The sequence below is a fragment of the Osmerus mordax genome, chromosome 16 (genome assembly GCF_038355195.1).
Source record: "Osmerus mordax isolate fOsmMor3 chromosome 16, fOsmMor3.pri, whole genome shotgun sequence".
In the NCBI taxonomy this organism is placed as follows: domain Eukaryota; kingdom Metazoa; phylum Chordata; class Actinopteri; order Osmeriformes; family Osmeridae; genus Osmerus; species Osmerus mordax.
In genome coordinates this window covers 16440810-16729167 of record NC_090065.1, presented here as the reverse complement: position 1 = coordinate 16729167, position 288358 = coordinate 16440810, and the positions used below count along the sequence as shown (strand labels likewise).

The 288358-nt window shown below is 41.5% G+C and overlaps 3 protein-coding genes and 1 long non-coding RNA gene across 9 annotated transcripts; 3 read left to right on the top strand and 1 right to left on the bottom strand.

The window, feature by feature from the left end:
• The first annotated feature begins 89980 nt into the window (after window positions 1–89980).
• On the top strand, window positions 89981–147952 carry gigyf2 (GRB10 interacting GYF protein 2). 6 transcript variants are annotated; one of them, XM_067253213.1, is made up of 29 exons: window positions 89981–90046; window positions 105870–105921; window positions 106106–106253; window positions 106403–106498; window positions 106612–106720; window positions 109897–110005; window positions 111072–111112; window positions 111219–111254; window positions 111477–111578; window positions 111934–112151; window positions 112737–112920; window positions 113096–113314; window positions 113489–113661; window positions 119591–119747; window positions 119999–120165; window positions 120399–120493; window positions 120895–121023; window positions 121102–121226; window positions 123674–123774; window positions 124019–124159; window positions 124311–124466; window positions 124580–124819; window positions 125169–125297; window positions 125498–125734; window positions 144842–145050; window positions 145221–145372; window positions 146410–146588; window positions 146877–147018; window positions 147186–147952. In XM_067253213.1, the coding sequence occupies exons 2-29, from the start codon at window positions 105884–105886 to the stop codon at window positions 147251–147253; spliced, it is 3900 nt and encodes a 1299-aa protein (XP_067109314.1). In that variant the 5' UTR covers window positions 89981–90046; window positions 105870–105883; the 3' UTR covers window positions 147254–147952. The 6 variants fall into 6 exon arrangements, with proteins under 6 accessions (XP_067109314.1, XP_067109313.1, XP_067109311.1 ...); XM_067253212.1 differs by having other exon boundaries at window positions 111477–111653; XM_067253210.1 differs by having other exon boundaries at window positions 111477–111701; window positions 113492–113661.
• Window positions 147953–149091: 1139 nt separating this feature from the next.
• snorc (secondary ossification center associated regulator of chondrocyte maturation) lies at window positions 149092–215491 on the top strand. Its single transcript, XM_067253720.1, has 3 exons — window positions 149092–149164; window positions 215075–215239; window positions 215357–215491. The coding sequence occupies exons 1-3, from the start codon at window positions 149092–149094 to the stop codon at window positions 215464–215466; spliced, it is 348 nt and encodes a 115-aa protein (XP_067109821.1). The 3' UTR covers window positions 215467–215491.
• Window positions 215492–268629: 53138 nt separating this feature from the next.
• On the top strand, window positions 268630–270534 carry LOC136959521 (uncharacterized). The gene is made up of 7 exons (XM_067253881.1): window positions 268630–268664; window positions 269025–269184; window positions 269288–269387; window positions 269467–269558; window positions 269731–269848; window positions 269983–270162; window positions 270293–270534. Exons 1-7 carry the CDS (start codon window positions 268630–268632, stop codon window positions 270532–270534), a joined length of 927 nt encoding a protein of 308 aa, XP_067109982.1.
• A 2912-nt stretch (window positions 270535–273446) lies between these two features.
• On the bottom strand, window positions 273447–275989 carry LOC136959498 (uncharacterized). The gene is made up of 3 exons (XR_010878746.1): window positions 275928–275989; window positions 275788–275827; window positions 273447–273835 (listed from the first exon to the last, which is right to left on the bottom strand). It is a non-coding gene; the product is annotated as an uncharacterized lncRNA (long non-coding RNA).
• Between the last annotated feature and the right edge of the window lie 12369 nt (window positions 275990–288358).

Genomic DNA, 288358 nt, shown 5'->3' with positions numbered 1-288358 from the left:
GGTCTACGCCTAAAACTTAACCAGACGACTGACCTGCTGTGACTTAATGGGGTGAGATAGCCCCCCTGTCACTTATCCTAACCCCAACCTGGGAGGGTCTACGCCTAAAACTTAACCGGAAGGCTTACCTACTGTGACTTAATGGGGTAGGATAACCCCCCTGTCACCTATCCTAACCCCAACCTGGGAAGGCCTACGCCTAAAACTTAACCGGACGACTAACCTACTGTGACTTAATGGGGTGGGATAGCCCCCCTGTCACTTATCCTAACCCCAACCTGGGGGGGTCTACGCCTAAAACTTAACCGTTGCTTCCCCCCAGTGGGTTTATCTCTGATCACTGGGCCACCTCACTGTCATTTTTTCTAACCCCAACCAGTGAGAGTTCACACCTAAGCGGGTCGAAGCACGAAACTGCTGGGCTCGAGGGATCATCAGACATCAAACCTGACTTATAATCTGAGGATGTGTACCTTGACCCCTTGGGGATCGGGACTCTAAGGATCAATACCATAGTTGGAATAATAACTCGGTTTCAAACAATTTATGACTTTTATATACTCTGATGGTGTTTACTTTGTCCCCAGGTGGACAGAGACCCTCCAGATAATAACTTCTACTAACAACAAGGGGCCTTTCTGACCCTGAGCATGCTTCCGCATTGACCCTGCTACCTGAACATGTCAAGTGGATACGGAGACGGCTATCCATGTGCTCGACCTATACTTATATATTATGCATTGTTTCTTACTGTATGTTTATATATTACTGTCCCTCTGGGTGCTCCTCACTCACCTTGTGTCGGGTGGCGAGCACTTCAGGGGTTACCCGGCCTGGGTTCCCCTCGGGGTTCCTAGAGGGGCCTAGCCCCTGTTCGGATGTGGTGGATGACTCAGCATTGGCATAGCGTGTGCCTCAGTCCTGAGCCTAAGTGGGTCGAAGTACCGAACTACTGGGCTCGGGGGATTTTCAGACGTCAAACCTAACCCTAACCCTCAAGATATTTTTATTCTGATGACCTTAGCAATGGGTAGTGTTAATGTCTTCGGACAACAGTATGTCATCCCTGGGGGTTGTTAATACTGATAGGCTCCTATTTGCCAATAAGGTCAGGTTGGAAAGAAGACAACAAGACAAGGATATTCTGAACACAGGATATTGGAAGAAGACTTGGACACAAGATGTTGGATGAAGACTTGGACTCAAGATATTTTTATCCTGATGACCTTAGCAATGGGTAGTGTTAATGTCTTCGGACAACAGTATGTCATCCCTGGGGGTTGTTAATACTGATAGGCTCCCATTTGCCAATAAGGTCAGGTTGGAAAGAAGAAAACAAGACATGGACATAGGATCATCAGGAACAATACGTCCAAGAAGAATATCCTATGTTACAATTGGTAGTAGTAAAGTCTTCAGACAACTGTATCCCTGAGGGTTACTAATACTACTCCTATTGGTCGATAGGTCTGGCAGGGGAAAGGGAGGAGCCTATAAAACAGACTCCTGCTCATTCATTCATTTCAGGGGGACAGAGTGAGTGGGGTTTCAGGTGCGCGTGCCTAAATGGGGTCTCACCTGTACTGTGGTCCCGTTGGGGTCCCACAGGGTGTTTCCTCGTGATTACTGCCACACCTAACCCTAACCCTAACCCTAACCCTAATAAAAGAAACCAAACAGGAACTTGGGTCAAATCTCAGCAAATCTTTGAGATATCAACACTAAACTTGGTATATCGGTGGACGACACTACAACATGTTACCATGTGCAAAGGCAACTTCATATCTCAAAAAATGATTGATATAAAGCAAATCGGATTTATCGCTAACGCTAAAATAATGCTTTACACATCCGCCGGTCAAAAACTGATACTTTGATTCAATCACAAGTTCATATGAAGACTCTTGAGAATGTTTAGTACACAAATCTGAGGAAAAGTTGACTGTAACATGAAAAGTTGATTTTATGTGAATATTTGAAACATGCATGCTTGGCTAATTGCTAACGAAATTTTCAATGAAATGTCTCCCCTGCTCTTCAGCGCGCGCGTGCTCCACATTCTCACACACTCAGCCTTTCCCTTGACACACGCGCGGGCTTGGCGAGACGCATACACAACATTTCAGGCAATTGTGGGCTGACCAAGCCCCCACTCATTCCTTGGCTTGAAGTGAAGGCCCTTGTGGATCTTGATGGTAATGCATTTTAGAAAAAGTTCTCAAAATCCTGAAACATTGATAGTATAGGCCAGGAGTAACTACCACACCACAAATGAAGCACCATTATCCATAGGTGGCGCTACGGCCAAGCCCCAATTTTCGATTTACAAAGTGATGCCATTCGCATCCCTTTTGTCCCAAAATTCTGAAATTCATTAGATATGCCTTATTTCTCATGAGGAACAAAAAAGCCTCAATAACCTATAACGGCCGCCATATTGGATTTTTTTGTACAATAAAGATTTAGGAAACACGTTTTTTTGGTACTTCTCCTACAATTTTTGTCCAATCTTCCCCAGAATTGGCAGGTATCATCGTCAGAGCAACCCTCACTGAATTCTTCAACAGATTTTTGAATTTCAAAACCGTTTGTCCGGTAAAGCCAATCAAAATCGTCAACAAAGCAACCAAACAGGAAGTTGTATCAAATCTCAGCAAATCTTTGAAATATCACCACCAAACTTGGTGTGTCACGTGAAAGACACTACATCATGTTCCCATGTGAGAAGGCAAATTAATATCTTAAAAAATGATTGAAATAAAGGAAATCTTTTTTATTTCTAACGCTAAAATAATGCTTTACACATCCGCCAGTCAAAAACTGATACTCTGATTCAATCACAAGTTCATGAAGACTCTTGAGAATGTTTAGTACACAAATCTCAGAAAAAGTTGACTGTAAAATGAAAAGTTGATTTTTGGTGAATATTAAAAAAATGCATGCTTGGCTAATTGTTAAGGAAATTTCCAATGAAATGTCTCCCCTGCTCCTCAGCGCGCGCGCTCCACATTCTCACACACTCAGCCTTTCCCTTGACACACGCGCAAGCTTGACGAGACGCATACACAACATTTCAGGCAATTGTGGGCTGACCAAGCCCCCACTCATTGCTTGGTCTTTAGCAAAGGCCCATGTGGATCTTGATGGTATTGCATTTCCGATTTTGTATGCAATGGTAAAAAGTTCTCAAAATCCTGAAACATTGATAGTATAGGCCAAGAGTAACTACCACACCACAAATGGCCCAATATCACCCATAAGTGACGCTACAGGCCACGCCCTGATACACAAAGATACAAGGCTTTCTGGAATGGGTCGGCTCACCAAGCCCCCTCCCTACACCCCTTGGCTTGAAATAAAAGCCCTTGTGGATCTTGATGGTATTGCATTTCAGATTTGGTATCCCATTGGTAAGTCTGCTGCATGGAATTTTACAGTGATAATTTTTAAAGAATATACATTTTTCAGTGGTTTGCAATGTTTGGAGGAATCCGCCATTGCTGCTTGCAGTTATATTTAGGATTCCTCCGTAAGGAGGAAACCTATTGTTATTGTTAGTTTTATTATTATTATTATTCTAGTTCCATGGGAGTCAATGGCAGCCCCTAGAACCCTTGGATAACTTTTTGTGAAATTTGGCACACTCATTAAGGACAGTTCCTTCTATACCTACACCAAGTTTCATGTATCCCATCAGACCACTCTAGCGCCACCAATGGGTCAAAGTTGGACTTGTGTTTACACACTCAACTTTTGAACCGTATGACTGTTTTTCAATAATGAGGTACCATTGGATTCCCTGGATCAAGGCGAGTTCAACGCACCCTATGACGTCAACTTCCGGTTATATAGATTTTCCGCCATTTCCGGTTGTATCAAAAACTTTTGAAAGCCTACTCCTCCTACAATTTTTGTCATATCTTCTTCAAAATGACCAGAGATGATCTTCAGACCAAGCCTCACAAAAGTTATCCCAAGGCGTTTTGATTTTCTAAACCGTTTGTCCGGTACAGCCAATCAAAATCAGCAAAAAAGCAACCAAACAGGAAGTTGGGTCAAATCTCAGCAAATCTTTGAGATATCAACACGTGACTTGGTATGTCACAAGGAAGACACTACAACATGTTACCATGTGCAAAGGCTATTTCATATCTCCAAAAATGGTTGATATAAAGCAAATCGAATTTATCGCTAACGCTAAAATAATGCTTTACACATCCGCCAGTAAAAAACTGATACTCTGATTCAATCACAAGTTCATATGAAGACTCTTGAGAATGTTTAGTACACAAATCTGAGGAAAAGTTGACTGTAACATGAAAAGTAGATTTTTGGTGAATATTTGAAACATGCATGCTTGGCTAATTGCTAACGAAATTTTCAATGTAATGTCTCCCTCTGCTCCTCAGCGCGCGCGCTCCACATTCTCACACACTCAGCCTTTCCCTTGACACACGCGCGGGCTTGGCGAGACGCATACACAACATTTCAGGCAATTGTGGGCTGACCAAGCCCCCACTCATTCCTTGGCTTGAAGTGAAGGCCCTTGTGGATCTTGATGGTAATGCATTTTAGAAAAAGTTCTCAAAATCCTGAAACATTGATAGTATAGGCCAGGAGTAACTACCACACCACAAATGACACACCATTATCCATAGGTGGCGCTACGGCCAAGCCCCAATTTTCCATTTACAAAGTGATGCCATTCGCATCCCTTTTGTCCCAAAATTCTGAAATTCATTAGATATGCCTTATTTCTCATGAGGAACAAAAAAGCCTCAATAACCTATAACGGCCGCCATATTGGATTTTTTTGTACAATAAAGATTTATGAAACACGTTTTTTCGCTACTTCTCCTACAATTTTTGTCCAATCTTCCCCAGAATTGGCAGGTATCATCGTCAGAGCAACCCTCACTGAACTCTTCAACAGATTTTTGAATTTCAAAACCGTTTGTCCGGTACAGCCAATCAAAATCGTCAACAAAGCAACCAAACAGGAAGTTGGATCAAATCTCAGCAAATCTTTGAAATATCACCACCAAACTTGGTGTGTCACGTGAAAGACACTACATCATGTTCCCATGTGAGAAGGCAAATTAATATCTTCAAAAATGATTGAAATAAAGGAAATCTAATTTATTTCTAACGCTCAAATAATGCTTTACACATTCGCCGGTGCAAAACTGATACTCTGATACAATCACAAGTTCATGAAGACTCTTGAGAATGTTTAGTACACAAACCTCAGAAAAAGTTGACTGTAAGGTGAAAAGTTGAATTTTGGTGAATATTTGAAAAATGCATGCTTGGCTAATTGTTAAGGAAATTTCTAATTAAATGTCTCCCCTGCTCCTCAGTGCGCGCGCTCCACATTCTCACACACTCAGCCTTTCCCTTGACACACGCGCAAGCTTGGCGAGACGCATACACAACATTTCAGGCAATTGTGGGCTGACCAAGCCCCCACTCATTGCTTGGTCTTTAGCAAAGGCCCATGTGGATCTTGGTGGTATTGCATTTCCGATTTTGTATGCAATGGTAAAAAGTTCTCAAAATCCTGAAACATTGATAGTATAGGCCAAGAGTAACTACCACACCACAAATGGCCCAATATCACCCATAAGTGACGCTACAGGCCACGCCCTGATACACAAAGATACAAGGCTTTCTGGAATGGGTCGGCTCACCAAGCCCCCTCCCTACACCCCTTGGCTTGAAATAAAAGCCCTTGTGGATCTTGATGGTATTGCATTTCAGATTTGGTATCCCATTGGTAAGTCTGCTGCATGGAATTTTACAGTGATAATTTTTAAAGAATATACATTTTTCAGTGGTTTGCAATGTTTGGAGGAATCCGCCATTGCTGCTTGCAGTTATATTTAGGATTCCTCCGTAAGGAGGAAACCTATTGTTATTGTTAGTTTTATTATTATTATTATTCTAGTTCCATGGGAGTCAATGGCAGCCCCTAGAACCCTTGGATAACTTTTTGTGAAATTTGGCACACTCATTAAGGACAGTTCCTTCTATACCTACACCAAGTTTCATGTATCCCATCAGACCACTCTAGCGCCACCAATGGGTCAAAGTTGGACTTGTGTTTACACACTCAACTTTTGAACCGTATGACTGTTTTTCAATAATGAGGTACCATTGGATTCCCTGGATCAAGGCGAGTTCAACGCACCCTATGACGTCAACTTCCGGTTATATAGATTTTCCGCCATTTCCGGTTGTATCAAAAACTTTTGAAAGCCTACTCCTCCTACAATTTTTGTCATATCTTCTTCAAAATGACCAGAGATGATCTTCAGACCAAGCCTCACAAAAGTTATCCCAAGGCGTTTTGATTTTCTAAACCGTTTGTCCGGTACAGCCAATCAAAATCAGCAAAAAAGCAACCAAACAGGAAGTTGGGTCAAATCTCAGCAAATCTTTGAGATATCAACACGTGACTTGGTATGTCACAAGGAAGACACTACAACATGTTACCATGTGCAAAGGCTATTTCATATCTCCAAAAATGGTTGATATAAAGCAAATCGAATTTATCGCTAACGCTAAAATAATGCTTTACACATCCGCCAGTAAAAAACTGATACTCTGATTCAATCACAAGTTCATATGAAGACTCTTGAGAATGTTTAGTACACAAATCTGAGGAAAAGTTGACTGTAACATGAAAAGTAGATTTTTGGTGAATATTTGAAACATGCATGCTTGGCTAATTGCTAACGAAATTTTCAATGTAATGTCTCCCTCTGCTCCTCAGCGCGCGCGCTCCACATTCTCACACACTCAGCCTTTCCCTTGACACACGCGCGGGCTTGGCGAGACGCATACACAACATTTCAGGCAATTGTGGGCTGACCAAGCCCCCACTCATTCCTTGGCTTGAAGTGAAGGCCCTTGTGGATCTTGATGGTAATGCATTTTAGAAAAAGTTCTCAAAATCCTGAAACATTGATAGTATAGGCCAGGAGTAACTACCACACCACAAATGACACACCATTATCCATAGGTGGCGCTACGGCCAAGCCCCAATTTTCCATTTACAAAGTGATGCCATTCGCATCCCTTTTGTCCCAAAATTCTGAAATTCATTAGATATGCCTTATTTCTCATGAGGAACAAAAAAGCCTCAATAACCTATAACGGCCGCCATATTGGATTTTTTTGTACAATAAAGATTTATGAAACACGTTTTTTCGCTACTTCTCCTACAATTTTTGTCCAATCTTCCCCAGAATTGGCAGGTATCATCGTCAGAGCAACCCTCACTGAACTCTTCAACAGATTTTTGAATTTCAAAACCGTTTGTCCGGTACAGCCAATCAAAATCGTCAACAAAGCAACCAAACAGGAAGTTGGATCAAATCTCAGCAAATCTTTGAAATATCACCACCAAACTTGGTGTGTCACGTGAAAGACACTACATCATGTTCCCATGTGAGAAGGCAAATTAATATCTTCAAAAATGATTGAAATAAAGGAAATCTAATTTATTTCTAACGCTCAAATAATGCTTTACACATTCGCCGGTGCAAAACTGATACTCTGATACAATCACAAGTTCATGAAGACTCTTGAGAATGTTTAGTACACAAACCTCAGAAAAAGTTGACTGTAAGGTGAAAAGTTGAATTTTGGTGAATATTTGAAAAATGCATGCTTGGCTAATTGTTAAGGAAATTTCTAATTAAATGTCTCCCCTGCTCCTCAGTGCGCGCGCTCCACATTCTCACACACTCAGCCTTTCCCTTGACACACGCGCAAGCTTGGCGAGACGCATACACAACATTTCAGGCAATTGTGGGCTGACCAAGCCCCCACTCATTGCTTGGTCTTTAGCAAAGGCCCATGTGGATCTTGGTGGTATTGCATTTCCGATTTTGTATGCAATGGTAAAAAGTTCTCAAAATCCTGAAACATTGATAGTATAGGCCAAGAGTAACTACCACACCACAAATGGCCCAATATCACCCATAAGTGACGCTACAGGCCACGCCCTGATACACAAAGATACAAGGCTTTCTGGAATGGGTCGGCTCACCAAGCCCCCTCCCTACACCCCTTGGCTTGAAATAAAAGCCCTTGTGGATCTTGATGGTATTGCATTTCAGATTTGGTATCCCATTGGTAAGTCTGCTGCATGGAATTTTACAGTGATAATTTTTAAAGAATATACATTTTTCAGTGGTTTGCAATGTTTGGAGGAATCCGCCATTGCTGCTTGCAGTTATATTTAGGATTCCTCCGTAAGGAGGAAACCTATTGTTATTGTTAGTTTTATTATTATTATTATTCTAGTTCCATGGGAGTCAATGGCAGCCCCTAGAACCCTTGGATAACTTTTTGTGAAATTTGGCACACTCATTAAGGACAGTTCCTTCTATACCTACACCAAGTTTCATGTATCCCATCAGACCACTCTAGCGCCACCAATGGGTCAAAGTTGGACTTGTGTTTACACACTCAACTTTTGAACCGTATGACTGTTTTTCAATAATGAGGTACCATTGGATTCCCTGGATCAAGGCGAGTTCAACGCACCCTATGACGTCAACTTCCGGTTATATAGATTTTCCGCCATTTCCGGTTGTATCAAAAACTTTTGAAAGCCTACTCCTCCTACAATTTTTGTCATATCTTCTTCAAAATGACCAGAGATGATCTTCAGACCAAGCCTCACAAAAGTTATCCCAAGGCGTTTTGATTTTCTAAACCGTTTGTCCGGTACAGCCAATCAAAATCAGCAAAAAAGCAACCAAACAGGAAGTTGGGTCAAATCTCAGCAAATCTTTGAGATATCAACACGTGACTTGGTATGTCACAAGGAAGAAACTACAACATGTTACCATGTGCAAAGGCTATTTCATATCTCCAAAAATGGTTGATATAAAGCAAATCGAATTTATCGCTAACGCTAAAATAATGCTTTACACATCCGCCAGTAAAAAACTGATACTCTGATTCAATCACAAGTTCATATGAAGACTCTTGAGAATGTTTAGTACACAAATCTGAGGAAAAGTTGACTGTAACATGAAAAGTAGATTTTTGGTGAATATTTGAAACATGCATGCTTGGCTAATTGCTAACGAAATTTTCAATGAAATGTCTCCCCTGCTCTTCAGCGCGCGCGTGCTCCACATTCTCACACACTCAGCCTTTCCCTTGACACACGCGCGGGCTTGGCGAGACGCATACACAACATTTCAGGCAATTGTGGGCTGACCAAGCCCCCACTCATTCCTTGGCTTGAAGTGAAGGCCCTTGTGGATCTTGATGGTAATGCATTTTAGAAAAAGTTCTCAAAATCCTGAAACATTGATAGTATAGGCCAGGAGTAACTACCACACCACAAATGACGCACCATTATCCATAGGTGGCGCTACGGCCAAGCCCCAATTTTCCATTTACAAAGTGATGCCATTCGCATCCCATTTGTCCCAAAATTCTGAAATTCATTAGATATGCCTTATTTCTCATGAGGAACAAAAAAGCCTCAATAACCTATAACGGCCGCCATATTGGATGTTTTTGTACAATAAAGATTTAGGAAACACGTTTTTTTGCTACTTCTCCTACAATTCTTGTCCAATCTTCCCCAGAATTGGCAGGTATCATCGTCAGAGCAACCCTCACTGAATTCTTTAACAGATTTTTGAATTTCAAAACCGTTTGTCCGGTACAGCCAATCAAAATCGTCAACAAAGCAACCAAACAGGAAGTTGGATCAAATCTCAGCAAATCTTTGAAATATCAACACCAAACTTGGTGTGTCACGTGAAAGACACTACGTCATGTTCCCATGTAGGAAGGCAAATTAATATCTTCAAAAATGATTGAAATGAAGGAAATCAAATTTATTTCTAACGCTAAAATAATGCTTTACACATCCGCCAGTCAAAAAACTCTGATTCAATCACAAGTTCATGAAGACTTTTGAGAATGTTTAGTACACAAATCTCAGAAAAAGTTGACTGTAAGATGAAAAGTTGAATTTAGGTGAATATTTGAAAAATGCATGCTTGGCTAATTGTTAAGGAAATTTCCAATGAAATGTCTCCCCTGCTCCTCAGCACGCGCGCTCCACATTCTCACACACTCAGCCTTTCCCTTGACACACGCACAAGCTTGGCGAGACGCATACACAACATTTCAGGCAATTGTGGGCTGACCAAGCCCCACTCATTGCTTGGTCTTTAGCAAAGGACCATGTGGATCTTGATGGTATTGCATTTCCGATTTTGTATGCAATGGTAAAAAGTTCTCAAAATCCTGAAACATTGATAGTATAGGCCAAGAGTAACTACCACACCACAAATGGCCCAATATCACCCATAAGTGACGCTACAGGCCACGCCCTGGTACACAAAGATACAAGGCTTTCTGGAATGGGTAGGCTCACCAAGCCCCCTCCCTTCACTCCTTGGCTTGAAATAAAAGCCCTTGTGGATCTTGATGGTATTGCATTTCAGATTTGGTATCCCATTGGTAAGTCTGCAGCATGGATTTTTACAGTGACAATTTGTGAAGAATATAAATTTTTCAGTGGTTTGCAATGTTTGGAGGAATCCGCCATTGCTGCTTGCAGTTATATTTATTAGGATTCCTCCGTAAGGAGGAAACCTATTGTTATTGTTAGTTTTATTGGGTGTGCTCAAGCCTTCGGCGAGAGCACAACCTTTGTTCTCTCACATATATATTATTATTATTATTATTATTTTTATTTCTTTTTGCCCCCCTAAAACTCAGTAAATACTTGGCCTACATAGACAACGTAGGTGTCAAAAGTTTCGTCTTGGTAGCGATTGAGTTGCTTCTATTGGAATTTACGTTCCGTTGCATGGTTTAAGCTTAAATTAAGTTTTTGTGGCGAAAAGTGAAGCTAACGGTGGCTAATTTGCTAGCCACAGTCACTGACGTTACTAACGTCACTGCGTCACTAACGTCACGAAAACACGCGTGACTACCTTTGCCAGAACATTCGTTTAGCATCTGTTAACTTGGGGGATAGCTAGGCTAACTATAGCTTTACTGCAAGGCAGCTGCAGAAACGCCACAAACAAAGAGGCCAGGGTGATAAATATTTACTCATTTTACTTTGTGATATGACACACAATTGTGATGTGTAATGTACAATATAAGCTGATATTATTAAGGAAGTACATCTACTTTCGGAAACAGTAGTCTACTATTTCACTGACATATTAGCATCATGACATTAGCCTGTGTTGCCCGGGCAACACATACTACAGTGGTCTATGATGTATCTGTTTTCAATCGTTAAAATAAACATTCCTCACATATACATTTTCGTTGTAGGATTTATTCTGACATTAGTAAACGATTTGTTGGTGAAATTACCATTACCTGTGGTTTCAAACCAGTGTAGCTCACTGCAACGCTGTAGCCTACTGTACACGAGACACTAGTGTGAGTAGCTAACAACAACTCCTCAGCTGTTTAAGTCAAACGGCAACAGAACATGTTCGGCACTCCCCTTACTCAAAAGTCTTTCAGTAGGGAAACTATCTGACTACTAACCTGAACTTCATTGCCACAGCCTAAACTTTGTCAATCTGTTCATGAAAATAATTAATTTCAGCCTAAACCGTACAACGGAACGTTTAATCGAATTCAACCAACGCAATCGCTATCAAGACGAACACAGCAGTAGTCTACTAGTAGTACTGTACTGTAGTAGTAGAATTTACCGGGCAGCTTCTCCACACAGGGCTATATCGCATTTTGAGTTGTTACTGACAATGATCGCTACCAGTGAGCTTTTTATGAATGAGCTATTTTCCACTAAATAAATGTCAAGCTTATTTACGTTTTTGGGGGCATATTTTCAGTTAGCAGATGGTACTGTTTGAATCGCGATTCTATCTTCTGCCGGTAAAGTCGTAGAATAATCTTCAAAGGGGGTTCTTTATTAATGAATGAATGCAATATGAGTAGGCTAAATGCCTGAAAATATCACGAGAAGGGACAACTTAAAATGACGTTTAAGTCATAGAGATTAGGTCCATTTGTACACCGGTCTGCCAAATGTATTCGTTTTGATTCAGCCTGTCAGCTGCCTCTTGCAGGGGAAATGAGAAGACGTCATATTTCATTCTACACTTCACTCGTATTTTGAGTTGTAAATGAGCAGCAAAAAAAAGATGCTTTTAAATCTATGTAATCTTTATAAATAATAAGTAGGCCCGATGCATTTTTATATAAAATATACAGACCCCTGTGCAACCGACGCAAGCAAGCACACCCTACAATTTCCCCAGAAATTGTATCCTCTCTAGTTATTATTATTATTATTATTCTAGTTCCATGGGAGTCAATGGCAGCCCCTAGAACCCTTGGATAACTTTTTGTTAAATTTGGCACACTCATTAAGGACAGTTCCTTCTATACCTACACCAAGTTTAATGTATCCCATTAGACCACTCTAGCGCCACCAATGGGTCAAAGTTGGACTTGTGTTTACACACGCAACTTTTGAACCGTATGACTGATTTTCAAAAATGAGGTGCCATTGGATTCCCTGGATCAAGACGAGTTCAACTCGTCTATGACGTCAATTTCCGGTTATATAGATCTTCCGCTATTTCCGGTTGTATCAAAAACCTTTGAAAGCCTACTCCTCCTACATTTTTTGTCATTTCTTCTTCAAAATGACCAGAGATGATCTTCAGACCAAGCCTCACAAAAGTTATCCCATGGCGTTTTGATTTTCTAAACCGTTTGTCCAGCACAGCCAATCAAAATCAGCAAAAAAGTAACCAAACAGGAACTTGGGTCAAATCTCAGCAAATCTTTGAGATATCAACACTAAACTTGGTATATCGGTAGACGACACTACAACATGTTACCATGTGCAAAGGCAACTTCATATCTCAAAAAATGATTGATATAAAGCAAATCGAATTTATCGCTAACGCTAAAATAATGCTTTACACATCCGCCGGTCAAAAACTGATACTTTGATTCAATCACAAGTTCATATGAAGACTCTTGAGAATGTTTAGTACACAAATCTGAGGAAAAGTTGACTGTAACATGAAAAGTCGATTTCATGTGAATATTTGAAACATGCATGCTTGGCTAATTGCTAACGAAAATTTCAATGAAATGTCTCCCCTGCTCTTCAGCGGGCGCGTGCTCCACATTCTCACACACTCAGCCTTTCCCTTGACACGCGCGCGGGCTTGGCGAGACGCATACACAACATTTCAGGCAATTGTGGGCTGACCAAGCCCCCACTCATTCCTTGGCTTGAAGTGAAGGCCCTTGTGGATCTTGATGGTAATGCATTTTAGAAAAAGTTCTCAAAATCCTGAAACATTGATAGTATAGGCCAGGAGTAACTACCACACCACAAATGACGCACCATTATCCATAGGTGGCGCTACGGCCAAGCCCCAATTTTCCATTTACAAAGTGATGCCATTCGCATCCCATTTGTCCCAAAATTCTGAAATTCATTAGATATGCCTTATTTCTCATGAAGAACAAAAAAGCCTCAATAACCTATAACGGCCGCCATATTGGATTTTTTTGTACAATAAAGATTTAGGAAACACGTTTTTTCGCTACTTCTCCGACAATTTTTGTCCATTCTTCCCCAGAATTGGCAGGTATCATCGTCAGAGCAACCCTCACTGAATTCTTCAACAGATTTTTGAATTTCGAAACCGTTTGTCTGGTACAGCCAATCAAAATCGTCAACAAAGCAACCAAACAGGAAGTTGGATCAAATCTCAGCAAATCTTTGAAATATCAACACCAAACTTGGTGTGTCACGTGAAAGACACTACATCATGTTCGCATGTGAGAAGGCAAATTAATATCTTAAAAAATGATTGAAATAAAGGAAATCAATTTTTTTTCTATCTAACGCTAAAATAATGCTTTACACATCCGCCAGTCAAAAAACTCTGATTCAATCACATGTTCATAAAGACTCTTGAGAATGTTTAGTACACAAATCTGAGAAAAAGTTGACTGTAACATTAAAAGTAGAAATTTGGTGAATATTTGAAAAATGCATGGAAAGGAAATTTCCAATGAAATGTCTCCCCTGCTCCTCAGCGCGCGCGCTCCACATTCTCACACACTCAGCCTTTCCCTTGACACACGCGCAAGCTTGACGAGACGCATACACAACATTTCAGGCAATTGTGGGCTGACAAAGCCCCCACTCATTGCTTGGTCTTTAGCAAAGGCCCATGTGGATCTTGATGGTATTGCATTTCCGATTTTGTATGCAATGGTAAAAAGTTCTCAAAATCCTGAAACATTGATAGTATAGGCCAGGAGTAACTACCACACCACAAATGACGCACCATTATCCATAGGTGGCGCTACGGCCAAGCCCCAATTGTTCATTTACAAAGTGATGCCATTCGCATCCCATTTGTCCCAAAATTCTGAAATTCATTAGATATGCCTTATTTCTCATGAGGAACAAAAAAGCCTCAATAACCTATAACGGCCGCCATATTGGATTTTTTTGTACAATAAAGATTTAGGAAACACGTTTTTTCGCTACTTCTCCGACAATTTTTGTCCATTCTTCCCCAGAATTGGCAGGTATCATCGTCAGAGCAACCCTCACTGAATTCTTCAACAGATTTTTGAATTTCGAAACCATTTGTCTGGTACAGCCAATCAAAATCGTCAACAAAGCAACCAAACAGGAAGTTGGATCAAATCTCAGCAAATCTTTGAAATATCAACACCAAACTTGGTGTGTCACGTGAAAGACACTACATCATGTTCGCATGTGAGAAGGCAAATTAATATCTTAAAAAATGATTGAAATAAAGGAAATCTAATTTATTTCTATCTAACGCTAAAATAATGCTTTACACATCCGCCAGTCAAAAAACTCTGATTCAATCACATGTTCATAAAGACTCTTGAGAATGTTTAGTACACAAATCTCAGAAAAAGTTGACTGTAACATGAAAAGTTGAAATTTGGTGAATATTTGAAAAATGCATGCTTGGCTAATTGTTAAGGAAATTTCCAATGCAATGTCTCCCCTGCTCCTCAGCGCGCGCGCTCCACATTCTCACACACTCAGCCTTTCCCTTGACACACGCGCAAGCTTGACGAGACGCATACACAACATTTCTGGCAATTGTGGGTTGACCAAGCCCCCACTCATTGCTTGGTCTTTAGCAAAGGCCCATGTGGATCTTGATGGTATTGCATTTCCGATTTTGTATGCAATGGTAAAAAGTTCTCAAAATCCTGAAACATTGATAGTATAGGCCAAGAGTAACTACCACACCACAAATGGCCCAATATCACCCATAAGTGACGCTACAGGCCACGCCCTGATACACAAAGATACAAGGCTTTCTGGAATGGGTAGGCTCACCAAGCCCCCTCCCTTCACTCCTTGGCTTGAAATAAAAGCCCTTGTGGATCTTGATGGTATTGCATTTCAGATTTGGTATCCCATTGGTAAGTCTGCAGCATGGAATTTTACAGTGACAATTTGTAAAGAATATACATTTTTCAATGGTTTGCAATGTTTGGAGGAATCCGCCATTGCTGCTTGCAGTTATATTTATTATTATTCTAGTTCCATGGGAGTCAATGGCAGCCCCTAGAACCCTTGGATAACTTTTTGTTAAATTTGGCACACTCATTAAGGACAGTTCCTTCTATACCTACACCAAGTTTCATGTATCCCATCAGACCACTCTAGCGCCACCAATGGGTCAAAGTTGGACTTGTGTTTACACACGCAACTTTTGAACCGTATCACTGATTTTCAAAAATGAGGTACCATTGGATTCCATGAATCAAGACGAGTTCAACGCAACCTATGACGTCAATTTCCGGTTATATAGATTTTCCGCTATTTCCGGTTGTATCAAAAACCTTTGAAAGCCTACTCCTCCTACAATTTTTGTCATATCTTCTTCAAAATGACCAGAGATGATCTTCAGACCAAGCATCACAAAAGTTATCCCATGGCGTTTTGATTTTCTAAACCGTTTGTCCGGCACAGCCAATCAAAATCAGCAAAAAAGTAACCAAACAGGAACTTGGGTCAAATCTCAGCAAATCTTTGAGATATCAACACTAAACTTGGTATATCGGTGGACGACACTACAACATGTTACCATGTGCAAAGGCAACTTCATATCTCAAAAAATGATTGATATAAAGCAAATCGAATTTATCGCTAACGCTAAAATAATGCTTTACACATCCGCCGGTCAAAAACTGATACTTTGATTCAATCACAAGTTCATATGAAGACTCTTGAGAATGTTTAGTACACAAGTCTGAGGAAAAGTTGACTGTAACATGAAAAGTAGATTTTTGGTGAATATTTGAAACGTGCATGCTTGGCTAATTGCTAACGAAATTTTCAATGAAATGTCTCCCCTGCTCTTCAGCGCGCGCGTGCTCCACATTCTCACACACTCAGCCTTTCCCTTGACACACGCGCGGGCTTGGCGAGACGCATACACAACATTTCAGGCAATTGTGGGCTGACCAAGCCCCCACTCATTCCTTGGCTTGAAGTGAAGGCCCTTGTGGATCTTGATGGTAATGCATTTTAGAAAATGTTCTCACAATCCTGAAACATTGATAGTAAGTAAGTAAGTAAGTAAGACTTTATTTATATAGCACATTTCATACAAGAATTGTAGCTCAAGGTGCTTTACATAAAATCAATAAAAACAATAATACAAGTGATAAATAATTCAAACAATAATAAAAATCCCAATAAGATCTCTGTTCAAGAGAGAAAACAACTTTAAAAAGTAGGAAAACCCTTTTGAGATAAAATTACTTAAATGCTTCGGTAAAAAGGTAGGTTTTAAGCTGTCTTTTAAAAATGTCTAGAGTGTTAGCTTCCCTAATATTTATGGGTAATTTGTTCCATAGTTTTGGGGCGTAATTGACAAAGGCCGAATCACCAATCTTCTTATGACTGCTTCTGGTGACCTCTAATAGGCCTGCATTTGATGATCGCAGTGTTCTAGCTGGTGTGTAGTTTATAAAGGAGTTAGCAATGTAGCTAGGTCCTTGTCCGTGTAGAGCTTTGTATGTGAGAAAAAGGACCTTAAAGTCAATTCTGAAGGTAACAGGGAGCCAGTGTAAAGTAGCTAGGACAGGACTAATGTGTTTTCTCCTTTTAGTTTTGGTTAATAATCTAGCTGCAGAATTTTGAATGAGCTGTAGTCTTTCAGTGGTTTTCTTGGGAAGACCAGTGAAAAGTGCGTTACAGTAGTCCAGCCGGCTGGATATAAAAGCATGAATTAACTTCTCTGCATCATTTTGGTTTATGAATGGTCGTACCTTTGCTATATTCCTCAGGTGAAAGAAAGCTGTTTTGGTCACTTTATTAATGTGAGAGTTGAAATTCAAATCTGAGTCCAGGATTACGCAGAGACTCGTCACCTCTGGTTTAAGACAGGGGGTTAAGCCTCCAAGATTCTTAATAAGCATCTCTCTTTTGGATTTGGGGCCACATAGTAGGACTTCGGTTTTGTCTTCATTTAATTTAAGAAAGTTATCATTCATCCATTTGTTTATTGCCAACAGGCAGTTTGTAATGGAATTGATGGCCGTTGCATCGTTGGGTTCAGTGGATATATATAGTTGTGTGTCATCCGCATAGCTATGGAAATCTATGTTATGTTCTCTGATTATGTCGCCGAGTGGTAACATATAAAGAGAAAAAAGTAATGGACCTAAGCAGCTTCCTTGAGCAACCCCGTAGCAGTTCTGATGTTTCTTGGACCTATGGTCACCTAAACTAACATAAAACTTCCTTCCTGTGATATATGATTTCAGCCAGTTCAATACACTATCCGTGAACCCAATAAGCTTTTCCAGTCTATTGATTAGGATGTCGTGATCAATTGTATCAAATGCTGCACTGAGATCTAACAGGATAAGGATAGAGACTTTATTTGCATCAGAGTTTAGTCTGAGGTCGCTAATTATTTTGGTGAGAGCAGTTTCAGTACTGTGATATTTCCTGAAACCTGACTGCGAGACTTCCAGGATGTTATTTTCTTCAAGAAAATAATTTAATTGGACTAAAACTATCTTTTCCAGTACTTTACTAATAAATGGGAGGTTTGATATTGGTCTGTAATTTGCAAGTAGACTGTTATCCAATTTGGGTTTCTTTAATAGGGGCTTTACAACAGCTGTTTTGAAGGCATCTGGGAAGACGCCAGTTCTAAGGGATGTGTTTATAATCTCTAGCACCGGACCTGAGACACTATCAAACACTCGCTTAAAGAATGTTGTGGGTATAGGATCAATATCTGAGGTTGTGGAGTTAGATTCGCTGACAATTTTGGAAAGTTCACTAAGTGTGATACAGGTAAATGTGCTCATGGTTATGTTGCAGAATCTACTGATGTCAGTTTCGACCCCACTATTAATAATACTCGCTCTAATCAAAGTTATTTTGTTCTTGAAGAACAAAGCAAGCTCTTCACATTTAACTGCTGAGGATGGAGGTGGGGCAGGGACAGTGTTTAGCAGCTGGTCAATGGTGGAGAAAAGAACTCTGGAATTTCTGGCATTTTCTGTAATAATGTTGGAGAAATATTCTCTCCTTGCTAGACGGATGGTTTTGTTAAAGGTGGTTAGTGTATCTTTGTAGATATTGTAGTGGATAGTGATCTTTGTTTTCCTCCATTTTCTCTCTGCTGCACGGCATTTTCTTTTCGTTTCACTAACATTTTTATTTCTCAGCCATGGGGAGGTTCTGCTTGTGCACTTCTTTTTGGTTTTCAGTGGTGCAACAGAGTCTAACACAGATAATAGTGCATAATTGAGGTTCTCTACCATTTCATTCAGAGAGCAATCATGGTAAGTCGGCTCATGTAGAGCAAATTGTTCAGAAAATGTCATCATAGCTGTATCGTCTAAATATCTTCTATGGACTAAGAATTCTTTTTTGGTTTTTGTTAGGATAATTTCCACATTAAAAAGTATATAATGATGGTCTGAGAGGGGTAGATCAGTTATTGAAATATTATTGATATTTAGTCCAGTTGTTATCACTAGATCTAGTGTGTTTCCGATAGTATAGGCCAGGAGTAACTACCACACCACAAATGACGCACCATTATCCATAGGTGGCGCTACGGCCAAGCCCCAATTTTCCATTTACAAAGTGATGCCATTCGCATCCCATTTGTCCCAAAATTCTGAAATTCATTATATATGCCTTATTTCTCATGAGGAACAAAAAAGCCTCAATAACCTATAACGGCCACCATATTGGATTTTTTTGTACAATAAAGATTTAGGAAACAAGTTTTTTTGCTACTTCTCCTACAATTTTTGTCCAATCTTCCCCAGAATTGGCAGGTATCATCGTCAGAGCAACCCTCACTGAAATCTTCAACAGATTTTTGAATTTCATAACCGTTTGTCCGGTACAGCCAATCAAAATCGTCAACAAAGCAACCAAACAGGCAGTTGGATCAAATCTCAGCAAATCTTTGAAATATCACCACCAAACTTGGTGTGTCACGTGAAAGACACTACATCATGTTCCCATGTGAGAAGGCAAATTAATATCTTAAAAAATGATTGAAATAAAGGAAATCTAATTTATTTCTATCTAACGCTAAAATAATGCTTTACACTTCCGCCAGTCAAAAAACTCTAATTCAATCACAAGTTCATGAAGACTCTTGCGAATGTTTAGTACACAAATCTCAGAAAAAGTTGACTCTAAGATGAAAAGCTGATTTTTGGTGAATATTTAAAAAATGCATGCTTGGCTAATTATTAAGGAAATTTCCAACTAAATGTCTCCCCTGACCCTCAGCGCGCGCGCTCCACATTCTCACACACTCAGCCTTTCCCTTGACACACGCGCAAGCTTGGCGAGACGCATACACAACATTTCAGGCAATTGTGGGCTGACCAAGCCCCCACTCATTGCTTGGTCTTTAGCAAAGGCCCATGTGGATCTTGGTGGTATTGCATTTCCGATTTTGTATGCAATGGTAAAAAGTTCTCAAAATCCTGAAACATTGATAGTATAGGCCAAGAGTAACTACCACACCACAAATGGCCCAATATCACCCATAAGTGACGCTACAGGCCACGCCCTGATACACAAAGATACAAGGCTTTCTGGAATGGGTAGGCTCACCAAGCCCCCTCCCTTTACTCCTTGGCTTGAAATAAAAGCCCTTGTGGATCTTGATGGTATTGCATTTCAGATTTGGTATCCCATTGGTAAGTCTGCAGCATGGAATTTTACAGTGACGATTTGTAAAGAATATACATTTTTCAGTGGTTTGCAATGTTTGGAGGAATCCGCCATTGCTGCTTGCAGTTATATTTATTATTATTATTCTAGTTCCATGGGAGTCAATGGCAGCCCCTAGAACCCTTGGATAACTTTTTGTTAAATTTGGCACACTCATTAAGGCCAGTTCCTTCTATACCTACACCAAGTTTCATGTATCCCATCAGACCACTCTAGCGCCACCAATGGGTCAAAGTTGGACTTGTGTTTACACATGCAACTTTTGAACCGTATAACTGATTTTCAAAAATGAGGTACCATTGGATTCCCTGGATCAAGACGAGTTCAACGCACCCTATGACGTCAATTTCCGGTTATATAGATTTTCCGCTATTTCCGGTTGTATCAAAAACCTTTGAAAGCCTACTCCTCCTACAATTTTTGTCATATCTTCTTCAAAATGACCAGAGATGAGCTTCAGACCAAGCCTCACAAAAGTTATCCCATGGCGTTTTGATTTTATAAACCGTTTGTCCGGCACAGCCAATTAAAATCAGCAATAAAAGAAACCAAACAGGAACTTGGGTCAAATCTCAGCAAATCTTTGAGATATCAACACTAAACTTGGTATATCGGTGGACGACACTACAACATGTTCCCATATGCAAAGGCTATTTCATATCTCCAAAAATGGTTGATATAAAGCAAATTGAATTTATCGCTAACGCTAAAATAATGCTTTACACATCCGCCAGTAAAAAACTGATACTCTGATTCAATCACAAGTTCATATGAAGACTCTTGAGAATGTTTAGTACACAAGTCTGAGGAAAAGTTGACTGTAACATGAAAAGTAGATTTTTGGTGAATATTTGAAACGTGCATGCTTGGCTAATTGCTAACGAAATTTTCAATGTAATGTCTCCCTCTGCTCCTCAGCGCGCGCGCTCCACATTCTCACACAGTCAGCCTTTCCCTTGACACACGCGCGGGCTTGGCGAGACGCATACACAACATTTCAGGCAATTGTGGGCTGACTAAGCCCCCACTCATTCCTTGGCTTGAAGTGAAGGCCCTTGTGGATCTTGATGGTAATGCATTTTAGAAAAAGTTCTCAAAATCCTGAAACATTGATAGTATAGGCCAGGAGTAACTACCACACCACAAATGACGCACCATTATCCATAGGTGGCGCTACGGCCAAGCCCCAATTGTTCATTTACAAAGTGATGCCATTCGCATCCTATTTGTCCCAAAATTCTGAAATTCATTAGATATGCCTTATTTCTCATGAGGAACAAAAAAGCCTCAATAACCTATAACGGCCGCCATATTGGATTTTTTTGTACAATAAAGATTTAGGAAACACGTTTTTTCGCTACTTCTCCGACAATTTTTGTCCAATCTTCCCCAGAATTGGCAAGTATCATCGTCAGAGCAACCCTCACTGAATTCTTCAACAGATTTTTGAATTTCAAAACTGTTTGTCCGGTACAGCCAATCAAAATCGTCAACAAAGCAACCAAACAGGAAGTTTGATCAAATCTCATCAAATCTTTGAAATATCAACACCAAACTTGGTGCGTCACGTGGAAGACACTACATCATGTTCCCATGTGAGAAGGCAAATTAATATCTTAAAAAATGATTGAAATAAAGGAAATCTAATTGATTTCTAACGCTAAAATAATGCTTTACACATCGGCTAGTCAAAAATTCTGATTCAATAACAAGTTCATGAAGACTCTTGAGAATTAGTACACAAATCTCAGAAAAAAAGTTGACTTTAAGATGAAAAGTTGAATTTTGGTGAATATTTGAAAAATGCATGCTTGGCTATTTGTTAAGGAAATTTCCAATGAAATGTCTCCCCTGCTCCTCAGCGCGCGCGCTCCACATTCTCACACACTCAGCCTTTCCCTTGACACACGCGCAAGCTTGGCGAGACGCATACACAACATTTCAGGCAATAGGCTCTGTGCACAATCGTACTGACGAACTTCCGCTGTAGCCCAAATTCGGCAAATCAGTTTCCGGTTTACTGGAGGCGATCACCCGCTTTGCCAAAATGTCCGGCTTTAGTAGATGTCTCCAAGACCTGCCTAAAATAAGCGTCAGTGACGTCCATCGCATCGTAAATGCTTGTTCCCCTGCTCCAACAAGCAAGCGGGACAAGGGATTCAAACTTTAAATATCCAGTTATCTGCACAACTATGAGGGTAAGTAATTTAATGTGGTGTTCCGGCCGGCTAGCGGCTAAGCTAGTTAGCGATGTGTTCATTTTTAGTGTAGTATAGAAGCTTGTTTTTCTTTATTTTAAACGCTAACTGTCCGTTTTTATGTATTATCATTTGTATTTCTGCCCCTCTCAGTTTCTAATAAAGATCAGGACACAGGGGAAGTCGTGGTCAGGGCATTGTGCTACAGGTCCATGAGGAAAGCTGAGAAACCTCACAGTTTGAGTGTATGGTGAAGTTAGGATTGATAAATTCAAATTCAGGTTCAGCCAACACTTAAAAGCTTGTTACTTTAATAACCCGGCGTTCCTAAAGTTCCTGGGGATTTAGCTAAGGTCATTTACGTTTATTATAACTCTCAAATATAATGATCTTCATTTGGCAGGTAAGTTTACTTAGCTGATCCCCTCCGGGTTAAATGTGTTCTTATTCAAGTTTCCCCCAACTGTCATTCATTTAAGATGCAATCTTGTGGTTAAGGTATTAGGCTATCATGTTTCAAAGAAAAACGATTATGGATGTTGATTTAATGCAGTTGGCATATTATACAACATACTCTAATCCAACATAAATACATGACATTTGATCTGTGATTCTAGAATATTAGATATAGAAAATATTGTAAAAACAAGATTGTGTCCTAAAAGAATGGTTAAACAGTGACCAAGCTAAGATAAGTATTTACTATGACATTTTACTTATGCAGGTGGTACTGAAAGATTCCATTCCTGTGGAGCTGCTTCATCACAGCTGCACATGTGTTGCTGGAGCAGCTTTATGCAACCACTGTGTCGCTTTGCTGTTCCAGTCAGCACATTACGCTCAGCTGAAGGTGCCAGTGGTCCCTCCTGTGCTAAGCTGTACTGAAGGAGAACAGCAGTGGCACAAGCCCAGAACGTTGGTAAGTTTGCACTGTAATTACAGAGCTGTTGGATATATTTTCTAACTATATTTAACTTCTAACTGTATTGTGCTTAACTTGATAGGGTGTAAAGCCAGGCCCTGTGGATAAGATGGCTGTGCTTTCTGCTAAACCAAAGTGTAGAGCAACCAAAGATGGTGTAAGGTAAAACCTGAATATTGTCGATGTATTCCAATATGTTGCCTGTTTGAATTAAAATACCTGTGTGGATATGCCACTTTCCACTCATGAAAGTGTTATGTTCCACACAGGAGCACACTCTACAAAGGCCTCAGTGGGGAATTGCCTGATCTTACTGTCCTTCGGGTTAGTAGGGATTTCATATCAAACAATATACTAGTATTTCATGATTTTCTTTTTCCTCTCCTTTTGATTAAATGTACTATGACCCATCAATTATACAAACAAGTATTCTGCTTTTGAAGAAAGAATTGATTGAACTGAAACAAAATAAATGTTTACACAAGGGTTCTTTATTATGAACTTATTTGTAATGGTGTCTGGCGTTGTGCATGATGCGCAACATATTGTGGCCATGAAAATGTATGGTATAATCATTTTGTTTGATATTGCTAATCATTATATTATTACATCCCTAGGTGACAGAGGCGTATAAAGATTTTTCTACAGCGGAGGCGCCGATGATCTGCAGCATGGGCATTAGCTGTGAAATTCCCCTGGTTGACTCTGCCCGTGGCAAGGTTCAAGCCGGAAGTCCATTGTCCTACCAACAACCAGCAACAGCAAAGAGAGATCTGTCCTTCCATGCTGCCCCACCACGTCCATCTATGCCTCTTCAGAATTACTGCCTACAGCCATCAAGTTGCATGTTTGTCTGTACTGAACCACAACAGCTACACCATAGGAGTCTGGAGGTCACCTGGGACATGATGCACAAATTTGAATGTGCTACCAGAGCACAAAGTTCATGTACTGAATGGCATCAGCTAAGGAGGCATAGATTGACGGCGTCACATTTCAGGGAGATCTGCCAGGTTGGAGAGAACTCTGAAGAAGGTCTGGCTAACCGGATACTGCAAGGGACACGTCAGACGGCAGCTATGAAGAGGAGGCTCGAATTAGAGGCAGATGCTATTTGGGAATATTGCCAAATGAAAAGGGTCAACCACTACCCCTGTGGATTGGTAATTCACCCTGACGCTCCTTGGCTGGGGGCGTCTCCAGACGGGTTAATCTTTGACCCTTCAGAGCCATGTCAGTTTGGGCTGATTGAGATGAAGTGCCCAAATGTTAAAAGCTATGTGGACTGCCCGTATCTCAAAATGAAGTCAGGCAAATTGGAGCTAAAATAAAAGCATGCTTACTACTGGCAAGTACAGGGGCAGATGCTAATAACGGGAATGAGTTGGTGTGATTTTGTAGTCTCAGCTGAGGAAGATGTACTCATCCAAAGAATTTACAGAGACAATGATGTTTTGGATATAATCAGAGAGAAAGTAGACAGGTTTTATTTTTATGTCTACTTGCAGAAATGTGTAATGCTTCAGGATTGAGATAAAATATTCTAAGATCTGTTCTTTAATTTTCACTTTTAATGGTACGTTTTATGATTGAGATTATTTTATGTTAATGTTTGTGCATCTTTAACTTTCAATGGCAGATGTTTTCCATGATTAACCTTGCCTTCCCAAAAAGTAAACACAATAAAATGTGTGTGTGCGCTGTGAGCACGCCAAGAAATATTTATTATCTTGATATTAAAGGCAATTAAAATGATTTCATTTCATGAATTCTGTATGTTTAACAGAACAATAGTTATCAAATTCCTCAGAAAAAGATTAAGCTACAATATCAAACTTCATATCTCCATTTCTTGACAAGAGGTCCATTTTGGTAATTTGAGAGGAGACAAGCGACAGTGAAGAGTTGGTTTATGCTCCCTGCAATGGAGAGAGGGATGGTGGTATCAAAGAGTTTATTTTCTTTAACTCTTCTGATCATCCTCTCGACATGCACCCTCAAACGGGCGATGGACTGCGTCTTCAGAACATCCACCTCTGGCATTTGGGCCCTCTTGGAGAGGAAGGCAGGACGATGAACAGTCCCAGGTAGAAAGTCATCCACCAAGAATCCCTTGTCAACCATGATGGCCATGTCAGGCGTTAAGAGTGGTGCAATCCCTGACTGACGAAACACCTCCTTGTCACTCATGGAACCCTCAAAGAGTGCTGAAACAAAACTCAGGGCTCCGTGAGGGGACATGCCCACCATGGCCTTAAAGGTGCAGTGGGACTTGTAGGTCGAGAAAACTTCGCTCTGAAGGAGCATGGATGACGGTGTTTGACACCGTAGCTCTGTACAGTCGAGGACCACCTGTGTGTCACTGTAGCTGCCATCAAAGTCGTGTGGAAGATGGGCCTTCACAGCTGCTGGAGACATCCATATACAGACTGAGCCCAGTAAGCTGTAGAGGAAGTTGGCCCAGGTCACGATGATTCGGCTGACGGTTGCTCGGTGGATGTTAAATCTATGACCCAACTCCCTCTGGGTACAGCCAGTGGACAGGTATGTCAGGAAGAGCTCATCTATTGGCAGCAGTTTCTGTGGGGAGAAGTGTTTAATGAGTGTTAGTTCAAAACCACCCTTTTAATGCTTAGGGATCTGTGTCTGTGTGTTTTTTGGGTGAATGGGTACTTACAGTTGGTCTGGTTAAAGGGCTTTCAGTTGTTGTGCTAGTGGCGTAGGTTTTCTTTGCTCTGGTGACCCTAATTATTTTGGCTGTTCGATCAGGTTCCAAAACGCCATCAGATGCTTGTATGAGGGGAATCTAAAATACAGCATTACAATTGAAATCAGTTGTCTTGTCATACAAGCTTAAGAATAACATTAAATATCCCATGACATGCTGTTTTTGTATGCTTTTATATAGGCCTTAATGGTCCCCTAATATCTGAAGTCTCTTTCCCGAAATTCAGCCTTGGAACTCATTAATGTTCAATAACCTCCTAAAGTGAACATTTCATGTCATGAGACCTTTAAGAAAAAAAGAGGAAATAATCAAGTTAAGAGAAGATGTTGATCTAATAACTAGCTTACCTGGTGTAAAATCTGATGTCTTCAGGAGACGAAGCAAACCGTTTCAGTCCAAAGTTGGAAAGATGATACGTTTGGACCTGCTCTCTCAGCGCCTCAAGTTCCCTCAACATATCTCCATACTGCTCCCTGTCCACACATACGGTACCGCTGGCCCCATAGTCGTGGTCCACGACCATCGGGACCATGGCGGGTTGCTCGCTGTCCTCCTCTGGCTCTGCCGGGTCAGGTTCCGGACTTGGTGGTCGAGATCGGCGCTCCCAAACACCAGCCCGTGACTTACTGGTGTATTTGTTCCACTCAAATAAAGAAGGAACAGAGCCTGCTGCCAAAACCCGTCTACCCTTAGCAGTAGTGACGATTTCATGGTCTTCGAAAAGTCGACTGCAAACCTTGGTGTGTTGGGTCACCGAATATTCCACCCTCCTTATTTTGTGCAGCCACCGCGCACGAAGGCAGGTGTCCTTCGGGAAGCAGTGGAAGCTCAAATGGTTGTTATAACGGCCTGAAGCCGAGCAAAGTGGCACACAACAGTGTTCCTTAGACCCACGCACAGTACCTTGGAACTTGAATGTATCACGTACATTATATTTCTTTTTACTTTCTTTTTTCCGTACAACTGCACCACTCATCTTGTTGTTCGTTCACTAATTCGGATGAGGACAGGAAGTAAACCGGAAACTGATTTGCCGAATTTGGGCTACGGCGGAAGTTCGTCAGTACGATTGTGCACAGAGCCTATTGTGGGCTGACCAAGCCCCCACTCATTCCTTGGTCTTTAGCAAAGGCCCATGTGGATCTTCATGGTATTGCATTTCCGATTTTGGATGCAATGGTAAAAAGTTCTCCAAATCCTGAAACATTGATAGTATAGGCCAAGAGTAACTACCACACCACAAATGGCCCAATATCACCCATAAGTGACGCTACAGGCCACGCCCTGATACACAAAGATACAAGGCTTTCTGGAATGGGTAGGCTCACCAAGCCCCCTCCCTTCACTCCTTGGCTTGAAATAAAAGCCCTTGTGGATCTTGATGGTATTGCATTTCAGATTTGGTATCCCATTGGTAAGTCTACAGCATGGATGTTTCTATACAGTGACAATTTGTGAAGAATATAAATTTTTCAATGGTTCGCAATGTTTTGGAGGAATCCGCCATTGCTGCTTGCAGCTATATTTAGGATTCCTCCGTAAGGAGGAAACCTATTGTTATTGTTAGTTTTATTAGGATTCCTCCGTAAGGAGGAAACCTATTGTTATTGTTAGTTTTATTAGGATTCCTCCGTAAGGAGGAAACCTATTGTTATTGTTAGTTTTATTATTAGGATTCCTCCGTAAGGAGGAAACCTATTGTTATTGTTAGTTTTATTAGGATTCCTCCGTAAGGAGGAAACCTATTGTTATTGTTAGTTTTATTATTATTATTATTATTATTATTATTCTAGTTCCATGGGAGTCAATGGCAGCCCCTAGAACCCTTGGATAACTTTTTGTTAAATTTGGCACACTCATTAAGGACAGTTCCTTCTATACCTACACCAAGTTTCATGTATCCCATCAGACCACTCTAGCGCCACCAATGGGTCAAAGTTGGACTTGTGTTTACACACGCAACTTTTGAACCGTATGACTGATTTACAAAAATGAGGTACCATTGGATTCCCTGGATGAAGACGAGTTCAACGCACCCTATGACGTCAATTTCCGGTTGTATAGATTTTCCGCTATTTCCGGTTGTATCAAAAACCTTTGAAAGCCTACTCCTCCTACAATTATTGTCATATCTTCTTCAAAATGACCATAGATGATCTTCAGACCAAGCCTCACAAAAGTTATCCCATGGCGTTTTGATTTTCTAAACCGTTTGTCCGGCACAACCAATCAAAATCAGCAAAAAAGTAACCAAACAGGAACTTGGGTCAAATCTCAGCAAATCTTTGAGATATCAACACTAAACTTGGTATATCGGTGGACGACACTACAACATGTTACCATGTGCAAAGGCAACTTCATATCTCAAAAGATGATTGATATAAAGCAAATCGAATTTATCGCTAACGCTAAAATAATGCTTTACACATCCGCCGGTCAAAAACTGATACTTTGATTCAATCACAAGTTCATATGAAGACTCTTGAGAATGTTTAGTACACAAATCTGAGGAAAAGTTGACTGTAACATGAAAAGTCGATTTTATGTGAATATTTGAAACATGCATGCTTGGCTAATTGCTAACGAAATTTTCAATGAAATGTCTCCCCTGCTCTTCAGCGCGCGCGTGCTCCACATTCTCACACACTAAGCCTTTCCCTTGACACACGCGCGGGCTTGGCGAGACGCATACACAACATTTCAGGCAATTGTGGGCTGACCAAGCCCCCACTCATTCCTTGGCTTGAAGTGAAGGCCCTTGTGGATCTTGATGGTAATGCATTTTAGAAAAAGTTCTCAAAATCCTGAAACATTGATAGTATAGGCCAGGAGTAACTACCACACCACAAATGACGCACCATTATCCATAGGTGGCGCTACGGCCAAGCCCCAATTTTCCATTTACAAAGTGATGCCATTCGCATCCCATTTGTCCCAAAATTCAGAAATTCATTAGATATGCCTTATTTCTCATGAGGAACAAAAAAGCCTCAATAACCTATAACGGCCGCCATATTGGATTTTTTTGTACAATAAAGATTTAGGAAACACGTTTTTTTGCTACTTCTCCTACAATTTTTGTCCAATCTTCCCCAGAATTGGCAGGTATCATCGTCAGAGCAACCCTCACTGAATTCTTCAACAGATTTTTGAATTTCAAAACCGTTTGTCCGGTACAGCCAATCAAAATCGTCAACAAAGCAACCAAACAGGCAGTTGGATCAAATCTCAGCAAATCTTTGAAATATCAACACCAAACTTGGTAAGATGACTCGGAACCGTCTTCTGAGGATGTCCAATCAATTTGGTGTCATGTGATCGTGTCATGTGATCGGCGTGGCCGTAGGAACCAAAAATGTTTTTTGGCCAATAACTGTTGATTTGTTTGCCTTTAGTTCATGAAAACTCTTGAGAATGTTTAGTACACAAATCTCAGAAAAAGTTGACTGTAAGATGAAAAGTTGAATTTTGGTGAATATTTGAAAAATGCATGCTTGGCTAATTGTTAAGGAAATTTCCAATGAAACGTCTCCCTCTGCTCCTCAGCGCGCGCGCTACACATTCTCACACACTCAGCCTTTCCCTTGACACACGCGCAAGCTTGACGAGACGCATACACAACATTTCAGGCAATTGTGGGCTGACCAAGCCCCCACTCATTGCCTGGTCTTTAGCAAAGGCCCATGTGGATCTTGATGGTATTGCATTTCCGATTTTGTATGCAATGGTAAAAGTTCTCAAAATCCTGAAACATTTATAGTATAGGCCAAGAGTAACTACCACACCACAAATGGCCCAATATCACCCATAAGTGACGCTACAGGCCACGCCCTGATACACAAAGATACAAGGCTTTCTGGAATGGGTAGGCTCAACCAAGCCCCCTCCCTTCACTCCTTGGCTTTAAATAAAAGCCCTTGTGGATCTTGATGGTATTGCATTTCATATTTGGTATCCCATTGGTAAGTCTGCGGCATAGAATTTTACAGTGACTATTTGTAAAGAATATACATTTTTCAGTGGTTTGCAATGTTTGGAGGAATCCGCCATTGCTGCTTGCAGTTATATTTATTATTATTATTATTATTCTAGTTCCATGGGAGTCAATGGCAGCCCCTAGAACCCTTGGATAACTTTTTGTGAAATTTGGCACACTCATTAAGGACAGTTCCTTCTATACCTACACCAAGTTTCATGTATCCCATCAGACCACTCTAGCGCCACCAATGGGTCAAAGTTGGACTTGTGTTTACACACGCAACTTTTGAACCGTATGACTGATTTTCAAAAATGAGGTACCATTGGATTCCCTGGATTAAGACGAGTTCAACGCACCCTATGACGTCAATTTCCGGTTATATAGATTTTCCGCTATTTCCGGTTGTATCAAAAACCTTTGAAAGCCTACTCCTCCTACAATTTTTGTCATATCTTCTTCAAAATGACCAGAGATGATCTTCAGACCAAGCCTCACAAAAGTTATCCCATGGCGTTTTGATTTTCTAAACCGTTTGTCCGGCACAGCCAATCAAAATCAGCAAAAAAGTAACCAAACAGGAACTTGGGTCAAATCTCAGCAAATCTTTGAGATATCAACACTAAACTTGGTATATCGGTGGACGACACTACAACATGTTACCATGTGCAAAGGCAACTTCATATCTCAAAAAATGATTGATATAAAGCAAATCGAATTTATTGCTCACGCTAAAATAATGCTTTACACATCCGCCGGTCAAAAACTGATACTTTGATTCAATCACAAGTTCATATGAAGACTCTTGAGAATGTTTAGTACACAAATCTGAGGAAAAGTTGACTGTAACATGAAAAGTCGATTTTATGTGAATATTTGAAACATGTATGCTTGGCTAATTGCTAACGAAATTTTCAATGAAATGTCTCCCCTGCTCTTCAGCGCGCGCGTGCTCCACATTCTCACACACTCAGCCTTTCCCTTGACACACGCGCGGGCTTGGCGAGACGCATACACAACATTTCAGGCAATTGTGGGCTGACCAAGCCCCCACTCATTCCTTGGCTTGAAGTGAAGGCCCTTGTGGATCTTGATGGTAATGCATTTTAGAAAAAGTTCTCAAAATCCTGAAACATTGATAGTATAGGCCAGGAGTAACTACCACACCACAAATGACGCACCATTATCCATAGGTGGCGCTACGGCCAAGCCCCAATTTTCCATTTACAAAGTGATGCCATTCGCATCCCATTTGTCCCAAAATTCTGAAATTCATTAGATATGCCTTATTTCTCATGAGGAACAAAAAAGCCTCAATAACCTATAACGGCCGCCATATTGGATTTTTTTGTACAATAAAGATTTAGGAAACACGTTTTTTCGCTACTTCTCCTACAATTTTTGTCCAATCTTCCCCAGAATTGGCAGGTATCATCGTCAGAGCAACCCTCACTGAATTCTTCAACAGATTTTTGAATTTCAAAACCGTTTGTCCGGTACAGCCAATCAAAATCGTCAACAAAGCAACCAAACAGGAAGTTGTATCAAATCTCAGCAAATCTTTGAAATATCACCACCAAACTTGGTGTGTCACGTGAAAGACACTACATCATGTTCCCATGTGAAAAGGCAAATTAATATCTTAAAAAATGATTGAAATAAAGGAAATCTAATTTATTTCTATCTAACGCTAAAATAATGCTTTACACATCCGCCAGTCAAAAAACTCTGATTAAATCACATGTTCATAAAGACTCTTGAGAATGTTTAGTACACAAATCTCAGAAAAAGTTGACTGTTACATGAAAAGTTGAAATTTGGTGAATATTTGAAAAATGCATGCTTGGCTAATTGTTAAGGAAATTTCCAATGAAATGTCTCCCCTGCTCCTCAGCGCGCGCGCTCCACATTCTCACACACTCAGCCTTTCCCTTGACACACGCGCAAGCTTGACGAGACGCATACACAACATTTCAGGCAATTGTGGGCTGACCAAGCCCCCACTCATTGCTTGGTCTTTAGCAAAGGCCCATGTGGATCTTGATGGTATTGCATTTCCGATTTTGTATGCAATGGTAAAAGGTTCTCAAAATCCTGAAACATTTATAGTATAGGCCAAGAGTAACTACCACACCACAAATGGCCCAATATCACCCATAAGTGACGCTACAGGCCACGCCCTGATACACAAAGATACAAGGCTTTCTGGAATGGGTAGGCTCAACCAAGCCCCCTCCCTTCTCTCCTTGGGTTGAAATAAAAGCCCTTGTGGATCTTGATGGTATTGCATTTCATATTTGGTATCCCATTGGTAAGTCTGCAGCATGGAATTTTACAGTGACTATTTGTAAAGAATATACATTTTTCAGTGGTTTTCAATGTTTGGAGGAATCCGCCATTGCTGCTTGCAGTTATATTTATTATTATTATTCTAGTTCCATGGGAGTCAATGGCAGCCCCTAGAACCCTTGGATAACTTTTTGTTAAATTTGGCACACTCATTAAGGCCAGTTCCTTCTATACCTACACCAAGTTTCATGTATCCCATCAGACCACTCTAGCGCCACCAATGGGTCAAAGTTGGACTTGTGTTTACACATGCAACTTTTGAACCGTATAACTGATTTTCAAAAATGAGGTACCATTGGATTCCCTGGATCAAGACGAGTTCAACGCACCCTATGACGTCTATTTCCGGTTATATAGATTTTCCGCTATTTCCGGTTGTATCAAAAACCTTTGAAAGCCTACTCCTCCTACAATTTTTGTCATATCTTCTTCAAAATGACCAGAGATGAGCTTCAGACCAAGCCTCACAAAAGTTATCCCATGGCGTTTTGATTTTATAAACCGTTTGTCCGGCACAGCCAATCAAAATCAGCAAAAAAGTAACCAAACAGGAACTTGGGTCAAATCTCAGCAAATCTTTGAGATATCAACACTAAACTTGGTATATCGGTGGACGACACTACAACATGTTACCATGTGCAAAGGCAACTTCATATCTCAAAAAATGATTGATATAAAGCAAATCGAATTTATCGCTCACGCTAAAATAATACTTTACACATCCGCCAGTAAAAAACTGATACTCTGATTCAATCACAAGTTCATATGAAGACTCTTGAGAATGTTTAGTACACAAATCTGAGAAAAGGTTGACTGTGAGATGAAAAGTAGATTGTTGGTGAATATTTGAAACATGCATGCTTGGCTAATTGCTAATGAAATTTCCAATGAAATGTCTCCCCTGCTTCTCAGCGCGCTCTCCACATTCTCACACACTCAGCCTTTCCCTTGACACACGCGCAAGCTTGGCGAGACGCATGCACAACATTTCAGGCAATTGTGGGCTGACCAAGCCCCCACTCATTGCTTGGTCTTTAGCAAAGGCCCATGTGGATCTTGATGGTATTGCATTTCCGATTTTGTATGCAATGGTAAAAAGTTCTCAAAATCCTGAAACATTGATAGTATAGGCCAAGAGTAACTACCACACCACAAATGGCCCAGTATCACCCATAAGTGACGCTACAGGCCACGCCCTGATACACAAAAATACAAGGCTTTCTGGAATGGGTAGGCTCACCAAGCCCCCTCCATTCACTCCTTGGCTTGAAATAAAAGCTCTTGTGGATCTTGATGGTATTGCATTTCAGATTTGGTATCCCATTGGTAAGTCTGCAGCATGGATTTTTCTATACAGTGACAATTTGTGAAGAATATACATTTTTCAATGGTTCGCAATGTTTTGGAGGAATCCGCCATTGCTGCTTGCAGCTATATTTATTAGGATTCCTCCGTAAGGAGGAAACCTATTGTTATTGTTAGTTAGTGTGTTTGCTGCAAGCAAAAACACTAATGTTATTCTGCATACTTATAATTTTTTTATTTAGTATTTGTTTTACATTTTCCTCCCACTTTTTTCCGTCGCCTACTCCTTTCACACCGTTTAAGCTAGAAACACCGTTCAAACTTCATTTGATAAAGTCTGAACTGCTCTAGTGTGCTATTACTTTTCTCATTGATAACTTTTAAAGTTTTTAAGGTATTAAAGTTTAAAGTGCTAAAAAAAATGAATGGGTTTCAATGGTTCAGAATGTTCAAGTCAAATTCAATTGTGATGTCATGCACTGACAGAACTGTTTCTCACTGCGTCAATTTTTGACACTTAAACACTTTCCTGCCTGAATATGCAGACTTTTTCAAATAATATACCTGAACTGTTTATACCATTTTGAAGACAAGATTTAGGGATTTCTAATGATGTAAATATTTATATGATCATGTTAGGCAAATCATCCTTTATCAAGACGATTTCACGGAGCCATTCTGACAAAAGTCTTCTCCGTCTGCATTACCTTTTTAGAAAACCTAATTTTTAACCACTTTCACTACAAGATAGAGGATAAGTTAGAGCATATGAAATGTGCGTACTTTTGTTTTGAATTCAGAACAGCAGACAGATTTAAGATTGACTATTTTGTTTAAAGGTTATGACCACTGAAGTGATGAGTGGGATAACGCAATTCCAAGCTAGCGCGATGGCTATCCATAACTAAAAACGGTTCTACTTTTTTTCCACAATCAACCAAATTGGCCAAACAAGGTATGTACATTGAACTTAAAGTGTACATAATCTAGCTAGATTATTTTTCTTTAAGAAAGTTTCACATAAATCTGCAATAATCGAGGCTCAACACTGTCATATCCGACTATCACGAACAGCTGGGAACAACCGGGGTCACGAAAGGTTTACTGCAGCTGGCATTACTACGACCAAAAGCTTCGTAACTGAAAAGTTTTTACTTTTCGTTGACGATATTGAACACAGACGTTAAGAAACTGGTCTTTACTCTAAATTTCTTCTCAGTTTTCAATTTGAAGCAGTAAATCTAACACAGTAGGAATTCTCCCACGACATCCGCTCGCTCCGCTTTGACAAATATGTTTTCTCAGTCCACCATACATTAGACAAGCTAATTTTCTAGCACTTTCAATACAAGATACAGGCCATGTTAGAGTTGATATATATATATATACGTAATTGTGTGGGCAATGTAGAACAGCAGACAGATTTGAAATATGATCTTTTGTTTTAAAGTTATGGCCATTCTAGTGATGAGTGCTTACAACGCTTTCATCATAGCTGCCATAGAACAGTCACATAGCTAGCTTGTTACGTCTATCGTTCGTTACCTAAAAACAAATGCTTTGTAACAGTATTTACTTTTGGAGATATTGACAACAGAGGTTAAGGAACTTGTCTGTAATCAAAATATCGTCTCCGTTTTCAATTTGAAGCAGTAGATCTAGCTTACTGTAGGAAATCTCCCATTGAATCCTCTCTCTAGCTTCGCTTCGACCAAAGATGGACGACGATGATGACCATGCATGCATTATTCACGCCTACAGTACGGTGTTCTGTACAAATACCACTTTGACATACTTGATCCGCTGGCTATATGTAACATGATCTTATCTACTACCCACAATAGTTCAGCCTTTTTGCAGCAGCATTTTGATCAGAGTTAGTAGCTTTTGCAGTTGCACAACAAAGTCACGTAATGTGACGAGATTGAATTTAAAAGTATTTAAAAAACTCACCAGGGACAACAACAACATCGGCAGACCTGCACCATGGATTATTATATTTATGTCATCTTTAAATTCAGTGTCTGAACAGGACTGGGTGTGCACACATGATTAGTTTCTCCTCCACCTTGAACCTGAAACCTAGATTCTAGGTTTGCTGACAATGACCATCCGTTGCTACATTACAAGAAACAAGGAACCAATCCGATTGGCCAACACTCTTCATCACTATATAGAAAAACTGTTCCACTGTTCAAACTGTATTTCTGTTTTTACATCTTTCAATTATTAATACTTTTCAGAATCAGAATGGGTTTTATTCGCCAAGAAACTTCAAACAGACGTGGAAGTAGAAGTGCACCATCATTGTCTTTGGCAGGTTGAATTTCTTCAGCTGCCGTAGGAAGTACATCCTCTGTTGTGCTTTCTTGGTGAGGGAGCTGATGTTCAGTTCCCAATCACGGAAGGACTCCACGGTGTTGACTGGGGCTGCACAGGGTAATGGGGGTGACTGTCTTAAGAGCATTGAGCTCTAACATAACGCTTTAACATTTATGAAATTAAATAAGATACCCTTTTCATTTCACTCTTTTTTCTCCTTTGTCAACCGTAAGAAAATATTGCAATGCATGACAATGACAGATATACCTTTAACACTGTCTCACCATTATGGTTTCAAAGCAACACTTTTTTCACCTTCATACTGCTGACATACTTTTGTCTGCTATGATATTGATAGAGCTACTAGTAACTGTTGTTATTTATGCAATATGGCAGCACAAAGCACTTAAAACATTAATAGGTTTAAATGTCACAAATGTACTTCCTTGCTGCTCACTACTTGTTTAAGCTACCTACTCCATTCAAACATCAATGTGTTCTATTGACCAGCTGTTTACAGCTTTAAACCCCCCATCTTTCTATATTTAGAAATGGTCATGTTTTAAAATCAATGGAAGTCAATGAAACATAGGTTGCTAGGCTTGTTAAACTGCTCCGCTCATCGAGTCACGCGCTCAATCTGAAACTTAACAAGCCAACTGTCATTTTCAAGCAGTTGCTACAGTTGACTCGACAGGTAAGTCCAGTTATTTTGCTTGAAAGGTTGGTAAACATTGCTAATAGATATCAAAAAATATTATACGAAATGATGTTTACCTTGGGGTAGGCTATTTAAGTATTTACAGGAGTACCTCTAGTACTACCAACTTGCTATCTAGAAAGCGTACGTTTTAACACAGCTAACTAGCTAGCTAACTTATGACTACCGTAGCTAGCTCGAGCGCGACAGTAATGAGCATTCTTGTTAGCTAGGTAGCTAACCATGGTCTGCTGTTCTAGCTGAAAAATTATGACTCGGAGTCAATGGGTGGAAATAATTTCTGAAAACAATCTTCTCTCTTACAGTGCTTGTCCAAGTGACTGCTGTACGCCTCACTGACTTGTGGTGAGTTTTCTTATGCTCTGACTTACTGTACTGTAGTAACGATAAAATAAACCAAATTGGCATTAGTGTACTGTACAGTAAGCCGGGGAGCCCATTATAGGTCGGCTAGCTCTCGACACTCGGAATTTTACGAAAATGTAAATGGAGTTAGCTTATACTCCAAATATAAAACGTTATGTCACAGCATTGTACTTTAATATGTAAATAGACACCTACAGCATATCTAAACATCCCTGCTTAGAAATCCAATCCTAATATGTCATCAACGTCAGAGTTTGAATCGTCAATAATGGGTCACATCCATACACTTTCAAAATAGACAATGACTTTAATATGAATTCCCTTCTTTTAACGGCAGATACTCATCGTGGTGACCGCCCTACATTGACCTGTGGTGAGTTCGCATAGACACACAAATGCTGCCATTACATTTATCTTTCTATGAAGACGACGATGACATTGAAATACATTTCCTTTCCTTAACAGTAGACACTCGCTCTCCAGGCAGATATTTCTTCTCAAGAACTGGTAAGTTAGTTTTTTGAGGGTTTATTTTTTTCCTTAACATTATGTACAATGAGCTATTATGATTAATGTACAAAAATGTTTCAGACACATACAGCTCTGAAATTGTGTTGAAAATTTTATACACACATTACTCTAAATGGGCGGTAATATTTCATTTGTGTACAGCTTTATGAACTAGATGTTCAACCATTTTTTTATGGTTCTGTCAACTAAATTACTTCATTTCTTTGGTAGGTCTGTCCTGGGAGAGAGGAAGCTGTGTGCCTTGGGTGTGTTGGTCTCATCCCCACCAAATTCTCGGTGTTGGTTTGAAAAAACCTTACCTTGAACTGAAATAAATATCTCTTTGTTTGGGTATTCTTTAAACCTCACCTTGCCAGAAATCTTTTCTTGAAATACGAGAATTATAAATCAACTTGAAATACCAGAATTATAACAACAACTTGAAAGATCTGAATCTCTCTTGGTTTGGGTTTTCTTTAAACCTCACCTTGCTAGAAAAATCCTTTCTTGAAATACCAGAATTATAACAACAACTTGAAATATCTGAATTATCATTGTTGGTTGAAGAAAAAATTCACTGTGTCCAACTGTAAGCATTTGGGTGATATTGTGTTTAACTACACACCCCACACAAGTTTAACATCCATCTTTGAATACTACTGATATATATTTGTATATTGCTGAATTCAAAACAACTTCATATATATATATACACACACACACAAACTTTATTACTGCAGGCTTGACAACTGTTTAACTTGTTTCTGTGAAATTCCCTGAAAGCATTTTAGAAATCTCCGACCTTCATCTTTGAGTAAATTATTGTCTTTAGTTTTTTTGTGAATTATAGAATATTGGTTCTATACTGTTTTGCTGTAGTTGTACTAATACATCTGATTGTAACTGAAGTGTTTTGTTATTGTAATCACTTATCGAAATACTTCACTGTCATTAAAAAGAAAACTGCTGGTTTACTATTTGTAATTAATCTTCTGCACAAAAATGCCGAGGTAAGGAAAAAGATCTGCAGCCGCAAAGCAGCGCTGGACGAAGTTGGATCTCACAACTGTAAGCATGCCAGATTTACAGAATCAGATGCAAGGTCCTTGGAACAGACAACAGGTGGTACAGCACACTCACATTGAAAATGCAGAAAACACCCACAGACTGGATGTTGTAAGTGTTCAAGCTTCCCACAGTCAAAGTGATAATAAATACGGTTCTTTCTCCAATAATCGACAGTGCACTTGTAATGCGCTAACATTTCTTGTCCATCACTTTGAGAATGAGCATCTGCAAGGACCGGACCTTGATGATATATTAAAGAAAGGTGACGCCATGTACAGAGAGGTTAAGAAAAAGCTGATGAAAGAGGGAAAACTTGTATCTAATTATTTGGCATTTGATGAACTTCCATGCAGAGTAACGACTGATGGACATCGGTACATTGTATTAAAATCACCTGTTATGAATGGTTACATGAGAGCTTCTGCCCCGAGTAAAGAGATGGAGGAGTGGTACCTTAATCTTTCAACAAGACTTGAGTCTTTGGCATCAGGTGCTAACTATGCATTGCTCACACTGGCTTCAAACACCATTGCTCTGTTCAGAGACAGCTCTGGAAGGTATGGAATCTTTGATCCTCACTCAAGAACGCCTGAGGGGTTTGCATGTCTGAATGGTACGGCCATAATGCTCACTTTCAAACATTTAGGTGAAATGATCGATAGGATCCACACAATGTTTTCAGATGTGTCTGTCAGCAGCTATGATTTCATGCCACTTTCCTTCCAGAGTGTAATAAGCTACGCAAATGACAACCAAGACATACATGTATCCAATCCTCAGAGTCCTGCGATTGAAGATACATCTAATCCTCAGGAGCTGTGCATCAACTGTGATGAACCTCCAACATTGAACCCCCTCAAGAAATTGAGCAAAGAGAAGAGAATTAAGACAATGAAAAAACAGAGAGAACAACAAAGAAATGAGTCAAGGAAGCAGAAATGTAGACAAAAATATGCAGATTCCGCATTTAAACTGCATATATTTTTTTTGAGTCTGCTAAATATAAAAACAAACTGCTGCATGATAGGAACAAATATGCAAGTTGTCTTAAGTACAGAGTGAAAAAACAACAGTCAGTACTTCATAGATATTCAAATGACATACAATACCGTTCAAAACTGAAATCTGGTGCCGCAGACCGCTATAGTCAAGATGAGGCATTCAGAAGGAAACAGAAATCTGGTGCCACAGACCGCTATAGTCAAGATGAGGCATTCAGAAGGAAACTGAAATCTCGTGTCACAGACCGCTATAGTCAAGATGAGGCATTCAGAAGAAAACTGAAATCTCGTGTCACAGACCGCTATAGTCAAGATGAGGCAAATATTTTCATGTTTGCACTGAAACATGCGCTGATCTTGAGCAATGTACTGTTCCTGAGAGGAGAGAAGAATGGGTCTGTCATAGCTGTCATGAAAATCTTAAGGTGGGAAACATACCGGTCATAGCTGTGGTAAACAAGTTAGAGCTGTCACCCATTCCCTCTGAACTCTTTGATCTAAACATACTTGAGAGACACATTAAAGCCAAGCACATCCCATTTGCTAAAATAATCACCCTTCCCAAAGGACAACAGAGAGCAATTCATGGTGCTGTGGTTTGTGTACCTTCAGAGGTGGAAACGACTGTAAACTGTTTACCAAGACCAAATAGACAAAGTCAGCTGATGAAAGTGAAGTTAAAAAGACGCCTGAGCTATAAAGGTCATTATCAGTTCCAGACACTGAACATGAAGAAAGTTTTGACAGCCATTTTGAAGCTTAAAGACATTCATTCCGAGTACAAGGACATATCTGTTAGAGATGATGCCGCCTCTTGTGATCCAACCATTGACAGCATGGCACAAGGTAATTTTGTCAATGACACAAGCGATCTGATGGACACTGACAGCAGGGATGAAACAAGTAACACAGAAGAACATGGACAAGATGATCTGGAACTTAACTCAGACAAAGAAGGGAATAACCAGACAACTGGTGTTGTATTAGACACATGTTTGCAACCAGCTGACATTGGACAAGAGATATTAAGTTACGGTGACGGTGTATTTTGTGTTGCCCCTGCCGAAGGAAATAGCCCTGTAAGCTTTTTCAGAGTTCCAAAATTGGAGGCTATGGCTTTCCCAGTTCAGTTCCCTACTGGAGAGAACACATTAGATGAGCTCAACCGAATGAAAAAATTACATTTTCTTTGCACAGTCTGTGACAGAGATTCACATGGCTTCTTCCAGTATGAGCATACAGCTCCGCAAAGGAAAAGTAAGAACCAGAGATGGACGCGGAATATGCAACAGATTGCTGCAAGACAAACGCGAGGTTCAAAGATTGGTGCAAAACAAAGATGCAACCAGATTCATGATGCCACTGAGAGGGACTCCAGCCTATTGGGATAAAACCCTGAAAGATAATTTTGCTATGCTCAGGCAACTTGGAACTCCGACCTTTTTCTGTACGTTTAGTGCAGCAGAAATGAGATGGCCAGAAGTGATAACAGCAATAAAGGCACAGCAAGGTGAACAAGTTAACTTTTCAGAACTAGACGGGTCCACAAAATGCGACATACTGAGAAGCAACCCAGTGACAACCATGCGCATTTTTGAAAAACGCGTTGAAGCTTTAATGAGAGACCTGCTCATGTCACCTGCACAGCCCCTGGGACACTTGGTTGACTATTTTTACCGTGTTGAGTACCAAGCAAGAGGGAGCCCTCATATTCATATGTTGGTATGGATTCAAAATGCACCGGTATTCGAGGAGAACTCTGATCAGGAGGTTTGTGAATTTGTCGATAGGCACATAACATGTCAGCTGCCGAACCCCAACACTGATCCAGAACTTTACAAAATTGTAACGGAAGTACAGACTCTCAGCAAAAAGCACTCAAAGTCTTGTAAAAAAGGTAATAAACACTGTAGGTTCGGATTTCCTAAACCTCCTGTGAAGAAAACCATGATCACCCGACCGTTGTTAGCGGATGTCAGAGAAGCAAGTGGCGAGGCTAAATCGAGTGCTGAATCGATCATGACCCCAGACAATGCCAAAATGAAGTTAAAACCAGTGTGGGATTTGCTGACAGACCCTAACCAATCTTTTGAAAACACTGCACAGCTGCTTGCACAGTGCAACTTGAGATGAGTCTCTGACCAACTCCAGCGTGGTTGTCATGAAGCGTGATCCAAAGGACTGTTGGGTGAATGGATATAATCCACACTTGCTAAGAGCATGGAATGCCAACATGGACATCCAATACATATTGAATCCCTACTGCTGTGTCATGTACATTCTATCCTACATTTCAAAGGCTGAACACGAGTTGAGTGAATACCTCAAAACAATAATGAAAGACACGAGTCAAGCCGACACAACTGACCGTGAAGAAATGAAACAGATCATGCAGGCATACTCTAAAAACAGAGAGGTCAGTGCTCAAGAGGCCATTGCCCGCGTATGCAGTTTGAAGATTAAGATGTGTACACAAAGTGTTGCGTTCATACCGACGGATGACAATGCGCTAAAAATGAGTCTTCCGATGAGCAGTCTACATCACAAAACACCTGATTCTGAGGATGTGTGGATGTCGGGGTTGACAGATAAATACAAAGCCAGGCCAGAAGGCATTGAATTTGAAACCATGTGCATGGCAGAGTTTGCTTCAACCTACAGGATTATCTACTCAAGACAAAGGAACGGTAAAAATGTATTGTCCCTTCTAAATGACATGGGAGCCATTCAAAAACGAACACACGGGAAACCCGCAATCATCAGATATGCACGTTTTTCACAGCAAAAGCACCCAGAGAAGTTTTACGGCACGTTACTAAAACTGTACCTTCCCTATCGCTCAGACTTGCAGCTGAAAACGGAACGTTTTCCAACGTATGAATCATTTTTAACTGGCGCCTCTGTGCAGCTTCCAGGAACAGAGTACCTGCAGTCTGTGTTTGATATAGTCAACATGAACAGGGCCGAGTACGAAAGGCACAACACGGCAGTACACAAGGCCATTGAGGAGTTTGAACGAAATGGACCCATTGAGGATGCGTGGACAACACTGGCTCCAGCAACAGTTGGTTCGGTTGGAAAGCATTGCAGAACGGGAGGAAGTACACCCTGACGAACATAACGAACAAGATGATGTTCCCTAATATAGCGCTAATGCCACAGATAGAGGAAGTAGTACCGCAGCAATGGAAGTTCCTAAAATAAACCCAGCAGTAATGCGAAAGATGTACCAAAGCCTAAACCTGACACAAGCCAGTGTATTCTATACAGTCCGAGACTGGTGCACAATACGCGTTTGTGGTCAAAATCCTGATCAGTTTTTCAACTTTGTAACGGGTGGCGCTGGCACTGGCAAATCACACCTTATCAAGTGCATCCACACAGAGGCATCAAAGATACTCTGCAAACTCCCCCGAGTCCGTGAGGAAAGTGACATGTCTATGCCCACTGTTCTGTTGACTGCTTTTACTGGCACCGCAGCCTTCAACATTTCAGGCAAAACTCTGCATTCCATCCTTAAACTACCTCGATCTTTAAAGCCTCCATACCAAGGACTTGGAAATTGCTTAGATGAAGTGAGGGCAACACTGTCAAATGCAGAGATAATCATCATTGATGAGGTGTCAATGGTTTCAAAACCTCTTTTTGCATATGTGAATTGGAGGCTCCAGCAAATCAAAGGGAGCAAGAAGCCTTTTGGAGGTATTTCTGTAATAGCAGTGGGAGACTTCTATCAGCTGCCACCTCTTGGAAAGGCTAAACCTTTGTGTGTATTTGAGGAGCACATCCTTGACTTCTGGCAAGACCACTTTCAGATGATCACTCTTACAGAAATTATGCGACAGAGAGAGGATGTTGCTTTTGCAGAACTGTTGAACAGAATCCGTACTAAACAAAAGAAGGAGGCTTTATCAGTGGCAGACAAAGAACTAATTTGCCAGGCAGTGATTGACTCAACAGATTTATCAAAGGATGTACTGCATATTTTTCCTACCAACAAGGAGGTGGACCAACACAATTCAGCCATCCTTTCTGCTCTATATACTGAAATTGTAAACATTGATGCAGAGGATTACAAAAAGGATCCACAAACAGGCCAGATGCAGAGACAAGCTTCACCATTTAAAGGTCACAAAGGAGATCTCCCTGACACACTACAAACTGCAATTGGTGTTCGTGTAATGCTCACCAGAAACATAGATGTGGAGGATGGATTGGTGAACGGCTCATTTGGCAAGATATGTAGAATAGTTACCCGTGTCCAAGATGGCAAGACTGTTGTACAAATGATTGGTTTAGAACTTGACCATTCGGGCGCTGGGCAGAGACACCACAATAAAATACCTGGGGAACCTGAGAACTTGGTGTACATTGAAAGAACAGAGGAAAGATTGAGAAGAAATGGTGTGGTTCGTCGTCAGTTCTCCATGAAACTAGCATTTGCATGCACGATACACAAGGTTCAAGGGATTTTTGAACCTGGTATGGCATATGTAGCACTCAGCCGAACAACCTCACTTGGTGGATTGCTGATCTCACTGATTTTGATGAAAAGAAAAAATATGCCGATCCTGACATCTCAACCACTTTGGAGGGCATGAGAAGAGCCACGATGGACAACGTTATGCCACTTTTAAAAGATGCAAAAACAACCAGCCAGACACCAAAGCTAACCGTCATTCACCACAATACAGAGGGACTCCAATCTCATATCAATGATGTCAAGAGTCATCATGAACTGCTCCTTGCCGACGTTTTGTGTTTCACAGAAACTCACTTGTCAGGATCTGTTGTTGCTGAGAATCTCCAACTAGATGGCTATATGATGTTTAAGCGCAACAGGCATTTGTCTTACACAAACTATCAGCATTTGTCCAACAGAAATGGTGGCGGAGTAGCTATGTATGTTAAAAACCACCTCAAAGCACATGTCGTGCAATACATGCAGAGTGTAACCGACCTAGAGTTTCTTGTCCTTAAAGTGGAATCCCCTGTAAGGGCATTAATTGCAACCGTTTACAGACCCCCAGATTACAGCCTGACTCAATTCTTGCCAAACCTGCGTAACCTCTTGGACTCTATGGAGATTTTGGATCACCACCCAGTCATTGTCTGTGGAGACTTCAACGAGGACCTGTTGGCCAACACAAGCAAGCCCATCTCAGACTTGTTACATAGTAGAGGGTTCACACAGCTGATCCAATCTGCCACCACTGAGAAAAATACTCTGCTCGATCACATTTTTATTACCAGACCACAGCATTTGGTCCATTCAGGTGTTTTGCAGACCTACTACAGTTATCACAACCCTGTCTACTGTGTCATGTCCTCTAACAGTTCATAAAGGTATCAGCTGAGTTTATAGAAAAATGTAAAGTACACTCTTGCACTTTTGAGGTTGATGTTGTTTAATTGTAATTTGTACAAAAGTACAAGATACAAATGTGTAAAGTAGTACAAATTACAATGTGTCTCATTCTGGTACACAAAAAAAATATCACTTGCCACAATCATGTTTTCTGTCTACATTCCTCCAACAGGTCTTAGAATTGTCAGGTAAGACCAACATCCACTGAGAATCATGTATTTTTGAACAATACCACATTGTTGTTAATCTGGGATCATGTAGCTGCTGATGTAAAGAAAACCTAATCATCTGGTTAAAATGCACTGTATCCATTTTTCAATATATATATTGTTGCACAATATCCATTTTCAATCCATTTTTAGGGTCATTTTAAGTGTTCACAGTATTGGATAATATTATGGGTCATATACAGTCAGGTCCATAAATATTTGGACATTGACACAATTTTCATCATTTTGGCTCTGTATACCACCACAATGGATTTGAAATGAAACAATCAAGATGTGCTTCAAGTGCAGACTTTCAGCTTTAATTTACATTTACATTTATTCATTTAGCAGACGCTTTTATCCAAAGCGACTTCCAAGAGAGAGCTTTACAAAGTGCATAGGTCACTGATCATAACAACAAGATAGCCAAAAAACATCGCTAGTAGCCAAAACATGAAGCACACATTGTGAACAACCAAAGTAAGTGCCAAAGGGAAGAACCATAAGAGCATGTAGTTAAACAAGTTACAATTAAACAACATGAACTGCTATAAGTGCAAGTGTACCTGTGGAAAAAAGCAAGCAACAGTAATAAAAACAATATATCACAGCGAGAACAAAAATTTTAATCAGTTACCACTAACCACAAGAGCAACAAGTCTCTAAGCAAGAGTCATTGTGATCCTTGAGGAAACTAACATCGGGTCAAGCGAACCATTCCTAAGTACCGTTGTACTCCCGGAACAAGTGCGTCTTGAGCCTTTTCTTGAAGGTGGAGAGACCGTCAGTATCTCTGATGGAGGTGGGGAGTTGATTCCACCACTGGGGGGCCAGACAGGAGAAGAGCTTGTGTTGGGACCGGGCGGTCTTGAGCGGTGGGACCACCAGGCGGTTGTCTGAAGAAGACCGTAGGTGACGGGTGGGGGTGTAAGGCTGCAGGAGAGACTTGATGTAGACGGGTGCAGTCCCGTTCACTGCTCGGAAGGTCAATACCAGGGTCTTGAATCTGATACGGGCCATGATAGGTAGCCAGTGGAGAGAGATGAGGAGCGGGGTAACATGGGAGCGTCTGGGTAGATTGTAGACCAGGCGGGCCGCTGCGTTCTGAATCCTCTGAAGAGGGTATTTACATCCAAATTAGGTGAACGGTGTAGGAATTACAACACATTTGATATGTGGCCCCCCCCTTTTTAAGGGACCAAAAGTAATTGGACAATTGGCTGCTCAGCTGTTCCATGGCCAGGGCCCCGTTCGTTGTAAGGGTTGAAGCTAAGTTAATCAATTGTCCCTTTAGCCCGTTAACATTAGCGAGATGAGTGAGAACAGCAAATATCGGTTCGTCAACGGCTGATCCGCATCCAAATCATGTGGTTAATTTCAATCAGGCTAAACTTATCAGGGAAATTGCACGTGCACGTCCTACTTCAAAAGGCAGGAAAGGTCGATCACCAAAACCGTGATTTTTTAACGGTATGATGGCGGAAAAGACGAAAGAGAGAGCGGTGATAGGCTATTGTCGCCATCCGAGCAAACTATTATAATGAGTCTCTAAGAAGACAATAAGCATATTATCATGGCTAAGTCAAACACCGCCACCGCTGCCAGAGCAAAACAAGCAGCTTGGGAAACAATTGCCGATAAGCTAAATGCGAAAGTTTTGGGGAAATGTATAGGCTCATCTTAAGTGCCTCATTACCCCAATCAATCAGATCACATTTCTTTAATTGTGCCTGCTGGTATAGGCTTAATGGAAATTAATAATCGAATGAGATCTTGCTAGCGAAAATAATGATCTCAACTCTTTCAGAATAAGTACGCTAAATAAAAACAAGGCCAAAGAGTATCTAATTGATACGAATTCATAGACAATTATGAGGATATATGTAAGCTACTGCGCTTATATCATGTACTATATATGTGTATATGCATGTAGGCATATGTGTAAATCCCTCTTTGATGTCATTGACTGGGACATGGCCAGGGAATATGATGAATTGATTCATCAGCTGGTTAAGCGCCAAGTACACTTTTCTTACAGCAACGCATGCTGCGGCTTTGCCAATGTTTTCTGCATCGCCTATACTGTATAAAAATGTAGCCTATAGCCTACCTGACGCAAAAAACCTCAAGGCTATGCAGTCTGAAGCACAGTTAAAGTTTCAAGTAGCTTTATTGTCAATTCTTCACATGTCAAGACATAAAAAGGAATCGATATGACGTTTCCCACTCTCCCACAGTGAAACATATAAATAGCACAGGCACAACAGATAAGACATTTCGTAAAACATAGCGTTACATATTCACATACAGCAGCATAAGCTCATAATAAAGCATAAAGCTTGCTGTGGCGTGTGATATATTTGCAATGTATGGCCCGAGAAGGTCTTGCAAATAAATGAGTCCTTGTCGGCTGAATCGATATCGCTCAAACAAGAACTCATCCGTGTGAAATAAAGGATCTTGGCAATCGCGAAGAACTCTATTGGTATGGAAAGCTAATCGAACTAAAATATAGCTCCTTGGTCAACTGGGTCTCTCAAAAAGGGAGCTGCCATGTTATTTTCCGGGGGTGTGGCAAGCTTATCCAGCTACACTTACGTTAGCCTGCTCTGGAGCAGGTTAGTGCTAATTGATATGTTACTATGGTGATTTATCGAAAGTTGCTTCCACGAACCAAAAAGAGGGGCGTTTTTTATCTTAGCCTGAAAATTTGCTCGCTAAACCGCTTAGCGAGCTACGACGAATACCCCCCAGGTGTATGTTATTCCCTCATAGGAGTTCGTTATTTCATTGACAAGGAGCAGATAAAAGGTCTAGAGTTCATTTCAAGTATGGTATTTGTGTTTGGAATCTGTTGCTGTCAACTCTCAATATGAAGTCCAAAGAGCTGTCACCATCGGTGAAGCAAGCCATCGTTAGGCTGAAAAACCAAAATAAACCTATCAGAGAGATAGCAAAAACATTAGGTGTAGCCAAATCAACTGTTTGGTACATTCTTAAAAAGAAAGAACGCACTGGTGAGCTCAGCAACACCAAAAGACCCGGAAGACCACGGAAAACAACTGTGGTGGATGACAGAAGAATTCTTTCCCTGGTGAAGAAAAACCCCTTCACAACAGTTGGCCAGATCAAGAACACTCTCCAGGAGGTAGGCGTATCTGTGTCAAAGTCAACAATTAAGAGAAGACTTCACCAGAGTAAATACAGGGTTCACCACAAGATGTAAACCATTGGTGAGTCTCAAAGACAGGAAGACCAGATTAGAGTTTGCCAAAAAACATCTAAAAGAGCCTGTACAGTTCTGGAACAACATCCTATGGGCAGATGAGACCAAGATCAACTTGTACCAGAATGATGGGAAGAGAAGAGTATGGAGAAGGGAAGGAACTGCTCATGATCCAAAGCATACCACCTCATCAGTGAAGCATGGTGGAGGTAGTGTTATGGCGTGGGCATGTATGGCTGCCAATGGAGCTGGTTCCCTTGTATTTATCGATGATGTGACTGCTGACAAATGCAGTAGGATGAATTCTGAAGTGTTTCGGGCAATATTATCTGCTCAGATTCAGCCAAATGCTTCAGAACTCATAGGACGGCGCTTCACAGTGCAGATGGACAATGACCCGAAGCATACTGCGAAAGCAACCAAAGAGTTTTTTAAGGCAAAGAAGTGGAATGTTCTGCAATGGCCAAGTCAATCACCTGACCTAAATCCAATTGAGCATGCATTTCACTTGCTAAAGACAAAACTGAAGGGAAAATGCCCCAAGAACAAGCAGGAACTGAAGACAGTTGCAGTAGAGGCCTGGCAGAGCATCACCAGGGACGAAACCCAGCGTCTGGTGATGTCTATGGGTTCCAGACTTGAGGCTGTCATTGACTGCAAAGGATTTTCAACCAAGTATTAAAAGTGACAATTAGATTTATGATTATGTTAGTTTGTCCAATTATTTTTGGTCCCTTAAAAAGGGGGGGGGGGGCACATATCAAATGTGTTGTAATTCCTACACCGTTCACCTGATTTGGATGTAAATACCCTGAAATTAAAGCTGAAAGTCTGCACTTAAAGCACATCTTGATTGTTTCATTTCAAATCCATTGTGGTGGTATACAGAGCCAAAATGATGAAAATTGTGTCAATGTCCAAATATCTATGGACCTGACTGTAGTTTTCCAGGTAACCATGTTCTGTTTAGCAAAATGTTAACACATTTTGGCCTGTGCATTTATCAGGGTGGGTTTGGGTCAGGGTTGATAAATGCACAGGCCAAAACTCTGTCAGCAGCTGTGTACAGCATTGTACACAGCTGCTGTACACAGCTGCTGACGTTTAGTGTAGCAGACATACATCAGAAAGTATGTGTTCTAGATGTCATACTTTCTGATGTACGGATATAACTACCAGCTGAAACCCCACACTTCCATCCACATTCATTTCATTTTAATTCTCCTGTGTCCTCTGTAATGTCAAGTTTCCTTTCTGATGGACAGGAGACACAGTCCTCCTGTGTCCTCTGCAATGTTAAGTTTCCTTTGTAATGGACAGGAGACACAGTTCTTGTGTGTCCTCTGTAATATTAAGTTTCCTTTCGGATGGACAGAAGACACAGTCCTCCTGTGAGTAATATGTAAGGACCCGTGCCGGTCTTGGCCTGGAGCACTATCTTAACTGTTCATCAACAGTGGACACATCACTGCTGGACCACAGAGACACATGTTCTCCCTGCCAGTGTCAAGGTGACTTCACAACAGATAATAATAATAATTGTTTTCTTATTTCATTTTATATGTGATTCCCAATGTTTTGTTTTAATTCTGTTTTCATTCATGTATTAATGTTGTATCAATGCAATCATTTTAATAACACTAATTGTACATCTAATATAACATTGTAATATTAACTTGTTCCTTCAGGTCTTCCTCCTCTGTGATCCCTCCACTTCACAGTGAAGACACTCAGGACTGCAGAGGGCTAAACACATAAAAGAAGCAGAACATCATGCAGCCGTATTCAGTTGTACTGGACATACATGTTGATCTGCCCTGCAGCAGAAAATAAGGTATTTCATTATTGTGAATTATAAACCTTTTTAGAAAGTTTAGTTTCAGACTTTAGTTTATAACAATAACTTCCTGTTTTCTCTTGTCAGGACCAGCTGTGTCCTCCTACCCTCCATCTCCATTTGTGCATCCATTGCTGTGCACTGTTCAGTTCAGTAGAGACTAACTACAGTTGGTTCTTAAGCGAGAGATCAGGTGTACGACTGGAAGGAAACAAATTGCTGCAGATCAGTCATCAGTCAGTCATCACTGTCACAGTGACAGCCCCACCTTTGTACAGCATCAAGCTCCTCCCTAAACCAGCTGTAAAGGTAACAATTGTTATCACGTCCTTTGTAAAATATCTCTCTTTGACCACAACAAAAAAATCACTGTTGGTCTTACTACTTGTATTTATTATTCATGTCATCCTGCCCTTTTCAGTCAGTTTTTTCTTAAATATATATGAAAGATGAAGGATGGAAATGTGTTTTTGTTGTTGTTGTTGAAATGTGTTTTTGTTGTTTTTGTTTGTCAATTGTTTAATTGTTACATGCATATGAACTAATTAACCTTGAAGAAATTACATATTTGTATCATAATGAGTCATTAGGGGGTTTCAGCTGGTAGGTATATTCAAGGTTTTTCACGTGTATACCTATTCTTGGGGTAACCCAAACTCTAATGAAAAGACGAATATTCAAGTGTTAAATTGTAAATTGACTGTGTAATCCAAGATAAATGTATTATCCTCAGATTGGCTAAAAAATGACTTGGTTCATAGAGCCTTGTCAAGAGATTTAATTGGAAAACAGATTCTCCCAAGCTCGTCTTCTAATCTTGAGTCAACTAGTGATTCTAACCCAATGTTCCATCAAAGTAAGGAAAACCCAGTGTTTCAGTGAGCCTCAGTAAACTGAGCTTAATGTTGGTATAGTTTAAATGACAATGTTGATAAGACTGTAAGTCCAGGGCTACTGGTCCTTGAAGTCTTGAACTTCTGTGAGTATTAACCTAGGTCTGGAAACAATGTGAAAAGCCTTTGATTGTAGGAAATGAACAATATTGTAAACTATTGAAATTCTAATATATTTATTCATAAATATCAAACAAAGGGCCCAATGTTCAGAAAACTCTGTGTTGATAAATTTGTCACTCTGGCAAAAATGAGTTTTTTAGCCACGAAATACATACAATTGTGTCATTTATTTACAAATATTTACAATAGCTTTTTCTCATGGAGAGATGGTGATAATTTTTTGTTTGTATGTGCAATATATGAGGCTTGTCTGCATGTTAGTTTTGACATGCTGATACTAACTACTGCTACTAATTATTTCAAAATTGTCGATTCACAAAATGTTTTCTAAATGTAAACAAATAAAACCTGTTTTTGATGAGGTCACCGTCTGCTTTATACTTTTAACATCACTATATTTGCTTGAATACTTTTAACGCTTTTAAACTGATGAAAGTAAATTAGATACTCATTTCATCACTCCTTTTTCAACAGTAAGAAAATATTGAAATGCATATGTAAATATGTTTCTGTCGTGATGGCATTAAATGTTTTTTCTCACCTATACTTTCATAACATACTCTCACATTGTTTATTGCACATACCTCTTTTAAAAACTTTTAAAAACCTTCTTCACTATTCAACTTTTCAACAGCAAACACACACATTTTCTTCAGGAAATGTACCTTTCTAGTTGGGTGTGCTTTGCCTTCGGCAAGGGCACAACCTTTGTTCTCTCACATATATATTATTATTTGTATTTCTTTTTGCCCCCCTAAATCTTCGTCAATATTTGGCCTAAATAGACAACCTAGGTGTCAAACGTTTCGTCTTGGTAGCGATTGAGTTGCTTGTATTTTTATTTACGTTCCGTTGCATGGTTTAGGCTCAAGTTAAGTTTTTGGGGCGAAAAGTGAAGCTAACGGTGGCTAATTTGCTAGCCACAGTCACTGACGTTACTAACGTCACTAACGTCACGAAAACACGCGTGCAGAACATTCGTTTCACATCTGTTAACTTGGGGGATAGCTAGGCTAACTATAGCTTTACTGCAAGGCAGCTGCAGAAACGCCACAAGCAATGAGGCCAGGGTGATAACTATTTACTCATTTTACTTTGTGATGTGAAACACAATTGTGAAATATAATGTACAATATTAGCTGATATTATTAAGGAAGTAGGCCCACATCTACTTTCGGAAACGGTAGTCTACTATTTCACTGAAGCATTAGCATGACATTAGCATCTGTTGCCCGGGCAACACATACTACAGTGGTCTATGATGCATCTGTTTTCAATCGTTAAAATAAACATTCCTCACAAATACATTTTCGTTGTAGGATTTATTATGACATTACATTACAAGTAAACGATTTGTTGGTGAAATTATCATTACCTGTTGTTTCAAACCAGTGTTGCTCACTGCAACGCTGTAGGCTACGCGAGACACACTATAAAAACATCTACACAGCTGTTTAATCAGAAGGAGGGCAGCGTTTTAAAGATATGGCGATTGCGAAGACAGCCAGCGGGTCAGCATATTATTGTGATTTGTGTCAAACTTGGAATTTGAGTGACACCGCGGCTTGTTTTGACGTTAGCCTCAGTCAGACTCGGCTCGCCCACTGGCAGTGTAGTACTGTGTGACAGTACTACTGTCTTCAATGCCACAGCTAAACTGTATGTCAAAAGAAACATTCTCATTTCCGGCGCTTTCAAACAATCAGTGAAATGTGGAGCAACAGCAGCTAGCTTGCCTCTAGCAAACTTATTTTGAATTAGCCATTTCCCCCTACATTAATGTCAAACTTATTTACGTTTTTGGGGGGCATATTTTCAGTTAGCAGACGGTACTGTTTGAATCGCGATTCCATCTGAAATATACTGCCAGTGACAACGTTGTTACAGTAGCTTGTTTCAAAGGGGGTTCGCAGCTGTTTCAAAGGGTGTTCTTAATGAAATATGCAATATGAGTAGGCTAAATGCTTGAAAATATCACTAGAAGGGAAAAACTTAGAGGACAGACCCACCTGCAACCGACGCAAGCAAGCACACCCTACAATTTCCCCAGAAATTGTACCCTCTCTAGTTTTTTTTTATTTTCCTCCCACTTTTTTCCGTCGCCAACTCCTTTCACACCGTTTAAGCTAGAAACACCGTTCAAACTTCATTTGATAAAGTCTGAACTGCTCTAGTGCGCTATTACTTTTCTCATTGATAACTTTTAAAGTTTTTAAGGTATTAAAGTTTAAAGTGCTAAAAAAAATGAATGGGTTTCAATGGTTCAGAATGTTCAAGTCAATTGAACACATCATGCACTGACAGAACTGTTTCTCACCGCGTACATTTTTGACACTGTTTAACACTTTCCTGCCTGAATATGCAGACTTTTTCAAATAATATACCTGAACTGTTTATACCATTTTGAAGACAAGATTTAGGGCTTTCTAATGATGTAAATATTTATATGATCATGTTAGGCAAATCATCCTTTATCAAGACGATTTCACGTAGCCATTCTGACAAAAATCTTCTCTGTCTGCATTACTTTTTTAGAAAACCTCATTTTTAACCACTTTCACTACAAGATAGAGGATATGTTAGAGCGTATGAAATGTGCGTTCTTTTGTCGTGAATTCAGAACAGCAGACAGATTTAAGATAGACTATTTTGTTTAAAAGTTATGACCACTGAAGTGATGAGTGGGATAATGCATTTCCAAGCTAGCGCGATGGCTCTCCATAACTAAAAACGGTTCTACTTTTTTCCACAATCGACCAAATTGGCCAAACAAGGTATGTACATTGAACTTAAAGTGTACATAATCTAGCTAGATTATTTTTCTTTAAGAAAGTTTCACAGAAATCTGCAAAAATCGAGGCTCAACACTGTCATATCCGACTGTCACGAACAGCCAAACCGGGGTCACGAAAGGTTTACTGCAGCTGGCGTTACTACGAACAAAAGCTTCGTAACTGAAACGTTTTTACTTTTAGTTGACGATATTGAACACAGACGTTAAGAAACTTGTCTTTACTCTAAATATATTCTCCGTTTTCAATTTGAAGCAGTAAATCTAACACAGTAGGAATTCTCCCACGAAATCCGCTCGCTCCGCTTTGACAAATGTTTTCTCAGTCCACCATACATTAGACAAGCTAATTTTCGAGCACTTTCAATACAAGATACAGGCCATGTTAGAGTTGATATATATACATAATTGTGTGGGCAAATTAGAACAGCAGACAGATTTGAAATATGATCTTTTGTTTTAAAGTTATGGCCATTCTAGTGATGAGTGCTTACAACGCTAGCTACGACTGTCATCATACAGTACTGTAGCTGCCATAGAACGGCGAAACTGGCTACGTCTATCGTTCGTTACCTACAGACAAATGCTTCGTAACAGTATTTACTTTTTATCGGCGATATTGACAACAGAGGTTAAGGAACTTGTCTGTAATCAAAAGATCGTCTCCGTTTTCAATTTGAAGCAGTGCATTAGTGCATGACATGTGCACCAGCAGATACTATTTTAAAATAAATGTTTGCATTAAAATAATGTATCATGACAGTTTGTATGATTTGGTCATTTATTATCACACTAGCATTTATTTATCACGGCAAACAAATACACTGCACTAAACTGTGTGTAAATGTAAAGTGAAAATAACAAAACAAGTCAGTATGATGACTTGAGCGAATATCATTCACGTCTTACGAAAACAGCGGCCACGCGAAAGGGAATGGGGAAACTGTTTCCTCTAACTAAAAAATACAATGCGGGTCACGTGAAAAAAGGATCCAAAGACTCGTAGAAAGACCGAGTCTGGAAATGAACGAATCGTTCGTTTCCTCTAACTACCACTACAGAGCCTATGCAGGTCACGTGAAAAATGATCCAAAGACTCGTAGAAAGACCGAGTCGGGAAATGAACGAATCGTTCCCTCTAGCGTTTCCTCTAGCTACCACTACAGAGCCTATGCAGGTCACGTGAAAAATTATCCAAAGACTCGTAGAAAGACCGAGTCGGGAAATGAACGAATCGTTCGTTTCCTCTAACTACCACTACAGAGCCTATGCAGGTCACGTGAAAAAAATTATCCAAAGACTCGTAGAAAGACCGAGTCGGGAAATGAACGAATCGTTCCCTCTAGCGTTTCCTCTAGCTACCACTAAAGAGCCTATGCAGGTCACGTGAAAAATGATCCAAAGACTCGTACCCGAAGACCGAGTCGGGAAATGAACAAATCATTTCTGTTTACTTGGACGAGCCTATGCAACAGTCCCGATGCGCGGCCACGAGAAAATGAACGAATAACTCTTTGAAAGGACTCGTTACTCCCGAGTCCTTGTAAGGATTCGTTCAAAATGAACGAATCGTTCACGAACGACACATCAGTAGTATCTAGCTTACTGTAGGAAATCTCCCATTGCATCCTCTCTAGCTTCTTCGGCTAAAGATGGACGACAATGACGATGCATGCATTATTCACGCCTACGGTGTTAATAAAGTCTGTAAAAATACCACTTTGACACACTTGCAAGAAATGATCCGCTGGCTAGATGTAGCATGATCTTATTTACCACCCACAATAGTTCTGCTTTTTTTGCAGCAGCATTCTGAGTTAGAGTAGCTAGCTTTTCCAGTTGCACAACAAAGTCACGTAATGTGACGAGATTGAATTTAAAAAACTCACCAGGGACAACGACAACATTGGCAACCCTGCACTATGGATTATTATTTTGATGTCATCTTTAAATTAAGTGTCTGAACAGGACTGGTTGTGCAGGCACACATGATTAGTTTCTCCTTCATCTTGAACCTAAAACCTAGATTCTAGGTTAGAAATGTTGACAATGACCAACAGTTGCTACGTTACAAGAAACAAGGAACCAATCCGATTGGCCAACGCTCTTCACTGTTCCACTGTTCAAACTTTTTTCTGTTTCTACATCTTTCAATTATTAATACTTTTCAGAATGGGTTTTATTCGCCAAGAAACATCACACAGACAAGGAATTTACTGTGGCAGGAAGGTGCACACATTAAACATATAATAATCTTAAATAAGAAGTGTACAAGTCTAACTAATACTAAGGTTTAAAAATGTAAAAGGTTTAGAATTAAATAAAATGGCTCTAACATAACGCTTTAACATTTATGAAATTAAATAAGATACCCTTTTCATCACTCTTTTTTCTCCTTTTTCAACTGTGAGAAAATATTGCAATGCATAACAATGACAGATACTTTTAACACTGTCTCACCATTATGGTTTCAAAGCAACACTTTTTTTCACCTTCATACTGCTGACATACTTTTGTCTGCTATGATATTGATAACTGTTATGCAATATACTCTTCATCACTATATTTGCTCATTTTTCTAACTTCAAACTTTTTTCTGTTTCTCAATCTTTCATTCTTTAATACTTTTAACTAGTGGTGGGCCGTTATCGGCATTAACACGCTAGCGTTAATCTATTCTCAAAGTTGGGTTGGGAGCTGGGTCTATACTACGCAAGCTATGATGACTTTCACCTTGATATTTTAGCGCGGATGTATACCTAGCCGAATTGCACTTTAGGGGGCGAGAACGAGTCTTCGAACCTGTGTTGTGCCTTGTGTATGAAATTATCACATCAAACGTGACCTGCTAACATGGATGCAGCTATGAAACCGCCTGGTTTGCTTCAGGGAAAATGTATTTTTAAGAAGCTTCCCAATGGAAACCTCGACAAGACTAGGTTGTTTGCACCTTGTGCTATGCGGAATTAGTTTACTGTAGGAGTTCCTCCAGTCTCAAATACCACCTAAACGCAAAGCATCCTTTAGCTAAGGCGGAAGATGCCAGGCCAAGCACTGATGTAGCGCAGGGGAAGAGTCGTCGTCAAACTACTGTTTGAGTGTAACCGAGGCAAGCCCGTCAGCACAGCTCTATCAGCCAAGCTAACTAATCTAATAAACAGTTAATAAACACAATCTTATTGAACATAATTTATTTTCATCACCAATTATCATAGTAGAACAGCTTTCTCAAGCAGTTTGTGATGCATTTTGGAAACAGGAGATGAGCCCCTGGTCTAATGCGCCACCTGGCTTGAGAAACCCGTTCTCAAAGACTTACTTTTAGTCATTATTTGGGTAGCACACATATTCTGAATGCCTTCGGTGGAATTCAAATTAGCCATTTTAATCTAGATTAACGCCAATATTACAGTGAGATTAATCTAGATTAAAAAAATTAATCTATGCCCACCACTACTTTTAACGATAAAAAATGTATGAAAGTCAATAAGATACTCTTTTCATCACTGTTTGTTCTCCATTTTCAACAGTAAGAAAATATCGCAATGCATAACAATGACAGATATACTTTTAACACTTTTTCTCACCATTTTGTTTTTAAAGCACATACCTCTTTTAAAAAAAATTGAAAACCTTCACTATTAAAACAATCGTTTCAACTGCTTTCAGCAAGCACACACATTTTCTTCAGGAAATGTACCTTTCTAGTTCAACTTATTGTTGGAATGCTGCTTCAGCATTCCAAGTATTGTCAGAATCAGAATGGGATTTATTCGCCATTCGAAAGTTTGCACAGACAAGGAATTTGCTTTGGCAGGAAGGTGCATACAATAAACATATAGGGACCTAAAATTTTAATATGTGGACTATTTATACTAAGGGTACATAAACTAGCAGTACTAAGTGGGATTAGAATAGAATTAAATATACAATAACAAAATATAAGTTGCCGTAAATTACAATATACAAATACAAAAATACAAATATTACAAAAAATACAAATGTACAAGATACAATTTTGTAATGCAGTTCAAAAAGCAGTGTGTTTTAAGCAAGAAGTCATTAGAGTCAGTGTGGTCCCTTGGCCTTGTTTTAGAGGCCAACAGCGGAAGAGAAGAAACTGTTTTTGTGGCGTGAGGTATTGGTCCTGATGGACCGCAGCCTTCTGCCAGAGGGGAGTGACTGAAACAGGGAGTGTCCAGGGTGGGAGGAGTCGGCCACAATCTTCCTCGCTCGCCTCAGGGTCCTCGAGGGTAGGCAGATTGCAGCCAATCACCTTCTCAGCAGTGCGGATGATACGCTGCAGTCTGCTCTTGTCCTTGACAGTGGCAGCAGCATACCAGACGGTGATGGAGGAGGTGAGGATGGACTCAATGATGGCTGAGTAGAAGTGCACCATCATTGTCTTTGGCAGGTTGAACTTCTTCAGCTTGTTCTTTGAATCTTTATTCAACTTACTATTATTAGTTGTTGTTGAAATGCTGAAGCAGCATTCCAACAACAACTAGAGAGGGTACAATTTCTGGGGAAATTGTAGGGTGTGCTTGCTTGCGTCGGTTGCACAGGGGTCCGTTTTTGAATTTTTACAACTGATTTCTGTATATTTTATATGAAAATGCATACTTATTATTTATAAAGATTAAATAGATTTAAAAGCATTTTTTTTTGCTGCTCATTTACAACTGAAAATACGAGTGAAGTGTAGAATGAAATAGATGTCTTCTCATTTCCCCTGCAAGAGGCAGCCTCATCGTTGAATCAAAACAAATAAATTTGGCAGACCGGTGTAAAAATTGACCTAATCTCTATGACTTAAACGTCATTTTAAGTTTTTCCCTTCTCGTGATATTTTCAGGCATGTAGCCTACTCATTGCATTCATTCATTATTAAAGAACCCCCTTTTAAGATTATTCTACGACGTTACCCGGCAGTAGAAGATGGAATCGCGATTCAGACAGTCCCATCTGCTAACTGAAAATATGCCCCCCAAAACGTAAACAAGCTTGACATTTATTTAGTGGAAAATCGCTCATTCATAAAAAGCTCACTAGCGATCGTTGTCAGTAACAACGCAAAATGCGATATAGCCCTGTGTGGAAAAGCTGCCCCGGTAAATTGTACTACTACGGTACAGTACTAGTAGACTACTGAGTCAGGTGGCTGAGTGGTGAGGGAATCGGGCTAGTAATCCGAAGGTTGCCAGTTCGATTCCCGGTCATGCAAACTGACGTTGTGTCCTTGGGCAAGGCACTTCACCCTACTTGCCTCGGGGGAATGTCCCTGTACTTACTGTAAGTCGCTCTGGATAAGAGCGTCTGCTAAATGACTAAATGTAAATGTACTGCTGTGTTCGTCTTGGTAGCGATTGCGTTGGTTGAATTGGATTTAACGTTCCGTTGTACGGTTTAGGCTGAAATTAATCATTTTCATGAACAGATTGACAACGTTTAGGCTGTGGCAATGAAGTTCAGGTTAGTAGTTAGATAGACTTTTGATTTAAGTAAGGGGAGTGCCGAACATGTTCTGTCGCCGTTTGACTTCCTACAGCTGTGTAGATGTTTTTGTAGTGTCTCGCGTAGGCTACAGCGTTGCAGTGAGCAACACTGGTTTGAAACCACAGGTAATGATAATTTCACCCACAAATCGTTTACTTGTAATGTAATGTCATAATAAATCCTACAACGAAAATGTATTTGTGAGGAATGTTTATTTTAAAGATTGAAAACAGATGCATCATAGACCACTGTAGTATGTGTTGCCCGGGCAACAGAGGCTAATGTCATGATGCTAATGCTTCAGTGAAATAGTAGACTACCGTTTCCAAAAGTAGATGTGGGCCTACTTCCTTAATAATATCAGCTAATATTGTACATTACATTTCATAATTGTGTTTCACATCACAAAGTAAAATGAGTAAATAGTTATCACCCTGGCCTCTTTGCTTGTGGCGTTCCTGCAGCTGCCTTGCAGTAAAGCTATAGTTAGCCTAGCTATCCCCCAAGTTAACAGATGTGAAACGAATGTTCTGCTACAGGTAGTCACGCGTGTTTTCGTGACGTAGTGACGTTAGTAACGTCAGTGACTGTGGCTAGCAAATTAGCCACCATTAGCTTCACTTTTCACCACAAAAACGCAATTTCTACTTAAACCATGCAACGGAACGTAAATAAAAATACAACCAACGCAATCGCTACCAAGACGAACCTTTTGACACCGCCGTTGTGTATGTAGTCCAAATATTGACTGATCCTTAGGGGGGCGAAAATAAATAATAATAAATAAATATATATGTGAGAGAACAAAGGTTGCGCTCTCGCCGAAGGCTTGAGCACACCCAATAATAGTAGTTTCAGGCCATGGGTGCTATGACTTTTCAGCTTTGTACCTCTTATGCTTGAATTAATATAATCAATATTCATAATATTTTTAACATGGGTTTCCAATGGAGTTTTCTTTCAAATCCTCTCAAACTTCTTTAAACTTCTTCAACTTCCAAATCCTTCTTCTTCCTCAATCTTTCAGCTAAAGCCACCATTTAAACTTTAAAATGTTGACAAAACCCTAAGCTAAATAATTCAGCTTTTTGATATCTATTCAACTTTTTTCAAAATCACTGATTATGTTTCATGACTTTTTCAAGCCGTTTCTGAGATTTGCATGGGTGTGTACGTGAAACCCTAGAGTGCAGACTGAAACGCTTAGAGTGGAGGGCAGCTTCGGATGTCGTTGAAAAAATATTTCTAGTTTGCCAGCATTGCCACAATTTTCGTTCTTCATGCTTCATTTTTGGATCAATAGATAGCTAATTTTGTGCTGGTCGTAGACAGTTGTCTGTTGAATCCAACAGACGTACACATTTGTTCAGAGCCCCACGAAAGCGAGACAAAGTCCAACTCTCGCCCCATAGAGACCAATGCAAATCTGGTGACAAAATCGTCAGAGAAAGCAAAAAGAACAAGATTTTGAAACTGCCGGTAGAGTCGTATTTCTGACCGCACAGAAATATAAAGGACATCTCTGGTTTCGGCAGAGTCTTGGGTAATATCCTTATTTTTTGGATTGGACGTATAGTTTTGCGTCTAGGTTAACTTGTTTGAGGTGTGGATTCTAGCTACATTTCTGTTATTCTCTGCCCTCAGCGCGTTAGCAATCATAGCTGCACCATCATCGTGGCAACGACAGACACGCACCAGAGCCATAGAAAAAGAGAGTTGCAACCATAGATATATATATAAACACTAGATGTCTTACGGCGTTTGGTTTGTTATCAACGTCAGAGATGTCGGTATGCCACTGCATACTTCTATTGTATATAAAAAAATATTCATAAGTATGCAGTGGCATACTTATGAATAAGGGTTATTCTCTGACGTTGATAACAAACCAAACCGTTTCAAAATCGGTTGAAAATTGAGCAAGTTATGGTCATTTAAAAAGTACATGTAGCATCAACACAATGTTATGGGTGAGCAAGTTGACTGTAGCAAGATGGCCGCCATGTGCGGACGTTCGACTCCGTTGTCCGGCAACGCGGACGAGACATCTAGTGTTTATATATATCTATGGTTGCGACACTTCCATAGACTACCATTGTTATCGAGGAATGCGGAAGTAAAGCGTGTCACATGCGACCTGTAGTTCCAAACATTGCATTTTCCCACCGTTCAACCCCATTCATTTTCAGTGTCTCCGAAGCAAGTTAACTGGTAAATTGATGAAAATCCTTAATTTTTTTCATATTTTTACCACCACATATCAATTGTTATTAGTAGTATTTCATATAGCTAGCTTTAGATAAAGTTTATCGTAAGATTATAGCTTGTTTGATTCGAAACGCAGTTAGAGCTAGACTGTAGGTCTAGTAAGCAACACTTTTACTGAAGCTAGCTAGAGAGCACGTGTAGCATAACCAGAAGTCAGTTGGCTTATAGTCTGTCAAAGTAGAGGCCGCGTTTAGGAGTGGGGACAAAGACAGTTTCAAGGAGTCAAAGAACAGGTTTAGCAAGGCGGTGAGGGAGGCTAAACGACTGTACTCAGAGAGGCTAAAACACCAATTCTCTGCAAACGACTCTGCTTCTGTCTGGAGAGGGCTCAGGCAAATTACCAACTACAAGCCCAGAGCCCCCCACTCCACTAACGACTCCCGCCTGGCCAACGACCTGAATGAGTTCTACTGCAGATTTGAAAGACAATTGGACAGTCTTGAACTACCCCTTCCCACCCAGGAGGCCTCCCACCTCCCCCCCTCTACAGTGACGACTCTCTCCATTCAGGAGGGTGAAGTTAACAGACTTTTCAAGAGGCAGAACCCCCGCAAAGCAGCTGGGCCGGACTCTGTCTCTCCAGCCACCCTCAAGCACTGCGCTGACCAGCTGTCTCCGGTGTTTACCCACATCTTTAACACCTCCCTTGAGACATGCCATGTGCCAGCCTGTCTCAAGTCCTCCACCATCATCCCTGTGCCCAAAAAGCCAAGGCCAACAGGACATAATGACTACAGACCCGTCGCCCTGACCTCTGTGGTAATGAAGTCTTTCGAGCGCCTGGTGCTGGCACACCTTAAATCCATCACTGACCCTCTACTGGACCCCCTGCAGTTTGCCTACAGAGCCAACAGGTCTGTGGACGATGCAGTTAACATGGCCCTCCACTTCACCCTACAGCACCTGGACTCCCCAGCATCCTATGCCAGGATCCTGTTTGTGGACTTCAGCTCTGCCTTCAACACCATCATCCCCGCCCTGCTTCAGGACAAGCTCTCCCAGCTGAACGTGCCTGATTCCACCTGCAGGTGGATCACAGACTTCCTGTCTGACAGGAAGCAGTGCGTTAAGCTGGGAACACAAGTCTCTGACTCCCGGTCCATCAGCACCGGATCACCTCAGGGCTGCGTCCTTTCTCCTCTACTCTTCTCCCTGTACACCAACAGTTGCACCTCCAGTCATCCGTCCGTCAAACTCCTGAAGTTTGCGGACGACACCACCCTTATTGGGCTCATCTCTGGTGGAGACGAGTCTGATTATAGGTGGGAAGCGGCCAACCTGGTGACCTGGTGCAGCCAGAACAACTTAGAGCTCAATGCTCTTAAGACAGTGGAGATGGTTGTGGACTTCAGGAGGAACACAGCCCCACTCACCCCCATCACCCTGTGTGACTCCCCAGTCAACACTGTGGAGTCCTTCCGCTTCCTGGGCACTATCCTCTCCCAGGACCTCAAGTGGGAACTGAACATCAGCTCCCTCATCAAGAAAGCACAACAGAGGATGTACTTCCTTCGGCAGCTGAAGAAGTTCAACCTGCCAAAGACAATGATGGTGCACTTCTACTCAGCCATCATTGAGTCCATCCTCACCTCCTCCATCACCGTCTGGTACGCTGCTGCCACTGCCAAGGACAAGAGCAGACTGCAGCGTATCATCCGTACTGCTGAGAAGGTGATTGGCTGCAATCTGCCTACCCTCGAGGACCTGCACACCTCGAGGACCCTGAGGCGAGCGAGGAAGATTGTGGCCGACTCCTCCCACCCTGGACACTCCCTGTTTCAGTCACTCCCCTCCGGCAGAAGGCTGCGGTCTATCAGGACCAATACCTCACGCCACAAAAACAGTTTCTTCCCTTCCGTTGTTGGCCTCTTCAACAAGGCCAAGGGACCACACTGACTCAAATGACTTATTGCTTAAAACACACTGCTTTTGCACTGCACCACAACATGGTATCTTGTACATTTGTATTTTTTGTAATATTTGTATTTTTGTATTTTTATATTGTAATTTACGGCAACTTATATTTATCCCACTTAGTACTGCTAGTTTATGTACCCTTAGTATAGTTAGTCCACATATTTAAATTTTAGGTATATGTTTATTGTATGCACCTTCCTGCCAAAGCAAATTCCTTGTCTGTGCAAACTTTCATGGCGAATAAATCCCTTTCTGATTCTGATTCTGATTCTGATAGTTATTGGTGTTCTTTGGCATACAAAGTAAGTCTTCTATAGAGCTCTTATTAGCCTAGTTAGTAGAGCTAGCAACAATGAATTGCAGATTACGGGGTCCGAAGCAAGTTAGCTGGTAAATTCACGAATTCACGAAAATCCTGCATTATTTCATATTTCGACCACCACATATCAATTGTTATTAGTAGTATTTTATATAGCCAGCTTTAGTTAAAGTTTATCGTAAGCTTGTTAGATTCTAAATGCAGTTGGAGCTAGACTGTAGGTCTACGTAAGCAACACTTTTACTCTAGCTAGCTGTACATGTATCATAGCCAGAAGATCCAAACACGTCAGGGAGGACTGCCTTTTGTAGATACGAGACTGCTGAAACTGGGGTTTCAGAAGAGATTTTGCAGGGGTTCAACACCGTCTTGTACGCATTGGATTTCAACTGGAAATTAGCTACTTCAAAGGTGAGTTTCTTTACAGAAATAGTTTTAAATATACAAACATATTTTCAGAAATTGGATGGGGCATGTTAATACGTATATGTTTGAAATTTAGGCTATTTAGCCTGTTTATGTGCTATCAGATTCACATTGTTTACGTTAGGTAGGGATGGGCGATATGACCTAAAATCCATATTGCGATATACATTGCGGCATATTGCGATAACGATATATATCACGATATATTAATTATAATAGAACCATTTCAGTACAGGTTACATAGACCCTAAGAAAGCCAAACTGCTAAATGTATTATTTTCTTTTAATAAAGAAAGAAACGTATGTAGTTTTGAGAACATTTATTGTGCAAAAATGCATTATGTTGTAATTATACAACATAATATTGCAGAGTGTCTTTTTAGTTAAGGAACAGACACTGTACTGAAAATACTTTCAGTATTAGGCAAAGAAAATTATTTTTTGTAATGCACAGATACTTTAAATAAAAGCCTTTCAAACAAAGTTTGAACATGCAGCCTAATGTAACGCATTTGGTTTTAAACATTTTGTTCTTGTAATGAAATGAAAACAGGTGTCTTGTTAATAAAGGAACGGATACTATGAATTAATACTTCAAATTAAAACATAATAAAGTGCAAAATTAAATAATAATATTTTTTTGGAATAAAGAAAATACTTCCAGTATAAGGCAAATATGTCAACTAAAGAAAATGTTTCAAGAATAAAAGTTTCTTTACAGTAGTGCCATGCCATAGACAGTAAAAAGAGCAAAACGGTGCAGAAGGCACCAAATGTAGTTTTAGTTATTTTCTTAAAGGACACACAAGATGCACAGAATAGGAAAAACTGGTGTCTTCTCAATTAAAAAGCAACACAACAACAAATCTTAAAATCGGGCACTCACTGAGATTGTGTTTACACCATTTGTCATTTGTTAGGCCCTAAAGATTATTTGCCAGGAACACAAGCTTGTCCACAGTCTCTGGCTTCAACAGAGACCGGTGGCATGTAACAATGTTGCCACCAATGCTAAATGCCCTTTCTGAAGGAGCACTTGTGGCCGGGATACAGAGATATTTCTGGGCCAGTCTTGCCACCCTTGGAAAATTAGCTTGGTACACCCGCCACCAGTCCAGTGGGTCAGTCTCTCCATCAACCTGCATTGTCTGCAGGTAACTTTTTAGCTCCACTTCGATGGCCTCTCTGTCAGCGAGAGCAGCTGTGCCATTGGAGCCCTTTTTGAAAAAGCTTCCCAGGCTCCGTTTCACCCTCTTGGATTGCCTCTCAACAGCTACTTCAGCAGCTTCAGCACCACCAGCAGCTTCAGCACCATCAGCTGCAGCTTCTGTGCTTGTGTGTGGCTCTGTGACCGTTGCAGCTTGCACCTCCAACAGTGACAGAATTTCTGCTACCGCTCTGGTCTTGATGAACTCTTGGTGTTCATCAGCTATATATTTACCTTTGAACCGTGGGTCGACCAAGGAGGCCATATCCAGCAGGTCAACCGTTTCTGGGTCTGAGTATTTCGTGTTTAAGTACCCCAGGATGACTTTTTTCATGTCTGTGGTCAGCTCTGTGCCATCATCAGATGCAGCAAGAACAGTGTTGTTGAAAAGATGGAGAACGGGTTTGATGTACGACACACTGACATACTCTTCTCCAGACAGCGCGTCTGTGAATTCCAGCAGTGGGCCGAGGGTCTTGCTTATAGATTCCAAGATATCTCTATCTTGCCAAGTGGGTACCAAGTGTCTGGTTTTCCTGTTTGCTTTCAGTACCTGTGATAGGGCCTTCTCTTGTTCAAGCACCCGCTGGATCATCAACTGGCGTGACCCCCACCTTGTTGGTGTTTCTGTGATGAGCCGATGAAAGGGAAGATGGTACTCTGCCTGGGCTTTCTTCAACTCTTTTCTTCTTTTCCAAGAGTGTCTTCTTGCATAAGGCAACAGCATGGTCAATTCGGGGGTCTTTCACACTTTTTTCTGTTGACAAATTTATAAGATAATATTAGTTCATTTCATCTATAATCTTCATATGAACATCCCTTAATGTTAACGAGTGAGTTTTAAATATTTCCGACGCTTCCACCAGAGTGAATTATTTGTGCAATACGGAAGCTAGCTAGCTTTAGTTAGCTTCCGTTACCTAGCAACCTAGCATAATACTCGTAGCTATGCTACTACCTGCTAGTGATACTTGTTAGCCTCCTAATTGTAAATTTTAAAGCCATAATATAGCGTTTGTCATATGGTTTTTGTCTATCGGAAAATAGTCGGTTGAAATGTTCAGAATCACACATGTGTGACGGTACTCTGTGGGGCCCGCTTTCGAACGATCACATATGTGTGACGCTACTAATTAACAGGTTAACACAAATGCAACAACATTAAAATAGCATTGGCTATACAACTGAACCGAGGCAAATTCTACATCTCTAAACGCAAATGCAACATTATATTATGCACAAAATGTTTTAACCTACCGATGGCGAGGTGCAGCCTGTGCCCAAAGCATTGCAGCCTGGTCCAATCATTCAGAGACGCTGCCTTGACCACGTTCGTTCCATTATCAGTAGTGATGCATACTTGGCGTTCTTCTTTTAAACCCCAGGACTCAAGCGATTCCTTGAGTCCATGTGCTATCTCCTCGGCCGTATGTTCAGCAGGAAAGTACGACGTCTGCAAACACCGGCTGCCAAGATTCCAATCGTCCGCTATATAGTGATTGGTCAGGCTGATGAAGGGCTCCATGGTACGGCTGGACCACAGGTCCGTTGTAGTGGCAAAGTATTTCAAGTCACACAGCTCTTTTTGAACCTTTTCGCGGAACTCGGCATATAATTTTGGCATCTCCGTTTCTGTGAAATACTTGCGGCTTGGCACTTCGTAACGTTGATCAATAGCCTTGATCATGGCTTTAAAGCCGCGCCTCTCTACAGTTTGAAACGGGACCATGTCCTTACACAAGTAAAAATGTATGGCCCTTGTAATTTCAGTCCATCGCGGGCTCTTTCTACAGTAAGGAGTACCTTTTGAAAATGCCTTCTGGATGGAGGTCTGGATCTGTTGTTGTTGGATCTGACGCTGCCCTGCGTTCTTCGAATTGGAACTTGGCTGCATTGCCTGGCAATGCTGGTATTCAGTAGCATGTTTGGTTTTGAGGTGGTAGAAAAGATTGGTTGTGTTTCCTTTCTTAGCCAGGACTATTGCCCCACACACTTTACAAAGTATAATTTGCTGCTGTTTGTCGGACGTCTTAAATCCGAACCAAGTCCAAATAATGGACGTTGCACCGGTCTTTTTAACCAGCTCCTCCGTTTCGCTTACATCCATGTTTGCTCAAGATGATGAATACGAAGACGCGTTGCATCCTTTAAATTTTGCGGGTAGTTTGCATCATCAACATGCATTATCGCGATAGTGCAATATAATTAAAATCTCTATCGTAGGCCAATTTTGTATCGTTTATATCGCATATCGTTTATATCGCCCATCCCTAACGTTAGGATTTCGCTAGCTACAGTACAGTAGAGGTTAAACCCTCCACTACACCAAACAGTGTAGTGGAGGGTGTCAGGGAGGACTGCCTTTTGTAGATACGAGACTGCTGAAGATAGCCAGAATATCGGATTTCTTTAACCGAGCCTGTTTCATTCATCATTTGCCTGAGAAAGCGACTTCCATTGGCCAGCTTCATTGAAAACCATTCAAACCGGTTGACAGCAGTGTGGTTTTTTGGAACTACAGCGAGCTACGTGAACCACGTGATCACATGTCGGCGAGATCAAAGCGTGTCGCAAATCTCTTTTTCTATGGCTCTGACACGCATCACTGGTGATTGGTATTAGCTGATTAGTGGAGTCACAAGACAGAGTTTGATAGTATTTCAACCTAATACAATTTACAAGAGGTGACTCTGCAGGTGCTGCTAATATCTCTTTTACTACTATTGCTAATGGAACTGTTTTATTCTACTACGCCACTGAGTGCGTTTACATAACCATGAGAAACCCGATTACTAGCAATTGTCGGTTTAAGCCATACAATTACTCCGTTTACATGTGTAATTAGTTATGCGATTACTCAATAAGTGCGTCTACATGATTATTTTTATTAATCGTTGTATGCTCCGCGGACAAAACTTGCACCATCATCCTTCAGCAACAAAGTGTCGCTGTGTCTTCCTGTATCGGTCCTACTGCTGTATGTTTCATTCAATCAACACATTGAATCCTACTAAGAAAGCCGAGTAAACGCACTCAATGCACACATCTGCTACTGCTATTACTATCCCAACTATAATTTCAGCTGTTAAGACTATAATATTATTTTTATAACTACCCAGCTAACACATGACGTTGCGGCAACGTTGCCAGTAAGTGCTCAGTTGGTAACCCGCGACGTTACCTTCTGGCAACGTCGTGGCAACGTCGTAGCAACATTATAAAGGGAATGTTGCCAGTTGGTCCCATGGAAAACGTTGCCACGAGGTCGTACCTTGGTCGGCTGGTTGCGTTATTTTTAGACCCGTGGGCAACGTTGCCGCGACGTTGTACCTTGTGAAGGATTCTAAATCTTTTGTGTCTATTCCAATATGTAATGATGGTATTCAATGACACAAATCTGTGTTCTAGAAAGAGTGGTCTGGAGTCGCAGAGGTCCGATAATATCAGCTTTAATGCAGCAGTTGGAAATCAACAAGTACAGAGCTCTGGGGCTGTCTACGTTTCCCTACCCGCAACAGAGTTTAGGCTGGTTCACGAAGTCCAACTGGCTATCTTTCCCTGCCCCAGCATATAATATACAGTGCAATTAAAACAGAAAGATGAAAAGAGGGTTGAGCTTGTTCTCTCGTGCATCAGGGAGTTGTTCTTGCCTCCGCGTCCCACCTGCTCGGGTGCCATCTCCACCCAGATTCAAGGTTGTTTCTGAAAATGAAAAGATAGAGACACAAAGAACAGCCTGCTTCCCACACTCAGTGTGAGACCCTATGTTTAAGCCTGAGAACACTTCTAAGTTCATAACTTTCATAAGCACAATGCATAACTTTAATAAGCACAATATATTCTTTAATCCCTCTTTTGATCTCTGAAAACACCAGAGATCAATCAACATAGCCCGGACCAACCACCGCCTCCTCGTCCTGGTCAGCCAGCCCCAGCAACGGCATTTGGAACCCCGTCTTTGGGTTCTCCACAGCTGAGCCAATGATCTGGTTGCACAGGGACCTGATACACGGGATAGAGCAACGATCATGTTGATATTGATATAGCCCACTCTTAAGTAAAATAGCGGAAACCTTCTTAGTCCAGTACTATTCTAGTGTGAAGGCTAGGTCAAGCAGTATCACTCTTGACCTAGTCGTAACCCTCTTTTCCGGACTCTCACATTCGTAGCAATAGCAAAAGGTTCACTGGCCCTTCTCCACCAACTCCTGCAACGTACAACTGGATTCTGGAGCAGCACAACACATGCTCCAGTGGTACCACGTACTTCCTTTCCCCAGCACCCTTAGGGCGTGCGAGGTTCTCTCGATGACCTTGAATGGTCCTGTCCATAAATGTACAACAGGCTTCCCCGAACATCTGATGATGTATTGGGGCAGGTGGGACAGGGTCTTCAAGGGGAAGGGGGGGGCAGACCACTCCTAGGTCTGATGAGGCATAGGGGCAGATGGGGCAGGGTCTCCAAGGGGAAGGGGTAGATCATCCAGTAAGAAACGGGGGGGGACATGGTCTCCAGGGGAATGGGGCCTTAGAACAGGGGTTAGGTAGTCAGACCCGCCGGTCTGACTCGTCCTGAAGCAGAAAAGAGTTACAGTCCCAGCATCACCTTATCTCCCATGATCAAGCAGTAACTGAGTCAAATGAGATGCGAACAGTCGAACACCAATGATTAAACACAGATATTGAAATCAAGAACCCATTTAAGGATTTAAAGTGGATATTTTTAAAGTTCAAATAAATCCCTCCTTTCACAACAAACACAAATTTAAAAATATCCCATTACTGATTACACAATGTTGGCATACAAATCAACAATAATGATGAGACTATGCAGCGTTATGGCCATGTGGTGAGGATACACTGGACACAGTGGGAAAACCCTAATGATGATATAGGGGAAAACCCACCGTCACTCCACAGAGTGGACATTCGACATCCATGTCTCCACGGCAGACCTGGACATACTCACAGGCCCCCTTCACCACATACATACAACTTTAGCCAAGCTTTTTGAATTGTAATAAAATAAACTAAATTCAAAACAAATAGAAAAACCAGAAATTAGACAGGATATTTTAAAGTTTTCATAAGATCCCTCCTTTCATTGATAACTTTAATCAATACCCAATCTCCTCGTTTGACTCCTCCACTCTTTGGTTTACTGCTTCACCTGGAACAGAATTTAGCAGAAGACATCTCTTTTCTAGTTAGCATTTTTTATCAAATTGGTTAACCATTTGATTCGCCTCTTCATCATGCTATGTGAAAGGTTTAAGTTGTGGTATTACATATGATCTCCAATAAATCAATTCAAATGGTGTTATGCATCTGGTATAGGACTGGGAAAGACTTCAATTCACATAGTAAACATACTGTATCTATAATTACCAGGCAGTATTGACCCTTCAGTTTTCTTATTGTTGAGCAAACACATGTAACAGCATCTAATAAGACCATACATCATCGTTTGATAGTCAACTCCTATTAGTCATGCCTAGAAATGACAATCTGTTTCTTTGTTCCCTTCTTTAGAAAATCAACTGTTAGTCTAATTCCTTTCATTCCAAAAAACCTTTTCTGTCTTTTAAAACAGTTACGTTTAAGACCAATATTGTTTTAGATTCTCTATTTTACCAAATCACAGCTCTTTTTATCAAAGATATGATCAAAGCAATTTTCATTATGCCAAACCAGAATCCGTATGCTTCTTAAATGAAATATAAACCAAATCATGTTCTTAATGTAGCTATTAACCAAACATTTTTCCCAACTATATTTTCTATAAAGGTCAGATAGGTAGAACTTCATAACTCGTTTTGCTGCTGTTCAAAACGAGCCAATTAGCTCAAACCATCATAACCACAATTTATCAGACTTGATGAGTCTTCCCAAATTATTTCAGAACTGAATGTTATAATAACCCTCTTCATAATACAACATTATCACAGCCTAACTGTTTATCCCAAACAGTATGCCAGGCTCTGATAAAACTCTCAAATAAAACTTAAAACCAAATTACAATTAAACTCCAAATAAAAGTACATTTAGTTATTTTCTCTTTCTCATTTTTAACCAAATTATATCTAATACCTTTATCAAAACTCGTAAAAACCCTAGATTTTACTATTTTGACTTAAAATGTTATCCCATATACCTTCAAAGTATATTCATAGTTTCCTCTTCAAAACATCAGTGTTTAAACCAATCATCTCTTCACATCCACAAAACGTTCTTGTTTTATTTCATAACCTTCCATGATCCTCTCTAAACCAATCCTTTATGTAACTTTCCAATTGCTTCCTCATAATTTTTCACATACATTTCCTCAAACCATTCTTTGACCAACACAGCTGTTTAGCGTTTACCGTCTATTCACTTAATTTTGCTCTAGTATAACTCTTCCAATTGTATTAGAACCTATTTATAAACCAGGGGTATACCCTCTGGGATAACCTTTGTAAGATCTCAACGTAACTGACTCTTTTAGCCCCCACCTTTCTCCAACTCTCCTCGGGATTTCTTTAACTTCTTGGTCAAAGGAAAAAACACACCACACTCTTGGAGAGGACTCTAACCTCCCCTTGGACAAGACAACAAATTTACGGACTCTAACCCCTGGAGAGGACTCTAACCTCCCCTTGGACAAGGACAACGAGTTTAGGGACTCTAACCCCTGGAGAGGACTCTAACCTCCCCTTGGACAAGACAACGAGTTTAGGGACTCTAACCCCTGGAGAGGACTCTAACCTCCCCTTGGACAAGACAACGAGTTTAGGGACTCTAACCCCTGGGGAGGACTCTAACCTCCCCTTGGACAAGACAACGAGTTTAGGGACTCTAACCCCTGGAGAGGACTCTAACCTCCCCTTGGACAAGACAACGAGTTTAGGGACTCTAACCCCTGGAGAGGACTCTAACCTCCCCTTGGACAAGGACAACACATTTAGGGACTCTAACCCCTGGAGAGGACTCTAACCTCCCCTTGGACAAGACAACGAATTTAGGGACTCTAACCCCTGGAGAGGACTCTAACCTCCCCTTGGACAAGACAACGAATTTAGGGACTCTAACCCCTGGAGAGGACTCTAACCTCCCCTTGGACAAGGACAACGAATTTAGGGACTCTAACCCCTGGAGAGGACTCTAACCTCCCCTTGGACAAGGACAACGAATTTAGGGACTCTAACCCCTGGAGAGGACTCTAACCTCCCCTTGGACAAGACAACGAGTTTAGGGACTCTAACCCCTGGAGAGGACTCTAACCTCCCCTTGGACAAGGACAACGAATTTAGGGACTCTAACCCCTGGAGAGGACTCTAACCTCCCCTTGGACAAGGACAACGAATTTAGGGACTCTAACCCCTGGAGAGGACTCTAACCTCCCCTTGGACAAGACAACGAGTTTAGGGACTCTAACCCCTGGAGAGGACTCTAACCTCCCCTTGGACAAGGACAACGAATTTAGGGACTCTAACCCCTGGAGAGGACTCTAACCTCCCCTTGGACAAGGACAAAACACAAAAACGGTTGATTTCCCACCACTGTTGGTTTGACTAGGTACGATGAAACATAGTAATCGTCTAAATTTGGTTCTCAGTTCCGAATAGCAGTACTTTGAATTAACAGGTGTCTGCTTACCTTTTTTTATGTTGAGGCCTCTGACGATTACGTCTGTCTCCTCGCACCGGTGTATGGGTCTCTCCCCCGATCCGTCGGTTGGGCCGGAACCCTCTGGACTCCCTCTTTTCAGCGTCGGGGTCACCAGTTGAAGGATTCTAAATCTTTTGTGTCTATTCCAATATGTAATGATGGTATTCAATGACACAAATCTGTGTTCTAGAAAGAGTGGTCTGGAGTCGCAGAGGTCCGATAATATCAGCTTTAATGCAGCAGTTGGAAATCAACAAGTACAGAGCTCTGGGGCTGTCTACGTTTCCCTACCCGCAACAGAGTTTGGGCTGGTTCACGAAGTCCAACTGGCTATCTTTCCCTGCCCCAGCATATAATATACAGTGCAATTAAAACAGAAAGATGAAAAGAGGGTTGAGCTTGTTCTCTCGTGCATCAGGGAGTTGTTCGTTTTGCCAGAGACCCAAACTACTTACATTTACACATTTACAATTATTCATTTCATTCATTCATATTCCAAAGCGACTTCCAAGAGAGAGCTTTACAAAGTGCATAGGTCCCTGATAATAACAACAAGATAGCCACAAAAACATTGCGAGTAGCCAAAACATGAAGCACACATTGTGAACAACCAAAGTAAGTGCCAAAGGGAAGAACCATAAGAGCATGTAGTTAAACAAGTTACAATTAAACAACATGAACCGCTATAAGTGCAAGTGTACCTGTAGAAAAAACAAGCAACAATAATAAAAACAATATATCACAGCGAGTACAAAAATGTAAATCAGTTACCACTAACCACAAGAGCAACAAGTCTCTAAGCAAGAGTCATTGTGATCCTTTAGGAAACTATCATCGGGTCAAGCGAACCATTCCTAAGTACCATTGTACTCCTGGAACAAGTGCGTCTTGAGTCTTTTCTTGAAGGTGGAGAGACAGTCAGTGTCTCTGATCAAATCAAATGTATTTGTATAGCCCTTTTTACACGCAAGCATGTCACAGAGGGCTTCACATATGCCCATAGAACTGCCCCTCAACCAACCTAAACCCTCAAGGAGGACAAGGAAAAACTCCCAAAAAACTCTCAACAGGAGAAAAAAATTGAAGAAACCTTGGGAGGAGCAATTCAGAGAGGGATCCCCTCCTCCAGAGACGGTTGGTGAGAGAGAGGAGCAGAAAACAGGCTAAACATAGTCATACAGTGTCGGTGGGTTTTTAAAACACCAAAATCCATTGTTCAACTTTATAGATGTAGGACAGGACCGGGAGACTCGCGACCAGGTCCAGCGTTGGCTGACCGACGACCAGGCAGGTGCTGACAACTCAAACCCCCCACACCACAAGGGATGTGTGTGGGGGGGGACAGAGAGAGGAGAGCAGGGATTAGAGAATGCCAGGAGCAGCTAACAGTTACAGTCATAATAGAATGAGATCCCCACCGGTCAAGTGTGGACTGGTGCAGCAATTTAACAGAGCAAAAAAGGGGAATTTGATGCAACCCCACACACCAAGACAGCGACAGCCCCCCCCCCCATTTGGAACATGGAGGTGGGGAGTTGATTCCACCACTGGGGGTCCAGACAGGAAAAGAGCTTGTGTTGGGACCGGGCGGTCTTGAGCGGTGGGACCACCAGGCGGTTGTCTGAAGAAGACCGTAGGTGACGGGTAGGTAAGGCTGCAGGAGAGACTTGATGTAGACGGGTGCAGTCCCGTTCACTGCTCGGAAGGTCAGTACCAGGGTTTTGAATCTGATACGGGCCATGATACGTAGATACATACGGCCATGACACATCTGCTTAAAGCCTGGGACAGTAACATCGATGTGTCTTTCATTCTGAATGCTTACTCGTGTATACAGTATCTGACTAAATACATCACAAAGAAGGAAAGTGGTCTGTCAGAGTACCTGAAAACATTGAAAATTCCAACATGGACAGAGTTAATGAGTGTGATGAGATGAGGGCTGTCATGCAGGCTTACTCAAAAAAGAGAGAGATCTGTGCTCAGGAGTGTGTGACTCGTGCATATGGAATAAAGATGAAAAAGTGTTCACGCAGTGTTGTGTTCATTCCTACTGATGACAATCCAGTGAAAATGAGTCGCCCCATGTCATTCTTGGAGGACACCCCGTCAGAGTCTTGTAATGTCTGGATGACAAGTTTAAGTGGGAGTTAGTTAATGGGAGTCAGATGGCTGAGCGGTGAGGGAGTCGGACTAGTAATCCGAAGTCGGACTAGTAATCCGAAGGTTGCCAGTTCGATTCCCGGTCATGCCAACTGACGTTGTGTCCTTGGGCAAGGCACTTCACCCTACTTGCCTCGGGAGAATGTCCCTGTACTTACTGTAAGTCGCTCTGGATAAGAGCGTCTGCTAAATGTCTAAATGCAAATGCAAGTGACAAATACAAAGCCAGACTTGAGACACCAGAGTATGAGGAGATGTGCTTGGCTGATTTTGCTGCTACCTGCAGGTTTGTCAGTGCAGACCACTCAAAGCGTGATGGCGTTTTACCACTTCTGAATGAGCTGGGATTTGTCCAAAGGCGGAAAAATGATAAGCCCTTTGTCATCAGATATTACCACTGTTCAAAGGAGAAACACCCAGAGCAGTTTTATGCCAGATTACTGAGACGGTACCTTCCTCACCGATCTGAGTATGAAATACGAAGTGCCAATCTACGACTCTTTTTACAACTCTGGCTGGGTCCAGCTACCAGGCTCAAACCGTCCTGAGAGTGTGAAACATATTGTCAAAACAAACAGAGACAAATATGAGAAAAACACTGAGGAGATTGGGAATGCACTTGTAGAGTTTGAGGAGAGCAGAGACCATGTGATTGATGAATGGTGTAATCTTGCTCCTGAATCTGAAGTTGTGAGGTTGCCGTGTGATGATGAACAGCAGGAAAGATAGCCAGACAACAAACAGGAAAATGTGCCGAATATTGTCCTTAGTCTGCTGCTGTAACAGAAATGAGAGCCATCAGAGAACCCCCAGCTATGGATCCAGCTGTGCTACGACATGTATCAGAACCTGAACCAGAAGCAGGCCTGTGTGTTCTATGCAATCAGAGACTGGTGCAATAAAATTGTGTGTGGCCTAAATCCAGAGCAGTTTTTCTTTTATGTCAACGGTGGTGCAGGAACAGGAATGTCACACCTGATAAAATGCATTTACTCAGAGGCATCTAAGATACTGAGCAAACTGCAACTCTACTCAGAGGAGTTTGAAATATCAAACCCAACTGTTTTACTCTCTTCTTTCACTGGAACTGCAGCTTTCAACATCTGTCAGGAGTCAGGTGGCTGAGCGGTGAGGGAATCGGGCTAGTAATCCGAAGGTTGCCAGTTCGATTCCTGGTCATGCGAACTGACGTTGTGTCCTTGGGCAAGGCACTTCACCCTACTTGCCTCGGGGGAATGTCCCTGTACTTACTGTAAGTCGCTCTGGATAAGAGCGTCTGCTAAATGACTAAATGTAAATGTAAATCTGTGGCACAACACTTCACTCTCTACTGAAGCTTCCACGCAGTCTGAAACCACCAATCCAAGGACTTGGTAACCAACTGGATGAACTCAGATCTGAACTGTTTAATGCTCAAATCATCGTAATCGATGAGATCTCAATGGTTTCGAAAGCCTCTTTTTGCTTGTGTGGACGCACGACTGAAACACATCAAAGGCAATCAGAGAGCGTTTGGTGGAATGTCAGTTCTAGCTGTTGGAGATTTTTACCAGCTGCCACCTGTGCGACAGTCTAAACCACTCTGTGTACACGATCCAGCAGATATTGACCTGTGGCAGGAACATTTTCAGATGATCACTCTGACTGAGATCATGAGACAGAAAGATGATGTTGCCTTTGCAGTCATGTTGAACAGGATTCGGGTGAAACAAAAGGCAGATGAGCTGTCTCAGGCTGACAGAGATTTGTTGTCACAGACCATCACTGAACAAGCTCGTTGTCCCACTGAGGTTCTGCACATTTTCTCCACAAATAAGTTGGTTGATGAACACAACTCAGCAACATTGTCTTTGTTGCATTCCAACATTATAATGATCGATGCAGATAACTTCCAGAAAGATCCCCGAACAGGCACAATGACACAAAAAGACACACCATGTAAGGGAGGTCGAAATGATTTAGCAGACACAAGCCCCTTCAGCAACTGAAAGTTGCTGAAGGGGCTTGTGTCATGCTCACCAGAAACTTTGATGTTCAGAATGGTCAGGTTAATGGTGCTTTTGCCACACTGATGAGCATTGTGACTTCTGAAGATGATCAACACATCACTAAGCTGGGCCTGAGGATGGACAATCAGACAGGTGTAACAAGAAACCAGAGTGGAGCTCCAGAATCTGTCAATCTGGTTTACATCGAGAGAGCAGAGAAACAGCTGAAACAGAACAGAGTGGTACGTAGACAGTTTCCTGTGAGGCTGGCTTTCTCGTGCACTGTCCATAAAACCCAGGGCCTCACAACACATGCAGCTGTGGTGTCACTGCAGAACATCTTTGAAGCAGGTATGGCTTATGTAGCTCTCAGCAGAGTGACGTCTCTCAGTGGTCTTTATTTACTAGATTTGGATGAAAAGAAAATATACGCTAATCCTGGAGTGACTGCAGCGCTCGAGACCATGAGACAAGCCGATGTGGATCACATGATGCCTCTTCTTCAGGTGAAAGAAACAGTAAACAGGCCTGACACTCTGACCCTTGTTCATCACAACACAGAGGGACTGCCATCTCACATCGGTGACATCAAGAGACATTATGAGCTGAGGCTAGCAGATGTACTGTGTCTGACAGAGACTCACCTGCAAGGCTCCTTTGTTGCAGACAGTCTTCAGCTGGACGGCTACAACATGTTCACATCCTACACTAGATATCCTCAGATGGCCAGCAAAGGAGGTGGTGGAGTTGCTGTTTATGTGAGAAACCACATCCAGGTGCGTGAAAGACAGTATTTGCATAATGTGACTGATCTTGAGTTTGTGGCTTTGAAGGTTGAGGCTCCATTCTGTGCAGTGATTGCAGCTGTGTACAGACCTCCTGACTACAGTCTGAGACCAAAACCTGGTAAGTCTTTTGGATGCACTTGAGGTGTTGGACTGTCACCCTATTATTGTGTGTGGAGACTTCAATGAGAATCAGGTACTCGGGTCAACAAAGCAATTCTAGATCTGTTTCAGTCTAAGGGATATTTACAGCTGATCACCTCTGCCACCACAGACAAGAACACACTGCTTGATCTCATTTTCATTTCCCAGCCACAGAGATGTCTCCAGTCAGGGATCAAGAGGACGTATTACAGCTATCACAACCCATTATTCTGTGTCCTGTCAACCAGTGAACCATGAAGAGGTCGGTGAGTCTTAAAAATCATGAAAAATGTAAAGAATTACTGCCTGAAGTTTGTATTTTTGGTGAAGAGATAATAATGTTTTCTTTAGATAAGTATTAAGAAAAGTTTTATCACAAAATGCTATTGATATTTAACAGAATCAGATAATGAATTTTTCCCAGATACTGTAAGTTTTCTCAATATTGAATGTTTCTCCTCATAAAAGAGTATTTACAGCTGTTATAATACTTACAATTTAAATAATATGACACATAAGTTATAATGAATCCAATTATGATAATATATTAAAACGATAATAGGTATAATATTATAATTACATTTACAGTTAGATCCATAAGTATTTGGACATTGACACAATTTTCATCATTTTGGCTGTGTATACCACCACAATGGATTTGAAATGAAACAATCAAGATGTGCTTTAAGTGCAGACTTTCAGCTTTAATTTCAGGGTATTTACATCCAAATCAGGTGAACGGTGTAGGAATTACAATACATTTTATATGTGGCCCCCCCCTTTTTAAGGGACCAAAAGTAATTGGACAATTGGCTGCTAAGCTGTTCCATTGCCAGGTGTTTTGCAACACCAAGGATTTGCAACCAAGTATTAAAAGTGACAATTAGATTTATGATTATGTTAGTTTGTCCAATTATTTTTGGTCCCTTAAAAAGGGGGGGGGGCACATTTTATATATATTTTTTTTTTTACATCTAATTGTCACTTTTAATACTTGGTTGCAAATCCTTTGCAGTCAATGACAGCCTGAAGTCTGGAACCCATAGACATCACCAGACGCTGGGTTTCGTCCCTGGTGATGCTCTGCCAGGCCTCTACTGCAACTGTCTTCAGTTCCTGCTTGTTCTTGGGGCATTTTCCTTTCAGTTTTGTCTTTAGCAAGTGAAATGCATGCTCAATTGGATTTAGGTCAGGTGATTGACTTGGCCATTGCAGAACATTCCACTTCTTTGCCTTAAAAAACTCTTTGGTTGCTTTCGCAGAATGCTTCGGGTCATTGTCCATCTGCACTGTGAATCGCCGTCCTATGAGTTCTGAAGCATTTGGCTGAATCTGAGCAGATAATATTGCCCGAAACACTTCAGAATTCATCCTACTGCTTTTGTCAGCAGTCACATCATCGATAAATACAAGGGAACCAGCTCCATTGGCAGCCATACATGCCCACGCCATAACACTACCTCCACCATGCTTCACTGATGAGGTGGTATGCTTTGGATCATGAGCAGTTCCTTCCCTTCTCCATACTCTTCTCTTCCCATCATTCTGGTACAAGTTGATCTTGGTCTCATCTGCCCATAGGATGTTGTTCCAGAACTGTACAGGCTCTTTTAGATGTTTTTTGGCAAACTCTAATCTGGTCTTCCTGTTTTTGAGACTCACCAATGGTTTACATCTTGTGGTGAACCCTCTGTATTTACTCTGGTGAAGTCTTCTCTTAATTGTTGACTTTGACACAGATACGCCTACCTCCTGGAGAGTGTTCTTGATCTGGCCAACTGTTGTGAAGGGGTTTTTCTTCACATTTAGTCATTTTTAGCAGACGCTCTTATCCAGGGAAAGAATTATTCTGTCATCCACCACAGTTGTTTTCCGTGGTCTTCCGGGTCTTTTGGTGTTGCTGAGCTCACCAGTGCGTTCTTTCTTTTTAAGAATGTACCAAACAGTTGATTTGGCCACACCTAATGTTTTTGCTATCTCTCTGATAGGTTTGTTTTGATTTTTCAGCCTAACGATGGCTTGCTTCACTGATGGTGACAGCTCTTTGGACTTCATATTGAGAGTTGACAGCAACAGATTCCAAACACAAATACCATACTTGAAATGAACTCTAGACCTTTTATCTGCTCCTTGTCAATGAAATAACGAACTCCCTTTATGAGGGAATAACATACACCTTGCCATGGAACAGCTGAGCAGCCAATTGTCCAATTACTTTTGGTCCCTTAAAAAGGGGGGGGCCACAAATAAAATGTATTGTAATTCCTACACCGTTCACCTGATTTGGATGTAAATACCCTGAAATTAAAGCTGAAAGTCTGCACTTAAAGCACATCTTGATTGTTTCATTTCAAATCCATTGTGGTGGTATACAGAGCCAAAATGATGAAAATTGTGTCAATGTCCAAATACTTATGGACCTAACTGTATGACCTCTATATTCAACACATTGTGGCCTGTGCATTTATCTGGGTGGGTTGGGTCCGGATTGATAAATGCACAGGCCACCACTGTCTGAGCAGCTCTATAAAAGCTGCTACATTTACCATCAGAAAGCATGAGCTCTAGGTGCAGCACATGCTTTCTGATGTACCAATAACACCAGCTGATACCCCACTGGGTTGGAGGGCAAAGTGGGTTGGGGGTGGGGTGGCCGGTCAAAGAACTATAACTCTACTATAACTAAAACTGTTTCGATGTTTAGCTTTGTTTCCTCCAGACAGGAGACATGTTCTCCTGTATCCTCCATCACAACACCCTTCAGCACCAACTCCAGCACAACAACACACACTTCAACATCATCTTCATGAACTGTCAGTCCAAACCAGACCCATCACAGAGAAATCTTCTACATCCTGCCATCCCAGTCTTTCTTCAAAGCAGAGCATAAAATGGCCCCTGTTAACCCTCACCTGACCACTTGGCTGACCCTGAGAAAAACCACACATCATGCTGCCTCATACCACCAGCAACAGTGAACTCAGCACTGCTGCATCATACAGAGACGTGTCCTCCTCCTGCCAGTGACCAGGGTTCTTCTCAGCTTTCAGAAGGTAGAGTGGAGATCTTGTCTTTGGAAATACAAAATATTAACGTCATTACTCTGAGTATGCTAATTCCCAGTTCTGTTGTCTTTCTGTAGGCCTTCCTCTCCTGTGAATCCTTCATAGCTGAGACCCTCACAGATGAACAGAAAGTTATCATCAACACTTCTGAAACATCCACATGTTAAATCTCACTGACAGGAGATAGTTTGTGCTCTGCAGCACTGTTCAAGGTATAAACTTATCATGCATCATGTGACCTTTCAGCTTGTGACTTTAAAGACTAAAGTTCATGACAATATATTTGTCTTCTGTTGTTTCCTCAGGATCAGTTCCACCTTCATGCTTGCATCATCTTCCTCTCTAGTAGAGACAAACTGCTGTTGACTCTTTGGTTGGTGGTCACATGTCTGTCACCCGTCTTCACACACATCCATAAAGGATGTGAAGGGGACCAAGGGCCTCCTCAAGATAGAGGGGAAATTGTGCAAGTATGTTGATTCTGTTCATCACAGTAACACACTGATACACTAACTTTAATCAACATTCACAGTAATTACAATGTGTGCACTGATCTTCTGTAGGTTTATTGTTTAATCAAACCAGTATTATAAATGTTTGACTAAATAAAAGCTGTCACTGTGACATGTTTCGTTACATTAATAAGTGCTTAATAAGTAATAAGTGCTTTACTGTGTTATTTAGCTGTCATCTGTGAGGATGATTTGCATCAGGAGAGAGGAGGTCCTACTGCGTCAGCTAAAGCTGCAGCAGGTCCTCTGTGCAGCATCAGGCCTTCATAATGAGGCTCAAAGGTAAAAATACTCCTGGTTTCCTCTTGAAGGACTGTACCCATCTTTCCAGTGCTGCAGCGAACACTGAGCAGGTACATGGAAGTAGCAGTTCAGCAGCCAGTGAAAGTGAAAAAGGTCACATGGTGAGAACACTTTATATCTTCACATTGACTCTGTGCTCCTTTGACTCTTTAGTTTGCACCATCAGATTCAACAAACAGCAACCACATAAAAGTGAACTGTGGACAAAATGGAGGACTCTAAGTAACATTTTATCCTGTCCATCTGTGTAAATGTGAATGTTTATTTCATGTTTCAGAACAATGCAATAGTGTTTTTCTCCATCATGTTTCCTCATATCTGGTCAATGTTCACTAGAAACTTTGACTACTTCAGATATCATGTGCAAATGTACTCATGAGCACACCAGAGAGAACTGGTTTAGTCGTACTTATAGCAGGAACAAGACAGGACTCACACATATAAAATAAACCCCACCAAGTGAAAAGAGATACCGCTGAACAAAACTGAGTGTCATTGAAATTGTTATATCTTTGTTAATCAGTGTTCAATAAAACACTTATAAACAGTGTATTTTATCAGTGTACTTGGAAACTGATAAACAAACAGTAATAACCAACTCATATTTACCTTGTGAGTTATGGTAAAGACACAGTTTTTACAATAACAGGGAGTCAGGTGGCTGAGCGGTGAGGGAGTCGGACTAGTAATCCGAAGGTTGCCAGTTCGATTCCAGGTCATGCCAACTGACGTTGTGTCCTTGGGCAAGGCACTTCACCCTACTTGCCTCGGGGGAATGTCCCTGTACTTACTGTAAGTCGCTCTGGATAAGAGCGTCTGCTAAATGACTAAATGTAAAATGTAAATGTAAATAACTCACAAATTCTATGCCTTGTTTTATTCACCAAGAAAGAAGGACTAAATTCAAACTTGGTTCCCATAAAACCACAGAAAAAAAGTAATAATGCAAATGACACAGGATATCTGAGCAGGTTTAGTGTGTTGGTGACTTACATTGTTCAGCCCTGCCTTTCAATATGATCACAGAAACCAATTATGGGAATTTTGTTTTTGTACAAATTTATTTGTCTATCTTCTTTCTGTTATTTGTTTTTTCTTATTGAATATATCCAACAGTTTTAGGGTGAGACATAATGAAATACTTTAGGAACATAGAACTACTTCAATCCAAACAAAAACATTTTATTTGATATATTTAAGTTTGTCCTTTGACAAAAATGTAAGTCTTCTTTTGTTCTCCATCATGTTTTCCTGTATTTTGGTTATCACTGAAACAATGACGTAGTTAAACTAAATAAACTGACCTCTTCAGTGATCACATATAAATGTACACATGAAATAAGTGGATTGGATGGATTTAGTAGTAATTATAAAAGGAATAAGACAGGACCCACACTCATGTTGTGTTGACTCATTATGGAGAGCATTCCTGACATTTGGGAATGCTCTCCATCACGGCCACCTGCATTGATGATCAGGTTATTATTTAATAAATACAATTTTCTCAACTGTCCACCATATGGACACTAATGATAGCAGAACAGTTTATAGAACATTTTATTTGGCTATTCTAAAGACCCCAAAAATTGCAAATGGATGAAAAAACACACTTTTGAAATGGAACACACGATTGAGTGAATTCTGTCTTAGTGTGGGGTATCAGCTGGTATTTTGGTTTAGGAAAATATTTTATTATAACTAATATTCATAATGGTATTTTTTTGTTGTTGTAAAATGATTAACATAAGACTTATATTTGATTAATAATATTATTGTTTAAATATAACATAACATATCACATAATAATGGACATTATTTGAAATCCATAACAGAAGATGGGGTCAGATGGCTGAGCGGTTAGGGAGTCGGGCTATTAATCAGAAGGTTGTTGGTTCGATTCCCCGGCTGTGCAAAATGATGTTGTGTCCTTGGGCAAGGCACTTCACCCTACTTGCCTCGGGGAGAATGTCCCTGTACGTACTGTAAGCCGCTCTGGATAAGAGCGTCTGCTAAATGATAAAGAATGTAAAAAAATAAAGTAAACATGACTGAACCTTGTAATTTCTGTTTTTCCAACTACTTTGTAAAGTGTTTTTGAGGTTTTTGTAATAATCAAAAAATATACCTCTCGTTTAAAAATCTGTTGTATTGTTAATATTTTATTAAAATGTTTCTAATGCTTTAAAAAACTATTCTTGTGTTGCCTTCATAAAAACTGAACATTCATTAATCTTACTGGACTTGTCCAGTTTAAGCTTTCATTTATTCCTTTCCTTCTAATATCAGAGTACATACCAATGGTCATATTGGCTTCTTTAAATATATATTTGTTTAACAGTTGAACTTCTTTACACTGTATTGTTCAGCACTGTTCTTTTTTACATGTTTTACAGTAGTTTGTTTTTCAATGCTAATTCAGCTCCACGTCCTTCCACAAGTACTTTCCAGCTCTGAAAAGAGTTCCAGCAACTACATTTCTGAAAATGTTTTCCTATTCTCAACTTATTTAGCATCTTTAGGTGACTTCATTCAAGAATTGAAAAAGAATTCAAAATATGAACAGAATTAATCTCCCATCTCCTTCTTTAAACCTTCAACTTTTTCTGCTAGGACTTATAACTTTTTTTCAGCCATTTAATCAATTCTGCCTTTTTTCCAGCAAGTTCAAGTCAGTCAAGTGTTGTCCTTTTACCTTCAAATTCGTTCAACCCAGACTTCAGCAACTGGTTTTCTGCTACATTTTCTAATTTTCCTGCAGCTCATCTTTCAGAATGTTTCCCCTTTTTGTTTTGCATTTTTCTTCTTATTTTCTTCTCTTTTCTTCTGTTTTCTGCTTTCATCTTGCTCCAGGTCCTTTCAAAAATACCTTTCACAGCAGTACCTTCCATTACTTTTGAATTTTTCTTCTCTTTTCTGTACTTTCCTGCCTTCATCTCGCTGCAGGTCCTTTCTACCACACATTTCAGGCCTTTTGAAACTCTAATTTCTGCAAAATTTTCAAATTCTTCAGAATTATCTCTTTTTGCATTTTTCTTTTTTTTCTGTAGTTTTATACCTTCGTCCAGCTCCAGCACCTTTCAAAAATACCTTTCAGGCACTTCAGCTTATAACTTTCTACTCAATTTTCTAAATTTTCAGCTTTTTAGCATGGTCAGCTATCCCCATTCGGTTTTCAGCATTCTCACTGCTGTTTTGCAGGAACAGCCGTTTCTAGTTATTATTTCTTTTTGCCCCCCTAAGCATCAGTCAATATTTGGGCTACATAGACAATATCGCTGTCAAAAGGTTCGTCTTGGTAGCGATTGAGTTGCTTGTATTTTTCTTTACGTTCTGTTGCATGGTTTAAGTAGAAATTACGTTTTTGTGTCGAAAGGTGAAGCTAACGGTGGCTAACTTGCTAGCCACAGTCACTGACGTTGCTAACGTCACTAAAGTCACGAAAACTCGCGTGACTACCTCTAGCAGAACATTAGTTTAGCAGCTCATTAACTTCTGGGAGATATCTAGGCTAACTATGGCTTTACTGCAAGGCAGCTGCAGAAACGCCACAAGCAAAGAGGCCAGGGTGATAACTATTTACTCATTTTACTTTGTGATATGAAACACAATTGTGAAGTGTAATGTACAATATCAGGGTTTTTCCTGGGTCAAAATGGGTCTTCGGTGCTCCAAAAAAAATTATATATATATGGGGGGAGTCAGGTGGCTGAGCGGTGAGGGAATCGGGCTAGTAATCCGAAGGTTGCCAGTTCGATTCCCGGTCATGCCAACTGACGTTGTGTCCTTGGGCAAGGCACTTCACCCTACTTGCCTCGGGGGAATGTCCCTGTACTTACTGTAAGTCGCTCTGGATAAGAGCGTCTGCTAAATGACTAAATGTAAATGTATTCTTTTTTACTTCTTTTTTCTAATCAATGTATTTATTCCCAGGTGTTTTGCACCCCCCCCCCCTGTAATAGTCTAATAGCTAATGTAATATTGCACATATTTTCGTCCTATTTCCCCTAAAGCAATAAAGTTAGGCTACTTAAAGACACCTTACACTCATAAAGTTCATAAATCGATTAAGGTAGGCCACTCTGAAGCATGTACACTGCCTGCTTCATTTGATCTTGATAGGCTAAGCATTTTGTAGCAAATAATAACAATAAACCCACTTTTTATTAATTAAAACTACTTCAGCATAATAATGCACCTAAAATACAAGGGCAAGGGCAGCAATCGCTATCGAATCAACAGACAATTTAGCTAGCAGGGGAAGAATACAAACAACGAAAATCACCAGTTAACTTCATTTAAATTTGCAAGAACTATAGACTTATACAATAACAGGCTAAACACGCAATCTCAACTGCGGTGTGAAGCACGTGTCGGTGCAATTCTCCGACAAGAAGACATTACATTTACATTTTTAGTCATTTAGCAGACGCTCTTATCCAGAGCGACTTACAGTAAGTACAGGGACATTCCCCCCGAGGCCAGTAGGGTGAAGTGCCTTTCCCAAGGACACAACGTCATTTTGCACGGCCGGGAATCGAACTGGCAACCTTCTGATTACTAGCCCAATACGCAAATCTTTGGCGCGCGACAACATTTTCTCTATGCAGGAAAAACCCTGAATATAAACTGATATTATTAAGGAAGTACATTTACTTTCGGAAACAGTAGTCTACTATTTCACTGAAGCATTAGCATCATGACATTAGCCTCTGTTGCCCGGGAAACACATACTACAGCGGTCTATGATGCATCCGTTTTCAATAAACATTCCTCACTAATTAGTGATGGGAAGTTCGGATCATTTTACTGATTCGGTTCTTTGAATCTCGTTCAGTAAAATTAACAAATCTTTTTTCTTTTTGGTCATTTATTATCACACTAGCATTTAATTATCACAGCAAACAATTACACTGCATTGAACTATAAGTAAAGTACAAAAAAAGTTAAAATAACAAAACCTGTAATTATTAGGCTACTTGTGAACAACTATCATTCACGTCCTAATAAACCTAGTCACACGAAAGTGAACGAGGTAAACAAATCCTTTCTGTTTCCTCTTCTGAGCCTATGCAGGTCACATGAAAAATGATCCAAAGATCCGTATCCAAAGACCCAGTCAAAATGAACGAATCATTTCTGTTTTCGCTAGCTACCAGTACTGAGCCTATGCAGGTCACGTGAAAAAGGATCCAAAGACTCGTACCCGGCAGATGAACGAATCTTTCACCTCCCGACCGTGTCTTCGGATCAATGTTTCGTTCTTCAGCCAACCGAGTCCTTTTTCACGTGACCTGCATAGGCTCAGTACTGGTAGCCAGAGGAAACAAACGATTTGTTCATTTCCCGACTCGGTCTTCGGGTACGAGTCTGCCCCCATGTACGTAAACTAACTAGCATTCATTACGGAACAGTGCCTCCCAGTGGTAGTACAATATAGAACAGTATTACAGAACACAACAGTAGTCTAAATGCCTGAAAATATCACGAGAAGGGAAAAACTTAAAGATCCTGTAAAGTGGAATTAAAAACGAGTTTCAAGTTCACCACACCACAGAATAATGTGTTATTAACTACCCATCCAAATTCGAATGAAAAAAAACACAGACAAGTATGTTAAATTAGGCTTTGAAATCGTAAGAAAATCATCAGTCTTCTCTGTTTGAGACTGGGGGGGCGTGTTGCCTGAAGGAGCTGAAGCTCGGCCCCCTCGCTGGAAGGCGCCGCCTCTCTCAAGTAAGCTACCTACGACCCAGATAATGGACGCTACGTCAAGCCGAACAAAACAGTATATAATTAGAATGTATTTGTTCAATGAGTGAAACATACAGATGCATATAAATGAAATATTCCCCTGAGCTGTAACACAGGAGTAAACATTTACAGCAGAGACAGCAGACAGTGAGCTCTCCAACTACTTCTAGCACATTAGCTACCATTTCACCAAAATACCATCATTCTACACAGAGTAGCCTAATATCAAGTTAGCGGTTTGCAATAATTATAGCAGAGATACCTCTGGAAAAGTTATCTAGTATAATTATAACAAGCACACAGAACTGAGTGATGAACTGCTGGCGGCGGTGGATGGTCCAGGTGCGACCGGAGGATGAACGGCCGGGCGATGCTCGGTACGGCTCCGCGCTGCAAGAGAAGCCGTGTGTTGGTGAACCCCGTCTGTCTCTGGTCCATGTTAAAACTGTCCGTCGTGAAATGGTCAGTGGCGCAGAGGCGGCTGTTGGAGTTTATCCGAAGCTTTCCATGAGCGTGGCTCTTCACAAAATCTATCCACCTATTTTTCCTTTCATTATCAACAGGGAACTTAAATGGCGTTGCAGCGCAGTTGAAGTTCTTGCATCCAGTGAAGATGCAGTTGCGGGTGGTGGGAGACATCCTAAAGCTAGCTAGCTAGCTGATGTAAGCTACAATAACAGTACAGCAGGAGGAGCCATTCAGTGATCTGACGTAGATGGGGCGAAATGACGTAGATAGGGCATTTTTTGGCTCCGCCCATTAAAACCTGATCTGTAAACGGAAGAGAAACTGTTCTTCGGTCTAACTGCACATTTCAGTGCGACAAAGTTTTATCGCTTTGCACATGCTTTGAGGAACTCATTTCAAACGTATATAATGTACGTAGAAGCAAAAATGGAATTTACTTTACAGGATCTTTTAAGGATGTTTAAGTCATAGGGATTAGGTCAATGTTTACACCGTTCTGCCAAATGTATTCGTTTTGATTCAACTATGAGGCTGCTACTGTATATAGCCGATCACCATTCCCTCTTGCAGGGGAAATGAGAAGACAACTATTTCATTCTACACTTCACTCTTAGTATTTTGAGTTGTAGGCTAAATGAGCAGCAAAAAAAAAATGCTTTTAAATCTATGTAATCTTTTTAAATAATAAGTATGCATTTAATAACAAATATACAGAAATATCAGTTTTAAAAATGTCATTAAAAAACGGACCCCTCTGCAACCGACGCAAGCAAGCACACCCTACAATTTCCCCAGAAACTGTACCCTCTCGAGTTGTTTTTGCGGCAAACAGGCGCTCTGGATAAGAGCGTCTGCTAAATGACTAAATGTAGGTGCATCACAGTGCAACATGTTTTTAGTGAGTGAGAATGTTGTATAGAGTTTTGCCAAAAGAGTGACTGATTGTACAAATGGGTTTAGGCCACCTGTGTTCAGAGAATGCGGTTTAGTGTTATAACAATTGTGAAAAACGGTAAAATAACCAATCATTCACGTCTTCAATGCTAAACCTTGCAATCAAGTGAAAGTGACAGGTCTTCGGCTAGCCTACGAATCTGGATAATTTTTCAGCGAACATTCTCACGTCAAGTTTGTTTTTCTAGATCCCAACTTTTACGTGGGAAGTGGCTTAGGCGTCTTTCAGGCCCTGTTTTGTGCGTACGCAACGGCCTATATGAGGCACCGGTTCGGTAATGAATGTGCCAGTCAGCAAATCTTTTCGTGGCATACGGGGTCTTATCTTTTGTCACGTGACTCGTTCTCAGCCATCTTGTGGAAAACGGAGAGAGACACACACTACTCGAATACAAAACCTGTGCTATCATTAAAAGTAGAGGTAAGACATATACAGTTTAATTTTTATGTGTAGCGTAGACATCGATAGAAGTGCATAGTTGTGTTATAGACCCTCGTTTGAGCTAATTAAAGTGCCTGAGTCTCTTGTTATACCTGCATGTTTACTTGGCCTTACAACTCCGGCCTCAAGTATGGTCAATAGCCGCCAAAGGAGCGCAGAAGAGGGGATGGGTTTGCACTGAACAAACCTGTTGTAGCCACAGGCTTTTGCTAAATTAAAGGCCTCAAAGCAAACTAGTTGCTATTAGCTAACAAGCTACTACTACAGTATGCTAGTTGAAGTGTTGAGGCCCGGCTATCTGTGGATTAACTCGTGTCAGATCGCTTTGACCGTCTTTGGTGGGGTATTATGACAGTTTGACTACATTATTGTGATCTTTATTTAGATTTTGACAACAACCGTTAGCAAGTTAGAATTCACAGCTAGCTTCATTTGACTGCATACGAAGTTATCGTAATGCTAGAGCCATACTCGGGTTGGAATCAGTTGAGTTAATTTGAACTAAACTAAACTCGGCAATGTATAGCTCAAGTAGTCAGAAGTCACCCGACAACTGTTGTTACAGGCTTCAACCCGATCCTGACATGGTACAACTGCTGCAGCTGTATTAGTTTCACCGGTTAATAATAGTTGGATACCAATGAAATTAGCTAGTGGTGGTACTGCCGTCCAGCGTGGAGGACCGGGGTTATTCTAGTATTTACAGCCAACCTGACGAGCGTCCACCTATGAGTACTGTCAAAGTTTGTTCAAATATAGATTAGCTACTACAGTAGCTGGCAGATAACCTAGCTTGACCAATTTAGTCCATCTAATTATTAGAACTAGTAGAGCTAGCTAGTTAGTAGTAGGCTGTAGGTAGACCAGCAACGTCGTAGGTAGAAAGTAGCATAGGAATATGACTGTCAGTCGTACAAGTTGACATACCATGTGCAAATAGAGGTATTCTAATATGAAAAGCAGTAGTGCTAGCTCTATTAGACGAATGTAATTACTAACGAACGCTATACATTCCAGCACCAAGGTAGGCTAACTAACAGTTGGAAATACTTGACCTTTAGTCAGTACCTGTAAACACTACATTACGTTAAATTAGACATTTTATAATGCCTGTTATTCATAGAAGTTTTTTCAGTAGAAGTAAGAACAAAAACGGTACTGTACTGTTGATAGTGGCACGCGGCAGTACTGCAGCTGTCACGGAACATCTCCCCAGTGTCTCGTTCCAGTGCGGCAAGTGTCACGGAACATCTCCCCGGTGTCTTGTGGCTGTCGGCAGTTGCATGGGGTGTCTTGCTGCATTTATGTTGACTGTCACATAACTGCCCCGCGGCAGTTTTAGAATAAGTTAATAAGTTAAACTGTTTGTGCGAACAGACTTGGGTGAAGACGTCCTCTTTTACCCAGACATGTCCTCTTTTCGAGACCTAAACAATGCGTCCAGCAGGGATTCCAAAATCGTTCCGGATTTTGGACTGACGCAGGGCAGTTACGCGTCAGTCAATAAAAATGCATCAATATCATAGGTTTAGTTTCCTATAATCAGCTCAAGAACCGGGCACTCTGCAAAGTTCATATTCCGCATGTGTCCTCTTTATAATCCAACGGAGTGCAGTGCCACGATTGACGTTGTTTGGATAATTTCGACATCAAATAATGAAAAAATAACTAGAGAGGATACAATTTCTGGGGAAATTGTAGGGTGTGCTTGCTTGCGTTGGTTGCACAGGGGTCTGTATATTTTATATAAAAATGCATCGGGCCTACTTATTATTTATAAAGATTACATAGATTTAAAAGCATCTTTTTTTGCTGCTCATTTACAACTCAAAATACGAGTGAAGTGTAGAATGAAATATGATGTCTTCTCATTTCCCCTGCAAGAGGCAGCTGACAGGCTGAATCAAAACGAATACATTTGGCAGACCGGTGTTAAAATGGACCTAATCTCTATGACTTAAACGTCCTTTGAAGTTGTCCCTTCTCGTGATATTTTCAAGCATTTAGCCTACTCGTATTGCATTCATTCATTAATAAAGAACCCCCTTTGAAGATTATTCTATGACTTTACCGGCAGAAGATAGAATCGCGATTCAAACAGTACCATCTGCTAACTGAAAATATGCCCCCAAAAACGTAAATAAGCTTGACATTTATTTAGTGGAAAATCGCTCATTCATAAAAAGCTCACTGGTAGCGATCATTGTCAGTAACAACGCAAAATGCGATATAGCCCTGTGTGGAGAAGCTGCCCCGGTAAATTCTACTACTACAGTACAGTACTGTGTTCGTCTTGGTAGCGATTGCGTTGGTTGAATTCAATTTAACGTTCCGTTGTACGGTTTAGGCTGAAATTAATTATTTTCATGAACAGATTGACAAAGTTTAGGCTGTGGCAATGAAGTTCAGGTTAGTAGTCAGATTGTTTCAACTATTGAAAGACTTTTGAGTAAGGGGAGTGCCGAACATGTTCTGTCGCCGTTTGACTTGAACAGCTGAGGAGTTTTTGTTAGCTACTCACACTAGTGTCTCGGGGAGGCTACAGCGTTGCAGTGAGCTACACTGGTTTGAAACCACAGGTAATGGTGATTTCACCAACAAATCGTTTTCTAATGTCAGAATAAATCCTACAACGAAAATGTATATGTGAGGAATGTTTATTTTAACGATTGAAAACAGATACATCATAGACCACTGTAGTATGTGTTGCCCGGGCAACACAGGCTAATGTCATGATGCTAATACTTCAGTGAAATAGTAGACTACTGTTTCCGAAAGTAGATGTACTTCCTTAATAATATCAGCTTATATTGTACATTACACATCACAATTGTGTGTCATATCTCAAAGTAAAATGAGTAAATAGTTATTACCCTGGCCTCTTTGCTTGTGGCGTTTCTGCAGCTGCCTTGCAGTAAAGCTATAGTTAGCCTAGCTATCCCCCAAGTTAACAGATGCGAAACGAATGTTCTGCCAAAGGTAGTCACGCGTGTTTTCGTGACGTTAGTGACGTAGTGACGTTAGTAACGTCAGTGACTGTGGCTAGCAAATTAGCCACCGTTAGCTTCACTTTTCGCCACAAAAACTTAACTTGAGCCCAAACCATGCAACGGAACGTAAATTCCAATAGAAGCAACTCAATCGCTACCAAGACGAAACTGTTGACACCTACGTTGTCTATGTAGGCCAAATATTGACTGAGTTTTAGGGGGGCAAAAAGAATAAAAAGAATAAAAAGAATAATAATAATAATAATAATAATATATATGTGAGAGAACAAAGGTTGTGCCCTTGCCGAAGGCAAAGCACACCCAATTACATCAGTTTGGCTTGCTCTCTTCGGTCACAGCCTCTTCACTCTGATTGGTCCTCTGGTCTGCAATGAGTTTCCTAAGAATAGGTTATCTTGAGAACCTGGTACTTTATAATCCAAAGCATTCGCAATGAAACTAAGCATAGTAAGGAAAATAGGTGAATGAGGCCTACAATTATGACAACTGTCTCAACCATTGTGCATGTAATTACTTCTGTTATGACTTAAATGTTAAGATGTTTGTGCTGGTAAGAGAATTTAACAGAGAACCAATATAGTAAATTTTGATCAACATAAGCAATTTATAACGTAGGAAACAGCAGACAAAAGAAGGCTACATAATCATTTGTATGAATGTAAGCTACCACAGTATTGGAAATTTGACTAGATGTGGAGGTTGAATACGTACTTCAGAGTAGTGCTGGGCGGTATGGCCTAAAATGTTTATCACGGTATAATTTGTATGTCATGATATATTAGTTATTCTTAAAATGTCATGACAATGCAATCCGCAATGCAGCGGCTAATCTACTGCACTCGGACGGATTTGGATTGGGTAACTCCGGTGTGTCGCATGAGTTGAATTTAGCAATTTTTGTAGTGTTCAATTGCCACGGAAGAGCGACTTCTTAGTGGCCTATGCGTTCAACAGTTGCCTACGTTTATGGGATCGCAAGAAAACGTAAATATTTGTAGTGAGTTAACTCTAGCTATAAACAATTATTACATGGCTGAATACTCGATTCTGTTGGCCTACAATAAACATTTCACAATTCTAACCAACCTGGCATTGGATTTTATCAAACGCATTCATTTTCGCACACATGCATGGCTTTCAGGTGGTGAAAAAGATTGCTCGTGTTTCCACCTTTGGCTAGCACAATTCCACGACACAACTTGTAGTGTAGGCTACTGTTTGTTGGTTGATGTCGGATAACAAACCATTTCCAAACGACAGAGGCCCCCTTTTTTTACCAATTCTTCTTCGTCCGGCAAATCAACCCCACTGGCGTTATTTTCAGACATCATTAATGCCAGACATTAACTCAGACATCCATCGCAGCATGGACGCTCGCAGCGTCCATGCTGCATGTTTTTTGTTGTTGTAAAAGATACAAATTTGAACTAGACCACGAGGCTGTATCACTTCAAATACCAAACAGAAACACTTTACTTAATACATTTATTTGTGATATCCATGATATGGCAAAATCCATATCATGGCACAACGCAATACCGGTATTCGCGTTCATACCGTAATGTCATCACCAGCTGTATTACGGGCACTGCACTATCTATAATTCCAGAAATCTGTGTGTGTCACCGACATCATCGCGAGCACTGTGCCCCATCTAGGCATGGGCCAGTATCAGATTTTGACGGTATGATAAACTTGAGAAAACATACCACAGCTCTAAAATATTTTTGTTGAACACAATATTTATTTGGTTTTTAAGCAACACATCAAATGGTTTGAACAGAAGTAAACATGTCAAGTTAAAGATCCTGTAAAGTGTACCTGGAAACGAGTTTTAAGTTCGCCACACCACAGAATAATTTGTTATTAACCACCCATCCAAATTTGAATGAAAAAATAACACAGAAAGTATGTTAAATTAGGCTTTTAAATCGTGAAAAAATCTGCAGTCTTCTCTGCTTGAAACTGGGGGGCGTGTCGCCTGAAGAAGCTGAAGCTCCGCTCCTCGCTGCCTAGTGCCTACCTCCGACCCAGATAATGGACGCTATGTCAAGCCGAACAAAACCATATAGAATTACAATGTATTTGTTCAATGAGTTAAACATACAGATCAGGGATGGAAATAAAAAAATGTGTCCACTGGCCACTGTGGCTGGTGGATTTCAAAATCTACCAGCCACTCAATGTTTTTACCAGCCACTTTCTTGTTTTTAACCGACAATGTGTAACTGCATGTGAAAAATTAATACTACAAGATCTACAATACTTAAGCAGTTTATTTAATCTCAGTCTCAATGAAACACTGACACTTTCTCTTTTATACATGCACAAACCACGAACTGATATACATTTCATTAAATGAGTAGGGCAGATTAAACAACAAACTAACATTCCTCCACCCATCCTCCCCAATCCCAGTACAGTTTACTCCTGCTCATCAGAATCAGATTCTGAAGTTTCAGAGGTGCTTTCCTGAGCGTTCTTCTTCCACGACAGGGCGAACAGCACCCCGACGCGAAGCGGAGGGTTGTAGCTTCGCTCTGAAGGGGCTCATTTTCCCGATAATGACAACGGCGTTCTATGCATTATCCCGCTTATTACACGGCTACTTGCCAAAAAAAAAACTTAACAGTGTGTCTTATTACAATTTATATGTTACCATTTGTAGTGTTGATCAGCAGAGAAATAGTTCGCCAAAGACGTTGAACTTAATAGACGTTGAACATTCCTTAGGCTTCAAATCAGCTGACGTCGCTAAGCAACGGAGTACGCTGGAGTTGAAAAGTTACCGGACTACTTGCGGAGTGCTACGAAAGACGTGAATCCGAGGCAAAAAGGCCACTTCTCTTGACAGCGGTCAGTTATACATAGCAACGGTCTGTTATCGAAAAATAATTGACTGCAGAACGTTGGGAAGCCCCATTGAAGTGAATGGGGCATTCTACAGCATTAAGAACAGCCGTGTAATAATTGTATTTACCCGCCACGGTGGCCGGTAGGTGAAACGAGTTTACCCGCCACAACACAAAATCACCCGCATTTGGCTGGTGGCGGGTGCTAATTTCCATCCCTTATACAGATGCATATAAATGAAATGTTCCCCTGAGCTGTAACAGTAAAAATGGACACCAGAGACAGCAGACAGTGAGCTCTCCAACTAGGCTACTTCTAACACATTAGCTATTTCACCAAAATACCATCATTCTACACCGAGTAGCCTAAATCAATTTAGCAGTTTGCACTAACTCATAGCAGAGATACCTATGGAAAACGGCTCACAGCAGGTATACTACTGTGCAACTAGCTAACATTTTATAGAGAAATTAAAACATGTCTTGCCACAAGTTATTTGCACTCACACAAATGCTCCTGTGAGGAGTTGTAAATATGAGAGGTCGGCATACCGTATTTTTCAGACTAAGTCGCTCCGGAGTATAAGTCGCATCTGTCAAAAAATGCTTCATGAAAAGGAAAAAATACATAAGTCGCACTGGACTATAAGTCCCATTTATTTAGAAATGTACAGTACTGTGCAAAAGTATTAGGCACAATAAAAATTAAAAAGGTTAAGGAAAAATGCTTTAAGAAATAATGAAATAAAAAAAAATTACTAAACGTTTAGCAAAATTGCACTTTTATACTGCTGCACAAATATTTGTTTTTGATTACATATATTTATTTTATTAAATGTTGCATTCAAATCTGATACACTTAAACGAAAAAATGCAGCAACATTAACTATAATTCACTATAATTCTAATTTATTTTTACTAGAAATAGGTACGATACAAACCTTTCTGCATCACTATTAGTATCCTCATCTGCCTCCTCACCGACGAGACACCAGAGATGCCTACTAATTAATTAACTGCTTTGCGCAATTCCTGTGTTGTTCTTAATTACGAATTAAATATTAATAATAAAAGCTGCCCTCGTACACACCGCACTCATCGAAACATTTTAACAATTCAAGAACAGCTGTAGCATTTAATTGAAGAAATACAGTATAAGACATTATTTGTGTAAAAAATGTTGGGTGCCCAAGACTTATGCACAGTACTGTATTCAGTTATTAACAGTTAGGCTGAATAGGCTAAATTAACATAACAAGCTAGGGAGTCCAACAAGCAATTTACCGGTAAGCTAGTTCACCAAGCTCCCGATCTCATTACATATCACTGAATCCATTGAACTCGTTAGTTCATGTCAGTCAGTATGAGTTAACATTTAAAAACATGTTAAATTATGTATATTTTGATATATAAGTATCACCTGACTATAAGTCGCAGGACCAGCCAAACTATGAAAAAACTGGCTGACTGGTCCGGAAAATACGGTTTTTCTCCCTTTTGGCACACAGCTTTGTGCGTAGTTTGTTCAAGTAGGCCTGTAAAGACAATACTTTTTAACAGAAAACATAGCTAGCTACCCACAACGTAGCCCAGACCTCACAGGCCCCTAAAGGTGCAGTGTCCACTTGTACATAATTCACTGGACAGGTTCAAGTAGTGTGTCATTACTAGCGATCATGTGCAGTGAATGGTTAATATGCTTTTACGTCCGATTTGGTGAGCCCAGAAGGAAAATATGGCATTTTAAAAGTAGCCTACATTTACAGTAGCTAGCTAACAGTAGCCTACTGAGAAAGTGTGATATTTTTACGTCCGTTTTGGAGCGACAGAGCGAAAATATTTGTCAACACATTAAGTTGAACCAAAATTTGCGTTCTAATCCGGTCCGATTCCTATCGGTTGCGTAGGAAACGGTTCCATAGTGGAACCGGGTTTCAGTACCCAACCCTAAAAAGTAGTCTGCTACACTCACAAATATATTTTGAGGTTTCACAAATAAAATTTGGTGGGCATATGCGACCAAGATGGATGAAAATTGCATGCAGTTTGATTTCAGGTGTGCGACCCTTCATTTTCTGCCTGAGCCCCTAAAATTCTGTTAGGGACTCTTAGTAAAAAAAGTTAGTCTGGAGCCCTGACTAGGCCAAGTTCAGGCAGTGTAGTGCTGAAAAGGGTGCGCATTCGGTTTTGGTAAACCTGTGATGCAACACAAGTAACTTTGTAGTCCAAATATCTATTGAACAGTTTATCCAAAACATCCAGTCCATCCAGTTAGGCCTGTCGCGATAGTCAATATATTGACTTATCGCATGGTATATGGAAATGAGTGCAATCATTTTTTGTGCCATGATATATTGCAACTGATCATTTTTATAATAAAAAACTATTATATTAATTTTTACATAAAAAGGAATGTCATCAACATTTTAGTCGATCCCGCTGCCTCAGTCATCTTGTCTGCTTTCTGTGTCGAAAGCGTAGGCGGGACTAGGGTCTCACACACACACACACACACACACACACACACACACACACACACACACACACACACAGAGCGGACACCGACAGGTGTGAACTCACTGTGTTATAAAGTGTTCTGTTTTGTGACATCTACAGCTGTTAGGAAGAACAAGTAAAAATTGACTTGGTTTCAAAGCCGCAATCTTCAGCTCCGGTGTGGGAACATTTAGTCTTTAAGCCGAATGAGATGAAAGCCAATTAACGTGAACAAGCTGGTATGTCGACTTTGTTTAAAAACAGTGGAAACGAAAAGAGGCAACTAACCTAACATCTCACCTACCAATACATAACTATCCCATCCAGTTTTTCAACCTGTGAACAACAGCTGGAGCTGGAAAGGGGTCTTCCATACAGTTCTGTTACAGATGCCTTTTCCCGACAGTGCAAATATAAACGTGACAGCGCGAAATGGCGCACACTCACGGATAGCGTAATTCGCTATATAGCCAAAGAGATGCAGCCATTAAACATGGTCGAAAAACCAGCATTTACAAATATGCTGCAAACTTTTGACAAACACAGGGCTGCCAACTCTCACGCATTGGCCATGAGACACACATTTCAACCATTCCACTTGTATATCTCAAGCTGAAAAGGCAACGCCAACCAAGTAGCCCTGTTAACGTTGTAAACAATAAGGGATGATGGGGTGCGACAGACGCGCGAACAGCCGTGAAAATGACCCCCCCAAGGCGAGTTATGTAATCAGTGGCATAAAATGGATTGAAAATTACAATTGACGTGTGTGCAATAATATTGTTTATCGTAATTAATTTTGGTGCAATATATCGCATAAGAAAAGGTAGTTATCGTGACAGCCCTACATCCAGTCATCATCGCACGCTGCACTACACATCCATGGGTCCTGAGCAGTGATGCCGGTAACGCGTTACTCTAATCTGGCCACTTTTTTCAGTAATGAGTAATCTAACGCGTTACTATTTCCAAACCAGTAATCAGATTAAAGTTACTTGTCCAAGTCACTGTGCGTTACTATTTTGTCATTAATAGTAAAATATATATTTGATTTCTTCTTGCGTCTCTGGGAGTTAAGCCTATGCGACAATTAAATCACATTTTCAGCACGAGGGTCACGTCACGTGTATATACATTAGGGCTGCAACAACGAATCGATTAAAATCGATTATTAAAAGTGTTGGCAACAAATTTCATTATCGATTCGTTGTGTCGCGCGATTATTACGCCACTCAATATGTTGGAGATGTTTGAGTATAAAAAAAAAAAGTTTAGTTGAGCGCGGAGCGGAGGTAGAGGAAAGGCCATCGGAGAGACGTTGTTGAGTAACGTTGTTCTGAAACACATGGTGGAGGCAGAGAAATCAGTACGACCCAAGTCATCCAAAGTGTGGGAGCATTTCACACTAAATGCATCGAAACAATGTGTTAATTGACCAAGGTGAAGTTAGTTTCATATTCGACATTCGTCTCACATTCGGAAGACGCTACTTTGCAGCATCGCGTTAGGGACCGGGTGAAAACAACCCATACCATTTTGAAAAATTTAGACTTTTTATAATATTTTTGGGAATATAAAACCTCAAACAGACACCAGAGTATCTTAACCTCTTAAGAATCCTGTTAAATTTGCCTGAAAACGCCTAAACAGCATACCCAAAGTAAATTGGAAGCTGTTCTTGAACCATTTGGAGTACATGCATGTAAATGATCTCTTTTGAAAGCTGACACTCTGAAGTTATGTCCCCTGTTGTCAGGACCCCTGTCAGTCCTACTAGTGTTGAGTAATAGAAGCTTGAACACAAGGAAAGTGAAAATTTCTATTTCCGTCTAGATTTTGTTTTGAAAACAGAGGCCTGAAGAGGCCTAGAGGTGGTAGGTATTAGCTGGAAGACTAAATTGGACCACAGGTTGAAGCCTTACCCAATTCAAATCAAAAGTCAAACATAATACCACAATATATTCATATTTGACACATGTTTTTATAAGAGTACATCCATTCATTTTCTAAAAGGGCCTTTTGGAGACTCCAAAATGACCCTTTGTAACCAAGGTCAAATACTCAGGATAAAAGGTATTATTTTTCATAATTGTTATCTCTAATGAAAGGTGGTACTTAGAACTATCATATATAATAGCTAAATCCCTAATTAGTATTACTGAAACACAAAAATTGAAGCATGAACACATTGGAGTGCTTTATCTGATTCCCAGGATTGGCGCACAAAGAAAACTGATTGCGCAATACCATATTGCGCAATCGACTTTTATTTTGACGGCTCCACAGACACATACAAATGAGGTATTGGCATTTTCAGCTAGCTTTCAGCTACAAGGCTAACAAGCTCATTTCAGAGCCAGTCGAAGCCAGTTCGAGAAATTTGTTTAGAAAGAGTGTGGGGGGGGGGGGGGGGGGGGGGGGGGCGGGGGGGGGGCAGGACGCACAGACCTAATTGGCTTTAGAGGGCTGTCAACGGGGCATGGAAGCTCCTATTGGGTCAAACAAGGTGTCAATCAAAAGGGGAGGGTTCAACGGACATTTTGATCCCTCCATATCGTAAATTCTCCGTTTCTAACCGGAGAAAGAACACTTTTATGTGAACAAGTTGTTTCTTCCGTCGGCTAACTTGCATAATGAAACAAAGGATAATGGCTATTCATGAACGTAAAACATTGTAGTTGGACGAATTACTTTACATGGTTAGATACTTTGAACCCTTGGGAATGTACGCAGATCAAGTTTTGATGTGTTGTTTGCATACCTGGACGACACAGAACCTTTGAGGGTAAGTAGAGACGTTTGGCTTTGTAAACAACACCAAAGTGGTGACTGGACAAAGACGTTGACTAAACTTGTTGTTGTGACTCGATCTTGAAATGGTTTACATATCTACAAGCACAGAATCGTAGCTTTCCAATGATGTATAACATGTGTAGCGTCTAAAAAATATATTTGTTAGAATTTAGTGCGTCGTAACTGAGGAAGGGGGTGCGATACAGGAACGTAAACAGGTTAACAATGTCTGGTATACTTCCACAGCCTTTACTTTTTCAATGAAGTTTCAAATAAAATGATAGAAAATCACTAATCTTTGAAAATAGCTTAATCCTCGCAAATCTTAACTTTTTTCAAAATTGTGTCTAAAAATCGTAACCTTTTTATGTTCCTGTTTCGCCCGCGTTACAAAAATGCTGCCCCCCCCTTCCTCAGTTACGACGCACTAAATTCTAACAAATATATTTTTTAGACGCGACACATGTTATACATCATTGGAAAGCTACGATTCTTGTGCTTGTAGATATGTAAACCATTTCAAGATCGAGTCACAACAACAAGTTTAGTCAACGTCTTTGTCCAGTCACCACTTTGGTGTTGTTTACAAAGCCAAACGTCTCTACTTACCCTCAAAGGTTCTGTGTCGTCCAGGTATGCAAACAACACATCAAAACTTGATCTGCGTACATTCCCAAGGGTTCAAAGTATCTAACCATGTAAAGTAATTCGTCCAAATACAATGTTTTACATTCATGAATAGCCATTATCCTTTGTTTCATTATGGAAGTTAGCCGACGGAAGAAACAACTTGTTCACATAAGTGTTCTTTTCTCCGGTTAGCAACGGAGTATTTACGATATGAAGGCATCAAAATGTCCGTTGAACCCTCCCCTTTTGATTGACACCTTGTTTGACCCAATAGGAGCTTCCATGCCCCGTTAGGCCAATTAGGTCTGTGCGTCCTGCCCCCCCCCCCCCCCCCCCCCCCACACTTTCTAAACAAATTTCTCGAACTGGCTTCGACTGGCTCTGAAATGAGCTCGTTAGCCTTGTAGCTGAAAGCTAGCTGAAAATGCCAATACCTCATTTGTATGTGTCTGTGGAGCCGTCAAAATAAAAGTCGATTGCGCAATATGGTAATTGCGCAATCAGTTTTCTTTGTGCGCCAATCCTGGGAATCAGATAAAGCACTCCAATGTGTTCATGCTTCAATTTTTGTGTTTCAGTAATACTAATTAGGGATTTAGCTATTATATATGATAGTTCTAAGTACCACCTTTCATTAGAGATAACAATTATGAAAAATAATACCTTTTATCCTGAGTATTTGACCTTGGTTACAAAGGGTCATTTTGGAGTCTCCAAAAGGCCCTTTTAGAAAATGAATGGATGTACTCTTATAAAAACATGTGTCAAATATGAATATATTGTGGTATTATGTTTGACTTTTGATTTGAATTGGGTAAGGCTTCAACCTGTGGTCCAATTTAGTCTTCCAGCTAATACCTACCACCTCTAGGCCTCTTCAGGCCTCTGTTTTCAAAACAAAATCTAGGCGGAAATAGACATTTTCACTTTCCTTGTGTTCAAGCTTCTATTACTCAACACTAGTAGGACTGACAGGGGTCCTGACAACAGGGGAAATAACTTCAGAGTGTCAGCTTTCAAAAGAGATCATTTACATGCATGTACTCCAAATGGTTCAAGAACAGCTTCCAATTTACTTTGGGTATGCTGTTTAGGCGTTTTCAGGCAAATTTAACAGGATTCTTAAAAGGTTAAATATACACCAGATTATTCTAACAGTCTGGCCTACTTCCAGAACCTTTAAATTTTCATTAAAGTTTTAAACAAAACTCAAATAAATTGCTCATCTTGGAAAATAGGGAGTCAGGTGGCTGAGCGGTGAGGGAGTCGGGCTAGTAATCCGAAGGTCGCCAGTTCGATTCCCGGTCCCTGACGTTGTGTCCTTGGGCAAGGCACTTCACCCTACTTGCCTCGGGGGAATGTCCCTGTACTTACTGTAAGTCGCTCTGGATAAGAGCGTCTGCTAAATGACTAAATGTAAATGTAAAATAGCATTAAGTCCACGCTAATATAAAAAAATACAAATCAATTGTGTGCCTGTTTGTGCACATTCTGAAGATTTTTTGCACCGTGAATTTGCACTGTCAGTTCTGTTTTTGAATTAAGGGTTGGAAATTAATGCTTTTTTGTTTTTTTTATCCGATTCATCGATTAATCGAAAAAAGAATCGACAGATTAATCGATTATTAAAATAATCGTTAGTTACAGCCCTAATATACATAGACCTACCACTCAGCGACACAAACAACAATGTAGCAGGAGAGAGATGCGCATTTTCGAGTTGGAAATACAATCACTATTTTGAGTATTTGTCAGCTAAAGTTGGAAATATCAAGGTTTGTTGTACACTATACTTTTTTATATATATACTTTATATATTTTGTTGTATACAAAAACACTACATCAAATTTGAAGAAACATTTGGAGTCGCAGCACTGCACAGTCAAACTTATAGAGACTGTTGTCAATAAGTGTGTTCGGTGCTTCATGCAGCACCGGCGGCGCTGCATGAAGTCGAACGCACCTATTTTTATGTTGAGGCGGCGGGGGTGTTGTCGGCAGCTGCTGAATGTAACTAATAAAGTAACTTGTAATCTAACGTAGTTACTTTTAAAATCAAGTAACTGTAACGTAACTAAGTTACTTTTTCAAAGTAACTGTGTTAACACTGGTCCTGAGCCATACACCTGCCGCATTTCAACTTCAAACTGTGTGGCTGTGTGACACGAGGTGTCCGTCAAGAATAGACAAGACGCCTGTCTTTAGAGAAGCAGAGTGGAGAGCTGCTTCTGAAGTGTGCTGTCTGGTGGAATCACAAGAATTGACTTGAGTAGTCGCAATCAACATGTCACATAAGCCCCCGATGTAGCCTAATATAGGCGTTAGCTGCCCCCGTCCTTTCCAGACTTCTATTCTCTTCTATTCTTCTAACTATTCTCATTTATGAATTTCATGAAATCCAAGTACAGATCCAGACTGTTAACCATCTCCAACCAACTATGTCTCAGCAGAAGTGCTGCCAGGTGTCACACTAAGGAAAGGTTGATAGTCTTGTGCTTACATTTAGTCATTTATCAGGGAGTCAGGTGGCTGAGCGGTGAGGGAATCGGGCTAGTAATCCGAAGGTTGCCAGTTCGATTCCTGGCAGTGCCAACTGACGTTGTGTCCTTGGGCAAGGCAATAGCCCAATTCCCTAACCGCTCAGCCATCTGCCCCCCCCCCCCCCCCCCCCCCCCTCCTGTTGTGCTTATTTGATTGTATAGTATACAGTTCCTTCTCCCTCCACAATTGTTAAAGCGGCACCCTTGGGAAAAGACCACCTGGGCAGTAGCCTCATATAAATTGAGTTTGAGACCAATGATCTAGGTCATTTCAGTTAGCTGGACTATTGGCAAAGAGAGAACCCATTTTTGCCAATTGCAGGTGTTTGTGGAGAACCTATTCCTAAACGGGGAAACTTATTATTACAATTTCCATGCACATACGCTACTTTGTGTAGCAACTGTAACTTGAGTGTTTTGCTATCTGCTAAATCCATAAATAACTTTGCATCTCGTGGGGCGCACAGTTGGCAAATCAAGAGTTGAGTAGTGAGTGACTAGTGGTTGTCAAATTGTAATTCTCTAATCTTGATAATTTTAATAATGATTGATAATAAACAACTGGCGCGAGACAATAAAGTGAAGATGGCAGCAAAGTAGAGCTACGAGCTTAAACGGAAGCAACTTTTTTTTATGGAACGAAGATGCACTGTGTCGTCGGTCGTATGTTCCCGTCTAAAGCAGACAAAAGTGGATCTTTTTACACAGGCACCGACAATTTTCTAAAACAATCCCTGACCCATCCATGCTAGCAGACAGCACCTGGTTTGCGTGACAGCTAAGCGGATGGTTGTCGATCCATCTTCCAGGCCGTTGACCATGCTGGTCAGGAATTTAAATGTAGATGCCCATCGTGTTATTGCATGACTTATAACAACGGCATATCACGTCATTAAGACGGGACAGCCGTTCGCCTCGTTCCCCCGGGCTATTGAACTGCAGCAGAAGAATGGTGTCGACTTGGGTAGCCTACTTAGTATCATACTGATGAAATGCTATGGAAGCTTTTATATATTAGCATTGAGGGACCAGAGGTTTCAGTTTCAGCCAGACAGAGTTGTGCAGAGATGGCTGTCAGCAGGGAAGAGAGCACGTCATGTTTGAAGTTAAAAGTCAATTGTTTTGCTGACTATTACCTTTACATTTTTTATCACTAGAAATGTGATTTCATTTTTGTTCTTTTTATATCCAGGATGCGTTTAATAAATGGTTAAACATGTAAACAGAATAACACAACTTATAAGTCTTTGGTTTTGTTGTAACAATGATAAATTACAACTTTTGGAGGGGGGGCCAGTAAAAATTGTCTTGGGGCCAGTAAGTTTCAAACCCACTGGCCCAGTGCCAAAAATGTTTAATGTTGAGTCCTGGAATTATTAATTATTTAATGTTTTTTTCCATATGGATATTATTCAACTTGTGACATTTTGGGTTAGCATGTTGATGCTAGCATTGATGATGATAATTTCCCCCTCCATAGAACTTCAAGGAAGAATGGCAGAAACTCAGACACTTAACTTTGGACCAGAATGGTTAGTAACTAAGATGAACATAAATTCATGATATTGAGAATCCAAATGTCATAACGTTTGAAGACGTGTTGAATTAATATTTTTGATATGGGCTGGATTTCCCTACTTTTAAACTTGCAATCTTTACCTAAAATTTGCATTTCACTTTCCCACATGTCCTACTCCTTTCTATCCTTTCTCCCAGGCTCCGAGCCTTGTCTGGGGGAGGAGGTGGGGGCAACAGTGCTACTGTTGCCTCACCACCGCTCTCACCTGCTTTGCCAAAGTATAAACTTGCAGACTACCGTTATGGGAGAGAAGAGATGTTAGCACTTTATGTAAAGGACAACAAGGTACGGCTAAATTCTGTGTTTTAATATATTACATACAGTTACAGATCCATGTACATGATCTGGATAGGAACTAGGGTACCTTTTATTATTGAATACTTAAGTCAATCCTATATTTCCAAGTGACATTATTTATTTATTTTCTCCCCCAGATCCCTATAGACCTGCATGATAAGGAATTTCTGCCCATTCTACAAGAGGACCCCCTGCCTCCACTGGCACTTGTACCTTTTACAGAGGAAGAGCAGGTAGCACTTGACATAATGTCAAAACACTAACCTTGAGAAACCTGAATATCCCCTTTCTGAAATCAAACATTGTGACCAAATACAAACACCCCCACCCCTTTCTCCCTGTGCAGAGAAATTTTTCCATGTCTGTAAACAGTGCAGCTGTGCTCCGATTGACGGGTCGAGGAGGAGGTCTGGTAGTAGGGGCACCGAGGGGTCGAAGTACCTCACGGGGACGTGGTAAGACCATTATTGAGTCAGTGTGGATTAGGGATTTATCCAAAGCCAAATACATTACTCGTAATAGCACAGATAATGCCTTGGTCATTATTCCATCTGAAGTTCATTGGTAATATTCAGAATCGGATGATTTGATCACTTATCTTTCAATGCCAGAATTGTTTGTCAAACAACGCAAGCGTAATAGTGTAATGCCCCTGTTGATGGGATCTGATGTGTTTTGATTAGGGGTGGAACGGTACATGTATTGAACCAAAACAGGCGTCACCAGGGCTCTACAGTGCGAGTATTTCACTCACATTTGCGCCTAGAAATAGGTATAGTGCGAACTTAAAAATAATTTACGAGCACAGTGCGCGAGTGACGGGTTGTTGTCAATACACGGAACAACCATGCGATGAAGTGAAGCATACCATTGATTTCACATGGAAAGCAAGTCGCGGAGTCATGCGATGTGAACATAGCATAATGACACGAGAGCGACGATTCGCAACCAATGGGCCAGAGCCATATAAAAAGAGTTACAACACTCTCTGATCTCGCCTACACGTTATCACTTGGTTCAAGTAGCTCGCAAAAAAACACTGATGGCAACCTGTTTGAATGGTTTTCAACGGGACAGACAGTAGCAGCATCTCGATTTACTGATTTACTGCGATCATCAAATGCAGGCCTATTAGAGGTCACCAGAAGCAGTCATAAGAAGATTGGTGATTCGGCCTTTGTCAATTACGGCCTTTGTCAATTACGCCCCAAAATAGCTAACTTGCTTCGTAACACTGAACATGAATGGGGTTGAACGTTGCAAAATACAATGTTTGGGACTATGTCGCAAATGACACGCTTTACTTCTGCCTTCTTCGATTACAATGGAAGTCTATGGAAGTGTCCCAACTCTCTTTTTATATGGCTCTGGGTCTACCTAACTTTGACTACCAAACCTTTTAATCCGTGGTGTGCTTACATAGTCTATAATGTCAGAGGGAAAGTTGCTAGTTGTCTAGCATTAACTGTTAAGTCAGTGGTGTTGTTAGACAAAACTGTACTGGGGCACAGGCCCCTATTCATATCCCTTCTTCCAAGCGTGTTGCGCACAATGCACTATTAGGCTATAGAAACTCCCCTCGCTTAACCCACTATATAACAGTTCAGGGACGCAAGTTTGATATCAGCTTTGGCAGGGAAATCTATAGTTAATGCAAGCTTTGTGTTTTCGGTTAAACTGCATTGATTTTACATGCGTTGATTGGGATATTGCGTTTATTTTTTTCTATTTTACTGGGACACAGCAGATTTATACTGGGCACGTGCCCCTGTAAAAAGGGTCTAACGACGCCCCTGTGTTAAGTTATGTTAAATAAACGAATACAAAAAAAACAACACTGTGCTCCTAGTACTCCTTGGTGAAAACATTAGCGTAGAGCCCTGGGCGTCACGGTTCGGTGCATGAAATGACACGGAGAATACACGGTATAAAAGTAAATAAAAGTTGCGTGCAAATTAATTAATGTAATGCGGAACTACTGTTAGATACTCGTGTTCTTTAGCGACACCTAATCTGTAGCCCCACCTTAGCTCTGAAGGTCTGATTGGTGCCGCTGTGAGTCAGAGATGGCTAGCAGCACTAAGGACAAGTATGGCGAGTGGTGGCGACCCACAAGAGATAGAGGACCCGCCGGCCTCTTTAATATCGCAAGTTTGGGAAAACTTCGGTTTCCCAGTCAGTTACAGTAGTACAGGTGAGAGAGTGGTGGATAAGCACTGTGTCGGCGTTGTTCAGCAGTTGTGGGGTATGTGAGTGGAAATGCATCTAACATGCTAACGCATATAACGCATCTGGATAAGAGCGTGTGCTAAATGACTTATAATAATATCCGACGCCATCAACCAGGTGTGCCAATCACTGGAACGAGACAAAACAAAAATCCAACTTCTCCCTACAGTGCTTAACCAGCCTTTAGATACACATACAAATAGGAGCAAAAAAATCACTGAAGCAATTGGAATTTACATGTCATCTTCAATGCGCCGTATTCACTCGTAGAGGAACCTGGTTTGTATTGCTTTTCCCTCCATTGTACCAAACCTGTACCGAACCGTGATTTCAGTGTACCGTTCCACCCCTAGTCCTGATGTGGTGCGTGCATGCAACAAACATTATCAGAAATAACATAACGACCATCTGGCTAATATTGTGTAGGTCCATATTTTGCTGCCAAAACAGCCCTGACCCATCTAGGCATGGACTTCACTAGACCTCTGAAGGTGTGCTGTGGTATCTGGCACCAAGACCTTATTAGCAGATCTGTTAAGTCCTGTAAATTGCGAGGTGGGGCCTCCATGGATCATACTTGTTGGTCTAGCACAGTGGTTCCAAACCCTGGTCCTCAGGGCACCCCTGTCCTGCATGTTTTAGATGTTTCCCTGCTCCAACACACCTGATTCAAATGAATGGGTTGTAATCCAGCTCTGCAGAAGCCTGCTTATGACCATTCATTTGAATCAGGTGTGTTGGAGCAGGGAATCATCTAAAACAGACTTGGTTACGTTTCATGAAATTCCGAAGCAGCGGCAACAATGATTTTGTAGTGGTGGGCCACCGTTGCAAAATGTTTATAGCGGAAACACTTAACCAGGTCCTTGCATTGCTGTTTAACCCTCTGGTACTATTTTAATAAATAGTCAAATTAAGAGTAATCCTGAATTATTTCTGTAATAATAACATTTCACTTTCATCCACTTTAATACGACTATTTGACAAAATAATGCAAAACAATGTCCTGAAACATGTCTGGTTTAGGCCCCACCCACTTTTGGTTTCTATCCAAATACAGATAGATTTTTTTGGGTAAATAGATTAGGGGTTTGCAGACATGCCATTATCTCGAGTGTGGATGCACCTTTGGTTGAGTCTGTCAGCCTCTACATGGCTCCTCTACGTTCACCTGTGTAAATGTGAAATTGCAGAAATCTGCCTGGGTGGTAGCAATGTGTGATGTAATATGTGCTCTTGGGCAACACCCAAAACGTATATGTTTTCGTAGTCCATTTACAGGAGAGCAAACTTTCTTTTTTTTTTCTTTTTTTTTTATCAATTAAACATGGAGGGATTACATTGTCAGCTCATTGCCCCTTGTTTTTCTGCTTGTTTTGTCTTTTCCTTTCTGTAAATTTAGGTAGAGGAAGGGGAGACGGAGGTTTTTACCAAAGAAGCTTTGATGATGTGGAAGGAGCATTTGGCCGAGGAGGGAGGGAAATGCACCGTTCCCAGAGCTGGGAGGAGAGGTACTGTCTTCAGTTTTTCCCCTAGGATGGAGCTTTAGCAGTGGAGGGTTTGTGCGCATGTGAATTTTATTTTGTGCACTCACAAAGCGTGCCATGCCGAGAGATTTCTGTATTGTTGGCCGGTGTTTTTCAATCTTTTACTTCCAATATCATATTTTGCTGCCAGTCTGAAAATGGGTCTAGTCTCAACTCTAATCCTAACCGTAAACTTGCTGTGTACAATTGAATTAAATTTAGCCTTTAATGACACTGCAATTATCAATGAAGAAAGTGTTTTAGTCCACCTCTTAGTAACGGAAAGTTTAGTTGAGTTCTGGTTGTATTATCAATCTGCAGATTGGAGAGAGTTTAACATAGCCCAAGACATAAAATGACCCATTTCAGTACACTGGTTCGTGCAAGTTCTAATGCAATGACATTTGCGACCATGCAGTTTGTCAGCGATCAAGTAAGCATACAGTGCTTGATCGGCCATGATTAATTTGAATTGTATTTATTTACATTAATGAACAACTGTAAATGTTCCAGAATTAGCCAGTATGGCTATTTTTCATTTGTAGACCCTTGACAGAATGTTAAAAAGTCACCCTAAAAACAATACATCTTATATTGATACAAAAACACATTAATTAGCCAAATAAAAAAGGTACAACATGATTGATTGATTCTAAGCACGTAAACGCAGCAAACCACGGGAAGCAGAAAACGTCCACTTTGACGGCTCATTTTTTTGGTTTTTACCAAGTTTATAAAATAATGTAAATTTTTGTTGTTGATACAAACACACTAGTCATCTTTTCATAAGCTTTATTGTAGAAATTGTCCAAAAGAGAGTTTGTACTTAGCAACTAATACATGCTATGCATAATCATGAAATTTGCATATTAACACTGCAGTAAAACAGCTTTTAAGTCCTGTGTGTAAATCAAACGTGCACACCTTTTCAGGACTTGAGTTCTCTAGTCCTCTGTAGATTGAATGCATGTTATAAGGGATATTGAGATTAATTTATTTGTTAAACATTACCTTGTAGTGCCTTCATTACTTTTTTTTTTCTCCCCCCTAGGGGAGACAGAAGATTTGAAAAGCCAGGTCGAAAAGACCCAGGTTAGTGCCAAACTTCAGTAATGGTTAGAATTTAAATTTTACCTGAAATTTAAATACCTTTTTTTGCAGTCCAGCTCATGTACTTTGTCTGCCTTTGTTTACTCAGTAGAAGCTGTCCCAGCCCACTTCCAGCTGAATCACAGTAGGTTTTTTCTTTATAAACTCCACCACTTCATTCCCTTATCAGCAACAGGGTTTCCCGCAGAAAATGTGTTAGTTAAGGAGGGGCAGCTGCAAAGTGCTGCGGGAAACCCTGAGCCATAGGGAAGCTGAAAGTTAACTAAAACTTGACAGCTAGATTTGAAACATCTGAGATCCATCCTTTCTCATTGCACCCCTTCTGCTTCTCCCTTGCGCTGTGCAGTCCGGGCCAACTACGAGGAGAGTGTCACTGGCCTGCTTAAGAAGCATGACTTCACCCGCTCAGAGAGTGAGAACTGGCGCATGTCTCGCGACGATCAGAATGGTGAGGACGATGAGGGGGGCTGGCGTCTGGCAGGTTCGCGAAGGGACAGTGACCGGTGGTGCCCCCCGAGTCCAGGTGTGCCCTGTAGCAATCACACTGCTGCTGCCACTGATTGTCGTGTGTGTGGGTGGAGTTGTCGTCTTATCTGACTGCATAAAAAAAAAGGAAAGGCTGACTTTAATTGTAGTTCAAGGTTTGTCCTTTGACAAAGCATTGGGTCATTAACAGAAACTTGAAGAGTAGTAGCATATAAATAATCAGCCAGTATTGATACACAGTTTAGTGTCAGACAACATTAGAGTATGAGTGGCAGGGCGAGGCTCCCCTAAGCATTGTTATGTTCTTTATCCCCTAGACGGCCCTCGATCTGCAGGGTGGCGGGAACATCCGGACCAGCAACAGCGTCGTCGGTTCCCCTTTGACGCACGGGAAGATGAGCGGGGGTACCGACGTCCACGGTCAGGCAGTGGTAGCCTAGAGGACGAGAGGGACAGCCTGCCGGAGTGGTGTCTGGAGGATGCAGAGGAGGAGACGGGCACCTTCGACTCCTCAGGGGCTTTCCTTTCTCTTAAAGTGAGTAGGATGTGCAATATTCCTCATCCATTACATTTATTTATTTAGCAGACTTTTTTTTATCCAAAGCGACTTACAAGAAAGAGTTTTACAAAAAGTGCATAGGTCAATTATCATAAACGACGAGATAGCCCCGTTAAACTCCAGAGCTTGAAATATGCTCCCAAAATCTGTGCAACCTCAAAATATATTTGGGAGCATTTGTGCGAGTGAAAGTAATTATGGTGCAACCTGTTTTGATTTCTTTACAAAACGCATGCTAATTAGCCAACTGCACAGTATGTGCCTGCTGTGAGCTGATACAGGGACCGGCCCACCGTTCTTTCACATAACCAAAAATGTAATCTTTACACATTTTCTGTCAATCACTCCTTGTCACTGTGCAACGTTGTCAGGTGACAGAGAGCTAACTCGAGCTGAAAAGACAATATTACATTTTTTGGTGGGTGCGCCTAACTTTTTGCTGGTGCTCCTGACCCAAGTTGGGAGTACAGTAATTGGCTTCCTAACATGCAGACGCTGATACTTCAAGACTCACACACAGTTATTCTTTAGAGAACTTGATTGTTCACCCCCACACAACAGAAAGTCCCCAAGGAGCCAATACTGGAGGAGGCTGAACTTGACTTCAGACCCCTTGAGGACTGTGAGGAGCGGCTAGAGGAGGAGGAGGAGGGCGAGGAGGAAGAAGAAGAGGAAGAGGAGGGAGAGCCCCGGGAAACCAAAGAGACAGCTACTGGGGCCCGAAGAGGGGCAGAGAGGAAAGAGGGTGAGTTGGAGTGTTGTTTTTTTTACATTCTGTGAATTGAGATTGCATCTCAACTTTCAGAAACAATGATTTTCTGCAATATGTCGCCAACCACTGGTCTATAAGAGGTCAGTTTGTCTGATTTTAAGATGATTTATATCAACCTAACAGATAAATATTGCAACATAATCTCCAGTTCCAGGTGTGGGGAGGGTAGACGAAGAGGCACCTTCTCCCTTGGTCCAAGAACCCCAGCCCCCAAGTCTACACAGCCAGCCAGAAGAGCCAGAGCCACTGGAGAGGACAGAGAGACCCCCTGCCCCAGAGCCTCAGCCCGAGCCCAGCAAAGCCTCCATGCATGTCCCTATGTCCAACAGCATCCTTGAGCCCATCACACAAACCATCACTTACACAGGTGAGACTGCACACACTCTTATTTTACATCTGGAAATGTATTTTATCATGAGCAGATAAAACACATTTTCCCATACAGACAAGTGTCAATGGTACCCTATGAAGAGGTCATGCTCGAACGGATGACTGTACTCATTTAGTTAAGGGTCACTCTTGTTCTGTCTTTGCCATCCAGAAGTCTCTGCCCCGTCACCCAGCGTACAACCGCAAAAAGCCTTGGAGGTTCCTTTGGCCATGTCCACACCAAACAAACTCCCTTATAACACAGGCATCATGGCCCCCATCTGCAGACCAAGTGCTATGCCACAAGACGCTGATGAAGATGAGGGACTCAAGCACTTTGAACAGGTATGTATAGTAAGGGTGAAACGGTACACTGAAGTCACGGTTCGGTTCTTACCGCGGTTCAGACATCACGGTTCGGTACAACGGAGGGAAAAGGAAAACAAACCAGGTTCCTCTACGAGTGAATACGGGGGCATTGAAGATGACATGTAAATTCAGATTGCGTCAGTAATTTTTTTTGCCCTATTTGTATGTGTATCTAATGGCTGGTTTAGCACGGTAGGGAGGAGAAGTTGGACAGTTTGTCTCGTTCCAGTGATTGGCACACCTGGGTGATGGCGTTGGATATTTTTTGTAATTTAGCAAACGCTAGATGCGTTATATGCGTTAGCATGTTAGATGTATTTCCACTCACATACCCCACAACCACGTGCGGTGATGTCAGTAAGAGGATAGGCTCCCCACCCCCACCTCCATCAGAGACACTGACTGTCTCCCCACCTTCAAGAAAAGGCTCAAGACACACTTGTTCCGGGAGTACAACGGTATTAAGGAATGGTTTGCTGGACCCCATGTTAGTTTCAGAATCAGTCAGAATGGGATTTATTTGCCATGAAAGTTTGCACAGACAAGGAATTTGCTTTGGCAGGAAGGTGCATACAATAAACATATAGGGACCTAAAATTTAAATATGTGGACTATCTATACTAAGGGTACATAAACTAGCAGTACTAATTGGAATTAGAATTAAATAAAATATACAATAAAATATAAGTTGCCGTAATTTACAATATAAAAATTCAAAAATACAAATATTACAAAAAATACAAATGTACAAAATAAAATTTTTGTAATGCAGTGCAAGAAGCAGTGTGTTTTAAGCAGGAAGTCATTAGAGTCAGTGTGGTCCCTTGGCCTTGTTTTAGAGGCCAACAGCGGAAGGGAAGAAACTGTTTTTGTGGCGTGAGGTATTGGTCCTGATGGACCGCAGCCTTCTGCCGGAGGGGAGTGACTGAAACAGGGAGTGTCCAGGGTGGAAGGAGTCGGCCACAATCTTTCTCGCTCGCCTCAGGGTCCTCGAGGTGTGCAGGTCCTCGAGGGTAGGCAGATTGCAGCCAATCACCTTCTCAGCAGTGCGGATGATACGCTGCAGCCTGCTCTTTTCCTTGGCAGTGGCAGCAGCGTACCAGACGGTGATGGAGGAGGTGAGGATGGACTCAATGATGGCTGAGTAGAAGTGCACCATCATTGTCTTTGGCAGGTTGAACTTCTTCAGCTGCCGAAGGAAGTACATCCTCTGTTGTGCTTTCTTGATGAGGGAGCTGATGTTCAGTTCCCACTTGAGGTCCTGGGAGAGGATAGTGCCCAGGAAGTGGAAGGACTCCACAGTGTTGACTGGGGAGTCACACAGGGTGATGGGGGTGAGTGTGGCTGTGTTCTTCCTGAAGTCCACAACCATCTCCACTGTCTTAAGAGCATTGAGCTCTAAGTTGTTCTGGCTGCACCAGGTCACCAGGTTGGCCGCTTCCCACCTATAATCAGACTCGTCTCCACCAGAGATGAGCCCAATAAGGGTGGTGTCGTCCGCAAACTTCAGGAGTTTGACGGACGGATGACTGGAGGTGCATCTGTTGGTGTACAGGGAGAAGAGCAGAGGAGAAAGGACGCAGCCCTGAGGTGATCCGTTGCTGATGGACCGGGAGTCAGAGACTTGTGTTCCCAGCTTAACGCACTGCTTCCTGTCAGACAGGAAGTCTGTGATCCACCTGCAGGTGGAGTCGGGCACGTTCAGCTAGGAGAGCTTGTCCAGAAGCAGGGCGGGGATGATGGTATTGAAGGCAGAGCTGAAGTCCACAAACAGGATCCTGGCATAGGATGCTGGGGAGTCCAGGTGCTGTAGGGTGAAGTGGAGGGCCATGTTAACTGCATCGTCCACAGACCTGTTGGCTCTGTAAGCAAACTACCGGGGGTCCAGCAGAGGGTCTGTGATGGATTTACGGTGTGCCAGCACCAGGCGCTCGAAAGACTTCATTACCACAGAGGTCAGGGCGACGGGTCTGTACTCATTATGTCCTGTTGGCCTTGGCTTTTTGGGCACAGGGATGATGGTGGCGGACTTGAGACAGGCTGGCACATGGCATGTCTCAAGGGAGGTGTTAAAGATGTAGGTAAACACCGGAGACAGCTGGTCAGCGCATTGCTTGAGGGTGGCTGGAGAGACAGAGTCCGGCCCAGCTGCTTTGCAGGGATTCTGCCTCTTCAAAATTCTGTTAACTTCACCCTCCTGAATGGAGACAGTCGTCACTGTAGAGGGGGGGGAGGTGGGAGGCCTCCTGGGTGGGAAGGGGTAGTTCAAGACTGTCCAATTGTCTTTCAAATCTGCAGTAGAACTCATTCAGGTCGTTGGCCAGGCGGGAGTCGTTAGTGGAGTGGGGGGCTCTGGGCTTGTAGTTGGTAATCTGCCTGAGCCCTCCAGACAGAAGCAGAGTCGTTTGCAGAGAATTGGTGTTTTAGTCTCTCTGAGTACAGTCGTTTAGCCTCCTTCACCGCCTTGCTAAACCTGTTCTTCGACTCCTTGAAACTGTCTTTGTCCCCACTCCTAAATGCGACCTCTTTCGCTGACCTCAACCTTCTGAGTTTAGCTGTAAACCAGGGTTTGTCGTTGTTGTAGCTCACCCTGGTGCATGTTGGTATACAGCAGTCCTCACAGAAGCTGTGAGCTTCTGCCTGTATGCAGCAATCAGGTGGACCATAGCGTGGTCAGAGTGACCCAGTGCTGCTCTGGGGACTGCATGGTATGCTTTGCTTATTGTAGCGTAGCAGTGATCCAAGGTGTTTCCTTCTCTGGTAGGGCATTTGATGAATTGTCTATATTTTGGGAGTTCTTGAGTGAGATTGCCTTTGTTAAAGTCGCCTAGCACAATAACCAAGGAATCCGGATTTTCATGCTCCACACTCAGTATCTGGCTGGCGAGCACACGTTGAGCCTCGTTGACGCTAGCCTGCGGAGGCATGTAGACGCCAACCAGAATGAATGATGCAAACTCTCGTGGCGAGTAAAAAGATCTACAGTTAATAAAAAATTATTCCAGATCAGGAGAACAGTGCTGCAGAATCACTGTCACACCTTCACACCAGCCACTGTTAATGTAAAAACAAATACCACCGCCTTTCGTTTTGCCAGAGAGCACAGGGTCACGATCCGCTCTCAGCAGTTTGAAACCTTCTAGCTGTAGCGCAGTCTGGGATCAGTTCACTCAGCCATGTCTCCGTAAAGCACAAAACGGAAGATGAATGAAAGTCTCTGTTTTTCCACACCAGAAGCTGAAGTTCGTCCAGTTTGTTGCTCAGTGAATGCACGTTGGATAGAAATATCCCCGGTAACGCTGTGCGTGCCCCACCCCGACGGAGTCGCACCAGAGCACCGGCTCGTTTGCCTCTCCTACGACGCTTCGCTGCTAGGACAAAGCCGAGGGTGGCTTTGACTATAATTCCCACAAATTCCGCCGCTGGAAGCAGAAAAGTGGGAAATAAATCCACAGGAGTTGTAGTCCTGATGTTTAGAAGTACTTCTCTTGTTAGAGAACCTCGGAAATCTTGGCAGAACACTGAATTAACAGACTAAACAAGACAAAAAAGAGGGCACCTATCGACCGAGGCAGCCTTCATCGGCGCCATCTTGAATACAAGTATCCTCAAAGATCACAATGACTCTGGCTTAGTCTTGCTGCTCTTGTTGGTTAGTGGTAACTGATTTAAATTGTTGAAATTTTTTTTTTACTGTTGCTTGCTTTTCTACAGGTACACTTGCACTTATAGCGATTCCATGTTGTTTAATTGTAACTTGTTTAACTACATGCTTTTGTGGTTCTTCCCTTTGGCACTTATTTTGGTTGTTCACAATATGTGCTTCATGTTTTGGCTACCCGCAATGTTTTTGTTGTTGTTGTTATTATCAGTGACCTATGCACTTTGTAAAGCTCTCTCTTGGAAGTCGGTTTGGATAAAAGCGTCTGCTAAATGTAAAATGTAAATAGGCACTGAGAAATTCCTTAACTCCGTGATATCAGCAGACACCACTCCTGTCATTTTGACTTGAATTTTGCGGGGATTACGCTTACAATGTAGCTGGTGTAATGACGTTAGCTGCGCAAATGTCCAGTAATATCTCGATTTTAAATGGTCCATGTTTGATACGTAACGTAGGTGATTACTGGCATAACATGTACCGTTCCACCCCTAATGTATAGGGATGGGTACCGTTAAGGTTTTAACGGTATTACTACTGTTACCGATACTGCTTATTGATCCAGTACTTTATGAGTATTCTTATCGGTACTTTGTGTTTAGTTTTTTAATTAAAACAAAACAAATTGAGAACAGACCCGCTATATACAATTAATGGACGAGGCGTAGTCTCGAGCTATAGTTGTCTCCAGTTATAAAAGTTAGAGTTAAAACCAGAAACATCACCAGCACCCCCCACCCCGTACACTTCTATCGTAGTGAAGTGTAACCACACTTTGGAGCGTTAGATTCTCTCCGCCAGCGTCACTATATTAAGCTGGAGCTTTCGAATTGTGTGTGTGTGTGTGTATGACTGCGCGCTTGTTGCTGTGTGAGACAGACAGTGCTTCTGGATTGCAAATAACAAAAATGTAGACGAATGTCTTAATATTATTAGAAATGTTTGGTGAGAGAAAATGTAGAAGATAACATTTATTTAACAATAATGAATATGAAATATAGCTGCAAGCAGCGATGCGGGGTCCTCCGCAAAATATGATAAAAATATACATTGTAGAAGATCGAGAGTTGGACAACAAGAGAGCAAAACTACTTCATGTTTGGCCAGCAACAATAGGCTGGATGGGGATTTAAACTTATGCGCATTAGGTTACATGTCAGTCTCTCTATCCTCTCTGCTACACACCAACTGTGGAGATTTTATGAAAAGAAAGGGCAGAGTATTAGCTTTGGTCAGCTTTGGGACATGGGGCGCTGGGGAAATCACGTAGACTTTGGGCGTGGCTTATAGCGCCACCTATGGGTGTAGGTGGGCCACTAGACGTCTGGGAGTAGTGTATCTGTTGTACTGTTGAATCATTGGGCCAAATTTGAAAAAGAAAAAAAAAAACGGGTGGAGGACTTTTTGAGCTATTGAGCCATTAAGTGGAGAAGAGAAAAAATAAGAATAAAAGGAATACTAACAAAAACAATAGGTTCCCTCCTACCGGAGGAACCCTAAATACTAACACAAACAAAAGGTTCCCTCCTACCGGAGGAACCGTAAATATATTTTCTTAATTCTCTAGTACTGAAAGCAGAACCAATAGCGTCAGAGCTTATCGATACTACGGTCTCTCATAATTTAATACCGGGTTACGGTAACCATCCCTTGGTATGTAGGTGGTAATCATCCCATTGTTCTCTTCAGTGAAATCTTGGGATCATACTCTCGACTGTTTATCAAAGGTTGTTTGGTTCATACCAGGGGTTATTCTAGGATCAGACCTTTAGGGGGGCTCAGCCCCCAATGAGAACGTGACATAGATACAGTGCCAAAAGTGAAAAACTGTTAAACCCCCTTGCTAATAAATCTCTAATTTCACTGGATAACAATTAATACATTTATTATTATGCAAAATCTTGAATGAATGAAAAAAATTCATTTTCTTCATGAACTACCAGCACCAAATGAAACGATAATGATGTGTCAACAATAAATAAACATTGTTTTAACACGTTAGAGCACTGAAACTTATTTAAGATATAAATAATTCATAATAATTCAAAAATATATATATATTACAAATAAAAGGGTGCTGAGATGAAATTGCCACTGGTTCATACTGTTGCAAAGAGTGTATATTTGGCTAAGTAAAGTAATCAACAGGCCCATGGCATTTCATTACATTGTGGCAAAAGTCTACTTCATTGATACATCTTGATACATTTTGACTGATCTTCCCTCTTTGCTATGTTTCTCCAGGAGGCTGAGAAAATGGTGGCATACCTGCAGGAGGGTGCTGTGGAGGATGACAGGCTGGCTGGCAAGACCTTGGAGAGAGCCAAGCCTGCAGGCCTGCCCCTCACCCATGAGGCTGCACTCAAGTGGTTCTATAAAGACCCCCAGGGAGAGATGCAGGGTGAGCCTGATGAAGGAAAAGTTTGTTGAAGTGGACTGGCATAATTTGTGTTTAGCATTTGATTATTACAATAATAATAATAATAATGTATTTATTTAGCTGTCACATAAAAAAAAACGCAGCCTTCATCTAGTGTGACGATGGGATTTTGAACCTGTGACCTTGATCTCCAAGCAAATGCTCTAACCACTGAGCTAAACCTTGCACCCATTACTGTGTCATAGATGCCTTTTATTGTTGTGTGTCCACAGGGCCATTCAGTAACCAGGAGATGAGTGAGTGGTTTCAGGCAGGCTATTTCACCATGACCCTTCTTGTGAAAAGGGGCTGTGATGAGGTATTTCAGCCCCTGGGAGAAATCATTAAGATGTGGGGTAGGGTACCCTTTGCCTTGGGCCCCGCGCCACCTCCCCTGCAGGTACAGTAGCGGTGGTCCTTGTGGTTCACTCCAACTGACTAGACCTCAGTTTTGTCCAATATTACTTACTTTTAGAATAGTCTTAAAAAGGTACTCAACGATTGTAGAATAAATTTCCCTCTTCAAAAAAGGAACTTTTTGGATTTAGACGTTTCACTTTGGCTTTCTCGCTAACATTCTAATTTGCTGTATGTTTCACTTTCCCGTGCGTGTGAATGTGCCCGCACTCGCAGGGTGATGGGGATCAGGAGAGGTTGAAAAGGCAGCAGGAGCTCACTGCCCTAAACCTCTACCAGTTACAGCAGCTTCAGTACCAGTATCTCCTCAGGTTGGTCCACAAATGTTCTGTATGTGTGTGTACACACACATGACTAAGCATTTGTTACTTTAACTCCATCTCTAACCTCATGTATTGTTTCTTTTGTATGTATGTGTTGTTTACATTTTTCAGTAATTTAGATCGGTTTGTAGAGATTAATTAAAAAATTAGAGTATTTCTGTTCAGTGTCAAAAAAGCTTAACTAAATCCATTGTGATTCAATGTTGTAAAACAACAAAACATGAAAGTCCATTGGAGATGAATACTTTTATAGGCACTGTATATGAGGATCAATTTGTATGATGTTTAAGAGACACTTTGCTTTACCATAACCTAATGTGTGCGAATTGGAGACTTATTCCTGTTCATTTTTATTTCCCGGTCCCGGCTTTTTCTGGTTCATCCCTCAGGCAGCAGTATGCCCAGGCCTTGGCCCAGCAGAAGGCTGCAGCTCTCAGCTCAGCTCCTCTTCAGCAGCAGCAGCAACAGCAACAGCAGATCAACCTGCTTCTGCAGCAATACCAGGCCCTTAAGATGAGGTCGGTTTCACACATGCACTTTTTTCCCCCCAATGTAAACACCCATTTTTAAATGTGATTTACTCTCCTATGGGACAGAACCTCTGAAAGCCTCCAACCTACAGTCACACGGTCTGTGTCAGTACCGGACTCCTCCGGTTCTGTTTGGGAAATGCAAAACCCATCCACGCAACCCTCCTGCACACTCAACCTCCAGCCCAATGGTGAGTGTCAGCCTTCACAGTTAAGTCCATTACACAAGTCTTTACGTTAATAGGATACAGGTATAATTCCACATGACTGAAAAGAAGTGTTGCTCTCACTGTAGAGGAGGAATATGTATGTGCCCCACCATGTTCACTTCTCACATGTAATCAATGAAAAAGAGACTGCTTTGGCTGGACAGTTTTACACTTTTTTACTGTTAACATCATTTTATGTTCATGTTCATCATTGTTAACATCAAAAAATCATTGTAGAGCTGTGTGCAGTGCATTGATTCGCTCGGACCCTTCTTGCCTCTCTCTCACTACAATGGACCCGTCTGTGAATAGCCCCCTCTCTCCGTGCTCTGAATCGATGTGCGGGACGAGCTTCTTTTTCACTCAGAGAAGACGGACAGAGAATGAATCCGGAGTTTACGAACGGTTAGGCCCAATCCCAATGTCGACCCTCACTTTGAGGGCTTAAGGCCGATATATGCTTCTGCGTTTTTCGAAAAACGGACACATGGGGACGCCTTCGTCTCTGTGGAACGCCCTCTACGAGCTCTCCGTCAGCCCTCGGAGAGCCCCGGAGAGCTCGACGTGCACCTCCTGAATTTGCTAACTATCCGTCTTAATTTCGGAGAGCTACGGAGACCCCCTTGGCTGTGATTGGTCAGTATTAAACGTCCTGTTTATCACGGCAACCCCGCTTGCGTCAGGGGCGGGGTTGCCGTGATAAACAGGACGAACAGAATCCTTTGACCGCCATTGCTGTAAGTTTTTAGAATTCATATTTCAGCTAAACAGTACATGTAAATCAGCATCTGAATTAAAATGTGACGAGAAATGGGCAGTGTAGTTGCTGAAAATGTGCGTATTTTATTGATGAAACGGCTAATTTGTAAATTTGCTCCGACTTCTCGATAACCTAGGTCAATAAACACTCGACGACGACTTAAAAAAACCCGTTGCGCCACCTAGTCTTCTGGCGGTGAATTGTTTTCAGCACCCACAGCCTACGGAGAACCATAAATGAAGTCTCCGTGCGTATCCGTGCGCCCGCCCATCCGTAAATGGAGACGCAGAAGCATATTTCGGCCTTTAGGGCTGTCCCACAGTTAAATCGTCAAGTGTGCGAGGGCTCTTTCGCAGACATTTTGAACCCTTTTATGTAGGGGTGGGCGATATGAACAGTATAGAAATATACCGGTATGAATTTGGCCTACGTTTTGAATTTTGACTATATCCTGTAACCGCGGTACAGCCTACCAGAAATAATATTTGGCACAGACCCATTCACACCAGGCACGGCATGAAGTTACCGTACGGAGCTTTAACAAAAATATCGCAAGCAATCTACGCAAACATTGCAAGCAATCTTACGCATCCTCGTAACCGGTATTGCACAGATGGGAGTAGAGCATAATTTTCGGGCGTTACTCTTCGGTTTTATATGACACAAAGTTCAATGTAGATACAACCAATGAATAGCATTTTGAGCCCTTTCAGCCTCTTGCACGTAATCACTTACTAGGTGACATCAAGCAAGTCTGTGAGGGTTCAGGGCTAAAGGCCGAATTATACTACTCCGTTTTCACGGAGACGGACACAGGGAACGCCCTCTTCGAGCCCCTCAGAGAGCTCTACGTACACCTCCTGATTTTCCTGACTATCCGTCCGCTAGTCTGTAATTTTACGGATACTCCTTGGCTGTGATTGGTCCGTATTAAGAACAGCTTGCGTCAGGGGCGGGGGTGGGGTTGGGGTTGCTGTGACCAACAAGACGAACAGAATTCCTTGACCGCCATTGCTGTAAGTTTTTAGAATTCATATTTCAGCTAAACAGTACATGTAAATCAGCATCTGAATTAAAATGTGACGAGAAATGGGCAGTGTAGTTGCTGCTTCTTTTATTGATGAAACGGCTAATTTCGATAACCTAGTTGGCATCGCAGTGCAGCGCCACCTACTCGTCTGGCGGTGAATTGTTTTCAGCACCCACAGCCTTCGGAGTACTATAAATTCAACTAATCCGTCCGTAACGGAGTCGGAGTAGTATAAATCGGCCTTAAGGGGGGACACTGCACAAATTGGTCTAAAACTGATACATTCAATTTATAATATTCATAGTTAAACTATAACAATTTGAGTCCAATGAAATGTTTATATTACTTAAAGCTCCAAAAACTATTTTGCGCTCAAATGAATGCTAAAATGTTTCGTAAGAATACTTGAAGTCCCTATCACTCACATCAAAACTATACTAGTACCTAGGTTTGGGCTAAGCTCCTAACGTTTACAACGTCTGGCTCCGCCCGGTCGCAGACACACAGGTTCTTGCCATTATTAGATGGATGATTGCAATATCAATTTCAGGATATTTGTCTTACTGTCCTAAGTCACAGAATTTAGCAACGCCCATTATTTAGCCCTGTGCACTGAAAATATCTGTCATCCCTCTGCAGCGTGGGACGGCAGCAGTGTGTGGGACCTGCCCATTGACTCTATGGCCCAGGCTCCTACCATAGAACAGATGCAACAGTTGGAGAAGGCTAAGGCTGCTAAGGTACGACATATACACACACACAACCAAACCTATACACCCTCCAGCACACTGGCACTGCTATAGCCTTTCTTATTGTAAAAGAGGACTGGCTTGTCAGCTGTAATGTTTAAAAATGTATTTAGCTTTTTGTGGAGAAGATGCTTTGCTAGCAATGGCGGGCAAGTGTTTGTGTGCAGATTTGTAGTTTGATGAGCAACTACGCAAAATGTTCTTCATTGTCGCATTTTATTTGACCTTTTGTCAGTTGGAACTAGAGAGGCGTGAGGCTGAGATAAAGGTCAAGAGGGAGGAAGAGGAGAAGAAACGTCTGGAGGAGGTGCTACGGGCTAGACAGGAGGAGGAGCGTAAACGCCTTGAGGGGGAGGAGCTGGCACGACATAAACAGGTGAGTGATGAAAAAGAATATAATTTCATCAAGAGTTTCATTATATTAGAACAAATCAGAGTAGAGGCTTACTGCTAGCATATACAATACAAGAACATGTCCTCTGTTTGACTTCTCAGTAAGCTGACAGAAAACGTGACTTTTTTCTAAGGAGGAGGCACTGAGGAGACAGAGAGAGCTGGAGGAGGCACAGCGCAGACAGAAGGAGGAGGAGGAAAGGCTTGCTCAAGAAGAGGCACTGCAGAGACTGGAGGAGAGAAGGCTGGAGGAGGAGAGAAAGCAAAAGGAAGAGATGCTCCACAAACTGGTAGGCTGCAGAACACCGCTGGTCACAAAATAGCCCTTGGTTCTTCTATGAATGAGTGACTTCCTTACCACACTTTTTCTCCCTCTATCTCCCTTCCCTATTCGCCACTCCAGGAAGAGGAGCGCAAAAAGCTGGAAGAGCTGGAGGCGATGCGAAGGCGAGAGGAAGAGAAGCGGGCCGAGGAGGAGGAGGAGGCGGCTGCTGCAGCAGCCCGCCAACAGCAGGAGGAGCAGAAGAGGAGAGAGCAGGAGGCTCACCGGCAGCAGGAGCTGCAGAGACAGAGGCAACAACAGCAGGAGGCCCTGAGACGCTTGCAGCAACAGCAGCAGCAACAGCAGCTGGCACAGATGAAGGTGCAGACAAGGGGACTGGGAACATTCTCATAATGATACAACAATAAGATTAAAGGCATTCTGAAGTACATTTGATAGTTTATAATTGGATTGACAATACGCAATTATTTTATTATCTCCCCGGATAAGTGTGTGTACTATGTAGGCTGAGGCCTTACTGCAGTGGCCTGGGTTTGAATCTGGCCTTGGCCCTTTCCTGCATGTCTTCCCCTTTTGTCTCCCTGCCTTTCCTGTCACATTTCACTTAAAAACTGTCCAATAAAGCATGAAAGAATATATATATGGAAATACACCACAAAAGCATATGTAACCATCCTCTTGTTCCCCATCCCACCTGTGTGCCATTTAGCTTCCCTCATCCTCCAAGTGGGGTCAGCAATCGGCCACAGCAGCGTTCATATCTCAGTCCCAGAATGCTCTGTCGCTTTCTGAGATTCAGAAACTGGAGGAAGAGAGGGAACAGCAGGCGCGTGAGGAGGTAATGAGGAATAGCCTGTGTTGGAACACAGGCTATATCTGTATCCGGCCATGTATAGTCACAATTGTTATCCTTACTCTTGACTGAGCAATTAAACGTGGGGTGGTCTTTTTTTTGCATGTCAGTGGCATATTCCAAATTCTTAGTGGTCCTTTCATTCCATAGTCCCTTGTCTTTTCTCCTCCTCTTGCTATTCACAGCAGCGACGGCAACAGCAGGAGCTGTTGAAGCTCCAGCAGCAACAGGCCGTCCTCCTGGCCCAGCAACCCCCTGCCAAGCTTTCAGGCTGGGGATGTGTAACCAAGCAGCCGGCTGCCACCAAGTCCCTGCTGGAGATCCAGAGGGAGGAGGCTCAACAGATGAAACAGAGGAAAGAACAGCAGCCGCAGCAGGCCCATCCCACAGTCACCCAGCACAACAGGACCCAGAACCGAGCTGTAAGTTCCATCCCAGCAAACCTTAGTGAATAATTGTAAAAAGAAATATAGCTGCAAGCAGAAATAAGGTGGCCAAGCAGGTCAAATGACCCAGAAAACATTTCAGACATCCTCAGAAGAGTCGAGATACCAAGTTTGGTGTGGGTTTCTCAAAGAGTTGCTGAGATATGAACCTACTTCCTGTTTGGTTGTCCGGTACAGCCAATCAAAATCGGCAGCAAAACAAACGGTTTTGAAAATCAATAATCCTTTTATAATTTGAGTGAGGGTCGCCCTGACAATGATCTGTGCCAATTCTGGGGAACATTAGAAAAAAAAAATTATAGACCCTGCTAGATACAGGAGACGTTAGCATTGCTAGTAACTGTTAGCGACAAAATCATACTTGCAGCATGCGGTTCTGATGAACATAATTGAGTGTCGAAGGGATCTTGTCATTGACAAACTTGCTCGTCGAGTGTTACTTGGGAAGACTATGAAAAGTGTCAGCATTCCCTGTATAGCCTGTACCACGGTCCCTGTATAGCCTGTTCCACTGCATTTACGACCGTGGTACATTTTCAATATCATTGAAAAACGTTCTTCTTCGTAATTCCTGTGGAAGTACACAGAGCAGCACGTAGCTAAACTAGAGTCTGAGATCTATGCAAACCCTGAGGTTTGGGGCGTGACAAAGGTAAATACGGTGGAGGATTTTTTGAAACCAACAGTTTTAAAGCAACAGTTTCAAATTGTGAGATTTGCATAGGAAAGGGGTGTCAATGGACTTTGAGGTTCACTGTATGTCCATTTTACCCACCGAACTGTCGTTATTCAACTATGACAAGGTAAACTCGGTTTTGCAGTCGATAACCCCTTTTAAAGAGGGGACTGTCCTTAAGGCGTGTGACAAATTTCACAACTTTTTACCATACGGTTCTAAGGGCTGTCCAAAATGGGAGAAGATGATTAACTAGAGCAGTGTTTCTCAACCCTGGTCCTCAAGTACCCCTGTCCTGCTCCAACACACCTGATTCAAATGAATGGGTCATTATCTAGTTATGCAGAAGCCTGCTAACGACCATTCATTTGAATCAGGTGTATTGGAACAGGGAAATATCTAAAACATGCAGGACAGGGGTACTTGAGGACCAGGGTTGAGAACCACTGAACTAGAGGGTACAATTCCTGGGGAAATTGTGAGGTGTGCTTGCGTCCGTTGCAGATGGGCGTGTTTTTTAAACTTTTATTGTTTTTACAGCCCTGTAGAGGAGACCTTCGTGAACAGAATGACATAAAGTTTAGGCTGTGGCATTGAAGTTTAGGTTAGTAGTCAGTTTCACCAATTGAAAAAACAATCTTGGATTTTTTTATTTAAGTAAGGGGACTGCCGAAAATGTTCTGTTGCTGTTTGGCTTCCTAAAGTTTAGGTTAAACCGTGGCGGAATTGTTTTTCTTATCAGTGTGTCGCGTACAGCGTTGCAGTGAGCCGCACTGGTTTAAAACCACAGGTAATGATCATTTCACCAACGAATCGTTGACTTGTAATCTAATGTCATAACTAGAGAGGGTACAATTTCTGGGGAAATTGTAGGGTGTGCTTGCTTGTGTCGGTTGCACAGGGGTCCGTTTTTGAATGACATTTTTACAACTGATTTCTGTATATTTTATATGAAAATGCATACTTATTATTTATAAATATTAAATAGATTTAAAAGCTTTTTTTTTTTGCTGCTCATTTACAACTGAAAATACGAGTGAAGTGTAGAATGAAATGGATGTCTTCTCATTTCCCCTGCAAGAGGCAGCCTCATCGTTGAATCAAAACGAATACATTTGGCAGACCGGTGTAAAAATTGACCTAATCTCTATGACTTAAACGTCATTTTAAGTTTTTCCCTTCTCGTGATATTTTCAGGCATGTAGCCTACTCATATTGCATTCATTCATTAATAAAGAACCCCCTTTGAAGATTATTCTACGACGTTACCGGCAGTAGAAGATGGAATCGCGATTCAAACAGTACCATCTGCTAACTGAAAATATGCCCCCAAAAACGTAAATAAGCTTGACATTTATTTAGTGGAAAATCGCTCATTCATAAAAAGCTCACTGGTAGCGATCATTGTCAGTAACAACGCAAAATGTGATATAGCCCTGTGTGGAGAAGCTGCCCCGGTAAATTGTACTACTACGGTACAGTACTAGACTACTGCTGTGTTCGTCTTGGTAGCGATTGCGTTGGTTGAATTGGATTTAACGTTCCGTTGTACGGTTTAAGCTGAAATTAATTATTTTCATGAATAGATGTATATGTGAGGAATGTTTATTTTAACGATTGAAAACAGATAACGCTACATCATAGACCACTGTAGGATGTGTTGCCCGGGCAACACAGGCTAATGTCATGATGCTAATACTTCAGTGAAATAGTAGACTACTGTTTCCGAAAGTAGATGTACTTCCTTAATAATATCAGCTTATATTGTACATTACACATCACAATTGTGTGTCATATCACAAAGTAAAATTAGTAAATAGTTATCACCCTGGCCTCTTTGCTTGTGGTGTTTCTGTAGCTGCCTTGCAGTAAAGCAGTTAGCTTAGCTATCTCCCTGAAGTTAACAAGCTGCTAAACTAATGTTCTGCTCGAGGTAGTCACGCGAGTTTTCGTGACGTTAGTGACGTAAGTAGCGTCATTGACTGTGGCTAGCAAGTTAGCCACCGTTAGCTTCACTTTTTGCCACAAAAACTTAATTTCTACTTAAACCGTGCAACGGAACGTAAATCCCAATAGAAGCAACTCGCAGCTTCGCTGCTTGGCCACCAAAAATAGCTGCATGCAACAATGGCGGATTCCTCCAAAACATTGCAAAGCATTTAAAAAGGGGACATTTTCACTGTATAGAAAAATCCATGCTGCAGACATTATGGGTTCTGTATACTTTTTTGTTCCCCATGAGTAATAAGGCATGCATACCAACATTCAGACATTTTGGACTTATGGGATGGAAATGCCATCACTTTTAAAATGTACAATGTTTGCGTGGCCTGTAGCACAACATATGGGCAATGGTCTGCCATTTGTGTTGTTACGTGTGGCCTATAGTTTAAGTGTGCCAAAATGTTTACAACTTTTTACCAATGGGATACCAAATCGGAAATGCAATACCACAAGGGCCTTTGCTTCAAGCCAAGGAGTGAGGGGTGGGGGCTTGTTATCCCACCCTTTCCAGAAAGCCTTGGATGTGTGTGTGTGTGTCTCCCTAAGCTCACGTGTGTCAGACGTCTGGATGAGTCTGACATGCAATGAGGTGGCCAAGCAGGTCAAAAGTCCAACTTTGACCCGTTGATGGCGCTAGAGTGCTCTAAAGGGATACATGAAACTTGGTGTAAACAAAGAAGGGACTGTCTTTAATGTGTGACAAATTTCACAACTTTTTACCATACGGTTCTAGGGGCTGCCATTGACTCCCATTCCCAAGAATAATAATAAATATAGCTGCAAGCAGCAATGACGTGTTCCTCAACATTGCAAACTTAGCCAAAATTGACATGATACAGACATGTATTTCATACATGTACACAACATTTCAAGACAATTGGAGAAATGGCTGATTAAGTCAGTTTTTTTATAATATAGCTTCACAAATTGTCACTGTAGAGACAAATCCTTGCTGCCGACATTATGGGTTCTTGAGACTTTTTTGTTCCCCGTGTGTTGCATTATGTTGACCACTCATGTTGCTCATTGGGTGTGCTCACGCCTTCGGCGAGCATAACCATTGTTCTCTCACATATATATTATTATTATTTCTTTTTGCCCCCCCTAAGCATCAGTCAATATTTGGGCTACATAGACAACGTCACTGTCAAAAGGTTCGTCTTGGTAGCGATTGAGTAGCTTGTATTTTTATTTACGTTCCGTTGCATGGTTTAAGTAGAAATTACGTTTTTGTGTCGAAAGGTGAAGCTAACGGTGGCGAACTTGCTAGCCACAGTCACTGACGTTGCTAACGGCACTAACGTCAAGAAAACATGCGTGACTACCTCTAGCAGAACATTAGTTTAGCAGCTCATTAACTTATGGGAGATAGCTAGGCTAACTATGGCTTTTACTGCAAGGCAGCTGCAGAAACGCCACAAGCAAAGAGGCGAGGGTGATAACTATTTACTCATTTTACTTTGTGATATGAAACACAATTGTGAAGTGTAATGTACAATATAAGCTGATATTATTAAGGAAGTACATGTACTTTCGGAAACAGTAGGCTACTATTTCACTGAAGCATTAGCATCATGACATTAGCCTTGGTTGCCCGGGCAACACATACTACAGCGGTCTATGATGCATCTGTTTTCAATAAACATTCCTCACTAATACATTTTCGTTGTAGGATTTATTATGACAATAGATTACAAGTAAACTGTTTGTTGGTGCAATTATCATTACCTGTGGTTTCAAACCAGTGTAGCTCACTGCAACGCTGTACTGGAGCCTACGCGAGACACACTAGTATAGTAGCTAACAAAAACATTTCCACACAGCTGTATAGGAAGTCAAACGGTGACAGAACATGTTCGGCACTCCCCTTAGCTCTACTTAAATCAAAAGTCTTTCAAGAGTTGGACAACAAGAAAGTAAAACTACTTCATGTTTGGCCAACAACAATAGGCTGAATGGGGATTTGAACTCATGAGCATAAGGTTACAAGTCAGTCTCTCTATCCTCTCTGCTACACACCAACTGTTGAGATTTTATGAATAGAAAGGGCAGAGTATTAGCTTTGGGACAAAGGTTAAGAAACGGTTGACATTTCAAGGTGAAATTGCGCATGGTACATCAGAATGATGTCACCTTGAAGCCAATAAGGTTTGAAAAACCATCAGTCAAAATGATATTTGATGTATTGACACAAAGATATTGAGGCCATGTGGACATTTACATAAATACACCCCTTTCAGACATTTTGTATTGCATTTCTCATTCCATTTCACCCTATATAAAGACACATCTGCCCGGCCCGCACACTATCTCCATCCATGCTGTTTCCCTCTCTCCCAGCGCAGGTCACGCCAAAGGAGAAATGCTGCAGCAGCCGCATGAGGTTTAGATGTAGTCCAAAAATTGCTTTTGTTTTAAAACTTTCTCAAAGATCGCTTGAAAACCACAGCTATTGACTTCTTGAGTAGATCTCTTTCCAGAACCTCAGTCAATCCACAATCAAGAATAACCTCATAGGCAACTTGGCTAGGGCATAGCCCACAATCAGCACCTTGCGACTACTGCTTGATAGTAAAGTAGCCTACACTCTGTTCCCATCAAACTACACAACATGCACACTCAGGGTGACCAACAAGATTATATTAACTAACAAACAATAACATTACAAACATCTAACTGAACGAACACAACAACTGAAATCCCTCGCACGGCTGTTGTAACCTAACTATTTTCCACAAGTCTTTGACATGCCGCACTGCATGCTGGGTACCCAAGAGCGCTGACGCTGATTATCTAGCTGTGCTCCGACTGCATGATATGACGAGATGCTAGTGACGCGCTAAGGTCTCGGAGTCTCCTGCATTAACAAGTTCTGCCCGATTAGCAAGCTATTTTTACTAACGTTTTGTTAGCGATTGAATGGTAATGCAAGCTAGCTAAAAACAATGTTAGTTAGCTTGGCTAAACTGGTTTTCATAGCAACAGAAATCAACAAATCATATCAGTCGAACTTTATTCAGAAAGGGGGGGATGGCGGGAACATTAAAAGTGTAGGATACAGTAAAAGTGAAATGGTCTTTCTGCCTTGAAGCTGCGTGCACATCATCATCAAGAACCCAACTATATGTAAAGATAACATCCAAGCTAACAATTTCGCCAAATCTGACTGCAGCTTTGTATACCATGTGTACTTTGTTATGGTTGTTTGAGTTAAACAACTTGCTAAATGAATTAAATGTCAAATCCAACTATAAATGTATAAAAGAGAGTTCCAATCAAATCTGAATTATTTTTAAACCTAGAGGTTTAAAAGGCTACCTTTGCCTAAACTGACATGCACCAACTCAGAGAACTGAGTTTCAACATCCATTTACACATTTAGTCTCTATTTGTTACTCTACTCTTAAGGCATGTTTAACTTAATGTCTGCACTTCTCTGTCACCAACTGTCTCTGGAGTGGGGGGTGGGGCTTCACAGGGTGTCTACAGGTATAAACAAGTTAAATGTAAGACTTTTTAAGACCTTTTAATACCACTTCCAAATTAAATTAAAGACCAAACTTAAGATGGAAATACAGTAATCTTTCCAAGTAAACACTGATGTCTGTTCAATATGAACAGTATGGTTGTGAATCGGGGAATGGGCACCGACCTCCTGAAGTCGATAATCATATCCTTGGTCTTTGACACATTCAGTTCAAGATGAAACTCCTTACACCATGAAACAGTCATTGACAACCAGCCCATATTCCATATCTCCTCCCTTCAGCTAGCTGACTATGACCGTGTCATCTGTAAACTTTATGATGTGTCTATTCTCAAACTTACTCTGGCAACTATTTGTGTACAGAATATAAACAAGAGTACACAACCTTTGGGTGAGCCAGTGGATGAATGGAGCTTGTCTGAAAGGACGCCATTAACCCTCACACACTGATCTTTCTGTCATAAAGTCTAAGATCCATCCAATAATATTCATATCAAGATTGAAGTAAAAAAATAAGTTTCTCTACTAGCAAGTGTGGTTGAATAGTGTTAAAAGCAGAAGAAAATCAATGAACAGAAGTCTGGCATGAGTTAGTGGGCCCTCAAGGTGATGATACAAGCTGTTCAGCAGCATCACCCCTACCAGCTCTATAAGCAAACTGCAGTGGATCCAGAGAACCCTGGATCTGCTGCCTAACAGCCCGTCCTACCACTTTCTCTAAAACCTTCATAAATAATGATGTGCTACCGGTCTAAAATCATTTAAGGACTTTGGTTTTGTACACTTAGCGACAGGGACAATAATTGAATGTTTCCAGATTTCTGGAATGTTTTGTAACCCCAGAGATTTCATAAAAATAACCTGAAAAACATTGCAGAGCTGATCAGCACAAGTCTTGTGCTGATTAGTACTTTGCCACAGATCTTATCAGGGCCTGGGCTCTTCCTACTGTTGGTGTGCCTAAACAGTTTTGCAAAGTCAACATCAATGGTCAATGTTTGACTCTTGCACCTCATCTTGTCTGTCTGTTTATTAAAATCTTGTTTATCAAACCTTAAAAAAAAATTATGTGGAGCACAAATCATCCAAGAAACAGTACTTCTCTTGAGGGTTTTTTATTCAGATGAATAATCATTGGATTCAGGTCAAAAGTCTATCACTTGAACTGGTTTCATCACTTAAGACACTCAAAGTCAGCAGCTTGGCGTACTGGGACATGGAAAGGATTAAACATTTAGACTCATCAAAGTAAAAAAATGCTGGTTTGTCCTTTTTCATCAATGTCCTCAAAAAAGCAGTCTGCAGAGCTACTGTGTCTGTGGGGTGACTGTCTCTGGAGGGCTGGCAGGCAGGGGCAAGCAGGGCCTACAGGCAGGGCAGGCCAGCTGGATGAAGCTGTCCTGGGGTCAGGGCTGAAGAGAAGCTGTCCAGCTAGAGAGGGGTAGTCCAGCAAGGGGTCTGTGTTGCTCTCACCATCCTCTGTTGCATCCTCTGTTACGCTCAGCATCCTCTGTTGTACTCTGTTGAGCAGGCCTCTGCATGACTCTCCAGACCTGTAAAAGTGAAGAAAGGGTCCATGTCAGTTGTGAAAAATGAAGCTTTTTCCATCTACACTTGATATAAACTACAGTTTTTACTGTGAAATGCAGTGGCATTACTTGAACTTGAATCCAAATGTGTTGACCTAATGGAGACCCATGCAAAGTCACTCAAAACACAGGTTCGATTCCAGGCTCTGGCAAGAGTATTTATCTCTAAAATGGTCTATATACACATCTGACCGGGGGGGGTGTTCCATCAACGTCGATTAAGGAAAAGCGAGACTTATTTCGCCAAGTCTCACTTACTTCAGCGAGAGTTCCATTCCATTATGGTGGCTTATTCAAGCTAAACTCAAATGTGTTGCAAATAATTTCAAGAAACAGAATCTCAAAAGACAGTTCTGTCGAGTAAATTCCTGCGCTCAATGCACTTTAGTCCGTGTTCGGAAACGTAAATTCAGACATGAATGATTTACGTGTTTACTTCATCTCCAAAAAATATATTAATTTAAATAAACAAATTAAGGTTGCTGGTTCGAACCCCGGCTCTGCAAAATGACGTTGTGTCCTTGGGCAAGGCACTACACCCTACTTGCCTCGGGGGAATGTCCCTGTACTTACTGTAAGTCGCTCTGGATAAGAGCATCTGCTAAATGACTAAATTTAAAATGTAAATGTAAATTGTATAAAGCATGTACATTGTTAAAAGTAGCCTTTATGTTGATAAGCCTCTATATTACTTCATCCTCTCCTTTTGGCTTCCCCAATATTATAGGTGCAATATACTGTCCCCATGGGTGTATCCAGGCTCACTGGAAGACTCAGGGGGTGACTGCCTGGTGCCCCCAGGGTTGAAAAAGCGTTTCTAAAACGCTATAAATTTCAAAACATGTCTTCATGACTTCCTTTATAGTAGAGAAAATGTAATGCAGTATTTTGACTGTTCCTGTGCCCTTACTTCCAGTGGAAAAGGGTGCTGTTATGAAGTGCCCTTTATGCTGCCCCTACATGTGTCCCAAATGGTGCCCTTTCCAAAGAAGACTATTAGATGCTGTGTCCAACAGTCTCCCCTACAATGTGCCCACTAGGGCATGCTTTCCCAAAGAGAGGCTGTGAGAGCCCATGTCGTGCAGTAGCAGCCCTTTAAATCTTTCCGCCCCTGCCCTTCAAACAGCCACAGTCTGCCACTGTCCAAGCCCCCTCTGGATCTGTGGAGGCAGACTGTTAATTGGAAATATGGAAATATGGGGCAACTTTCCATACACTGTCAGCCAGAATAGTAATAATTGGATTTGGATTAAATATGCACGCGTAATATAATAATTAGATATTTTTAGGCATGCTGAGCAATTTTAAATGACTGTTCTGCCAAGCAAAGTGTGCTACAGTTTGGGTCACCTTCTGATCTGAAGGTTTGTGCTGGATCTGTGCAATAATACTTATTTCAGTGAATCCCCATTTTAGTCATGGTTATCTTTGCCTTTTATCTTAAAACTCAGCATTTAGCAGTTAATAAATGTGTGTGGCAAAGTTATTTTTAAGTAATTTATACATTTTGTTAATGATGTGAAGACAAACACTAGTAGCCCACATCAAGTGCAATTAACCATGGCCTTCTTCAGTGTTTCGAATTTTATCCTACAATTTTCAATTGCTGCCACGTTCTTTTTTGGGCTATTACTCTCAATCTCCTGTTGAGAATATTGGCCATAGGCTACTGTCAGAACGGTTTCAGACAGCTCTTCAAATTTCGCTAACTATCACTAGGGCTGACTGCATATAGTTATGTTAAGTAGATTTGGTAGGCCTACAATTTACGCATTTTAACGGTCGTAATGGTTTGACAAGTTGTATCCCTTGCCGTGTTAATTGCGGCAACATTGTCCTGTTTGGGGACAACTCCAAAAAAACTCAAATCAATTTACGCTGCTGAAAGTAACACCCCTCTGCTGATTTACGCTTTGCTTTTTGCGACATAACTCCTCTTGTCGACGGATTGCCTGATCTGGGCTGCACAATCTAAGCTTGAGGTCTAGCTTGAATTACATTTACATTTAGTCATTTAGCAGACGCTCTTATCCAGAGCGACTTACAGTAAGTACAGGGACATTCTCCCCGAGGCAAGTAGGGTGAAGTGTCTTGCCCAAGGACACAACGTCATCTGGCACGGCCGGGAATCGAACTGGCAACCTTCTGATTACAAGCCCGCTTCCCTAACCGCTCAGCCACCTGACTCCCATGAATTAGCGTTGCCTGTTAGTGGAACGGAACGTTGATTGAACAGCTTGAGGCGTAAGTCTAAAATGACGTTTACCCAAGTGAGACTTATTCGTGTTAGCGCGACTTGCGTTAGCGAAGTTGATGGAACACCCCCCTGCTCGACCTTTGCCTGTAAACAGTGATTCTGACTGAGTTAATGTTACTAGAGGAAGCAACTTTTGTCTTCCAAGATGGTGTCCCCATTCATTTCTATGAAAAGTGCTCAGTGGCGCAGTGAGGCAAACGAGAGCGCGAAACCGGACCGCGCCATCTTTCCACTTCCGACACTTCCGGTCTAGCGTTAAACAAACTCGCCTTTTTCCTAGCTCCGAGACTCGTGCACGCTTGCAACTAGCTGTACACGTCATACTTTGCGACAACCAGTCGCGAGCATATATTTATATGGTCGCCAGCGTGTGAGCTAAGGCATTGTAGTGGCAGAATGGGGTACAAGTCCGATAGGAATCAGAGACATGATGCAAACTTTACGGAAATGTATGCTGTCACTGTATAGTATTCCTTTCACTTGGTTTTTAGAAATAGGCTATAGGGCTATTCTAGATGGAACTCATCACATATGTTGCTTTTTTTCTTTGTGATTTGAGTATGATTTCCAAAGCATTTTATCGGATTAAATAAACTGTTAACATGAACGCCTAGCTCTGTCGTTGTTCTCGCCAGGCAAAGGAAGTTAGTTATTTTGGTAACAGAAATCTTCCATAATGCAGACTTACCATAACTTACTGTCAACTTTATATTCAAACGAAATGCCACGAAATTCACACTGCCTTCAATTTAACAGTGTAGAAATGTGGCCTGTGTTTTATATGTTCAACCTACAAAACCAAACGCCTATTAATGGATATAACGTGATCTAACAAGACTTGGTAATAATGTAATAAATAAAAGCTTGAGAAGTGTCTAAAATATACTTTATTGAACATTTGACTTTGAAAGGGACATATTAACAGAACTATATACAAGACGTTTCCATCAGATATAAGTGGGGGTGAAACATAGTCACTGAGGACCTTCATTGTCCCACAAAAGCAGTCTAGCTTGATGACAAGATAAAAAATTAATTAAAAAAAGCGTAATGGGTGTGTTTAAAAAAAACTTCTGAAGGCAAGACTAATATTATTTAAATATATATCATTTCCTATTGTGGTTATCAGTTAAAGTATTAATCTTCGTCTTTGCTCCAGATAGCCATGTCATCAATCTATGCTCACGCTTAACATAATATAATATTTGCCATCATGTCATGAACGTAAAAACGTTCATGACAGAAAAATCTGTTTTAAAATAACGGGAATAAACTATTAACAATATTTCATGTGACAACCATTTGCTAAACTTGCTACATCAGGGCAGGCAACTCGAGCCATTTCTCCCTGTGCTCATTCAATATAAGTCTGTCTCATTCAGCTCCAGGTAAATTGGCAATCGGCCAATGTGAACATTTGTGCTCGTGCCCTGTTAGTATCCGCAAGCACATTTGCAGGCAACTTTGGACGTAAGCAAATAAATGGGGTGCTAGTTTACCCATTTCGGATTGATTTCAAACTTAGCAAAAATCTGGAAAAATTCTATGAAAAAGCTAGTAGTATGAGCCAGGTTCGAGAATCAAACTAAATTTATTGGGGGAGATAGTTTTGTAAATGTTGACTGGAGTTAATAGAATAAAAACGACCGGAAGAGCCGGAAGTCTAACAAGAAATGCAATACCACCTACATCCACCGGGGCTGTTGCTTCAAGCCGAGGGGCGAGGGGTGGGGGCCTGTTCTGACTGTCAGAGACCTTTAAATTAGCCTGGCTCTGTGTTTTGTTGGTGGCCATGATGTTGTGGCCCCCCTTCCCACAGGGTTCGGGAAAAGTTTGATTTTCCAGCTACAGCTAGCTCCGTTACATTTACATTTAGTCATTTAGCAGACGCTCTTATCCAGAGCGACTTACAGTAAGTACAGGGACATTCCCCCAAGGCAAGTAGGGTGAAGTGCCTTGCCCAAGGACACAACGTCATCTGGCACGGCCGGGAATCGAACTGGCAACCTTCTGATTGCAAGCCCGCCTCCCTAACCGCTCAGCCACCTGACTCCCGTTACAGTGTTGAAGGAGTTGGCTAAGGCGAACGCTAGCGATTGGCTATGGCAGATCAGAGTGGCTCTGCCAGATCCAATAGTTTTAAACTTCAACAGAGTACCCGCCTTCAACAAAGTTAATGCTTGTCAATGGAGCCATCTCAGACCCTCTGTACAAATAAAATGTACGAGGGTCTGGTTAGGACCAGGCTACCTTTTAAATAGCTTGACGTAGTGAAATTGGCAAAACTAGCCTAGCTAACGTAGGTTGTTTTCTCAGGGCATATGACGAATGAAACAGGCTTGCCTTGAAACATCCGAGATACTGGCTATCTTAAGCAGGCTCTTGTCTACAATAAACAGTCCTCCCTGACAGTAAAATGGTGAACTTATGAACATGACGCGACCAAAACATGACTGCTGCCTAAGCATATGGGGTCTCCCTGGCGTCCGAACTTACTCCAATTACAAAGACTTTCACGACCCAAATAAATTTTTTGAAGAATTCGCCGAGATGCTAAATGATTCACTAATTATAAACACAGAGGAAAAAAGCTAGCTACTTTTCGAGTTCGGTTTTCCGTCACTTGTGACTCACGATCTAAAGGTCTAGAAGTGCTCAAACCTTCACCATAATTCAAGAGTAGTGTACTTTCACGAAGCCAATCATTGATTCTAGCTTAAAATTTGTAAAAATAGGTGACATGACTTACCGAACGTGGCTGCCTCCAACTCCGCTATCATGCAATTCCAGTTCAAAACAACAATGGCCGCTGAAAAATAATTTATATTCGTAACGGCGAGCTGCGATTGGAAGCAAAATGAAACAGGAGCTAAAGACCGAGGGTGGGGGCTTGGTCAGCCCACAATTTCCAGAAAGGATGTGTGTGCGTCTCGCCAAGCTCGCGCGTGTGTCAAGTAGGGTGACCATCTGTCCCACTTTGCACTGTATCGCACAGACTGAAATCCAAGATGGTGCAGATGATGGCTGCCTCGGTCGTTAGGTGCGCTCTTTTTTGTCTTGTTTTGTCTGTTAATTCAGTGTTCTGCCAAGATTTCCGGGGTTCTCTAACTAGAGAAGTACTTCTAAACATCAGGACTACAACTCCTGTGGATTTATTTCCAGCGGCGGAATTAGTGGGAATTATAGTCAAAGCCACCCTCGGCTTTGTCCTAGCAGCGAAGCGCCGTAGGAGAGGCAAACGAGCCGGTGCTCTGGTGCGACTCCGTCGGCGTGGGGCACGCACAGCGTTACCGGGGATATTTCTCTCCAACGTGCGTTCACTGAGCAACAAACTGGATGAACTTCAGCTACTGGTGTGGAAAAATAGAGACTTTCATTCATCTTCCGTTTTGTGCTTTACGGAGACATGGCTGAGTGAACTGATCCCAGACTCTGCGCTACAGCTAGCAGGTTTCAAACTGCTGAGAGCGGATCGTGACCCTGTGCTCTCTGGCAAAACGAAAGGTGGTGGTATTTGTTTTTACATTAACAGTGGCTGCTGTGAAGATGTGACAGTGATTCTGCAGCACTGTTCTCCTGATCTGGAATCATTTTTTATTAACTGTAGATCTTTTTACTCGCCACGAGAGTTTATATCATTCATTCTGGTTGGCGTCTACATGCCTCCGCAGGCTAGCGTCAACGAGGCTCAACGTGTGCTCGCCAGCCAGATACTGAGTGTGGAGCATGAAAATCCGGATTCCTTGGTTATTGTGCTAGGCGACTTTAACAAAGGCAATCTCACTCAAGAACTCCCAAAATATAGACAATTCATCAAATGCCCTACCAGAGAAGGAAACACCTTGGATAACTGCTACTCTACAATCAGCAAAGCATACCATGCGGTCCCCCGAGCAGCACTGGGTCACTCTGACCCCGCCATGGTCCACCTGATTCCTGCATACAGGCAGAAGCTAAAGCGCTGTAAGCCTGCTGTGAGGACATCAAAACAGTGGACCAGTGAAGTTATGGAGGATCTGCGGGCGTGCTTGGACTGCACTGACTGGGACATGTTCACGACTGCTACCAATAGTCTGGATGAGCTCACAGAGGCTGTTACATCATACATCAGCTTCTGTGAGGACTGCTGTATACCAACACGCACCAGGGTAAGCTACAACAACGACAAACCCTGGTTTACAGCTAAACTCAGAAGGTTGAGGTCAGAGAAAGAGGCCGCGTTTAGGAGTGGGGACAAAGACAGTTTCAAGGAGTCGAAGAACAGGTTTAGCAAGGCGGTGAGGGAGGCTAAACGACTGTACTCAGAGAAGCTAAAACACCAATTCTCTGCAAACGACTCTGCTTCTGTCTGGAGAGGGCTCAGGCAAATTACCAACTACAAGCCCAGAGCCCCCCACTCCACTAACGACTCCCGCCTGGCCAACGACCTGAATGAGTTCTACTGCAGATTTGAAAGACAATTGGACAGTCCTGAACTACCCCTTCCCACCAAGGAGGCCTCCCACCTCCCCCCCTTTACAGTGACGACTCTCTCCATTCAGGAGGATGAAGGTACCAGACTTTTCAAGAGGCAGAATCCCCGCAAAGCAGCTGGGCCGGACTCTGTCTCTCCAGCCACCGTCAAGCACTGCGCTGACCAGCTGTCTCCGGTGTTTAACTACATCTTTAACACCTCCCATGAGACATGCCATGTGCCAGCCTGTCTCAAGTCCTCCACCATCATCCCTGTGCCCAAAAAGCCAAGGCCAACAGGACATAATGACTACAGACCCGTCGCCCTGACCTCTGTGGTAATGAAGTCTTTCGAGCGTCTGGTGCTGGCACACCTTAAATCCATCACTGACCCTCTACTGGACCCCCTGCAGTTTGCCTACAGAGCCAACAGGTCTGTGGACGATGCAGTTAACATGGCCCTCCACTTCACCCTACAGCATGGACTCCCCAGCATCCTATGCCAGGATCCTGTTTGTGGACTTCAGCTCTGCCTTCAATACCATCATCCCTGCCCTGCTCCAGGACAAGCTCTCCCAGCTGAACGTGCCTGATTCCACCTGCAGGTGGATCACAGACTTCCTGTCTGACAGGAAGCAGTGCGTTAAGCTGGGAACACAAGTCTCTGACTCCCGGTCCATCAGCACCGGATCACCTCAGGGCTGCGTCCTTTCTCCTCTGCTCTTCTCCCTGTACACCAACAGTTGCACCTCCAGTCATCCGTCCGTCAAACTCCTGAAGTTTGCGGACGACACCACCCTTATTGGGCTCATCTCTGGTGGAGACGAGTCTGATTATAGGTGGGAAGCGGCCAACCTGGTGACCTGGTGCAGCCAGAACAACTTAGAGCTCAATGCTCTTAAGACAGTGGAGATGGTTGTGGACTTCAGGAGGAACACAGCCCCACTCACCCCCATCACCCTGTGTGACTCCCCAGTCAACACTGTGGAGTCCTTCCGCTTCCTGGGCACTATCCTCTCCCAGGACCTCAAGTGGGAACTGAACATCAGCTCCCTCATCAAGAAAGCACAACAGAGGATGTACTTCCTTCGGCAGCTGAAGAAGTTCAACCTGCCAAAGACAATGATGGTGCACTTCTACTCAGCCATCATTGAGTCCATCCTCACCTCCTCCATCACCGTCTGGTACGCTGCTGCCACTGCCAAGGACAAGAGCAGACTGCAGCGTATCATCCGTACTGCTGAGAAGGTGATTGGCTGCAATCTGCCTACCCTCGAGGACCTGCACACCTCGAGGACCCTGAGGCGAGCGAGGAAGATTGTGGCCGACTCCTCCCACCCTGGACACTCCCTGTTTCAGTCACTCCCCTCCGGCAGAAGGCTGCGGTCTATCAGGACCAATACCTCACGCCACAAAAACAGTTTCTTCCCTTCCGCTGTTGGCCTCTTCAACAAGGCCAAGGGGCAACACTGACTCAATGACTTCTTGCTTAAAACACTGCTTTTTGCACTGCATTACAACATGGTTTCTTGTACATTTGTATTTTTTGTAATATTTGTATTTTTGTATTTTTATATTGTAATTGACGGCAACTTATATTTTATTTTACTGTATATTTAATTCTATTCTAATCCCACTTAGTACTGCTATTTTATGTACCCTTAGTATAGTTAGTCCACATATTTAAATCTTAGGTATATGTTTATTGTATGCACCTTCCTGCCAAAGCAAATTCCTTGTCTGTGCAAACTTTCATGGCGAATAAATCCCTTTCTGATTCTGATTCTGATTTTCAATATGCGACGTGCAGGACAAGGGGTCAAAATGCTGTGCGACACAATGCAAAGCGGGACAGGTGTCAAGGGGCAGGATGAGTCTGAGAATTTGGAGCGTGCGCTGTGGAGCAATTCAATTGAATTCAGTCATATATTGACATAAGGTGAAATTGTTTGTGGTACTTCAGAGTGATGTCATCTTGAACCCTATTAGGTTTTAAAAACCATCAGTCAAAATTATATTTGATTTATTGACACAAAGATATTGAGGCAATGTGAAGATTTACATAAATACACCCCTTTCAGCCATTTTGTATTGCATTTCTTATTCCATGTAACCCTATATAAAGCCATGTATTCTACACAGCTGTTACACATTTCAAGTTGATTGGATCTATGGTCCATGAGGAGAAGGGTTTTGAAGGTTGTACCAAATTTGGACAGTACAGCAAAATCTATCATGGCGGACGTTATGGGTTCTTGAGGCTTGTTCCCCATGAGAAATAAGCCATGTATACCAATTTTCAGGCACTACCTATGGGCGTACATGGGCCATTAGCGGTCTGGGAGTAGTGAGTGACCTGTTGTATCATTGGGCCAAATTTGAAAAAATTGGGTTGAGGACTTTTTGAGCTATTGAGCCATTTAGCGGAGAAGAGGAAAAATAATAACTAGAGAGGGTACAATTTCAGGGGAAATTGTAGGGTGTGCTTGTTTGCGTCGGTTGCAGGTGGGTCCGTCCTCTAAGTTTTTCCCTTCTAGTGATATTTTCAAGCATTTAGCCTACTCATATTGCATATTTCATTAAGAACACCCTTTGAAACAGCTGCGACCCCCCCCCCTTTGAAACAAGCTACTGTAACAACGTTGTCACTGGCAGTATGGAATCGCGATTCAAACAGTACCGTCTGCTAACTGAAAATATGCCCCCAAAACGTAAATAAGTTTGACATTAATGTACGGGGAAATGGCTAATTCAAAATAAGTTTGCTAGAGGCAAGCTAGCTGCTGTTGCTCCACATTTCACTGATTGTTTGAAAGTGCCAGAAATGAGAATGTTTCTTTTGACAAAGTTTAGCTGTGGCATTGAAGACAGTACTACACACTGCCAGTGGGCGAGCCGAGTCTGACTGAGGCTAACGTCAAAACAAGCCGCGGTGTCACTCAAATTCCAAGTTTGACACAAATCACAAAAATATGCTGACCCGCTGGCTGTCTTCGCAATCGCCATATCTTTAAAACACTGCCCTCCTTCTGATTTTTGATGTAGAATTGACCCTCGTACGAGTGAAATTAAGCAAATACTCATCCAAGATCGACAACAGCTGACGCAATCGTCAACGGAGGCTGACGGGGCTCTCACGTAGCAAACCAATCAGTTTTTACAGCAACCTACATAAAAATCTCACCATCTGGCTGTCTTCACAATAGTCATATAACATTGCCCTCCTTCTGTTTTTTTGGTGTAGAATTGACCGAACTATAAAATTACGAAAATACTAGACTACTATGATGCTTGCATGGCTGCCGCCTAGGCAGTCTCACGGGCGACCCGCACTCGCTCAAATTAGACTTCCACGACCTAAATCAAAAATCCGAGATGGCAGTTCCACTCGAAATTGCTTTCTCAACAAAGCCCAATGGTTGGTAATTTTGGGGGTTGGCATTTTTCACTCATAATCCAAGCTCCAACTTGCGTGCTAGAACGTCTATCACGTTGTATCCATGCATCGTTGCTAACGTGTGCTGACGTAGTGACGTAGGCTAGCACTGAGTACCCTTGGTTGACAGAAGACACTTTTTGCCACAAAAATTGTGTAACCTCCTAAACTGTGCAACGGAGTGTAAATAAAAATACAAGCAACTCAATCGCTACCAAGACGAAACTTTTGACACCTAGGTTGTCAATGTAGTCCAAATATTGACTGAGGCTAAGGGGGGAAAAAATAAATAATAAAAAGAATAATAATAAATATATATGAGAGAACAAAGGTTGTGCTCTCGCCGAAGGCTTGAGCACACCCAATAATAATAATAATAAGAATACTAACAAAAACAATAGGTTTCCCTAAGGAACCCTAAGCTTTGCTTCCCAAGAAAACCACTGAAAGACTACAGCTCATTCAAAATTCTGCAGCTAGATTATTAACCAAAACTAAAAGGAGAGAACACATTAGTCCTGTCCTAGCTACTTTACACTGGCTCCCTGTTATCTTCAGAATTGACTTTAAGGTCCTTTTCCTCACATACAAAGCTCTACACGGACAAGGACCTAGCTACATTGCTAACTCCTTTATAAACTACACACCAGCTAGAACACTGCGATCATCAAATGCAGGCCTATTAGAGGTCACCAGAAGCAGTCATAAGAAGATTGGTGATTCGGCCTTTGTCAATTACGCCCCAAAACTATGGAACAAATTACCCATAAATATTAGGGAAGCTAACACTCTAGACATTTTTAAAAGACAGCTTAAAACCTACCTTTTTACCGAAGCATTTAAGTAATTTTATCTCAAAAGGGTTTTCCTACTTTTTAAAGTTGTTTTCTCTCTTGAACAGAGATCTTATTGGGATTTTTAATATTGTTTGAATTATTTATCACTTGTATTATTGTTTTTATTGATTTTATGTAAAGCACCTTGAGCTACAATTCTTGTATGAAATGTGCTATATAAATAAAGTCTTACTTACTTACTTACTTTGCTGCTTGGCCACCAATATTAATAATGAGAAGAAGAAAAGATAGAAACGCATAGGTGGCTAATAAAATAATTGCATAGTGGCATATACGGTGTTCACAGTAACAGCTTCTCACAGTGACTACCATCATTTTTCTCTAGACCACACTGAGCTCATCAGTGTGGGGGGCGGTAAACGCAGCCACTGGAGGCTCCAACTGGGGTTCCGATCCTAGCAGCATTTGGGGTGACACCCATAACTCCAACATTGGCTTCTGGGATGAGGCAGTGAAAGAGGCCTCCCTGCCCCCTCCCCCTGCTACCAAAAAAGGCAACCCTCCAAAGAACAACAAGGGGAATGCAAACTTAAGGTACCCACTGCAGTGTATTTTTCTCAATTTATCTTTTCCTTTCCCACCCTTCCTTTGTAGACCAGGACTTGTTTCTCTCCTTTCATTGTTCAAGATACATGGGTTTACATGCAGTTCTTTGAACTGACATTTTAGTGGTGTATAATTTCTCCCATTATGTGTCTGTGCAGTAACTCGGTCAGTGGGCGTGCCAACAAGAAGGTGGAGGAAGAGGAGAAGCTGCTGAAGCTGTTTCAGGGGGTCAGTAAGAGCCAGCAGGACGGCTTCATGCAGTGGTGTGAACAGACTCTGCATATGCTCAACACCGCCAACAACCTGGATGGTAAATTGGTCCAACGCACTTATCTGAGCTTCAGCTTTATTACATTAAAAACAAAAACAAAATTGTATGCATGCTATTATCATTTTAATTTTATTTTTGTACAGTTCGTACAGTAGAACAGCGTAGATACAGTGCTGTAACAGGTGTAATAGCCATGTACATTGACATTTTATTCATTTAACAGACACAGACACTCCAAATTACATGTAGAAAATACTGCAGAAGATCAAGGATCAGAAGTGCATCATTCTACAGTATTTTGGTGGTCAGGGTCAAAGAACAGTTACTAGCCACATTGCAAAGTAACCACATCTCAGCTACCAGGCATGGTGGACAGAAATAAACCTTGTTTGTGCATTGGTCGAGTTAGGGTTGTAGTGGTCTCACCTGGTTGAATTTCCTTACTTTTTGAGACTTTTCACAAAGCATAACTTGCCAACATCTTTAATTTTTTTATTTCCATATCATTTCCACTGTGGGCTTCATATATATTTTATGAACTACAGAGATTGTGCTGTCTGTTAAGGAGCTTCAAACCTATCTGCATAATCTTATTTAGCTATTTTTGTTGCAATTTAAAGTAGCTGCCTTTACACCGCATATTCAGGGTGGGAATGTTGTTTCTTTATAATGCCTTGCAGTATGAACACGAAACAGGGGGATGGCATACTGCTGACTGTACAGGTAGTCACAGAGCCGAATTGGCATCTATCTAAAAGGGAAAGCTGGCATGGCAGGACTACACACACACTAGATGTCACATCTCTGGTTTCGGGTCAAAAGGGGATTTTTTGTTTAATTAAACAAAATTATCTACTGAGGTTGCTATGCTTTGTATTGCGTCATTGCATACATACTAACTACAGTATATGCTAGTTGTAATTGCTAGCTAGTTGACTTACTGTAGCCCTACCCTCAATCATCAAGGGCCTAACTGATGGCAGAACTATTGGTAATATATTTTGGATGGACATGCCAACCAAACCATAACTGGATAAGTATTCTCCTGCCTCCCATTCTGTCATTCCCGTGTCCAGTGCCCACATTTGCATCCTTCCTGAAGGAAGTGGACTCTCCATACGAGGTGCACGATTATGTCCGGGCATACCTGGGGGACACGCCTGAGGCCAAGGAGTTTGCCAAGCAGTTCCTGGACCGCCGTGCCAAGCAGAACGCCAACCAGCAGAAACAGGCTGGCCAAAACCAGCAGCAGCAGGTGAGGGGGAGTTTGAATAGCATTTTTAGAATGAACAACATATTAAAGTCACTAACCAAGCTATAGGTATTTAAGTGCCTAATGAGTTTGGCCAAGTAAATCAATTAATGGGGCTTTGTTTTAGCTCCCAGCCCCCTGAAAATAACAGCAACTTGGCATCTTTGAAGGTCAGGAAGGGGGGAAAGTAACGCTGTAGGGCACCTGTTACACAAAGTAAAACGACATCTCAATGTCCCTATTTAGGGTTATTTCCCAGCAATAGTAACCGTTTTTGCGACTGTTTCCTAGGATTCGGTGTGGGGTGGAACAGAGTCCTCATCCGTGTTTCAGTCCAACCACACCAGCCTACAGCAGCCGCGCTTTGAGACCGTCACCTCAGGGAAGAAGAAGAAAAAACAGAAGATGGTCCGCGCAGACCCAAGCCTGCTTGGTGAGGGGAAACTTTCGAGTGCTGTTAAATAAATCAGTTTTTCCTTTACCGCTGTACTTACTGTAGGTGGCGCTAAAAGACTTGCGGTGACCCCATACAAGACATAAAACTGCATTCACCTCCATGTACCCTCTTGCGTGTCTCTTATGGTTTTATACTTTTCTCAGGTTTTTCTGTGAATGCGTCATCTGAACGGTTAAACATGGGTGAGATTGAGACGGTGGAGGACTTTTGAGGGACTGCTGCCAACCCCACTGACTATATCAACTCGGATCGGCTGCCATTTTACCTCCAACGTCTAAAATCCTAAACTGTTTTTTTTTGTGTTTTTTTTATTCCAAATTTCCCTCAGTGATGGGAGGCAGGGGTCCATCTATCACTCTGTCCAAAAACATAATTTTTAACCCTTTCAGGGAAAGGGAGAAAAAATATCAAAACATCCAATTTCAGAGGGCGCATGGGGACCCACACAAAGTGGTGGAACGGAGAAGAAGTTTAGTCCATCTTTTATTGGTCTGTCCATCCATCAATAACCTGCAATAACAGTTCCAAATTACATTTATTCCCAATGGACTTTTACAGAGGTGGACATATGGATTGGGTGGTGGGGAAAGAAGTTTCTGGAAAGTGTCAAGATTTTTTTTTATTATTTATTGAAAGTTTCCAAACTCCTTAAAACATTAATTTCCCTTTCAACTCCTAATTTCTGCCGGTTGTTTTTGGTCCAAGATGGCAAGTAGCACCCAAGATTTGTGCCCATATATGTCCTGTTTTAAGGACATGTTTAAAGTTCCAAGTAGTTATCTATTTCTTGTAAAATACTAGGCTGTTTAAAGAATAAACTTTCAATTCTGCATCTGTATTATAATATATAGAAATGAACTGTTGGAGTCATACTTTTTTATTGCGGTATGAAATAAAACAGTCTCTTGTGCGGGCTGTTTCCACCTCTTTTGTGTCTGTATGAACCGTTGGCAATAGTTGTTTGTCGAACTACATGCACATTAACAGAATTAATTTAAATAATGATTTGCTAAACTGATAGTTTACTGGGTGCGAATACAGCCTTTGGCGTGCTTTAGCTGAATATGAACATGTTACTGATTAAAGGGAGGATTGGTAATGTTGAGACACACTCATATCTGCTGAAATTAACTTCACATCCTGAATGCAACCAGTAAATCTAAAGGTTTGACTGTAAAATGTAATGAAATCCAATATCTGTCGCAGGACTGTAATAAATACGAATAATATAGTTCAGACCAATCTTAATGATTGGTCGTCATTCGGACCAAATGCAATGATAAGACAGGGCACTACCTGGCAGTAGTTAGGCAGCATGTTCATGTGTTTTGGGGGAGTGGCTTTGAGGGGATGGGGTGGGATATTTTGGTTTGAATATTTAAAAACTCAAGCCAGAATTGCTAGGTTTGCTAAACTTACCGATCCTGCCTTTAATTTCACTGCAGTAAATTGTTTTGGTCATATGCCTCTCTGATTCATGGTTAATTATGGGCTTCTCTTTAGAGTTGTTTTACAAAAATGAGTAAACCACAAATCAAGGATTCAAAGTGCTATATTTGGGTCTCTCCCTTGCTTGTGTGAGACAGGTACTAGGTATGTTCTTCTGCCAGACTTGGCTCTAGCATCCAGAGGGGGCAAGAGGAACACAGCTGCCAATAATACAGAGAGAGACCAGGGAAAGTGGTGCCGTCACCTTGGCCAGTAAGTAACCATCCATAACCAAGTTAGAAGTGAGTGGAGGATGAGTGACTTGGTGAACGAGTACTAATGGGGTAGGGGAGAGGGGGACTAGACTGACTTAAAAAAATTGAAATCAGCAGATGAATACAACCAAGTGAGAGAGAATGTTTGGTCAGCATGTAGTGGGTGGGCCTTCAGCTGAGGTGTTGACAAAGTCTTCACTGTCCAGACAGTTATCCACATTCCCCTCCTCACCCTCTCACCTTCCAGTCTAGCCCTCTTTACTTCATCTTCACCCAGAGTCAGTCTTACTAAACCCGTTTTATAGGTGCTTCAGTCCACTGTGCTCCTACTCTCATCCCAGGAACCATGATTCCCAACAGCAGTCTTGGCAGGCCCCTTGTCTTCATTATAGGTCTGTTGGTGGCCACTGTCTACACAGGTAAGTTTCTTAACTGGCCGGGACTTTACTATTTCGGCCTGCAGTTAAATTTTCAGGAGAATCAAAAAATGCAAGTGGTACAGTACAGCTTTGTATTAATGGCAACTTAAGATATGGTCATGTCCTAGTATTTAACTGGAAAAACTAGCTATAACTTGAGTTATGTGTGTTTGATAAGCAGGCTTTCACATGTGCTCTTAGATCTGATATTTGAAATGACAGAATGGTTATAAGATTCTTTCGTGGTTGATCTTTCAGATTTCAAAATTTGTGTCAAGATCATGACCTTCGAAGATGGGTTTCAATTCTGACGTTAGTTGCACAAGAGAATCTGTCTTGTAAAGTTACTCATGTCCTGTGATGTTTCATTTTTGCGCAGAATAATTCTGAATAATTATAAACCCCAATCAATAGTTAACCAGAGAAATGGAAAAGCATTTGATATGTAGAAATTTGTCAATATGAAGTATATTTATTCTTCAGTCTGTGGAGTTCAGAGGTGTGTGTACGTGTCATTTTCCCTTCTATTGGGCCAAGAGGCCCATAGAGCGAGAGCCCTTCTTACCCTCTAAATGATGCAGTTGTTAAAGTCAGTGGAAGTCACTGCAGCCTGAATGCTGCTCTTTGACAGGGTGACTACCATTCATTATGGCCCTGTTTAAAGCCTGTCTGAAATTGAATATTGGCTGTGGTTTGAACTTAACACTGAGGCTTACTATTCATTTGGAAATTATTGGTTTAAAAGCACAAATTAAGTTCTAAATTGTATTTAGGGTGGTCCTTGCTCAATTGTGATGGCAGGTTTTAATCAGATCTTGTTAACGAGTAAGCGTAAGTACTATTATCTTACTCTCTCATTTGGTTTTCCTTTTTCCATTATTTTCCCCAAATGTTTTCATTTCTCCTTTCCCTCATGTAGCCTAACCTCTCACTTTGTCCCCTCTTTTCTTACTTGAACGTCACACTTGGGTGATAAACCAGAGGAAAGGTATGGGAAAGGGTATATTCCACAAAGCTGTAAATTGTGAGGACTTTGGGAACACAGAGCACATTCAGTCCTAGAGGTCATTAAGAGGAGGTCAGCAAACAGCAATCTTGCAGAAAAATATTAGATAAAATATGGTTTTCCCTGACAATGAGAAAAAGCTTGGGAAGTGTCAATCTACAGAAGGAGGCATATACTGTACAGTGGGCTTTTGTCATCCCAGTCAACCGTGACGTGACCATCACTGGTATGTTAGATATGATAACAATGTGATGATATGATGACATGGCCTATATTTGGTGCACCAGTAAAGCACTGGAATGTGACATGGAATGTACAGAACTACTAAAACCTCTTGAAACAAGCTGTTTTGTTGATTGCTAGTTTTCATGGAAATCCATGAAACCACCTATTTTAAAGATGACTTCTTTGATAACATTTTGGTGAAACTTTGAAGCGCCATACCTGTAATGGTGGGTGGCATGCCGAGAGGAGACCACATTGTAAATACTTGCTGGGAATATTTATTCACCATCACTTAATTTTCTGAATCTAGTCCTCATTTCTGTTTCTTATATTTACTTACATTTGTGTTCAACTGATGTGTATTTGTGGTGGCGACAACCTTGTTGTGAAGGATATAACATTCCTCTTAGTTTGAACAGTAAATCCCAAACAGCAACAGTGAGACATCTGAAGACAGAATAAATAAATTAAATACCAGGTACCTTATAACAACACTGCCACTTACATTTATGTCACAAACCATGTTACTAGTATTCACTATTTACAATTTTTCTCTATTTAAACTGTAAACAACTAAAATTGGATTGCTGGTTACAACCCGTTGTATTTAAAGGTTATAACCTTAATTATTTAAAGGTGGTGAGCTGAGGTTCGTGCATGTGTCACTGGAAAACTTTTCTACAACACAAAAACATTTTTTGGCATGTCCACTTCTTGCAAAATTTAAGGAACGAGAGCATAGTGCCCATGGCACACACACACAGATTTCTGGAATTATAGATGCAGTGCCCGTGATGCAGCTGGTGATGACATTTCTTCTCAGTGGTTTTGGTACCAATGTTTCTCAGATCACAATTGAAATTCAAATTGTTTACATTTTTTTAAATTTACATTTTTTTGTCATTTAGCAGACGCTCTTATCCAGAGCGACTTACAGTAAGTACAGGGACATTCCCCCAAGGAAATCAGGGTGAAGTGCCTTGCCCAAGGACACAACGTCATTTTTCACAGCCGGGAATCAAACTGGCAACCTTCTGATTACTAGCCCGATTCCCTAACCACTCAGACACCTTTAACCTCCACATCTATTCTAGTCAAATTGATAATGCTGTGGAAGCCTACATTCATGCAAACAATTATGTAGCCTTCACTTGTCTGCTGTTTCCTACGTTATAAATTGCTTGTGTTATGTTGATCAAAATTGAGTTCTCTGTTAAATTGTCTTACCAGCACAAACATCTAAACATTATGTTAATAACAGAAGTCATTACATGCACAATGGTTGAGCCAGTTGTCATAATTGTAGGCCTAATGTACTATATAGTGCTTGTACATTTGCAATGTAGTGGCACATTGGAAATGTAGTAACACATTGTCATATAAATTAAATCACTGATCTATATATCTCAAATTATATCCACTTTACATAGACGTTCTGTTCGCTAGCCAGCCCCTTTGAAAGCAGCTGAATATTGGTTGTAGCCTAAAACCAAATTTGCTTCAATGAGCAAAGAGGGGAGAAATAGTTACTGAAATGTTATGACTGATATTTCTGTATATTTTAAATAAGTAGGCCTTATTATTTATGAAGATGGCATAGATTAAAAAGCATGCATTTGTTGCTGCTCATTTACACTTCAAAATTCTAAGATTTTAGTGTAGAATGAAACAGGGTTCTCTTGTCATTTCTCTTAGTGCAAGAGAGAATGGCGATAGGCTATGTTGCAGCCTCACATAGTTGACACAGTTGCATCAAAACGAAGAAATTGGGCAATCCTGTGTCAAAATGGTCCTAATCTATATCGAACAAAGTTGTCACTGGCAGTATCTCAACTGGAATCGCAACTCAAACATTACCATCTGCCAACTGAAAATATGCCCAAAAAGCGTAAATAAGCTTGAAATATATTTGGGAAAACTGGCTAACAAGTTTACTGGAAGCGATCACTGTCAGTAACACTGTCTGAAAACTCAGGGCTCATGTGAGCCGCTATCTGGGGTATTGCAGAAAGCGGGTTTAGTGAAAACCCTGAGTTGGGTAACCCTAAAATGAGGCAAAGGAGGTTGATGTTTTCCATTCCAGAAAGAGAGGTAACAAAAACTTTTAGTCAGTGTCCATGGTAACTTACTCTGGGAACCTAACCTACTCGCTTGCAGGTTTTCCATGCAGGCATGCAAACTCCTCACCTTTTAAGTGAAACTCACCTTTTTGAAACCAAAATGGGTAACCTACGTGATTCGTGCAGATCCGATGAGAAAATGTTTTTTTGGGGGGGAGGGGTGTCGTGGCCGTGGCCAACAAAGCATTTTACCCGTGCTTTGAAACTTTACCACCGGCTCTTGAACCAATCGTCACTCCTAATGCCTAAACCTCACAGCCAATCAGGGGCAGAGTGGGGAGAGTTTTTTTCCAAAGTCTGCAACACTGAGCAGTCCGTTGACAACTGAACCAAACTGAAGTTGAACACTGCCGAACTGCAGAACAAAATTCCCGTCAGAAAGCAAGTTCAAGGTTTTGCTCTTAAAGTGCAACAGATTGATGCGTTTAACTTAAAATGTAAAAAAATTTCTTCTGGGGGAGCATGCCCCCCCCGGACCTAGAGGGTCGTGGGTACGCCGTATCCTTCTCACCTTTTTTAGCCCTGACCTGTTTGCATGCTTGTCCATGACAAACTTAATTTCTATCCAGGGTTTTTCCTGCATAGAGAAAATTTTGGCGCGCGCCAAAGCCGTTTTCCCGAGCACCAATGACAAATCCCGAGCGCCAAAGGCAAAACAAAGTCTGCAATGAAAAACAAAAAACAAAGCTGTGTTCATCACGCGTGCAATGCATGTCAGCGAATGTTCTCAATATTATGTTTCAAGAGCGGCCAGTAAACTGTCGTTCCGCTGCGAGGGCAGCCCGACGTGCACGAATACACCTGTAAAAATGCAAAGGAAATTTCCACTCAAAATGCTGACAAAAGTTTGATTTACGATTTCCAACGCAGCCTCCATTGGTATTCTTAACCTGGAATGATAATATATAGGGCAGTGTTTCCTCTATGGCTAAATTTCTGCCGCCACGGTATCAGAAATCAGGCTGTACAAAATTTTTGGCTGTCTATCAGCAGTGATTGTTAGAGTGCATGTCGGAGAATTGCACGGACACGCGCTTCACACCGCAGTTGAGATTGCGTGTGTGCGTCCTTGAGAACTGTAAATCGTATAATTTATGTTGTCAGTTCCATTTAAGCCTGTTATTTTATAAGTCTATAGTTCTTGCAAATGTAAATCAAGTTAACTAGTGATTTTCGTTGTTTGTATTCTTCCCTGCTAGCTAAATTGTCTGTTGATTCGATAGCGATTGATGCCTTTGCTCAGGTTTATATTTTAGGAGCATTATTATGCTGAAGTAGTTTTAATTAATAAAAAGTGGGTTTATTGTTATTATTTGCTACAGAATACTTAGCCTATCAAGATCAAATGAAGCAGGCAGTGTAAATGCTTCAGAGTGGCCTACCTTAATCGATAGGCTAGGCTACTGACCATTTACAATAAGTTGTTACGTCAATTATTAATTGGCAGCATTTATGCCATTTAGAACATACTTCATGAGTGTAAGGTGTCTTTAAGTAGCCAAACTTTATTGCTGGTTCAGTCGACCGATCTCGAACAAAATTTCATTCGCTTAGTGATAAGATGTCAATTCTGGAGAAGGCAGGCCGGAAGGAGTCACGACAAAGGAAAGGAGTTGACTTTGGTTTATTAGTCGAGCAGCCCGGATCAAACAATCAGTTCAAGACGAGCTGATGGCATGAGTGAGAACTCTGTCTCTCAGTTGTGCTTAAATACATGAGTTGGACATTACATATATAGAATGACACAGAATTGCTTCCTTAACGGGTCTTCAGTGGTCAATGTATTGCCACCCGAGAACGTTCAGCAGGTGAAGTGGTCGTTAATCACATAAACCTTACTTGTACATGATTTTCCTCACTGTCTCCCCTCAGTCTGGACTGCATGCTATATTCTGCTCAGAGGGGGCCTCGCTGTATGACCTCTTGACCTTACAGAGACACATGCTGTACGTGTATCCAGAAACTCTGCCTTACACTTAATTATACTCCGGGAGAGGATTTTAAGACTGCGATTCGATGTGCTTTAATTTCCCGATGAATACCTAAGTTAACGTTTCCGTTTCCCGTCACACTCCTTAATTTATTTTAGCAACATTCTCAGCCCTTACATTGCTAATGTTACACACCGTGGATTAGGGGTGGAACGGTACACTGAAGTCACGGTTCGGTTCATACCGCGGTTCAGACATCACGGTTCGTTACGAGTTCGGTACAATGGAGGGAAAAGCAAAACAAACCAGGTTCCTCTACTGAATACGGCGCATTGAAGATTACATGTAAATTCCGATTGCGTCAGTAATTTTTGGGGCCCTATTTGTATGTGTATCTAATGGCTGGTTTAGCACTGTAGGGAGAATTTGAATTTTTTGGGGGTCTCGTTCCAGTGATTGGCACACCTGGGTGATGGCGTCGGATATTTTTTGTCATTTAGCACACCAGATGCGTTATATGCGTTAGCATGTTAGATGTATTTCCACTCTCTCGCCTATACTACTGTAACTGAATGAGAAACCGAAGTTTTCCCAAACTTGAAATCTTAAAAAGGCCGGCGGGTCCTCTATCTCTTGTGGGTCGCCATCACTCGCCATACTCATCCTTAGTGCTGCTAAGGCTCACGGCGGCACCAATCAGAGCTACAGATTAGATGTCCCTAAAGAACACGAGTATCTAACAGCAGTTCCGCATTACATTAATTAATTTGCAGACAAGTTTCATTTATTTTATACCGTGTATTCTCTGTGTAATTTCATGCACCGAACCGTGACGCCCGTACCGTACGGTTCGGTACGAATACATGTACCGTTCCACCCCTACCCACTATACAACAGTTCAGGGCCACAAGTTTGATATCAACTTTGGCAGGGATATCAATAGTTAATCAGAATCAGAATCAGAAAGGGATTTATTCGCCATGAAAGTTTGCACAGACAAGGAATTTGCTTTGGCAGGAAGGTGCATAGAATAAACATATACCTAAAATTTAAATATGTGGACTAACTATACTAAGGGTACATAAACTAGCAGTACTAAGTGGAATAAATATAAGTTGCCGTAAATTACAATATAAAAATACAAAAATACAAATATTACAAAAAATACAAATGTACAAGATACCATGTTGTGGTGCAGTGCAAAAGCAGAGTGTTTTAAGCAATAAGTCATTTGAGTCAGTGTGGTCCCTTGGCCTTGTTGAAGAGGCCAACAGCAGAAGGGAAGAAACTGTTTTTGTGGCGTGAGGTATTGGTCCTGATAGACCGCAGCCTTCTGCCGGAGGGGAGTGACTGAAACAGGGAGTGTCCAGGGTGGGAGGAGTCGGCCACAATCTTCCTCGCTCGCCTCAGGGTCCTCGAGGTGTGCAGGTCCTCGAGGGTAGGCAGATTGCAGCCAATCACCTTCTCAGCAGTACGGATGATACGCTGCAGTCTGCTCTTGTCCTTGGCAGTGGCAGCAGCGTACCAGACGGTGATGGAGGAGGTGAGGATGGACTCAATGATGGCTGAGTAGAAGTGCACCATCATTGTCTTTGGCAGGTTGAACTTCTTCAGCTGCCGAAGGAAGTACATCCTCTGTTGTGCTTTCTTGATGAGGGAGCTGATGTTCAGTTCCCACTTGAGGTCCTGGGAGAGGATAGTGCCCAGGAAGCGGAAGGACTCCACAGTGTTGACTGGGGAGTCACACAGGGTGATGGGGGTGAGTGGGGCTGTGTTCCTCCTGAAGTCCACAACCATCTCCACTGTCTTAAGAGCATTGAGCTCTAAGTTGTTCTGGCTGCACCAGGTCACCAGGTTGGCCGCTTCCCACCTATAATCAGACTCGTGTCCACCAGAGATGAGCCCAATAAGGGTGGTGTCGTCCGCAAACTTCAGGAGTTTGACGGACGGATGACTGGAGGTGCAACTGTTGGTGTACAGGGAGAAGAGCAGAGGAGAAAGGACGCAGCCCTGAGGTGATCCGGTGCTGATGGACCGGGAGTCAGAGACTTGTGTTCCCAGCTTAACGCACTGCTTCCTGTCAGACAGGAAGTCTGTGATCCACCTGCAGGTGGAATCAGGCACGTTCAGCTGGGAGAGCTTGTCCTGAAGCAGGGCGGGGATGATGGTGTTGAAGGCAGAGCTGAAGTCCACAAACAGGATCCTGGCATAGGATGCTGGGGAGTCCAGGTGCTGTAGGGTGAAGTGGAGGGCCATGTTAACTGCATCGTCCACAGACCTGTTGGCTCTGTAGGCAAACTGCAGGGGGTCCAGTAGAGGGTCAGTGATGGATTTAAGGTGTGCCAGCACCAGGCGCTCAAAAGACTTCATTACCACAGAGGTCAGGGCGACGGGTCTGTAGTCATTATGTCCTGTTGGCCTTGGCTTTTTGGGCACAGGGATGATGGTGGAGGACTTGAGACAGGCTGGCACATGGCATGTCTCAAGGGAGGTGTTAAAGATGTGGGTAAACACCGGAGACAGCTGGTCAGCGCAGTGCTTGAGGGTGGCTGGAGAGACAGAGTCCGGCCCAGCTGCTTTGCGGGGGTTCTGCCTCTTGAAAAGTCTGTTAACTTCACCCTCCTGAATGGAGAGAGTCGTCACTGTAGAGGGGGGGAGGTGGGAGGCCTCCTGGGTGGGAAGGGGTAGTTCAAGACTGTCCAATTGTCTTTCAAATCTGCAGTAGAACTCATTCAGGTCGTTGGCCAGGCGGGAGTCGTTAGTGGAGTGGGGGGCTCTGGGCTTGTAGTTGGTAATTTGCCTGAGCCCTCTCCAGACAGAAGCAGAGTCGTTTGCAGAGAATTGGTGTTTTAGCCTCTCTGAGTACAGTCGTTTAGCCTCCCTCACCGCCTTGCTAAACCTGTTCTTCGACTCCTTGAAACTGTCTTTGTCCCCACTCCTAAAAGCAGCCTCTTTCTCTGACCTCAACCTTCTGAGTTTAGCTGTAAACCAGGGTTTGTCGTTGTTGTAGCTTACCCTGGTGCGTGTTGGTATACAGCAGTCCTCACAGAAGCTGATGTATGATGTCACAGCCTCTGTGAGCTCATCCAGACTATTGGTAGCAGTCGTGAACATGTCCCAGTCAGTGCAGTCCAAGCACGCCCGCAGATCCTCCATAGCTTCACTGGTCCACTGTTTTGATGTCCTCACAGCAGGCTTACAGCGCTTTAGCTTCTGCCTGTATGCAGGAATCAGGTGGACCATGGCGTGGTCAGAGTGACCCAGTGCTGCTCGGGGGACCGCATGGTATGCTTTGCTGATTGTAGAGTAGCAGTGATCCAGGGTGTTTCCTTCTCTGGTAGGGCATTTGATGAATTGTCTATATTTTGGGAGTTCTTGAGTGAGATTGCCTTTGTTAAAGTAGCGCACCTAACGACCGAGGCAGCCATCATCGGCGCCATCTTGGACCGTTCTAATGCGAGCGCACAATTTTCTTTCGCATTCATTTGAGCACAAATACTGTTTTGAGCTTCATGTAATATTGTTTTTATGTTTTAGTCAAAAGAAGATGATGAGGCTTATCATTTAGAAACTTTCTTTAGTTTTGTAATGTTTTCTTAGCCTACCTCAATTCTGACTTGTGTGCTGAGTCCGACGCCTGGACTTCTGTGTGCGTGCTGCAGTGGCTATTTGGCAAGCTCAGAAGAGTGTGCTAACATGGAATTCTGCGTGCATCGGTTTGTGTTTTCAGTTAAACTGCTTTATTTTACAAGCGTTTATTGGGATACTGCGTACGTTTTTTTCCGGGATTATCAATCTACATTAATGCACGGACTAAAAGTAAATTGTTAAAACTCAAACTTTTGATTTTACTGGGGCACAGCAGATTCATACTGGGTCACGTGCCCCAGTAAAAAGGGTCTAACGACGCCCCTGCCTCTTACTCTTCTGGCAAAATCAAGCACTCGCCCCTAAACCATTTAACCTGTGCTCAAGATCAAACAATGCTTTCAGATCATAAACACAGCAAAACAATATATAAAAACTATGGTGCAATCATTAGACACAACACAAAAAAATTGAGAACACAACATCCAGAGCATGTAGTTACAGAAAAATATGTTCATTGTACATACAGCAGTAAACGCATTTCGCAATAAAGAAAGTATAACAATCACAACTTAGTACTTTGAATAAATTGCATACTGTGTAGCACAGTCCACAGACAAAACACGGTACCATCACACCTTCTCCTACCCCCGACAAGGAGAGGGTCTTTCCCCTTTGTCCTTCTCCCAGAGGAGAAGCTTCAAAGCTTCTGGCCCAGCATGGGGTCAGAAACAGATGCCACACGGCCTACAGTATCAGACAAAGGATTTATAAGGAAGAACTTTCTTATGTGGATTTACAAACATATTCTCAAGGACTACATGGCTCATGGACACTATTTCAATGACAGTAGTTGATGTGTTATAATGTGTGTTTTTCTCATTTACTTAGAACGTTGTTTAATTGAGGTTTGATTATAACTTCCCTTCAAGGATAGTTAAGTCAGCCAATCTTGATATCAAAATGATTGTACCATACTAACAAAACCATTTATGAATGTTGTATTGTTATATTCTGAAGTTTAAGCATTCCATGGACAGTTGAAATAACGGAACTCAAAAGGTACAGCTACTTCACACCTAGGCAGATCTCAGGACGACGCCCAGGTGGGGGGAAACTGACCAATGAAAGAGGTCACCTTCACGGGGACCCCCCCTTGTTCTTTGGAGTATAAAACCCCCAAACGTACAATCACCCCCGCTTGTTCGTAGGATTAAACTGAGGTGAACGCGTCACTCTCTAACCTATTCCTCTCAATCGGCACATTCACTGAGCGCCCGGAACTTTGACGAGAGATTCCGCTTTCTATTCGTTGGACATAACGAACCCTTGACTCTTTCTTCAAACCGACAAAAGTAACTACGATTTGCAATATTTCTTACTTGTGATATATTGGCATGTTGTGATTAAATTGTTGATGTTTGATTGTATTTTACAATTTAGCTAACTTAACCCTTGCTAAGTCAGTTACCCTTGCTCGTCCATTGTTACCCCAAAGGCCTACCTATCCCTCTCTACCCCTCTCTCTCTCTCTCTCCCCCCTTCACACGCGCTCTACACAGCCATTGTGTTGCTCGCCCTCATTTGCATACAGCCACTGTACTACTCTGACTAACCCATAACTTACCTGGTATTTGTTCATTATAATTACATTCTCCTAAATAAATCATTGTGTATAATCCTCACGTATCACTCCCGTTATCTGATCTGCTCTACTTTCATAGAATTCACTACTTAAGATTAGATTGATTATTACGAAGGCTATTATTTCAATATTATTCAATAAGGTTTCCTCTATCCCTTTAACAATAAGAGGTGGTGCCCCCAAGAACTACATGCTTTATTATTAAATTAAGTATTGCTAATCTTAAACGAGCAAACCCCGCTACAACTGTAAGTACTTTAAGCAATACAGTATTGTATGTCTTTATATTCGGCACTTGCATGAAAATACAGTAGTCCAACTGCAATTTAAAAAAATTACAGGAAACTCAAATGTTGTGCAACTGCAAAGTCAATGTGAGATTTACGGTATTCTGCCTCAGCATCACATCTTTGTATTGGGACTTGCGAGAAGATCACATCATTAGAAACAAGTGTGAACATTTAAGAGTCATTGTGTTTTAAAGATGACAACTGTGTTGTAGTTGTGTTTACTATTTGCCGCCTATGTTAACCATTTTGCAACACAAGTGCATCACAGTGCAAAATGTTTTAGTGAGTGAGAATGTGTTTAGAGTTTTGCCAAAAATTCTGCTAAACGTATTGTCTCATCACTTTGCGTGACATAAATAGCGAACTGTTTTAATGATTCTGGCAGTTGCTTCAAAACCATTGCTACCAACAGCCCAACACTCAATGTCTCACCAGCATTTCTCAATGCTGTGATGGCTGTCTCCTTGCGGATAACGTATTCAGTCACACTTTTGCTGCTCGACTTTAAGGGAAGTCAGTTATGTATACAAGCTAATTATACGCAGTTTCCTTTAGCTGCATAATAGTCTTTCAAAATCGCCAACTCCTTTCATCCATCGTCTGTCAATCCGAAGAACGCAAGTTCTTGCAAGCATCCTTGCGAGAATTGCTGACCCTGAGGACGGAGATGTAGGTTTTCTTGGCTATACCCTAGGTTATCGAAAAGTCGGAGCAAATTTACAAATGAGCCGTTTCATCAATAAAATAAGCACATTTTCAGCGACTACACAGCCCATTTCTTTTAAATGTCAATGATGTCATACACATCCTACAGCGAGAGATACTGCTTTTTGGCAAGCTCTGATTCACTTCCTTTTTTCTCTCGAGGCATCGACAACACAGCTGACAAGCTCTCCCTGTCAATACAGGAGCTTAAGTTTGCTAGAAAGAGTTTAAGTTTGCAAATGTTTTAAAGACCACGCCGAAATGTTCACACACACACATTTCACAGTACATACTTAAAACGATAGGCAAATAAAAGTGCCAGCTACCCCCAAAAAAAGAACTTGGGCGAACAAGTCCATATTAACATTCTCAGAGAATGCCCGTAGATGGGCTCTGACATTCTGGTTCCGCTTTGGATGCCATCAAGCCGAATCTCTGATCGTAATCAGTCCTTCACTAACCAGAATGCTAGCGTGTTATGGGCAACAACGACTCAACCTGTAAGAAATCAAAAGGACATAAGTAATCGTTCATTCAACTTTCAACCTATAATCCATGTTGAACTTGCAAAAACTACAATCAAATCTGAGATTTCTTAACGACAATCAGGCGAAAGAGACACATTTAGCCGTCTAGCTCCATAGACTCCCATTCATTTTGCACTCGCCCGCGATCACCCCCAGGGGAACTCTAGTGGAACTGTGGGTACCCACTCGGATGTAGTATCAATGTGCCAAATTAGAAAAATTGTGACCAATAACATGTTGAGTTATTGTGGCGCAAGGAGAAGAAGATTAATAATAATAATAATAATAAATATAGCTGCAAGCAGCAATGGCGGATTCCTCCTTCAAAATGGCAAAATGTTGTAAAATTGACATAATAGATAGTTACACTGGGATTAACCAGAAGACTTGAAACTGTAATTTGTCATTAAAAAAAAAGTTTATACCTCTGACTGGATTAGAACCAACCACTTTTCGCACATCAGCACTGTGTCTCATCCTACTAAGCCATTCACAGACTTGACATTTAATTGTTTCGTTTTTGTATCAGAAAATAAGACATTTCTCCAATGGCACGCATTGTCAGATTTGTTCAAAGTTCAAACAGCTGTAATTTAGTCCTATTTATATATGGGACATAAAAACGGGATGACTGGGTTGCTGCTGTAAAGAATATCTTACTCGTAGTTCTTTACAAAGGTTGTTTGGGGTGCCATAACTTGTCATGGAAGGGAATTTCAAATCATGCGTAGCATCAGCGGCGATGTGTCCTGGCTTAGGTAACTGAAATGAATTTGTGCAACAGGCAAGGGATCCACCTGAACAATCAATATACTTCATTAAAGCTAACTCGGTTGTGAATCTGACACGACCATGCGTAGACTACAAGTAGCTAGCTACTGTGGTGAAACTGGCTTGTTTTGCAGTGGTTTACACAGTCTCGCTAAACAGATGATCGGAGTGTTGTAATGGGCTCAAAGAAATACTCATTGCTATGTTTTACAACCGGAGGATTGACCGGAAGACCAGAAACCGTTCTGTCCAAAAAAAGCGTTCTGTCCTTTAACTGATTTTGAACCTACAACCCTATGTTTACCAGCACAACATCTCATCCAATTGAGCCATTCCCAGATCTGGACTTTGCCATGTTCAGTAACTGGATAATAAAATAAGGCAAGCATTGTCAGATTTTGTCCAAGCTCAAACAGCTGTAATTCAGTCATATTTTTTCACATATCAAGGTGAAACTTTGCAGGGTACTTCAGGGGGGTGTCACCTTAAAGCCTATTAGGTTTGAAAAACCATCATTCAAAATGACATTTGATTTAGTGACACAAACATATTGAAGCAATGTGGACATTTACATAAATACACCCCTTTCAGCCATTTTGTATTTGATTCAATTGTCTTAAGTAAAAAATTTAAATATGTCAATGGTACATATCTGTACAAAATTTCAAGTCAATTAGAGCTTTGGTTCCAGAGAAGAGGAATTTTTAAGATTTTCCAAAAGTCTTTTTTTGTTCCTCATGACAAGTGAGGCATGCACACCAATTTTCAGAAGAATTGGAGCAATGGGGTGGAAATGCCATCAAAATGTGACTTTTGGGCGTGGCCTGTGGCGCCCCCTATGGTCCGATGTGGCCCATATTTGGTGTGGGGGTACCCACTTGGATGTAGTATCAATGTGCCAAATTAGAAAATTTATAACAAGGGACTTTTTGAGATATTGGGGCGCAAGGAGAAGAAAAATAATAATAAGAATACTAATAAAAACAATAGGTTCCCTCCTACCGGAGGAACCCTAATAATAATAAAACTAACAAAAACAATAGGTTTCCTCCTGCCAGAGGAACCCTAATAAGAATATAAATGGGCAATAGTGCAAATAAGGTGGCTTGTGAGTAGTGCAACAGGCGTCGGACAGAGTAATAATAGATAATAGTTAAATGTCACTGAGAGTCCTTGGCCTTGTTGAAGAGGCCAGTAGCAGATGGAAAGAAATTTCTTGTGGCGTGAGGTTTTGGTCCTGATGGATCGCAGCCTTCTGCCGGAGGGGAGTAGCTGGAACAGAGTGTCCAGGGTGGGAGGAGTCCGCCACAATCTTTCTCGCTTGCCTCAGGGTCCTCGGGGTGTGCATGTCCTCGAGGGTAGGCAGATTGTAGCCAATCACCTTCTCAGCAGTGCGGATGATACGCTGCAATCTGCTTTTGTCTTTGGCAGTGGCAGCAGAGTACAAGACGATGGAGGAGGTGAAGATGGACTCAATGATGGCTGTGTAGAAGTGCATCATCATTGTCTTTGGCAGGTTGAATTTATTCAGCTGCCGTAGGAAGTACATCCTTCTGTTGTGCTTTCTTGGTGACCAGGGTGATGTTCAGTTCCCACTTGAGGTCCTGGGAGAGGATAATGCCCAGGAAGCAGAAGGACTCCCCAGTCAGTGTTGACTGGGGAGTCGCACAGGGTGATGGGGGGTGGGGCTGTATTCTTCCTGAAGTCCACAACCATCTCCACTGTCTTAAGAGCATTGAGCTCTAAGTTGTTCTGACTCACCAGGTCACCAGGTTGTCAGCTTCCCACCTGTAATCAGACTCGTCCCCATCAGAGATGAGCCCAATGAGGGTGGTGTTGTCCGCAAACTTCAAGAATTTGACGGATGGATGACTGGAGGTGCAGCTATTGGTGTACAAGGAGAAGAGCAGAGGGGAAAGGACGCAGCCCTGAGGAAATCCGGTGCTGATGGACCGGGAGTCAGAGACGTGTGTTCCCAGCTTAACGCACTGCTTCCTGTCGGACAGGAAGTCTGTGATCCACCTGCAGGTGGATTCGGGCACGTTCAGCTGGGAGAGCTTGTCCTGAAGCAGGGCGGGGATGATGGTGTTGAAGGCAGAGCTGAAGTCCACAAACAGGATCCTGGCGTAGGACGCTGGGGAGTCCAGGTGCAGTAGGGTGAAGTGGAGGGCCATGCAGTGTTCGGGGTAACGAGTTACAAAGTAACGGATTACAGTAACGATATTACTATTATAGGTAACGAAGTGAAGTAACGCATTACACTCAAAATATTGTTAACTACACTACTTTACTAGACCTCAGGAACGCGCTTTCCTGCGTTACCCAAGCCATTTTTGCCAGTCCGAAAAGTTCTCTTTTAGTGGCGCTTGCATGCTTGCCTGTGTGCTTGCTTGTCTGGGCACTGTTGCCACAGAGACCGATTTGAGTGATTTGAGTGACGTAGCTGCTGGTGCGTAGACATTGACAACCCAGTATCACATAATTGATGGTCACATAATTGGTTGGCGTAGAAGGAGGAAAGCGGGAAAATGGATGAGACGGAGACAGGAGGGTTCAGCCAGTGGCGATATTCTCATTATTTTAACTTTTTGCTCGAAAGGACAAAAATATTACAGTAAAATGCACTCTATGTCCAGGCGAGAGGTGTCTTTCAACTGCTGTCAACTCAATGAGATTTTAAAGTGAGGCATATTTCTTTGGTCAGACAGTGTGGACAGGGTTAATGTTCGTTCAAGTGAATGGCTGAGTTTTATATGCCATTTTGTTTTACATGTTTACAATTACAATACACTATGTGGAAAGGCTAAGAGATGCCCTTTATTGAAAATTGAAAAATAAAGTGATGAAAGGGCCATGATGTTTGTCCATGTATCTTTGCGGTAAATTTGGACATTTGCTTAAAACATTTGAAAGTAAAGTAACTAGTAGTGAAGTTACTTTTCAAATGTAGTAACTAGTAAAGTAATCTAGTTACAATTTTCAGAAGTAACTAGTATCTTGTAACTAGTTACTTTTTCTGAGTAACTACCCCAACCCTGGGGCCATGTTAACTGCGTTGTCCACAGACCTGTTGACTCTGTAGGCAAACTGCAGGGGGTCCAGGAGGGGGTCTGTTATAGATTTGAGGTGAGCCAGTACCAGGCGCTCAAATTACCACAGAGGTCAGGGCGACGGGTCTGTAGTCATTATGTCATGTTAGCCTTGGCTTTTTGGGCACAGGGATGATGGTGGAGGACTTGAGACAGGCTGGCACGTCTTCAAGGAGGTATTGAAGATGGTGGTGAACACCGGAAACAGCTGGTCAGCGCAGTGCTTGAGGGTGGCTGGAGAGACAGAGTCCAGCCCAGCTGCTTTGCGGGGGTTCTGCCTCTTGAAAAGTTTGTTAACTTCTCTCTCCTGAATGGAGAGAGTCGTCTCTGTGGTGGGGGAGGGGCCTCTTGGGTGGGGAGGTGCAGTTCAGGAAAGTCCAGTTGTCTTTCAAATCTGCAGTAGAACTCGTTTAGATCGTTGGCCAGTCGGGAGTCGTTAACGGTGTGGGGGGCTCTGGTCTTGTAGTTGGTAATCTGCCTGAGCCCTCTCCAGACAGAAGCAGATTCGTTAGCAGAGAATTGGTGTTTTAGTCTCTCTGAGTACAGCCGTTTAGCCTCTCACCGCCTTGCTAAACCTGTTCTTCGACTCCTTGAATCTGTCTCTATCCCCACTCCTAAACGCTTGCTCCTTCACCATCCTCAACCTTCTGAGCTTTGCAGAGAAACAGGGCTTGTCGTTGTTGAAGTTCACCCTGGTGCGTGTTGGAATACAGCAGTCCTCACATAAGCTGATGTACGACGTCACAGTCTCTGTGAGTTCATCCAGACTATTGGTAGCAGTCGTGAACATATCCCAGTCAGTAGAGTCCAAGCATGCCCGCAGATCCTCCATAGCCTCACTGTTTTGATGTCTTCACAGCAGGTTTACAGAGCTTTAATTTCTGCCTGTATGCAAGAATCAGGTGGACCATGGCATGGTCAGACTGACCCATTGCTGCTCGATATAAGGCGTGGTAGGCTCTACTGACTGTGGTGTAGCAGTGATCAAGAGTGTTCCCTTCTCTGGTGAGGCATTTAATGAATTGTCTGTATTTGGGGAGTTCAGAAAAGGGCACACCGATAGACCGAGGCAGCCATCAGCGGCGCCATCTTGGAAACAACTAGACAACGAGATAGAAACTACTGAACATCTTTTCCTGTAATAGATCTGACTTATTCTGGAAGGATTTTCCAGAGGCAGCTGATGTGTACCGGCAGGCCAAGCGGAATGCGGCTTTGGCGGTCGGGGAGGCAAAAACCCGGGCGTGGGAGGAGTTCGGCGAGGCCATGGAGAATGACTTCCGAACGGCTTCGAAAAGGTTCTGGACCACCATCCGGCGACTCAGGAGGGGGAAGCAGTGCACTGTCAACGCTGTATATGGTGGGGATGGTGCGCTGCTGACCTCGATGGGGGACGTCCTGGATCGGTGGAAGGAATACTTTGAAGACCTCCTTAATCCCACCAACACGCGTTCCGACGTGGAGGCAGAGTCTGGGGACATTGGGGGGGGCCCTTCTATCTCTGGGGCTGAGGTCGCCGAGGCCACCCCAGGGGCCCCTGGGGTGGCCTCGATGAGGTCCGCCCGGAGTTCCTTAAGGCTCTGGATGTTGTAGGGCTGTCTTGGTTGGCACGACTCTGCAACATCGCGTGGACATCAGGGACAGTGCCTCTGGACTGGCAGACCGGGGTGGTGGTTCCCCTCTTTAAAAAGGGGGACCGGAGGGTGTGCTCCAACTTTAGGGGGATCACACTCCTCAGCCTCCCTGGGAAAGTCTATTCAGGGGTGCTGGAGAGGAGGGTCCGTCGGATTGTCGAACCTTGGATTCAGGAGGAGCAATGTGGTTTTCGTCCTGGCCGTGGAACTGTGGACCAGCTCTATACCCTCGGCAGGGTTCTGGAGGGTGCATGGGAGTTCGCCCAATCAGTCTACACATGTTTTGTGGATTTGGAAAAGGCGTTCGACCGTGTCCCTCGGGGGCTCATGTCGGGGGTGCTCCGGGAGTACGGGGTACCGGATTCCCTGATCGGGGCTGTTCGGTCCCTGTACGACCGGTGCCAGAGTTTGGTCCGCATTGCCGGTAGTAAGTCGAACTTGTTCCCGGTGAGGGTTGGACTCCGCCAGGGCTGCCCTTTGTCACCGATTCTGTTCATAACTTATATGGACAGAATTTCTAGGCGCAGCCAGGGCGTTGAGGGGGTCCGGTTTGGGGACCTCAGGATCGGGTCGCTGCTTTTTGCGGATGATGTGGTCCTGTTGGCTTCATCGGGCCGTGACCTCCAGCTCTCACTGGAGCGGTTCGCAACCGAATGCGAAGCGGCTGGGATGGGAATCAGCACCTCCAAATCTGAGGCCATGGTTATCGACCGGAAAAAGGTGGAGTGCAATCTCCGGGTCGGGGAGGAGATCTTGTCCCAAGCGGAGGAGTTCAAGTATCTCGGGGTCTTGTTCACGAGTGAGGGAGGGATGGAGCGCAAGATCGACGGGCGGATCGGTGCGGTGTCCGCAGTGATGCGAGCTCTGCATCGGTCCGTTGTGGTGAAGAAGGAGCTGAGTCGTAAGGCGAAGCTCTCTATTTACCAGTCGATCTACGTTCCTACCCTCACCTATGGTCACGAACTGTGGGTTGTGACCGAAAGAACGAGATCGCGAATACAAGCGGCCGAAATGAGTTTTCTCCGCAGGGTGTCCGGGCTCTCCCTTAGAGATAGGGTGAGAAGCTCGGTCATCCGGGAGGGGCTCAGAGTAGAACCGCTGCTCCTCTGCGTCGAGAGGGGCCAGTTGAGGTGGCTCGAGCATCTGATAAGGATGCCTCCTGGACGCCTCCCTGGTGAGGTGTTCTGGGCACGTCCCACTGGGAAGAGGCCCCGGGGAAGACCCAGGACACGCTGGAGGGACTATGTCTCTCGGCTGGCCTGGGAACGCCTCGGGGTCCCCCAGGAAGAGCTGGTGGAAGTGGCCGGGGAGAGGAAAGTCTGGGCCTCCCTGCTTAGGTTGCTGCCCCCGCGACCCGACCCCCGGACAAGCGGAAGATGATGGATGGATGGATTTTCCAAATTTGATATTAGATAATAATTTAATTATGCCAACCCTTAATTGGGTGTGCTTTGCCTTCGGCAAGGGCACAACCTTTGTTCTCTCACATATATATTATTATTATTATTTTTATTCTTTTTGCCCCCCTAAAACTCAGTCAATATTTAGCCTACATAGACAATGTAGGTGTCAAAAGTTTCGTCTTGGTAGCGATTGAGTTGCTTCTATTGGAATTTACGTTCCGTTGCATGGTTTGGGCATCAGTTAAGTTTTTGTGGCGAAAAGTGAAGCTAACGGTGGCTAATTTGCTAGCCACAGTCACTGACGTTACTAACGTCACTACGTCACTAACGTCACGAAAACACGCGTGACTACCTTTGGCAGAACATTCGTTTCGCATCTGTTAACTTGGGGGATAGCTAGGCTAACTATAGCTTTACTGCAAGGCAGCTGCAGAAACGCCACAAGCAAAGAGGCCAGGGTGATAACTATTTACTCATTGGGTGTGCTCAAGCCTTCGGCGAGAGCACAACCTTTGTTCTCTCACATATATATTTATTTATTTATTATTTATTTTCGCCCCCCTAAGGATCAGTCAATATTTGGACTACATACACAACGGCGGTGTCAAAAGGTTCATCTTGGTAGCGATTGCGTTGGTTGTATTTTTATTTACGTTCCGTTGCATGGTTTAAGTAGAAATTGCGTTTTTGTGGTGAAAGGTGAAGCTAACGGTGGCTAATTTGCTAGCCACAGTCACTGACGTTACTAACGTCACTATGTCACTAACGTCACGAAAAGACGCGTGACTACCTGTAGCAGAACATTCGTTTCACATCTGTTAACTTGGGGGATAGCAAGGCTAACTATAGCTTTACTGCAAGGCAGTTGCAGGAACGCCACAAGCAAAGAGGCCAGGGTGATAACTATTTACTCATTTTACTTTGTGATATGACACACAATTGTGATGTGTAATGTACAATATAAGCTGATATTATTAAGGAAGTACATCTACTTTCGGAAACAGTAGTCTACTATTTCACTGAAGTATTAGCATCATGACATTAGCCTGTGTTGCCCGGGCAAGACATACTACAGTGGTCTATGATGTATCTGTTTTCAATCGTTAAAATAAACATTCCTCACATATACATTTTCGTTGTAGGATTTATTCTGACATTAGTAAACGATTTGTTGGTGAAATTACCATTACCTGTGGTTTCAAACCAGTGTAGCTCACTACAACGCTGTAGCTTACGCGAGACACACTACAAAAACATCTAGCTACAGTACACAGCTGTTTAGGAAGTCAAACGGCGACAGAACATGTTCGGCACTCCCCTTACTTAAATCAAAAGTCTATCTAACTACTAACCTGAACTTCATTGCCACAGCCTAAACGTTGTCAATCTGTTCATGAAAATAATTAATTTCAGCTTAAACCGTACAACGGAACGTTAAATCCAATTCAACCAACGCAATCGCTACCAAGACGAACACAGCAGTAGTCTAGTACTGTACTGTAGTAGTACAATTTACCGGGGCAGCTTCTCCACACAGGGCTATATCGCATTTTGCATTGTTACTGACAATGATCGCTACCAGTGAGCTTTTTATGAATGAGCGATTTTCCACTAAATAAATGTCAAGCTTATTTACGTTTTTGGGGGCATATTTTCAGTTAGCAGATGGAACTGTTTGAATCGCGATTCTATCTTCTGCCGGTAAAGTCGTAGAATAATCTTCAAAGGGGGTTCTTTATTAATGAATGAATGCAATATGAGTAGGCTAAATGCCTGAAAATATCACGAGAAGGGACAACTTAAAAGGACGTTTAAGTCATAGAGATTAGGTCAATTTTTACACCGGTCTGCCAAATGTATTCGTTTTGATTCAGCCTGTCTCAGCTGCCTCTTGCAGGGGAAATGAGAAGACATCATATTTCATTCTACACTTCACTCGTATTTTGAGTTGTAAATGAGCAGCAAAAAAAAGATGCTTTTAAATCTATGTAATCTTTATAAATAATAAGTAGGCCCGATGCATTTTTATATAAAATATACAGACCCCTGTGCAACCGACGCAAGCAAGCACACCCTACAATTTCCCCAGAAATTGTATCCTCTCTAGTTATAGTTATGTCAGTTATGTTGGTTTAATAATGGAGGACAACAATTTTGAATTTCTATTTAATAATGTAATAATACTGGCCAAATACTTCATGCACAAATGGTTGAAAGCCCCTCCCATGTTTAGAAGATTCTTAAATGAGGTGTCACTTTATTTAGATTCACTGACGTTTCTTAATTATTAGAAACTGCAAGTGGCAGCTCGGATCTAAGATGGATTCGAGAGGCCGCAGATAGTGCGGCTAGTTTGGTTTGTTAAACGTTTTAGATCAACACTTGTATTATTGTTTTTTTTGTTTTTATGTAAAGCACTTTGAGCTGCAATTCTTGTACGAAAAGTGCTATATAAATAAAGTCTTACTTACTTACTTAACCCTTTTGCTGCCTTCGGGTCACATGACCTAAAGGTTCAAAATGAACCATCGTTGTGTTTACCCAATTTTACCCAATACAAAAACAAATAAATAGCATTTTCTTTTAACCTTCGCAATGTGGGGGGTCTGAGACAGCCCGACGATTAAAAGAAAATGCTTCACTTTGTTTTTGTATGCGGTAAAGATGTTGCAATACGACGGTGGGTCACAATGACTGATGGGTCAGAACGACCCGAAGATAACACAAGGGTTAAATCTACAAAAGCCCTACATCTACACGAACACGTGTCAGAGTTGAAACTTAACTGGACCCCTGAGAGAAGTTAGCATTGGTGAAATATTTTATTGTTTGTATATTATGTTATTTTTGTTAATGGGTTTATGTTTATTTACATACTGTATCAATACCTTTTGTAATTATTTGTGTTTTTGCAATTATTATAATATATTTTTTTTTAAGATGGCAATAGCCGTATCCAGGATATTTTGGCTTCATTGATGTAAAGTGGGAGGCAGCGGAGATGCTGCCCCTTGGCTGGCACATATACTCAGGTCACATGTCACGCGCGTATTTCATTGGTTATATGTTTGAGAGCACATAGCTGGTCTTAGGTTCTAAACACACTGTGATTTGGCATTGGCGCTGTATGGACAAAAACAGGCTATGGCATGCACTGCTTCAAGTCAGCCGCCGATCAGTCTGCGCAGCATCGCACAAGGCTGAACACATCTATTGCTTCATGCGTCTTTGGCACCTGGTCATTGTTCAAGGACGGGAACATAAGACTGATAAACAGCCCTGGACTTTGTCCCAAATAGGCCTACCACAACCATCAAACATTCACACAGCCCCTAGCATTGTTGTCAATCAGTGAAGGCTCGTCAGGGGAGGAAGAGGAGGATCTCTTCCTCACTGAAATTTCTTAAAATAAAAATTGTGAACCTTTAAAAAAGTTACAAATTTGAGATAAAACTATACTAAATATATTAATATGTCACTGATAAATTTCAAAAAATACATAATATTGATCTGAAAGTCTACTGCACTGTGTGTGATAGAACTACGGTACATCCGGAGGACAGCTAGCCTCCGTCTTCCTCTGGCTGCATTAACTTCAACACAAAACCTAGCGGCTGGTGGGCCGAACCACCCGTCCATAGACATGAATGAGAAATAATACTACTTCCGGAGGACGTCCTCCCACCAATCATTGCTCCTGCAGTATGAACTGGCATGCTGCTGCCAATCCAGACAGCATTATTGGGGGTGAAAGACTTCAGAGAAAATTTGTGACACTTGTTTAATAGAGACTGACAGAATGATACTTGAGCATTTTACTAATATTATTCCATTCAAATTAGGCCTTTTGTGTTACAGGAGATTGAGAAAGTATATAAATGGTTTTCTTGGTTTTAGAAATTTGTGTACTGTTACTCTATAAAATTTGCGTTGCCTTCATCAGTAGCAGCTAGTAGCTAGCAGCGTGTGCGAGAGAGCAAGCACTTTTCTCCTCCACCATGACTTAGGCCGAATCCCATTGCTCTGTCTTACCCCTACCCCTTACCCCTAGCCCTTGTCTTTCGAAACCGAGTGTAAGGGCTAGGGGTGAAAACATACCCCTATGAAATGAGACACCACTTGGTTATGGTCATCTAGCACAAATCGATGTCTCCAAAGCAAGTAGTGTTATGCACTGATATCAAATGAAATTCGCTGCTAGTGGAGTTTAGGTAAAACTGTAAACATTCATGGAGTCCATTCAAGGCTAGTCAGAGAATTGCGGGACTGTTGTGCAAATCAGCAATGTAACATTAGCGTAGCAAACTAGCGATTTTAAAAAAGGTTTCAAGAACATGGTTGCAAATATATATGTACACAACTGTGTAAAGCACAAAACAAGACTGTCGTAATTTCTAAATCAATGATTTAAGCCGAAAATATTACATTTATGGGACTCTCTGGATGATCTGGCCGCCATTGTTGCCGGTTGCGCAGTATTCACATACCCCTTGGTTTCAAGTAAGCTCCAGAAAATACTTGGTTTTAAGGGGTATCTACCCCTTCCTCTTAGCCCTACCCCTATCAAAACGAGAATTGGGATAGCCCTTACTCTCACGTGAACACGGAAAATGAAGGGGAAGGAGTAAGGGGACAGAGACAGAGAAATGGGATTCAGCCTAACCCTACCGAAAATGTTGTGGATTTTTAAATGAAGAACGCCTTTAGTTTCTGGGCTACACGGAATAGGTGAGAACGTTAGACTATAAATGTTGTAAGTATGAAGGTTCGAGGGGTACTGTACTGCGACCCTAGGAACATCGGCAACACAAAAGCCGGGAGCATATACATGCTGATGTTTCAGCCTGAAAAGAGGGAGACATCAATGAAGACGCTTGGACACGATGCATTCCTTCTGGCAGCTGCATTGAGAATGAGGCATCGTGGCCGAAAGCTCAAAACTCCCCCTACCGGCCTCTGCAGGCATGACTCATCAATCACAACTCTCAAAAGGTTCAACAAGTCGATCATAGATTAACATTGCATATAAATGAATTTCCATTTTCTGCCCCTGGTGTACCCGTGCTGGTAGTCCAACCTTTAGGGCAAAATCGTTGAATATTAAATCAGCTACTGTTTTGGCAGACTTGAAGGTGGTGGCGTATGCCTGGGCAAAACAGGTGAAGTGGTCAACTATTACCAAGATATATTCATATCCGCCTTTACATTTTTCCAAGTGGAGAAAGTCAATCAACCCAAGTTCAAAGGGTTGCGTTGTGATGATACTGGTAAGTGTTGCCCGCGTTTCTTTACAGGGTGTCTTTTGTTTCAGACAGGTACAAGTCCTTGCCACATAATGTTAAATTTACTTTTGCATGTAAGGCCAGAAAAATCTATCTTGAATCAGTGATGTTGTTTGGCAATGCCTTGCCAACTCTTTTAGTACTGTGGTCTTATACCGCTCAGGTAAGACAAGCTGTGTTTTGTTTGTGGTTCTTCTACGGAGAATCCCATCTTCATCAAGTTGAAGTCTTTCTCACTCACGTAGCAGACACCTGCTGTGTATACTGAGGGCTTTAAATTCTTGTCCCAATGGTTTTTGGTCTTCCAATTTGCACTGCAATACTGGAGCAATGTCTTTGTCCTCTTGTTGTGCTTGTTTGATCTCAGAAATTGACAAAGTTTGTGTGTCTGCATTAGCTGTTGAACATTGCAGAGAGGTACGCACTGAACAAACCCACGGTGAACTGGAGTCTTGAGTCTCCACAGCTTGGGTTGTCGCTGCTATGCAATCTGATGTAAGCTCTTCTACACACCGTTCCATCATCTCCTCAACTTCGAAAGGCATTCTTGACAGGCTATCGGCATCCACATTTTCTTTGCCAGGACGATACTTGATGGTAAAATGGAAATATGCTAGACTAAAACTCCCCCTACCGGCCTCTGCAGGCAAAACTAATCAATCACAATTCTCAAAAGGCTCAACAAGTCGATCAAAGATTAACATTGTATATAAATGAATTTCCATTTTATGCTCCTTTTACTGTGTACCTTTTGAACTTATTGATCAGCTTCCAAAATAAAATAAATCAACCATAAAATCAATCTATCACACTGACATAAATGTCAAGCTTCTGGGAGGAAACCGCATCGACCAAATTTGCCTACCTTCTGACTAATAAAGAGTTATTATCTGTATCTTGTTTTTCCTTTTTATAAACAGAGGGTTTTGTTGTGTAAAATGTTCCCATTCCCGCAGTGATTAGATGCATCTTTCCCTCTTGTTCACCTGGCCCATTTTTTTTCCGTCCATCCTTTGTGTTACGATCGATAGGCTATACAGTATAATTATATTATATTTGCTACTTAAAGCTATGGAAGATGGGGTTAAACTTCAAAGGCATTACGTTACCCTAGTTAAATACATTTACAAAAGGTTGCTAGTCGGCTTATTGCTAAACAACACATTGTAGTTCATTTTTTTCTCCTGTTTTTTGTCACCAGCTGCCACTGTTGTCAATACTATTGGATTATACTATATCAGTTAAGGTATCAGATTTACAATAGCAAGTAACATCACAATACCACTGATAATTGAAGGCTGTGTCTAATTATTGGAAGTTTTTATTGAATACGCTAAAATAATTTTGCCTGTATACCTTCTATGATTTATGTCTTAACCAGGCTGAAGGTAAATGTATTTAACCATGCCAGATAGGGCCTTATTTCTATGCTCTCCAGATATTTGGGCTGGGGGATAAATTCTTGAGATGGCAGCAGTTATATAATAAGCCTTCCACAGCTATTATAACTTATGGGCTCAGATCCAATAATTTTCTCTTGGGCAGGGGCACCAGGCAGGACTGCCCACTCTCACCTCTGTTGTTTACCCTAGCAGTTGAGCCCCCTGGCAGCAGCAATAAGGTGGACCTCAATGATTAGCGGTTTGACAATCAACAATTAACAACACAAGATATCAGTCTATTCTGATGACAACCTTGTGTTTCTGTCTAATCAAACTACTTCAATCCCATGACTGGTTGATATGATAACATCTTTCTGGGTATTTTCTGGATACAAAATAAACTTAAAGTGTGTCGCACAGCCATTTGTCGCACTTGCCTCGGATCTTCAGATCTTCCTCCCTGTTAAGTGCTCTGGGTCAGGTTTAACCTATATTCAGATTATTATATTTGCTAATGATGTTACCCATTTTACTTTCAAACAAAGCAATAAAGGAGTTAAATGGCAGCCTATATTGTTTTATACGGATCAAAAAGGAAACCTAAATTAAAGTTAAAAAAATTACAGCTTTCTAGGAGCTTCCACAAGGGTGGTTTAGATGTTCCTAACTTCAAATGGTACTAGGGTGACCTCTTGTCCCGCTTTGCGTTGTATCACACAGCATTTTTAATATGCGACGTGTGGGACAAGGGGTGAAAATGCTGCGCGATACAACACAAAGCGGGACAGGTGGTCACCCTAAATGGTACCAGCTGGCATGCCAGCTACGTTTTGTGGCGGACTGCTTACAGAATGATCCCAATTTTATTTGGTTTGATCTGGAAGCCTCTCAATCTTCGTGCCCTCTTCAGAATGTTTAGTTTGTCTGTAATTATACAAAACTGAAAGGAATGCACACGTCCTATTTTACAGATAACGCTCAAAGCATGGACACAGACTCGTAAGCTTGAGGGTATGCTGCATCTCACGTCAGCCCTCACACCAATTCAAAATAACCCTGATTTCCCCCCTGCAACTATTGACTCTGGATTAATCTGGAAAAAAAGACAACCCTATACACAGACATTTCTCTATCTGAAGTTGAAAAAGCATTGCTCGATGACTGTATCACATTTTGACCAAAATAATACCGAAACTATCAAATTCTTATGCAATCTTAATCTCAGTTTCTCCAGAAAATACTGAACACTTACAACAACTATTGCACATTTAATTACTAATTAGTTTCTACATTTATATTTAGTCATTTAGCAGACGCTCTTATCCAGAGCGACTTGCAGTAAGTACAGGGAAATTCTCCCCGAGGCAAGTAGGGTGAAGTGCCTTGCCCAAGGACACAACGTCATTTTGCATGGCCGGGAATCGAACCAACAACCTGCTGATTAATAGCCCGATTCCCTAACCGCTCAGCCATCTGACCCCTTCCACTGTTTCTACTGTATAAAATATTGCAGTTGTTCCAAATAAAACATCTGGGTCCAAATGTACGAAGGCCCGTGGGCCTATGCATGAAAAATTAGCGCAGAAATGTGTATGGGTGTTTATACACAACTTCAGATTAATGAAAAGCATGAGGATGTGTGTAGTACTTTCTGTGCACTTTAAAACCCATGCGTACGCCATGTTTTGTGATGATACGGCGACACAAAGTGACCAAAAGGCAGAGAGAAAGTGCACGCATAACAAATGACGGTTTTACTTGATCTACAATGGGAGTAAATTATCTAGGCCTAGTTTATCTCAAAATAAAGCCAATTATCTCGCTTTCGCCTATTTAACCAGAAACAAAACGTGTGAATTTGGGCAATTTCAGCAAGAGCTGGCAGACAGGTTGGGGATAAGACAATACACCCTCAGTCTTATGATTCCCGAGGTGTGGGATGACATGATCCACCTGTCCCCAAGGTACATTAGATTCCCTTATACTGCAGTTCAACAGGCCAACATTAAAGCGTAATGTGCAGTGAAAACTGGTTTCCCAAATGTATAATGTGAAAGATATTTTGGGCCTATGTATGTAATAGGCTTAAATGTGGTTTGAATTGTAAGCTTCTATGTTCGTTGGTAAGTAGGGATGGGCGGATCGATCCTAAAGTATCGATATTTTCGATACTGGCATTGTATCAAAAGGATCGATTTTCAATTTTAAATATTGATCCTACCTGGGATTTCTTTTAAACAAGTGATTTTAGAATATTTGTATAAACGTTGTAGGCTGTATAGTATAGAAATGTACTTAAATAAGTTACTATTTTTTCTTCCGCTGTGTCTGTGCTTATCATGAGTTCATCAGTGGCAGCGCGCTACACTCTCTCACTCTCACTCAGTGAAAGCACACTCAGCGCAGATTCGAGTGCATTGCTGCGGTCATGACTGAAAGAAAAAGAAGCATAATCTGGAGTTTTTTCACTCCAGTTAACAACGATGAAGCTTTGTGACATTTGTCAAACAACAATACGCCATTGTGGCAATACCACAAACATGACAAGCATCTAAAAGTTAAACACCCTAAAGACCACAACGAAGTACAGCTGACGCGAGCAGAGGAGGCAACAGAGACACGTAATGCCTATTGCGGTTTATTTAATATTAATAACGATGGCTTTCAGAATGCATTATAAAATTACTCAAATACAAATATTTCATATAAGTATCGGTATTGATATCGACAATACTGGTCTTGAAAGTACTTGGTATCGGATTGAAAAGAAAATGATTGGTATCGCCCATCCCTATTGGTAAGACACATTTGCTCTGACAGCTGTTGCTGTTACAGGAAAGGGAGATAAATAAGTTGAGTTCAAAGGATTGTAAAGTGTTAGCAATTGTTGGGGGATTGTTTATAGTAGGTCAGATGGTTATCTGTATTAACTATTTCTGAGGGTGATGACCCCACAAAGGTCAGTTGACCATTTGGGGTAGATGCCTCCTGGAGTTTTATGACAGCCTGACTTGGAGAGATTTCCTGTTTGGGTGTTTTATTACCTGGGAAGAAGCTTTGAGAAAGTTGGTCTGGAGACAATGTTGATTCAATTCTGATTGTACTGAATGATTGTATTGTTTTAGGTAGTGAGCCAATGACAGAAGAGACATGGGACAGCTACATGTCTGTATCATGATTGTGGATGGACCAATGACTTTTGAGAACTGTGTGCTATAAAATAGTCTGTTGAAGGATGTTCTTGGGGGTCCAGGACCATCAGCTGGATTGTGCTGGTGTCTGCTGGACTCTCCGGTTCCATTCTAGAATGCTGTATGGAATTGTCTTTGTGTTATTGTTTTTTGTTTGTGTGTCGATTATGTTATGTTGGTAACGTTATTATGTATACGTCATACTTCAAATCATTAACTCTGTACTTCACCCAACTTCAGCTTAACGATTGATTCTCTCAAAAACGTACGCAACAATAATCAGTGTTATCGACTGCATACGTTACCATAAGGGCACAATGGGTTGATTACTTGCTTTTTTGTAAATAGAAAACATTTTTACTCCAACGTTCAAATAACTTCTTGCCTAAGGCCACCAAACAAGATGCTCCTCCTATATCACAAATTAAGATCTCCATTTCACATTCAGTAAAGTTTATATTTTTCACTGTATTTTTGTTGCCTTAGCCATTTCTCATGAAGAATCATTAATTGTTCACCATGGGTTAATTGAGTTTATTGAGAAACCTGACTAAATACGGCCGTTTCAACAACCATGTAAGGTAAAATATTGGAGTTAACGACAGGCTGTTGACAACAAGATCTTTCATGTGCGCACAAGTTAAGTGCAATCTATGAAGACAAACGTGTGTTATCGGTCACGTAGCCTACGTAGTGTTCATAAATCGGAGAAAACTCTTTACGCAACGTTTTTCACGTTTTCTCCGTATGCATTGGCCTACTTTTACGAATGGATTTACACAGAGTTTGATACAGGTCGCCCCGGGAGGTGAATTTCTTTTCATAAATGAGGGCCCCAAGCAGAAATGGTGTCACGTTAGTTTCTATGGAAACCAAATTACATGACAAACTTAATTACTATATTATGTTTAGTGACATGTTGTGTTGTGAGCATAGAATATGATGCCATGAATATCTTGAGCAAATACAAAGATGACAAAGGCCTACATTAACACTAATAACCACAATAATGTTCTGGTTGTGCAACATTGTCAGTTAACACCACAACAATGGCAACTAGAGAGGGTACAATTTCTGGTGAAATTGTAGGGTGTGCTTGCTTGCGTCGGTTGCACAGGGCGGTCCGTTTTTTATGACATTTTTACAACTGATATTTCTGTATATTTTATATAAAAATGCATACTTATTATTTATAAAAGATTACATAGATTTAAAAGCATATTTTTGCTGCTCATTTACAACTCAAAATACGAGTGAAGTGTAGAATGAAATAGATGTCTTCTCATTTCCCCTGCAAGAGGCAGCCTCATAGTTTAATGAAAACGAATAAATTTGGCAGACCGGTGTAAAAATGTACCTAATCTCTATGACTTAAACGTCCTTTTAAGTTTTTCCCTTCTCGTGACATTTTCAGGCATTCCTACTCATATTGCATTCATTCATCAATAAAGAACCCCCTTTGAAGATTATTCTACAACATTACCGGCAGTAGAAGAAGGAATCGAGATTCAAACAGTACCATCTGCTAACTGAAAATATGCCCCCAAAAACGTAAATAAGCTTGACATTTATCTAGTGGAAAATTGCTTTCATAAAGCTCACTGGTAGCGATCATTGTCAGTAACAACGCAAAGTGCGATATAGCCCTGTGTGGAGAAGCTGCCCCGGTAAATTGTACTACTACAGTACAGTAGACTACTGCTGTGTTCGTCTTGGTAGCGATTGCGTTGGTTGAATTCGATTTAACGTTCCGTTGTACGGTTTAGGCTGAAATTAATTATTTTCATGAACAGATTGACAAAGTTTAGGCTGTGGCAATGAATTTAAGGTTAGTAGTTAGATAGACTTTTGATTTAAGTAAGGGGAGTGCCGAACATGTTCTGTCGCCATTTGACTTCCTACAGCTGTGTAGATGTTGTAGTGTGTCTCGCGTAGGCTACAGCGTTGCAGTGAGCAACACTGGTTTTAAACCACAGGTAATGATCATTTCACCCACAAATCGTTTACTTGTAATGTAATGTCATACTAAATCCTACAACGAAAATGTATTTGTGAGGAATGTTTATTTTAACGATTGAAAACAGATGCATCATAGACCACTGTAGTATGTGTTGCCCGTGCAACAGAGGCTAATGTCATGCTAATGCTTCAGTGAAACAGTAGACTACCGTTTCCGAAAGTAGATGTGGGCCTACTTCCTTAATAATATCAGCTAATATTGTACATTACATTTCACAATTGTGTTTCACATCACAAAGTAAAATGAGTAAATAGTTATCACCCTGGCCTCTTTGCTTGTGGCGTTTCTGCAGCTGCTTAAAGCTATAGTTAGCCTCGCTATCCCCCAAGTTAACAGATGAATGTTCTGCACGCGTGTTTTCGTGGCGTCAGTGACGTTAGTAACGTCAGTGACTGTGGCTAGCAAATTAGCCACCGTTAGCTTCACTTTTCGCCACAAAAACTTAACTTGAGCCTAACCATGCAACGGAACATAAATAAAAATACAAGCAACTCAATCGCTACCAAGACGAAACTTTTGACACCTAGGTTGTCTATGTAGGCCAAATATTGACGAAGATTTAGGGGGGGGGCAAAAATAAATAAAACTAGAAAAGGCTGTTCCTGCGAAACAGCAGTGAGAATGCTGAAAACCTGAATGGGGATAGCTGACCATGCTAAAAAAGCTGAAAATTGTGAAAATTTAGTAGAAAGTTATAAGCTGAAGCTTCAAAGCGCCCGAAAGGTATTTTTGAAAGGGACAGGAGCTGGACGAAGGCATAAAACTACAAAAAAGAGAAGAACAATGCAAAAAGAGAAATAATTCAGAAGAATTTGAAAATTTTGTAGAAAGTCATTTGCTCAGGTTTCAAAAGGTCTGAAATGTATATTAGAGAGGACCTGGAGGTAACTGATTAAAATGCTGCTGCAAAAAAGTTGAACTATTGTGGGTAGTAAATAAGATCATGCTACATCTAACCAGCGGATCATCTTGCAAGTGTGTCAAAGTGGTATTTTTACAGACTGTATTAACACCGTAGGCGTGAATAATGCATGCATCGTGATTGTCGTCCTTCTGTAGCCGAAGCTAAGCTAGAGAGAGGATGCAATGGGACTTTCTACAGTAAGCCATATGTACTGCTTCAAATTGAAAACGGAGACCATCTTTTGATTAAAGACAAGTTCCTTAACCTCTGTTGTCAATATCGCCAATAAAAAGTAAATACTCTTCAGTGACGAAGCATTTGTTTGTAGCTAGGTAACGAATATTATGTCTGGAAAAACGTAGCTAGCTATGTGACCTGGTTTCGCCGTATGATGACAGTCGTAGTGTCACTAGAATGGCCATAACAAAAGATCATATGTCAAATCTGTCTGCTGTTCTACATTGCCCACACAATTATATATATATATCAACTCTAACATGGCCTGTATCTTGTATCGAAAGTGCTCGAAAATTAGCTTGTCTAATGTAGCTACCCAGCTAACACAGTTACGTTGCCCTTACGTTGCCGCAACGTCACTCGATGACCAAACATACGTTGCCGCAACGTCTTATCTGTGGGACGCCAGAACGTAACCACAACGTAATCTTGTGACGTTGCCAGTCCGTAACCGCAACGTCGTGGCAACGTTATTTTCCGACGTTGCCACTCTGTAACCGCGACCTCTTAGCAACGTCATTTTCCGACGTTGCCGGTCCGTAACCGCGACCTCCTAGCAACGTAATTTTGTGACGTTGCCAGTCCGTAACTGCAACGTTAACTAAATAACCTATATTTCTCAATTCTACTGCTTATATTGGGGCGGTTCATATGCAGACCTCATTTGCCCAAAATTCTACTTGTTCTTGTATAATAGGCTACATGGTAGCCAACTTTAGGAGGACTATGTTTGTGTGATTTACATTTTACATTTTAGTCATTTAGCAGACGCTCTTATCCAGAGCGACTTACAGTAAGTACAGGGGCATTCCCCCGAGGCAAGTAGGGTGAAGTGTCTTGCCCAAGGACACAGCGTCAGTTTGCATGACCGGGAATCGAACTGGCAACCTTCGGATTACTAGCCCGACTCCCTCACCGCTCATCCACCTGACTCCCGTGATGTGTAGCCTAACTCCAGCTAATCATAAACAAGGCAGCATTTCCATGTAACATTGTCATTTTATTTCAAACAAAGTGCCAAACAGTGAATTTAAATCTTCTGCCTGTGTTTGAGTGTCTCCTCTATGAGGAGCTCCACAGCTTTCTCTCCCAGTCCCATCTTCCACTTCATCACAGCGTCTGGAATTAGAAGTCATGAACTTATTGTCAGCACCAATGTGAACGTTGAACGCTGCGTGTAAGCCATAGTTCATGGCATCTACAAACACTTACCACTCTTTCGCAACTCCAGCACCTTAAGGCGCTCCTCAAGGTCTTGGAGTTCAGCCTGTGTTTGGGCCACCTGTAGGTCCATCACTGGCACCTCTTCAGTGTGTCTGCCCTGTAGTCGCCTGAATAGGAGAGCCTCTCGCTGGTTCTCCTCCAATGTCTCCATCTTCCGGAGCATTGTCTGTCATTAAAGACAAGTAAAACAAGTTTACAAGAGTTAGCATGATTGGCATACACTGTGGTTCTTCTAGATTAGCTGTAACATTGATGTAAATAACAAATGTTACCTTGAATGGTGGTATACAAGGCATATATATTTTTTGAGTGTCTTATATTTGCACTTGCCTGACTGCCAGCTGTTTTCCTGGGCCCCCAATTGGTTCACCTCCACCAGACCAGAGTTGACATCTAGGGGTATTGAATCTGGTGATGCAAAAGTTTTAAGTCATGCTTTTGCTTCAAAACATAGCCTTTAGGTTGCCATGGCTCATACAATTATTGTCACTGTTTTAAACGGTCATTCATTACTTTACCATCATTTCCCAGGGACACAGTGCTAGGCCGTGTGACGGTGGTAGGATAATCTGTACAGAAATGAAAATGGAATGTAGTTTATGTACATAGTTATAGCATATTGATATTAAAGGAGTAGCATTGCACATATGTGATCGTTCGAAAGCAGGGCCCCACATCGTAGCGTCGCACATGTGTGATTCTGAACATTCCAACCGACTGTTTTCCGATAGACAAAAACTATATGACAAACGCTATAGTATGGCTTCAAAATGTAAAATTAATAGGCTAACAAGTAACACTAGCAGGTAGTAGCATTGCTACGAGTATTATGCTAGGTTGCTAGGTAACGGAAGCTAATTAAAGCTACCTAGCTGCCGTTTTGGAAAAATAACTGGTGGAAGCGTCGGAAATATTTAGAACTCACGCATCTAAAGGTTAAAACGAATAAACTTATCCAAATGTCATGTACAAATTGGAAAAATTAGTGACATGATACTTGTATAGACGCCATTGCTGTGCATGCCATGACCGACTGTGATTAAAACGTGATCAGCCACGCTAGCTCCACAGTCTTTGAAAATTCTGAGCTAAATAAACTATTTTGGGACAAGGTTTTTTAACAGTTCTGAACGTTTATTTTCACTGATTCTTTGTGGGTGATTTGTGAGACGCTAAACTTTGATAACATGTAGGCCAGGAGGGTTTAACCTCTACTGTACTGTAGCTAGCGAAATCCTAATGTAAACAATGTGAATCTGATAGCACATAAACAGGCTAAATGGCCTAAATTTCAAACATATACGTATTAGCATGCCCCATCCAATTTCTGAAAATATGTTTATATATATAAACTATTTCTGTAAAGAAACTCACCTTTGAAGTAGCTAATTTCCAGTTGAAATCCAATGCGTACAAGACGGTGTTGAACCCTGTGATGGCATTTTTTGATATAGTTACTAAGAGTGTATTTTAAATAGACTGAGGTTGTGTTTAAACAAATGGATGTTGCAGTTGGTCTAAGGTATTTATGGTGTTGGTTTATGATGCCTGATTGAGAAGCTAGGGGCACGGAGGTTGGGGGATGTTTGAGTTCCGTGGCCTAAAGGGAGAAGGGTAGATGGATCAGTTGATCTAGCAGCTCTGACCTTTTGGCCAAGGAGATTGTGTCCTGTTTGTGTTTCATTAGGGTACCTTTACTGTCCTCATTTAGAGAAAGAGCCGTGACATCAAAAGACTTTGGTATCTTGACCTGGGGGGTTATATTGCATTGATGAATTTATCATTTATTAGGACATCTGTTTTAAGTGTATAAAAGCACAAGCTTTATGATTGTTCTTCATCACTCTTGTGAACGACCTGTGGCTATAGCACCTCCTTCGTAATGACTGATCAGCAAAGCTTTGTTTAATATTCCGTAATTGTATAATCTAAATACATTTTATAAAAAAAAAAATTTTTAATCATCGATGTAAATTCTACCTCCACAATACCAAAATATATCTGCTATATCACGTCCCGGATATACCAATGGGCCAGAAGGTGGTGGAACATGATGTTTTCCCTCACTATCCACACGAACATAGGCTCCAAAACTGTAGCAAGGGTGTAAAGTTCCATTAACATCTCTAAACTGCATCGCCTCACAGTCTGGATTTACTACCCAAGTATGTCCCCAAGTTCCAATCTTTACTTTCCCTTCACTAAAGTTCCCCACGAATACTGTTTTAACAATATCTGAACTTTTCTCGAAACATTCAAACTTCTGCCCTGGAACTATAACAAAATCAATCAGAACATCTTCCATTCCCTCGTTCTCAATTGGTCCAGTAAGCATAGCACTGCTGCACATCCTAGATTGGAATTTAAATACCAAGCACTAGAACTCGTGGTAATGGTAGCAGTTAGTGGGACAGACTGGACAATTCCTGAACAAAACCAGATGACTACTGTCAACACATAGGGAGTCAGGTGGCCGAGCGGTTAGGGAATCGGGCTAGTAATCAGAAGGTTGCTGGGTCGATTCCCGGCCGTTTCAAATGACGTTGTGGCCTTGGGCAAGGCACTTTACCCTACTTGCCTCGGGGGGAATGTCCCTGTACTTACTGTAAGTCGCTCTGGATAAGAGCGTCTGCTAAATGACTAAAATGTAAATGTAACATCTTGTTTTACCAATGTAGCCTGAAATGAATCGATGGTAATTAAAATCATAACAACTAGTTGAATTAAATGGTACTGACATAATCAGTGGAACATCCTTAAGTGGCTGGCAATACACACATGGTGGGTGTTCTTCGCCTAAAATTTGTTTTACAGAATATGTAGCTAACTTATACCAAGAATTAAACTCCATTTCCGATTCCATTTCATCTACAACTTCTCATTACTTTTCAACATCTGGAACGTTGCAGGTGAAACAGTTGGAAGTCATTGCCTTTATTGTCATAGTATCATTAGAATTATTCATACTTTGTTTTAAATACAAAAGCGGAAATACAATAAGAAAAGCCAGTCCCATGACAACACCCATTGTACCCCATATACCACAAGGTCCAGGTTGTCGGAACGGATGCCATGGTCGTGCATCCGTAGTGACCATCTTCAGTTGGCTGTAGGCAAACTTCTTTCAGTCAGTGTAGTCGAGTCGAACCAATTACAAACGACGATCAAATTGCTCAGGGCAACTTTCAACGACACTGCACTTTGCGTACAGCTCGAAAATTTCCTTGGTACTACGCAGAACCCGTATCCTCTGCTTCCGTCTCCAGACAAGGTGCACGCTTACAATGGTTAGCGTGTATCCACGTTGCTCTTCCCTCCGATCTTATCCGCCAGATTAGTCGTCAGGAGAATCTGGTATGGCCCCGTCCACCTTGGGTTTACCAGGCGTTTCAGGTCCTTCACCACGATCCAGTCCCCTGGTATCAAATCATGCAGCGGTCCAGTCATAGGAATAGCCTCCTTCACCTGCCTGTGAATTTCACACAAAGTAGACTCCAAAAGGTTGCACAGTGATAAACAAGCACATTCTCACAGAGGTCAGTTAAAGGTAACTGACTTCTTGTCTTCTGACTTAGTCTTCAAAGTTATGTTCTCTCATTCAACTGAAGTGATTAACACAATGTTGAATCCTATCAACACCAAAATAACTTCCTTAAACAAGTGTGACCCATTATCATTACATGTCCTCAAAGAAAAATCTAATCGAAGAATAATCTAAATTAACAAAACTTGACCACTGAGCCCCTGAGAAGTCTAAAACTTCTTCCCATCCAACAACCATCAACAATCATTAAACAGTATCACTTCTCCAAAAATGTAACTCTACAAAAGCCATCTATCAATACTCAAATAGTTTCTCTAACCTTAACTGTGAAGCTTATCGTGTTTAAATTCCTTTTTCATATTACTTGTCCCACATATGAAGTACTAACAAAATGACTATGCATCCATTACAAATCCTCTTGTATGCTAAAATAATGGATTCTTGATATCACACAAACTGTAGAGGCATGATCTTTCCATGTGTTAACTTAGCAAAATCTCAAGATAAATGTTTTATGCAGACCACAACCTCCATTTTTATTCTCATATTGTGATGGCATTTTTTGATATAGTTACTAAGAGTGTATTTTTAATAGACTGAGGTTGTGTTTAAACAAATGGATGTTGCAGTTGGTCTTAAGGTATTTATGGTGTTGGTTTATGATGCCTGATTGAGAAGCTAGGGGCACGGAGGTTGGGGGATGTTTGAGTTCCGTGGCCTAAAGGGAGAAGGGTAGATGGATCAGTTGATCTAGCAGCTCTGACCTTTTGGCCAAGGAGATTGTGTCCTGTATCCTGTTTGTGTTTCATTAAGGGTATCTTTACTGTCCTCATTTAGAGAAAGAGCCGTGACATCAAAAGACTTTGGTATCTTGACCTGGGGGGTTATATTGTCTTAACTGTCACTGACCAGTGTTAGCCAATCACAGAGACCACTGCATTGATGAATTGATCATTTATTAGGACATCTGTTTTAAGTGTATAAAAGCACAAGCTTTATGATTGTTCTTCATCACTCTTGCGAACGACCTGTGGCTATAGCACCTCCTTCGTAATGACTGATCAGCAAAGCTTTGTTTAATATTACGTAATTGTATAATCTAAATAAATTGTATTAAAACCACATCTCTTGACTACTCAGATCTACACAGTGCCACTTTAATTTCCACCATTACAACCCCTGCAAAATATCTTCTGAAACCCCAGTTTCAGCGATGCGTTGAAATGGGCATGCGCAAAGTTGTTGCTCAGGGGCAGACTGAGGGGCAGGTTTGCTAAGGAAGAATTGTAATATTCTGTGATGATTTGTCTTTGGAAATGAAACTCTTAAGAGTCGCTTACCTTTTGGTCACATTTAACAATTTTGTATCACAAAAATTATTGGAGCACAAATTTGCATTGTGTGTCATACAGCTTTGGTGTGCTATACAAAGAATGTTTGCTTAATCATGTTACACATCACACATTGATTGCTTTTGTACATGTTTATAGTAAAGAATGAAAGACTAAATAATATTCCAAATTCAGTCTTTTATTTATTAAAGCTATGTTTCTGCATATGAGAAAATTGATGACCAATGACATGCTGGGGCTGAGCTGCACATGAATTACATGCATTGTCTACATTTATACGTGCTGGGTGCAACATTTAGTAATGTGTGTGATTGAAATTCATGTAGACTATGGCTACATTGCAAAAGTGTCAGAACTGAGAGCAGTCCAGTGTGATCTCTCCATCTCTGGATAAACCACTATATTGCACTCGAGATCCGTTGTCCTGCGACCAAAGAGCGACTTAACCGCAACTTAACCCATGGTACCAAAATTAATGTATCCAGCCGACCAAGGTACAACGTCACGGCAACGTTGTCCACGGGACCAAAAAATAACGTACCCACCCGACCAAGGTACGACGTTGCGGCAACGTTGTCCACGGGTCTAAAAATAAGGTAACCAGCCGACCAAGGTACAACGTCGCGGCAATGTTGCCCACGGGTCTAAAATAACTTAACCAGCCGACCAAGGTACGACGTCGTGGCAACGTTGTCCATGGGACCAACTGGCAACATTCCCTTTATAACGTTGCCACGACGTTGCCAGAAGGTAACGTCGCGGGTTACCAACTGAGCACTTACTGGCAACGTTGCCGCAACGTCATGTGTTAGCTGGGTATGGTGGACTGAGAACATATTTGTTAGTCAAAGCAGAGCGAGCGGATGTCCTGGGAGAATTCCTACTGTGTTAGATTTACTGCTTAAAATTAAAAACGGAGAAGATATTTAGAGTAAAGACAATTTACATAACATCTGTGTTCAATATCGTCAATTAAAAGTAAAAACTTTCCAGTTACGAAGCGTTTGTTCGTAGGATTAACGCCAGCTGCAGCAAACACTTACCCCAGCCCCGGTTTGGATGTTCGTGACGGTCAGCTATGACAGTCTCGAGCCTCGATTTTTGCAGCGTTTTGATACGCTTTGTATCAAAACGTTCAGCTCCTTCAGGAGATGTTGGCTATGACTTTTGGTATTTCTCACTTTTATACTTTTTAAGACATTAAGGTTTTTGTGCAAATTATTCTCCCATTAAAAGTAATGGTAAATCCTTTCAAATCATTAAAAAGCTTCCTTCCTCATTAAAAGTAATAAAAAAAAAAAAAAAAGCAGCATTCCAACAATAAGTTGAATAAAGATTCAAAGAACAATACTAATAACTAGAAAGGTACATTTCCTGAAGAAAATGTGTGTTTGCTGAAAGCAGTCGAAACGATTGTTTTGATGGCTTGAATAGTGAAGAAGGTTTTACAAAATGTTTAAAAGAGGTATGTGCTTTAAAAAATGTTATAAGTATATCTGTCATTGTTATGCATTGCGATAGTTTTTACAGATGAAAAATGATGCAAAAACAACTGTAAAAAATGTGTTTATAGCTTAAAAACAGTGTGAAAGTATGTGAACAGTATTGTGAGAAAAAGTTCCGAGTTTTTTTATTACATCACAATAGAAAATGATTTCCCAGCCTTTCATATTTTAAAACTGAGTAGTGATAACAGTTAAAACAAGTCTCTATCAATTAGTGTTTTTAGCTTAAGTGTGTTGACACGATTTTGCTTTGAATAGTGAAGGTAAAAAAAAACAACTAAAAAAAGGTTAAGAATATATTTTTCAACACAATGAGAATACAGTAGGAAAGTGACATTGTTTTGCATTGTGGTATTTTCAAACTTCCTTTTCTTAAATTGTGTAGTGAGGGGCGTTTTGCTGTGATGTTTGAACGGAGTTTATTGCGTAAAAATGTTGGGTGCAGGAGGGATACGTTTGTGCAAAATAAACCTATAAATTGTTTAAGCATTTTTGGGCACATATCGTAAAAATCTATGTCATAGCACACAAAAGCATATCATACTTATCACAAGCTGTGTCCAGAAGACTGATATTTAAATGCATAATCAAACATTTTTATCTCTGTAGATATAATGAAAAAAACTATGTGCACTGAACTTACAATGTGAATAGTTTTTCATTGTATTTCATTGTTTCTGCAAGTTTAGTTATTGGTTGATATCATAGACTGTACGGGAGATATCTACAATCCATTGTTTCGGTAGCTGGAAAGATGTGATTTGATTGCTTTGGCCTTGCGAGGTGTGGGGAGGGACGTTTGCTCGCTGCTCGTTCATTTGGCTTGGTAATGGAAGGCGTGCATGTCACGTCCCCTTATTTAGTGCCCTAAATTAGATGAGGGGTTTAAAGCTGTAAACAGCTGGTTAACACATTGATGTTTGAATGGAGTAGGTAGCTTAAACATGTAGCGAGCAGCAAGGAAGTACATTTGTGACATTTAAACCTATTAATGTTTTAAGTGCTTTGTGCTGCCATATTGCATAAATAACAACAGTTACTAGTAGCTCTATCAATATCATAGCAGACAAAAGTATGTCAGCAGTATGAAGGTGAAAAAAGCATTGCTTTGAAACCAAAATGGTGAGACGGTGTTAAAGGTATATCTGTCATTGTCATGCATTGCAATATTTTCTTACGGTTGACAAAGGAGAAAAAAGAGTGAAATGAAAAGGGTATCTTATTTAATTTCATAAATGTTAAAGCGTTATGTTAGAGCTCAATGCTCTTAAGACATTCACCCCCATTACCCTGTGTAACCCCAGTCAACACTGTGGAGTCCTTCCGCGATTGGGAACTGAACATCAGCTCCCTCACCAAGAAAGCACAACAGAGGATGTACTTCCTACGGCAGCTGAAGAAATTCAACCTGCCAAAGACAATGATGGTGCACTTCTACTTCCACGTCTGTTTGAAGTTTCTTAGCGAATAAAACCCATTCTGATTCTGAAAAATATTAATAATTGAAAGATGTAAAAACAGAAATACAGTTTAAACAGTTGAACAGTGTTAAACATAGTGATGAAGAGCGTTGGCCAATCGGATTGGTTCCTTGTTTCTTGTAACGTAGCAACGGTTGTCATTGTCAGCAAACCTAGAATCTAGGTTTCAGTATCAAGATGGAGGAGAAATTAATCATGTGTGCCTGCACGCCCAGTCCTGTTCAGACACTGAATTTAAAGATGACATAAATATAATCCATGGTGCAGGTCTGCCGATGTTGTCGTTGTCCCTGGTGAGTTTTTTAAATACTTTTAAATTCAATCTCGTCACATTACGTGACTTTGTTGTGCAACTGCAAAAGCTACTCTAACTCTGATTAAAATGCTGCTGCAAAAAGGCTGAACTATTGTGGGTAGTAGATAAGATCATGTTACATCTAGCCAGCGGATCATGTATGTCAAAGTGGTATTTGTACAGAACACCGTACTGTAGGCGTGAATAATGCATGCATGGTCATCATCGTCGTCCATCTTTGGCCGAAGCGAAGCTAGAGAGAGGATTCAATGGGAGATTTCCTACAGTAAGCTAGATCTACTGCTTCAAATTGAAAACGGAGACGATATTTTGATTACAGACAAGTTCCTTAACCTCTGTTGTCAATATCGCCGATAAAAAGTAAATACTGTTATGAAGCATTGTTTGTAGGTAACGAACGATAGACGTAGCTAGCTATGTGACCTGGTTTCGGTTCTATGGCAGCTATGATGACAGTCATAACAGTAAACATACAGTAACATAAAAGTAAAAACGTTTCAGTTACGAAGCCTTTGTTTGCAGGGTTCTAAATTAACATCATTTTGGCGGGTGTTAATAAAAACTCACTAGCCAGTTTGGCCGGTGATACATGAGGCATTAGATGAATGATACATAAGGCTCTGTTCTCGGCATGGTTCTCGGTCATTTATCCCCCTGGCAGTACTTCGTAAGCTTCCCATGAACACTGTGCCGTAATGCTACGTGATAACATTTTATACGCCCATTGGCTGCGCGCAGTTGAAGTGAAACCGGCGCGAGAGACCGTGGAAACGAACGGAGCGTCCACCAGAAAACACAAGGAAGAATTCAAACGAAGCATAGCGGATCATAGGAGGTAATAAGAGCTAGAGTAGTAAAGTAAAAAGTTAACTTAATTCGGCGGTGGTTAGGACAAACTTCTGGGGCGAGAAGAGGAACGAGGCAGGGGATGAGGATATTGATAGCACTAGAGAAACGAAGAAAAGAAAATGTAATGCCAAATGGCTGACGGGTCGGGAATGGCTTGTGTTTGACAATGAAAATGTTGTCATGTTTTGTAAGGATTGCCGCATGTAGTCTACGCATAACAAAAATTATGTTGCTTACTGACACAGTCTAGTGTAATGTAAATACACTGTTCTTAAAATAAAGAGTATATTAGGTCAGTTTAATTAATGCCTGCTTAGGACAAAACGTTACTGTAAATGCATGGGCAGGAGTCAATCTCATCATGACGCGAATGGACGTTTTAGCCATTTACAATAAATCGTGTCCTTACTTAGTCCTGGTTGGTGATTTCACATACCCTTGCTTCATGCTTCATTTTACTTCATTTTCTGTGTTTTTCATGCCAACAATGTTGTTAAACCTGTTTTTGACCAGGCTCGCCCGCGGGCCCGAAACACTGCCCCCTCCTCCCCCAGTTACTACACACTAAATGTTAATAAATATATTTTTTAGACTACTACACATGTTATACATCATTGGAAAGCTACGATTCTTGTGCTTGTAGATATGTAAACCATTTGAAGATCGAGTCACAACAACAAGTTTAGTCAACGTCTTTGTCCAGTCACCACTTTGGTGTTGTTTACAAAGTCTCTACTTACCCTCAAAGGTTCCGTGTCTTCCAGGTATGCAAACAACACATCAACACTTGATCTGCGTACATTCCCAAGGGTTCAAAGTATCTAACCATGTAAAGTAATTCGTCCAAATACAATGTTTTACGTTCATGAATAGCCATTATCCTTTGTTTCATTATGCAAGTTAGCCGACGGAAGAAACAACTTACATTTAGTCATTCCATTTACATTTAGTCATTTAGCAGACGCTCTTATCCAGAGCGACTTACAGTAAGTACAGGGACATTCCCCCGAGGCAAGTAGGGTGAAGTGCCTTGCCCAAGGACACAACGTCAGTTGGCATGACCGGGAATCAAACTGGCAACCTTCGGATTACTAGCCCGATTCCCTCACCGCTCAGCCACCTGACAACTTGTTCACATAAGTGTTCTTTTCTCCGGTTAGCAACGGAGTATTTACGATATGAAGGCATCAAAATGTCAGTTGAACCCTCCCCTTTTGATTGACACCTTGTTTGACCCAATAGGAGCTTCCATGCCCCGTTGACAGCCCTCTAAAGCCAACTAGGTCTGTGCGTCCTGCCCCCCCCCCCCCCCCGCCCACACTCGTTCTAAACTAATTTCTCGAACTGGCTTCGACGGGCTGTATGTGTCTGTGGAGCCTTCAAAATAAAAGTCGATTGCGCAATATGGTTGACAGAATCAGTGTTCTTTGTGCGCCAATCCTGGGAATCAGATAAAGCACTCCAATGTGTTCATGCTTCAGTTTTTGTGTTTCAGTAATACTAATTAGGGATTTAGCTATTATATATGATAGTTCTAAGTACCACCTTTCATTAGAGATAACAATTATGAAAAATAATACCTTTTTATCCTAAGTGTTTGACCTTGGTTACAAAGGGTCATTTTGGAGTCTCCAAAAGGCCCTTTTAGAAAATGCCTGGATGTACTCTTATAAAAACATGTGTCAAATATGAATATATTGTGGTATTATGTTTGACTTTTGATTTGAATTGGGTAAGGCTTCAACCTGTGGTCCAATTTAGTCTTCCAGCTAATACCTACCACCTCTAGGCCTCGTTGTTGGTTACAAAGGCTCATTTTGGAGTCTCCAAAAGGCCCTTTTAGAAAACGCCTGGATGTACTCTTATAAAAACATGTGTCAAATATGAATATATTGTGGTATTATGTTTGACTTTTGATTTGAATTGGATAAGGCTTAAACCTGTGGTCCAATTTAGTCTACCAGCTAATACCTACCACCTCTAGGCCTCTTCAGGCCTCTGTTTTCAAAAGAAAATCTAGGCGGAAATAGAAACTTTCACTTTCCTTGTGTTCAAGCTTCTATTACTCAACACCAGTAGGTCTGACAGGGGTCCTGACAACAGGGGAAATAACTTCAGAGTGTCAGCTTTCAAAAGAGATCATTTACATGCATGTACTCCAAATGGTTCAAGAACAGCTTTCAATTTACTTTGGGTATGCTGTTCAGGCGTTTTCAGGCAAATTTAACAGGAGTATGAAATGATCAAATGCATTCAGTGAAACTCATTGTTCTTATTTTCACCGGAAAGAATTTGGCTAGTGGAAATTCTGATTCAGCCAAATTCTGATTCAGCCAATTTGGCTGGTAACTTTCTAAAGTTACCAGCCAAATTGGCTGGTGATCAAAAAAGTTAATTTAGAACCCTGTTTATTCGTAGTAACGCCAGCTGCAGTAAACCTTTCGTGACCCCGGTTTGGCTGTTCGTGACGGCCGGCTATGACAGTGTTGAGCCTCGATTTTTGCAGATTTTTGTGAAACTTGCTTAAAGAAAAATTATCTATCTAGATTATGTACACTTTAAGCTCAATGTACATACCTTGTTTTGCCAATTTGGTCATTGTGGAAAAAAGTAGAACCGTTTTTAGTTATGGAGAGCCATCGCGCTAGCTTGGAATTGCGTTATCCCACTCATCACTTCAGTGGTCATAACTTTTAAACAAACATAGTCTATCTTAAATCTGTCTGCTGTTCTGAATTCACGACAAAAGTACGCACATTTCATACGCTCTAACTTATCCTCTATCTTGTATTGAAAGTGGTTAAAAAGGAGGTTTTCTAAAAAAGTAATGCAGACGGAGAAGATTTGTCAGAATGGCTCTGTAAAATCGTCTTGATAAAGGATGATTTGCCTTACATGATCACATAAATATTTACATCATTAGAAAGCCCTAAATCTTGTCTTCACAATGGTATAAACAGTTCAGGTATATTATTTGAAAATGTCTGCATATTCAGGCAGGAAAGTGTTAAACAGTGTCAAAAATTTATGGTGAGAAACAGTTCTGTCAGTGCATGACGTCACAATGGAATTTGACTTGAACATTCTGAACCATTGAAACCCATTCTTTTTTTTTAGCACTTTTTTGAGTTGCTTCTATTGGGATTTACGTTCCGTTGCATGGTTTAGGCTCAAGTTAAGTTTTTGTGGCGAAAAGTGAAGCTAACGGTGGCTAATTTGCTAGCCACAGTCACTGACGTTACTAACGTCACTAACGTCACGAAAACACGCGTGACTACCTTTGGCAGAACATTCGTTTCGCATCTGTTAACTTGGAGGATAGCTAGGCTAACTATAGCTTTACTGCAAGGCAGCTGCAGAAACGCCACAAGCAAAGAGGCCAGGGTAATAACTATTTACTCATTTTACTTTGAGATATGACACACAATTGTGATGTGTAATGTACAATATAAGCTGATATTATTAAGGAAGTACATCTACTTTCGGAAACAGTAGTCTACTATTTCACTGAAGTATTAGCATCATGACATTAGCCTGTGTTGCCCGGGCAACACATACTACAGTGGTCTATGATGTATCTGTTTTCAATCGTTAAAATAAACATTCCTCACATATACATTTTCGTTGTAGGATTTATTATGACATTAGATTACAAGTAAACGATTTGTGGGTGAAATCGCGATTCCATCTTCTACTGCTGGTGTTGTGTCCCTACTGGTTTCCGAACTAACTTGTTTCCCAGCGGTGCGTGCACCTATCAGTCTGCCTCTATCACCAGATTCGTCACAAATTCACAAACATATTACTGGCTATTTTCAAGTCGGATCTCATATTTGCTGCGGTGAATATGAAAGTATAAGTTGCGTACGCACTACATTACCATTAACGACAAAATAAATGGAGACAAAATAAAACATTTGCAGGCTCGCATGAAGTGGGATTCGATCGTGCTACAGCAAAACACGTAATACACCAAAGGCCATTGCTTTACACCACGAGCTATTCTAGCTCATGGAAATTACTCAAATCAGTTACGTACTTACTAACCATCTTGGCCTTCAGGTAACATTTTGATTTGGCTTCTTCTGGAACAACTGGTTACCATAGACACTACCCGAATGTAGGCTACTAATCACATATTTGGGGTTTGTTCCGAGGCAATAGCCATATTTACCCCGACATCAAAGCTCCTTCTGACACCACACCACATATTAAAAATTCATACTAACGTCGCTGCTATCCCAGACAATACGATCAAAATACGCGTAACACAACATGGAAACATTCGTTTCCTATGCGATTTCGTGTAGCCTATGGCTGAGTGTTTCTTCGCTATATCTTTTGAAATGTGTTTGTTTGACATAAAATACAAATGTATGTATCATAGAAACCTCACAAAGTTTCCTGGACGCTGGTCACAAATAAATTTGACACCTTCAGTACTGTGTTGCGGGTAGAATATTACTACATATACAGGCTACTCCAAATACGTGATGAGTAGCCTACATTCGGGTAGTGTCTACGGTAACTAGTTGATTCAGAAGAACCAAAACAACATGTTGCCTGAAGGCCAACGTAGTTAATAAATTCGTGACTGCATTCCTTCCATACCCATGTGCTTCAGTAGCTCGCGATGTAATACAAAGGATTGCAACGATGGATGTGTTTTTGCTCGTGGGATCCAATCCCACTCGAATCTTTTATTTTCTTAGCTTCCATTTACTATGGCGTGAATGGCTGTAATGTAGTAATCATTACATTTGTTCAGAATATAAAATTATGAAATGAATTGATTTCAAAAGATATAGCGAAGAAACACTCAGCCAATTTCTTACACGAAATCGCATAGGAAACGAATGTTTCCATGTTGTGTTACGCGTCTTTTGATCGTATTGTCTGGGATAGCAGCAACGTTAGTATGAATTTTTTATATGTGGTGTCAGAAGGAGCTTTGATGTCGGGGTAAATACGGCTATTGCCTCGGAACAAACCCCAAATATGTTATTAGTAGCCTACATTCGGGTAGTGTCTATGGTAACCAGTTGTTCCAGAAGAAGCCAAATCAAAATGCTACCTGAAGGCCAAGATGGTTAGTAAGTATGTACCTGATTTGAGTAATTTCCATGAGCTAGAATAGCTTGTGGTGTAAAGCAATGGCCTTTGGTGTATTACGTGTTTTGCTCTAGCGCGATCGAATCCCACTTCATGCGAGCCTGCAAATGTTTTATTTTGTCTCCATTTATTTTGTCGTTAATGGTAATGTAGTGCGTACGCAGCTTTTACTTTCATATTCGCCGCAGCAAATATGAGATCCGACTTGAAAATAGCCAGTAATATGTTTGTGAATTTGTGACGAATCTGGTGATAGAGGCAGACTGATAGGTGCACGCACCGCTGGGAAACAAGTTAGTTCGGAAACCAGTAGGGACACAACACCGGTAACGTCGTAGAATAATCTTCAAAGGGGGTTCTTTATTAATGAATGAATGCAATGAGTAGGCTAAATGCATGAAAATATCACGAGAGGGGAAAAACTTAAAAGGACGTTTAAGTGATAGAGATTAGGTCAATTTTGACACCGGTCTGCCAATTTTTTTCGTTTTGATTCAACGATGAGGCTGCCTCTTGCAGGGGAAATGAGAAGACATCTATTTCATTCTACACTTCACTCGTATTTTCAGTTGTAAATGAGCAGCAAAAAAAAATGCTTTTAAATCTATGTAATCTTTATAAATAATAAGTATGCATTTTTATATAAAATACAGAAATATCAGTTATATCTGTGCAACCGACGCAAGCAAGCACACCCTACAATTTCCCCAGAAATTGTACCCTCTCTAGTTATAATTAAGATTGTACAATAAAGTTTCATCTTAGACATTAACAAAAGACAACAATGGTTCAAGTGAACAATGTACCTGGCAATAACAACATTTATTCAGAACCTTTCAAAGCTTGCAGTCAGCTAGACGCTATGAAGACACAAAACCTCAACCTACATAGTCTAGAATGCATCATGACAGCTAATTATCAAGTGTCGCGAAAATGCTAATCACTGCACATATCAAGACATGTATGTATGAGGTGAAAGTTAAATATAAACAATGTAGGCTACTCTTCATCACCATGTCATGCAATGTAGCACACAGTCAAATATGTACTGTATATAAAAAATACTTAAATATGACTTTTGTCACATTAGATTGTAACAGGCCGGGACGGATTTAGTTATTTGGGGGCCCCAGGCGAAGACAGGCATGGGACCCCCTTAACTCCTATTCTCACCATTTTCAATCCATATAATCAAAACAACCAGACTCACCCACTAGATGTCTTCTCACTGGGCCCCCACTGCTACACAAAATGTATTAAGATGTCCAGGGTGTCATTAATCTGCAAGAAAATAAATATGTGCTTCTTTAACAAAAACATATTTACCTTTAAGGAACCGGACCAAGTGGTAAGAATAGTGCCCATGTCCGTGATGCGCGCTGGTGATCATAATGTCAGTTGACTTGGTGTTTGGTGTTGGTGAGAGTTTTGTGTAGTGATGGAAATTTCGGATCATTTTACGGACTTGGTTTTTTGAACCTCGTTTATTAGGAACAAATCTTTTTTTGAGTCATTCGTTCATTTCAATTTTTGATTTGAAATTATTCATTATCACACTAACATTTGATTATAAGGGCCGGTCCTTCCTATAGGTGACATAGGCAGCCGCCTAGGGCGGCATGAAGATGGGGGCGGCATTTTCCAAAGTGAATCCATTAATTAACCCTCCTGCACTACCAGCAAAGGGCACCAACCGCGCCACGTCATATGTCCGTGTTGTGGCTAAACAATGAAAGATGATCCAAAGACTCGGATCCATAGACTCGGATCCAAACTCACAGTTGTGATTTCTCTTGGTTTCAATTTCCTCTACCAGTACTGAGCCTATGGAGGTCGCGTGAAAAATTATCCAAAGACTCATACCCGAACAAAAGTACCATTCGCCTCCCAACTGTGTCTTCAGTTTAAAGATTATTAGATTTGATTTTAGTAAAGACAAGAACAGCTTAATATATAATATAAACTCTTGTTTGTATCCATAACGTTTACTGATGGTCGCTGCTTTGCCGACCTTACGTTAGGCCTACAACACACAATAATACAGTGCCAGTTGGGAGATCGATCATTTATATGATTTGCTAAGCAGTCCTATAAAATCCACTTACTCTCACGTATCGTTTGTGAAATGTTTAGCTGCAAAGCACACAACTGTTGCCTTATGCTTTCCTAAAAAAGATGGGTGATCATGGGTCTTTTGTGGACTGTAATGATACGTTTTTAATTAGGCTATAATTAGTACTCGAGTATTGTCTGCTGTTTTATACTTGTAGCATCTTGGACACAAATATTGTACTTTGAATTTTCATTTAGCTTTTTATACTTTGACTTTTTAAAAGATGCACAGTTTTGTTTGAATACTGGGCTCAGGCCCGGAGTGGCCATCGGGAGAATTCCCGGTGGGCCGCTCTGCCCGCTCATAAATTGGACCAGCAGATCGCCTGCTTTCTCTTTGTTTTTTCACACACCGAATAAAACGATAAGTGTTAAGTTTAAGTTACTATGTCTCCTAAGCAAGTTAGCTGGTAAATTGATGAAAATCCTGCATTATTTTATATTTCTACCACCACATATCAATTGTTATTAGTAGTATTTCATATAGCCAGCTTTAGATAAAATGTATTGTAAGATAATAGCTTGTTAGATTCTAAATGCAGTTAGAGCTAGACTGTAGGTCTAGTATCTAACGTAAGCAACACTTTTACTGTAGCTAGCTAGAGAGCACATGTATCAAAACCAGAAGTCCGTTGGTTTATAGTCTGTCAAATTAGTTCTAGTTATTGGTGTTCGTTGGCATACAACGTTAGTCTTCTCTTATTAGCCTATAGTACATCTGATTAGAGATAGCAACAATGAATTGCAGATTAAGGGGTCCCCTATCGTCCAGATAACTCTCAACGCTTGGCAGGAATTTCAGGTCCACTCACTATCTAGCACAACTAGATAAAATGGCTAGTTTGCATAGCAATCACCATATTACTACAAACAAAAGGAGTGGAAGAACACTTGACATATTGTACAATAAAATGTTTTATTGAATGCAGTTGGTTGCCTTGTATATTCTGTTCTATTTACCAAACTCCTTTCTTGTCTTTTTTGAGCTAACCATTATCACCAGCTGTTGCTGGTGATAATGGTTAGATTCAACGTGCGTCAAGTACTACAAATAAGTGTTGCTAATGTGGTAAATTGTAAGTGGGCTGATGAATAAAAAAACGTTTAACAAGTCCCATTTACTTCAACAGTCGAAGGTTAAACGTTAAGTGGAACAATATATTCCTCATTAGGCTACTGTTTGGTATGTACAGTATGGTACAGTTGGTACAGTATCGGTAGCTAGCATAGCCATTTCTAGCTCTGCTTCACAATATTGCGTTATGTATAAGTTAATGTAATACATAAATGTTAATAAAGTATCAGACATACATGATACAACACACCAGTAACCAATTGACATTATGGGGCCCTATCTTGCACCCAGCGCAATTGACTTTGTCAACGACGCAAGTATCATTCCTAGTTTGCACTCAACGCAAAGCAGACTTTTCCCTCCACAGAAGCACGTCGGTAAATTAGGGAATGACTTTGCACTCCCGGGGGCAGTTCAGCGAAAAAAGGAGCCGTGTTCCGGCTCAGTTTCAGAAAAACAATGATTTTGTCGCTAACAGTTATTAGTAATGCTAACATATCCTGTATCTAGCGTAGGTTGAATGTGTGATGATTTAGTTTCTTATATACTAGTGTAATAATTGGACCAATACGCTGTTCCTATTGGTCCAGAAGACGTTCTCAAAAGTTAATAATACCGTTTATATACCTCCTGAAAGTTCGCAGAGGTAAATAAACGGTTTTATGGACCTAGCAACAAGCTTTTGCCTTGGAGATGTAGCCATTGACCTTAAGAACGTGGCATCTGCTCGGCAACAAAGTAGCCTAAAGGTCTGGGATTACTACTTCATTAACTTTAGTAATGTCCTGGTTCGAGAGATAAAGATAAGATAGAAATCAAATTTATTTAATAACTTATTTGTCTTTGGCTGTAGATGATTATTGACTTCACACAGAGAATGAAAACACAAACACATAACTCTCTTCAAGAGAAAATAGTATTATTGAAAATATTCAACAATGCATATTACATTTCCCATCCCAAAACACATATAGTAATAAAATATGTTCTGCCCAGAAACAACCTTTTAAGTTTTTTATTTATTGATTTAGTTGTGCACAACCCAGTACCTGTTTGAGCTCAGTCTATAAAAATAACAAAATGTATCCGAAACGTTACATTTACATTTAGTCATTTAGCAGACGCTCTTATCCAGAGCGACTTACAGTAAGTACAGGGACATTCCCCCGAGGCAAGTAGGGTGAAGTGCCTTGCCCAAGGACACAACGTCAGTTGGCTTGACCGGGAATCGAACTGGCAACCTTTGGATTACTAGCCCGATTCCCTCACCACTCAGCCACCTGACTCCCCGAATCCACAGAAAGTAAAGACCTTACTAGTGAAACAATGGAATTGGAAATCCAAACTCAGGCCTGAGTCTAGTCCGCTGTCCACCACGCTGTCTCTCTCTACGGCTGGTAGACTGGAATACACCGCTCCTCCGTCGCACCCACGCTGTCTCTCGCACAGTCCACCACACAGTCCCACAGTACAGCTATATAAACAGATTAAGGTTTTTTCCGACACCACCATCAAAAGAAAAGACACAATAAATCACAGTTCAGATATATATAATAAGAAATATTATTTCCTTTTGTTTCTTTCAGAGCTAAATGTTCGCCGTTTCTCCCTCTGCAGCAGGTTTAAAAAATAACGACACCAGCCCTGCGCAGCTGCCACCTAGTGGCCATTACCGCAAAGTATTTGCCACTGCTGAAAAGTGTTTCAAAGTAAAACTAGAGAGGGTACAATTTCTGGGGAAATTGTAAGTTTTTGAATGACATTTTTACAACTGATATTTCTGTATTTTATATAAAAATGCATACTTATTATTTATAAAAATTACATAGATTTAAAAGCATTTTTTTTGCTGCTCGTTTACAACTGAAAATACGAGTGAAGTGTAGAATGAAATAGATGTCTTCTCATTTCCCCTGCAAGAGGCAGCCTCATCGTTGAATCAAAAGGAGTAAATTTGGCAGACCGGTGTAAAAATTGACCTAATCTCTATGACTTAAACGTCATTTTAAGTTTTGATGACCTGATGACCTCCAGTCATCCGTCCGTCAAACTCCTGAAGTTTGCGGACGACACCACCCTTATTGGGCTCATCTCTGGTGGAGACGAGTCTGATTATAGGTGGGAAGCGGCCAACCTGGTGACCTGGTGCAGCCAGAACAACTTAGAGCTCAATGCTCTTAAGACAGTGGAGATGGTTGTGGACTTCAGGAGGAACACAGCCCCACTCACCCCCATCACCCTGTGTGACTCCCCAGTCAACACTGTGGAGTCCTTCCGCTTCCTGGGCACTATCCTCTCCCAGGACCTCAAGTGGGAACTGAACATCAGCTCCCTCATCAAGAAAGCACAACAGAGGATGTACTTCCTTCGGCAGCTGAAGAAGTTCAACCTGCCAAAGACAATGATGGTGCACTTCTACTCAGCCATCATTGAGTCCATCCTCACCTCCTCCATCACCGTCTGGTACGCTGCTGCCACTGCCAAGGACAAGAGCAGACTGCAGCGTATCATCCGTACTGCTGAGAAGGTGATTGGCTGCAATCTGCCTACCCTCGAGGACCTGCACACCTCGAGGACCCTGAGGCGAGCGAGGAAGATTGTGGCCGACTCCTCCCACCCTGGACACTCCCTGTTTCAGTCACTCCCCTCCGGCAGAAGGCTGCGGTCTATCAGGACCAATACCTCACGCCACAAAAACAGTTTCTTCCCTTCCGCTGTTGGCCTCTTCAACAAGGCCAAGGGACCACACTGACTCAAATGACTTATTGCCTAAAACACTCTGCTTTTGCACTGCACCATAACATGGTATCTTGTACATTTGTATTTTTTGTAATATTTGTATTTTTGTATTTTTATATTGTAATTTACGGCAACTTATATTTATCCCACTTAGTACTGCTAGTTTATGTACCCTTAGTATAGTTAGTCCACATATTTAAATTTTAGGTATATGTTTATTGTATGCACCTTCCTGCCAAAGCAAATTCCTTGTCTGTGCAAACTTTCATGGCGAATAAATCCCTTTCTGATTCTGATTCTCATCGTTGAATCAAAACGAATAAATTTGGCAGACCGGTGTAAAAATTGACCTAATCTCTATGACTTACACGACATTTTAAGTTTTTCCCTTCTCATGATATTTTCAGGCATTTAGCCTACTCATTGCATTCATTCATTAATAAAGAACCCCCTTTGAAGATTATTCTACGACGTTACCCGGTAGTAGAAGATGGAATCGCGATTCAAACAGTACCATCTGCTAACTGAAAATATGCCCCCCAAAACGTAAATAAGCTTGACATTTATTTAGTGGAAAATCGCTCATTCATAAAAAGCTCACTGGTAGCGATCATTGTCAGTAACAACGCAAAATGCGATATAGCCCTGTGTGGAGAAGCTGCCCCGGTAAATTGTACTACTACGGTACAGTACTAGACTACTGCTGTGTTCGTCTTGGTAGCGATTGCGTTGGTTGAATTGGATTTAACGTTCCGTTGTACGGTTTAGGCTGAAGTTAATTATTTTCATGAACAGATTGACAACGTTTAGGCTGTGGCAATGAAGTTCAGGTTAGTAGTTAGATAGACTTTTGATTTAAGTAAGGAGAGTGCCGAACATGTTCTGTCGCTGTTTGACTTCCTAAACAGCTGTGTAGTGTAGATGTTTTGGTAGTGTGTCTCGCGTAAGCTACAGCGTTGCAGTGAGCTACACTGGTTTGAAACGACAGGTAATGGTAATTTCACCAACAAATCGTTTACTAATGTCAGAATAAATCCTACAACGAAAATGTATATGTGAGGAATGTTTATTTTAACGATTGAAAACAGATAACGCTACATCATAGACCACTGTAGTATGTGTTGCCCGGGCAACACAGGCTAATGTCATGATGCTAATACTTCAGTGAAATAGTAGACTACTGTTTCCGAAAGTAGATGTACTTCCTTAATAATATCAGCTTATATTGTACATTACACATCACAATTGTGTGTCATATCACAAAGTAAAATGAGTAAATAGTTATCACCCTGGCCTCTTTTCTTGTGGCGTTTCTGCAGCTGCCTTGCAGTAAAGCTATAGTTAGCCTAGCAATCCCCCAAGTTAACAGATGCGAAACGAATGTTTTGCCAAAGGTAGTCACGCGTGTTTTCGTGACGTTAGTGACGTAGTGACGTTAGTAACGTCAGTGACTGTGGCTAACAAATTAGCCACTGTTAGCTTCACTTTTCGGCACAAAAACTTAACTTCAGCCTAAACCATGCAACGGAACGTAAGTTCCAATAGAAGCAACTCAATCCCTACCAAGACGAAACTTTTGACACCTACATTGTCTATGTAGGCCAAATATTGACTGAGTTTTAGGGGGGCAAAAAGAATAATAATAATAATAATAATATATATGTGAGAGAACAAAGGTTGTGCCCTTGCCGAAGACAAAGCACACCCAACTAGAGAGGGTACAATTTCTGGGGAAATTGTAGGGTGTGCTTGCTTGCGTCGGTTGCACAGGGGTCTGTATATTTTATATAAAAATGCATAGGGCCTACTTCTTATTTATAAAGATCACATAGATTTAAAAGAATCTTTTTTTTGCTGCTCATTTACAACTGAAAATACGAGTGAAGTGTAGAATGAAATATGATGTCTTCTCATTTCCCCTGCAAGAGGCAGCCTCATCGTTGAATCAAAACGAATACATTTGGCAGACCGGTGTAAAAATTGACCTAATCTCTATGACTTAAACGTCCTTTTATTATTATTTACAAAAAATAATAATAATATATATGTGAGAGAACAAAGGTGGTGCCCTTGCCGAAGGCAAAGCACACCCAATAATATATATGTGAGAGAACAAAGGTTGTGCCCTTGCCGAAGGCAAAGCACACCCAATAATAATATATATGTGAGAGAACAAAGGTTGTGCCCTTGCCGAAGGCAAAGCACACCCAATGAGTCAATTAAGACAAAGTCACATAACCTGAGCTATTTGTGTCTGACTAAAAAAATTAATAATAGGAAACTCATACTTTGTGTTTAACTTGGATGAACATACAAAATGTCCTATTGTGGTGACCAATACTGATTAGATTAGATTCAACTTTATTGTCATTGCACAGAGTACAGTACTGAGGCAACAAAATGCAGTTTAGCATCTAACCAGAAGTGGAAAAACAGCAAAAAGTGCAGAGCATGGCATGTGTAAAGTGCAATAACTGAACAAATAGACACAAATAGACAGTAAATACAAACAGCAATTGGGACAAGAATAGCAGCAATGAATAAGAAGTGTAAATAAGTATCCAAAGTGCAGGTGCAATGTTGTAGTAGTATAAGTGCAATGTTCAGTGCTGCAGGAGTGCGTGATGCCAGTCAAGCCAGGGTGGAGGGGGGAAGTACAGTCACTGGTGGAGGTGGGGGTGGGGGGCTATCCCCGTGGAGTTTAGTAGAGTGACAGCCGTAGGAATGAAGCTGTTCCTGAACCTGCTGGTTCGGGAACGGAGGACCCTGTAGCGCCTCCCAGAGGGGAGTAGGGCAAACAGTCTGTGGCTGGGGTGAGAGCTGTCCATTTCGATGCTGTGTGCCCTCCGCAGACATCTCTTGCTCTGGACAGCCTCAATGGTAGGGAGTGAGGAACCGGTGATGCGTTGGGCAGTTTCACCACCCTCTGCAGTGATTTGCGGTCCGCGACAGAGCAGCTGCCATACCACACTGAGATGCAGTTCGTAAGGATGCTCTCTATGGTACAGCGGTAGAAGTTCTCTAGAATCTGAGGAGACAGATGGGCCTTCTTCAGTCTCCTCAGGAAGAAGAGACGCTGGTGTGCTTTTGTTTTACCAGGGATGAGGTGTTGAGGGTCCAAGAGAGGTCCATGGAGATGTGGACAATTATCACTTGTAATTAAAGATGCCGTAAAGAAAATTCCATGAGTTCCTGAAAGTATGTGCAAAGCAGCTCAGGTTTTGTATACGCGGAGCAAAAACCCGACCTATGTACGTTACAGCGACCTATCTACGTCAGATCACAGACGGTTGCATTGTGTTACTCTGCTGGTCTGATGCAAAGACAAAGTAATTAACACATAAAAGACACTCTCAGAGACTGCAGGTAGGTCTGTTCTGATATGTGCAATTGATTTAGCTAGTGTTGCTGTTGTTGCTAAATTCAATAAATTCGAGGGGGCGGAGCTTCAGCTTCTTCAGGCGACACGCCCCCCCAGTCTCAAGCAGAGAAGACTGCAGATTTTTTCACAATTTCAAAGCCTAATTTAACATACTTGTAGTTTTTTTTTTTCTTCGAATTTGGATGGGTAGTTAAACAACACATTCTTCTGCGGTGTGATGAACTTAAAACTCATTTTCAATTCCACTTTACAGCATCTTTAAGACAAGGTCGGCAGATGAACAAATTGTTTACCCGAAGACTCAGTTGGCAGATGAACAAATCCTTTACCCGAAGACACGGTCGGCAGATGAACGAATCTTTTACCCGAAGACACGGTCGGGAGGTGAAGGAATCGTTCATTCGGACACGAGTCTTTGGATAATTTTTCATGTGACCTGCATAGGCAGGGCTCTAGAGTGCGACCAACATTTGTACGGGTGTGACAAAAATGTTTACTAGGTCGCACCGGTGCACCTAACCTCCTCGCATCCTGCCTCTCCAGGAACGAAGCGTTTGTTTCTTCTTTGACAGAACTCGCACTCATGGTTGGATCATATCGTGGTCTAAACTAATCAGAGACAGAGATGGGGCGGGTCTTTGCCTCTGATTGGCTGTGGTCCAGATATTCCTGTAGGCCTACACTGCTCCGTGCTGTGTGATTGAAATTACGACCTGAGCACCAGAGAATCAGTTATGGCAGACCTGGGCATTGTACGGCCCGCAGGGCCACAACCGGCCCACACGCTGTTCCAATCCGGCCCGCGTGAGGTAAATCTAAAATTAAAAATAAATAAATGTGTTGAGCGGTTGTAAATATGTAGTCCTGAAACACTAGTGATCAGGCAATTTACATATGTGCGCTTGCGCAACCTCACCGACAGGAGAGTTACGCTGCGTTCACACTGCAGCGTTTTTTAACGCTCTGCATCGCTCGCCTTCCCACAGTACACCACGCTCTGGGGCGTGTTAGACAAGTTAATACAGAGTTGTAGTTCTCTAAGGTCACTGTTGTAGTCATGGCCAAGCGTGCAGATTTGGGTTCATGTACTCACAATATCGATCAAAATACCACTTTTACACAACATTTATGTAAGTGCAAGATTTTACTAGTTCAAGATTACAGTAGAATACATGTTACGCCACCGGTCACTCAACCAGTCGTTTGTAGGCTGGGCTAGCGAGCTAGCAGTGGCACAGAACAGTCACCTAATGTGACGAGACTGAATTTAAAAGTAGGCTATAAAAACACACTAGGAACAATGACGACATCGGCAACCATGCACCATGCATTATTAGTTTAATGTAATCTTTAAATTCAGGCTCGTCACATTAGTAACTTTGTTCTGAACAGAACTGGGTGTGCAGACACATACGAAAAGTTTCTCCTCCATCTTGAAATTGTGAAACCTAGAAATGTTTATCATGACCAACGGTTGCTACGTTACAAGAAACAAGAAACCAATCCGATTGGCCAACACTAGCGTTTTCACGCTCCTCATTTACATGAAGTTGAGAAAATCCAACTTGCAACGCTCTGCTCTGCTCCGCTCGCCTTCCTACAATGCCCTATGCGAGCGTCAACGCCTGGTTTCATTGAAAATTAATTGGAAGCCGGCACCGCCCGCTCCGCTGCAGTGTGAACGCACTGTTACGCTGCGTTCACACTGCAGCGTTTTTTAACGCTCTGCATCGCTCGCCTTCCCACAGTACACCACGCTCGGGGCGTGTTAGAATAGTTAATACAGAGTTGTAGTTCTCTAAGGTCACTGTTGTAGTCATGGCCAAGCGTGCGGATTTGGGTTCATGTACTCACAATATCGATCAAAATACCACTTTTACACAACATTTATGTAAGTGCAAGATTTTACTAGTGCAAGATTACAGTAGAATACATGTTACGCCACCGGTCACTCAACCAGTCGTTTGTAGGCTGGGCTAGAGAGCTAGCAGTGGCACAGAACAGTCACGTAATGGGACGAGACTGAATTTAAAAGTAGGCTATAAAAACACACTAGGAACAATGACGACATCGGCAACCATGCACCATGCATTATTAGTTTAATGTATTCTTTAAATTCAAGCTCGTCACATTAGTAACTTTGTTCTGAACAGAACTGGGTGTGCAGACACATACGAAAAGTTTCTCCTCCATCTTGAAATTGTCAAACCTAGAAATGTTTACCATGACGAACAGTTGCTACGTTACAAGAAACAAGAAACCAATCCGATTGGCCAACGCTAGCGTTTTCACGCTCCTCATTTCCATAAAGTTGAGAAAATCCAACTTGCAACGCTCCGCTCGCCTTCCCACAATGCCCTACGCGAGCGTCAACACCTGGTTTCATTTTAAATTAATTGGAAGCCGACGCCCTGCGCCGCCCGCTCCGCTGCAGTGTGAACGCAGCGTTAGGTGGTTAGCCCTTGAAAATGAAAAACGAAAGGTTGATACAGAATGTAGAGTTTTTAACAAGACATGGACTTCTAAGTATCTGTTTATTGAGGTCAAAGTCAAAGCTGTGTTCTTAGTTTTGGAGAACAGGTCGCTGTGTTGAAGGATTACAATTTGAATCGGCACTAAAGAATCACTCAACGGCACTCAAGAAAAAAACTAACGCGGACATAATAAGAACTTCAGTGGGCGCGGGCTGATAGTTTGCTAGTTAAATTGCACACTCGGATCATCACCTGTCAGCTGTCCTTCGCATATCCACCTCAGACATTCAGCCCAGATTTCGATGCACTTGTTCAAGCCCACTGGATTCCTCTCACATAACAAAATGAACTGCAAAAAAGTATTGCTTTTTGTATAAAGTTGATCAATTGCATATCTTTAACATACTGCAAAACAACTTTTCAGTGTTGGTGAATAAAATGAAACACTGATGTAATGATTATATTAGTTTTTACTGTTACTTCGATAGTCTTTTCCTAGTTGACCAACATGTAAAATATTTCTATAGGCCTAAATATTTACAGAATATCCTTATTCTTCTGATAACCAGTAGCAGCTAATCAAAATATATACTTTACTGCTTTTTACAATGGGGGAAAATGAATAGTGAGCAAAATTAAGTTCAAGTTATCGTTGATGCGGCCCTCCAACACATTTCAGGTTTCTCATGTGGCACCTTGTCAAAATTAATTGCCCACCCCTGAGTTACGGAGCTGGGCCATGGAGCTAACCCATGGAGCTAGGATGTTGATGCTAGGGAGAGTGTGGCAAGCTGGTTTAGCCAAGGCCAAAGGGCAAGAAAGCCAAATTACAGGTGTTGGCCATCTGAAGGGCATGCGACAGCAAGGAGGGACCCGCTATAAGACTTTGAGCCATGAAATGTTAGGTCTCAGTTCAGGGAAGCACTTTTAACTCTTGTGTTATCTTCGGGTCATTCTGGCCCATCAGTCATTGTGACCCACCGTCGTATTGCGACAAATTTACCTCATACAAAAACAAAGTGAAGCATTTTCTTTTAACTGTCGGGCTGTCTCAGACCCCCCACATTGGAATGGTTAAAAGAAAATTATTTTTATTTGTTTTTGTATTGGGTAAAATTGGGTAAACACAATGATGGTTCGTTATGAACCTTTGGGTCATGTGACCCGAAGGCAGCACGAGGGTTAAACAGTAGCACTTTCAATTTTTTAATTTTTAATTTTGCTTGCAATGTTTTAGTTTGGCAGCTCAGTGAAGCACTTAAAATATTTTTATATACAGTTTAATTGTGCGTCAAATAAAACCAATATTTACCTACACCTTATTCTTGTTTAAGGTCATTAATATAACATTCATATACATTCATATAAAATATATGAATGTATATGGAGCGTGATAAAAAGGTGACCTTGAAATTGTGGCGACGCAAGGAAAAATTTGGGTGCACCTAAATTTTGTGCTGGTGCACCTAAATAAAAAAGTTAGGCGCACCAGTGCAACCAAGGGAAAAAGTTAGTCTGGAGCCCTGAATAGGCCTCATTCACTTTCGCTTGACTGCTGGGTTTAGTAAGATGTGAATGCTATTCGTTCATAAGTAATAATAACAGCTTTTGTTATTTCAACTTTTTTGTACTTTACATACAGTTTAGTGCAGTGTAATTCTTTGCCGTGATAATGAAATGACAATTTAAAATCATACAAACTGTAATGATGCAGGAATTTTCTTTAGTATAGTATCTGCCACACAAATGTGTAATCTTGGCTGGTTTAGATGCACTAATATATATGAGAATATGATAAATGTTTGCAGTGGATGTATTCAAGCCAGGGAATTGGCTATCAAATTTAGATTTAGTCATTTAGCAGACGCTCTTATCCAGAGCGACTGGGACATTCCCTCGAGGCAAGTAGGGTGAAGTGCCTTGCCCAATGACCATGTCATTTTGCATGGCCAGAAACGAACCGGAAAGCTTCTGATTAATAGCCCGATTCTCTAACAGCTCAGCCATCTGACCCCCCCAAATGTTGAGCTCATGACTATAGGCTCAATCAACAGCTGTTCTCTTAGCAAGGTCTGTAGAGCTATGTTCAATAAGCTGATCCTTCATCATATTTACTATGTTAGATACAAAGTAATAGATTTAATATCTGCCTCTTTGTGGACCTTGCACTCTTTAAAAAAAATATTGGCGCTCCACAACCATGTGGCTGTGAAACGTCCCTTAAATGCAACCACTGCAGCATCAAAGGTGTCCACTTCTTTCCGAAGGCAGTATACGAGGACAGCTCTCTTCCTGGGCTCTGGTCAATCACCTTCTGTTGCATTGACTACTAGCAGGTAATTATTGAACATCCAAAGCCATGTTTTGAAAGGCACTACAGGGTTTTCAGGGCATGGTAGCAGGAAAAAGCAACACCTTCTATCCATTGTGTTCTCTAATCTCTGGGTACATTTCGTTTTTTTGCAGGCTCTGCAGATCCTTTCAGTCACTGTCAGAGATATTTAAGGATTTGCTATTTATCTACGTTAATCACAATCATACATCATATCAATCATTGTCATTTTCCTAATTCATTTACTTTAAAAACGTAAAGACAGTTGTGGAGGACAGGTCATCATTTTGTCAGCATGCCGAGTTCCGGTCATAGCCTAGCAAGGGGAGTGTGTGGGCCCCGTGGCAGGAGAAGAATTGTCTGTGATTTGTCTATTTTGTTGATTGTGTTTTGTTCTATTATCTTTGAATTCACTATAAAAAGATGTACTCTGACCTTAGAGAGAGTTTGTGTATTTGATCTATTAATTATTCTTGAGTTCTATTGCTTGTCTGGTGTAAATCTCTCTCCACTCACTTTTTTTGTTCCACATGACGTCGGTGGTGGGATTGATGTTGTTTGTGCTGATGGTGCATGCAATTATCAAACATAATATGGGCTGAGGTTAGATGAGGACACACAACCCCACAATTGCCCATTCTGTCATCCATCTGTTCAGTGTGAAACCCTGACTAGACAGGTCAAAGCCACAAACAAACGTCTTGTGATTTAAGGTGAACTGGTGTGTCTGTACAGTAGCAGACAATGGTAAGATGGCTGACCCAGGTGTCTCTTCATGTTAGGTTAGGGTTAGTAAGGGGATACACTGGTAAGAACTAAGGAGATGTACATTTTAAATACATCTCCTTTTTCAAATTAATTGAGACTGACTTATTCTAGATAGAAAGTTATCATTCTTTTGATATATAAAAAGCAGACATGGAAATGAAGGCTGCCTCAGCCGTCTCTTAATGTTGGATGTTTATGAAGGGGATACAGTGGTAATAGATAGAATGTTTAAAATATAGTAATTGATACTGAACTATTCGAAATACAAACCTCAATGGAACCTCAGCAATTGAAATGAACACTGATTCTGACAAACCAGTATTTTCCACTTGGTAATGGTAATGGTCAAAAAACTAGTTCAACCTTGAAAAGGGGACAAACAAACAAACAGCATTGGAAAAAACATCATGATGTTTCTTGTTTCTTTTCGTCAAAATTAAATTAAGTGGGCCAGAAAGCATAATCTCTCCATACAGAGACTGTTTAATAAACAAGCCTTCTTGACTTCCAGTGCATGGTCGTAGCAGGGTTTGGGCCTTTCCGCTTGTTACTGGTTGGAGCCAGCCACCCGCTCAAACACTCCGCCCTCCATGGCTGCACAAGCAGGCTTTTGTGGCCAGGGCTGAAGGCTTCATTGATGGTAGAGCTGGCCAAGGGCCCAGGCCCTGTACCTGCTGCCTGCCTTAGAACAGGAAGCTCCATGCTACACAGTCAACACCACAGCAACATCAGAAATGCCCAGGGGGGTATTCCAGAAAGCAGGTTATGCGACAAACCCGGGTAAGTTAACTCCTCATATGACAGCCAGCGTTGTAGCAACATTGCCAGTAGGTTGCTGCAACATTGTGTGTCAGCTGGAGAGTTAACTTACCCGGTTATGTCGCAAACCCGCTTTCTGGAATACCCCCCAGTACTCATATAGTCACCTTGTAGTTAATAGTCCACTGGTAAATAGTCTAGTCATACATACTGGGTGAATGGGAATGTGATTATAATACAATGATGAGGTGATGTCAGGGTTCTGAGCTTTCAGAAATAGAATGATTACTTTCTAGCAGAATGATTACTTTCTATCTAGAATAAGAGTTCTGAGTTTCCACAGAGAATCAAATCAGTATTTTTTATATTGTTGACCACTAGATTTCTTTCACGTTTTTGATTTTCCTTATACGTTTCACGTTTAAAAATGGGTGGTTTGGAGTTAGGTGGTATCTGGAGCAGCTGCAAAGTAAATATGTAGGAGCTATCATGAACAAGCTCGGTGTATATATATTTGGTTTGGTATGTGTTTGAGGCATCAGTGGGGTGAGGGGTGAGTGAATGGATAGGCTTGTGTGTGGGGACATTTAGTTTTTCCTGTGGTAATCAAGACCAATTTTCACTTTTCCATTTGATGGCATTGAGCTTTGCAGCCAGCTGTGACCTACCCTCCTTTCCTCTGATATCCACAGCCAGCCATGTTCTTGTCCATTTGGTCATATCCCAGAACTCTCTTCTGAACTGTTTCAAACTCCTGGGAAGTGAGACTGAAAGACAAAAGAGAAAGGAGGTCATGTTTCCACGACTAAAATGATGGTGTGATATGTGTGGCAGTGCTAAGTTGTGTGGAGTTTACATGTTCTCTCCGTGCTCACATGGGTTTCCTCTGCAAAGAAACCCAATGGAAAAACATGCATAACCAAACAAATAGTTGTCCTGCCCATGTCCCTGGCCAGGACATGAGGTGAACACTTGAACTGGGTCCCTGGGCACTCTTGAGGACGAGATGGGAAAAAGGCAGAGAAATAATTTCTTCAGTGGTCACCGCTTGCATGCGTGTATGTGCATCACCGCTCCTGGCACTCGTGTGTTTGTGTCACCATTGTGAGATAAGTAAAGGATTGTAAGTAAGTAAGTAAGACTTTATTTATATAGCACATTTCATACAAGAATTGTAGCTCAAGGTGCTTTACATAAAATCAATAAAAACAATAATACAAGTGATAAACAATTCAAACAAAAATAAAAATCCCAATAAGATCTCTGTTCAAGACAGAAAACAACTTTAAAAGTAGGAAAACCCTTTTGAGATAAAATTACTTAAATGCTTCGGTAAAAAGGTAGGTTTTAAGCTGTCTTTTAAAAATGTCTAGAGTGTTTGCTTCCCTAATATTTATGGGTAATTTGTTCCATAGTTTTAGGGCGTAATTGACAAAGGCCGAATCACCAATCTTCTTATGACTGCTTCTGGTGACCTCTAAAAGGCCTGCATTTGATGATCGCAGTGTTCTAGCTGGTGTGTAGTTTATAAAGGAGTTAGCAATGTAGCTAGGTCCTTGTCCGTGTAGAGCTTTGTATGTAAGTAAGTAAGTAAGTAAGTAAGTAAGTAAGACTTTATTTATATAGCACATTTCATACAAGAATTGTAGCTCAAGGTGCTTTACATAAAATCAATAAAAACAATAATACAAGTGATAAACAATTCAAACAAAAATAAAAATCCCAATAAGATCTCTGTTTAAGAGAGAAAACAACTTTAAAAGTAGGAAAACTTTTTGAGATAAAAATTTTAGATAAAATTACTTAAATGCTTCGGTAAAAAGGTAGGTTTTAAGCTGTCTTTTAAAAATGTCTAGAGTGTTTGCTTCCCTAATATTTATGGGTAATTTGTTCCATAGTTTTGGGGCGTAATTGACAAAGGCCGAATCACCAATCTTCTTATGACTGCTTCTGGTGACCTCTAATAGGCCTGCATTTGATGATCGCAGTTTTCTAGCTGGTGTGTAGTTTATAAAGGAGTTAGCAATGTAGCTAGGTCCTTGTCCGTGTAGAGCTTTGTATGTGAGGAAAAGGACCTTAAAGTCAATTCTGAAGGTAACAGGGAGCCAGTGTAAAGTAGCTAGGACAGGACTAATGTGTTCTCTCCTTTTAGTTTTGGTTAATAATCTAGCTGCAGAATTTTGAATGAGCTGTAGTCTTTCAGTGGTTTTCTTGGGAAGACCAGTGAAAAGTGCGTTACAGTAGTCCAGCCGGCTGGATATAAAAGCATGAATTAACTTCTCTGCATCATTTTGGTTTATGAATGGTCGTACCTTTGCTATATTCCTCAGGTGAACGAAAGCTGTTTTGGTCACTTTATTAATGTGAGAGTTGAAATTCAAATCTGAGTCCAGGATTACACCGAGACTCGTCACCTCTGGTTTAACCCTCGTGCTGCCTTCGGGTCACATGACCCAAAGGTTCATAACGAACCATCGTTGTGTTAACCCAATTTTACCCAATACAAAAACAAATAAAAATGATTTTCTTTTAACCATTCCAATGTGGGGGGTCTGAGACAGCATGTTAAAAGAAAATGCTTCACTTTGTTTTTGTATGAGGTAAATTTGTCGCAATACGAAGGTGGGTCACAATGACTGATGGGTCAGAATGACCCGAAGATAACACAAGGGTTAAGACAGGGGGTTAAGCCTCCAAGATTCTTAATAAGCATCTCTCTCTTTTTCATTGTTCTTTTTCTTCTTAAGATTCAGGTCAGTTTTCCCCCAACTGTGTTTTCATCGGCAAATAGACAATTACGATCATCAGCAAAGCAGCTCCCTCTCTTGACACAAAAAAAACAACATTTTATTTCCCTCCATTGGTTGTCACTACTTAGACATCATGTCTAGTGCTGTCTATGAGCCTTGCATTTGTAAATGTTTGATATTCCACAGAGACTATTGACCCTGCACCAACTCTCAATGGGGACAACCACGACATGTCCGGGGGGGGGGCCTACGATGTTGCCACAAAGGACCCTTTCCAGGACATAACGGAGCGAGCCTTTACCTATGAGTATGAGGACACAACAAACTCCCCGCCCGTGGAAGATGATGAGGGTAAGAGCTGTTTTCAATCATGAGCATGCTTGGTAGAATAGCATTCTGACCCCAAGACGTTCTAATGTTTTCTCATGGTGTGAACAATGTATGTCAAGTCAGTGTTGTTGTGTACAGGTGTTCTTGGCCCCGGGGCCATCACAGCCATCGTCATCGCGGTGTTCCTGGGGGCCTCCGTCCTACTGGCCCTCATTGTTATCACACTCAGGAAGTTCACTGCCTCCTAGGCACTTAACATCCTCTATCTCTTCCTTCTTCTAAATATTTCTGTGTATATTCTCTTATGTGCTAAATTTCTCAAACTGCTCTTCTTTTCTTTTTCTGTTCTCTCTCTGTCTCTTTTTCTCTCCCTTGCTCCAACTTTCTATATCTCTACATCAAAGTAACCATTAGTAACCTATGTCCATATATCCATATCCTCCATCTGAATGCTGTGTGGAGGTGGCAGGTCTTTTTGGCCAAGAAGTGTTTCATAAAGAGGTTCAGATTAATTTAATTATACTGTTTGGCACACCTGTCCACTAGTTGGCAATGGTGCTGTGTTAAAGACTGGCAGGTTTCTCCAGTTCTAAATTATAGCATGTCGATGTACTAGGATTATTAGGGTTAGGGTTAGGCTTACGTACTTATTTGTAAACTTCTATAGTTTATACTTCAAACTATCAAACTGTTGTTTTTCTACCTATGCCATCATTATTTCTTTGTGTCTTGCCTTTGTTTGTTTGTTGTGGGACTAGGATTTGTGCTCTTGTTATTATATTGACCACCATGGTAATTTTATCATAATTTCTGATGGTACATTTGATTGAGATTGTCGTCAATGAAATAATTCACCCCCTGTACTAAAGTTACCTTTATCCATAAGGATTTTTCTAATAGTAGCATTTACATGTTTTTTTTATCTGTATATTAACAATTTTATCCCTTTCTATTTACATACATTTGCCAAAATGTCCTCCCCCAAAAAAACATTTATAGATGAAAATGCTGGCGTCTTCGATGAATGTAAAACAGAGCAACTTGTTTGGTTTGTCTTGAAAGCAAATATTATGCTTGATTATAAAAAGAAAGAGTGTTTGCATTTTGGTGTATGTACTGTAGACATGCGTGATTGTGTGCTTTTGTGTGTGTTTGTGTGAATAGTTTTTTGGTTCAGCAAGAGAATTGAATGGTTGATTTGTTTCAATCATTTCATTTAAGAGGTATTGTATTCAGCAGTGGCCTCTTACAGGCCAATTCATTCTTCCGTAACTGCAGAAAATTATGTATTTGTGATGATTTCACTGTCTATTTTCACTGAATCAATAAATCAACCAACTAAAATCAGTGTCATTTTTTTAATATGGCCTATTATGCTAGTGCAGTGCCTGTGGTACATATTTCAACCTGTGATTGGTTTTAGTTCTCCTAGTTTAACAGAATGTGCTTTCTCGTACTAGGGGAGCCCGGCAAGAACCTCAGCACCGCGTCCAGGGGAGCCACTGCTGCTTTCCCCTGATGAGGGAGCACACCTGAGAGTGATTCCTCATCAAGGGAGCTTAAAAGGACTGGAAGGGGTGCACGAGGGAGATAAAATAGTGTGTCTTTCCTAACTTCTGAAAGTGTGTCCCCACAGGCAGAGAGGCGGAGGACTGAAGAGGCACAAAGAAGAGACTGAAGCACCCACCCAATGCTTCCCCAACCAGAGAGAACCAGGCCTAACCCGTTGAGCAAGCCCCACCAGCTGAAGTGGCCCTCAATGAAGAGCTATTTTTGTTTTATTTGTGTCTTTGTTGCTGAATAAATCTCCTTACAGACCTTTCCTCCGCGTCTGCCAGGTCTCCTCTGCCTTGTCAGAGTACCATTTCCTTATTTTTCATCAAATAAGTAGAAGTTAGCCATTACTGCAGTTAGCTAGCTATGCAACCTGTTAGTCATGTGGGTAACTAGAAGTTGTGGAAAGAGTCATGAAAATGTATTTTACGTACGTTACATTGCTCAGATAACTCAATTACAGTTACAGTACAAGTACAGGTGTTCAAAAAGTAAAAAATAAATAAAAGTAAATGTATAAAATAATCTTCTCAAAAACTACTTACAGTAGTTTAGCTGGTGATAGTTAATGCATTTTCTAGATTTTCAGAGGTCCATAGAGAAAATAGTAGCTTTCAACAACAATACAAAATGTTTACCTTATTTGTTAAAGGTGTTTATTGATATTAGAGGTTGAACGCTTGTAAGACAAAATCACCACAGATGGCAAACAAAGTTTGCATTGCATTAGCACCCTGTCACCTTTCCTCCCTCTGTACGTGAACAACTCCTCCGGGTGCCTCCATGGGCCGCACCCGGAGTGCGGCCCATAAGCCACCATAAGCCACCATAAACCACCTTAATCTCCATCACATGATTGGTTTGCTTCTCCAAACCTTCAGTTCTGTCCATAAACTAACTGTGCGATTATTACAATAAACTCTATCTGAAACCTTCTGCAGCAGGGTTTTTTTTCAGTCCAAATATCAGAGTTTTAATTGGTTCATTTACAATCAGATATCTTTATTGGCTATGAAATTGCGTTCCAATTTTTTTTGAATATTACTTCAAATTGTAGGCTAGCCCAGTGGTTCTCAATCCTGGTCCTCGGGACCCCCTGCCCTGCATGTTTTAGATGTTTTCCTGCTCCAACACAGGACCATTCATTTGAATCAGTTGTGTTGGAGCAGGAAAACATCTAAAACGCCATCATTCTCAGACAAAACGCCCTCAAACTAAACTTTGTCAGAATTTTTTTGGTCAAAGCTAGCTAGATGAGGGAGCTGTTGACTAGCTTTCTGAATTAGCTAAAGCCAGTACAATCAATATCAATTAAACAGGCTCTGGTATAAGTTCTTTGATTGTACTGGCGGAACAGTTGTTCAGATCGTCGCGCCGCGTGTTGATGACGTTTATGATTCTTTAGCAAAGTTTGTTTGTAGCATCCATGGCAACCAGAGGACTACACATGACTACACGAGTGAACTAAGCTAGCTTGCAGAAAACAACTACTTCGTATTATATCAAAAGTAAGTTTTCTTTCTGTACCAGTTAACAGAAACAACACCATGGTAGTCACTTTAAAAGCTCCTACTTTAGCTAATTCAGAACGCTAGTCAACAGCTCCCCTTATCTAGCTAGCTTTGACAAAAAAAATTCTCACAAAGTTTAGTTTGAGGGCGTTTTGTCTGAGAATGATGTAGTTTGGTTTGAGAGCGTTTTGTCTGAGAATGATGGCGTTTGGTTTGAGAGCGTTATGTCTGAGAATGACGCTGTTTAGTTTGAGAGCGTTTTGTCTGAGAATGACGCTGTTTACTTTAAGAGCGTTTTGACTGAGAATGACGCCGTTTAGTTTGAGAGCGTTTTGTCTGAGAATGACGCTGTTTACTTTGAGAGAAAAATCAGGGAATGCCAGGACAGGTGGTTGGACCAGACAGTCTATCAGTCGCTCAATAATTTGTTGGTGTGAGTCTGTCCATTCAATCGGTGTTGGGATGGCACCACTTTTGCATTTCCTTTTTTCCGCAGCTTCCTCCCCTCAAGTTGTGGGCTTTCCACGTGGGCATATGTCTTAGTTAGTTCATACAGGGGACTGGCAATGCAAGAAAAGTATTTTATGTACTGGCGATAGTAACTCAACAGTCCCATAATCTGTCTTAACTCACCAACTGTTCTAAGGGTTTTTGTCTCTTAAACTCTGACGGCAGCAGTGTCAGCAGGATCAATTTTGTTCCCTTCTGCTGATACTATTCTCCAAAGATAACGCGTTTCAACTTTGAATAACTCACATTTACTTGGTTTTAACTTGATGCCATACTGTCTCCGTCTCTGCAATACTGTTCTCACATCATTGACATGTTCTTCAAATGTTTTGCTGAACACCAGGGTATCGTCCAAATATGGGACACATATTTTGTCTTCCATGCAGCGTTGGAAAGCGGCTGGAGCATTCATGAGCCCGAACGGAATCCTGGTCCATTCATACAGGCCCCAGGGTGTTACGAAAGCCGTCAGGTGCTTGCTGTCTTTTGCCATAAACCCCTGATGGTAGGCCTTTCCCTGATCTAACAGTGAGAACATGGTGTTTCCTCCCAGGCCATCCATAATATCCTGGACTCTGGGTATTGGCTGTCTGTCAGGATGGGTCTTCAGATTTAACTCCCGATAATCTATGCAGTCGTAAAGAGCCACATTTCTTTCGTACACAAACAATGGGTGACGCATAGGATGAGTGGGATTTCTCTATCCAGCCTTGTGCAATCAAATCTGTTAAATAGTCCTTCATTTCCTTGTATAAGGGCTTAGGGACTGACCTGTAGACTCGTGCTACAGGCTCAGGATTCTTCGATGAGATTTTCAAGTGGAGATTCTCAATACAGCCAATGTCACTATATGATCTGGAGAAAGTGTTTGACTCCTCCCTTAGCATCTCACAAACAACCTTCCTCTGACTTTCACCAAGATGGCTGAGATCGATAGGGGGATCCCAAAGCTCTATACTTGTCTCCTGATCGTTGGTGTGCTGGGTCTGAATGGTGTTTACATCAACAGGTGAGTGAGTTTCCTTAACAGCATTGAGTGGATACACCAAGGTGACTGACTGTGCTGTACCGATAACTACCCTTCCTGTCAATATGATGTCATGGTCAGTGGCATTTTGTACACTCAGAATAATGTTGGGCCCCTTTCTTCACCTGAACAAGTGTGTCACAAAATTCAAGTCCCTCTGGCCACTGGGGATTATCATCGGGCTCAAAGGCTAATGTGGTGTCTTCTTTAAAGGGTTTCACATGTATCCTACACTTTACTTGGACAGCACTATGACTTGGTACACTCATTCTCTGGCAGGCTGTTCTCACTAGGTACTCACTTGTTCGCTCAACACTCACTGCTTTAACCAAGGTCTTAGCTGTCTTTTCCTTGAAGTTAGGAAAAGCCATTTTCACGGTTTTGATCAGTTTCTCTTCCTGTGTCATTCGTCCGGGTGTTCTGGCTGTTGATGACAACACTTTCAATGACATTGAAGCCAATAATTGGACGGTGCTGTTGGCTGCCTTTCATAACAAGTATGGGGACCTGAAACTCTTCAGCACCTGCTGCTAGCCTGCTGCTAGCTTTAACCCTTGTGTTATCTTCGGGTCGTTCTGACCCATCAGTCATTGTGACCCACCGTCGTATTGCGACAACTTTACCGCATACAAAAACAAAGTGAAGCATTTTCTTTTAACCGTTGGGCTGTCTCAGACCCCCCACATTGCAAAGGTTAAAAGAAAATTATTTTCATTTGTTTTTGAATTGGGTAAAATTGGGTAAACACAACGATGGTTCGTTATGAACCTTTGGGTCATGTGACCCGAAGGCAGCACGAGGGTTAATCCCACATATGGCATCTCTGTACCATTAGCTGCCTCAATCTGCAAGGGATCATCTGAATCAACTATCTCTGCGATGTCTCTTCACAGCAAAATCGACAGACTCAAATTAACACTATTGGAGTTAATTTTAACACTTTTAAAGTGTCCTGGGGTCCACAGTGTCAATGTAACGCTTTTTAAAGTGTTGCCATTTTAACACTGTTATATAGTTAATTTTAACTCTTTTATAGTTGAAATTTAACACTACTCAAGCGTTAGTTTCTCAACACCAGTGGGTAGTGTTAGAAATTAACACTCACAGGAGTAATTAATTAACTCTTATAGTGTGATTTGTATACTATAAAGGAGTTGCCTCATTAACACTATAAAGTGTTATTGCTGTTACCCCCCCCCCCCCCCCAAATATTTAATATAAATGTCAATAATGAAAAATCTTGGTCAATAAAAAAATATGAATGACAAGTTGATTACTTTAACAGTTTAATTTTTTCAAATGCGTCAACATTACTTAATATTTTTTCATTACTATCAATTTATCTAAATGTAACAATAAGGCACTATGTACGCTCTTCGACTATGCTCATTAGAGCACTGCTTGTCAAATGGTCTAAAATAAGTCCGTTCTTTCACAGAGATGACAGAAAACTCATTCATTTGGTCTTCAATACAGTATGCATTTAAGTGGTCATCATAGTACATTGTTTCTACATTACAGGATATTATGAAAGCACGCTGTTCATGTATTATAATATCACAGATCTTTTTTAACACAGGGAGATCATCGGTACATCCAGTGCATATGTACAACCCATCCTGGTACTCAGTACCGTAATATCTGACCCACCTTGTACTTGTAACATTTGAACAGGCTTCTAAATGTAATGTCTCACTAATTTCTTCCCCACCTTGCAAGTTGCAGATTTCTTTGGATGATGTAGGACCAAATTCAAACCTTCTAAAGCAATAATTTTCATAGATAAATGCCAATTGACGCTGATGTTCTTTTACTAATGATTTGGTGAGATTCTAAATTTTTTGGCCACATCTTAAAAAAAAATGGTGTTTAGCTTCAAATCGCAAGCACCAGATGTGGATAAGAGGGCCAATTTTTTTTATGCATCTGGGATAGTGTACCATCAAGTGGTGCTTGGGAATCAACTTCTTGTCAGGAAACAAAGCTTTAAACAGTGTGGTGATCACAGATCAGATGTTTCAAGTAACATATCATTCCATCAGTTATGGTGTAGGAGAACACTATATTGACAATCTGAATCAGAAGCAGCAGAAAGTTCCAGTGACTGTTATTCTTTTCAATGACATCACCAAATATTAGTGGAGTGTTACGCAGGAGACACCATGACTGGATGGCATTCAAACCCAGGTGTTTGCTCTTATCATCCATTTTGACCCCACTTTTGTTTTTACGCTCTGTGTAACCATAATTAAAGCTCTGTATCCTGTCTGACAATGTTTTCAAAGAGATATAGTCCTGTTTAACAAGGTATTCAAAAACCAGCTTAAGTTCGTACTGTACCACACCCTCCAGCAGATCGTGCATGATGTCAACAGCATAGTTGTCAGTGCTATGGAAATACTGTAAGGAGTTGAGTACACATGACTTTTTAACACCATATATTGACCGCAGTTCAGGATTTTCATTTAGTGCCTTACAATGTTCAGTATAAAGCTCTTTGGAACGGAAAATTAACCCAGGATGATCTTCAGTAAATATAGATTGAATGTCTTGCTTACTGATTAAACAAAATCTACAGAAATGGGTTGCGCTGAATGATTCTACAAAGCCCAACAAGCCATTTAAAGCCAAATTATCTCCCGTTACTTGAATGACTGAGCCAAACAATGGTTGTTCAAAACAAGGAAGCTTTAGGCCTTCAGTTTCTAAAAGCTTCAGGTCATCAATAAGAGGCTTTAGTATCACATCAAAACTGTATTTTTTCAGATCTTCAGAGTGAAACAGAACTGCAAGATGTACATTCATCAGAACTGAGTTACACTTGGGTGGAAGATTTTTTATGGTAAAGTAGACACAACCTAGTTTGTGGATCCCCTTTTTGGAACCAAGAGGGTTAGCCGTTTCAAAGTCATCGTAATATAGTAGAATCTGTAAAGCATGCTTTTGCTGTGAGAATAGGGCATGGTTTTGGCAATATGACCCATCATTGATGTCTTTGTAAATGCCATTTTCACTGTACTTACCTTCCTGTAGGTAAGTAAAGGGACATAAATTACTATCACATCTCTTTCTGCAGATATAGAGAAAAATGACAATTGTCTCAGAATACCAAGATCCATTCCGAGATTCTTGGTGTAAATTCAGATCTATAAGGTTTAAAAAAGAACTTTTGCATACCTTAAGATATCTAACAAGATGGCTGGTTGCTTGAGCTGAACTGATCTTGACAGTTTTTTTCTGGCCCCTTGAAGTTGGAGGGAGCAGATGCAGCAGCAAAAGGATTGAGGACATATCGCTGTCCCATCCTAAAGGCATTAAAAATATATGTATTTATTTAGTATAATTAGTATAACATTGAAATATGTATTTTAGCAAAACTTTTTATACTGACCGTTGTTGTCTTCAGGTTCGGGTTCAGTTGCTGACAGCAACTCATCTATATTCTTTAAAGACTTGCAGTCTGCGATGATTTTTGGCTTGAAGAAAGTTGACCACTTTGACAGGAACTTCTGAGAAACTTCGTCACCAAACATCATCGAGAAATCCTGGTCGATCTACAAACAAAGAAAACAATATTTTAATATAAAGGTTTAAGCATACCTGACAAAATTGATAAAAGGTCAAATACTGAAATGGAAGATTGAAAGAAAATTAAAGACATTATAGTATAGTGCAGTAGACTATTTTATTGTCCTGCACTGTACTATATTACTGTTCTATACTGGACAGGACTACTACTACCAAAGCAAAAGATTTTTCTTACCAATCCAGGTACATCAAGGAAACACATCCAGGACTGAAGATGATGCATCATCACCAACCATCTTCTGTCGATACTGGAAAGTCGCTCTCATCTTCTCTTTAACCACAGATTCATCGCTGGAATGTCTTATTGTAGATATCGCCTCCCTGCAATCCTCACCAAATAGCTGTTGACAGGTTAACAGTGATTCTCGTCTGGTTTTCGGACCATCCTGAAGAACAGTCTTGGAACGAGCCCGTGAACCAGCAAAGGTGTTGCGTTGAACCGTCTTGATCCTCCATGAAATGAAGCCAGTATTACCCTCAGGATCATAGTAGTGTTCCTTTTTAAAGAAAGACCCAAACAGAGGCATCTCGTGCTTTACTTTAAGAATAAGTTACTCAACACAATAATTGTAGACAGTGAATATACTGCAAAACATATTACAAAAACAGGTGGAAAATGCAAGGGTGAGCAACCTATAAAAACTCATCTGAAACAAGATGAGTACAAACTAGAAAACTGAATAAAATATTGAAATCACACTGATTTGGTTTTCAGATAGAAACCAAGAACTTACATATCCATGTTTGGAGAATGGATCTTGGAGGTATGGAAAAAGAGTCACAATTCCCAGTGCATAATTTGTTCTCACGCTTGACGGTGGAATCCTCCTTTCAAAATAAGTCATAGTTTACTTTTAAGCATGTATGTTTTGTAAGAATAAATACACCTTTACCACTAACACAGAACAGCATTATTTAGCTACGACACATGACTTATCCAATAACAAAGTGACATGCAATTCTTACCCATGTAGCTCCATCATGTCTGCAACCAGGATGTTCACCATTTGTTTACGTGTTGCATCTGTTAGTGTTTTAGTCTTACCATACTCGCTGAAGACTTCTTCACCCTTTGGATTCGCCCTTAGAACACCATCAACTTTCTACCCCAAAAAATTACATTGTTATGGCATGCTAATGGTAATTTAGTGGGATTTTTTAAGAATGACATTATTCTAATGGCATTACTTTACTGAGAATATATTTACAAAACACTTGTACAAAAAAAAACGAATTAATTGAGGACTTGAAATGGATGTATTCAAAGCTTACTTGTCTTGCTTCATTCTGATCCATTAACCCTGTTGGGTTCCTCCTCTTTCTTGTGGATTCAAGAATAACTGTAGAATCTGAAGAATGGGATAAAGCTGGGGATAGTGCAGTCTCTGTCACTACCAAGGATGAATGGGATGAAGTTGGGGACAGTGAAGTAAGTACAGAGGAGGATGCTTGATCTGCGACCAGCTCAACATCCAGATCTACAAAATGGCAGACAGAACAAAGACAATTTAAATGTACCCATGAGTAACAAAACGATCTTAATACAAATTTAAAAAGTTCTAAGCATAATATATTCTTCTTTAATTACTACCCATGTATAGATCATATTTATCTAAGATAATGATCAATAGTATATCAAATTATTGCATAGTTTGAGGTCCCTCAAAAATATATTTCGACAAAAAACTGTGCCTTCTACTTGGCGCTGCCTGTGATACCTCATCAAATCCCTGCCTCCACATCCTTACCCATTACTGGTAAAGGAATCTTGAAGGTCAAGACACCTGACTTGACAAGCTCATCAAAGATATCTCCATCCACCCCTGTTCCTGACATATCTGTGATGGTGAGCTGGCCCTCACTGAAGCTGTCTGGCTGCAGACTAAACTTATCTTTCACTAGAAGAATAAAAAGTATAGTACACAGCAATAACAATATAAATTAGTCATGGAGATTATTTTTTCATGTTTGGAGACAAAACTGTCATTAATATTCTAATAACACTAGTACTTTTGACCTCTTTATTCAGAGAATGGTTAACATTGAATGTTCAACTACAGTGAGAACAGTATTAAATGCAAAACATATAGCCATAAACTACAAACCTTCTTGAAGGAACTTATCAAATTGAAATACTTCATCAGTCTCTGGAATTTTCACATATTTTAGGACTCCTCCAATCTCCACTTTCGCCAACATTTCCTGTAAAATTATATAGAATAAACATGTTATTCAAGCCAGACTAATAAGGTCCAAATAGGAGCCAGAGTCATGCCTATCTAAAACAAGTTATTAGCACATGAAAACAACATGAATTAGCACAGTGCTAATAGTCTTTTATCAAAGCCTATTGAATTTCCACTTGTCCAGCAGCCATTTTGGCTGAGTCAGTCGGTAGGAAATAAATACCCACGTGCACCTGTTTTAAGCATCATCATTAGATACCAGCAGAAAAGTCGAAGAGCTTAGCTAACCTCAGCCCTAAGCAGAGCTTTAACATGGCATTCTGCCTAAAGGTAGTCAAACTGGAGTTGTTATGCACTTCAAAGTTTGCGCATATGTTGCATGAAATAATTCCATTCGATTGTGAAGAGCGTTACGCGATGTAACTCGTGGCGCTGAGTGAACGATATGCAAAAAAAAGAGCTTCTTTTAGAAAGGAATCCTTCAAATTAACTGTGCTATTGTAACTTCAAATTGACTATCTACACGTCTGATAATCAAAATGTTATTTAGATATACATATACACAGTCCTCATATCAGAATATTTGCTTCCACGCAGCTTACACGTGGGAGCTCTTAGCTAGACTACCTAGGTTTGCTAACTAGAAATGTTTTTTATTCAAAGAATGTTGGCATAACTGAAGTAACGTCACATAACTTACATTGCCAAACTTTAGAAACTCAACAGAAATTCCATTTAGTTCATAAAGAATGTATAATACATTACAACACATATTCTAGAACTGTAATCACCAGCTGCATATCAGGCACGGCACTAACTATGATCCCAGTTATTAATATGTGTGGCATTTTAATCACTGAATGCATCACGGGCACTGTGCACGAGTGAATATAACAACAGGATTTATGAAGGAGGCATGTCTTAAAGTTATGTATTGTGCTTATTAAAGTTATGCATTGTGCTTATTAAAGTTATGAAACTTAGAAGTGTGCTCAGGCTTAAACATTGGGTCTCACACTGAGTGTGGGAAGCAGGCTGTTCTTTGTGTCTCTATCTTTTCATTTTCAGAAACAACCTTGAATCTGGGTGGAGATGGCACCCGAGCAGGTGGGACGCGGAGGCAAGAACAACTCCCTGATGCACGAGAGAACAAGCTCAACCCTCTTTTCATCTTTCTGTTTTAATTGCACTGCATATTATATGCTGGGGAGGGAAAGATAGCCAGTTGGACTTAGTGAACCAGCCCAAACTCTGTTGCGGGTAGGGAAACGTAGACAGCCCCAGAGCTCTGTTGTTGATTTCCAACTGCTGCATTAAAGCTGATATTATCGGACCTCTGCGACTCCAGACCACTCTTTCTAGAACACAGATTTGTGTAATAGAATACCATCATTACTTATTGGAATAGACACAAATATTCAGAATCCTTCACTCACAGACTTAATATACCAGTAATCAGAAAACGTGTGACAGTAGAAGAAACAAACGCTTGCTAACGTTAGCTTGCCAGTTACTGTATAGTAGGCGAAGACTTAGTTTGTCCGCTCTGGGCTAACGTTACGGTTGCTAGCTAACTGACATTAGCCCTGGCTGGAGTAAAAACGGCAGCCTAACAGTTAGCTAGCTATAAATATCATAGCTCTACCAATGTCTAAATACATATTTCCATCTGTATATCACTCATTAAGTAATCTAATTAACTTTTACTTACCGACACAATGCAACAAGATTTCTTCAACTGACTTCGAACAAAAAAACTGCTGTACGTTCCAGTTGCGTTGTGCAGCGACTGAGGTAAATTACTTGACTCCCGCCATATGGTTGCTCTCGCGAGATTCTTGTTCCCATCAGGCTAGAGGGTAGTTACACCAGAGAATGTTCTGGTTACACCCTAGCTGTGAGACTGACAACTCCGAGAGTTGGTTTCACAATAACAATTATAACACTCCATTTTGACCCCAACTCTTTTGTGGTGCAGTGTGAAATCCAACAGATTTAACAACATAAAGATTTAGATCAATTCCAAATAGAGTTTGATTGACTATGTCTTAATCAACACCAGACTTTTAACTCTGCTTAATTTGCTGTGTTGGTCTGCTGTCAGGGAAATTGTCAGCTTTCCATACCTCATCAATTGCAGACACCTGTGAGCCGGTGTCCCAGAGCACTTCGGTTCTCTTCACTTGTAGGTAGCAGTTGAAGACACTTCTTTCCCACCAGTTCAGTCACGGTCGAATGTTCCTTTGTCAGGATGTTTCTTTTTTTGTCCGTCATCATCTTGCATGAATTTGTTTGTTGCGTTTTTGGTTTAGGGTGTGTGAACGGTTTGCAGTTTTCTCTATGTTCTGGCCAGTGATTACCCTGACATTCTCTGGAACAATAAAGTGCTGTTTTACACACTGATCATTGTTGAAACTCTTGATGTTGCTCTTGTTCTCCACAGTTAGTGCATCTTTGGGACACTCACCCTTGGGGGCAACCACTCATCGTTTAAAGGGGCCTCTCTAGCGGCACTGGGCAGTCCACGATATCCTTTGAAGCCTGCACGAAAGTATTCGCTACTCCCACACCTGTAGCAATGTTCGCAGTATTCCTCCCCTCGCTATTGACACACCAAACATCTTGGTCTGGGGCATGGCGCAGGGTATCTTTGTGGTGCAAAACTCTGCTGAAACTGGGCAGTTCCTGTCTTTAATCTCGGACCACCAGCAGCTTGGTACTCTTGCACTGGTCCACGCGGCTGATGGAAAGCTGGAGCACTCTCTTTGTTCCAGGTTGTGAACTGTGACTGCACATGCGCTGGGTGGTTGGGCTGCCTGTAGTCTGTCTCGTTGTTGGCAGGAGGATACAGCTTTGGTGCGGTTTCTCTCTTATGAATGGACTCTCTGATTTGGGATATCTCTGCCTTGAGGTCTTTCAACAGTACTATGTCGGCTTTGATTTCCTTTAGGTCTGAAAGAACATCTGGAGGGAGTGTAGCAATGTTTTGTTGACCTACACCTTTTCTATCTCCACTTGCATCACTAGACTGGACAGCATGTCGTTGTAGGGCAGTCAGTCTCTTTTTATCTTGCCTTTCTTTCTCATTAGCGCATGCCAGATTTAGCCTCTGGAAGTAGTTGGCTGCAGCAGGTAAGGCTGGAGATCCGTTTTGATGCTGTCATTTTGTAGGTCTGTGAGTACTGTGTGCATAAACATACTGTACTAGTGCTGGGTCATACTTGAGGCTAGACTCAGCCTCCTGCGATGCAAACAATATTAAGTCTTAAGTCCATTGCTCTGATTAAAAAGTTCTGTGTAGTCTCTTTATTGCTCTGAACTTCTGTAGTCAGCTGTTTATATTAGCTCAGTTGCACTCATTTCTAGGTAGTGTGAGTGGAGGATCCTTCTAAGGGTAGGCAGAGACAGATCGCTCTTGCCTTCAAGATAGCTCCGCAGCTGCAGGCCAAGTACTATGGCTCTGATAACGGCATCTACTATTTCTGATTCAGGGTAACATTTACCGAGACCATTCTCAATTTGACGAGCCAAGCTGGAGAAGGTAAGTCTGTCTTTTTGTCCAGGTTCGCCAATCTGCCCTGAGATTTTATAATCTTTTCGCCATTGTGGGCTTGCATGAGCAGCTTCTTTGTTTACTGTACTCTTTGAGTTTCTATATGCTCATCCCTGCATTTCAGTTTCCTTTTGCTGTACCATGAGTTTTAGTTGCTCTAGCTCTTCCTTTAATTTCTCCCGTTCCTCATTATCTTGTGGTCTTTCTGATTTTTGCTAGCCTCTTGCACTGTTTTTATCATGTCCATTAGGATCAACAGACCTGACATGCCTTCATCTTCAAGTTCACTTATTTCATCACGTTCAATATACTGGATAATATAGGAAAAAAGAGCATTACGAGTTTTTCCAATTTTTTCTCGGTTTATTCCTGACATTTCAAGGAAGTCACATATCTGCTTTTTTGTTGAGTTGAAAAAGAGCTCCTTTTACCTCAAAACGCATATTCTCGACCTCTGAATCCATCTTGGCAGGTGAGCTACCAGCAGAGCTGTGTTGCCTGTTACCTTGGATTTAGCTGCTCACTAGTGAACACTGCACCTCAGGATGCGCGCTTTCCTTAGCTAGGCTTTCACTCCAACCGTGGCTGCCTGCACTCTGCCGCCTGGGTTGTTTTTATGAGATGATTGATGTGTGGTTTCTTCCTCTGTTTCGGGACACCAACCTCACTTCTCTCATCTCAGCGGTGCCTCCAAATGTAAATGCCCTGAAAAGGGGAGTAATTGAATAACCGATGCACGGACAAAACTTTCCCTCACATTGTGTATTTAACAACTGAAGGGAGGGAGCGACGTGCACCGAAACCTAGCTCAATCGTTTTACATTCCCCCTGCTGGAGCCCTATGGTAACTACAATGCTCCCGTATTTAGAACGACACTTTGCACATAAAAAACAAGAACCGACAACAACACCCGAACCATAGACTGTGATATACCACCAACGCACATTATTCCATCTGTCACATTGGCAGTGGCCAATGTCAGGGGGAAATATTTAAGCGGGGGTCTGGGGGGTGTCCCCCATGAGATTTTGGGTGTTGAATACTTCATTGCATTCTGGTGATTGTTTTCTTAACCAAATTGTGCTTTTTATGCATCAACTTAAATTCCTCTGCCACTCTAAACATAAAATTAATGCAGAGCTGCATCTATTATATTAAAGATGCCCTAAATGGAAAATGTTGTTTTTCTTACATTTATGTGCCTTAAAATATTTAATCTTGACTACATTTACATTTAGTCATTTAGGAGACGCTCTTATCCAGAGCGACTTACAGTAAGTACAGGGACATTCCCCCCGAGTAAGTAGGGTGAAGTGCTTTGCCTAAGGACACAACGTCAATTTGCACGGCCTGGAATCGAACCAACAACCTTCTGATTAATTCTCATTCGTCATTCTCCTGTACTCCGGACTCAGTGGTGAGCTTCAACAAAGTCCTGATTTGTTTGGGGCACTCATCTCCAAGGCTTATGAAGAAGGACTTCACACCACATTCTGGTGTGAAGAATTGGACTGCCACTGGGAACATCTTTCTGTTGCCTTTGTTGGAGGCATCTGTCTGGATGGAGAAAGGTAGAGGTGTTTCATCCTTCTTCAACATCCTGACTACGTTTTCCACTGCCTTTGGTGCCAGCACATCCTTTACCAATGACTCTGCCTTGGTTCTCCCACAGGAGATTTTTTTGGCAACCTTTGAGTCTGGCAAAATCTTTGAGGTGAGCTTCTGTGCACAATCGCTACTATTGTAGCTCAGGTTGTGCTTTACAGTGTGGTAAACCTGAGTCAGCTCTGCAGCTGTTACCTGGGAGGAAGGAAGTATGAAAGAAACAATTAAATATAAAATATATTTTTAAATAATTGTTTGTACTTATATATGATCATATGTAGGCACAGACTGGAAATTAGGCCATCCTATACCTTAAAATCCTCAAAGTTGACAGTATTAAAAAGTGAATGTACAAAAAAATGTATGCTCATAATATTCAGAGATGTATGGCTATTGCTGTAACAATATAGGCTTTATTCTAAGACTTAAGTATACAGCCAGTTTTAATAAATAGCTAATAATAACTGTTTGTGACTCCTCTCTGTCTGCTGTCCTCTGCTTTCCTTGTTCTCTTGTTGCAGAATTGTGGGTAGAGGTGAAGAGGGTGTTACTCAAGCCCCCACCCCTCGCCCCTCTGCTTGAAGCTTGAAGCAATGGTGGATGTAGGTGGTATTGCATTTCGTGTTTGACTTCAGACTCTTCCGGTCGTTTTTATTCTATTAACTCCAGTCAACGTTAATAGAACGTGCCTGCAAATGTGTTCGCGGATACTAACAGGGCACGAGCACAAAAGTTAACATTGATTGAGCCGATAGCCGATTTACTTGGAGCTGAAAGAAATGGCTTGAGTTACCTGCCCTGTTGTAGGAAGTTTAGCAAATGGTTGTCACACATACATGAAATGTTAATATAGTTTATTCCCGTTATTTTAAAATAGATTTGATTTTTCGTAAAAACGTTCATGACATGATGGCAAATATTATATTATGTTAAGCGTGAGCATAAATTGTTGACATGTCTATCTGGAGCAAAGACAAAGATTAATAGTACTTTAACTGATAACCACAATAGGAAATGATATATATATTTAAATAATATTAGTCTTGCCTTCAGAAGCTTTTGTTAAAAACACTCATTATTCTTTTTTTGATCGTGTCAAAGCCAAACTGCTTTTGTGGGACAATGAAGGTCCTCAGTGACTCTGTTTCACCCCCACTTATATCTGATGGAAACGTCTTGTATACAGTTCTGTTAATATGCACCTTTCAAAGGCACGTTCAATAAAGTAGATTATATTTTAGACACACTTCTCAATTTATTACATTATTACCAAGTCTTGTTAGATCACGTTATATCCATTAATAGGCGTTTGGGTTAGGGTTAACCCTACAAAACCAATTGGTTTTGTTGGGTTGAACATATAAAACACAAGCCACATTTCTACACAGGTGTTAAATTGAAAGCATTGTGATTTTCGTGGCATTTCGTTTGAATATAAAGTTGACAGTAAGTTATGGTAAGTCTGCATTATGGAAGATTTCTGTTACAAAAATAACTATTAAGCTTTCTTTGCCTGGCGAGAACAACGACAGAGCTAAGTGTTCATGTTAACAGTTTATTTAATCCGATACAATGCGTTTGAAATCATACTCAAATCACGGAAAAAAAACAACATGTGATGAGTTCCATCTAGAATAGCCCTATATTTAGCCCTATAGCCTATTTCTAAAAAACAAGTGAAAGGAATACTATACTGTGACAGCATACATTTCCGTAAAGTTTGCATCATGTTTCTGATTCTTATCGGACTTGTACCCCATTCTGCCACTGCAATGCCTTAGCTCACACGCTCGCAACCATTTAAATCTATGCTTGCGACTGGTTGTCGCAAAGTATGACGTGTACAGCTAGTTGCAAGCGTGCACGAGGTCTCTGAGCTAGGGAAAAAAAGAGCCACTGTTTAAAGCTAGACCGGAAGAGTCGGAAGTGGAAAGATGGCGCAGTCCAGTTTCGTACTCTCGCTTGCCTCACTGCGCCACTGAGCACTTTTCATAGAAATGAATGGGGACGCCATCTTGGAAGACAAAAGTTGCTTCCTCTAGTTATATTAACTCTATGGTGTTACTGTGATCTGGCTCTGTGTGTCCCACACACTTTAAGAGAGTGCTGGTCACAGACATCTGGGAGACCCTTCTCCACACAACATGTTTTTAGTTGTTATGTTGCTGTACTTTCTTCAGTTGTGATTTAATAAATTATTTTTGTCAAGTGTTGACTCACCATCCTTCAAATATGAACAACTTTAGGTCCAGCCAGGTGCCCTCTGCTAGCTAGGCCAGTATACTAAAGTAATCTTGTCATTTGTATGCTATCTGTACAAATTAACCCTTGTGCTGCCTTTGGGTCACATGACCCAAAGGTTCATAACGAACCATCGTTGTGTTTACCCAATACAAAAACAAATAAAAATTATTTTCTTTTAACCTCTGCAATGTGGGGGGTCTGATACAGCCCAACGGTTAAAAGAAAATGCAATAATTGATTCTATCTTAAAATGTGTAAAAATAGGACTTACCGAATGTGCCTGCCTCCAACACGGCTATCAGGCGACTCCAGTTGAAAACAACAATGGCCACCGAAAAATAATTCCTATTCGTAATGGCGAGCTGCGATTGGAAGCAAAATGAAACAGGAGCTAAAAACCGAGGGTGGGGGCTTGGTCAGCACACAATTTCAAGAAAGCATGTGTGTGTGTCTCGCCAAGCTCGCTCGTGTGTCAAGGCGCAGGATGAGTGTGGGCGCGTTGTGGAGCCATTCAATTGAATTCAATCATATATTGACATATCAAGGTGAAATTGCGTATGGTACTTCAGAATGATGTCAACTTGAAGGCACTAACGTTTGAAAAACCATCAGTCAAAATTATATTTGATTTATTAACACAAAGATATTGTGGCAATGTGGAAATTTACATAAATACACTTCTTTCAGCCATGTATTTTGTATTGCATTTCTTATTCAATTTGACCCTATAGAAAGACATGTTACAAATCTGTAAAAAATTTCAAGTCGATTGGATCTATAAGGAGAAGGGTTTTGAAGGTTGTACCAAGTTTGGACAGTACAAGACAATTCATAAGTCTGACAATATGGGTCCTTGAGGCTTTTTTGTTCCCCATGAGAAATAAGGCATGTCTACCAATTTACAGGCATTTTGGGCTAATGGGGCGCTGGAGAAATCAGGTAAACTTTGGGCGTGTTTTACAGCGCCACCTATGGGCGTATATGGGCCACTAGCCGTCTGGGAGTAACGAGTGACCTGTTGTATCATTGGGCCAAATTGGAAAAAATCGGGTCCAGGACTTTTTGAGCTATTGGGCCATTTAGCGGAGAAATATAATAAGAAGAATAATAATACTAACACAAACAATAGATTTCCTCCTACCGGAGGAACCCTAATAAGAATAAGAATACTAACAAAAACAAAAATATAGCTGCAAGCAGCGATGCGGGTTCCTCCGCAAGATGGGAAAATGTACATTGTAGAAGATCAAGAGTTGGACACCAAGAGAGACAAAGAGAAACTACTTCATGTTTGGCCAACAACAATAAGCTGACTGAGGATTTGAACTCATGAGCATAAGGTTCCAAGTCAGTCTCTTTATCCTCTCTGCTACACACCAACTGTTGAGATTTTATGAATAGAAAGGGCAGAGTATTAGCTTTGGTCAGGTTTGGGACAAAGGTTAAGAAACGGTTGACATTTCAAGGTAAAATTGCATGAAATTGCGCATGGTACATCAGAATGATGTCACCTTGAAGCCAATACGGTTTGAAAAACCATCAGTCAATATGATATTTGATTTATTGACTAAAGATATTGAGGCAATGTGGACATTTACATAAATACACCCCTTTCAGACATTTTGATTTCCTTTCTCATTCCATTTCCCCCTACATAAAGACACATCTGCCCACACACTATTCCCATCCATGCTGTTTCCCTCTCTCCCAGCGCAGGTCACGCCAAAGCAGAAATGCTGCAGCAGCCGCATGAGGTTTAGATGTAGTCCAAAAATTGCCTCCCACAATCAAAACATATTAATGCAACATTGTTTTTCTCAAAGATGGCTTGAAAACCGCAGATATTGACTCTTCTTGAGTAGATCTCTTTCCAGAATCTCAGTCAATCCATAATCAAGAATAGCCTTGTAGACAACTGGCCTAGGGCACAACCCACATTCAGCTCCTTGCGAGCTGACCATATGTTTGTACAATTAACGGTAACCCTTCCTTTTACAGTCCCTTAAGTACTAGGTATTTACATAGAAAGTAAAGGGTATGTTGTGTGTTTTATTGGGTATTACCGATTGGGACCAAGGTGGTAAATACCTATAATTCGAAGTATTTACCCATTAACTAAATACTAACGTGCTGGTCATTACTGGGTATGTTTTCTGTATTATTGGGTATTACCGATTAGTACCAAGGTGGTAAATACCTAGATAATTCGAAGTATTTACCCATTAACTAACTACTAACGTGCTGGTTATTACTGGGTAATTTTCACTGGTCTTAATTAGGTAAAGACAGAAGACAAAACTTAGTATTTACCTGGAAACTTATAAATATTACTATTTAAATACCGCTGGTAGTAAGTTGGTAACTAAGGGAAATATATATGGTAAATTATAATGTGTTATTGGGTAAATACCACTGCTACTAGTAACCTAGGTAAAGACGGCCAAGCTCCAGCAGAATTACGAACAAAATACTCTACTATTACCCTGCAGTTACCTAAGGTTTATGTCGGTAACAGTCCACGTCTAATGAGAATATAAGATAGTACTTTACAATAAAATACCTTTTCAGATACATTTATCGATAATGGCCTCATTTACTTGGCTGGTATACCTACCTCCGCGGGAAGAGTTTTCCTCTACTGTACTGTCATGGTAAATCTTCTTGGATACTATGTTCTTGTGCATGTTTGGACTATTTACTCAGTAAGTAATCTGAAACTGGACTGTAAAAGGAAGCGAATGTCACTTTGTCAACGTTACCCTTAGTATGAACTTGTACTATACGTTCCAAGGCGATACCAGGTAAAACATGGCTATTTACTCAGTAAGTAATCTGAAACTGGACTGTAAAAGGAAGCCGTGTTGGTTTCCATGGTGTTACCAGGCTCTTACCATACCCTTTGTAGGCGCTGGACACAGACCTGCCACCAACAACTGGGCAGCGACGGTACTTCATGCCTTCCTTGGTGCTGTCAGGCAGTATGGTTCCCCATCTTGTGTGAGGTCCGACAAGGGAGGGGAAAACATTGAGGTGGCACACTTAATGGTGGAAACCCAGGGAGAAAACCGCAATTCAAAAATAACTTGGAGAAGTGTGCACAACCAAAGGTAAATAGTTTATTTAATTATACAAGTGCAGTGCCCATGATGCAGCCAGTGATTAACCCTTGTGTTCTCTTCGGGTCATTCTGACCCATCAGTCATTGTGACCCACCGTCGTATTGCGACAACTTTACCGCATACAAAAACAAAGTGAAGCATTTTCTTTTAACTGTCGGGCTGTCTCAGACCCCCCACATTGCGAAAGTTAAAAGAAAATGCTATTTATTAGTTTTTGTATTGGGTAAAATTGGGTAAACACAACGATGGTTCGTTGTGAATCTTTGGGTCATGTGACCCGAAGGCAGCACAAGGGTTAAGATGTCGGGTTGTGTTTTCACAAAGGGTATAACCTTTTTCCAGTATAGAAAAACGGACCCCTCTGCAAACGACGCAAGCAAGAGCACCCTACAATTTCCCCAGAAATTGTACCCTCTCTAGTTGGGTGTGCTCAAGCCTTCGGCGAGAGCACAACCTTTGTTCTCTCACATATATATTTGGGTGTGCTTTGCCTTCGGCAAGGGCACAACCTTTGTTCTCTCACATATATATTTATTTTTATTATTATTATTTATTTTCGCCCCCCTAAGGATCAGTCAATATTTGGACTTCATACACAACGGCGGTGTCAAAAGGTTCGTCTTGTTAGCGATTGCGTTGGTTGTATTTTTATTTACGTTCCGTTGCATGGTTTAAGTAGAAATTGCGTTTTTGTGGTGAAAAGTGAAGCTAACGGTGGCTAATTTGCTAGCCACAGTCACTGACGTTACTAACGTCACGAAAACACGCGTGACTACCTGTAGCAGAACATTCGTTTCGCATCTGTTAACTTGGGGGATAGCTAGGCTAACTATAGCTTTACTGCAAGGCAGCTGCAGAAACGCCACAAGCAAAGAGGCCAGGGTGATAACTATTTACTCATTTTACTTTGTGATGTGAAACACAATTGTGAAATGTAATGTACAATATTCGCTGATATTATTCATAGACATATGTCTATGATATTATTAAGGAAGTAGGCCCACATCTACTTTCGGAAACGGTAGTCTACTATTTCACTGAAGCATTAGCATGACATTAGCCTCTGTTGCCCGGGCAACACATACTACAGTGGTCTATGATGCATCTGTTTTCAATCGTTAAAATAAACATTCCTCACGAATACATTTTCTTTGTAGGATTTACTATGACATTACATTACAAGTAAACGATTTGTTGGTGAAATTATCATTACCTGTGGTTTCAAACCAGTGTTGCTCATTGCAACGCTGTAGCTTACGCGAGACACACTACAAAAACATCTAACTTACACAGCTGTTTAGGAAGTCAAACGGCGACAGAACATGTTCGGCACTCCCGTTACTTAAATCAAAAGTCTTTCAATAGGTGAAACTATGACTACTAACCTGAAATTCACTGCCACAGCCTAAACTTTGTCAATCTGTTCATGAAAATAATTAATTTCAGCCTAAACCGTACAACGGAACGTTTAATCGAATTCAACCAACGCAAATGCTACCAAGACGAACACAGCAGTAGTCTAGTACTATACTGTAGTAGTAGAATTTACCGGGGCAGCTTCTCCACACAGGGCTATATCGCATTTTGCGTTGTTACTGACAATGATTGCTACCAGTGAGCTTTTTATGAATGAGCGATTTTCCACTAAATAAATGTCAAGCTTATTTACGTTTTTGGGGGCATATTTTCAGTTAGCAGATGGTACTGTTTGAATCGCGATTCTATCTTCTGCCGGTAACGTCGTAGAATAATCTTCAAAGGGGGTTCTTTATTAATGAATGAATGCAATATGAGTAGGCTAAATGCCTGAAAATATCACGAGAAGGGAAAACTTAAAAGGACGTTTAAGTCATAGAGATTAGGTCCATTTTTACACCGGTCTGCCAAATGTATTCGTTTTGATTCAGCTATGAGGCTGCCTCTTGCAGGGGAAATGAGAAGACATCATATTTCATTCTACACTTCACTCGTATTTTGAGTTGTAAATGAGCAGCAAAAAAAAGATGCTTTTAAATCTATGTAATATTTATACATAATAAGTAGGCCCTATGCATTTTTATATCAAATATACAGGAATATCAGTTGTAAAAATGGCATTAAAATCCCTGTACAACCGACGCAAGCAAGCACACCCTACAATTTCCCCAGAAATTGTACCCTCTCTAGTTATTTATTATTATTTATTTTCGCCCCCCTAAGGATCAGTCAATATTTGGACTACATACACAACGGCGGTGTCAAAAGGTTTGTCTTGTTAGCGATTGCGTTGGTTGTATTTTTATTTACGTTCCGTTGCATGGTTTAAGTAGAAATTGCGTTTTTGTGGTGAAAAGTGAAGCTAACGGTGGCTAATTTGCTAGCCACAGTCACTGACGTTACTAACGTTACTAACGTCACGAAAACACGCGTGACTACCTGTAGCAGAACATTCGTTTCACATCTGTTAACTTGGGGGATAGCTAGGCTAACTATAGCTTTACTGCAAGGCAGCTGCAGGAACGCCACAAGGCCAGGGTGATAACTATTTACTCATTTTACTTTGTGATGTGAAACACAATTATGAAATGTAATGTACAATATTAGCTGATATTATTAAGGAAGTAGGCCCACGTCTACTTTTGGAAACGGTAGTCTACTATTTCACTGAAGCATTAGCATCATGACATTAGCCTATGTTGCCCGGGCAACACATACTACAGTGGTCTATGATGCATCTGTTTTCAATCTTTAAAATAAACATTCCTCACAAATACATTTTCGTTGTAGGATTTATTATGACGTTACATTACAAGTAAACGATTTGTGGGTGAAATTATCATTACCTGTGGTTTCAAACCAGTGTTGCTCACTGCAACGCTGTAGCCTACGCGAGACACTACAAAAACATCTACACAGCTGTAGGAAGTCAAACGGCGACAGAACATGTTCGGCACTCCCCTTACTTAAATCAAAAGTCTATCTAACTACTAACCTGAACTTCATTGCCACAGCCTAAACGTTGTCAATCTGTTCATGAAAATAATTAATTTCAGCCTAAACCGTACAACGGAACGTTAAATCCAATTCAACCAACGCAATCGCTACCAAGACGAACACAGCAGTAGTCTACTAGTACTGTACCGTAGTAGTACAATTTACCGGGGCAGCTTCTCCACACAGGGCTATATTGCATTTTGCGTTGCTACTGACAATGATCGCTACCAGTGAGCTTTTTATGAATGAGCAATTTTCCACTAAATAAATGTCAAGCTTATTTACGTTTTTGGGGGCATATTTTCAGTTAGAAGATGGTACTGTTTGAATCGCGATTCAATCTTCTACTGCCGGTAACGTCGTAGAATAATCTTCAAAGGGGGTTCTTTATTCATGAATGAATGCAATATGAGTAGGCTAAATGCCTTAAAATATCACGAGAAGGGAAAAACTTAAAAAGGACGTTTATGTCATAGAGATTAGGTCAATTTTTACACCGGTCTGCCAAATGTATTTGTTTTGATTCAACGATGAGGCTGCCTCTTGCAGGTGAAATGAGAAGACATCTATTTAATTCTACACTTCACTCGTATGTTCAGTTGTAAATGAGCAGCAAAAAAAATGCTTTTAAATCTATGTAATCTTTATAAATAATAAGTATGCATTTTTATATAAAATATACAGAAATATCAGTTTTAAAAATGTCATTCAAAAACGGACCCCTGTGCAACCGACGCAAGCAAGCACACCCTACAATTTCCCCAGAAATTGTACCCTCTCTAGTTATATATATTACTGCACATCTCTATGTATTATCAGTATTCATCAACATTACAAAATTCATTGGATCAAATCAAATTTATTTGTATAGCCCTTTTTACACGCAAGCATGTCACAGAGGGCTTCACATATGCCCATAGAACTGCCCCTCAACCAACCTAAACCCTCTATCCACAAAGGCCGTTTTGATTAATGATCTAATGTCTGAATACAGCCTGGACTTGATTGGACTCACCGAAACCTGGTTAAAACCTGATGAATATTCCCCCCTGAATGAAGCATCGCCTCCGGATTTTGCGTACTCACACATCCCTCGTGTATCAAAGAAAGGTGGTGGTGTTGCTATGATATATAAAGCTAGCTTCAACCTCAGCCTAAAATCTGTAAATACCTTTAAATCATTTGAAATAATTTGCATGAAACCACCAACTATTTTAAAAAGGAATAATGCTACTACTCCTGGCCCCCCTCCCTCATTTTGTGTAGTTACTCTATACCGGCCCCCCGGCCCGTTTTCCCTCTTCCTGGAGGAATTTGCAGATTTTAGTGCTGATCTTGTGACATATACTGATAACGTCTTGATTATGGGTGATTTTAACATTCATGTGGATGACCCAAAAGATCCTTTAAGTAAGGCCTTTACTGCTCTAATGTATTCCACATGTATCTCACTCAGGTGGTTTCCAAACCTACCCATCTTCACTCGCATACATTGGATTTAGTTCTCACGCGGGGAATTACGATTAGTGACGTCATTGTCCACCCCCACAATCCTATATTATCAGACCATTGCCTGGTCACCTTCAAAATGGACCTCTGCCAGAGCCTTGGAGGCACTAAGAATATTTTTACTAGCCGTTGCATAAACCCAAACACAGCTCTGGAACTGGCTAATATTCTACCCGCTGCACTACAAGTCCTCGACGTCCCAAATAAATCATTAAATACTAAAACGAGGGATCTGAATTTGGTTCTTCAGCTATCCCTAGACTCTGTTGCCCCTCTCAAACCAAGGAAAAGAAAGGACAATGGATGGAATAATAGTTTAGTACATCAATACAGATCTATGGTATGGTATATGAATTCTCTAGGGATACACTATTTTTGTTTTTATCATTCTAGTGTTTAGTGAAATTAATAGCTCTCAATTTTTTGGGGTAGGATTGAGCATCTATGGTGAGATGTACACACACAAGTACTTGATGTGTTCCACACCCTCTTCCATGAAATGGAAGCAACAGGGATGTTGATTCCAGACAATGAAATCCATCTCACGCTCTCCACTGGGTTTTTCTGCCTTTGCTTCAGAGTCACCTCGGAAGGTTTCAAGAAGCCTGGAACTTTCACAGACTCAGAACCGAACATAACCAATCGCCCTACCAGCTGTGGCTACGGAACAGATGCTACTGTGGATCCCCAGGAAGTAAGTAGGCTTACACTAATAACATGGCCTAAACTAGGACCATGGTACTGGGAGAAACAGCTGATGTTACACCAAAAGATGTAGTGGTTGTCTTAAGATATTTGGGAAGACGATCAGGCTGATGATGCTGTAAAGTGATCGTTGTGCATTATGATGGCTACATGGCCTCAATGTGTTCAACAGGAAGCAGTTGTTTGCATTAAATTGTAGAGTAATATAGACTAATTCTGATATTTTGTTAGGTTGATGAACTTTTTGGTGCAAACATGGATGGCACAGAGCTGGTAGAGTCCAAATCCCTGCAGTACAGTTACCCCGTGTGCTTACTCCAGAGGACCTTGGAGGACTGCCCAACCCCGACATTCCTCTGAATGAAGCACTTGGTGTTTACATTTCAACAGTAGAACAACTGGAACACATTTCGGGACTAGTTCATTTCATTTTATATTTAAGAAGCACTTAAAACCTCATTTCTATTTATTTTTGTACAAGAATGGCAGGTTTGTGTGGCGGGGTGGACTCTCGGGGTGGACGCCACTCTCACAGATGGGGGTGAGAGACCCTTAGTTGGAAATACTATAACTACGACTGGTGTCCCGTCCAATCAAATGAACTGTACAGAGACTGGTATCAAAAAAATATACAAAGTTTTATTTTATACACAATAATAAAATCCAAAGGTATTTAATAGTACATTATAAAATAAAATTCACGGCAAACCAAACAGCACACGGGGTAGCACAAATCACTCCTCAAACCAAACAACTTGAAAACAAAGATAAATCAAAATGTGGGAAAAACAGTGGCAGGCACTAAACACCTGTAGTAGAAGATACATGTATTAATAATACAATAGCAGCAGTATTTACAAATGAATAATTTACGATCAAAACATACCGACTGCTATTGCGTTTAGACGCCGCAACTCACTTGATCACCGTCAATATCCTGCTGACCTTGGAACTGATGCCTAAGGCATTAGGTTACTCAAACAGTAAACAATTGCCTCCTACTTAAACTATCGCGGGCCTCATTAAGAAATGAGCGCCAGCTGTGAGTTACCTAGCTCCTGGGTCCTAGAGCTACCCCGTTACATTTGTTTGTCATTATAGTTAACTTATCAATACATTGTCTGCACAGAAATGAGATTTTTAAATATTGCCTAAATGGAATGGATAATGCCATGCAACCACTGTTCAATATTTTATTTCTCAAAATGAAACACTGAAATCAGTTAATTCTTTATCACAGAAATGTTTAATTTTGCACTTGCATAGAGAACTAAGGCTGCACTCATTAATTTAATAAACTCATCAATAACTGTATGACCTCATCAATGACCCTAAAACAGTGGTAAATTAACAACAAAATGACTTGGAAACTAGCCTCAAATCATTTGCAAGTAAGTCTCAATTTCAGACAATTTCAAACATAATATATCAAAGGATTCCTATACTTAAAAGAACACGTGTGTGAATGACGACTGGTGGTTACTCGGTCTTAAACCCGTCCAAAGCCAAACTTTGTGGACCTGACAGCTGTCCTCATTCTGTCCATGAATTCAGAGAAGGTCCCACATCTTGCTGGAATTTTCAAGGTGGTGAAGCAGGTTGAGGCCACTGGGAACATCAGATCTGGCTGTATGTCAACATACATCTGAACTGAACCAACTCGCTAAGCTGTGAGGAAGAGGCTAAGGAACATGGAAACACCTTAAGTATGCTGGGTTGTGTGTATTATTTTCACTGAGTAATTTACTTCAAGTGTAATAACATTTTCTAATTTAACACATGAAGCACCAAGCCGGTTTTCCCAACTTATAGCTCAAAGAGGCGGTCAAATGACCAGTCTTCAGATGGGATGCTTTTACTGACATGAAATTATAACTAGATGGCATATCTTGCAAGGAAACAAAGGCAAGGTTGTGTAATGAACTTTGCTTCTAATTTATTTTCCTTCATTTTGAATTGTTGACAAAACAGGGATACATGTAATTGAAATAGCAATGTAATTTACAAGTTTATGTGAGCTTTTGACATCAACTGCAAGTTTGCATTTCTCACCTGTTCCAATGTATTCACGTAAGAATGATGTGGCCTCACAGAAGTCCTCTATGTTGTCTTCTTCATCACTCTCTGATTCTGGCCAAATTATTCTTTGAATGATCATCTGACAGACTAGCCTGGTCCTAACCAGACTCTCGTACATTGCATTTGTACAGAGAGTCTGGCCTCGCTCCATTGACAAGCGTTGACTTCCTTGTAGGCGGGTACTCTGTTGAAGTTTAAAACTGTTGGATCTGCCCAGAGCCGCTGGATCTGCCATAACCAATCGTTAGGGTTCGCCTCAGCCAATTCCTTCACCACTACTGTAACAGAGCTAGCTGCCGTAGATGGAAAATCAAACTGTTCCCGAACCCCGTGGGGAGGAGGGCCACAACATCATGGCCACCAACAAAACTCAGCAAAACTTGTTCTTGCTCCGGCTTTAGCTGTTGGCAGCGTTGCCACAAAGGACCGAATGGCTTTGCTCGCATCTTTCTCCGCCGCCATTACGGAACTACAACACAAACTAGCGCACAACATCAACGTCATCGTTCTCAGCCACTCCCTCTGTTCGCTGATTTGCCAGTAGAAAATCAACCTGAAAAATCTGACTTACGTACCTAATGGCCGGACCTATGTACAGAAGCAAAGATAAAATTGAGCGGAAGTACGTAGGAGGGAAGAGCCAGGTTACTGACAGACAACATTCTTAATTTTCACGAGTTCAGTAATCACACCATAGATTGAATAGATAGCTTTTATTGAAGCAGGGCTGGTAGCAAAGCCAAGCCTAATGCAGGGTGTCGCAGGCTGGTAGCAGAGCCGAGCCTGAGGCTGGTAGCAGAGCCGAGCCTTGAGTGGTTGGTGTAGGCTGGTAGCAGAGCCAAGCCTGGGGCGGTTGGCGTAGGCTGGTAGCAGAGCCGAGCCTGGTGCTGATGGAGGCCGGTAGCAGAGCCGGGCCTGGGTTCCTGGGAGGATGAGAGTGTGATTAGGGGATGCAGAGATGGTGGAGGTGATGTGGATGGTGCATGTATAGTTACCGGGGAGGTGATGTGGATGGTTCATGAATAGTTACCGGGTATGGACTCGGGGTGTGGCGGAGAGTCCTTACGCTGCGTTCACACTGCAGCGGAGCGGCCGGCGCGGGGCGTCGGCTGCCAATTCATTTTCAATGAAACCAGGCGTTGACGCTCGCGTAAGGCATTGTGGGAAGGTGAGCGGAGCGGAGCGTTGCAAGTTGGATTTTCTCAACTTTATGTAAATGAGGAGCGTGAAAACGCTAGCGTTGGCCAATCGGATTGGTTTCTTGTAACGTAGCACCTGACTCCCGATGGGAGTCAGGTGCCCATCGGGAGTCAGCCACCTGACTCCCGATGGGAGTCAGGTGGCTGAGCGGTGAGGGAGTCGGACTAGTAATCCGAAGGTTGCCAGTTCGATTCCCGGTCATGCCAACTGACGTTGTGTCCTTGGGCAAGGCACTTCACCCTGCTTGCCTCGGGGGAATGTCCCTGTACTTACTGTAAGTCGCTCTGGATAAGAGCGTCTGCTAAATGACTAAAATGTAAATGTAAATTTAACTGTTCGTCATGGTAAACATTTCTAGGTTTGACAATTTCAAGATGGAAGAGCAACTCATCGTCTGTGTGTCTGCACACCCAGTATTGTATGATACGTCTCTGTTTGATTACAGAGACGTTAACAAAAAAAATGATGCCTGGCGCAGGGTTGCCGAGGTTGTCGGCGTCCCTGGTGTGTATTTTGTACTTTTGTAATTCAGTTTCGTCACATTACGTAACTTTCGTCTGTGCTAGCTGCATAGTCTAGCTAGCTCACGGCACACGATTGTCATCCAACGTTGAAATGCTGGCTGGCAGCCACTCGCTAGCCATAAATGTGTAGTCATGATCTAGCGATTGATTTGCAGAGATTTCGAGTAATATAATAAAAGGTTAGTACACATGTCAAGGTTTATGTCTGATACATCTTTCTTTTAGTCAATGTATGCAAAAAGAAATGGAAGACTTTGAGGGACGGATACATAAAAGAAAAAAATAGGGAGAAAGAGCGGTGCAGGAGTGGAGCAGGTCTAGGGAGTAGTAGACCGTGGAGGTAAGCTGCGGTCATGAGCTTCCTCGCTCCATTTCTTGAATTTAGGGAGACAAGTGGCAACTTCCCCAACGAGCCAGAGCCCCCAGCCAGCCAGCCAGAGCCCCCAGCCAGCCAGAGCCCACCGCCACCCAAGATGGGCAAGACACCCAGGCCAGCGATCAGCCTGCCAGTGAGGCTGGAATTTCCCCTGTAATTTGGGGCCAGCCTTCAGCATCCTCTCACAGTCAGGCTAGGACGAGGGTGCGGAAAGAGAGGTTCACAAGTTTTGAGGAGAGGGTGCTTGATGCTCTTCAAGCACCTGCAACTCAACCACCACCACCACAGGAAGACGAGGATGAGCTTTTTTTTAAAAGCCTCCTCCCTTCACTAAAAAGAATGCCACCAGCCAAGCGTTCAGAGCTTAAATTTAACATACATCGTTTGTTTTTTGAGGCAGAGGCTGAGATGAGGGCCACAGAGTGACAGGCCTACTAAATAAATAAAAAATTCACTGACAGAACCTTGTGTCCATATTATGTAATTGGCACTATGAATTGTTGGTATAATTTCAGTTTAAACATACACAAAGGATCTGTAATGATTGGACTGGAGGGTGTTCAGTATTGTTGGTCAGTATTTCACTATTTAGGAGCACATGTTTGCTACTGTTTTTTCTAACTGCCTTTAGAAGTGCAAATTAGATAATATAAGAAACTACACAACCATACACTGATTTTATGAAAATAACATGTAGGAACTGATTGCTTTTTTGGTGATTAGTATGTGTGGCTCTTAAAAGAACCTTTGGTTTTCAATGCCACAGGCTATATGACATGTTGCTGCCAGGGCACTGCACCCTCTGCATTGAAGTATGCAGTGAATGCGTCCCTCACACAAATGGCTGCACGTGCAGCATTGTTGCTTCCGATTCGTGGAGCCTCCTGGAGACCTGCCGACTCCTCCTGGTCAGGACTGGCTGCTGGAGATCCCCTGGCACCTCTCATGGACCACCGGATGTAATTGTGGAGGATGCAGGTGGCCTTCACACAAACCTCCGCCTTTGCTGGGTTGACTCCAATGACACTCCGATACATTCTCCACTGGCTGGAGAGTATGCCAAAGGCACACTCAACTGTCAACCTGGCACAGCTGAGGCGGTAGTTGAAAAGCCTCTTCTCCCTGGAGAGGTTCGTCCCAGGGAAGGGGCGCATGAGGTTGCTCCGCAGAGGAAAGGCCTCATCACCCACAAAGACATGCGGCAGTGGTCCACGTGGCTCTGCTCCAGGGATGATGCAGTTCTCTGGGAGGTCCAGGGTTCCATCCTTCAGGGCCAAACCAAACGCAGAGTTGCCCAGGGTCCCACCGTCACTGTTGCGACCGTAACCCCCCACATCAATGACCCGGAACATGCAGTCGGCGTCCACAACAGCAAGGAGAACGATGGAGAATGTTTTCTTGTAATTGTGGTACAGTGACCCTGAGTTGTGAGGGGCCTGGATGACAACATGCTTGCCATCGATGGAACCCAGGCAGTTTGGGAAGTTCCACTTCTAAAAGGAAGCCTTCAGCAATGGCCCTCCAGTCCTGCTTGGTTGGCACAGGCATGAACTCCTCCACCAGGCAGTCCCAAATGGCCTGAGACACAGCCCCAACAATACCTGCCACAGTGCTTGAGCCCACACCATAGCTGACACTGATCGTCATGAACGAATCCCCCATGGCAAGGTATCTACAAAGAAATACCATACATTTAAAATAATGCATAGAAAATAACTGCATTATATTTTAGTCTGAGAATACTGAAATATAAGAGTTTACTGTAAAGGCTATTAAAGCTTACCGTAGACAAATAGCGAGGCGTTCAGCTGGGCTGATCGTCTCGCGGAAAGAGGTGTTTAGCCTCGCTATCCGGGATCCCACTCTGGTCAGCAGGTCATCGAACTCGGCCCGGTTCAGCCTGAAGTACCGCTGGAACAAGTCGTCGTCCAGTCGCAGCTCCTGAACCAGCCGTGCATTAAATGTCAACCAGTGATGACCGGCTGGTTGACATTTAATCTTTCACTCGGCCTAAAAAGTGTGGAAAGATATATCCTATTGTGTGCAGTAGATAATAGTGATGGGAAGTTCGGATCATTTTACAGATTCGGTTCTTTGAATCCCGTTCAGTAAAATGAACGAATCTTTTTTCGAGTCATTCGTTCATTTCAACGGGGGGGGGGGGGTTAGTGCATGACATGTGCACCAACAGATACTATTTTAAAAGAGTTAAAATATGATACATTAAAATAATGTATCATGACAGTTGTATGATTTGGTCATTTATTATCACACTAGCAGTTAATTATCACGGCAAACAATTACACTGCACTAAACTGTAAGTGTAAATGTAAAGTGAAAATAACAAAACCAGTCAGTATGATGACTGGAGCGAATATCATTCACGTCTTACTAAAACAGCGGCCATGCGAAAGGGAATGAGGAAACTGTTTCCTCTACTAAAAAATACAATGCGGGTCACGTGAAAAAAGGATCCAAAGACTCGTAGAAAGACCGAGTCAGGAAATGAACTAATCGTTCGTTTCCTCCAGTACAGAGCCTATGCAGGTCACATGAAAAATGATCCAACGACTCGTAGAAAGACCGAGTCGGGAAATGAACGTATCGTTCGTTTCCTCCAGCTACCACTACCGAGCTTATGCAGGTCACGTGAAAAATGATCCAAAGACTCGTAGAAAGACCGAGTCGGGAAATGAACGAATCGTTCGTTTCCTCTAACTACCACTACAGAGCCTATGCAGGTCACGTGAAAAATGATCCAAAGACTCGTAGAAAGACCGAGTCGGGAAAGGAACGAATCGTTCCCTCTAGCGTTTCCTCTAGCTACCACTACAGAGCCTATGCAGGTCACGTGAAAAATGATACAAATACTCGTACCCGAAGACCGAGTCGGGAAATGAACGAATCATTTTTGTTTACTTGGACGAGCCTATGCAACAGTCCCGATGCGCGGCCGCGAGAAAATGAACGAATCACTCTTTGAGAGGACTCGTTACTCCCGAGTCCTTGTAAGGATTCGTTCAATATGAATGAATCGTTCACGAACGACACATCACTAGTAGATAAGATCACGTCAGATCTAGAAAGCGTATCGGATTTTTGCTTAACCTTTTCATACTCCTGTTAAATTTGCCTGAAAACGCCTAAACAGCATACCCAAAGTAAATTGGAAGCTGTTCTTGAACCATTTGGAGTACATGCATGTAAATGATCTCTTTTGAAAGCTGACACTCTGAAGTTATGTCCCCTGTTGTCAGGACCCCTGTCAGTCCTACTAGTGTTGAGTAATAGAAGCTTGAACACAAGGAAAGTGAAAATTTCTATTTCCGCCTAGATTTTGTTTTGAAAACAGAGGCCTGAAGAGGCCTAGAGGTGGTAGGTATTAGCTGGAAGACTAAATTGGACCACAGGTTGAAGCCTTACCCAATTCAAATCAAAAGTCAAACATAATACCACAATATATTCATATTTGACACATGTTTTTATAAGAGTACATCCATTCATTTTCTAAAAGGGCCTTTTGGAGACTCCAAAATGACCCTTTGTAACCAAGGTCAAATACTCAGGATAAAAGGTATTATTTTTCATAATTGTTATCTCTAATGAAAGGTGGTACTTAGAACTATCATATATAATAGCTAAATCCCTAATTAGTATTACTGAAACACAAAAATTGAAGCATGAACACATTGGAGTGCTTTATCTGATTCCCAGGATTGGCGCACAAAGAAAACTGATTCTTTCAACCATATTGCACAATCGACTTTTATTTTGACGGCTCCACAGACACATACAAATGAGGTATTGGCATTTTCAGCTAGCTTTCAGCTACAAGGCTAACGAGCTCATTTCAGAGCCAGTCGAAGCCAGTTCGAGAAATTTGTTTAGAAAGAGAGTGGGGGGGGGGGGGGGGGGCGGGGGCAGGACGCACAGACCTAATTGGCTTTAGAGGGCTGTCAACGGGGCATGGAAGCTCCTATTGGGTCAAACAAGGTGTCAATCAAAAGGGGAGGGTTCAACGGACATTTTGATGCCTTCATATCGTAAATACTCCGTTGCTAACCGGAGAACAGAACACTTTTATGTGAACAAGTTGTTTCTTCCGTCGGCTAAGTTGCATAATGAAACAAAGGATAATGGCTATTCATGAATGTAAAACATTGTATTTGGACGAATTACTTTACATGGTTAGATACTTTGAACCCTTGGGAATGTACGCAGATCAAGTTTTGATGTGTTGTTTGCATACCTGGACGACACAGAACCTTTGAGGGTAAGTAGAGACGTTTGGCTTTGTAAACAACACCAAAGTGGTGACTGGACAAAGACGTTGACTAAACTTGTTGTTGTGACTCGATCTTGAAATGGTTTACATATCTACAAGGGAGTCAGGTGGCTGAGCGGTGAGGGAGTCGGACTAGTAATCCGAAGGTTGCCAGTTTGATTCCCGGTCATGCCAACTGACGTTGTGTCCTTGGGCAAGGCACTTCACCCTACTTGCCTCGGGGGAATGTCCCTGTACTTACTGTAAGTCGCTCTGGATAAGAGCGTCTGCTAAATGACAAAAAAAATTTAAATGTACAAGCACAAGAATCTTAGCTTTCCAATGATGTGTAACATGTGTAGTAGTCAATTTTTTTTATTTATTAACATTTAGTGCGTAGTAACAGGGGGGGGTAGGGGGCAGTGTTTTCGGTCCCGCGGGCGGGCCCGGACGAAAAACAGGTTTGCAAAAGTTGTATTTTGTCTGCACACTTTGCCATGACATTATACGAACTACAACAGCGACTTAAGAGAACTACAGCTCTGCATTAATCTGTCTGACACGCCCCCGAGCGTGGTGCACTGTGGGAAGGCAAGCGGTGCAGAGCGTTAAAAAACGCTGTAGTGTGAACGCAGCGTTATGGGTCACGGCCGAGCAGCGGCTCGATCGGATACCCAAAAGGAACACTCACCTACGGGCTGCTGCGAGGCTGATGAGAGCTTGAGTGTGGTGGAGATCAGGGAGGTTGGACCTGACGTATAGGTGGTATGCCTGAGAGGACCAGCGACCCAGAAGCTGGTTAGTGTGGTCAGCAACGCCCTGGCTGGAAGCAGAGGAAGCGGCGCCGATTCTGAAGGAATGTGCGGAATAGTATGTTGGGTCTATGCCTGATTTGGTGAAGATGAGGCGGATATGATGGTGGAACCAGAACCGGGAGGCGACGAGTCCTGATTCCGTGATGAAGGGAGATCTGGCTGTTGGAGATGGCTGTGCAGGGGGAACCGGAGAGCAACTTGCAGAAGAAATTGATGCCGCTGAGGTATGTGTGGATGGTGGAAGTGCGGATAGAGAGGTGCGCGTGAGCGTAAGAGATGAAGCTGGTGATGGAAAGGAGGTTGAATGAGGGGAATGTGAGGTGGTGAATGGTGTGGAAGGACCTGAAGCTTTTCCAGGCTGTCTAGTAGGTGGAGAGTGTATGGGGGGACAGACCTTGGAGGATGACGTCCTGGGTATGGAGGTGGAGGTCGTGGAGGGGTGCCGTTACGGAAAGGTTGTAGAGGTGGTCAGGCTGACGTCCGGGACCAGCAGGTGAAGCCACGGGATCCGGGGAAGCCGAGGAGGTCGGAGCAGCGGCGCACGAAGAGCGGCCGGAGGCCTCGGGGACGCGGCCAGAACGCCGAGGGCGGGACCGTCGCTCCAGCCGGGAGGGAAACTCGTCACCGGACGGGTGGAGGTGCAGGTCGTCCAGGAGCGCCGCAGAACGAGGTCGGGAGGCAAACAGCTGGAGCCAGGAAAAACCAGTTGGCGGCAACGAAGGAGTCGGCGGCAAAGAAGCAGTCGGAGGCATCGGCAGTCGGCAGGCAAAACAGCAACGGGGTGCACAAAAAGTCAAGCGACAAAAGCATGCTAGCACAAGGATCAGAGCAACGGAAGACACTTTATACAAACCTCGTAATTGATACGGGGAGTTTGGTCGCATTCTTCCATGCTTTCGCTAGGCTGATGCGTATGAAGTTGATAGGAGTTGGTGCGCATTCTTCCCTGCTTTTGCGAGTTGCTTGATTGGAGTAGAGGAGGAGTCTTGGTGCGCTATGTTCCTCCCGAACTTTAGTTAGTTAATCTAACTCCCTTAAATGTTAGCACAGACATTTTGAAAGTAGGCCTTATATATATACGTATTTCAAGTACTTTGCTCTACAACTGAAATTATCATTAACCATACACATTTTCATAAGTGGTTAATACTAATAGTCATTTGGAAAAGATAATTGCCAATACTGCAAGTATTTTCAATATAAAATTGTATTAGGCATAACTGTACGCTACCTCTGGTTCCAGCACTAGCTCGGCACATCACAGTTGCTAATTCGGGCCGTCCTTTCAGCAGCCGTAGCACCCCTGTGTCCTTCAGCCCACTTCTTATTTGTGCGATCTGCCCATGTCGGCCTATCACCTTGGCACCAGAAATATCTAGCATTGATCTGCATATTTCAACTAATTGAACAAACACGCATGTAAATAACATCTGTAAGATTGATTAAATCATTCACCAACATACCCCATGATGGAGGATTCTTTCTGCCAACCATCGTCTGTTTGTCACAGTCAGTGTAGGCAGGTCCCAGCTGATGGCCAAGTTTTTGACTTCCTCTGTTTAGGCGGTTGTAAGGGCATTCTGGATTTCAAGCTGTTTTTATATGGAGTAGGGTTAGTAATATACAGTACTGGTGTAAAGTTTATCACCCAGGAATGTAACATGTTTAATAGACATTGGTACTTATATTTACCACGGTGCCATTACATTGATTTAGAAGCATAATCTACAAATATTTGTGATTCCAAATGTTTGACCGGTATTGTGTTTACCATTGTATATTGAAATATAATAAATTCTGCGTTTACACTTACAAGAGAAACTATGTCAACTACATCGATGTCAGGGAAGTCCTTTAACTCCAGGATTGGGGTGGCATCTTTGGAGCCACTTAGAAGAGTGAAAAAGCACTGACGAAGACCAGTTAGCAGTGGGCCCCCATTGATAAAGGAATGACCAATGACTCGCCCCACTACCCTGAAGAGGTCACCATCTAGCAGAGGTCTTAATGTTGAGGGAACCTGATGGTCTTCCTCCCCAACGAAAAACAAAGTTTTTCCTCCACAGTTGTCTGAGGAGGTATAAGCCATGAACATGAACAGTCTTCTTCTGTGATCAGTGTTCCTACATAATATTTGTTTAAATACTTGCCATATAGATTTGTCGTTAACTAGTATATTTAATAACTTTGCAACATATTGGTTTAAGAAAATGTCAAGCCCTTAAACCGACTTGTTCTGTGACTTACCAAGGTCCAGTTGCAGTCCAGTGTGGAGCTTGTCTAACAGCAATGAAAAGAAGTGCCGTTTGACTCCATCCCCCATTGCAAAATCCCCTGTATTGAGATGAAAAGGTAACACTATTTGAATAGGTTTCACAAGACTGACATATCATGACAACTGTCATGAACATGAATGAAAATGTATTCACATGAAGTGTAATTCTGTCATTGGGTGTGCTTTGCCTTCGGCAAGGGCACAACCTTTGTTCTCTCACATATATATTATTATTATTTTTATTCTTTTTGCCCCCCTAAAACTCAGTCAATATTTGGCCTACATAGACAACGTAGGTGTCAAAAGTTTCGTCTTGGTAGCGATTGAGTTGCTTCTATTGGAATTTACGTTCCGTTGCATGGTTTAAGTGGAAATTAAGTGTTTGTGGCGAAAAGTGAAGCTAACGGTGGCTAATTTGCTAGCCACAGTCAATGACGCTACTTACGTCACTAACGTCACGAAAACACGCGTGACTACCTTTGCCAGAACATTCGTTTCACATCTGTTAACTTGGGGGATAGCTAGGCTAACTATAGCTTTACTGCAAGGCAGCTGCAGAAACGCCACAAGAAAAGAGGCCAGGGTGATAACTATTTACTCATTTTACTTTGTGATATGACACACAATTGTGATGTGTAATGTACAATATAAGCTGATATTATTAAGGAAGTACATCTACTTTCGGAAACAGTAGTCTACTATTTCACTTAAGTATTAGCATCATGACATTAGCCTGTGTTTCCCGGGCAACACATACTACAGTGGTCTATGATGTAGCGTTATCTGTTTTCAATCGTTAAAATAAACATTCCTCACATATACATTTTCGTTGTAGGATTTATTCTGACATTAGAAAACGATTTGTTGGTGAAATTACCATTACCTGTGGTTTCAAACCAGTGTAGCTCACTGCAACGCTGTAGCTTACGCGAGACACACTACAAAAACATCTAGCTACAGTACACAGCTGTTTAGGAAGTCAAACGGCGACAGAAAATGTTCGGTACTTAAATCAAAAGTCTATCTAACTACTAACCTGAACTTCATTGCCACAGCCTAAACGTTGTCAATCTGTTCATGAAAATAATTAATTTCAGCCCAAACCGTACAACGGAACGTTAAATCCAATTCAACCAACGCAATCGCTACCAAGACGAACACAGCAGTAGTCCAGTACTGTACCGTAGTAGTACAATTTACCGGGGCAGCTTCTCCACACAGGGCTATATCGCATTTTGCGTTTTTACTGACAATGATCGCTACCAGTGAGCTTTTTATGAATGAGCGATTTTCCACTAAATAAATGTCAAGCTTATTTACGTTTTGGGGGGCATATTTTCAGTTAGCAGATGGTACCGTGAATCGCGATTCCATCTTCTACTGCCTGGTAACGTCGTAGAATAATCTTCAAAGGGGTTGTTTATTCATGAATGAATGCAATATGAGTAGGCTAAATGCCTGAAAATATCATGAGAAGGGAAAAACTTAAAATGACGTTTAAATCATAGAGATTAGGTCAATTTTTACACCGGTCTGCACTAATGTCACGAAAACACGCGTGACTACCTTTGGCAGAACATTCGTTTCGCATCTGTTAACTTGGGGGATAGCTAGGCTAACTATAGCTTTACTGTAAGGCAGCTGCAGAAACGCCACAAGAAAAGAGGCCAGGGTGATAACTATTTACTCATTTTACTTTGTGATATGACACACAATTGTGATGTGTAATGTACAATATAAGCTGATATTATTAAGGAAGTACATCTACTTTCGGAAACAGTAGTCTACTATTTCACTTAAGTATTAGCATCATGACATTAGCCTGTGTTGCCCGGGCAACACATACTACAGTGGTCTATGATGTATCTGTTTTCAATCGTTAAAATAAACATTCCTCACATATACATTTTCGTTATATGATTTATTCTGACATTAGTAAACGATTTGTTGGTGAAATTACCATTACCTGTGGTTTCAAACCAGTGTAGCTCACTGCAACGCTGTAGCCTACCCGAGACACTAGTGTGAGTAGCTAACAAAAACTCCTCAGCTGTTCAAGTCAAACGGTGACAGAACATGTTCGGCACTCCCCTTACTCAAAAGTCTTTCAATAGTTGAAACAATCTGACTACTAACCTGAACTTCATTGCCACAGCCTAAACTTTGTCAATCTGTTCATGAAAATAATTAATTTCAGCCTTAACCGTACAACGGAACGTTAAATCGAATTCAACCAACGCAATCGCTACCAAGACCAACACAGCAGTAGTCTAGTACTGTACTGTAGTAGTATAATTTACCGGGGCAGCTTCTCCACACAGGGCTATATCGCATTTTGCGTTGTTACTGACAATGATCGCTACCAGTGAGCTTTTTATGAATGAGCGATTTTCTACTAAATAAATGTCAAGCTTATTTACGTTTTTGGGGGCATATTTTCAGTTAGCAGATGGTACTGTTTGAATCGCGATTCTATCTTCTGCCGGTAACGTGGTAGAATAATCTTCAAAGGGGGTTCTTTATTAATGAATGAATGCAATATGAGTAGGCTAAATGCCTGAAAATATCACGAGAAGGGACAACTTAAAAGGACGTTTAAGTCATAGAGATTAGGTCAATTTTTACACCGGTCTGCCAAATGTATTCGTTTTGATTCAGCCTGTTAGCTGCCTCTTGCAGGGGAAATGAGAAGACATCATATTTCATTCGACACTTCACTCGTATTTTGAGTTGTAAATGAGCAGCAAAAAAAAGATGCTTTTAAATCTATGTAATCTTTATAAATAATAAGTAGGCCCGATGCATTTTTATATAAAATATACAGACCCCTGTGCAACCGACGCAAGCAAGCACACCCTACAATTTCCCCAGAAATTGTACCCTCTCTAGTTATGTCTGTCATAACAATGTGACCTTTAAATTAAATAAAAACCGCTGTCATAAACACTTTAGTCACATCAAAAGATGCATACATGTTCCAAATTCTTTCTTTACATACCCTTCAGTTGTGCTTCAAATGGGCGTGTCCGTCTACATATTATTGATGAAACCAGGTACTCTCAAATGTTGTTTATCTTGTTATGTAATTGCAGTGTGATGACAAATAATGTAATTTTCACATTGTATGTTGTTGTGGAATATGGGCCACGCCATTATCATTAGGCTGGTGTGTTATGCTAAGATGAAGTTACCTTCAAAAGACATCTCAGTGGATGGACGGCCAGTGTCAGAGGATGAAGCAGGTGGGCTGACTTCCTCAGATGGTTGATAGCCACTGTAAGTCGAGGCAGTGGCAGAGGATGAAGCAGGTGGGCTGACTTCCTTAGACGGTTGATAGCCACTGTAAGTAGAGGCAGTGGCAGAGGATGAAGCAGGTGGGCTGACTTCCTCAGATGGTTGATAGCCACTGTAAGTCGAGGCAGTGGCAGAGGATGAAGCAGGTGGGCTGACTTCCTTAGACGGTTGATAGCCACTGTAAGTAGAGGCAGTGGCAGAGGATGAAGCAGGTGGGCTGACTTCCTCAGATGGTTGATAGCCACTGTAAGTAGAGGTGGTGGCAGAGGATGAAGCAGGTGGGCTGACTTCCTCAGATGGTTGATAGCCACTGTAAGTAGAGGTGGTGGCAGAGGATGAAGCAGGTGGGCTGACTTCCTCAGATGGTTGATAGCCACTGTAAGTCGAGGCAGTGGCAGAGGATGAAGCAGGTGGGCTGACTTCCTTAGACGGTTGATAGCCACTGTAAGTAGAGGCAGTGGCAGAGGATGAAGCAGGTGGGCTGACTTCCTCAGATGGTTGATAGCCACTGTAAGTAGAGGTGGTGGCAGAGGATGAAGCAGGGGGGCTGACTTGCTCTGTAGTAAAATGTGTGTGTGTGTGATGGATGGTCAGATGGTTACTTACATTTCACAGGCATCAACATGATCTTGGATGTCATTCAAACCGAAATTCTGGTCACAATACATGCATGCCACCATACACGCTGTTTGTTGCCCAGCCTGTGTGTTGGTCTGCGTGAGGTTCTGCAATAAGAAAAAATGAATGATTCAAAGTACATACAAGTTCCCTGCCTGCATCTCTTATTTTTTTATTTAATAAAACACCTAGGAACACAGGAAAGTATGTTAAATATTTATCCTGCCAAGTATTTTAAAAGTATGCCTGAATACCAACCTCCAAAACATCTTGTGTCAACAGGCTTCTTCAAGTAATACAGTAATTCACAATATGTCCCAAAGTAGTTTGTTTAATTACAAGTAGTTTAAAGTAATTTATTTACCATTAAAACAATGTCCCTTTGTAGGGGCCTCACATAGATGACCGCTTGTCCAATATCGGCCGACCTGCATAAATACAGGGGGGTGTATCCATCACTGGGGCAATCTATCACCACAAGCATTTTAGAACGACTGGAACCTCTTGACCACAGACGCTGGTAGCCCCCACAGTCCTTCAACGATGGGTAATGGTTAAATAAAGTTGTAGAGAACTCTGCAGCAGTGCATGATTTATCTGAAAGAAAAACCCAGAACACATTATTGAGTGAAAAAACTATACATTCATAAAATATTTATGAACTGGTGAAGTTGCTAAGCTTGCAATAGATGTAACGGGGCCGAAAATGTTTGTGTATTGTGATGTGTGAACATTGACTGATGGTAGGGGGCGGGGTTGGACAATTTTATGTGGTTACGTTGGAGTGTGTGGATGGCTTTTTGCGTCCCCTAACAGGTGTGCCGAATAGCCCTAATGAGACTGACGCGATTGGTGGCTGGAGGAATTAAATGCCGAGGGCGGCATTCAACGGGTTGATTCCTTGTTAGTAGCAGGCGCCCGTGAAGGACCCTACGACGAACTTACAGGGAGTGAGTCAACAGCAACGTTGGGATCGATCAAGAACAACTATCGCTCTCAACGAGACAACGCCAAGGACACCGTAGAGATACAACGCCCTCTATTCCTACAAAAAGGAAATACTCTTGCCTATCTCACATTGCCGTGAAATGGTGATTTACTTTCGCTACCAGTGTGCGTCCTGATTATATTGTCTTCTTCTGCAGTTCTGGGGGAATCGCGTACGAGCTACTGCGGGGAAAGGACTATCTCAGTGGACTATCTCAGTGGCAAATTACCAACTACAAGCCCAGAGCCCCCCACTCCACTAACGACTCCCGCCTGGCCAACGACCTGAATGAGTTCTACTGCAGATTTGAAAGACAATTGGACAGTCTTGAACTACCCCTTCCCACCCAGGAGGCCTCCCACCTCCCCCCCTCTACAGTGACGACTCTCTCCATTCAGGAGGGCGAAGTTAACAGACTTTTCAAGAGGCAGAATCCCCGCAAAGCAGCTGGGCCGGACTCTGTCTCTCCAGCCACCCTCAAGCACTGCGCTGACCAGCTGTCTCAGGTGTTTACCTACATCTTTAACACCTCCCTTGAGACATGCCATGTGCCAGCCTGTCTCAAGTCCTCCACCATCATCCCTGTGCCCAAAAAGCCAAGGCCAACAGGACATAATGACTATAGACCCGTCGCCCTGACCTCTGTGGTAATGAAGTCTTTCGAGCGCCTGGTGCTGGCACACCTGAAATCCATCACTGACCCTCTACTGGACCCCCTGCAGTTTGCCTACAGAGCCAACAGGTCTGTGGACGATGCAGTTAACATGGCCCTCCACTTCACCCTACAGCACCTGGACTCCCCAGCATCCTATGCCAGGATCCTGTTTGTGGACTTCAGCTCTGCCTTCAATACCATCATCCCCGCCCTGCTTCAGGACAAGCTCTCCCAGCTGAACGTGCCTGATTCCACCTGCAGGTGGATCACAGACTTCCTGTCTGACAGGAAGCAGTGCGTTAAGCTGGGAACACAAGTCTCTGACTCCCGGTCCATCAGCACCGGATCACCTCAGGGCTGCGTCCTTTCTCCTCTGCTCTTCTCCCTGTACACCAACAGTTGCACCTCCAGTCATCCGTCCGTCAAACTCCTGAAGCACCACCCTTATTGGGCTCATCTCTGGTGGAGACGAGTCTGATTATAGGTGGGAAGCGGCCAACCTGGTGACCTGGTGCAGCCAGAACAACTTAGAGCTCAATGCTCTTAAGACAGTGGAGATGGTTGTGGACTTCAGGAGGAACACAGCCCCACTCACCCCCATCACCCTGTGTGACTCCCCAGTCAACACTGTGGAGTCCTTCCGCTTCCTGGGCACTATCCTCTCCCAGGACCTCAAGTGGGAACTGAACATCAGCTCCCTCATCAAGAAAGCACAACAGAGGATGTACTTCCTTCGGCAGCTGAAGAAGTTCAACCTGCCAAAGACAATAATGGTGCACTTCTACTCAGCCATCATTGAGTCCATCCTCACCTCCTCCATCACCGTCTGGTACGCTGCTGCCACTGCCAAGGACAAGAGCAGACTGCAGCGTATCATCCGTACTGCTGAGAAGGTGATTGGCTGCAATCTGCCTACCCTCGAGGACCTGCACACCTCGAGGACCCTGAGGCGAGCGAGGAAGATTGTGGCCGACTCCTCCCACCCTGGACACTCCCTGTTTCAGTCACTCCCCTCCGGCAGAAGGCTGCGGTCTATCAGGACCAATACCTCACGCCACAAAAACAGTTTCTTCCCTTCCGCTGTTGGCCTCTTCAACAAGGCCAAGGGACCACACTGACTCAAAATGACTTCTTGCTTAAAAACACTCTGCTTTTGCACTGCACCACAACATGGTATCTTGTACATTTGTATTTTTTGTAATATTTGTATTTTTATAATTTTGTATTTTGTAATTTACGGCAACTTATATTTTATTGTATATTTAATTCTATTCTAATCCCACTTAGTACTGCTAGTTTATGTACCCTTAGTATAGTTAGTCCACATATTTAAATTTTAGGTATATGTTTATTGTATGCACCTTCCTGCCAAAGCAAATTCCTTGTCTGTGCAAACTTTCATGGCGAATAAATCCCTTTCTGATTCTGATTCTGAACAGCAGTATGGTCGCGACTACGGTGCACTGGAACTTTGGGTCATCATCGGGGTCGTGAGTGGTGTATGGACTGCCGGCGTAACTATTGATAAATCCTCTTATAGAAGTGTTCCACTTTACTATTCCTCAGTTCAAGTGTGGTCTTAGGTGGCTAATTCTTATTTATGCCAATCTGTGTATTTATGCTATTCCCATGGGAGGCTTTGGGTTATGAGCCTATTGCAGGTTTGCTGTATATATGCATAGTGCACGATTACGTATTGCGGTGCTGTGGACTTGCTGTGAATTTGATAACTATTGCGGTGCTTTTACTTGTAAGGCATAGGCCCATTTTCACAATAGTCCCCTGGGGGTTAGCCCAACCTAGCTGTTGGCACCAGATGTAAAATTGTGAAGTGCTTACAACTGAGTATTCTGTTTTTAGAGCTGTATATCAATAAATGTATTTTTTTATAAACTACCTCACCATGTTGGTTGTGTGCCTCAAGGATCATAAAGTTCAACCTGCTATCCGTTACATAGACTACTTCAAAATCGTCTTATGTTAACACAACAGGTGGTTTATAATTGTGAAAATGTTATGCTAAATATACAAGGATAGACTACGGTTACCAGGGAATGTTACTCTTCGTTCTCCCAGGCCTGCCTTTTCCAATTCAAGTCTTTTGGCTGATTTGGGCATTTCCTCCTGTCGCCTTTCAGCCAGGCAGAAAAATCTGTGGGTGTAAGTTGCCGACTTCCTCTTTGTTGCAGATGGGCCGGATGCAGTTTGAGGCCTGTTATACGGCCTAAAAAGCCTCAACACCTCTGCTGCAATAAATATAATAACTACAATAATGTGTAATATCACTGGAGAAGGGAAGGAACAATTACATCTCTTTAGAAAAATCAGTTAGCCCATGGTTTCTCAAACTACCCTCTAAACCCCCTGGAGAGCAGTAGGAATTGGGCAGGAAAACCAGAAGAGTTGCAGAAGCATCAATAGCGTTTCGAGGTTCAGATATAAAGTTACTATGTAAAGCACCGTAACGAATTTCACAAAACAAACTGAAAATGTATCGTAGATGGTCAAACATGCATATTCATGTCCTAGATAGTTGCGAAATTCGTTGCAGTGCTCTACATGGTAACTTTATATCTGAACCTCAAACCTATTGATTTGCACGCGCTAACTTGCATACAGCATAGCCTACCTGATAAATTCATCTTAATATTTTAACCTACCCCGAGTTCCCATTGGCCTATGAACCGGTGTGCCAGCACTTGACACAGGCCTGTCTGGAGGTGGAGTAGTAATGTTGTTCCCTCTACTCTGTTCTTCAAGAACCTCAGCGGCCTCTCGGAGGAGCTTCGCTGACGTTTTTGTCATTTTCACTGTGTATGCAACCTAACTGAACTTTTCAAACGGCCCTGTGTGCTCTTGGCGTTTTTGAGGTTCACACTAACATATCACGTGACTGACATATCACGTGGATATTGATATATGTTGCGGATTGCATTGCCACTTTGCACATTGAATTTCCATTTGAATAAAGAGTTGAAAAAAAGTGTCAATATGAAATGCAATGCAATAAGCGTTCATTCAAATTTTTATTCAAAATAATACAAACTGAATTGCGGATTGCATTGTCATTTGCACATTGAATTGCCATTTCACAACTGCTTTCCCATTTGAATTGCGGATTACATTGCCACTTTGCGCATTGAATTGCCATTTGACAAATGCATTCTCATTTGAATAAAGTCTAATAAACTTCCATAGGTCCAGGGAGTACAACGCTACTTAGAAATTATTTGCTGGCCCTAATGTTAGCTTCCTCCAGGAACACAATGACTCTTACTGAGGGACTTGTTGCTCTTGGTTAGTTGTAACTGATTTTACTTATTGTACTCGCTGTGAATTATATTATATTATTGTTGCTTGCTTTTTTCTACAGGTACACTCTTGCGCTTTTGAGGTTCATGTTGTTTAATTTGTAACTTGTTTAACTACATGCTCTTATGGTTCTCCCCGTTGGCACTTATTTGCACTTTTGAGGTTCATGTTGTTTAATTTGTAACTTGTTTAACTACATGCTCTTATGGTTCTCCCCATTGGCACTTATTTGCTTTTCACAATGTATGCTTCACAGGTCTGCCAACTTTTCCAAAAACCTTGGCGTGAGATTTGGTAGCAACCCCAAAGACCTCAGCAGCTCCCTCCCCGAGGCTACAGGGCACCAGGTCAGAGCATACTAGGCAGTCAGTCACATGCCAAGTTTAGCTTGTGTTTGTAGGCCACACATGTAAGCCTACACAAGTTATTTTCCAATTATGCCTCACTTTAAAATGTTGGTTCTTGATTCATTAGTGTTCTTGTTTTGATGGATGTGGCATTTTTTGTGTGAGTACACACTAATAGTTATGTTTTAATGTAAAAGATTCATCAAAGGATCTAACCTCTAACCTGGTTAGACCCAGATTATATATTCATGAAAACAGACTGACCAAAGTCTCTCCAGTTTAGATAGCTATAATCTGGCTCAAATTAATACGGACGGCCATCCAATTATAACGACCTCATCCACATTGTCTAAATAATTTAGATATTGAGCCATTACATTGAAAATATTTTAGATAACAGAAGCCTATGATTTAATGTAGCCATCCTAACACACTACCTGAACGTCTTTTTATAGTCTTTTTTAAACACTAAGGCCTTGCACTATAATGCCTTGCCTAGCCTAACAAAAAAAGCTAGCTTGATAAAGTTGTGGATTAATTACCTAAACTTAAAAAAAAATACAAACAATAAACACATAAAATACATCTAAATAGTGTCTAAGCTCATATCTCATCTTGAACCAGTAACTTAACTAGTTATATTTGAAAAGATTGGCAAACATTGAGAGGCTTGTAGTAGGAGTCAAATGGTGAAACCGGTTACACCATTTGACATTTCAATGTAAAATCAAATTTGACAGGCATTATCATGAACACATATCAGCATATGGCTTTGGTGTGAATAAATCAAACATAATTTTTTGACTAAATACAATTTTTTTTTCAAAATAATGTTTTCCTTGGGTCATACCATTTGACATGTAACCAAAGATACTTGAACTTACCCTAAAATGTCTTGTTAACATATTTATCAGAGAGTTACTAACCTTGTGACGCAGCAGTTATGCTCATCTGGGGTCCTTTCCTCTGATGACATTTCCTGTCATGTGGTCTTCTTGCTGATTGCAAAATGGCACCTTGAATGGTGGTTACACCACCTTGACGTTTACATTACAGTTAAGCATTTAGCAGATGCTTTTATCCAAAGCGACTTCCATTTCAGGAAGCTAGCATGACTGACAGTATTCCCTAAATTATTAAAATAAATATAAACAGAATTTTAAATTATATTCAAAATATGTATAATAACCTTTAATTTAGGTTTATGCCAAAGTAGTTTACTGGATCTTTTATTAAGAAATGTACCCTTTTTAAGCAAGCTAACATATTTGGTATAAAGTTTTGACGGTTACACCACTTAAACATTTTTGCCATTATCCTCCAATTATTCTCTAAAAATTGATTAAAACCAAACTCTTTAAAATATGGCCTCTAAAAAATGTTTTGTTTGTTTTTGTTTTAAATTTAATGTTTTTTAATTGAATTTAACCTTATAGACACAAAAATGTAGCCTGGTCCTAACCAGACTCTCGTACATTTCATTTGTACAGAGTCTGGCCTCGCTCCATTGACAAGCGTTGACTTCCTTATAGGCGGGTACTCTGTTGAAGTTTAAAACTATTGGATCTGCCCAGAGCCACTCTGATCTGCCATAACCAATCGCTAGCATTCGCCTTAGCTAATTCCTTCACTACTACTGTAACAGAGCTAGCTGCCGTAGCTGGAAAATCAAACTTTTCCCGAACCCCGTGGGGAGGAGGACCACAACATCATGGCCACCAGCAAAACTTGTTCTTGCTCCGGCCTTAGTTTATAGATATTCGGCAGTGTTGCCACAACGGACTGAATGGCTTCGCTTGCATCTTTCTCCGCCGCCATTACGGAACTACAAAACAAACTAGCGCACAACATCAACGTCATCGTTCTCAGCCACTCCCTCTGTTCGCTGATTCGCCGGTAGAAAATCAACCGGAGACATCTGACTTACGTACCTCATGGCCAGACCTAGTACAGAAGCAAAATCAAAATTGAGCGGAAGTACGTAGGAGGGCAGAGCCAGGCTAACAAAAATGGGCGTCACGTCATTGACCCTCCCATAATTTTATTAGGTGTGTCCGACTTCATGCAGCGCCGGCGGCACCGACAGCCAGCTGCCTTGAATCTGAGAATGCCATTGGCTGCTTCAAGTCAGCCGGGCTGCAGGCGGCTGCAGACGACGCCGGCGCTGCATGAAGTCGAACGCACCTATTATTATTATTATGTTTTGTTTGTTATTTGCATAGATATATATAAAGACTAGATGTCTTACGGCAGACTCTAGAACATCCGCACATGGCGGCCATCTTGCTACAGTCAACTCGCTCACCCATAACATTTTGTTGATGCTACATGTCCTTTTTAAATGACCATAACTTGCTAAATTTTCAACCAATCTTTAAACAGTTTGGTTTGTTATCAACGTCAGAGATGTCGTTATGCCACTGCATACTTCTATTCTATAAAAAATAAATAAAAGAATATTCATAAGTATGCAGATGTGTCCGTTTATTAACTGTAATTTGTACAACTGATATTTCTGTAAATATATTTTATATAAAAATGCGTACTTTTTATTTATGAAGATTGCATAGATTTAAAAGCATACATTCGTTGCTGCTCCTTTACAATTCAAAATACAAAACGTGAACTGTAGAAATGAAACGGTTGTCTTCTCATTTCCCCGGCAAGAGGGAATATTGATAAGCAGCCTCAGTTGAAAAGTTGGATCAAACGAAGATATTGGGCAACCTGAAGTTTTTCCCTTCAAGTGATATTTTCAAGCATTTAGCCTACTCATATTGCATTAATTCATTAAGAACCCCCTTTGAAACAAGCTACTGTAACAACATTGTCACCGGCAGTATTTCAGATGGAATCACGATTCACCATCTGCTAACTGAATACATGCCCCCAAAAACGTAAATAAGCTTTACATGTATTTAGGGGGAAATGGCTAATTGAAAAAAGCTTTGCTGGAAGCGATCATTGTCAGCAACAATGCAAAATTTGGCCTCAGTCTAGAGCCCTGTGTGGAGAAGCTGACCCCGGTAAATTGTGCTAAAAGCTAGCCTAGCTGCTGTTGCTAATCAGACTTATTAACTGAGCAGCACTTTTGCTAGCTGCCGCATCATTGGATACAAGTGGAGAAAAAAAATACGTTTCTGTAATATCTGTTGTGACTGTCACACGGTGCTTACCGTAGTCAAAGGCGTATGTTCAGGAAGGACGTAATGACGTCAGTTGGAAAACCCGGGGTGAATAAACCAGTACTGAAAGAAGTCGGTCGTTGGCCTGAGTCTATACTGAAGTGTATAAGTTAAGTTTATGTGTGCCAGAGGGAAAAACATTTGTTTCCTCTGTAGTTTCAGTTTGGTAACTACTTGATTACTCTCCTCTTTTGTCTTTCTCTTTTGTGCTCCGCTCGGGGAGTTCAGTTTCATTTAGCAAATTGGTTTTTGCATTCACTTCACTCTTTTACTGTCTCATATTAACCAACTGATATGACGTGCTTTGCTGTGCAGTTGCTGCAATCGATGGAATAGTCCACAGTAGTATGGGTAGGGAGGGGAAGCCTGCGTTGACACAAATAGAATAAACGCTCTGTTGGTATCTTTCTTTGTTGATACTTTTGGGAAAGGTTATGACTATGATTTTTATTATTATTATTGATCATAGAGTATTATTATGGAGTCTTTCAAGGGGCCCCTGGCAACTGGGGGCCCCAGGCGGTTGCCTACTTTGCCTAATGGGTAAGTCCGCCCCTGCTCCTGTGTACCGCTAGCGTGGACAACGCCATCCATATAATAAAATCGCAGGCGCGGACGTGACGAAGCAAGTTCAAGGTCCTGCCTCGCCACCCGTCAAAGCGTCTGTTCAGTGTGCGCTGGCGTGGTAACAGTTTTCTATTCGGTTGACATTCGGCTGCCAAAGCAGTCCGCGCATTTTCGACACGCTGTCGGGAGCGTTGAGTTGGATTTGTTGAACGAGCGTCCTGCACTGGACGATTTTTATAGCATATTTTCCGTGTTCTCCTCTGGTTGCATTTCCGTGCTGTAGGCCTATTAGGGCCGGGTGGTTCCGTCGCAGTGCTGGTCTACATTTTCATCTTTAGATCCATAGAAGGTTATTATATGCACCTTCTTGCCAGTAAATTCCTTGTTTGTGTTGTAGCGGGGTTTGCTCGTTTAAAGATAGAAATACTTAATTTATCATCAAGTTTCGGGGCACCACCCTATTATTGGTTTAGGACATTAGGGAATCCTATGTTTAATATGTAATAATCAGTCTCATCTTTAGGAATGAATTCGTTCTAAGTGTAGAGCCAATCGTAACATCAGTGAACACGCACGTCAAAATATCTTTACAATGAATTTATTCAAGTAAGGTAAACAGATCTTATGAACAAGTTGGATTATGGGTTTGATATGAGAGATTGGTTTCAATGAACAGAATGAAATGGTCTAACTTAAAGAAAGACAGAAATTGTACAGTCAATGATTACATCCTTACAAATCATAAACAGAGCTCACGCCAATGCCATGTCGAGGAGGAAAGAGCGTTAGCCATAGTTACGTTTGATCAGGGGTTGATCAATGATGTTGAGGGCGGTTTGCGCCAAAGGTCCATTTGAAGAATCTGAAGTCAAAGCGCGGCTGCGCTGGGTCATGTGACTGAGTCTGCGGGATCTCAGTGAAGTCGCATTTGGAATTGCGTTTTTGGTTCTTCTGTTGAAACGTCCAGATAGTGACGTGTTCACTATGAAGTTGAATCTCAGGAGAAGCTTGGCGACGTCCTTTGGAACGCCAATCCTGATGGCGTTCATGCCATGGTCGGTTTCGCTGGAGTCCCAGATTGATGGTCATCTTAGGGCTTTATACAGTTCGAGAGAGGACCCGTCTGGGGTCAGATGTGGATTGGGGGAAGCTGGGTTCTCAACTCCCCCCTCCTTCCTTCACACCTACCAAAGGTGTGATCTGATCTCTGGCTGGTTCATTCGATGGTTCAAATATTGTTCTGGACATCTTGGTACAGTTACAAAATATAGTTGAATGATTGTTTTATTATGATAGCTTCGTGTAGATACCAAGAATGACGTGGTTATCTTTCAGGAAGAAAGAGTTGTTACTAGAATCAAGATTTCAGTGAACACAACATTAAAACAAAGTAACAAACATAACACAAATATCCCTCTCATAATTCTCCACCTTGTACTCTTGTAGTAAAGGTGAAGTCTCAAGAACTTTCCTCAAAAGTTCTGATCAAGGTATGTTCTTTGTTCAAATCGCCGCCGAGACGGATAGCAAATGGTCGCTGGAGACGTGTTGTCTAAATCAGGCCCTTTGAAGCTTGCAAGCTAGCAGGAGGGCTGATTAGGTAGATTGTGGAGGTCCCCCCCCAATTCTATGGTTCCTTTGCATCGGCGTTTGGTGGGTAATCAGCATACTGAGGGTGTCACAAGGGCTGATTATGTTTGTCTGATGTGATTGAATCACTCTTCAGGTGTGGCAAGATGTTGGCTCCGTGTGGTCTTGCGGACCTCACTACAGTGTGAACTTCCATGACGAATAAAGCTGATTCTGATTCCGATTCTGCAGCAGCACATTGCCTTTATCCGCCTGTCACTACATAAGGTTGGGGGTGTGCACTTCCACATTAAAATCCTATGACCCTGCCTGGCTTCAATATTCTTAGACATACTGTTGTGCGTTCTCTGTGAGCCCTTTTGCTTGTAAATGTGTCTGCTGTGTGCTTCATGGTGCATCGTTTTGAGTCCCGCAAGCTGCAACCGTTGACCATCAAGCATTGGTGGCAGGTGTCCAGTTGTACGTTCGGTGTGCGAATCCTTCATCATGCAGCCTTCTGGGAGCCCGTCTGGCGACCAATGTGGTCCACATGTATCCTGTGGCTGGGTGGCTTCGTACATTGCTAATACTAGTGTGTCTCTTCGGATCTCCATGTAGCCGTGGTGATCTGCAGACATGCTCTGATGCTCTAAGCTAGTCATCCAGAGGTCTCATCCAGAGGTCTGAGACGCGCTCGGCTTGAGTGCTTGCTCAGCTTGAGCACTATGCCTAGAGTAGAGGCAGTTGCTGAGTGTTCTCCACTGCAAGCCTCTATTGTGTAAAATCTGCAACATTGCCCGACAGTCACAGTCTCTGTTCTCAAGCGCTCATGAGTTCTGCGCTTCCACGACATCCAGCGCGGGCCCCGATCCGGAAGGAATGCGCCGTATAGAGCTCCGGGGACAGGCCACAGTGCTCGCACAGAACTCCGTGGCGTTGCGTGAGCCGCGATCAGTTTGTAGTAGGCCCTAATCCGTATAACAGTGAACATCCCACTTCCCATTATGAAATCGGACATGCATGGTGAGATCGCAAGACGGATAGAAGTAGCGCATCTAGAGGGCCATGTAGACATTCTCCGTACTGCAGAAACCCGTGAGAAAACCGTATTGATCAGGGTGTCGACTTAGCACGAAGCACACTTGTCTCGGGCGGACACTATCTGCTTTCAGGCCGCTGCTTCCATGCACCGCTCATGAGAAGATAGACGGGCAACCAGAAGGCTGCATGATGAAGGATCAGAATCCACGGTGTCTACATGGGGATATCCGTTGAGATGCCCTGCACTCCCGGGTAACAGCAGATGCTCCGCTGACACATTTCTCTCATCCTCATGTAACATCCCATATCTGGTGCACGTACACAGGCGCCTTTGCGTACATCCTTGGGGTCGCCGACGGGCGCTAGAGGGTGGGTCTCTAGAGGTAGCATAAATCTGCCCTGTATGGATGAGAAGGCTACCGGATCATTATTGCTAGAATGTCTCGTGGGAGCTCCGTTGCCAATGTGAATGCTGCACGCTCTATGGCAATCTGGGAGTACCTCAGGAGATACCCGGATACCAGCCGGGAACAGCATGGTGCGGGCACGGCTGCCTGTGTGTTGTCACACATTTTGTTTTCTTCCCACTAGATAACATGTCCCCGTGTCCAGAATTGTGCTGCCTTTGCGTACATCCTGGGCTCATTTGCCCACGTCGGATGAGAAGGGTACCGAAGAGATGATCGGTGTACGGGGCTGGTTGCGGGCACACTTCTCGTCGAGCACCGTGTCTGGACGGGACGTGCGTGTGGGACGGTTCCGTAGACCGCGTGTCAGATGGTATGCAGCATGACGGATGTGCACACATAGCCTTAGTCATCGTTAATGATAGCATGACCCGGGCATCCAGAAAACACCTTGTTTTTCATCACTAGCAAATAGTGGGATGCCATGCCACTCTCGGTGAAGAAGTTGAGCAAGTGAATAGTTTTCTCTCCAGATGTGCCCTTACCACCAAGTATATGGCCAAGTCAGGTTTGTAAGCTTATTTCCCCCTGCCAGCCTGCAAATGTACATGTTTTACAAAATTGTATTTTGATTTTGTTTTTCACAGTAAGAACTGACATGCTGACTGTCCATGCTATGGGGTGGAATGAACGGAAAGAGAATGGCCTCCATATAGCCTTGTCTTCCAGATTCAAGAAGGTATGTTCACGTACTGAAGATGATTAACTATTTAAAGCAGTTACATTTAAACATAACTTTTACTTATTATACCCAAAATGCATCACGTTGTTATAGTACCCCCTAGTAGACATTGTAGTGGTACAGGACCTCTGGTAGTTTAAAAGACTGCCTTCTGTATTGCTGTTTTCAGACAGTAGAGAAGACTGTGGATGTAGCTGAGAGCCTGAAGACAATGCAGGAGCAGTTGCATTGCTGTGATGACATGCTGAAACAATGGGTTGTTGATGTCAAGCAGTGGGCCAGTAGCAGTAAGAAAAATACTTAATATATAAACACTCTCAGTCACTTGGTTGTAATGCATATCTGTAGCTTAAATGTTAAAAGTTTATTTATTTTATCTTTAATCAAGGAAGTGCAGCACCTTTTTTTTATTCCTTTACAGACGGTGTGGACATCCTCACAAAGAAGAAGCTCTTTGACCACGTAATGCTTGCCTCACGACTAAAAGAGGAAAAGCAGATCCTTGTGAAGGAGATGCTGCAGCACTGCCAGTACCTCAAGGACTCAGTGGCAAAGGTCCAGACACTGATGGGCACTGTTTTAGTGAGCACACAGACAGGAAGTAAGTGTTAATCAAATTATCTGGCTACATGCACTTTCAAATTTATAGGTCAAACTATTTAAGTGGAAACCAATCCTGCTAGTATAGTCTTCGGTAAATTAATTTCAACATCAATTAACAACATTTCCAGGCTTGCCAAATGGATTAACCGAGGAGGGGTCCAAGGGCCTCATCAGTGCACTAAAGAGAAGACTGCAAGACCTGAGACTCCAACAGCAGACCATAGCAGGCACCTACAGATGCACTCTCAAACCAAGTAACAGACTGGTGGAAGAGGAGGACAGGGAAATGGAGGAAGACATGGACTGGCAACGTGGCAACAGCTCGGATGATGATGATGATAGTGATGAGGAGGAGGATGCAGAGAATTGAACTCAAGTCACTTGTATTTGAATCACTCAGTCACAGCTGTAATCGCCTGAGACCTAACTTGATATACTGTGATGTATACTATGTGTTCTCTCCCTTTGATCTCTACCTGTAATGGCCCAGGCGAGTCAATTGCAACAGAGGCTGCCTACAGAGCATGACTGCAGCAGAGCACAGAGCATTATTTGTAAATGAGTGGTAGAACATAACACTTAACTTATAACATGGGTGAGTTGGTGACCTAGCTAACGTTTTCGGGTTTTTGTTTTAGATTCACTGTTAGGTAAGGGAGTGCGCTGGCTCCCCCTTCCCATTGCGGGGAGGGCCAACGGCTACCAGGTTTTGGTTTTATTTTCACTAACTCAGTCTTGTTTTTCTGTTCAATAAACTTTGGTATTATTTTTTACATACATTGACATGCGTGGTTGGACTCACCTTATGTTGGCTGGCAGATTGGGCAATTGGGAAATTATGGGGATAAATTATTCATTTATTATTCATCATATATTTATTCATCATATATTTAAATTATCCAGATTGTTTTTGAAGAATTTGGATTTAACTCTGTATAACTCGAGACAACTATCATCTCAATATTTAGGCTACCACACACGTTAATATTGATTAGTAACCATTAGTGAAAATCCGAGTCTGGATGAGGATCAAGTTCTGTGTGTAATATATGGTGCGTTGACTTCAGGCAGCGCTGGCGTCGCCTGCAGCCCGGCTGACTTGAAGCAGCAAATGGTATTCTCAGATTCAAGGCAGCCGGCTGTCGGCGCAGCCGGCTGTCGGCGCTGCTGGCGCTGCATGAAGTCGAATACACCTAAAGTCTCATGGGTAGGCTAATCCCTCGACGCGTCATCTCATTTAGAATACTACTCCATTGCCAACTAGGGCATTTAATGCTAATATTGATTACCTCTTCAACACCTCCATTATATTATAATCTATTCATACATACTTTGTATGTGATATATAAATTGTTAAGATGTTTTCAAACCCTAAACTTGTAAACTTTGAAACATGTAGTTGAACTACAAATATGGCATCGTTCAACATCTCGATTTAGTGTTTAATGGAATACGTTTGTAGTTCTTTTAGCAATTTGTGTTTTACACCAATATCATCTCAAATTTTATATCAGATTGATCAGAAATGTACATTTAAAATGTACATGTATTATAGATCAATAAGCATTATATATAATCAGCACTACAAAAGTAAACTTTGGCATGTATTTTTTTCATACTTTTTATTTTATATTATATTCAAGTTTTGAATGTTTTTGTCACACTCTGCATGGAATGTCTCAATGGAGCAACATGCACATTTTCAGCCCGGTAGCAGCATACATTGGAGTACAAGACACATTTTAGATTTGGAAAATGAACATTTCAAGGTGGCGCTGACGAGCCTCTATCTGGCTTAGAGGTAAGGCCATATGAAAAAAAGTATTTACTAGTCCAAATATTCGTCAAGGCAAGCCACGAACATGTACCACCAAGGACAACAAACCCCTAACCCTAGCGCAGTCTGTTTAGACCATGTCTTACGCAGAGCAACTAATCATCTTCTAAGTTTGGGGATAAACAAATGCACAAGTGGGTCTGTACCCTGATATTGTTTGTGCTAAACCAGGACTATGTGCCACCGAAACATAATTTGACTTTGACCACTGATGGTAGTCTATTTAGATTATGAATGGTCTTGGAATCTATACTTGGAAAGATACCTCACTGCAATGGCAGATTTGGATTTTAAAAAGACTTTGTCGTATAACAAAATCAAACCCATTTTTGGAAAGGTCTTAGCTTGCAGGTTCATTTATGTAAGTTTGACACATTCCTGTAAACCCTTATCTGATATATTGACCTTTGAACCCTTGCCAGGGGTCACCTTAAAGCCCTATATTTAGTAACCCTAATTAGGGGAATTAGGGTTAGGGTTCCTTTCATGGCACACAGTTCTGGCTTGATACAGTGAATAACTGGGGTTAGATAAACTATGTCTTTCAGTTTCATAACCCTAGCCCCTACAGGGGATCAACAGCGCCACCTAGAAAAGGTAATTTCCTAAAATTCAATTCAATTTATTTTTACAGCTGAGGCTAGGATCAGCCTGGGATTTTGTATTTAGACCAATATTGACCCTCTTCAAATCATACCGGAACCATGTTTGAAGATTATGATGTAAAATAATGTTAAGTAAAGGTTACATATAAAGACATTTAAATGTTGACTTTTCGAGTACTGATACATTTTGTCTTTCATAAAAGACCAATGAATGTATATTTGTCATATTAAGTGATTTAAATGTAACTGAGGACAAAGATCTTCTCAAAAAATTAGTTTTTAAATTGAAAGTAAAAAAGAACTACATTTCCCAGAACCCCGCTAATGTGTTTTAACGCTAATATGCGCCTTATTTGTAGTCCATGTAAGTTCACTATGGTTATAATTTTAGTTAAGTGTAGCGCACATTATATATAGACCTATTCAATTACTTTAAAAACTTGTATAAGTCTTACCACGTGTTCAACACGCTAAAAATGAGAATATATAATTTATAATTCATATAGCCTACCTTCATGCCATAACCTTTGTAAAGGCATGGATTATTCTGAATGCAACGTCATCGTGCCGCACTCCCAGTACAGATTATTCATATTCAGCCACAAGGAATCCATCATTTAACATTGTATGCAATGTGGTGTTAATAGGGTAACAAATTTACATCTGCTTGTAATGGCCTAACTTTTAATCGAAGTTCTCTTCATATGTAGTCTACTCTTACCTCCAACCAAGCAAAGGATCAGACGGTTGCTTGTAGGCTTACATAAAGTGAGTCCAACCATGCAAGTCATTGTTTATAAAAATAATACCAAAGTTTATTGAACAGAAAAACAAGACTGAGTTAGTGAAAATAAAACCAAAACCTGGTAGCCGCTGGCCCTCCCCGCAATGGGAAGGCGGAGCCAGCGCACTCCCTTACCTAACAGTGAATCTAAAACAAAAACCCGAAAACGTTAGCTAGGTCACCAACTCACCCATGTTATAAGTTAAGTGTTATGGAGGCAGCCAAGTTGAACCACAATCGATGCCCAGAACCCAGGAAGTTGATAACAAACAAAACATGAACAGAGAAAAAGACAGTGGCAGTAACAGTATCACAACAAGCTCATAAAATGTTACAGTGTATATCAATAACAAATACAGAACTGGGAACTCTTAAAACAATAACCAGGCAGCTAGGCACAGACATATTAACAGCAGGCTTCCAGGTATCCTCCCATTCTTTTACACTGTGAAAAGAAATACACATCAGAATCAGAATATGGTTTATTCATGTGAACAAGAAGAACAGAATTTACTGTGGCAGGGAGGGGCAAACAATAAACATACAGATCTTAAATTAAGTAAAAGTGCAAAAGTTTAACTATTTCTAAGAACTAAAATCTAAGAATAAAACAATTTAAATATAAAATATATATAAAAATAACGGGCAAAGCAGAGAAAGGGGAGGTAACCTTTCCCCTTATGACGACATAAGAGGAAAATTCCAGATTGGCCCATCTGAGCTTTAATTTTCTCAAAGGCGGGGCAGGATATCCATGGGCTTGGTTTACACCTATTGCAATTTCTAGCCACTGGGGGGACCATAGGTAGGATAGGGGAACTCATATTAACGTTAAATAACCTCCTAAAGTGAAGTTTCCATGTCATGGGACCTTTAACACTAGTATAAGTAAAGGTTTGGAGAAGCACATTTCGTCATATTGTCTTAAATAAAATTCAAATCCTAATAGTAATCAAATCAAATGCTTGGACAGTAATATGAATCTGGTATCTGTGGCCATTACAGGACTATAATTAACACAAAGAATAACGAATCCTTATTGGATACTGCAGTTCTTTAGTAGAGTAGAAGTTAATCTCTCTGATTAAAGTTGGTGATAGTTTATCCACAGAGGCAGTGTATGTTTAATGATAGATGTTCAACTTTTACAACAAGAACTATAGGCTTTTCACAAGTTGCTTGTGTTGAAAAATTGCTGTTGGCTACATTTCATATGGAGGAAGGAACTTGAGATATAGCCAGTTTGAGAGTACAGTCTCTTAGAGTTCGATGGGCCTAAATGTTAACCTGACACGTCAGATAGTTTGTTGTACAGAACCATCTGGGGAAGTAATCCTTGGAAACTGTTAGGAAAAGGGCAGGCACTTTTACCCCAAAAATTGCAAGTGATTGTATCTGTCTATTAGGGCCGGGCGGTATGACGGTATATACCGTGCGACGGAAGAAATGTGTCTATCGGGAGAGATTTGGCTATACCGTTTCAACCGCGGTATACTTTTTGACTACTTTTTACATTTTTTTAGGTTGGGCAAAAAGGGCTCGCATCCAAAGTCTTTACAAATTCGTGATATTTTTGTATTTCACATGAGGTCATGCCGGGAAATATCAAACTGAGGCTTTAACGTATCGACCGAGCTTTAACGAGGTCGATATGCCGACACCGAAGTTAGATATGGATAGTAAAACTCAGACTGATTGCTTTCGCTCATTTTGAAATTTTCGTCGGAGGGCATTACAGATCCTTATTGAGCTGTGAGTACGTCACCATGCGGATGGCATGACTGCGCATTAGCCAATCGGAACGCTCGTACTGTCGTTGCCTTTAAATAATAGCCAGTAACGTCTTGTAGTACATGCAATACCGTTTTTTCCACCACACGAGTGGTACCATTTCTTAATTGAATTTACAGAACAATTACTATACCGTGATATATACCGTAACCGTGATATAAAATTACTCATACCGTGATAGAAGATTTTGGCCATATCGCCCACCCCTACTGTCTATCACTCTCTGTCTAAGGCCTGTAGCTGCCAGGAGTTCCTCTGTAGGATGATAATTCGTTTGGCAGCAAGTGCATAACTTCAGACGGCCTAAGGTCAGGTGGCTGAGCGGTTAGGGAATCGGGATATTAATCAGAAGGTTGTCGGTTCGACTCCCGGCTGTGCAAAATTATGTTGTGTCCTTGGGCAAGACACCTCACCCTACTTGCCTCGGAGGGAATGTCCCTGTACTTGCTGTACGTTGCTCTGGAGAAGAGCGTCTGCTAAATGACTAAATGTAATGTAAATGTAACTTGAAGCCTGGCAAGATGGATTCATGCACAAGCTAACTCAAATTAAGCCCCCACTAAAAATAATTTAAAATAAAACACAATTGCATGCATCTGAGCTTACCTGCTTTGAACGTCCCTCTTTTTAAACAGGAAATTGCAGCCTGAAAATATATAAACAGAGGAATAACAGATGATTTGCCAGATTTTTTTGGGTCATTACAACAAATGATTGTTCATGATGCATAAGCCTATGACCCTTACATAAGACAACCTTTACGTTAAATTCTTTTTCTTTTTCCCGGGTACTGAATTTTGGGAAGACCGTGCTGAACAGCATTCTCACAACTAGAAAGGTACATTTCCTGAAGAAAATGTGTGTGTTTGCTGAAAGCAGTTGAAACGATTGTTTTGATGGCTTGAATAGTGAAGGTTTTACAAAAATGTTGAAAGAGGTATGTGCTTTAAAAACAAAATGGTGAGAAAGTGTTAAAAGTATATCTGTCATTGTTATGCATTGCGATATTTTCTTACTGTTGAAAATGGAGAAAAAACAGTGATGAAAAGAGTATCTTATTGACTTTCATACATTTTTAAGCGTTAAAAGTATTAAAGAATGAAAGATTGAGAAACAGAAAAAAGTTTGAAGTTAGAAAAATGAGCAAATATAGTGATGAAGAGTATATTGCATAACAGTTATCAATATCATAGCAGACAAAAGTATGTCAGCAGTGTGAAGGTGAAAAAAAAGTGTTGCTTTGAAACCAAAATGGTGAGACAGTGTTAAAAGTATATCTGTCATTGTTATGCATTGCAATATTTTCTCACGGTTGAAAAAGGAGAAAAAAGAGTGATGAAACGGGTATCTTATTTAATTTCATAAATGTTAAAGCATTATGTTAGAGCCATTTTATATTTTATTTCATTCTAAACCTTTTACATTTTTAAACCCTTAGTATTAGTTAGACTTGTACACTTCTTATTTAAGATTCTTATATGTTTAATGTGTGCCCCTTCCTGCCACAGTAAATTCCTTGTCTGTGTGATGTTTCTTGGCGAATAAAACCCATTCTGAAAAGTATTAATAATTGAAAGATGTAGAAACAGAAAAAAGTTTGAACAGTGGAACAGTGAAGAGCATTGGCCAATCGGATTGGTTCCTTGTTTCTTGTAACGTAGCAACTGTTGGTCATTGTCAACATTTCTAACCTAGAATCTAGGTTTTAGGTTCAAGATGAAGGAGAAACTAATCATGTGTGCCTGCACAACCAGTCCTGTTCAGACACTTAATTTAAAGATGACATCAAAATAATAATCCATAGTGCAGGGTTGCCGTTGTGAGTTTTTAAAAATTCAATCTCGTCACATTATGTGACTTTGTTGTGCAACTGGAAAAGCTAGCTACTCTAACTCAGAATGCTGCTGCTAAAAAAGCAGAACTATTGTGGGTGGTAAATAAGATCATGCTACATCTAGCCAGCGGATCATTTCTTGCAAGTGTGTCAAAGTGGTATTTTTACAGACTGTATTAACACCGTAGGCGTGAATAATGCATGCATTGTCATTGTCGTCCATCTTTAGCCGAAGAAGCTAGAGAGAGGATGCAATGGGAGATTTCCTACAGTAAGCTAGATACTGCTTCAAATTGAAAACGGAGACGATTATTTGATTAAAGACAAGTTCCTTAACCTCTGTTGTCAATATCGCCGATAAAAAGTAAATACTGTTACGAAGCATTTGTTTGTAGGTAACGAACGATAGACGTAGCTAGCTAGTTTCGCCGTTCTATGGCAGCTACAGTACTGACTGATGACAGTCGTAGCTAGCGTTGTAAGCACTCGTCACTAGAATGGCCATAACTTTAAAACAAAAGATCATATTTCAAATCTGTCTGCTGTTCTACATTGCCCACACAATTATATATGTATCAACTCTAACATGGCCTGTATCTTGTATCGAAAGTACTCGAAAATTAGCTTGTCTAATGTATGGTGGACTGAGAAAACATATTTGTTAGTCAAAGCAGAGCGAGCGGATGTCGTGGGAGAATTCCTACTGTGTTAGATTTACTGCTTCAAATTGAAAACGGAGAAGATATTTAGAGTAAAAACAAGTTACTTAACATCTGTGTTCAATATCGTAAATTAAAAGTAAAAAATTTCCAGTTACGAAGCGTTTGATCGTAGGATTAACGCCAGCTGCAGAAAACACTTACGCGACCCCGGTTTGGCTGTTCGTGACGGTCAGCTATGACAGTCTTGAGCCTCGATTTTTGCAGATTTCTGTGAAACTTGCTAAAATCAAAACGATCTAGCTAGATTATGTACACTTTAAGCTAAATGTACCTTGTTTGGCCAATTTGGTCGATTGTGGAAAAAAAGTTGAACCGTTTTTAGTTATGGAGATCCATCGCGCTAGCTCGAAGAGAGAAAAACAGAAATGTAGCTAGAATCCACACCTCAAACAAGTTAACCTAGACGCAAAACTGTACGTCCAATCCAAAAAATAAGGATATTTTCCGAGACCCAAGACTCTGCCGAAACCAGAGATATTCTTTATATGTCTGTGCGCAGTGGCGCCTTAATGCACGGGCTTACCTGGGCTTAAGCCCGGGGCCTCGACCAATCAGGGGCCTCTTAATAATAATACAAAATAATAATGATGATAAACGTCCGTATTCGCGATGTCATTACTCTGCTCTACAGTGGCATCTGGTGTTGTATGTGGAGGCAGGGGAGGCCCCCCCCCTCCCCCTTATATAAACAAAATGTAACAAAAACTAGAGGGTACAATTTGTAGGGTGTGCTTGCTTGCGTCGGTTGCAGATGGGTCCATTTAATATAAAACAAGCTGAACCCCATTTGAGACAAGCTATTCTAACAACGTTGTCATCGGCAGTATTTTTCAGATGGAATCGCGATTCAAACGGTACCATCTGCTAACTGAAAATATGCCCTCAAACTCAACTTTTTGGTCTCAGTCTAGAGCCCTGCGTGGAGAAGCTGAATTGTGCTGCGAGCAAGCTAGCCTAGCTGCTGTTGCTAGCCAAACTTCACTGAGGGGATTGTTTGAATGCGCCAGAAATGAACGTTTCTTTTGACAAAGTTTAGGCTGTGGCATTGAATACAGCGACGCACCACACAAGCTTGAGTTTAAATACATAATTTATTGTGACATTACTTACTGTACATGCAAGTCTTGAATTGCTTAAATGTATAATGCTGCTAATACACCACGGCACGATACAATACTTGCTGTGCAACAGCAATGCACGTTGTTATGGAGGACCAAACCTGCCATATTTACAAATGAATTAATAAATAAATGTCCACATCCATGCATTTAGACAGAAATAAACGAATAAATGTATTAATTAATGCACAATTGTCAATCAATAGTTTCATATATTTTACATTTATGTATGTAGTTATTTTTGTATTCATTTATTTATTGATTGATTTATTCATTCATGTATATATTCATTTATTTATTCATTCATTCATTTATTCATTGTTCCCAATATGATAATGAGAGGAGGCCAGTAGGCGTGGAAACTGACGTTCAGACATTGCAATCAATCCAGAGCCATAGATTCAATCTAGCTAACGCCTGGGACACACTGGCTGCGAAGCGCCCTGAAGCGCCACAATCTGCTACGAATTGCGCGATGCTGTTCACAATAGACGCGCATTTCTCCACGCCGGTCACCAAGCCTTTCACCTTCTCTGAGCTTTCCTTTTATACATGTAAAGCTGACATGGTACATAAACATGGCATAGGCTACAGGCTAATTAGGCAACTTGTTGCTCCAACAACCGTTGCAACAGCATCCCATTCCCAACATAACGTGGCAACGTTTGGCTTTTTTTGCCGTAGTCTTTGTAAAATACGTGCTGTGGGGCATACAAGGCACTTTTTACCACAAAACTGAATTTCAGCCTAAACCGTGCAACGGAATGTAAATAACAATACAAGCAACTCGTGCGATTGTGCGATTAGCGTGTGGGGGGCCTCAAAAAATGAAAAAGAAAAGTCCATAGCCCAGGGGCCTCAAGTGCTATTAAGACGCCCCTGTCTGTGCAGTCAGAAATACACCTCTACCGGCAGTTTCAAAAACGTGTATCCAATTCTGCTTTCATGGTGCGTGTCTGTTTGGTTGCCACGGTGATGGCGCAGCTGTGATTGCTAACGAGCTGGGCAGAGAGAATAACAGAAATGTACCTAGCATCCACACCTCAAACAAGTTAACCTAGACGCAAAACTATACGTTCAATCCAAAAAATAAGGATATTTTCCGAGACCCAAGACTCTGCCGAAATATTTGTGAGAATGCTCCCAAATATACTATATGTGAGAGAACAAAGGTTGTGTCCTTGCCGAAGGCAAAGCACACCCAATAATATGAGAGGCCGTCTAGGACAAAATTCCTGAAAAACTTGCTCCTCCACATGCACTCATCACTTGTGCTACCCCATGAAACACTCATACACATACACTCATCACTTGTTCTACCCCATGAAACACTCATACACATGCACTCATCAGTTATTCTTAAGCATTGTTATACTGATCATGCCAATACATCTAGAATTAACACATTAAAATGTGTAATTTTCATTAGTAATTTATTAATTTAGAAGAGAGTGAGGTGGGGGAGAGAGAGAGAAGGGGGGAGAGAGAGAAGGGAGGGGAGAAAGCGAGAAAGGAGGGAAGAGAGCGAGAGAGGTGGGGGGAGAGAAAGAGAGAGAAGGTGGGAGAGAGAAAAAGACAAGGGGGGAGAGAAGACAACCTTCCGGTTTTTCCGGAAGTCGCTGTAAAAGGAAGGCAGAGCATAATTTTAACCGAGGCAAATACCTCAGCCCGTTTGCCGCTTTAAATTGGAAAAGAAAAAACAAGAGGGGCAACTTTGCTTCTGTAACGATATGGGGAGGAAATATTGGCTAGTTAAAGTTGGAAAGATATTCACAGATTCAAACTCAAAGCAATAATTAATTACAAGAACGTTGTTAAAACACAAACGCCACCTCTTTCCAACCGTAGTGATATAGACATCGAGCTACAACCTTGTTTTCATGAAAACGAGCCTTCCTCCGAGCTGAACAAATTACAATACTTTCTACGCGCAGCCGGTGAAGTCTGCAAAGTGCAAAGCCGAACAGCGATACAACAAAAATATTAAATAATGTCACTGTTACACTTGCACAATGTCACCAAATTCACTTGACACATCAATGGCCTCCTGCTGGCTATACTGAAACCCATAGGGTAGGCCTACATCATAAACCAACTGAGAAATTTGGGAAGATTGACGACACAAAGTTAATCATCGAAGTTGAGAAGTAGCCTAGGCCTACATGGAGTTGTATGACCCACAGCACGTAGACTATTGTATAAAGACTACGGCAAAAAAAGACATATGTTGCCAATTTATGTTATGCTGCAACGGCTGTTGGAATTACAAGTTGCCTAAATATAGCCTATGCCATGTTACCATGTCAGCTTTGAATGTGAAAAAGGAGAGCTCAGAGGAGGTGAAAGGCTTGGTGACCGGTGCACGTCTGGATTCGCAGCAGTGTGTCCCAGGCGTAAATCAGGCATCTACGTACTGTTGCTCTACCCATCACAAAATGCAGAAATCTTTAATGTATGTGGTTGTTTATTTAGGTATAGGCTAAATAGTTTAATCATACGTGCTGTGACTTCAAAACATACGCAGTTTCCAAAAAACGCAAGAAAGCAGGTGTTCACATGCATCAAAGACCCTAGTTGAAAAGTCCAGGTGTCTTTATAGGATTTTGAATACGCCGATTAGGATTTTACCCTGACTTTATAAATCAAATTACTCTCTGCGACATCTGCTGAGATAATAGAGGAGCGATCATTGGAAGACTGAAAGAAATACCTAGCCGACCGCGATTATTTCAGTGCACCCGGGAGTCCGTTTCAATGCAGCCGAAAGTCTGTTCATTGTAAAAGGGAGATAGATCCTACTTTTTGTAGCCTGACGTTGTCATACTCATAATTCTAGTCAGAATATGAGTCTGAGAACTCTCCGTTGGGCTGTGACTATGGGGCGTGTTTCAAACGAACCTGGAAAACAAATGCCTCTTCGCTCAATTGGATAGATCTACAACCAATCAGAGCAACGTAGTATGTTAACTTTGACCGAATCCCGTAGGAAGGACGGCAAGAACATATTTTCCATCGACAAATGCCTTGATTGCGTTTCTCTGTTCCTCTTTCAAAATTAATGCGCTGTAGATGTATTCTAAAACAGACTCGATGGCAGAATCATAACATCCCAGATCTCCAGCGGTAGCCATGTTTGTTCAAAACGAATTCAACTTAAGTGCTCTTTTGTGACGTGGGTGATTACGTTACTGTTGATCATCTGTCCATCATCGTATAAAGCCCGCCCTGGCAATTTCATTGGTCCGCCCAGATTCTGGTTTTCTGTAGTTGTCCCCAATACGAGACCCTCCAGACCCAAGTTGGGCTGGCAGCCAAGGCTATACTTTTTGCCAAATACCACAACACGTTTGCTGCTTCAGATTTGAAAATATATATAGGAAAGGTTATTTTAACATTAGAAACGCAGAGCGCCTTCATTTGACCGCTGTGAAGATATAAAGAAATCTTTGCACTTGATCAAATTCCAGGACCCAAATTATTTCACGGACCCCCTCGCTATGGTTCGCGGACCCCCACTTTGAGAACCACTGAAGAAACATTGAGTGCGTTTACATGCACACGATGATCATAACCCGCGATAATGGCAATAATGCCATTATTAAACTGATCATGTAAACATCTTTATCTGATTTTCAAAGTCGGAGTAACGTCTTAATCGGCGTATTCATAACCCGATAAAGACACCTGGATTTTTGCCCAATCTTTCGATTAGGCTATTTGACTTGGCTTTCTTGTGTTTTTTGGAAACTGCGCATGTTTTGAAGTCACAGCACGCATGGTTAAACTATTAAGCCTATACCTAAATAAACAACCACATACATTAAAGATATCTGCATTTTGTGATGGGTAGCTACAGTACGTAGATGCCTGATTTACGCCTGGGACACACTGCTGCGAAGCCAGACGCGCACCGTTCACCAAGCCTTTCACCTCCATGAGCTTTCCTTTTTCACATTTAAAGCTGACATGGTAACATGGCATAGGCTATAGGCAACTTTTAATTCCAACAGCCGTTGCAGCATAACATAACGTGGCAACATTAGTATTTTTTTGCCGTAGTCTTTAGCCAGCAGGAGGCCATTGATGTGTCAAGTGCATTTGGTGACATTGTGCAAGTGTAACAGTGACATTATTTAATATTTTTGTTGTAGGCCTATCGCTGTTTGGCTTTGCCCTTTGCTGACTTCACCGGCTGCGCGTAGAAAGCATTGTAATTTGTTCAGCTCGGAGGAAGGCTCGTTTTCATGAAAACGAGGTTGTAGCTCGATGTCTATATCACTACGGTTGGAAATAGGTGGCGTTTGTGTTTTAACAACGTTCTTGTAATTAATTATTGCTTCAAGTTTGAATCTGTGAATATCTTTCCAACTTGACCTAGCCAATATTTCCTCCCCATATCGTTACAGAAGCAAAGTTGCCCCTCTTATTTTTTATTTTCAAATCTAAAGCAGCAAACGTGATGAGGTAGGCTATTCGCCTCGGTTAAAAGTATGCTCTGCCTTCCTTTTACAGCGACTTCCGCCTTCAAGAAAAGGCTCAAGACGCACTTGTTCCGGGAGTACAACGGTACTTAGGAACGGTTCGCTTGACCCGATGTTCGTTTCCTCAAGGATCACAATGACTCTTGCTTAGAGACTTGTTGCTCTTGTGGTTAGTGGTAACTGATTTACATTTTTGTTCTTGCTGTGATATATTGTTTTATTACTGTTGCTTGCTTTTTTCCACAGGTACACTTGCACTTATAGCTGTTCATGTTGTTTAATTGTAACTTGTTTAACTACATGCTCTTATGGTTCTTCCCTTTGGCACTTACTTCGGTTGTTCACAATGTGTGCTTCATGTTTTGGCTACTCGCGATGTTTTTTGGCTATCTTGTTGTTATGATCAGTGACCTATGCACTTTGTAAAGCTCTCTCTTGGAAGTCGCTTTGGATAAAAGCGTCTGCTAAATGAATAAATGTAAAAACCGGAAGGTTGTCTTCTCTCCCCCCTTGTCTTTTTCTCTCTCCCACCTTCTCTCTCTTTCTCTCCCCCCACCTCTCTCGCTCTCTCCCCTCCTTTCTCGCTCTCTCCCCTCCCTTCTCTCTCCCCGTTCTCTCTCTCTCTCCCCCCCTTCTCTCTCTCCCTTCTCTCTCTCTCCCCCCCTTCTCTCTCTCCCCTCCTTCTCTCTCTCTCCCCCACCTCACTCACTTCTAAATTAATAAATTACTAATGAAAATGACTAATTTTAATGTGTAAATTCTAGATGCATTGGCATGATCAGTATAACAATGCTTAAGAATAACTGATGAGTGCATGTGTATGAGTGTTTCATGGGGTAGCACAAGTGATGAGTGCATGTGTATATGAGTGTTTCATGGGGTAGCACAAGTGATGAGTGCATGTGGAGGAGCAAGTTTTTCAGGAATTTTGTCCTAGACGGCCTCTCATACAATAATGCATGGTGCAGGGTTGCCGAAGTTGTCAGTGTCCCTGGTGTGTTTTTTATACTTTAAAATTCAGTCTCGTCACATAACGTGACTGTTCTGTGCCACTGCTAGCTCGCTAGCCCAGCCAACACACGACTGGTTGAGTGACCAGTGGCGTAACATGTACTGTAATCTTGCACTTGTAAAATATACACAAATGTTGTGTAAAAGTGGTATTTTGATCTATATTGTGAGAACATGAACCCAAGTCTGCACGCTTGGCCATGACTACAACAGTGACCTTAGAGAACTACAACTCTGTATTAACTTGTCTAATAAGCCCCCGAGCGAGGTGTACTGTGGGATGGCAAGCAGTGCAGAGCGTTAAAAAACGCTGTAGTGGACACGTACTGTCAGAATAGGGTTTCAAGTCTAAATACAGAGTTTGGTGTCAATCCCATTAAAGATTTGTTGAGATATCACCTCATTTTGTTCCGTACTGACCAGTTTTGATTTGTATGTTTCTGGTTTTACAAGATATAATATTTTATTTTGTGTTTTTCTTTTTACGAAATGCAGTAGTTGGATTTGGGTTAGGAGGATAAATTGAGAAAAGTGTATAGAAACAGTTGCAGTCAAATAAAATATATTTGTTAAGTCCTGCCACTTGCATAGTCTATTGTGTTGTACTGAATCAACCAGAGGGTAAAGCATTGATGTCTAACGTGTCCCACATCTTCCCACACAGACATACTCTTTGTACCACATTTGATTTGTTGGAGTCTGGTCACCATAGCTGGATATTAAAGCGTTAACAATTGTAAACAATTGTATGCCTTGCAAGCACATTAATAATATTATGTGAAATAACAACAGTGCAGCTTGCTGATAGCAAGCTCACTAATTAGGTCTGTGTTGATCACTTTTGTTCATTTACCGGGGGTTTGGAGTCCGATGGCCTGTTGTACTTTTCATTTGAAGTATTGCAGAGTTGTAATGGCAGTTTTTGACATAGTTACAATATCTATGTTTCTTTAAGCGGTAAAAAGTTAGTTCCTTTGTTATAGACAGTCGAATGCAAGAAACTAAGGCTCTGTGGTGTGGTTTACTCTGTAGAATGGATGTAGCGGTTGGTTTTTATGCTGTTGTTGTATGATACCTAACTAAGAGCAAGAGGGTCTTAGTTGGGTGTGGAGGTTGGGGGATTCTTGAGTTACCGTGGCCAAAAGGGAGAAGTGTAGATGAACTGATTAAGCTGACCCTTCCTGTTGCATGGGTGGTGTTAATTAAATACTTGTTTGAAGATGTCCACACAAAGGACAGTTGACCATTTGACTGGTGAACTCCTGTGGCTTTAGTATCTCCTGGTTTGGGGAGAGATGCCACATCAAAGAACTGTGGGAAACTTGGTATGGAGCCAAACTGTCACTGAGCAGTGCTGACCAATCACAGAGTTTGCTACATTGATGGATTGACCATCAGAAGAACCATTTGATCTAAAGTTTATATAAGGCAGGGTTTTAGGGTTGTTCTTCATCACTCTTGCGAACGATCTGTGGCTAGCACCCCCTTCGTTATGACTGATCACAAAGTACTTTGTTAATTCTTAATTTGTACAAGCTAAATAAATTATATTGAAACCGCCATCTCTTGACTATTCAAATCTACACAGTGCCACTAGAATTTGACCACAACAAAGTCCGCTTGTCTTTCAAAATGCACGTCTTTGGGGCCTGAGCAAGACACTTGCCGACTTGAAATGTCATACAAGGTCTGGTTCTCAAGATATTAAAAACACATACTAATTCACTGAAGGACAGACAGAAATTCCTGTCTTTATAGATACTAGTGCCCATCTTTATATCTTATGAAATATATTATAGTGCCCGCTCAACATGACTGAAAGGTATCCATCTCAAAACATGGTGTTGAATTATTTATAATAATATCGAAGCGCTCATCCAAACAACAAGAACCGGGGCACTGCATGTCCTTAGGTCCAGAGATGGACAACTGCAAAATTATAACTGCATAGTGCCCGGTTCTCAAGATAATCGTTACACTAAAAATCTACTATAAAACTTGTACACATTGTTGGAACGCTGCTTCAGCATTCCAACTAGGGATGGGCGATATAAACGATATGTGATATAAACAATACAAAATTGGCCTACGATAGAGATTTTAATTATATTGCACTATCGCGATAATGCATGTTGATGATGCAAACTACCCGCGAAATTTAAAGGATGCAACGCGTCTTCGTATTCATCATCTTGAGCAAACATGGATGTAAGCGAAACGGAGGAGCTGCTTAAAAAGACCGGTGCAACATCCATTATTTGGACTTGGTTCGGATTGAAGACGTCCGACAAACAGCAGCAAACTATACTTTGTAAAGTGTGTGGGGCAACAGTTCTGGCTAAGAAAGGAAACACAACCAATCTTTTCTACCACCTCAAAACCAAACATGCTACTGAATACCAGCATTGCCAGGCAATGCAGCCAAGTTCCAATTCGAAGAACGCAGGGCAGCGTCAGATCCAACAACAACAGATCCAGACCTCCATCCAGAAGGCATTTTCAAAAGGTACTCCTTACTGTAGAAAGAGCCCTCGATGGACTGAAATTACAAGGGCCATACATTTTTACTTGTGTAAGGACATGGTCCCGTTTCAAACCATCTCTGACACTGAGTTCAAGCCTTCTCTGGCTGTAGGCCTTGAACATTGAAGCCACCTCCTTTGGCCAGCAATTCAAACACCACAACAGCACTTGTGATAATATTTCATCTTTCGCAGTCCACTGCTTCACTTGGGCTGTTGTGATTGGTGGGTCTTCCACCACATCCAGCATGAGGACCTGTACTGTGTCATCCTCCTCTTCAATGTGTGGCAGTGGTAGCCTGCTCAATGCGTCTGCGTGGTCTTTGCCTGGCTTGTACACCATATTATACTCGTACGCTCTCAGAAGTATTGCCCACCGTTGCACTCTTGGTGACCCCATCTGTGGCACCGGCTTCTTTTCATGGAAAAGCAAGATCAATGGCTTGTGATCAGTGCTGATCGTGAATCTTCGTCCATAGATATACTTGTGAAATCGCTTGATTCCGAATATGATGGCTAACCCCTCCTTGTCGAGCTGTGAGTAACGCTGTTCAGCTGGTGTCAGTGTGCGTGACATGAAGCCTATGGGTTTTTTCACTTCCGTCTTCCATGAAGTGCGACAGCACGGCGCCGACTCCGTACGGTGAGGCGTCGCATGCCAGCACAAGTTCTTTGTCTGCTGAATAGTGAGCCAGGACTTTTGCTGATTTCAGCAGCTGTTTAGACAAACAAAACGCATCTTCTTGTTCTTTCTTCCAAGTCCACTGAATGTCTTTTCTTAACAATCTGTATAATGGTGCTAGACGTGTGGCGAGATTAGGAAGGAACTTATTATAGTAGTTTAAAAGGCCAAGATATGCTTTCAGCTCAGTCACTGTGGTTGGAGGTGGAGCAACAAATTTAGGGACTCTAACCCCTGGAGAGGACTCTAACCTCCCCTTGGACAAGACAACGAGTTTAGGGACTCTAACCCCTGGAGAGGACTCTAACCTCCCCTTGGACAAGACAACGAATTTAGGGACTCTAACCCCTGGAGAGGACTCTAACCTCCCCTTGGACAAGACAACGAATTTAGGGACTCTAACCCCTGGAGAGGACTCTAACCTCCCCTTGGACAAGACAACGAGTTTAGGGACTCTAACCCCTGGAGAGGACTCTAACCTCCCCTTGGACAAGGACAACGAGTTTAGGGACTCTAACCCCTGGAGAGGACTCTAACCTCCCCTTGGACAAGGACAACGAATTTAGGGACTCTAACCCCTGGAGAGGACTCTAACCTCCCCTTGGACAAGACAACAAATTTAGGGACTCTAACCCCTGGAGAGGACTCTAACCTCCCCTTGGACAAGACAACGAGTTTAGGGACTCTAACCCCTGGAGAGGACTCTAACCTCCCCTTGGACAAGGACAACGAGTTTAGGGACTCTAACCCCTGGAGAGGACTCTAACCTCCCCTTGGACAAGGACAACGAATTTAGGGACTCTAACC

Excerpts from the sequence above, each read along its gene's own strand:
- gigyf2 (XM_067253209.1), top strand. The coding sequence starts at position 105,884 with ATGGCAGAAACTCAGACACTTAACTTTGGACCAGAATG. Across the intron at positions 111,255-111,476 it reads CCACTTCCAGCTGAATCACA|TCCGGGCCAACTACGAGGAG; the intron begins GTAGGTTTTTTC and ends TGCGCTGTGCAG. Across the intron at positions 147,019-147,185 it reads CGCAGACCCAAGCCTGCTTG|GTTTTTCTGTGAATGCGTCA; the intron begins GTGAGGGGAAAC and ends TACTTTTCTCAG.
- snorc (XM_067253720.1), top strand. The coding sequence starts at position 149,092 with ATGATTCCCAACAGCAGTCTTGGCAGGCCCCTTGTCTTCATTATAGGT. Across the intron at positions 149,165-215,074 it reads GGTGGCCACTGTCTACACAG|AGACTATTGACCCTGCACCA; the intron begins GTAAGTTTCTTA and ends GATATTCCACAG. Across the intron at positions 215,240-215,356 it reads GCCCGTGGAAGATGATGAGG|GTGTTCTTGGCCCCGGGGCC; the intron begins GTAAGAGCTGTT and ends TGTTGTGTACAG.
- LOC136959521 (XM_067253881.1), top strand. The coding sequence starts at position 268,630 with ATGGGGATATCCGTTGAGATGCCCTGCACTCCCGG. Across the intron at positions 269,185-269,287 it reads GACGGTTCCGTAGACCGCGT|CAAATAGTGGGATGCCATGC; the intron begins GTCAGATGGTAT and ends TTTCATCACTAG. Across the intron at positions 269,559-269,730 it reads TGTCTTCCAGATTCAAGAAG|ACAGTAGAGAAGACTGTGGA; the intron begins GTATGTTCACGT and ends TGCTGTTTTCAG.